The 276,001-nt window shown below is 41.7% G+C and overlaps 1 protein-coding gene and 1 pseudogene across 3 annotated transcripts; one reads left to right on the top strand and one right to left on the bottom strand.

Moving 5' to 3' along the window:
• Positions 1-35,392: 35,392 nt before the first annotated feature.
• Positions 35,393-37,429, bottom strand: LOC117436233 (PHD finger protein 7-like; annotated as a pseudogene).
• A 7,756-nt stretch (positions 37,430-45,185) lies between these two features.
• TBXAS1 (thromboxane A synthase 1) lies at positions 45,186-273,820 on the top strand. Of its 3 annotated transcripts, XM_031050023.2 has the most exons (13): positions 45,186-45,365; positions 100,712-100,805; positions 126,342-126,394; positions 147,598-147,694; positions 172,838-172,954; positions 180,264-180,352; positions 182,852-183,000; positions 184,714-184,844; positions 207,431-207,745; positions 266,812-266,900; positions 269,330-269,467; positions 272,614-272,776; positions 273,407-273,820. In XM_031050023.2, the coding sequence occupies exons 1-13, from the start codon at positions 45,268-45,270 to the stop codon at positions 273,479-273,481; spliced, it is 1,608 nt and encodes a 535-aa protein (XP_030905883.2). In that variant the 5' UTR covers positions 45,186-45,267; the 3' UTR covers positions 273,482-273,820. The 3 variants fall into 3 exon arrangements, with proteins under 3 accessions (XP_030905883.2, XP_030905884.2, XP_030905885.2); XM_031050024.2 differs by lacking the exons at positions 45,186-45,365; positions 126,342-126,394 and having other exon boundaries at positions 100,755-100,805; XM_031050025.2 differs by lacking the exons at positions 45,186-45,365; positions 100,712-100,805; positions 126,342-126,394; positions 147,598-147,694 and adding an exon at positions 171,720-171,762.
• Positions 273,821-276,001: the final 2,181 nt, after the last annotated feature.

Raw genomic sequence — 276,001 nt, 5'->3', positions numbered from 1 at the left:
ACACATTTCAATCAGGAGAAAAAAGGAACAGTCAACAGAAGTTGGTGAAACACTTCTGTGTTCTTCTCCCCCCCCCCCCCCCCCCCTTCTCTTTATAGAAAAGAGGGGAAGGGAAAAAAATCTAAAAAAAATAAAGAGGCAGCTGATTGAAGCTTTGCAATTCACTGGCTGTGGGGATCATATAATTTGAGCTCATGTTTTACAATAGCATGGAAAATTCCTACCTCTCCCCCTCTCCCCAAATAAATCTTCTATTCCCTCAAGGCATTGCACAATCTGGTTCACTGACAAAAGTTCCAATTTACCCTTTTTTTTTTCTTTTTTTTTGTTTCATTTAGCTCGCTTGCAGTGTAAATATTTAGCGGATGCATTTAAAATAAACATACGTTGTTGCTTTTGGGATTCGGGTTGTGTTTTTATTTTTTGTTTGTTGCGTTTTGCAGAAAAGGAACCACATCAAAGAAGTGTTTACTTACTGAGATTGACAGCCACTACTTCCCACCACCACCACTCCTTTTTATTTGAAAAGATCCATCTCTCTGGCTGAGCTCTTGCTGTAGGAACACCAACTCGACCGGAGCTGTTTTTGTCGGTGCAGACAGGAAAGCTGTAGGTGAAGCCACATTATCCAGAGCCCCCTTGGCCCATCAGGGGCTTTGCCAAAGAAAGGTCAGTTGCCAGGTACATATTACACAGGTGAGGAGGCTGAAGACTCATGCAAAGCCTCTGGCAAAGGTGGAAACGGAACCTCAGGCTGTGATCCTGCATTAATTTCCGTCTGCATCCACCCACCTGGAGCTCCTTACCGGTGAGGAGTGTAGGGCCAGGCTGGTGAAGATACATTCTCTTTGTGCCTGCTGTAACTGCTGACCAAAAAGCGTTGCCTCTTGAGGCTGCTGGTGCCCGCCCAGACCTCTCCCACCACAGGATCCGATCGCAGCAGGACTCAGCACCCAGCCACTTGAGTCGATGTCTCGAGGAGGAGGAGGCAAGAGGTGACTTTTACTTGGGATTTCAGTGAGAGCTGAGTGCTCCCAGCAGCCTGGCCCCTGGTGGCAGGGTACCCAGAGGATGCCTACGCTGGCAGATGAAAGCAGGCCAGGAGCAAGCCATGCTGACCAGCTGATTGAGCAGGATGGCCATGCCTGTGCTGCAGAGGACAAGCCCCCAGGCTCATGTGGGCCCCCTTGCTCTCAAGGTACTGTCAGTGTTTCGCGTACTTTTTTCCCCACTGAAAAATGCCCGAAGTGACAGAAGGGCTGTCTCACTGCCCATTAGCATTCTGTTTACTACATGAAGCTTAGGAGACCTGTTAAATTTGCTGGGGAGTGGCATGCAGGGCAGGTGGAAGTGATTGAGGGTGCAGTCAGCTGGGATGGCACTGGAGGACTGTGTACAGCAGAGGGAGCAAAACTTGCTGTCATCTCGTCTGTGCTTCATTTTGAGAGTGATCCCAAGACCAGTCACCACTGAATCTTGGAAAGAAATGGAGCTGCCTCCAGCTGGACCTCTAGAGAAGTCTAGGCCAGAACTGGAGGGCAAGTGGTATGCATGGCAGCAGGCACAGTATTTGAGCTTGCTTCTTGCCCCTGTTTTATTTAGCCATGGCAGCCCTCAGGGTTTGGCTCTTCATACCAAGTTGATAACCTCACATTTTTCTGAAACACGTTCTGGTCATTGCAATTCTGCGCTGCTCTCTTCTTTTATGATGGAAGACATTATCTGTTTTCCACGGCTACTGATGCTTCTGAGCCCAGTCTGTCTCCTTGCCCTTGGTCAGAGTGGCAGCCATGGAGCCCTGTCTCAGAGCCACGAAGCAGATGTGGAAAAATATTGGGGAAGCACAAAGGACAAAACCAGAGGAGAGGAACAGGCTGCTACAGGAACTGGCTTAGTTTCTTGTCATTGTATTTTGCTGCAGCATGGCTGCAGGGTAGCCACATCACCTGACAGCTCTGCCATGGGGTACCAGCTTCTGCTGCATGAAACTGCACTGGTGGTTTCTTCTGTGTTTCACCCTGAGCTACCCTGTAGCCCTTGGGTCTGTGTTAACTTTGTATCCATCAATGCTAGCATGATGCAGGAGCTTGACACATGAAGTAAACTCAGTCCTCATCTCTTTTTCTGGAAGAAAAGAGGAAGGGGTTGGTGGAAGGGTCTGCAGGATTCTGTGCAGTCTGGGCATGGAAGTGGTGCTTCCTGGCCTCGCAGTTGGTGGGTGGAGCACAGAGGGTGAGGTGGGAACAGCCAAACCTGTGCATGACTTACTTATGCAAATGGTGAAGCTGCCTGACTTCAAAGCACAGGTTATTCTGCCTCTTTTAGGGGCAAGGTGCTGAACTTGATGGACTACTTGGCTGGCCCAAGACAACAATTCCTGATTGCCTTTCAGGTTCAGTAACGCCAAGGACACCGCAGATTCTCATTTGCTGATGATGCGTCCAAAGAGAGGAAAATTAATGAGGATCATTCTGATCTTACATATTTTTAAATGTTGCTGCCAAAGAGGTCACAGCACATTTGTTAAACAAAACCCAACTCCAACAGGTCCTGACCTTGGCCCACAATGGCTGCTAAAACCTGGTGCAGGGAGGAAGCTGGTGGTGTGTGGGCCTGCAGAAGGAGCAGAGGTTTGCTCTGCCAGGCACAGCCTTCCTCCTCACACCTTGCTATCAGATTCTCCTTCAAAGTGGACTTGGGGCACATAATTGGAGCTGGGACGTATGACCCCTTGCTGCACTTTCAAACCACTGTCCACAGACAGAGATGCACTCCAGAGGTGGCCCAGCTTTGAGCCTACAGCCTTTCCATTATCCCCAAAACTGAGCATCCATGTAAGGATGCTGCATCCCTGGTTATCTAGTCCCCTGGGCCAGGGCCAAAGCTACAGTGTGAATGTGTCCATCACTGCCAACCATCGGCAGCATGGCCACAGCAGCCCCAGGGTGAGGCTGTTCTGTGGGAGAGATAGTGGTCCACTATTTGTATGCCTGAGACTGCAGGATGTGTCACTAAAATTGTGAATCCTGAGAGATTTTCCCACCCCAACAGACTATTTCTCTTTTACCCCTTCACTCAGGAGAGGATGGCAAGACAGCACTGAAGAAGGAGACATTAATGTCTCATCTTCTGATTTGACATTTCTCCATTTGCCTATTTGGGTCCACCATAAACATGCCCCTTGTCTGGGTGCAAGTACATGGCCTGCTCAGCCTAGTCATGGAGCATCATGTACCACTGAGGCAGCAGCATCCTCAGCTACATCCACCATGGCTTACGGGCAGTGGTGGCAGACATTAAGCCAGGGAAAGGAGGGGTGGCTTTTGTAGGGGTGTGGCTCTCAAGGGGCTTGTTCCCATTTCTGCCCCCCACATGCAAATCTTGGTGGTCTTGGGCGTGTTGCTTATTTCTCCAGAAAGGCACACAGTGTCTGACTGGCATGTCTCCAGGAGCCTGTAGTAGCAACTTAACCACAGTGGCAGTAGTAGGAGTTACTGTTTCTTGTTGGAAATGGTGAGAGATTGTGGTTATCTTTCTTTTCTCTTGGAAATTAATACAGATTTTGGCGGTCAAGGTCAGAAGGAGGGCGGGTGAGTTTTAAAACATAGTTGTTATTGGGGGTTGTGCAGTTTTAGAGTGTTTGCAAGAAGGGACATGAGGTGTCCTTTGGTCTCTCAGAGCCACAGCTGCCACCGTGGCATCACCTCCTCTGCTGTCTCCTTTGGGCCCTGGCTGTGCCAAGAGCACACCAGTGGCAATGCCAGAAGTACCTGCTCCTGAGGTGCAATTTCTTCCTCTTTATCCCAAAGTGTGCTTTGGTTTGTGGCTCTGGGCTTTCTCAGTTCATTGTCCATCCGCAGCTGGTTCTTCTTCAGAAGTAGCAAGCCTAAAAAAATGTGCTAATAAAATACTGTAAGGTACATTACGTTAAAAAAAAATCCAACCCCCAAAATCAAACAACAAAACAAAAGAGAGAAAAGCTTTAAGCATTCAAGGTGAGGACGTCCCCTTCGGTGACAACCTTTGATACCTGTTTGCCTTCACAGAGGAGCTGGAAGGCAGGATGTTGTTAACAAGAATCAGGCCCCAAATCTTTCACATTAAGCAAAGCTAGATAGTTTTGTAAACACCAGGGGAAGATTTCCCAGTGAAATACACACAGATGTTTTCTTTTTAAGTGTAAATCAGTGAAGGAATGGACAGTTTAATTAAAAGCAAAATTATTAGGTAAGTGCTGAGGGAATCTATTTGCTGGGTACACTCACATATTTTTACTGGTGAGTCAATTGCAGTTTTTAATTTCTTCCCTTCTAATATGATCAGTTCAGAGGCTAGCCGCTGTGCTGCAGAATACTTGGAGAGGATTTTTCCATGGGCAGCAGGAATGTCTGCTCTTGTGTGCAAGTTGTGGGTGCCCAAGCAGCCTGCTATGGTATGTCCATTCCCAGCTTTCCATCTCTGCTAATCATTAGCACTCACTATAGGCTGCCTCTGTGCCATCACCTGGAGAAAATCCTGCGCCCTGTGACTTTGATTTTGGGTTGCTGCTAGTGACTGAAAAACTTGGGCTTACTTCTGGCTGGGATGCTAAGGGAAAGGGGTGACTATTAACTGGCTTTACACCCTGTCACTGCTCTGTTGCTGAACTCAGCTTCCTTCAGTACCTCCCGTCCCTCCACACACAACCCTGTTTGCAGGCATGTGTTGTTTCAGAAGCACCCCTGCCTCTTCCATCCAGCCTGTGCCTCCCTCTTCAGCATGACAAATAATACAGACTGTCTCCTAAGCACGTCAGAAAACAGCCAGGATTGGAATCATTACTGCTTATTTTTTTAATGTTCTGAGTAAAGGCCCTTATCTTGGAATGCATATGGAAAATACATACTTGAGAGGGGTTGGGGACGGATGTCTCTGCCATAGCTGAAGTTCAAAATCAGACCACAGAAACATACAGCAAAATTACCCTGTGCACCAGTGAGTGGGACTCTATAAGAACACAAATAGTTTTACTCGATGTGGACATCAGTGGCTTCCTTAGCGCAGTAGTGCAGTGCAAATGCCTCTTTCAGGGGGTAACAGTTAGATTTATAGTGCAGACATACAGAGGGATGAGATTTAATTCCTCCTATGAAACCAGATGATACTGATAAATCTTCAGTGGCTTCAATAAATTTACCCTGACTTAGACAGGAGTGTGACAGTGAGAAACAGGACAGACTCTGGTAAAATGTTTTAGGTACCAAGGATGGAAGAAAGGTGTGGTGAAAGTGCACAGTCTGGTTAGTGCCCTGGGGAAGGCAGAGATCTGGGTCACCTCCTCCATGCCTAGCACCACATCTGATCACATTTCTGAGCCTTCCTTCCCCATCTGGAGTATCACTGCAATAAGTGCCCTAAAAATGACGTGGCCTCTTCATTTGGGGGGTTAAACACAATTTTCCATCATCAAACTTTTGTAGTTGGCTCAGGTATTGTTGCCAGGGTCTTGGATCCTTTTCTTTTTATTATTAAAAAGGAAACTTTGAAATATATATATATAAAAGAGTGCTTATCAGATAATGAAATTCTAGCTTGTGGTTGTCTTTCAAACAACCAGGGCCATGATTTAATTGGAAGTAATTATAGTCTTTTCTGAAGTATAATTTTTAGGGTATTTTTTCCCCTGACATTTGCAGCATGGAAATTAAAAATAAAACAATGTCAGAATCATGAGATTTCAGTCTGTCTTCAAACAATAATGTGAGCTAGAGTCAGAGGTTTGTCCTTGGCTGGAAGGAGGAAGAATACACTAAAGAAAATCCTCCTGGTGGAAATGGCCAACAGTCCCTAGTTGTGCATTTTCTGTGCTCATAAATTCCTCATAGACTCCTGCTTTCCAGCACTCACTAGAAGCCCTCTGCCTCCACTACAGTGGGAAAGGGCACATCAGTGCCTAGCTCCTGAGACCACGCATATGTGGTGCAGGCTTTGTTAATTATTCCACTGGTACAGCTGTATTAGGAGATACACTTAGAGTAAGGGGGAAAAAAAATATTCTGCACAACAAAGATGAAATGTAGTCCATATAGCCTGCTGAAAACAACTCAGGGTATAACAAAGTTATATCCACATTTCCCCCCCCCCCCAAAGTTTTTTCCCAGATTTTGAGAAAGAAATTTTTCAAATTATCCTCTTCTAAATTTTGCCCTGATTTCACTTTGTAATTCCTCAGCTTCCTTTGTTGAAACCACCAGTGTGTCTCCTAAACTCCAGTTCACACATTCTGTCTCACCCACAATGCCATTCCCAAGGGAGGAGCAATCTCTGCCAGCATAAACTCAACCTTTTTGGTGGCCAGTGCCATCAGCAGGGCCCCATGAGCAGAGCCTCAGCTGCCACCAGCCAGCGCAGCAATACTGATACCAGTGATTCTATGATGCCCACAGACAGATATGCATCTCTAAATACAGCCACTAAGAAGGACGGTTTGGCCCAGCCTTTTAAATCAGCTGCTCTAGAGTCAGAATCATTCTGTAGGGATGCTTATGCGCATGCAAGGAGTCATCTTGCACTCTGAACCCTGTGCTTCTGGATCTGAAATGTTAGATTTAATGCCAGCTTTGAATCTGTTCCTGAATACTAGTCAAAGAGAAAGGATTATTTCACATAAAAAGGGCAGCACGTATGAAGAAAAAAAGTCATGTGTATGAGCCAGGCTGTGATTATAGTGCTGTATAAAGTGCTGTAGAGGACTGTGTGGTCTGTTCTGCGAAGCATGTTGTCTTTTTAATGAGGCATTCTGTAAGGTCCCCTATCATTATAGACTCTATGGAGTTATTCACTGGCTAAGTTACAGGACAAATTCCTACTGGGCAGTCTCTGCCTGTCCCACCTCACATACCCCACCTTGCCACTCAGCTTTATGTATACCTGTTTTCTCCATCTTAAAAAGACCTATTGCATGGCCTCACTGGAGCAGGATAGCTACCTGGCTTCAGCAGCAACGGAAAGGACTTCCTTCTACCCTTCAGCCTTTGAAACAACCTTTTCAAAGGTATCAAGACAGTAACATTAATTATTTTATTATGCTAGAAGTTATGGTAAGGGAAAAGAAATATACAGACTGAGGTTAAATTTTGGCCTTATAAGACAAACTCAGTGATTTTAAAGTAATAAAACCTTCTGTGGCAGTTTGTTGGAGCTGATCTTTCATACTTCAGGGATAAGCATGGATGTGCTGACAGGAACCTTGTGGCTTCCAACCCATGAGCTATAGAGAGCCTCCTGGTATTTTCTGGAAAGCAACTGCTTTTCCTAAAGTTAAGCATTTTTATCACCCCTCCCCAAATGGCCAGAAAACTAGCAATGTTTCAAAGACAAGTTGTTGTGTTTACTACCATCACTTTCAAGCTGTCAACAGAAAACACTTAAAATTACAGGCAAAGCTTCCAAGAGAGCAGAGATGGAGATTTTCTTTGCTTAGATTATATTTCCCAGTACCTTCCAGCAGTCATTCTCCTGCCTTTGCATTACTCCCTCCCTCATCTGTGATCCTGGAGATCTGAGACCATGACTTGACCACCAATCTGCTCAGGGGCTTTGTGCGTTTGGGCCAAGGAATGCATTTGGTACACAACATAGCCCTGAGCTTGGCAGGACCCTCTTGGCCAGAGATGAAAACTCCTTGTAATATTTACACTTATTTGACCATTTAATGAAGATCATCTTTTCAAGGCCAGATCTCTGTAAGAACCAAACCAGGTTTGTCCATCACTCTCAGTGCTGTACCTTGCTGATTACCTGAAGCCTGTGACTATGGCTTTAAAAATTGTGCTGATGAGGTCTTGAGACCCTGCTGCCCACCCACTTGCATGCTGAGAGAGCTGAATAAATATATACTGCTTCTCAAAATAAAACCCAGCCACACTCCTCCCTACTGCTGCAGAGTAGTCCACCTAATTGAAATAAGGATATAAGTAAACTGTTTGTCAAGGCAGTTTATTAGGAAAAGCATTGCTGTGTCAGGAGCTCCCTCACTGTGAGAGATGCTGTGTTGTCGCTCTTAATATTTAATGCCATTTAAATAATATTTCCCAGTTAGGGGTGCAGGCTGATGGTACAGACTAAAGGCCAAGCCTGCCAAAGTGAGGAGGAAGGAAAGCTCAGGGACTGAGATTACCTCTGCTCCATTGACTTGCCCACATGGGGGCCAAGCAAAGAGAAATCACACTCTTCTTCTAGGGGACTCAGCCTCTCCCAGGTCCTTCTCTCAGATTTTTATCTCAGATTTGTGGATATTGCTTTTCCTCAGCCAGAAGGGCTCTTCAAAACTTTAAGGTCACATACTGAGGTGGTGGAGATGAGAAACCCACACTTTTTCTCTGACAAACCCAGTTCTCATTGCTATGCCACTCCAGTTGGGCTCATTAATCAGACAGTACCATAAACTACTGCATTTCTCTCAAGCTTGTCATTTGCAGCTGCAGTGCTCTCACCTGTCCTTGGCAACTCTTGTTTTGGAAACCCCTGGGTTGAAGTCAGGGGTGTTTTATTTCAAGGAGTGAGGAGCTGCAGCTGATGGTGGTGCCCCAGTCCCCATGCCATTCCCTAGCACTTTTCCTGGCAGTGATGTCCAGCTCAGGCGCTTCCTTGTTGTTAAAGATTCCTGGCAGAAGAACCGGGGAGTCAGAACCTTTTGAAGCTGCTGCATAATAAGCTGTATTTCTTTCCCAAACATCACTAGACAGTTCAATAATAATTACATGAACTTTGTAATCAGCCAAAGCAGCACAGGCATCCACCTGGCCTACACGTAGCATTTGTGAGTAATTTTACATAAAGGGCAGGCACTTAGGAACTAGGTGCACAGGACTTGTGCACAAACAGCTATAGGAGGAGGGCCCAATTAGAAACAAACCATCCTCAGTTGTCACTTTGCTGTCTCTGACTTCCCACGCATTCAAATGCTGAGACTGATTCATTTAATCTTACTCTAAAGCAGAAAGCCACAGAGGCAGTTTCCTGACAGTTGCTTAAAAAAGTGTAGCTGAGCTCTCTTAAATTGTCTTCCCTTTTATTATATTTAGACATTGTGATTAGAGTATCTGCCACGATATGCTTTTACTTTAAGGCAGTAGTTCAAGCTGCTCTCTGAAAGCAAACAACGATGCTTCCAGGAACTGAAGGGTCACCAGAGTCGGGGTTTGGCATTTAGGAGCAGGGATTTTCAGTGCTGCTTGTGCTGTGGCTCCCCCGGTGCAGCCAGCTTCATGAAACCTGAGTTTTCAAGTAAGTGCAACATTATTCACTATAATGAGACTACCGGGAAGGGTGGGGGCTAAAGAGACTTAGTGGCTCTTTCCACGCCTTATAGCAACATCAGCTGAGCAATTCTTAGTGTTTTGCCTTCTCCCTTTTCCCTCCTCAGACCTGGCTTTTCATGGCAAAGGCTTGGATTCAGAATCTGGACCCTCCTGTCATATGAACAAGGCTGATTGTACGTTTGTGTCACTGCAAAGCAGATTGTAATGAGTACACTACATGCATTTTATTCTAATTAAGTCAGTGGAGGTTTCAACACAGATGCAAACTCAGTGTGCAGCTTTGCCCTTGACAATTGCATACCAAAGAGAATACCTGAAAGCTCTTGTTTTGCTAAATATGCTATTTAATATTTTGTAACTTCGAGGTAAACACAGTCAGTGGCTGCAGAGTCTTCCGCATTTCTGTATCATTATGGAGGAGGTTATTAGAGTTACGCAGAAGGAGGTTCCCTCATTACGTGACTTGCTTTGCCAGAGTGCTTGTCAGATCCTGAGCTGCAGGTTCCAGTCCTGCAAACCACTGGCTGTGATGAGAAGACCCCTAAACTCCAGCAGACCCTCAGGCACTGCTTGGGCTGCAGGAGCACTACAGCAGACTAGCAAATGTGACGAAAACCTGGCAAGTAGGACAGGGTGAAAGACCCTCTGGGCTCTAAGGTACACGGGGAGATGGGGAGGGCTCTGTGTAGATGGTAGGGAACGGATGCTGTACCTCTGATGCCTTTTGTTAACCTGGAATAAATAGAAGATTTTTTTTTTCTTTACTGAGTTAAACACACTGAATTGAAAGGTGAGTTTCTTCCATGTGCCAAATGCTGTTTTTTTTAGATTGGTGTCGGATGCCTGTCTTCCTCCTCTAGCTGATCTACAGACATCTGTAAATCTGTTATTGCTTCCAGATATACTCATAGAAACTCGTGCTTTTATTTTAGTATGTGGAAAACTTGAGGTCCTACACCCAGATCTTAATGTTGGTCCAAATGGAATTGAATTGCCATTCTTTTAAGACCCGCTGTATTCCTTTTCTCTCAGATAAAAATGTCATGCTAGAAGCTTTCCTCCATCCCCGTATCTCTAGAGAGAGTCTTTGAGACTTGAAGGTGACTTTTCTGTGCAATGGTCTCAATATAATTCCAAAAATACTTCATAATTTGGAGCCTGCTCCTCAACCTCCAGCAGAGATCAAAGGGATCCCAGAAAAAAATTAAACACCACGCATTCCTACAAGCTGAGCCTTTGGCTGTAATGAATCAATCAACTACCTTTTTATCAGCCAGATATAAATTGACTTGAGGCACATTGGGGCCTAAGGGTAGTATAAGGCTGCTAGTTTAAGCTTTATTTCCATTAAAAAGTTTGGCTCCAGAGGAAGACCTTTGTTTTTGAATGGTGTTTTTTCGATCTTGTTATTTCCACCTTCCAGCTTGCTTGGCCAGTTGGGTATGAAAAGCTTGTTCTTGCTTCCTAGAGGCAAGATTATCTGTTGATGGTATTTATGGAGTGCTAATTGCTATCTGTCATTGGTATTTATAAGGTTCCAATTGCTACAGTACCTAGGCGCCAGGTACAATATTGAGATAAGCATAAATGTGATTGAACATAGATTCTGCTCTTCGCATCCTAGTGCCTGGCCCTTCACTACTTTCCTTTGTCCTCTCACTCTTTTTCACTTTAGGGAGACAGCTTAGAAAAGGTAAGTTTTGTGCTCTGCTATGCAACAACCCTGGTTTGTGAGCTCACCCCAGGGGTACCCAGCGCCTGTGGTTCCATCTTGGAGCATATCATGCCTCTGGCCCTGATGAGACCCAGGCACCAGTGCCAGGACCAGCAGCACCGGGAATGCCTGGGGCTGTTTTGTCTGAGCATAACCACTGGGGGCTACTGAGTTGTTTTCCATAGGATATTTCTCAAAACCAAGCAAACTGCAGCAACTGGGAGAGCAGAAATCGAACCAGGTGCTGCTTCACAGCCTGTGCATGGTCACAGAAGATGTCCCACACAGAGAGCATGGAAAGCTTTGAACTCTTGATCAGGACCTGCCTAGAAGCCAGCAGAGAGCCACTGGAGTTTGGCAGGCTTTAATGTGAAGGATTTCTTCAGGCTATTGGTACTAAGGAGATAGTTTGCTTCTCAAACTAGAGCATTTGACCAACTTGACCACCAGCTGTGCCCAGAGACTGAGTCCCAGCCTGATTCTGAGAAAAACACACACCTGGACCCCCTTTCTACCACTACAGAGAAATTTAAATGATCCTACAAGAAAGTGTAGATGAGATGAAAAAAGTGGAGGTCACAGTAGCAGCTGCTTCCTAAGTGGGACAGGCATAAACTTCTTTAATGTGGATATAGAAGGGGACATATGTTTCTGTTATTACCTGATTATGGGAGAATAGAGGGAAATTTCCTCACAATCTCAAGAAAGACGTGTTCAAAACAAATCTTTAAAATGTCTGAAAGTAAAAAATAAAGATTAGGAAAGAAATTAAAACAGTGTCTGTGAAGATATTTTTTTTTCCACCCTGCTTTTTTATCAGCTCTGATGGTTCTAATTAATGTCCAAGGAGACAGCTGGAAGTGACTTCGAAATGCAGAAGAAAGAGACTGCACACTTGGTAAGCCCTGCCTGTAGGACAGCATCACTGAGACACTGAAAACCCACAAATAAGGATGGTGCCACAAACTGAGATTTATATCTTGCTTACTCTTTTAGCTGTTTCCTTACCCTCAAATTTGCTGGCATGAAAAGCTGTCAGTAATTACACTAAGACTTTTCCTTTATGTATCACTGCTCATTCCAGACTTTCATCCCATTACACAAACAGCAGTGACATGTTTGGCAGGAGCCCTTTGAAGCAGGTAATGCCATTGCTGCCAGCTTGGTTTCCCCAGCACAAGAGCGGCGGCAGAGCAATGAGAAGGGACAGAGCCTGCGATGCTGGGATGCCCTCACGTTCCTCACCCTTATCAGTCACTCATGTGCTTCCTGCTTAGCTCCCATGTGGGTTCCTGCCCTCACAACCCATCTCAGGGCAGGCTCTGACAGGTGCTGTGATGCACCAGGACAGCAAGTGCGCACCCAGCTCCCCGTACTCGAGGCTAAGGGAGCCGGTGATCCCACCCCCTGACTGATGAAGGCTGCTTCATGACGCCAGCAGGTTTGCAGAGAACAAGCAGGGCTGGAGTCCTTGAGAGTTACAGCGACTCTCAAGGACCACCTTCACAGGGAAAATACGTGCCTGTGTAAATAGAGTGAAATAATTATAAGTGGGTAATTAATTGAGCAGAAGTAGAAAAGGAAAGCAGAAGCAGGACTGAAACACAGAAGGAAAAGTGCCTGAGCTTTTTTGTAGATGCAAAGGTTTGCATTTTGCATCTAAAGGAATAGGGGGAGAAATGTAAATACATATTTAGAAAAAAAAAAGGGAAATTAAAAAAGAACCACAGTCTTCTGTGAGGAAGCCACTGAAGAGACAGTGCTATAAATGCAGAAATCCAAACATCAGCTTTTGTTCCTTCAAGAGTAAAAAACCAAATAATTCATTTGGTACAGAGTGAAAGTAAACTTTGGGGAAAGCATCTGAGGTCAGTACTGGGAATTGCTTACCCTGGTATTTTTGTTGCAGTCGTTGGGCACTGTAAGTGAAGTAGTTACTAGAAGTTTAATTTATTCCAAGAAACATTGCATTCCTCTCTTGTCACCATTACCTTGCTTATAGTTAAGTGTATTTATTGAAATGTGCTCAGATTCCTGGACTGCACCATCACCAGTCTCCCAGCACTGTCCACTTAGCTGGCTAGCAGAAGAATAAATACTCCTATCCAGTGAGACACTCTTCTTCTCTATAGAGTCATAGAATTGTTTAGGTTGGAAGGGGCCTTTAAAGTTCATCTAGGTCCAACTGCCCTGCAATGAGCAGGGACATCTTCAACTAGATCAGGTTCCTCAAAGCCTCATCCAACCTGGCCTTGAATGTTTCCAGGGTTGGGGCATCTACTGCCTCTCTGGGAAACCTGTGCCAGTGCCTCACCACCCCCATTGTAAAAAATTTCTTCCATATATCTAGTCTGAATATACCCTATTTTAGTTTAAAACAGTTATCTCTTGTCCTGTCTCAACAGGCCCTGCTGAAAGATCTGTCCCTACCTTTCTCATAAACCTTTAGACACTGGAGCTGCCCTAAGGTCTCCCTGGGGCCTTCTCTGCTCCAGGCTGAACAAGCCCAACGTTCTCAGCCTGTCTCTATAGCAGAGGTACTCCAGCCCCCTGAGCATCTTCATGGCCTCCTCTGAACTCACTCCAACAGATCCACATCCCTCTTGTGCTTGGGGCCTCAGAGCTGGGTGCAAGACTGCTGGTGGGGTCTCATAAGAGCATCCTTTGGATGAAGCCCAACACACTTTTGGCTTCCTGGGCTGTGAGTGCACACTGCTGTCTCTTCATTCATCTTATTAAGGAAAAACTAGAAAAAGGATAGGCGTTATGGCACATCCTGAAAGCCAGCAGCTGTCAGTGACAAATTTCCCTTGGACTGAGACACAGAAGATGGCTCCTTGTCACTTCCTAGAGGGACATCCTACCCTTTTAAACAGCAATAGTGATGGTGGATGAAACTGGGGCAAGGAGGTAAGTAGAAAATGGCATGTCAGGGAAGCAGGATCTCACAGAACTCCAGAACTGAAAACGCAGCCTTTCACACACAGCCTTTCACTTACTTCCAAAAGGCTATGTGGAAAACAAGTCTAAATGTGCTTTCGATGCTCAGCACACAAGGTACCTCCTGTACTCTGCTCTCTTGTATTTCTGGATGAAAGAAAATTCAGCAGGCAATTTATCATCAAATTAAAGTCACTGCTATCAAACTCATTCTGTATCCAAAAGAGCGGAATAAATTTGATCTTACTTGTAGAAATGTATTTTGGGTAATGATAAAAAGCCTGGACCAGCTGCTTCTTGCTCAGCTCTTACGTAGGCTACACCTGCATAAGATTTCAGTCATGGACTGGCTGAGTGAGGGCTGGCAAAGGGAATTGCACTGCCATGAGCTGAGGTGGAGATGGAGGGGCTGGTACTTAGAAGCCACACGCTGTTCCTTATCCCAGGATGCTGCAGAGTTCCCAGACATACGGCAGCCAGCCTTGTGCTGCCTGTTTTTCCAGCCTGGTTAGGGGATAATGGGAGTGACACTGCAGGGAGATTTAGGCAATGTGATTTAAAAAAAAAAAAAGGAATAAAGCAAAAATTCCTCTATCATTTTGTAGCACTTTGAACTTTTTGGGTGGTGGGGCTGGAAGTATGGGCTCACAGACTTCATTAGTTTAATAAACTAGAATAACTACCATATTTTGGTGCTCCATCACTGTAACTAGCCTTGTGTGAGACAGGGTCTTTGTCCAGTGCTATTTCTAAGGAGAATTTCTTTGTCCTTATGCTTGTCCTGCCTACCAAGCATGTGGGGACTGTGGTATTTAACTCTCCCTTGCCTCATTTATAGTCCCCATTCCCACACAACCCATAGGCAGTGTTATATGGCATTGGTCCCTTCCCCCAAACTTTCTCTTTTTCAATTGGTGTCGCCACAAAGGAATAAATTATTACTGACACTGATCCCAATTTAATCCTTTCAATAATCTGATTTTTCCAAGCCTATTTATATCCTTGAAGCAACAATGGGTTTTAAAGGGATACAAATACCTGAGCCTAAGCATTGGTACTATCCATACCAGCCTACTCCAATTTTGACCCTTCAGAATAAAGCATAACCCCTGTGATAAATCCCTTCCCAAGTGTCGGTAGTGCCAGACTAATGTTGATGAACAACAGTTTACTTTTCATGTTACAGGTTTACTCTGTGTTGCAGTGGTAACAAGCTGAAGTCCCAAAATAAGTTTTAAAGCTCATATAAATGTAGAATTTCTTTCCCCTATGTGGATTTTTAATAACCTTCTGGTGTCTGGAAATGATCAAGGAGTAAAGCAATGTAGGAAGTTTGAGCCCATTCTAGTTTGTTATTTCATCCAGCAACTTAAGATATTTTTTTTTATTTTCCTGGGCTCTAAGGTGATCAGCCAATGTTTTCTCTCAACCCCAATCTCCTTAAAAAGCTTATTAATGTTTTATGTTCAAAAATAAAGACAAACCAATCTGAAAACAAAGCCCTCCTTAGGGCTACGTATTCTAAATGTGCTTGCTGGACCATTTCCACTATTTGTAACCCATTCATTTAAATATTGCTCTTTATTGCTAGATCTGCAGAACTTCAGTTCACACGTAGCCAAGAAGTAGTTCAACCAGCAGCCAGCAGGTTTTTGTTCTGTTTTCCTCCCCACTTTTATAATTCAACACAGTGACTTGTTTAAATAACTGAATCCTTTTGTTTCTCCAAAAAGGACGTGGTTATTCCACTGAGTGACAACACCCAGGGTAGGTGATGGTCTGGTTTTTCCAAAGCAAAGACCTCAGTTTTCAGCAGAATTTACATTCCAGTAATAAATATTTAAAGGAATTATAATGGAACTGAGGCAAAGAATGTCCCTCTGAAACACATGTTCACACACACGTGCGTGCACGCACACACGCACTCGCAGTCAGTTTGTCTGTTCTGATGTGGATGGTGCTTCTGTTCAAACCCTGAAATATTTTGCTTTTTCCATGGGAAAACTTGGCCACTTTGGATTTTTAATACCCCATAAAAAGTTTATAAAACACTGTTCTTTACCATCACTCAAACATCAATGTCAAAGGCATTTTCTGCAGCAGGATCTTTTTCTGCCCCTAAGGAAGTGTAAGACAGAATGCAAATCATGCTGATTTCTTGCTGTCCTTTCTGAGGTATAAGCTTTAAGATTTTTCATTATCTCCATTTTTTATACAGCAGGCTAAAATAAATATCACCAGTATGGCAGGGCTACAAAACTACCTTCTGGCTTCAAATGTGTGGACTGTTATTAAGCAAATGAGATACTGATGTACTTTTCCATTTACATTTGCCCCTGTAGGCATAACACCAGGTGATGTCTTAATTAATAATGGTGAAGATCATATATATGACACAAATAAGAGCTGCTTTTTAAAAATAAAAAGACAATAATGTTGCCACTCCTTTGAGGAAGCAGAATGGATTGATTCCAAAAAGCAGAATAATGAAAACCAAAAGGCAAAAAAGCAAGAATGCAGCATAAATATTGGAATTACCTGCAAATATCTCCCTCTGTAAACAGCATAGCACTTCACATTGCTCCTAGGATAACCTGTCTGTCTTTACATTTGCAGTGAACCATGCCCATGACAGCAGCACTGCATCTGTACGATCAACTGGCTGAGTGTAATGCCCATTGAGTGCTGCCCACCAAGGAAGTATCAGAGCCTGCCTGATAGGAGCAAGACACGATAGGTGCTTATCAAGGTGGAACTAATATCTGTGACTTTCAAAGCTTGAAACATATAGGATGGGTGGGAGCAACAAAAGGATCTTTGTCTCACAATCTGAACAAAAAAATAGCAAGTATAGGAATGAAGAAATGGGTGTTGGATCGGAGGGTTTTGTGAATTGGTGTTGGAGAAGGCCCTAAGCCAAGAGGGTGGGAGAAGAATGGCTACATGTTCTTTTTTCACACACTCTTTGTGTCCAGGGCTAAGCAGGAAAATAGCACTTCATCTCCATTTCCCCCCCATCTCCGACTTTTCACCTCGGGAATCTGGTCATTCTTAGCTGAGTAGGTTTAATTTGCTAACCTGACATGAACATATCCACCTTTCATGTTGACCCTGGCTTAAGCTCAGCAGAAACAGAAATAAGAGTGGAAAATAACCTAGCTGGCCAATACAGACAATGACACTGAACTAGTTTAGGAGAAATGGAAGGTAAGCACAGGTATGTGGAAGGTCTCTGTCTACTCAAAGTAGTCAACAGTAAAACAGCAAAAGGATGGGTGTCTGTGGACATGCACACACCAGTGGAGAAGCAGGGATAATTGCTTTTACATTCATCATCCCTCATCACCGTGTTCAGCTTTCTGCAGGCACCATTGTGAGGAGACAGCCCTGAGAGAAGCTTACCTTCATCAAAAGAGAGCTTTGGGATGGATCCTCCAGCCTGGAGAGAAAAGAAGAAGGACCAGTCATAAGAAAGGTGAGAGCCCTGCAGGGCAGGGCCAGGGCAGGAGATACTGGCTCTTGGAGATGGGCAGGTATGGGTGGAAGCAGGATGGCCTCCTGCTCCTACAGCTCACTCTCCCCATGCCAGCCCCACTCCATCTGCTGGCAAGAACAATGTGGAGCCTCCAACATTTGCTTGCAGGGACCCAGTTCCTCCTGAGTCTTCCCCAGCCCAGATTCTCTCCATGGCTTCATTTCATCTCCCCAAGGGCCAAGAGTGAAAAGAGCAGAGCCTTCCCCAGGCATAGGAGGTGGAGCAACCCTTTACTTTTGGACAAAGAACTGTTCTTCTATGAGATTCCCTCTACTTTGGCTGCTAACATACTATTGAAGTTATAAATCAAGTATTGTGCACATCATGTACCCACTGTCTGAGGTACTGGTTGGGAACCTGATTTTGGCACACCTGTCAAGTCAAGCCCCAATGGAAATATCCTGCAAATCCCCCAAGGGTTCATGTCAGAGTGGGGTACTGCAGGGGAAAGGGTGAGGTGGCAGCATCAGCTCTTGTCTCTGCAACTGCCCAGGAAACCAGGGTGCAGCTGGGAAAGGTATTCAGGGGAAACAGGAGCACTTTGGCTCTCTGGTTTTCTTCTCAGCACTTTGCAGGTTATTGTCTCAGCTTTAGCTCAATTTTTCCCTTGCCTGCTAGGTGTTTGAGAGAAAGTGCTGAGGAAAGACATGATCTTTTCAAAATATGGAAGCAACATGGAAAGCTTTTGCCAGGTATGAGGCTGAATGGCATTGCAAACTTGAGTCGCTCTTCTCTGTGCGAGGAAACACAGGCTGGTGTAAGAAAGCTCCCTATGAAAGGCAGTGGGATTTTTTAGCTCTGGCATTATGGACATTAACTATTTCTGGTTGTTTTGGTTTTTTTTCTTTCTCTCTCTGTCCTGCCTTCTGCTGTTGGGAAATCATCTGCATCTGGATTTTGTTTCTCCTTTCCATATGGGAAAAGAATTGTGTTCATCCTTACAGATGGCATCTCTTCCAGCTCCGTGTTAGAGGCAATCAGGTGAATGGGGTGGGCTGAGGTTCCCCACATCAGCCAGCCCCTCAGGGAGGGAAGAAGGGCAGTCAGTGTCAGACCGATGTTTACAGAAACTTTAGTCTCCAGTGGATTTCCCTGTCCCAATGAAACAATAAAAGTCTAGTGCTATATTATCCGTGCTTCCTCTTTATTCTGATTTTATCTGTGAGATCTCACAAATAATAGGTGACTAAGACCATTATTGTTCTGGGAAATAGGAAGATGAAAATATTAGACAGACCTTAGCCATTTCAGTGGACTTATTCATGATGTATTTAGTTATGCAAGTCTCTGCAGAGTCAGGAACTCACAAAATATCTGTTGGAATAAGTAATAATCCTGTGTGTTCACAAAACCAGCTCATTTTTAATAAGAGATACTGCCTCAGTCAACCAACTGCTACAGAGTTCAGAACAAAAAAGAGAAAACAAACATAACTCCACTCTTAATGCCACAAGATCTTAGGAAGCAATCCATTCCAGCTTTTCTATGTCTCTAATACAGGCATTCTCAATGTGAATTGTGTCGTGATTAATAGATCTTCTACCAATTGAACTTGAACTGAAGTCAAAGAACATACTCCTTCTTTTTTCTTTTCTTCCTTTTTTTTTTCCCTTTTCTAAACCTGCATTAAAAAAAAGATTATTCTGAAATCTTGGATGAAAAGTGCTAGGTCAAAACTCGCCTTTTTTATTTATTTTTTTTTTCCTAACAAGTCTATGAAAACTTACTTTTTAAAGTCACCTACTGTTGAATCTCAATTATCCTGGAAGGCTTATCCAGGTTATGACTTCAGTATGCTATTCATGTGCTGCCAGCTTGTGCTAGAAGTACAAGATGAGCCATAGTGCCTTGCAAAGCAGCTAAACCCTTCCCTGGGCCAGATGGAGTCCAGAAGCAGTTCAATTGTGTGACCTGACCAAAGAAGTCCTTATAGCCACTCTCTGGTTCTGTGCAGAGCTGGGTGATGTCTTGGGGTTACAAGCCATGAAGTAGTGTGGGTCCTCTACAGTTCTGGCAGGCCACTGTGTCTGCCTCTGCATCACATCCCAAACTCTGGGAAGTTATCTTCATCGAGGAACAGTGCCACAGAACTGCACAGATCTGGCTGTGGCATGATGCTGTGTGGAAGCTAAGAAGTCTTCATAGGTACCATCTGTCTGTCCACTAAAGCCTCCTGCATCACCCAGGTATTACTATTTTCCATTATCTAGGATCTTTCCTTCTCCTCCTCTTCCCTTCAGGTAAAGAGGAGCTGTTTGTATCCCATATACATGGGCTTATCTACTGGTCTTGGAAGAATTTCCCTGGCTTATTGTACATTTGGGCAAAACTTCAAAGCCTTGACTATGAGCAGATTATAAATTTTATGTTCTCCATGAAGTATTGCTAAAACTTGCTACCTACCAGGACTAATTACTAACAGGAGATTTTACTCTGAAAGAAGAGCTTGCTTTTCCCTGCACAGCCTTCCTCACAGTGTTAGAAAAACAAACATTCCCAGTTAGGCAAACAGGGCCATGCTCCCAAAAGGTTTTTTGATGGATCTCGTGGCACTAAGTGTTCCTATCGCTTTCCCAAATTCAGGATAACAGTGACTGTATGAGAAGCTTCACCTCTAGCTCAGTCCAAAGTTCAAAGTCCAAAGCTTTTGGGAAGAGATGCCTAAATAAAGGCTCAAACACAATGTGAAAGCAGAATATGCAGTTTAGGCTGACATTGCACAAGTCCATCGATTCAGGGAAAGGTAGCTTGTGAACTGAAAGCCTGGATGGTGCAAACTAATTCAGAATAAAGCACTGTTAGTGTGAAATACATGGCCAGCACAGGGAAGGGGAGTTATGCAAGTGAAGCTACTCTGCAGCAGCTCCCAATGTGGATAAGCCCTTAATTACTTCTAAAATCTCACCATTACTAAGCCATGCTCATAATTTCTAGAGGCCTTGAGTTTCTGCAACAACTGGAGTATGAGATTCAATTGCATTCACTTCAGTGGAGGATACAGTTAAGTACAGGCACGTTCATAGGCTCAAGGCTAGTCATTAACTAATTAGTGTATGGGAACATTTAAGTTTTTTCCATCTGATTCTGCAAAATTATTAGGCAATACTTGCTTATGGCCTTTTTTCACTTTCCTCCCAAATTACCCCCCAGCAACCCAAACTCCCAGCAGAATAAAGAGCACAGCAAGTACTCTAACTTCCCTTTTTTCCCCTTACTATAAGCAAAAATATTTGCTGAGTTTCGTTTTTTTATACAGGCAAATGTATAGAGGGTTTTTTTGTTTTGTTTTGTTTTGTTTTTTTGTTATCTAATAGGTTTCAGAATGATTGTTTCCTTTGCATCCATGCAAATCCTCCTTTTCCAGCCAGGGCATGTCAGCGGGAGCAGCGGGGAGGGGGGAGGTGAGCATTGGTGCAGTCCTGGAAGGACTACAGCCCCCAGCATGCCTAGCGCGGAGCAGCCGGGGAAGGGAGGGCAGGGAGGCTATGGGGATTCTGGGGGTTGTAGTCCACCTGGCCGTGCCTCGCTACTGGGCCGAGGGCAGCTGTCCAGGCACCTGTCTGTTCCGTGGGAGCAGCTATGGTTCCGCTCTGCACCGCCCCCCTTGGGCTGTTGCAGCGTAGCTGCCTTCTGGCAGCCCAACCAGGAACCGGTGAAGGAGGCATAGGGGGAATATAAAGGTAGGCATCTCCTCAGATTTGCACTGGAGTTGGCAAAAGAGAGGGGCTCTAAATCCTCTTCATCCCCCGGTCCTCCTCGCCCAATGCTTTTGGCTGGGAGGTGTTGCCGTGTTCAGCGTTCCCGTGACACATTGCTGGGCAAGTCACTGGGATTCGATCTGTGGCATTAGCACGTGGACCAGCTGTGTAGGGATGTCGTTCTCCCTTGCAGCTGTGGGTAGAAGTGTGGCTGTTGGCTCTTACGTAAAGGTTAGTGGGAATAAATGATCATTCAATCTTAGAAGAAGGTGGGGGGAGGGAATTCCATTGCTTGTAGGGTCTGGAAATCTCTCTCTATTGCAAAAGAGTCTTATAAGATCCAGCTTCTTGCTGAATTTAAGCTATTTATTTATTTATTTATTTGTTTGTTTGTTTATTTCCTTTTAAGTTGACTTCTAAGGTCTTAGAAAAGAGAAACAGCCAAATACAAGTTTTGCATAAATGGCTGCAGAAGCCTTTGCCTACATATGCTTCCTTATTGCAGTGTTCTGCTGTTTGCTGAACTGCAGGCAACTGAAAGTCTCAGGCTGTGCAGATCACTACAGTGAAAATCCCTGGAAATACTTCAGTTTCATCCTGCTGCTTAATAAAACAGAGCAGTGGTCAGGATAGTGCAGGGAGGAGAAACAGCTTTGTGTGCTTCACAGGTCAAACACTCCTGAACATTTGGCTGTGATTCTCTGGCAAGCAGGTGCCTGGGAAGTGATTCCAGCCTTGCCATTGCACCTGAGTATGAATTTGCCAGAGAGTTTTGGGAAGTACTTTGCACAAGCATGCTCTACAGGCCTTCCAGGGCTGAATGTACATCTGATGGTGATCCCCAATGAATAGGGAGTGGGTTCAGTGACACAGTTATAGCCTGATGGTCCTTTGCTACAAATAGTTTGCTAATTATGCTGAAGACGGCAGATTTGCTGTGTGCAGTACTCATGGCCAGGAACACTGTTTCTCAGCTACTGCTTCTGGGAAGGAACAGCAAGCAGTGGGCACACTGAAGGCTGGAAGAGCAGAGTGTGAGATGTTAGCTAAGGCTAACAATGCAAGACCCTACTTAAATGAAAAAGGTGGAAGCAAAGACCTACTAGGAATCAGTCCTAGTAAAAACCTCACCCAAAAGAAGATGCGTAAGCAGTTCTCAGTTCCACTGGGGATTGTGTTGTCCTTTTAGTGGTAATAAAATAGCTTTGTTGTTAATGTTTGCAGTTGCTGCCAAATACTGAACAGGTCTCGACAATGAGGGAATTCCCTTCCTCCCCAGAGTCTCGGTGCCTGTGGGTCAACATGGAGGTATGGCTTTTGGGTGTGTTGGGTTTGCACACTGTGGGCACCAGGGCTGCAATTGTATGGAAAGGCAGAAGCAGAAAACTAGTGAGTGGGTGTTCTTCATGAAGCATGCAGAAAAGTTAAACACAGTGCCCTCAAAGAGTTACCCGAGGAGGGGATTCACATCTACCATGAGACTGCTATAGTAAATGTTAGAGATGGTGGTGAGAAGTGCTAAACTTTTTGACAACTAATCCATTACCTTAAAAAATCCAGCAGCTGTAATGGGGAGGGCTCATAGGCTGCTTTTCACATGAAGTTTTTCATATACCTCATAGACTTCTGGTGTATCTGATGCTTTTGCTGTTTACGTTACAAGTGGCGCTGCTAGTATGTATGTAATAGAAAGGGATTTGTGAGGGCATATGAACCTGAAAGCATTCCCTGCACGTTCAAGAAACTTTCCAACATGTGAGCATCACTAATATAAAAATGAGGAACTGTACCTGCATGCAGGCTTGCTGTGTTTTGGATATTATCTTGCAAGCTGACACCACATGTGCCATCTTAACCCAGGTGATGTGGGCCACTGCAGGACTGGCATCTCAAGAGCAGCAGCATGCCTGGGGGTGCTACCAAAACCCTGGAGCAGAGCAGGTGCCTGAGGAGGAGGATGGTGGTGGTGGGACCTCCTGTTGCACTGAGCCCCATACATGCAGCAGCAGTGGGTGCCTCTCTCCCTCCTGGCGGTGCCAGCAAAAGGCATGGACCTCCCTACTCCACTTTTCCCCATCTGCCAGTCAGGCTGCAGTGTCTGAAACAGACATGGGTTTTCGTGTTTACCCAGTATCAGTGTACCTCCCAGAAAGCAATTGTGTTGGTTTTGTTTTCCTTTCCTCATAGATAACAGAAGTCAAACAGTGTGATGTGGCTAATGGAATTATATTGACCCATCTCTGCCCTTGCTATTAATATCTGAAGAAATTCCCAAATGCCATAGGCCTAATGATACTGTAGTTGCCTGCCCATCTTTCTCTTGCCAAACACACTGGGGTCTTTTTATGTTAGTAACTCTAATAATTGCTAGTCCAAATTTTGCTCCTTGGCGGTGTTAAGGAGCTAGGGACTACATTATATATGGAAGGGAATATACAGAGGATATGTAGAAACTATGCATTTTTACAGTGGATAGCGTATTGATTTGCAGTGTCATTTGAACCATATCCAAACAGCCAGTTGTTTTCCTTTATTTTGAAGAAGGAGGCTGAAGGGATATGGGGGCAGGTGTTGTCCTTTTCCTGCTGACTGTAGAAACATAATCCATCCTTTCTGAAGAAGTGCATTCAGAATCCAACCTCAATGAGAAGGCTACTAAACTTCAATTGCTGTTTTTATGTCATTATTGCAACTGCAGTAACTCTGTAAACGACAAGACAAAAGGTTGCTCTTTCCTCTTTCAGCTCTTTCCATCCTCTGCTTTTACAGCAAAGGTTGCCCAGAACAATGTATACATCTGTCTGTTCTAAGTGTAGAAATACATATTGTTCATACCTTGTCAATGTATATGCTGGAAAACAGAAGCTGGATTTATAGCTATATTTCCTCTCTGCCGGGGCTTTTAGAGTCGAGTGTTTCAGCATTTCCATTATAAACCCCTGTTTTCTGAGGTTTGTAACAGTCTTGAAGAGCGTAGTGGTCTTGAACTGTAATAGAAAGTGTGTAATGTTGCATTTACAGTACAGCTGTAACTGCACATTAAGGACTGTAATCTTCTCAGTGTACCCACAATGCTCCAATAAGGTTAATTGGAGTTACATATGCTAAGAGAAAAACAATATTTTACCCTTGGAGTTGGTGCTCTTCATCCAGAGACCTGAGAGCATCACACAGGGAGAGAATGCATCTACCTGCACCACACTTATAAAAATGCCATTCTCTTCTACACCATTAAAATACTTGTGTTCATCTGCAGAGGCCACTCTCAGCCCCCACTTCCCTCATTCAGTGCATCACTGCTCTACAGACATGGCACAGGGAAAACAAGGTAAAGAGGACTGCAAGAAACTGTATTTTAGTGAATGCATAGCAAGGCTTTTGTCCTGTGCAGTGGTGTCTCTGCTGTTTCTGCCCTTGGATTCAGGTCTTGTATAAATTTAGGTCCTATGTGAAACCCATCTTTTCCATTTCCAGTCAGTTTACTCCATCTGGCATCTTGCATCTATGTGTCAATTTGCTTATGAATATAATGTAAATGAATTACAGTTCACCCTAACATCCCACTGTCCCTGAGCTGTCTGAAGTAGTCCTAGCTCCATACATCTGGGTAGTTGCTGGCTTCTCTAGTTAGCCTGAACTGCCACAGACAGAGCAGGGGCTCTGAAGGAGAAAGCACCCTAAACATAAGGGTACCTGTCCAACAGATCTGGCTCTCTAGGCTGCATCTCTTCCATGCACCTAGTTTAAATTTTTGTTGATGGCTGTAGGACTCTGTGCTGGGTCAGAGATCCCATCATGCTGGTTCAGTTGCTGTGTGATTGTAGCCATCAGAGCTGGGTGAGGAGGGAGTGTCTGCAGGTAGTGGTGTTCTGAGATTAAATGAATAGCTTAAAATGGATGGTGAGGAAGAAGAGCTGAAGCTAAAAGTGGCCAGTTGCCAGAGCTGCTGGCCATGCACATACTAGAGCTGATTTATCATCGCAATTGCTCACTTGAGCTTGTTGCACTTAATTGGCTGAAAGTAAAGAAAGCAGGAGCATGTTACAAGTAGAAAGCAACTTCTAAGAATTGTTTAAAATCCCTACCCCCCAACCCCCCCAAGATTCTTGGAGCTTGAAGCCTTTATTTGGCTCTGTGGCGAGTACAAAGCCATCCTTTCAGATTGTCATGAGGTCATGGTTTTCCACAAACTGTAGCTTTGATCAGCAGCAAGTAAAATGATAAAGTATGATCGCTGAAAGTTTTGTTCTGTGGTATCTGACACCAGGACACATGGATTACTTACTGATTTTTATATTTCAGTGAAACTGAGAAGAATACATACTTCATTTTGCACTATCCCAGCCACAGTCTAAAGTTATGCTTATCTGCTACTTGGTAGAAGGCAGCACAATGTAGGAAGGAGGTAGGAGGTGGACTCGGTGTGAACCTTAGGCTTAGATCCCACCTATGCTTCAGGCCAAGAAAGCAAGTTCAAACAAGTGTCAGCAGGGTTGAAATCTTCTAAGTTCATGCTGTTTCAATTCATGTGTCACATTATTTAGTGTTCTGCTTAACCTCTCTTCCCATGGCTAACAGGTCAGCTTATTGGGTTCATGCCCTTTTGAAAGTATTGCTAACCCCAAGCATGCAGAAATCACAGATTTACTCTCAGATTCATGAGGCTGCAAGAAAAACATGCATTTTTTAATTGAGCAGTTAAAACAGTTTAATTAGTATTTTAGCCCTAATCCTTTGAGTTTCATGGATTTGAAAGATTATTTTTTGTCTTGCTTTGAGTGTTTGACTGTCTTAACCCACAGTAAAACCTGTATTTGTCACAATTGCACAAATGAAGAGCTAGCAGTTTAGCAAAAACACCTGAACTAAGCCAAGACTTGCAGTAAGAACTTGAGATTTGGAAATGCTGTTTTTGTGATTGTGTAAATTTGTTTTTTCCACTCTTTCTGCCCCCTCACTGGTTATGTATGTCTGTGGTATGACATATCTGCTGAGAATGAGAGAGCTGAAGGGATTTCTGATTTGCTGAATTAGTGTACAAGTGGTCAGCAGAAAGAACTGCAGCAAAAAAGCCATGAATGGGAGAGCAGAAAAGGCTGAACCAGATAAAGTCATCCATATGTTACATGTTACATGTTACTCTTCAGCATATAAGGAACTGTAATTTGTGTGTTAGTTACCTCTGCTCCCTTTCATATAGGTAAGGAATACCTTTGGCAATATTTGGCATAATCTACCAAGAATCATTCATCATGTTTTGCATAAATTTAAGCAATTAATAACTCCTGGATAGGGGCATGAGTGAAGATAAATCTTTTCAATGTACTTATATTGTCCCTACATTGCCCCCATAGAGTGAAGGTGTTATATGTCCTCTTGACACAGCTCCATGTGTTCCAGTGTCCAACAAGTTTTGTGTTCTTACTGCTATCTGAAAGTATCCAGCATGACTGTTCAAACTGCAGTTACTGGCATTTTGAAGTATTTATTGTGGGGAACATTTTCAAAGGCAAGAGAGGCAAGAGTTCACCAGCCTCCTTGTGATGCCTCTCTACAGGTAGCAGAGCAGTGTTACCAAACCCCACACTTCGTGTTTTCCAGGAGAACTTGCTGGTTCTATGAAGAGATATTTCTGCAGTTTAAAAGAGAAGTTCTGTAGACCCCACTAAAGAATTGCTGAAGAACTGGGATTGGTCCTCCTCAGTGATTGCTTTGAACTGCCAGTTTGAGTCCCTTTGCAGTCTTATTGCTGTTCTACATGTGGATATAAACGAGTAGCTTCTAGGCTTCTTGAAGTATGTAACCCATTATTGTGGCAACAGTATTTGTCTGACTTAATTTTGACCTTTCTTTTCCCTTTGTGCCAGTTAACCACCTCTTCTGTGCTGAGACTAGGTGGTGTTACAGCCTGAGTTATAATGCCTGCCCTGGGTTTGGTGTGTTTGTATTGTCTAATAGATTGAACATTCTTTTTCTCTTTCTTTTTTCTATCTCATTAATCTCAGAGGGGTAGTTGCATCAAATCCCTCCAATTTTCAGCAATTAAGAGATGGAGAATAAATGCAGAGCTGATACTGCCCATAATTCCCAAATGGAACCTGATTCTGCCATTCTTGTCAGCCTGAAGGCCATAACCCATGGGAACATTCTCCATTCACATCTATGGGGCTTGTTCTGGAAGCATGGGCTATTTGAAAAAGCAGTGGTGGGCCTCAGGTGAGGAGTGCTTCTTTACCTCATTTGGGTTTAAGATTTTTGAGACTTTTGGTGCCTTCCCCATTTCATCATGTTGAGTTTTGACAGGGTATTGATAAATGTATTGTATCAGTGAATTTATTCTTTCAAATATCATACTCCCCTGTGTCTGTCATTATCTTTTTACCTGTTCCAGGCTATTGAGTCTGTCATATCCTTGAGGCCACCAATAGATCTTAATTGTCCTGACAGGCTTCACCTGGGACCCCTCACATACACTCTACCCATGGGCCAAGGAGCTACATTAAGGTCGTGTCTGGGGCTCAGTTGCTGACTTAACATATTGGGTGGCTCTTGGTCCTGTCTCACCCTTTTCAGTGCTGCTGGACTATGTTACCTTGCCTCCTACATTCATCCCAGTGGGCCTGCATCCCTTGGAGAGGGCTGGTCTACATAGGGGTTGCCCTCAGCTCCTATCGTCTCCACCCTCCTGGCCCTGGCAACCCACCTCCAGGGCATGTATGCAGGCTGCTGATGGTCTGTATTAGCAGTCTGGTGCTTTTGAAAGAAGTACAGAGCACCATGTTCATCTAGCTGTTGTTTTGCCCTTTCAAATCAGAATGCAGGGTGGATGACTGCTGCTATGCTCTTGTGGCCTCCTAGTCAGATCTGCCTCTCTTGGCTGCCTTTGTCCTTTCTATTTGTTCTTCAACTCTCTTTCTCCCATTAGGGCAACTCGAAGGATGCACTGGCTGGGGTTTCTCCATCTGGCGATCCAGGAGCCATAACACTGCTCTGTGCAATGACTATTGCTGTGGCTAATTGCCTCTGGGGCGGCTGCCCCATTTTTAAGGAGGCTGTGTGTAATGTTTCTCTAAAGAAATCTCTTTATATTGTATTGAAAGGATTCCTCAATAAAATTATTGAACTGCAAACTGGAGAGGTAAGGTGGGGAATGTAGTAGCTAGAGATAGCACATGGAGCTCTTGAAATATTCCCCTTAATTGGGGAAAACCAGCATTCTACATCTTCCTATTGGCATAGTGAAGAAAAGGACCAGACTTTATATGTTTTGGTGTCAATCCCATGAGCTAATGGATGAAAGAGAAGTTTATAAGCACAGTTTAGTTAATTAAGATACAGAACAAGGTGCTTCTGTTAAGTTTTTCACAGTTCTTTTGGCCTGTGGTCCAGCATTGAAACATAGTTTGGAGAATTCAAGCCTTAATTTTGCTATCTAAAATAGGTTTTCGATCAAAGACAGACAGGTATTTTTCATGGTGTTAAAAAGATGAACTTCGCAGAAGAATTTATAATTTGCTCTTACCATGATATTGTTACAAAGGCAAACATTTATATGGCTCTCTGCAACTGCAAGACTAGTCTAGGCAGGATTCTTTGGCTTTTGCTATCAATGTGGAGCTATTGATCCATGAACATAAATCCTTACTTATCTCCAGTCAAGTTTATAGGACAATGAAATTATAGGATTGCTTGAATCAACCAATATTTCTAAAGCAAGCTATAGAAATATAAACAAGTTACCGATTATTTAATAAAGTCAATTTGCTTAGAAATGCCTGGCCATGGGCAGCAGATGTTACATTAATTTCTGCTTTCTCTGGAATTTCACTGGGGCTCCAAGATCTTAATGACACTATTAGCAAAGGTAACTTTATTTTAGAAGCTCATTCCGAGCTCTCACAGCAAGAAGAAAAAATTGTCATTCCTTTTGACCACAAAATCTGTGCTATTTCTAAGTGGAGTTCTTTGAAATAACTAGGATATCTCACAGCTTGTTGCTTTAGAGGGGACTTGGTACAGCAGCACTACATTTAGTTAGCATAATGAGTTTTTTAGACCCTGTGATATTGACTGAGTTTGTAATACCATAACTTTCAGACAGCTAAGATTGAATTTGTTAATGAAGTACAAATTTGCTTAATATTTCAGCTTTCCTAGAATTTTAACCTGGGTGCCTGTTTCCTGAGAAGCATTTTGGTTAATATAACCAGGTTCTGACTTGGCAAAACAGTTTAACTATAAAAGTGTGTCTTTCTGTTTCTCAGCAGGAATCATCGTGAAAGCAGCTTCCTCAGCATCATTTCGCAGTTACTGTTTGCCATTTGAGATCCAGTTAATTGGAGTGATTTTATTCCAGGTGGTTCAAGAAACTTCCATGAGCCCACAGTCCTCATGTCCATTTTGAATGCAGAGCAGGATCTTTATAAGTGGACTCCAATATTTTGGTGGTCTGCCGGTTGAGTAGTTTGTCATAGTTTATCCTGGAGAAGTACAAAATGATCTGTTTAACCTGCTTGGTCAATACTTGGATAGGGATAGTAATAAGGAAGTTATAGGCAGCCACTGTAAATCTCTTTATTCCAATACATTAATATTCCTGGTACTTTGGCTGTTAAGGTTGTTTTAAATATAAAAAATCTGCCTGCTAATTGTGCCTTTGAGCTTTTTGGTTAGTCTACCTTAAAAATGTTAGGAATGTATTTTGGTTTTGGGAAGGTTTTTGTCTTTAAGATAAGACAATATCATATATACTTACAGTTTTGTTTATGAGCTTTGTTAAAGCTTTATAGATAAAGTAGTTTCTGATTAAACTATTTTTTTAAGAACTGTATTTCGTTTGCAGTATTTTGTGGCTAAGCTGTCTCTATAGCAGAATGTCATTGATCTGAAGACTGTGCTAGAGATTTCTATAGAGATGAACTGCTATGAAATGAAAACTTAACATCTTTCTAGACTTGCTTCATCTATCATAAAGTTAGTGTGGCTCAACCATAATTAGATTATTACAGACCTAAAACATACAAGATAGAATAGCATGAGAGGATTTTAATTTGGTCGTTAGCAGGAGCGCATGGTTAGTGTAGTAGGTGTAGTCATTAGCCTCTAAAATATATGAGACTACATTTTCCATTTGATATGCTTTGAAGACAGGTCAAAATCCTTAACATGATTTAGGCCTACTGAGAAGGTCTATAATCCTGTTTTTTAATAAGCTCTGTATTTCATGTTGGAATGATACTTGTGTATATCAAGCATTGCTGAGTGTCATTGCTCCACTTGTATTACTTTTGAAGTTGAAGTGCATTGTTCTGGAAGAGCATTTACAGAAAATATTCTTGGAGTCACAGCAGTCAGAACTTTAAATCATGAAGGCTTCCTGGGACATCTGGGCTCTCTGGGTTCTGGTTTTTTTTTTCTTTCTTTCTTTCTCTTTCAATTGAGGAACAATTCAGCTTCTCTGGCACGGAATGCTATAATGTACTCGCCCTTCTAATATTTACTGCTGCGAATGCCCATGTAGGCTGAAGCTCTGGCTGTTTGGGATTGAACTGCTTCTGTCTTGTAGGTCTGCCATTTGCTAGGGAGCTCCAAGGCAGTGCTGGGAAATAAAGGATGAGATGGGTGTCTTGAATGTAAGTTTTGTGTTGAATATTTATTGCTGTTATTGTTGAAGTTTGTGTTGAAAAAGGTGGTTATTGGTGGATTTTACTTACTACAGAAGAGATGAGCTTTGATGGCACCACATGAAGGAGCTGTGAACCTTGGTAGATGCAATCTGAAGTGAAGCCTTGTGGAAGTAAATACAGAGAGCACTGCTGACTCTCAGCATTCTAACAGGAAAAGGCTCTTTTCCACTTCTGCTTGTCTCTGGCTTCCTCCAGCATGAGGTTAGTGAGAACTTTATATCTGTCTTCATAGTTCTTTGATATCATTATAGAATCATGTAATCGTTTAGGTTGGAAAAGATCTTTAAGATCATCAAGTCCAACCATTAACCTATTATGAAAGAACTGATGAGCATGGCTCCACAAAAAGAGCTGAAAGGTTGATGAAAAATGTCTGTGCTAATAACTAGTTGATTAGGATGGTATTTCTCATGTAAAGGAACTGATAAATAGCCTGTTTTCATTGCTGTCTTCATTCCTGAGCCCTTTTCTTCTGCAATGCATTGTGGATTTTTTGTGACTCTTGATGGAGCTGAGATCCTTAACTCTGGGATGATAATTGTGAGCACATGGATCTGTGTTGAGAAGTGCTCCAGATGAGTTTTAGAATCAATGCTGTGTGCTACCCTTCTTAATGTTTGGGGGTGCTGAGTTAAAGCACTTCAACAAGAAACAGATATCAAGGCTCAAAAATAAAGAGAAGAAAAAAACCCAAACCAGTATCAACAACAGAAAAGGATGGTTGTTGTTGTTGGGAGCTTATATGTTCTCTTCCAAACTGGATGCCGATAAGAGAGCCTTTTTTCCTTCATAAGGTGTGTATTTAAGAATTATTCATCCCACCTGCCTCCCATTGTGACTGGGAAAAAGCTCCAGTGCTTGTTAAAATATAAGTGAGGTCTGTACTTGACTGTATTTGCTGCTTGGAGTTTTGCTGTTGACTTTAATAGGAGGGACATAGCCCTCTGTGTGCTTTAAAATACGTCCTTTAATTAAAAAAGCCAAGTAAATCAAAGCACAATAAAATTGGAATATTATTTCTTACATTCTACACTTGTGGTGATTGGTTTAGTTTTTCTGAAGAGACTTTAATGCATATGGATATTTGTTTTTTATAGTATTTCTTATAGCCCCACAGGATCTGTTGCTGATTGGGATTGGCTTGTGCCTGCTGATTAATTCCTTGCATCACTGCTCTCGAATCTTGTTGCAGTTGTTCTTGAAGAACTTGGCAGCAGTAGCAAACCGGCAGAGCTGTTACTGACCCAGAATAGCAATGGCATTGTTAATACAATAAGCAAGGTTTTCTGTGGACTACTGTGGTAATCTGTGGAGCTGATGAGCTGGTTAACCCCTTTTACTTATTTTGCAAGGATCTGAGGCTGGAAGGGAATTAATGCAGTTGTGAAGCACAGAGAACCAAAATAGCAGTGATTCAGATAGAGCAGAGCCAAATCTTCTTAAAATTAAACTCCATTGTGTTAGAGACTTCACTTTTTTTATACCTATATTATTAACTTCTCTGATAAGAGCAGGAAATGTAATACAGTGATATTGGAGAAGCCTTTCACATTAAATCTAAGCTAGTATCATGGGGTTATATGAGAAGAAACCACTCTTCATCTGGTGTCTTACAGGAATCAGATGTTGTAGAGTTTCTCTTTTTCAGGGTTACCATATAATTCACAAACCTATTTTTTTTGGTAGCTTTGATTTTCTTAACTTTCAAACAGGTTGTTTGGAATGGGTGGGAAGGCTGTAGTACATATATGGATATTTCTAGTTTCATGAGTAACAAACAATACCAGACAATTTGGGGAATTTTGTCATGGGCAAGAGCGTTTACTTGCAAGCTGCTGCTAATGAAATCCTGAAGATCTTTTTGATAATGTCATTTGGTAACTTTGTTTGTAACAAATTGGTGGTGTTCTCTCATATAAGTGCTCCAAGGTTTGCTTTCTGGTTGACCTTTCTAATTGAACTGAATCAGGCAGTTGGAACGGGATTGTGGTTGGCACGCAGGAAAATACAGAATCATAGAGTTATAGATTGATGTCAGTTGGAAAGGACCTTAAGATCATCTGGATCCCCTGCCACGGTCAGGGATGCCTTACACTAGACCATGTCCCCCAAGGCTCTCTCCAACTTGCTCTTGAACACTGCCAAGGATGGGGAATTTACCACTTCTTTGGGCAACCTGTTCCAGTGCCTCACAACCCTCCCAGCAAAGAAGTTCCTTATATTAACCTGAACTTCCCCTGTGTAAGTTTAAACCCATATGGAAGAAAGCTGAGGAATTCATGTACTAAGGACAGACAATTTCCTGAACTGCAGTCAAAGCTTGGCTGTTCATGAACAGGTTGTTCATGGGAGGTAGACAGCTTGACTGTGCCACAATGCAGAGATAGTAGTTGTTGCCATACTGATGTTAACCCTGACAGTTGAAATACAATGCAAGGGTAGCCAGAGTATCTCTGGGAAGGCTGGTTGATGGTACATCCAAGGGGGACACTGCACTGAGAGAGAAAAATTTGCTGTAGCACTTGTGAACCTGAGATGGTGCTGCCAAATAATGCTGCCTGTGTGGGCTGTTTCTCCTCTTTTGCTCTATCCAGCCTCTTCAGCGGGACTGGACAGAATTCATGGAGAAAAAAGTATGCTGTATTTGTATATAGTATTACCTGAGTAAGCTGTACTGCAAGAGATACCTGTACCATTTCCCAATGGAGCCAAGAAACCACCAGAGCTCTGATTTTTCTCCATTGCTAACTGCTGGGGAATGGTGTGACTGTTCCCTGCCTTGCTATGTAATGAGTCAATAAAACTATGTGTTTTCATTGCTCATAGAATTTTTGAGACAAAAATTGCAGAATAAGAGAACTCTTCCTTGAATGGCTATGATGGCATCAATAATATGGTAAAAATCAATTTTAATAGCTAATTTGAGAAATGTGCCTTTCTGAAGTGCTGAGTTGGATTCTCTGTGGGAACTAGTGTTATGAGGATGAAAGTGAGGTGTGGTAGCACCTAGATGTGGTGGGATCTGAGCACCTGTGACTGTCAACAGTACACAGAATCACAGAATGAAGTAGAATCAGTAGTCAGCTAGACCTTTAAGATCATCAAGTCCAACCTTTACCAGAGGACTGCCAAGTCCACCACTGATGCTGTCCCTTGAGAAAGGCAGAGGAGGAGGAAGGCAACCAAGGAGCCTGGAATCTCCCAGTCCAGAAAAGAAGGGTCACCTTTATTGTGCCGGTAGAGGGGGATCGCAGTGGTCGCTCAGAGATGAGAAACGGTTGGTCCCACTGAGGTGTCCAGGCCGTGTTTTGGGAGTTTGGGCCCGATGTTGCAAGTGGGAGTTGTCTCCCGCCCATGCAGGCCTAGCAAGGATGGAGCTGCTGCCACTTTCCAGTGCTGTGGAGTCAGAGGATGCTGCCGATGGCAGATATCTGCTGGTTCTGGGGCTCCTGGTCTCAGGTATTGTACGAACACTGGGACAGCCTCTCACTGCCTGGCTGTGGGTGCTCCTTTCACCATGTGGTGGTGGTGGTTGGCTTCTCTCCTGCTGTCTTCCGGGCCGCGTGTAGGCAGTTTGGGTGTGACAGTTCAACTGGGAGCACGCTGGGGAGCCATGGCATGGCCTGATTGTTGCAGTGCCAGTGTCTATTGCCAGGGAACTGTGGCATGGCTATAAAGCCTCCTGACTGTCAGTCCTGGAGCTGCTGCTCCCTGATGACTCCTGGTTGTCACTGCTGCAGCAGTTGCTAGCACGTGCTGGGAAGCGCTGGGATAGCCGTGACACAGCCTGTCTGCGTGTGCTCCTCTTTGTACGTGGTGCTGGCATGTGGCTGCTCTAACGGCATCTTTTGTGCCGCTTGGTGGGAGTTTGGGCCTGGCGTTGCGAGCGGGAGCGGTCTCGCACCCGCACGGACCCGGTTGATCTTGAGGCGCTGTGTCTTTGTTGTGCTCTGGCGCCACGGGACGATGCTGGTGGCCGCTGTCTGGTGGTGCTGCGGCTGTGGCTCACTCGTGCTGGTGAGCCCTGGGGCACCTGGGTGAAGCATGTCTGCGGGGGCTTCTGCTAGCTCGAGATGCTGTTGTGCGGCTGCCCTGGGAGCGTCTTCTGGGCCGTGCATAGGGAGCTTGGTCTCGATGCTGCACGCAGGAGCAGTCTCGCACCCGCACGGGCCCACCGGGTCTGTTGCTCCTGCTCCTTTGCAGTGGTGCAGAACCACGGGATGCCGCCGATGGCTGCTGCCTGCTGGTGCTGCGCCTGCGGGCATCATGTGATGGGGAGCACTGTGACAGCTTTGGCACCACCCGGCTGCGGGTATTGCTCGTAGCGCGTGTTGCTGGCCGTCGGCTTCATTCCTGCAGTCTTCTAGGGCACCTGTAGGGTGTCTGGGTCTGACGGGTGCACCAGGTTTGGTGTTGCCGTCGGTCAGGCCCAGGGAGTGGCTGCTGTCCTCACACACTGGGCAACCGTGGCATGGTGCTGATGGCATCTGTGTGCTGCTGCTGGGGCTGCTGGAATCCTATGCTGGAGGTTCCGGAGTCTGCCCCGATGCTGCTGGGCTGGCAGTGCTGGAGCTGCTGGGCTGTGCTGCATGTTCAAGTGTCTGCCCTGATGGTGCCTGGCTGCTGAAGCTGGGGATGCTGAACTCCCGTTCCAGAGATCCAAGAGACTGCCCCGATGCTGCTGGGTCGGCAGTGCTGGGAGCAGGAAGCTCTGAGATGGCACTGGAGGCTACAAGGGAAAGCAGAAACATTAAGGGCTTGGCTCCCAGGCCTGGGGCAGGGTAGGCCAGAGCAGTGCCCCAGCCCTCCTGGAGCATTCAGGTTCTGCCAAGCCCACACCAGGTACCCACTGCCAGGCCTTTCCTGGCCCCTGGCCCCACACTTACAGCTGCCCAGGCCAGCACAGCTGTCACACTCCCATCTGGCCCTACGGCTGTTCCCCAGGTTGGAGCAGTGTCTGTGAGTGCCCACAGCAGCACAGGAGCGGCACAGGAACAGCTGCCAGGGCCTGGGGAAAGAAATGGATTCATGTCTCTAAGGCTAAAGTGCCCACAGCATGGGATTGTCCAGCAGAGCTCTTGTTCTCAGCCCTTCTGCTTCGAGCCCTTGCTGAGATGGAGATCCTGTGCTGAGCCCCAGGGTGCATCTTTGGCAACTTACCTGTCTGGCTCTTCCTCCTCCCTGCCTTCTGGACAAAGGCACTCCCTGGCATCGCAGCTCCCATGCCTCTGGTACAGTTCTGCATATTCATTGTTGTCTTCCCACGACGCTTGTCTGATGGAGAGAGGAAAATCGATGAGCCCCTGCTGCCACAGCATAAGGCATACGCAGGGCCTCCCCGCTCTTCCCCCGACACCCTGTTTCCAACTCCTGCATGGAGCTAAAGCCTAGACTTGGGGCTGAGCAGAGGGCCACAAGTGCAGGGGCAGGTCCAGCAGTGGCACAGTGCTGGCCGGGAGGACACCGACCTTACGGGGATTCGGATCCCCATGAGGAACATTTCTTTTAGAAAGAGTCTCCTATTTTTACACAGAGGGCACTGGAAGCAAAACGCGCCAGCACGCATAGCCTGTCCCTGCAGGAGAAACAGAAAGAGCGTGAGTGAGGCTCTGGTGCTGTTGAGAGCTTGCTGCGCCCGGAGCAAGGGAACGGCTCCTACCTGGATGCCGGCCCTGTGGAACCAGGCACGTTTGCATGCTGGGCACACCATGGTCCCGTAGGTGGTTCTGCCTTCAAGTGAGTCCATGCAGATGAGGCAGTTGGTGTCCTCTGGAGCCTCCAGTTCTTGCTGCTGTGGGCAATGCTCCCAGCAGAAGGAACTATGGGAAGAGGGAAGTGATGGGTGAGATGAGAAGTGCTGGGTCCTTCCCTGGTGATGGGGAGAAGGGTAGAGGGGGTACCTGTTCGGCATGAAGTAATGGTTGACACATCCACCCTCCATGGCACAGGGGAGATGGAACCTGCAGTCACAGCCCATCTCCTGGCAGGCGATGGTGGCCCCCTTTCACCACACACAAAGCAGACCTGGAAAGAGCAGAGCAACCGCCATCAGCGGCAGCCTCACGGTCTCCACAGCCAGACCCACACCTCGGGGCAGGGTGCAGGATGTGGCCCCAGCTGGATCACAGGCCACAGATCCACCTGGCAGAGCAGGCTCCTGTGCTGAGCCTCTGTGGAGTTGCTGGGAGCAAGACTTCTGTCCCAGAGCTGGGTGGAAAGGCTGGGATTCTGTTCTTGGCATCTGCACTAAGCTCCCGCAAACCTCTCCTGGCACGAATCACCCTGATCATCTCAGATCCTCACCCTCTGGGCTGCCTGCTCGACTGTATGTTGAAAATCCGCAGAAGAAAATACTATTTGTTCCTCCTCTTCCGTCCCTTGTGGCTGAAGGTCACTGGCAAAAAACTGCAGAAGAGCAGAGACAAGGAGCAGATGAGGGGCATGTGGCAGGGCAGGTGTGTTGCAAAGATGAAAGCAGCCCCAGAGGAACTCACCACGCAAAAGTAATGGGCACAGATCCCTTCATAATTCAGTTTTGACCTGCAGAGGTCCATGTCTGCCTCTGCACGGTGACACAGTATGCATGCTGGAGGGGAGGGAGCAAATGCCACTGAGAATGAGCACCTCTGTGGGGCCAGGGATTTCCCCCAAGGGCTGCTCTGTCCCTGCCTAGCTTGCTGCTGAGCAAGGCTGGAAGCCTTGGAGAGGAAAGGGCACTGTAGGCATGGGTGTCCAGGAGAGTGCGCACTCCCCAGCCCTGGTCCCGCTTGCCAAGCAGAGGAGCGGCCCTCCCCAACCGTGTCTTTGGTTCTCCTGCCTCTCCCTGCCAACGTTCCTAGTCCATGCCAACAGCCTCAGGAGTCCCTCTGCCAGACTGTAGGAGGGGTCCATTGCTCTCACCCTGCTACATCGCGCTGGGGGTCCTACACCTCCTTGAGGACATGTCAGATATCGAAGGTGGGCGTTTAGAGAGTCCCTGTCCCAGCAGTGCTGGGACTTCTCCAAATGCTCCTCTGCTACCTCTGAGGCAGAAGAGAGACACGGGTGAGTTTGCAGCACAGGCCAGAGCTCTGCGGTACAGAGCCCCCTTCTCCCTCAGCAGGCCCCCAAGAGCCCTGTCCCTGCCCTCTGCTCCCCGCACCTCACCAGGTCGCAGCGAGGAATTAGAGATGTGGGCACATCTACGGGGCTATGATATAATAGGCATCACCGAAACATGGTAGGATGGCTCCTTTGACTGGAGTGTTGGAATGGAGGGTTATAGGCTTTTTAGAAAAGACAGGCCCAGTAGGAGGGGAGGGGGAGTTGCCCTTTATGTTAGGGATAGGCTGGAGAGTATGGAACTCTGTCTGGGGACAGGTGATCAGTTAACAGGAAGTTTGTGGGTCAGGGTTAAGGGGAAATCGGTGATGGGACACATGACTGTGGGGATATGTTACAGACCGCCTGATCAAGAGGAACCTGTGGATGAAGAACTCTACAGACAAATAGGAAAAGCCTCATGCTCACAGGCCCTTGTTCTCATGGGGGACTTCAACCACCCTGACATCTGTTGGGGTGACAGTACTGCTCGGCACAACCAATCCAGGAGGTTTCTCGATTGTGTGGAAGACAACTTCCTTCTGCAAGCAATAAAGGAGCCGACGAGGAGAGGTGCCCTGCTTGACCTCATGCTCACCAACAGGGAAGGGCTCGTTGGAAATGTGACTCTCCAGGGAAGTCTTGGATGCAGTGATCATGAGATGGTCGAATTCGAGGTCCTCAAGACAGTGAGAAGAGCGCGCAGTAAGCTCACTGCCCTGGACTTCAAGAGAGCAGACTTTGGGCTCTTCAGGAACCTGCTTAGCAAAGTTCCATGGGATATAGCCCTAGAGGGCAAGGGGGCCCATGACTCTTGGTTAATATTCAAGGATCACCTGCTCAGGAGTGTTGCATCCCGACCAGAAGGAAGTGCAGCAGGAAGGCCAGGAGACCTCCTTGGATGGATAAGGAGCTGCTGAGAAAAATTCACAAGAAAAAACAGGCTTATAAAAGGTGGAAACAAGGACAGGTGGCCTGGGATGAATACAGGGATGTTGTCAGGGTAGTTAGAGACCAAGTTAGGAAAGCTAAGGCCCAATTAGAGCTAAACTTGGCAAGGGATGTTAAAGATAACAGGAAGGGATTTTATAGGTATGTAGTGGCTAAAAAACAGACTAAGGACAATGTAGGCCCCCTCCGGAAACTTTCAGGAGAACTGGCTACACAGGACTTGGAGAAGGCTGAGGTTCTGAATCGCTTCTTTGCCTTGGTCTTCACTGGCAAAGGCTCTGACTGCAGCACCCGAGTCTTGGAAGGCGGACGCAGGGACTGTGAAAACCTAGACCTTGGGCCCACTGTACGAGAGGATCTGGTTCGAGACCATCTTAAGAACCTGAATGTACACAAGTCCATGAGCCCTGATGAAATCCATCTGCGGGTCCTGAAGGAGCTGGTGAATGAAGTTGCAAAGCCACTGGCCATCATATTTGAAAAACCATGGCAGTCAGGTGAAGTTCCTGATGACTGGAAAAAGGGAAATATAACCCCCATTTTCAAGAAGGGGAAAATGGATGACCTGGGGAATTACAGACCAGTCAGTCTCACCTCTGTGCCTGGCAAAATCTGGGAGCAGATTCTCCTGGAAGGCATGCTAGGGCACATGAAAAACAGCAAGGTGCTTGGTGACAGCCAGCATGGCTTCACTAGGGGGAAATCCTGCCTGACCAATTTGGTGGCCTTCTATGATGGGGCTACAAAAGTGATGGACAGGGGTGGAGCAGTTGACATCATCTACCTGGACTTGTGCAAAGCATTCGACACTGTCCCACATGACATCCTTGTCTAAATTGGAGAGACATCAATTTGATAGGTGGACCACTCGGTGGATAAAGAACTGGCTGGATGGTCACACTCAAAGAGTTGTGGTCAACGGTTCAATGTCCAGCTGGAGACCAGTAACGAGTGGTGTCCCTCAGGGATCGGTGCTGGGACCGGTCTTGTTTAATATTTTTGTCGCTGACATGGACAATGGAATTGAGTGTGCCCTCAGCAAGTTTGCCGATGACACCAAGCTGTGTGGTTCTGTTGATACGTTAGAGGGAAGGAATGCCATTCAGAGGGACCTTGACACACTTGTGAGGTGGGCTGATGCCAACCTCATGAAGTTTAACCATGACAAGTGCAAGGTCCTACACCTGGGTGGGAGCAATCCCAGGCACAGCTACAGGTTGGGCAAAAAGGAAATTCATGGTAGTCCTGTGGAGAAGGACTTGGGGGTGTTGGTCAATGAGAAAATGAACATGAGCCACCTTCAGTGTGTGCTTACAGCCCAGAAAGCCAACGGTATTCTGGGCTGCATCAAGAGGAGCGTGACCAGCAGGTTGAAGGAGGTGATCCTGCCCCTCTACTCTGCTCTCGTGAGACCTCACTTGGAGTATTGTGTGCAGTTCTGGTGTCCTCAACATAAAAAGGACATGGAACTGTTAGAACAAGTCCAGAGGAGGCCACGAGGATGATCATGGGACTGGAGCACCTCCTGTATGAAGACCGGCTGAGAAAGTTGGGGCTGTTAAGCCTGGAGAAGAGAAGGCTGCGTGGAGACCTCATAGCAGCCTTCCAGTATCTGAAGGGGGCCTACAAGGATGCTGGGGAGGGACTATTCATTAGAGACTGTAGTGATAGGACAAGGGGTAATGGGTTGAAACTTAAACAGTAGAGGTTTAGACTGGATATAAGGAAGAAATTCTTTACTGTTAGGGTGGTGAGGTACTGGAATGGGTTGCCCAGGGAGGTTGTGAATGCTCCGTCCCTGGGTGTGTTCAAGACCAGGTTGGATGAAGCCTTGGGTGATATGGTTTAGTGTGAGGTGTCCCTACCCATGGCAGGGGGGTTGGAACTGGATGATCTTAAGGTCCTTTCCAATCCTAACTATTCTATGATTCTATGATGCACTGTGCCCTGCGTTCCCCTTTTATAGGCTGCCCCCGCCACCAGTCACTGTGGCCTCTGTGACATCATCACCGCTGGCCTGCGTGCGCCCCAGATACAGGCAGGGGCACCCTCGGCCACACACCACCCACTGTGACCCAGCCACTGCATCATGGGGCTGGCTGTGAAGCGCATAGGCAGGGACCTGAGCCCTTGTCACCCAGGTCAGTGGGGTGGCTGCTCCACCTGCAAGTGCGGAGTCAAGGGCCAGCTTAGGGACATGGTTTCCTGGTGAACTTGGCAGTGTTAGCTTAACAGTTGGACTCAATGACCTTTACGGCCTTCTCCAACCTAAATGATTCCTGTGACTCTCATTACCATTCCACTACTACTTTAGCACCATTTGCTTACGCTATGATTTTCCTTCAGTCATCGATTCCTTACCATTTGATCGTTGCTTCATCATGAAGAAAGCCCTTTTAATTAACCCACCAAGGATGACTTCCCTGAATAATTCACCTGCGACACCAGGACAAACACCAGACCGTGTCTGGAGCACAGCCAGAATAGAAGAAAAGGAATGATGGAATAGTTTGGGTTGGATGGACCTTCAAAGGTCCACTTAGTGACAGGTATATTGTTTATCCATAAAAATAGAGAAGCTGCTGTTGGTTGTGGCAGTCATTGGGACTCCATTAAACTCATGCGGTGAGCGCAGCTGAAAGAGGCAGCTAACAGATGAGTAGTTTCTCTGCTTTCCTTTGAGATCTCCTGGGAATTTCTGGGGTTGCTGGAGAATTGGGAATTCTTCAAGGGTTTTCAGGGTGCTGGCTGCAGCTGGGAAGGGATAACTACAGGAGGCCTGTGTTCCGGCAGGCTGTAGCAACTTCTAATGAGCTCTGCCAGCTGTGCCTGATCAGAAGGTGCTTTGAACTTCTCCAGCTGACTCCTAGTTTGGGAAGATCATGCACCCTTTCAGCAGGTGCTGTGGAGAAGCCTATGTAGCTGCTGGCCTTAAAACGTAGCTCCCAGAGGTAGCAGTTGATGCAGTAGTTCAGGAAGAGATTAGTTCTCCAGGATCCTGAAGATACAAAAGCCTGAGCCCCAGGCTGTACTGAAGAATGTGATGGAAGTCTGTGCTTATCAGGCTGAGAAGTGAAGATTTCCATGGTGGCAGAGGCAGAAGCCTGTGAGTTCTGGCCTCAGGAGGAAGGCTTCTGCTCCCCCTGCAGATATGCAACTACAGAATAACTTCAGTTCCGTGGGTGCGGATGCAGGGCTGGAGCTCTGTCCAATAAAGCATCTGAGCCTGAGAAAGAAGGCTGGTGACAATGGATGACTGTGAGGGATGGAGTCCTCATCTGTCAACCCAACCTGTGTTCCAGGGGATATTTTCTGCTTACCAAGGTCTCAGATCTCGGATGTTGTAGACACACTGGTTGGGCTTGTCCAGCCCCTGGGCTATCACTCACTTCAGGTGAGCGTCAGTGATACAGTCAATGGCACCCGGAGTGTATGCTTTATGGCTGTAAGTTTTCACAGGTCATGGTTGAGGACATGTGGCATAGATGGTTTTCTCATCTATGGGATAGGGCTGGAGAAAGAGTGGACAGACCTTGTAGATCTGCAACTGTTTGCATATTTGGTGTCAACAGCAAGGGCTGGGCTCTTATAACTGTGGGATCTTCTTTGGGGATCTAAGACGCCTACAAAGCAAGGTGATCTTCCTGATCAAGTGGGGCAAAACCATCACAGGAATGACGGGGGAGGGCAGTGAGGAGCCACAGCAGGTTTTGCACATTATGTGAGGGAACTTTGCCATGGGACCAAACAATGAGCTGGCTGGGAGCTGCTAGGTCATACTCAGAGAGCAGACCAATGGAGGTGATGCTGTGGTGGGTTTTCACAACAGACCACCAGATCAGAAAGGAGGAGATGACTCCCTCTTCAGACAATGGGAAGAAGCCATCCCAGAGGAGACAAGGCTCGGGGGATTTTATCCATGTGTATAAATATCTGATGGGAGGATACAGAGACAGAGCCAAACTTCTTTGTGGTATCCAGTGAAAGGGCAAGAGGATATGGGCACAAGTTGAAATTTAGGAAATGCCATTAATAAAATCCCAAAAATGCATAGCTTTTCACAATGAGGGTGTGTGAAAACTGGCACTGACTGCCCAGAGAGGTTGTGGCCTCTCCATCCTTGCAGCTATTCAAACCTTGCTGGACATGGCCCTGGGCAGCATGCTCTAGCTGACCCTGCTTTGAGCTGAGGTTGAACTAGGTGGTCCTCAGATGTACCTACCAGCACCAATGATTCTGCAGCAATGTGGGAAGCCACAGGCCTTCTTTTCCTTTACATCAGTGAGGAACGAGGTACCTGATCTGGTGATGTGCATGGAGTTTATATGGAGACAAAAAGCGGGAATGATTTGCAGCACAGCGTTCCCAAAGCATATTTGCTTTTTGTGAGTGAAATAATCTACCTTGAATTGCTTAATTATTGGCAATAAAAGAAACCATAAGGCTGATCTGCAAATCACAGGGAAATGCTGGACAGGGGTGGTGCAGCTGATGTCATCTATCTGGACTTGTGCAAAGCCTTTGACACTGTCCCACATGACATCCTTGTCTCTAAATTGGAGAGACATCAATTTGATAGGTGGACCACTCAGTGGATAAAAGAACTGTCTGGATGGCCGCATGTAAAGAGATGTGGTCAACGGTTCAATGTCCAGCTGGAGACCAGTAACGAGTGGTGTCCCTCAGGGATCAGTGTTGGGACCGGTCTTGTTCAACATCTTTTTCAGTGACATGGACAGTGGGATTGAGTGTGCCCTCAGCAAGTTTGCCGATGACACCAAGCTGTGTGGTTTGGTTCATACGCTGGAGGGAACAAATGCCATCCAGAGGGACCTTGACATGCTTATGAGGTGGGCTGATGCCAACCTCATGAAGTTTAACTATGCCAAGTGCAAGGTCCTACACCTGGGTGGGAGCAATCCCAGGCATAGCTACAGGTTGGGCAAAAAGGAAATTCATGGTAGTCCTGTGGAGAAGGACTTGGGGGTGTTGGTCAATGAGAAAATGAACATGAGCCGGCTTCAGTGTGCGCTTACAGCCCAGAAAGCCAACGGTATTCTGGGCTGCATCAAAAGGAGTGTGACCAGCAGGTTGAAGGAGGTGATCCTGCCCCTCTACTCTGCTCTCGTGAGACCTCACTTGGAGTATTGTGTGCAGTTCTGGTGTCCTCAACATAAAAAGGACATGGAATTGTTAGAACAAGTCCAGAGGAGGCCACGAGGATGATCAGGGGACTGGAGCACCTCCCGTATAAAGACAGGCTGAGAAAGTTGGGGCTGTTAAGCCTGGAGAAGAGAAGGCTGCGTGGAGACCTCATAGCAGCCTTCCAGTATCTGAAGGGGGCCTACAGGGATGCTGGGGAGGGACTCTTCGTTAAGGACTATAGTGACAGGACAAGGGGTAATGGGTTCAAACTTAAACAGGGGAGGTTTAGATTGGATATAAGGAAGAAATTCTTTACTGTGAGGGTGGTGAGGCACTGGCACTGGAATGAGCTGCCCGGGGAGGTTGTGAATGCTCCATCCCTGGGTGTGTTCAAGGCCAGGTTGGATGAAGCCTTGGGTGATATGGTTTAGTGTGAGGTGTCCCTGCCCATGGCAGGGGGGTTGGAACTAGATAATCTTAAGGTCCTTTCCAACCCTAACTATTCTATGATTCTATGACTAACCAGCATGATAGATGCTGTCTTATGGACCTAGTAACTATTGGTACTACAGTTGGGCTTTTCTGGTAATTCATTTTTCTTTCTATATATGTGTTCTAGAAGTTACATTTGAAGAGTTTTCCCCCAAATCCACCTTTTAGTTGTGATTATTTAAAGTTTATTTTGTTCTACTGTTTGAAGGTATAGCCAGTTTGGAGATTAAATATGAATGAAGGTTTATGTTGCAGAAATGCCTGGTTTTGTTGCTTCAGAGAATGACACCGCTTATATGTTAGGGCACCCTTGAAAGGTCCTTATAGTCTTCTTACATGATCTGTACCATGGTCAGGCTCTCTCCTCTTTTTTCCCCCCTACGCTTTCCCCAGTTTCCCATATTTGATGTCTAAAAACCTGTTCAACAGCACTGATGTCTCAAGCAATGGGTATGTAAATATTTACTGGCAGGATAGTCAACAACAGTGGGAGGGGGGAGATTGCTACATCCTATCATTCAGGGAACCTTCAAGTTCTCTCTCACAGTGTGCAGTAGATGAGAACTGGAAAGGTCTGCAGTTTGTGCTTGACTTGATGTATTTTTGCTCTCTTGGTTCCTGTTTTGTTGCAGATGTCATTTATATAGCTGTGGAAGGCTTTATCAGCTCTTGCAGAAACTTTCCTCAGCCACACTGCTCAAGGCTGGAGCTGTAGTGGAGGAAAATGGAGTCTGTAGATCTCCTGGCATTTGTCTCTATAGAAATAAATGGTACAACTCTCACCCTGGCTTTGCTGGCAGTCTTCGTGGTCCTGCTATATTGGTAAGTGATAATAGTGAATATGGACTATGTATCAGACACAAAGCCTGCTGAAGCTCCCCCAGCATCTGTAGAGTCTTTTATTTGTAAGGGGAAAATGAAAATTGTCTAGAAGGGGCATGGACGGTGAGTTGATTTGGATGCAGATGTTGAAATAAGTACAAAACTCATGATGCTTTTTAGAGAGTTCTCTCCTTGCACTATTTTCTCTTGCTTGACCAATAAAACACTGACAAAATTTGTCTTTGAAATGAAGAACTTATCAGTGTTGGTTTCTTAGTAATTTCTATAGATGGTAGGAACATTGGTGTTGGTCAGAAAGAAATTGAGTACTTGTTGGACCTTTTCTCTGTGCTATGCTGCACACTTGTTTCTCTCTTGCTCTTTCTACATGGAGTAGTGGATACAAATCAGAATAATAGCAGCCCTAACGGTTAGTACAGTAGGCATTGCAGTGAGCTGTGCTGAAATGAAAAACCAGCACCCTGTCAATTTATTCCAGAAACTATATTAGCCAATCTGGAGTGCTTTTTGGACTGTTTTTATTTGAATACCTCTTCAAATCCTGCCTTTCATTCAACCAGTGTGGGTTGGTGTTTTTTTCTCATTTGTATGTGTGTTCAAGGAAAAGTTTCAGGGATGGTGGTAGGAAAAGAACTTTTGCCAAAACCCCAAAACTCATCTAGAAGAGAATAGTGATGACACCATGAGTTTAGCACAATTGTTGTAGCAGTGTAAATGACAGATCAGTTCTGCCTATATTTCTTCATTCTTTGACCCTGTTGAGCTTTGTTGAACTTCCTTCTGTGTCAAGGGAGGGTGTAAAGAGACTAAAGGAGAGTCAAGTTCATATTGGACGTGCGTTTCCATATCAGATAGGTGGGTAAACCTGCTTTCTTAAGATCTGTCCAAATCACCACAAACATCCAAATCCTACTTCCTTTTAATTTTACCAGGAAAAAGAATGGCAGCACTAGATTTTTTAGTAAAGCCATTCTGTTTAGTTGTTCATTTGTGCATATCTTGGAGTTTAAGGGAATGAGGGTGAGGGCAGAGGCACATCTGCAGTTCAGAATTGCAGCAGAATCTGGCTATCCGTGAGTCAGCAGAAAGAGCCTGGTGCTTCTACATAGTACATGCCAAGATGTGCTGAGGTCTCTGAAGACAAAGAACTACACTGTGTAAATGTAGGGTACATTCTGGTGCATGATTCTCCAGAGCCTCACTTTCTGGTTCAATTTGAAGAAGGCTGCTCCTCCCCTTGAAGTAAAGACATGGCAGTTTAGTGTGGAATTTGGTCTGCCATAAACAAACCTAGCTCTGATTGCAGACTCTAGTCAGGCTTCTGATTAGGACAGTCAGCTGCTGAATTGAGTGCCTACCATGTGTTTCAAAAAGTCCAATTTAGGAGTGAGGTGGGAAATTCCCTTACAGTAGAGATACCCCATTCAGTGTTTCCCCTTTCCTGGCTGAAGATGAGTTTTGTGAAATCATCAAGAAAACGAAGACTGAGTTTTAGATGGGAAAATGTTTTTTACTCTTAACTGCTAATGGTTATTACTAACCAGTCTTGATCTACAGATACAGGTTGATTTTAAGCAGCTTATTAGATACAGGTGCCTACAGGTCGTTCTTCCACTAAGAAGCTGGTATGTCTTAAACCTGCAATGAAATATGCTGGGCAACACCTATGGCTATTGTTAGGCTTGCCTGGTGGCTAAGCTATTCAGACCCACTTATTTCAGTAAAACGCATGGAAAGGTAAGGTTAATTGCTTCAAGCATATCTGCAAGTGTGGTGGTTGTTGTTCAAACCTGTCAACCTATTTGAGAGTTTATTACTTGTCTGTTTAAACAAATGAGTGAAACCCAGTGCATGCTCACAGCTTCCTTCATGGCTGAAACCTTGGGTTCTAGGAATTATGTAAGAAGTATGTAAAGGGTTGCTAATAGAAATAAGTGTCCCTAACTCTAGAGAATGTTTTTATTACTATTGTGTTGCATACCCAACTGTTTGACTCTTCTAGGAGTCAGAAAACACAAGGTTTATGTATGGCAGGAGTAATAATAAAATAGTAACTCTTCAACTTCTTTGACTTTTTCATTCTAAGCCTTAATCTCATTTTTTAATAACTTCAAAATTCTTTTTCCAGCTTTTTTTTTTCTCTGCCAGCGTTGTATCTTTTCAGAAGGGGGGGAGGGAGGAATGAGTATTTGCTGTTGTAAATTTTGTTATGGTAGTAGCTTGTGATTGATTGGGGTCATATTGTGTCAGCTGTTGTGTGAGTACAAAGAATAGGCAGCTTGCCCACCTTGATGGCTGTAAATGGCTTACAGGCTAAACAGAAGGTAGTTATGGGTAGAGAAGAGAGTCAATAGATCTAATGCAACATTAGAATAACAACATGGTGATGGCAATTGTCATGTTATTGGGCTATTTCCTTTGCATGGGTTTTGTGGATGGGGATACTCGGTGGTTTAAATGACAGCCTTGAACTGCTGCCTATCAGCTCCACCATCCATCAGCACTGGTAAAAATGTATTGCAAGGCCAGCTGTGATTTATCACAGTTCATCTGGCAGATGCTATCTTGCTAAGTTGTGATAAGACCAATCACTTCACATTTTTGGGTGTGGTGAGGTCATATGAAATGGGGGGAGAAGCAAGGGTTGATTTAGGAAAGGGAGGAGAGGCTGTAGGTGCATAAAAATAAATTTCTAGAGAAGATACGGGTGTTAGTAGGAAACTTGGATGATTTGATAATGTTTTTTAGACTGTTACTCATGGTACAATGAAGATCAATAACCCTTTGTAACAAGACCTCTAATAGTAGATCTCTGATTTCTCATGTGTTCTCATCAGTATAACACAAAAGTAGTGTACTGTGCCATTTTTAAATCAGTGGAAAATTCAGCAACTAGAATCTCTCAGTGTTTGTCTCCTGCATGACCTTAAGTCAGCTCTAAGGAGAGGATTTTTAAGGTAGTTGATTTAATGTTGGAAGTAGAAAGAACAGTGAAGCTTTTTTGTACATTGTCTCTTCAGATTTGAAATGGGAAGAATCAAACCTTCTGTTGCTTTTTCATTAATCTATTAGTTTAAGAGGTTGGTCAAGCCTGCATGCTGTCCCCCATTGCTGAAGAACTTGTCTGCTACCCTTCCCATCTTAATATTTCCTTTCAGTAGGTCAAAGTCTCTTCTTGCAGACTTTGTATCATGGATTCTTCTATGCCTGTTGCTACCCCATTACTACGGTGATACATAATGATATTACTCCTTTAGCAACCACAAAAAGGCATAATATGGCTAAATACATAAAGTTCAGCAATATCAGTAGCATAATACTGAGGCTCTTAAACGGATCTCTTGTCCATGTCTCTCCCATCCCCTGTGATTTCTGCTAGCCAAACTGATTTCAGAGCACTTTCTTTCTTTGCAAGGACTGCTGTCTCTATTCACTTCATCTCTGTGAATCTCTTTTTTGTTTTTCAGGCATGAAATAAAAACAAACACTTAAGGGAGGAATGAGGTTAACATTTACAAATCCCAGTGATATTCTCTATTGAAAAATACAGTACTATATCTATGCAACATATTGTTCATTTTCATTTCAAACATACACTGAGTTGGGTATCCCATGGTTGGTTGTAGCTGCAAACATTGCTTTATGTCTTTCTTTTTGCTGTCTGGGAAGATGTTTGATAAAATGAAAGCAGGAGTTTATCTTGCTTTAAAGTTTAATGTACCATAAGCTTAAGCATTATGAAGAAGCTGTCACAGCATTCAGATACCTGTGTTCAAACTGGATTATTAACCCCTTGTCTAAACAAACCTGGAGTTTTTGTAGAAACATGGAGGCTGGATGGGAGGTGTTTGTTTATGTTTGTAAGATACACATCTAATTGCATGCTTTCAAACAGCAAAACATATGCTACGGGTGTTCTTGTCTCTTTCTGAAAAGCTAAATCATTCAGAAAGATGCCATTATTACATTGAAATAATGTTAATGATCACTTGTGTTACAGAAATTTATAGAGAGATTGAGAGATTTGGGTTCCCCTATATCTAGATGCTGTCCACGTGTTGCATTACAAGTGAAGCCTGACCCAAAGCATTTGCAGTCTCTGATCACAGAGAATGAAAGCATTTTTTTTTCCTCTGGCCTTAGGCCTAAACGTTTACATACACTTAGATGCAGGAGATACTTAGACATAGGGGGCAGCATATATTAAAAGTTCACTAGCTAGTGCCATACCTGTACTAGACCACATCAAAAGTTAATCTCAGGACAGGTAATATTTTGATGCTGGTGACTTCAATACTATTTCTGGATTGGTATTACTTTACATCTGTGGTTTTGGAAAGGGCTCAGAAAGAGAAAGTTTTGAGGTAATCCGTCTCCAAATAAAATTTAATTTTGCAGAACCTTGCTATTTGAACTTAAGTTAAACAAAATGGAAATAGAATAGATCTCAGGTATTACTATTTTAGCAGTTTATCAACTAGATGTCACCTACAATTTGCACCATTTTTTTCTCCTCAAAATATCGATATTTACAAAAGATGTTTGATTGCTAGAGCTCCAGGCATTTGGTTTTAACTTTTTCAGCTGTCACTGCTGTCATCAAATTCAGAAGGCTGCAAGGACCACTATGGTTGGGAACAAGCTTGGGTATGGAGCATCAACATACACTCATAAAGATGTACAGCTCTGCTCTCATGTCAGGATCATTGAGAGGTCCAGAGAGGCATCCTAATTGTTGGGTGTTAAAACATACTTGTTTCCTGGTATAGTGGAAGGTGTCCCTGTCCATGTTAGGGGGTTGGAACTAGATGATCTTAAGGTCCTTTCCAACCCAAACCATTCTATGATTCCCTTGCTGGCAGAAAGCACGATTCCACAACCAGCAAGTGCTTTGAAGCTGTCTTGTACATCTCTCCTACCGTGGTGGCTGACCTCAGAGCTGGGTTCTGAGGTTATGGTCCCTTGTAAGCTTCTCAGTTTGCAGTGAACCCTGCATCAGGTTTATAGGGTCAGAAGGCAAGGAAGTTTTGTTTTTTTCATGTTCTGTTAACCCCAGCTGTTGTTTCTTTTTTGACTTAAATGGCTGTTGTGTCAGTGGAAGTTATTCTGCTTCCCTCCCCTTCATCTGAATGGCCCATTATGAAAGCTAGAACGATCTGACTCAACAGGAAACATCAGCAAACTGCTGTTGACAGAAAAAACTAACAGATTCTGAATTGTCTTTGTCATGCAGCTTTACATCAGGCAAATCTGGAATTCTCACTAATGTGTCAAACATAATTTAATCCCACAGCTGTGCAATATATGGCCTCATCTTTGAGCTAAATCAAGCATCCCTAGGTAAGCCTGAGAAGGAGCAGAGTAAGCTACTGAATTATAATTTGGAAAAGTGACATGCCACAAATGACTAAATACTTTCTCTGAAAACAAGGTAGATCTGATCATCCAGAGTGAAGTTCACTTAGTGCCCTGATTATGCTATTTTTAGGTAAACAAAGTTCTCTTATTTTTTGGGTACAGGTAGAACAGTTTTCCATCATTACTTTTGCAGCTTCAGAGTTAAATTATCTGGGATGTCCTCAGAGGCTGTTATAACACCTTGGGTACACTGATATATAGCTCAGCCTCTAATGCTGTGCAGCTTTAGTTTTCCTTGTTTGCACTTCCCCACAAAACTCAGAAGCCTCTTATGTTCAAATTGTTTGTTTGTTTTAATTTAGAGATTACATGGCCATGGTGTTTATTTGAAGGCTCTCAAGTGCTTGCTGGGTTTTCTACTTTTGTGAAGGTGCATTTTACCCCAACATTCTTGTGTAAAGTAGTCAATTTCCAGACTACTGAATCCTCGTGGTCTTCATTTTCCCCTAAATCTTTTCACACCTCTCATAAAGTCTTGCAAGTGCAATTTGTTTTTAATGCATGGAGATTGTAGTGTTAACAGTGTGTTAAGGTAGATGTACAGGGATAGAATAGTTTCCTTTCATGAAGCAAGTATATTTACCTATCTTGCAGCATCATCTCCAGACCAAGTGTTCAACAGAGCATGCTGCAAAGCTGGCTAATGCACGCAAATGCCACCAGGTAAACAGGAGCTGGACACAACCCTTGAGCAATCCCATTTCTGCTTTCCCATCCTGCAGAGCTTGAACTGGGTTTGGTCCAGACTGAGTGGCTCAGGCAGGAGAGACTGGCAAGGCAGGGGAATTGCCCTGGTTTCTCCATCAGGCAGCTTCTGCCTGGGGTGTCTTCTCTAGAGGTTTACTTCGTTCTTCTGGACTAGCACTCTGGTTTTAACTTCCGATCTGCTGTTTGCTTGGGGCAGTTGCTTTGTTTAAATTTGGGATATTCGGGTACCTCACAAACTGATTTTGGGTGCTCTAAATTAACTTCTAGGAGCTCCTGCCTCCATCTACTGACAGTACTAGGAACCTGAGGAACTTAATACACTGCTGTGGGTACATGAAATGAAACTGATACTAAATGGTGAATAGAAGCAATGTAAATAAGCTCCTTAAAGAGAAGGCTCTGCCTGTGTGATGAGTAGGCACTCCATCCTATTGCACTGGAGCTGTCTCTTGCTATGTATGTGCATTTAATTGCCAGGCTCAGAGAGGCCTCTCAGGACTGCTGGGATTTCTCCAAACAGTGCCACGAACTCTGCTCTCCCCTGAACCCTGGGAACATTCTGGCAGTTCCTGTGGCTGCCCTGCACTGGAGTGGGTAGTTTTGCATCCTCATGTGCTCCAAGGGGCATGGACTTGTCACTCCACATCTTTCAGCCAGCAGAGTGAGGGTCCTGCCAGCCTGACTGTGCTCCCTCTTAAATGGTGAGTTAAATCAGTGGGTACTTTGACAGGTTAGACTTCCTCAGAGTGCTGAAACATAAATCTGTGTTCTCCCTTCTTTGTCTCCTTCAGCCCTGCTCCCATCATTAAAAGAAAGTTGCCTATATTCTTCCTCACTCCTTTTTGTCTTTGCAGCAGCCTTCATCAGTAACAATGTTCAGTATGTTTTGTCCTCATTGATAGCTCAGCAGTAATTAATGCCTTTGATTGCCATACATTGCTCTTCCATATGGAAGTTTTATACAGTATTTAATGAAGCTGTCTGAAACAATTTTAAAACAAAATATTGACATGCTATTGGGAGATTGTAATTTATCTGTTTCCCTTGACATACCCAAAACCTTTACATGGATTTTTCTATCTGTTCTCTCCCTAAGTTTGATTTTGGCTTTTTTTCCCCAGTGAAACGAAGTTTACTCTTCCATGAGCTGAGTATGTGCTAACTGCTGTGAAACAGCCAGCAGAAAAAACTCAGCATGTATTCTGGTTTGGGACTGGAAATACATTTATTTCAGTTTTGTAGGAATAGGGGAGGAGCTTGCAAAAATAATGTTCAGCATCTGTTTCTTCTTTCCCTTGCTTTATGTGCCATTTCTAACACTGGTGACCATTTCTTTTAAGCTCTGCTTGTTGTTTTAAATATATTTTCTATGACTAGAATGATGTGCAGGTCAGTAGGGATATGATAGATCCCTAATAGCATGATAGATACCCCTGCATTAAAACTATGGGGAATTCTTCATATCCATTCTGTTAGTTTTTTCCCTAGGTAGTTGCTTCTTGCGTGGTTCTGCAGAACCTATGGGCTTGTCAGCAGAACAGCAAAGCAACAAGCAAGGGAAAGGACAAACTCTGTTAGAATAATTTGTTTCTTGGACAGGAAAAGATATTGGGTGTCTAGCAATGGCTGGAGAAGATTAGGAAGAATGGACTGGAACAGAAGGATATGGCTTCATATGAAGTGGGTTGTTACAGACTGAGGCCAAGTACATTTGGGAAAGTTGAGGCTGGGGGAAAGAAGCTGAGCTGAGATGCATGTTTGGAATAGGGCAGGAGACAGTGGCTGTAAGCTTGTGCTGATGAAGTCTTACTTCCTTATTAAAAATAGTTCCTTTCAGCTATCAGAAACCTTCTGATACTTGTTAGGAGTTGGGGGGTATGGGAAGGATGAAAAGATGGAGGAGATAGGTAATAGGTAACTGTATGATCACAAGCTCCTGCTGTAGGAATGTTCAGGGATGAGAACCACTGCCAGTTTTGAACCTGTAACCCCAGTATTCTTTTAACTTATTCAGTAGCAATAAATCTGATGTAATCTGTGCATGCATGTTTGTGGTTTCTCATCCAAAAAGCTCCAAAGAGCTTTTTTACATAAACACCCTCTCAGTAGAGCTATAACAAGATGAAGAGGTCGTTGAGGCACGTGGTTTGAAGTGTGGGAAAGATATGAAATATAGCCACCCTGGGAGAGCAAGGAGCAGCTAAAGGATCTTCAATGTGTTGCATGCGAGCATGAGGAACAGAGAGTAATGGTGGTCAAGACTACAGGGCCTTCTTTCCAACTCTTAAAATATCACTATGATCTGTTTGCTCTCCAGAGATGTTAGTAAACCTCAGGTTTAAGATTTTCTGAAATATTCATCATGGGCTGAGATGAAGCAATATCTCTAAGAGAGACCTCAGTGTAAGCTTCATGGTAGGAAAACTGAGAAACTGTACATTTAGTTAGGGTGGATTTCAGTGAGTATAACACTAATGTTCCAGACTGTTTCATGTCTCTGAAAGTTATGATGTGTTGTACCCAGCATGGTACTCCACATCGTAACTTTAATCTGGGACCACCCAGGTATTTCCTCAGTAGCCATCGGGTCAGAGCTCTGGCCGAGCGAGAAGCAACACAGCTTTAAGAAGAGAAAACACCTCTCAGTGGTTCCAGAAAGACTTCAGGTCCACTCTGTAACTGTTGAAGGAGGACTGGTCTGGAGTGACATTCAGAAGCCTTAACTTCTAGATATGCATCTGGTTTGGTGTCTCTCATCTCCTTGTAAGAGCTAAGAATAGGTGGTACAAAGATAAAGGGTCCTCAGTTTTGTGATAACTATCCCTAGCTACGGTAACAAACTTTGAGCCTTTCTGATCTCAGAAGTATTTTAAACTTTGTGTATCAGAGTTTTAGATATCAGGTCATTTCTCACGGCTTAGATATAATTCTCAGTAGTTAGGTTTTTAAACTTTAACTCACTAGCAGTAGCTGAGTATTTAGTGGTTTCTCAATTTATTTTCTTCCCTGAGGCACGACTTTTTCTTAATGCAAATGGAAGTGCTGTCAACTGAAGTGGAAAACCAGCTGTCTGGTGTTCTCCTAGGAGCCCTGCTGTTGAATGAAGAGACCATCAGATCTTGGGTGTCAGGCACAGAGGAGTGAGGGACCTCCCCAGAGCAAGGTTGCAGAAAAAGCTTGGAATTCAACTATGGGCACAAGGTGGTGAAAGGACCATAAGAATTTGTGCCTTCACAGGACAAGTCTTGTCAGGACTAGTATATTTACAGTATAAGAATGTTCATCCTGCCAGGACTCAGGCTGGGATTTGAGACTTGGGATTTTAGTAACCTGCCTCCTCAGCTTTAGTAGAAGCAAGCTATTAACAAGCATGGTAAAGGAGGCCCTCGTTACCATGATAGCTAGTGGCTCAGTTCCTCTTTCAAGCTTTGACTAAATCACTGATGGACATTTTGCTATTTGTTTTTTGACATTGCTAGGGATTCTGTGCAGTAAAGCCTTTTATCCCTCCTTCCCCTCCTTTTTATTTACGTTCCTGAGTGAGAGCATAGCCAAGCAGTGAGCTCAGTGCCATGGAAGCATTTTATATTTTGAGTAGAGATAAAAATCTCATTCCTTCTATAAACAAAGCAAATCAACAGATGATGCCCAGGAGAACCATTTCTCTATAGCCATTTTTCTCCAGCTGCTTTCTATTCTGTGCAGCTTGCAATGTGCTTTATGAAATACATGTGTGGCTTTCTGTGTGTGCAAAAAACAGGTTCCCTCCAGATAGTGACAGCTCCATCATAACAAAACCCCCACATTTCTTTTCTTTTACAATGCTGTAATAATAAGATTACTAATGGAGTTGAGATGTTTGGTGGTTTAATAGTGTATAGCTTAGGAGTGATAGAGGACACTCTGGAGGAGCTCTGCAGTCATAGCCGCTGCATCTTCACTCTGAACAGGTGTGGACTGTAGTCCAGAGGAGGATGAGGAGCAGAAATAATCTGAACATCATATACATGGTGGGGGGATGAGGATGCAGCAAAAAGACTTGTTCAGAGTTTACTGTTCTGTGTGTCCTTCTATGTGTCCTTGTGTCAGTGAGGAGTTCCTCTCTGGAGCTGCAGTGGCTTTGCAGGTGGGCACAAGTCTGTTGAAGGAATAAGCCTGGTGGAAGGCAGTGAGAAGTGGCCCCTTCAGCCTGTTGAAAGCCCTTGGTTGATGGCTCCTCTTGCTTTCCTGCTTTTGAACAGTTCAGACACTCGGGTGAATGGGCAAAAGCTGCAGGGTGCTGGGGGGTGACTCAGCAGCACCATGGGAGGAGATCATGCATGGGCAAGAGTAGAGGGTGCTGGATGAGGAGCTGGTAGATAAAGTATATGGTGAGGTCTCACATATCTGGGCACAGCTGCAGGTTAGCCCTTGGCAGAGGTGCAGCTGCAAGTGTCTCTTATCTGAGCAGCATCTGTCTGCTCATCTGCCACCCTTGAGATACACTTCTGTACAGGAGAAGGGTGGCTAAGCAAGATGTTCTTAAAATGAGGTCTGGGGGAGTATTATATATCTTTGCGGGGGAGGGAAACGTGATAAAATTTGAGCATTGCAAGGTTAATGGGCTGTCTTTCTCCCACAAATAATCAGGAGCCTCTGAGATGTGGAGGAACTTGGAGCTAGTAGGGAGGCAGTAAAATTTGGCAACACTTCTTCTGGTCATCTTGATAAAGCATGGTTTAGAACTGAAGGAAAATACTGTGGCTTTTCATTCAAAAAGATCCCAAGAGCTTTTATGTAAACACCCTGTAAGTATACATGTATGTACACACATATGAATGCATTTACATTTACATATAAATAAGCTGACTAAGAACAAACACCTTCTAAATAAGCAACAGAACATAACTGATGTGATCCTTGGATAGGTCATGCTTAGTGCCCAGAGCAACCCCCTTATACCATGACTTTTGGCAGATAAGGAAATAACCTTGGGTAAAGCCAATAGAACTTTTATAACAGGGACTTTAGCTATTGACCTGGAATATATTTATGACACCAGTTTGGTTTGCCTTGTATATCTTCATTCTGTTATGTTGTTGTGTGTTTTTGAAAACCTTGCAGTCTCTCCTTACTGCACCAGTATCTGGCACTTGGGATGCAGGTTTACCCTCATCAGCACTGGATTGTTCCCTAAGGCAGATCTGATCTGGTCCAGGATGGGCACATAACACAATTTTGGTTTAGTTAATTGGAATGCAAGACAAATGTTTTATGCTATTTTTGCTATGTTACTGGGAGAAGTTAGGCTGTACCTAATCTGGTTCAAAGTTCACTTTTCCATATTAACAACCAGAGCTTGTTTCTACCAGATCAGTGCTTGGAGTGGTGTGGCTGGGATGGGTTTGATTAGAGGCTTCTTGCCCTAAACCTGAATTTACTGTATCATTAAAACATGGTCACAAACTTGCTTGAAAACTCCCTTCTAAATACTTTGAGCAATTGCCCTAGTAAAATTAGGGAGCAGCAACAAAAGTTAAGTAGAAATTTCACTGACTGCCAAATGCACGTGAATCAGTTTTTAAAGCTTGTATTTGTGAATGTGTTTTCTAAGGTGATTTGCTAATGTCTGAGCATTTGAGCTTGTAGCATCTGTGGAGCTTGAACTCGGGGCTTTAAGGAAATGAAAGGTAAGTGTTGTAACGTTGCTGACTTTTTCAAAGAAGCAAAATATATTAGGTGCTCAGTTGTTTTGGAAATCTGGATTTAAATGGAGTTGCTGACAGTGAGAAATCTTGTCGCAGATGTTGGTGGCAATTGCTGGCTGTTTTTCTGGGTGACACTATTTTTCTTAAGTTATAGAACTTAGGTGGACATCTTGTCTCCTTCATTATCCAAGAAATTCTGAACTCTTAAATAACCACTCTGTTTTACCAGTGCAAGCCCTTTAAACTCATAGTCCAAATTTGATTTGCATTGCTTCAACCACTTAGATCAGTGATAAAACATTTGTGTTTTGCTTTTCTCACCTGAGAATAGTTAGAAATAATTCTCTTACCTTTCAACTTTCACATGGGCCTTTTTCTGACTGAAAAATGTTGTTAAACATAATATTGATACAGTAAAAGAACAACCCACACAGAAACCTAAGCTGCATCATAAATCCTTCTCTGAAGTTGCTCACACTGGTTATGTAAATAAAAGAAAATTGATGCTGTTTGCAGATTTGTGATGGGAAATTGTGTAGGGGAAATTGCTCTTGCGTGATAGAAACTGTGTACGTGTACGTGTGCCCGTCTGTCTGTCCACACAGCCATCCACCCAGCTCTTTGCTGTTTTGGTTTGCTCTGTAGCTGGCATACATACCACAGAACCTGAGGCAGAAAATGTCCTTTCTCAAGGTTTCACACTGGATCATTACAGGGGCTGTTTTGTCTTTTCCTTGCTGGGCAAAGACCTTTTGACTGAAAAAATATACTGCTCAGTTCAGGAGGAATTGCTGTATGTAGTCAGACATTAATGGCTTTTGGTTGAATGTGTTCCCATTGCAAACAGTTTGTAGAGATACAGTGCACTAGGGGATGTTTCAGCTCAATGGCTGTTGATCCCCAAGGATGCAGCCAGTCCATCTATGGGTTGGGTTTTTTTTTGTATTTGTAAATTGCATCGCATTTGTAAATAGCTGGTGGCCAAAATCATTATCAATGTGTTAATTTAAAGATCAGTCAGCATTTTCAAAGGGTGGACAGTTTCAATGGCTTTTTCTGAGCAAGCTGGAGGCTTTGTCTTGTGGGCTATGAGCAAATTGTTACAAAACACAAGAGAGTTGGCAGGAGTTTGTGGAAGCATAATTAATTGACAATGTTTTTTTAAAAAAAACACATTTTCCAATTTAAAATAAGCTGTTAAAATAATTTAGAGTAGCATTATGATGGTCCCTTGACATGCTTGGGTAGCTTTGGGTTAAACATATAAATAAAGCTGAAAGGACTATATTTAGTTCCAGACTGATCCAAGGACAACTGAAAAACTGAAGGTCAAATAACAAACCGAAGAAAAGAAAAATATAGCCCTCCTTGTTCTGTTCTGCAGCATGCTGCTTGGCAGCTGTGAAAGTTCAATACTGGGGAATTTGTCACATACAACTCTTTATGATTTGTACTCAAAGGAAAGTAAGTAAGCATGAAGTGTGCTTACTTATTGGCAGAAGTACATCACAGAGTCCTGTCATACTGAATCTAGACAGCAGGCCCTGAGTATTGTGGAATTTCTGTGGCCTGGATATTAAGAGATATGTGAAAGACCAATTAATCAATGACAGCTTTCCCCATGCTCTGCCTTGAGCCTTGGGCTCTAGCAATTTCTTCCTGGAAGTGAGCTAAAATGTAACTAGGTGCTAAATGGTGGGTTAAGACCATTGCTGGATATATATATCTTTTCTTTTTTTTTTTTTTGTACATTCTATTAGAATTGTTTTATTTTTTCTTTTTTAAACTGATTGAGAGGAACTTTGGGTCACTATAGGCTTGGGAGAACTAGGAGTTTGTGCTTGAGCAGGAGTTTGTTTAAACAGCCTAGGTGCAGAGCTCAATGCTTCCATTTCAGAGGTAAGGCAATGAGTTTCAACCCACCTGTGTCAACCCTCCAGTGATGATGGGTTTGTTCCTCCCTGACAGAGAGACCTTGTGCCTGTGCTGCCAATCCAGACATGATCCAACGTAGAATCATAGAGTAGTTTGGGTTGGAAGGGAACCTTCAAAGGTCACCCAGTCCAAACCCTGTACAATGAGCAGGGACATCTTAAACTGGTGTCAGCATCAGAATGTTGAGGGGGTTGACCATGGGTCAGTTTACATGGCACCAGGAGGAGCCAGAAACCGTTAAGCAGCAGGGAAATTGTGACAAAATTGCCATCACAGAAATGTGATGGCAGAATGATTTTCATGATAGGAGTGCTGTACTGGATGCCTACAGGCTCTTCAGAAGGGATAGGCAGGGGGTCCAAGAAGGCTGGACACTCTTCAAGAATTAAATCCTCAAGGCACAGGAGAAGGTGGTTGAATTGCCAGGAAGAAGATGAGCCTGGCTGAATAGGGAGATATGGCTGGAACTGGGGAAGAAATAAAGAAATTACCACCTGTGGAAAAAGGGACTGTAGCTCCATGAGGAGTACAACTATATTGTTAGGTTATGTAGAGAGAAAGTTAGCAAGGCAAAGGCACAGATGGAACTGAATCTGGCCATTGCCGTAAAACATAACAAAAAGTACTTTTACAAATATATTAGCAATGAAAGTAAGGCCAAGGAGAACCTCCATCCTCTACTGGATACTAGTGGAAACCTAGTGACTGAGGATGAGAAAAAGACTGAAGTACTTAGTGCTACCTTTGCCTCAGTCTTTAATAGTCAAACCAGCCATCCTCAGGGTTAGTGACCTCCTGCTCAATATAGGCATATATAAGTCTATGGGGCTGGATGGGTTTCACCCAAGAATGCTGAAGGAGCTGGCAGAGGAACTTGCTAAACTGCTTTTCATCATTTATCAGCTGTCCTGGTCTAGTGGGCAGGTCCCAGAGGTTTGGAGGTTGGCCAGTGTGATGCCTCTCTATAAAAAGGGCAGGAAGGAAGACCCTAGAAACTACAGGCAGATTCCTTCCCTGGGATATCCTGTGGCCACTTTGATCCAGCCAGTGACACATTCTGATTGCCATGTTTTTATTAGGGGATTTTGGTAGTACATGGCGTAATTAATTATTTTCAGAAGCTTTATTCCCTTTTAACTAGTTTCACACTACCCTTCCTCTCCCTGAACTACTTATGAAACCTTATTCAGTTGAAACTGCAGGGTAGGATCTCACAGGATAGCGGGTTTTTCAAATTGGGTAATATATCAAATGTGTATATTTTATGGACAATGTCTATTGAGACAAAACATTGGCTACCAGCTGTGAAGATCAAATGCATCTTTAGTGGTCCTCAGAAATGAACCTATGTACATGTGGTCCAACTTGGCTAGCAATCTGTCCCAAGATGAATGAATTCAATTCTGAAACTGCAATATTCAGAAAAAATGGCATCTTTTCTTTTATGGAAACCATGTCTCGCATAATAGTTTTTGCAATTTTACTTTAAATCTAGGATTTGCATGTCAGATAATGGGAAACAGTGATTTCATTCCAATTATTAGCTGGCTGTTTGCATTTTTTAAATGTAAATCTCTCTCTCTATTAAAAATATATTTGTGCATGCTGTGCCTAAAAATAAATTAAATTAGAGGCCCAGTAATTAGGACCATCCCTTCAGCAATAAGTTAGTCTCTTTGGAGAAATGAAAAACAAATTGGGATTGTCCTTAGCCAAAGTTCCAGCTGATGCACCATTTTTGTTCTGGTTGTTTCTTCAGCTTCTGAATTTATTTGATGTTCAATCTTGACCGTGTTTCAGAATAAAGCGTAAGCTCAGTTATGGTTTAGAAGACTGGTTCAAATCTTCTCCCAGTGGAAGCCTGTGTAAACTGAAACTTGAAGTTTGGCCTTAGAAGGTTCTGTAAAACACTAACTCTTGCAAATTTGTCTCTTAACAGACACGTTTCTAACAAATGGTTGTTTGCCTGCTTCTCTTTTCTTTCAATATTACATGGAACACTTACACAAACAGCGTATCTTTTCATTAGTTTAGTTGTGCTGCTCATTCATGGTTTGATTTCCTTTACCTCAGACTTTTACATGTTATCTACAGGTAATTCTGAGCTCAAAAACTTAGATATGCAAACATATGATTTATTTATTTTTTTTTTTTAAAACCACCACATATCTGTGATTTGGGTGAGGAATCCCTGGGCAGAGCAGGGAGTTCAGAAATGCCATAGATGAATGTGTATGTTTTGGTGTATGAACTATGACACTTGGATGGGCATGCACAAGAGGAGGAAGAGGAGAAAAATTCCTGTAATCTCTATTTCCCTTACTGTTGACTGCCAAAAAGGAATTAAAAAGGAACTTCCAGTCCTCACTATTTATGGTATGTCAGTACAGTATATTTTGGAGTTGTTTTTGAAGGGTCATTAACCTCACTATCTAAAAGCAAGCAAGAAAGCAGCATTATTCTAACTGCCAAATGCAAGTTAAATGGATGCTTTTAAATTATTTTTCTTCTGTGAATAACATTTTGTTGTTCATGTTGAATCTGTAAGGGTGTTCAAATGCCCCAGTTAAACTCAGAGCCAGCTGCATCAGGAGAAATAATCTTTACACAATGTGATATCTAACTGTGCATGCCTTTGTGATGAGGGGAATATACCTTTCCTAACAAAATCAAGTAAGAAATATTTTAGCAGCATAGAAGGCTTGATTATGATCTTTATTACTTTGCTGTAAAGCAAGAGCAGCACTGCTGAACTCTGTGGAGTTGCTCTGAATTGAAGTGTGAACTCTGAAATACAGAGCAGAATAAATTCACTTTATATGCTTTAGCTTGGAGAAGACAAGTCTCTGTGGCAGTCCCAGCAGGATTACCAGCATTCAATCAGTTCTGGGGCTTGTATATCCCAGCATTGTAGATAGGCTTGGGAAGCTCATTTTGCAGTAGAAATGTCACTGCTCTTCCAGAGAATGCTCTGGTAACAGCCAAACCTCCTAAATAACCATCATCCCTACTGTTCGGTGTGTGTGAACGCTGGGAACAGAAGTGTTGGGGGAATCTTTCGCAGCTCTGGCAGAAAATGTGTCTCTTGGAGGATAGGAGCCTTTCCACTGGCGCAAGTCCTTACTTTGAAAGACCTGTCTCTTTGCTGAGACAGCCATCTGGCCATATCTGAGGGATGGCAGTTTGTGGTGCAGTGCTGCTGGGGGTAGGTGTTATCTTTCGAGGTGGCTAGGAAAGCTTGCATGCCATTGCCATGGGCAGAATGCACAATTGCAGGATTTTACGTGCTTCAGTTCATTATTCAGACTCCAAAATATTGTGCAATTATTTTTTGGGGGGTAGTACCCTATCCCTGATGACTCTCACTTTTGCTATTTAAGCCATACACAAGTCTTTGCAAGCTCCTAGGTTTCAGGACTTTGAGATTGCTTTTGATTCTACTTAGAAACCACAGGCTAGGTATAAGCTTTTGTAGGAGCCCTTTATCCATGCCCAAACTCCACTTCCTTATGCAATCATGCAGCTTTAATACTGATGCTTTCAGAAAAATCCACATAATGAGGGATTCATGAAAAAGCTGTGAGTTTTTTTTGCCAAGTTTGTTCTTGTGGAGGAGAACTAATAAAACTTTAAGGAAGAAGCCTTAGCCAAGTTTTTAAAAGTGGACTGTTTTATTTTGAAAAACAGAACTAAAAAGAGCAAAAATAGAAGCTTGGAGATTGAAACTCAGGTTAATTTAATTCATGTGGCCATTAAAGACTTTTTGGTGAGCTCGAACAGGAACAGCTAACAGGTGTCAGGTGCATAGAAAAAAAACCAGTATTGGTGTGTTGGCTATGGGCTGAGCCCTGCTTCCTCCTCTTTGCGTGCATGGTACTATGGTGCAAGTTGACAAAAGAAAATACAATTGCATGTGTTTAAAAGCTGAGGAGCTTGGTTTTCTGTTTACAGAGTTAAAAATGACAAAAAATTTGAGGAGTAAAGCTTCCTATCTGTCCTTCCACAATCTTGGAAAATATGTGCTGGAAAAATATAAGAAAATCAATGTGACAAAAAAAAAATAATCAAATGTTTCAGATCTCCAAAATGTTCTAATGAAATAAATACTCTCATGCAAATTGCAAAGGAAGAAATCACTGCTCCCCCTGGGGTGTGTGCTGTATTCCAGAGTAATTGAGAAATCCATGCTAACAGTAAAAGGGGAACAAGTTTTCCCCTTTCCTGGACTTTTTATGTAATTATTTAGCCAACAGTGGGAGAATCTCTGCATACTCTGAAACTTCAGTAATTTCTGAAATATTGATCTGGAAAGGTCACTAAATTCCAGAGCTGGTGAGGTCAGGGTAATGAGATCAAGTGACAGGCCCAGTGGCACCCACTGATTTAGTTGTTTAGACACTGTAACCAAATCATGACCTTCTTGTTCTGCAGCCTCTTTGATCTAGCTATGTGAAAACACAGCTGCTTACTGGATATCTCATGTTAGTACACATGTAGGCGTGAGGGTAATTTTATGTGACATTTACTTCAATTATGCTGGTGTTGGATTATAAAAATGAGTATCGCCCACCTGCCCAGCCTTATCTGTTATTCAGAGCCCTGTTTTGCTCTCCATTGGTATAACTAGTGAGAAGACGACCATGCAGGGGTGGTAAGATGCTCCCCCATCTGACTTAGAGGACTATCTTGCTCCCTGCTTCATTTAGGAGGGCTTTTTTCCACCTTCTCCCATAACTCCCAAGGCAGATGGGGGAGTATCTTGCAGCCCCTTCCAGAAAGATGTTGGCAGGGGGTGGGTGGAGAAATTACTGTTCTTGGCAGCTTTGCCTAAGGACTAGCCTTGCATCTAAGTCTCTTCACACAGGCAGGTAACTTCAGGCGCCTGTGACTTGTGCAGCATGCAGTGGCAGAGGACCCTCTGGCAAACAGGCTTTGCATGAAGAGACTCGTGGATTCCCCATTCCCATATTCAGTGATGATTCCTTGGTATCTGCTTTCCCCCGTACTTCTCTGTGGGATACAGGCAGTGGTACTAGTGTTCAGCAGGAAGGGTGAAGCATCCAGCACAGGACTCAGGTCTGCCCTATGCTCCACCTCTGTGTAAAACTGCCTGTGGTATGAGTCTGTTCAGGAATGAACCTGTGTTTTACTATTCTTTGTCAGTCTATGTATTTCTCTCACTTTTGGATAGCTGTTTGGTTTTCAACATCTCTGCAACACCATGGTTCCCTCTGGAGATACTCGCCATCAACTCTCTACTGCCTGTGCCAGAGTCCACATGGCATTTCCTTCCCCAGGCAGAAAAACACAAGCATAGAGCAGAAATTAAGCCTGCTAAAAGCTGTACCATGCTCCCATAGAAATATCTACCCAGATCCATATGAGATCATAACACTGGAGCCCAGCTGCTTCCTGCCCCAAGTTTAAACACCGTAAGCACAACACTAAAGTTTCGTGATGTATGGATGTGACCTGGAATCACTTAGAGCAGAGGAGCAGGATGGAGAATTTATGTCTAGCCCAAGGCAGAGCACGTGGGCTCCTGGCTATTGTGTACTGTTGCCTTTCCACTTGCACATAAGCTTATCAAAATGTTTTTGCAGGCTTGCTCCAACTTCTCTGCACAGCTTTTAACCCTTCATATAAGGACCTCTGTGAACTGAACAGTAGCAGGCAGTGCTCACAGAAGGTGAATAGTGAGAGCTCAGCCGGAGCCAGGCTAAAGAGCCAGGCTGCTGGAGAGCTCAGCAGGAGCTGGGAGCCCTCAGCACTATCTCTGCAGGCACACTGGTCTCCTTTCCCCACAGGCATAAGGGTAGATGCATTTGTAAATAAATAGGAAGGCATCCTGGAGTGCCACTGCATGTGTTCCTGTGAACATGATTTGAAAGTATGCACTCGGGAAGCCTGGAGATGATTGGACTGGCATTAGAAATACAGAGTGCATCCAGAGAAGCACCACATCTCCTGTGAAGTCAAGCAAAAATAATGACATGATGATTTCTCTCCCCACACACACACTTCCATGAAGACTGGTTGTGGGGTATGGAAACCTGGCTGCACAGTGCTCAGTGCTGAACAACAGATGACAAGATAGCTGTTGGCCTAATGGTCTTGAATACATTGGAGTACAGTTTTGTTCATAGTCACTTTCATGTGTGCACTAAGCAGTAAGGTTCAGATCCTGAAAGTATGTTTTCTGTTTAGTGAGGAGACAGTTGTCTTTTGAGGCAGACAGGCAATACTTCAAACTGTCATCCACACTGAAGCAAAGAACTGAAGCACCTTCCCTATATGATTTTTCTGTTTGTTTTAAAGAAACCTCTGTCTCTCCTGCTTTGTATGCAACATTTGCCCTGTGCATGCATTAAAGTTGAGCAGAACAGCTACTCTAGGCACTGGCAGATTTTTGCAGGGTGAACAAAGGTCTGGAAGAAGCAGTTCTGGGAATGTCTTCCCTCCTGCACAAAATATCCCCTAGCTGCAGAAAAATAAATGACTTTAAGTTGGGGGCTTTTTGCGTGAGAGTGTAGATTGCTTTATGGTGAAATTAAGTAATTGCAATGCTCTGATCTTTTTCTTCTTATGTTTATGTTTGCTCCTTGCTGGGGTTACCCATCAAGCACCAAACCAAATTGCTAAATATAGTACAACACCAAAGCAAAGCTGCCAAACGTGGTCTAAATTCACAGCAAGGCAATAAGTATAATTTTTAATTAGTTCTTTTAAATTGTGGCTATCTGAGGAATCAGCCGGGCATTTGTGAAGTGCCTGGTTGAGCTTTCATCAGGTTGAGTTCTAATGTGGATTTATATCAGAATTTGCATAATGAATGAGTGTAGAAGAAATTATTTCTGCTTAGCATTATCTGTGTGAAATACCCACCTAGAACAGAACACATAGTTGAATGTTTCAAGCGACAATAGCTTTCAAAGCATGCACTTTCTCTCTGTTCTAGGTTAAAAGTATTATGCAGAGGCTTAGCTAGCTAGCTGTATTCTGCCCTTTCATATAACGTGATAGGGAATGATAATTTACTTTTGTGTTTAATATTGTGCAGCTGTGATTTGGCTGTGAAGACTGGAAACACACTTATATCCATATGAGAGGCATGCTCTAATTCCACTGTCTGTTGAAAAGATGGAAGAAATATTGCTAGAAAACTCCGCAGAGTGCTATAAAACTGTGTCAGGAGCGTGCTGCTGCAGGGATCAAATAATCAAACCTGCAAGAAGCTGTTGTCTCTTCTGATACGATGCATGAAGATTATAGAGTATTTCCTCAGAGAAATTTCTGAAATGGCCAAATTTGAAAGAGACCAGAAAGTCACCTTGCAAAGTGATGAGCAGTTCATGTTTACTTGCATTGTTACTTGTATGCAAATTGAAAACATACACACATGTATGGAAACATACACACATACAGGGAGAATATGGCCAGAGCATTTTCATATGTGGTTCTTGAGGTGTTAAATCAGCCAGCATCTTGAATTGATACAATGGAGGAAATTGGGGCTGGGTCCTGATGCAGTTTGGGGTGAGGCTGGTTGGACCAGGGAACCTCTCACTGAAGTCAATGGGAGCTTTCTTGGAGCAAGGTTCCTGACTGATGCATGCTATCGTGGCCCAGTACAAGTCAAGGCAATGGATTTCAAAGATGATGTAGTCAAGGGAAAATTAGGAGAATGAAGAAAGTCAATACTGAGATGCATGAGCAAGTCACAGAAAATGCTGTTTCACTGGACGGTGTTGGCAGCTGTGGGGCATGATGGTACCATTTTCTGCTTTACTGAAGATGGAAATACTTTGTTAAATTTAAACCCTTTTCTAACTTTCAGCTTTCTGGTTCTTATAGCAACTCTGTGAAACATGTATGGGGTATTGAAATGGATTAGATGAATTGTGATGGAGGCTGTGGGATTAGAGTTCACTTTCTCACAGTCATCCTCTCATTCTGGGCTGCATTTTTGCCCTCTGTACAGCTGTACCTGTCTATGGCATGCTCCTGCTCAAGCTGTTTCTGGAGTTCTAAACGCCACAGTCTTCCTGGCATTACACTGTTGACCTTGGAGCGTGTGTCACCCCAGCAGGCTGTCAGTACAGTGTCTCCTCTCTTGGGATTCTGGTGTTAAGACAAAGTGAAAAATGCACAACAGGAGCTGGGCAACAGACAGGGGGATGCTCAGAAGGGAGGGGGTGCTGCCATGAGAGGTTCACATTTCTGTAAGCTTTTCTGTAAACTTTGCTCTTCCCCAGTTTACAAGCTGTGCTGGAGAGAAGGGCTGATGTACAGAGCTGTCAGACTGTGCTAGAGGAGAGCTGTGTTCTTACATAGCTCAATATTATGCCGTATCTGGGAAGAAAGCTTGAGTTATTCAGTCACTTGCATAACTCTGTGTAAGACTGTTTATAATCAAGGACTTGGGTTCTGTCCATATTTATGAATGACCAGGGCTGAGTCTGGGCATAATTCCAGCGCTGTTACTGTGTGTGGGTTGCACAACTATTGTGGCTACAGGACATTGCTGCTCCATGCTAGGCCATGGGATGGACAGGACATCTGGCAGAGTTTGTGCTCCCTGCTTTGAACAGCTCATGCACAGTGGGGAATGCTACTGTACAGGCACGCAAGCCGCCACACTTAGAAGTCCTTCTACTGATTTAGCCACTGTCTCTGGCTAAATCAGAGATCCCTCTCCTTCAGATCATTTAATTAATTACAAGCCACCCCTTGAATTTACCAGGACCCTATGTCCAGCAAAAATAACACGCACACACACACACACACACACACAATTAACTTTCTTGAGTACTAATTGTTTGCTATTTTTGCCTTTTATTAAGGGCATAAGATATAGGGTATTTACTGTACTTGATGAAATGTTGGGCAAAGGGTTGTAATTAGTTCCACAGCTGCTTTGGTCATTGATGTTAAACACTCATACTTCTCTAGAAGCCACTTTAAATGGGAACCTGATCCAAGCCATTATTACCAACCCCTTTTGCCTTCACCTTCAGTTGAAGGAGGAGAAGCCTTGATGTTACCTGAGGGAGGAATGTAGCAAAACTGTCATGTCTCTGTTTCACTCACACCTCCAGGCTTTTCCCACACTTACACCACTGATGGGCTCCACCACATAGGGGATCAGTGTATTGCTTTTGTCTCCTAGTAACCACCTTGCAATGATCTAGTCACAGGCGGTCTCTTTGTTGTATTTTCCCCCTCTTCAAGGTCCCCTGTGTCAGGTAGCTGGGTAAGACCTCCTGCTGACAGGATGAGCTTCCAGAGCTGGTCTTCAGCCCCTCCTGGAAGTAATAAGGACTCTTTCAGCCCCCTGTGTCTGACTGTGCAAGGCATGAAGCAGAGAGACCTTCCCGCTCTGCAGATCCTACGATCTAAAGCAGATGACTGCTGGTAGTACTGTATTCATTACCAGCTAATAGCTTTTGGCCAGTGTCCTGGATGAAGGCTTTGCCTGCTGTACTGACATCCATCCAATTTGGGTAAATACTGGATTAAGCAAGAGAGAGGCAGAGAGAAAATGTCATGCTGATCTTCAGAAACAGCCTGTGATGTATGAGTTCTTTGCCTTGTCCTAAATGAATTAACACTGCTGTAGAAAATGGAAAGAATAATTTTCTCTGTGCTTTTCACTTGTACATATTAAGAGGAATTTTTCCTTCCTGATCACACGTTGGCAGGTCAGTAGATCCCTTCTGAAATGACAGAGAATTAAAGATGTAGAATAAAGTTCATGTGGTAACACAAGATACTCCAATTTCAGTTCCCTGCCCAAATTAATCTCTTTTTCAAGAAACGCAACTCCAAGTTAGCTGGAAGTTACCCTATTTATTTCTAGCAACTGTGAGTAACTACTGGCAACATGAGAGGAGTTTGTTTTGGGGAGGAAACATCATTTCCATTTGTGGCATGTCCTGGATCATTTGGTCATAGAAATATTGCGTTGTTTCTCTTCTAGGGTTACATGGAGTTCCCTCTGTTGCTTCTAGAAATGTGTATATACAAAGCACACAGCAACGGAGCTCTGAAAGATCTCATCTTTAAAATTAGGAGCTTATTCAACTCCTTTTCAAGTATGTTTTATCCAGAGCCAGGATGCAGCATTTTGGTTGTACACTCTGAGGAGCTTTAATTCTTCATAGTTCTTAGAGAGCTGGACCACAGCATCATGTAATTGTCCTAGTGTGGCAGCAGGAACACAGTCCAGGCCTAAATGGTTAACTTTCTCGTAGTCGTCTGTCACCAATTATCAGGAATGGCACTTCACTTTGAAGGCTAACTCTCTTTGGGAAGAATATGGTGGCTGCTGTTTTTAGAAAGCAAAAAATGCAATTACCTTTACCAAAGGAAGGGAGCAGCAATAATAGGATTTTTTTGTTTTATCAGACTATTTTTTTAGACTATTTGGGTAATTCAGTGATTATTGCACAGCTCTTTTTCCTTTGGGGATGCTAGACTGTTCCGAAAGCATTTGTTAGTTTCTTTAGACATTAAAGGGGTCCTTACAAATTTAGATTATGCTAAAGTACTTCAAAGTGTCCCTAGAGGTCCAAGCTGCTTTGAACTTAACCTTTTCTGCCCAGTCTTGTCATATGTGTGAGCCCAAAGATTGTAAGCAAGAGGTCGGTGATTCTCAATCTTTTTAATACTTTGACCTATCTTATAACAGGAAAAAATAAACAAAGCCGATTCCCTCTGATCTAGCCAGGAAAGAAGAAAGAGGACTGTTTCAGTGGGCCTCTTCACAACCCTCTTCTTAACCTGCTAGCTCTTCTGACCCATTAAATAGGACAAGCAGGAAAAAAAAAAAAAAAACAGACAAACCCCAACTTTACATACTCATTGCTTTACTTCTAAGTGCTTTCATTTAAAATGTGTTTGGTCCTCAGGGCACCTTGAGATCTTAATGGGGTTTTTATATAAAATTTGAAATAATTAAGCATGTGAGACACTTGTGATTGGAAAAATATGAACTTTGATAAAGCTGGTCACACTGCTTGTGAGCTGTGTATATCACACAAAAATGTGTGGCCAGATCCTCTGCTGGGGCTGTTCAAAATAACTGCAGTGACTCCAGTGGTGCTGGGCTGATTTACGTGAGGTGAGGATCTGGCTTGCATCCCGTATTATCTTGCAATGTGACTGTGCAGCTGTAAAACAATCTTATTCAGCTCGTTGGGTTTGGGGGCAAAATAAGTGCCCGTGGTTGTTTTTAGAACAGGATGTCATTGGAGGGGTTCATATGATTCTCTCTTTCTCTCATGTATTTATTCTTTACTGCTATTGACCTACTGTCATGGTTTAACTCCAGCTGGCAAGTGAGCCCCACACAGTCACTCACTCACTCTCCCCACAGTGGGATGGGGAAGAGAGTTGGAAGGGTAAAAGTGCGAAAACTCATGGGTTCAGTTACAGACAGTTTAACAGGTAAAGCAAAAGCCATGCACACAAGGAAAGCAAAACAAAGAATTCATTCATCACTTCCTATCGGCAGGAAGGTGTTCAGCAATCCCCAGGACAGCAGGGCTACATCATGTGTAATGGTTACTTGGGAAGACAAATGCCATAACCCCGAACATCCCCCTCCTCCCCTCTTTCCTTCTTCTTCCCCCTAGCTTATATGCTGAGCATGACACTGTATGGTCTGGGATGTCCCAGTGGTCAGCTGGGGTCCCCTCCCAAATCCTTGTGCACCCCCAGCCTGCTTGCTCATAAGGTGAGGAGCAGAAGACATATTAATGTTGTGTAAGCATTGCTCACCAGTAACTAAAGCATCCCTGTGTTATCAACACTGTTTTAAAAACAAATCCAAAACATAGCCCCATACCAGCTTCTGTGAAGAAAATGAACTCTATCTCAGCCAAACCCACCACACGTACATGAGTCCTTTTGGTATTTGGAGACTTTAAAAAGAATAATTCAATATTTTTTTCTACTGGGGTAGCTGGATGTTTTGTTTTCCCTCTTTTCTATTGCTTCATGGTGTTGGAGGCTTTACAGGCAAGGCATTATTTTGCACAAGATGCAACACAGCTCTTGTTTTTCTTGAAAGGTGGGTCTGACTGCACCTTTTTTTCAGTTTTCAGGTGCCTTTACACAGCCTGCATTCTCCTTCACTCTTTAAAACAGAAATTGGACTGCTTGAGGGTTTTTTGGGTCATGTACTTCTCGTTTTCACATCTGAAATCTGAGCCCTCAGACCTTACAGTCATCTTGCCTGTAGATAATCGTGACATTTGTTTTTCCCATTTTGACCCTTTGCTTCAGTCCCTGGTCTACAAAGGGAGCACAGGGCTACTGGTGTCCTAAGGATCAGGGTCTGTTACTGATCAAAAAGCCTCTTGGACGTGTGCATCCTGTTTATATACTAATACCTCCCCTAATAGCACTAGGGAGGAAGATATTCAGCTTGTCAGTTATTTCTGTAAGCAAAAGTGCTGCCTCTTTCCCCCTGAGGAATGAGCAGCTCTTTAGGAACATTTTGAAGCATGAAGCAACAAGGTACTACTGGGCGTTATCACCAGCATTCTTCTTCAAACTATTTTTATTTGCACATACTTTATCTCCAGCATTTCTTCAGTCTGAGAAGATCAAGCAGACGCCACATGTACAGTGTAGCCCAGACAGCCAGATGACACAGTACTGTTTTGACTTGAAAGTCAGACTTCTGCTAAGCATCAAGGGGCAAACCTTTATCTCTGCACATAGTGCTTAGGGGTGTAGGTAAGAATTTTTTCCCTCACTCAGTAGAGCTTGTCTAGACTTCCCATTGCAGACTTTAACAGCAAGCCTACTTGCTACAAGACTCTTTTCCCCAAAGTAGTACAGGGACACCTCTGCAAACCTTAGAACCATCAGCCCTCTCCCTCATCTATTTCTTGTCTGAAATTCAGTTGACACAAAGAAAGTGCAGAAGCCTCTTGTTTGTGCTTACATTAAGATAATTGAAAAGTCTTTGCATTCTCTTTCTATTCTACCTCTTAATGAAGTGTAATTGCCACCTTGGTCCTTCTGGAATGAAGATTGCCAGTGCCCTAGAGGAAGTGACTGACTGTCAGTGCCCCAAGAAACATGTAAACCATAAAGGTAGTTCTTGAAATGAAGAGCTTTGAAATAACAATCTGTCAGTAGATTGAAATGTATTGAGTCACTGTGACTGACATGGATTCTTCATTGCAGCTTGCTGTTAAGGGCAAAGTCTTGTCCCTTACAAAAATCCTTAAAAAAGGTCTTTTAAAAGCATTAGGTCATCTTGCTCTGTGGAAGGTGTAATGCATTTGTCTTCCCTGTTGCAAGGTAAGCATAAATCAGACTCTGTTATGATAGCGGTGCTCAATGAAACAAATTCTTAATAAAAGAATAAACATGGAAGCAATCCATCTGTACCCTCTGCATTCTTCAGTGAAGCCTTCCTAAAAGCACAACTTGGAAGGCAACTAGTGGGGTGGACCGGGGATGCTCCTTGCTAGTAAGCACTGACAAATGAGGAGAGGTGTGTTAAAGTTAATTCTGTCTCCCCAAAAGTAAATCAGATTTCCACTGTACTTTTATTTTGCCAGCCAAGCTAATCCAACCCTCACAAGTTTTGCTTTCAGAATCTGGGTCATTAATGTAATGGGAGAAGCTCCTTCCATTAACTCAGATGTGTGTCATGTGGACTTGCTGGGTGCAGTATTATCGTGAATTTAGCCATTGAAGCTGGAAACCATGTATATTTATAAATACACTTATTAACCTCCTTCCCTGCCTACCCTTTCCTGCCTTCCAAGAAACTGCACAGTCAGAAACAAACCATCTTGCAACAGGTTCAAATTCAAGTAGCTTTTCTATCTAGGTTAAATTTTGCATAGTGTTTGCCTGGGTTTGACTGTGGCTTGCAGTCTGTCTTGTCCAACCAGAAGGCTGCATTTAAATAATGCTTGATAAGTGTATACTTAGGACAAATGTCAAGAGCATACTGGGAATATCCATGGAGGAATCATAGAACAGTCTTGACCAGTTTCATCCACATTTCCAAGTTACTGATCCTAAAAACTACATCAGCTCCTGAGCTGTGTGTAGATTTGAAAGTGTGGACATTGAGAAAGAACAGAGAAATTTTGGTCCTTTATGGAAAACGAGTTATTCTAACACACCTTTAGTACAGAACTGTACTTATTTAAGTGGTTTCTGCAGTACCTTTTGCTTTAAGAGTTCAGCTGTTCAGTAAGTAAACCTGGAATTCTTTCAAGAACACTGTTTTTCCCATCTAAAGGTAGGAGAGCTTGAACACAGAGAAATAATTTGCCAGTGGTGCACAAGTCTGTGTCAGAGCCAGGAGTGGACTTAAAATTTCAGGCTTTCTTGGCATTGTACTAGCTCTTAATGCATTAGATTGTGCTTGTGTGAAGAATGAGTACTGTGAAACTCTCTCTCCTCCTCAGTGTAGCTGCAGTTTTTTCTGCTTATTGACAACAAAGTGAAGCATCTATAATAAACTCCAGGAACCGGTTGTTCTACAGATGGTGATTACAGGACAAGGGGAAAGTTGTGGTAGCAATGAATGCCTTGACACTGTCTGAAAGGGGACTTGGCTTGCCTGTGTCTTTCCTACCCTGCACAATATGGACTGAGCCGAGTTCATAGTGAATTTGATGCCAGTGTTGGCTCCTACAGATTTGGGTGATTTGGACTGCAAGGAAGGGTACGCAGTGCTCATATGAGTTCATGCCCATCCTGAGCTGTTTTTGAAAAGATGGTCATCAGAGTTACACAGCTGCTGTTACTCTGCACTGTTAGAGAAAGCATAGGTTCTTCTCATATTTTATTGCCTGCCTGCTTGCTGCTGCTCTCTATAGCCTGTTTTACCAGGAGGGCCCCATGCTGAGTGATTAAAACAGCTATTTGCCCTTGCAGACTGGGACAGGTACCCGAAGAAGTGGGCTGGAATGGTGATAGAGGAGGCTGTGGCCTGGGGTTTGCTGATACACTTTGTGTTTCCTCAGCAGTGTGAGTGCCCATGGCTCCCTTGTGTTCTTTGTGCTGTGCCCATGTACTCACTGGCTCTCATAGCTCTGACACAGCAGTGCCAGTCCCTCAATATGAATCCTGCTTCACTTTTCCCTTAATAGGATGTGGTGGTACCCTTCCAACCATACCTCACAGTGCTGAGAGACCTTTCAGAACACAGCATATGTCTGGGGGGAGGGGGGGGGGATGAGAAGGGAGGGTTGTTTAAGCTATCTCCACATAAAGATTTGCTCCTTTTCTCTGTGGTTAGTATTGATCTAACATATTTTTGCTACAACTCAATTTAGTCTTTATTCTCATCCAGCTGTGGGAGCTCTGGTTTGCAATTGCCTTTGCGATTAATCCGTTTGTGCATTTTTTGCATTGTATGCATAGTGTCAACTCTCACCTAGCACATCACATGCTGAAAAAATCCGGAAACCTACCTTGTTTGCATTTGCTCTGTTGTATGTACACATCCCTGTGGGGGTATTTTAAACAAAAAATATCCATGAAAACAGTGCTGTAGTGTTAAACATATATCCCTCCCTCCTTCCCCTTCTCCCACACCCTTCCATCCTTCCTAAACCCTTAAAACCATGTACAGTCATTTGGCTTTCCTGGCTTACTGACATATTTATTACACAAACAGCAATGCACAACCGCACCTGTGAACTTTGTAAAGGTCTTATTCATCTGATGGGCTTGTGCGGCACTTGATGCAGAGATGAGGAGTATGTACAAACGAAGTGGGAGGTGATACTGAACACATGCTATGAGAGAAACTACAAGGAGCGCGGGAGGTAGGGTAAGGGAGACTTTTGTGTTGAGGCCTCTTTTGTGTACTTTCTACTGACTGATGAAGGCAAGCGTTCACCCCAGTCTCCACCCACAGCTCACTCCCACTTACATGCACATTCTTGCCTGTAGATCATGCTCCCTTCTGGATGTACACGTAAAGGGCAAACACAGCCATCATAGAATCATAGAATAGTTAGGATTGGAAAGGACCTCAAGATCATCTAGTTCCAACCCCCCTGCCATGGACAGGGACACCTCACACTAAACCATATCACCCAAGGCTTCATCCAACCTGGTCTTGAACACTGCCAGGGATGGAGCATTCACTGCCTCCGATCTTACCACTGTCCTATGCCCTCTGGGAAGAGACTGTCCTCCTTGAGAGAGGTGGCAGTGGGATGAGATTTCTGGCTTTCTTTGCACGCAGTCACGCTCGTGCAGCGGCAGTCGAACAGGACAGTAATATTTGTTGTGTTTTGCTTTTTCATTTTGGCACATAAGTAGGGGATCATATCAGCAGAGAAAATAGTTTCATGGAAAGTTTCTGTTCCGGCAGGTGTGCACACACACCCGCAGAGATTAATCTGGAAGTCTGATGTTCTTTGTAATAAATTAATAAAATAGTTGTGAAGTTTTGTTGGTTATTTTGAGAATATTTCTTGCAATTTTTTTTCAGTCCCTTTAAAGAGAGCCAAAGTGGTATAAATTATTTTTGAACTAGTCTAAAGGTCCCTGAACTATGTTGTTCACAGTTAATTTAATCAGTGCAAGTTTTGTGTGAAGGACAAGATCTACTGAAACTGAAGGCTCAACATCCCCCTGCCATCTTCTGCTCTGTTCTCAGAGTTTACATGTAGGTAGCCCTTATTTTAAGATCAGAGAGATTCTCTTATTCTCAGACAACATGATTAATTAACTGAGGGGCAGTGATTCTGTAATAAATAACCAGCGCACTGTTAGCAGCCCAGAAGAAACAGCCTGCTTATGTATCCTATGGAGCACCACCAGGGGCATGTTTCCTTGCTGGGCATCGGAGCCGCTTTCTGGAAGGGGTGGTGTGGGATCATGGTACTGAAATTCCTGAGACCTAAAGCAGAGGCAGATATTGCCTTCACCAACTGGAAGCTGGGCATGAATCTGAAACTCTGCAGTTATGTGCCACCCCTCTAGTGTGAGTTCAGGCTTTGATGGAGGAGTACTTTAATTTGACATGAAGTGATTAAAAGACCTGTGAAGTTTTCTATCCCTCTGCCAGAAGAGAAGTACCATCTGGCCAGGATAGGATGTATCCCACCTTTCCATAGCAGTGCTCCTTCCTTTCTCTCTGAGAAATAATCTGGGCTTAATGTAAGATTCTGTATTACAAGATGCTGATGTGCAGGGAGTATGAAGAAGCATGGTCCATAATGGATACAACTCTGCTGGCAGAATCCCCTGATAGAGCTCCACTTGGTCCCCAGCACAGTGGCTTTGCTACGCTGCAGTAGAGCACAGCTTTGCTAGTGCAGGGTGTGTGGTCATTGCGGTCTATCTGTAGTCCTGTAGGAGTATGGATATAGACTCATAGAATAGTTAGGGTTGGAAAGGACCTTAAGATCATCTAGTTCCAAACCCCTGCCATGGGCAGGGACACCTTACACTAAACCATGTCACCCAAGGCCTTGTCCAACCTGGCTTTGAACACCGTCAGGGATGGAGCATTCACAGCTTCAATGGGCAGCCCATTCCAGTGACTCACTACCCTAACAGTAAAGAACTTCCTCCTTATATCCAACTTATATGCAAACTTCCCCTGTTTAAGTTTTAACCTGTAACCCTTGTCCTGTCACTACAGTCCCTAATGAATAGTCCCTCACCAGCATCCCTATAGGCTCCCTTCAGATACGGGAAGGCTGCTATGAGGTCTCCACACAGCCTTCTCTTCTCCAGGCTGAACAGCCCCAACTTTCTCAGCCTGACTTCATACAGGAGGTGCTCCAGTCCCCTGATCATCCTCGTGGCCCTCCTCTTCCAACAGTTCCATGTCTTTTTATGTTGAGAACACCAAGTGAGGTCTCACAAGAGCAGAGTAGAGGGGCAGGATCACCTCCTTCGACCTGCTGGTCACACTCCTTTTGATGCAGCCCAGGATACAGTTGGCTTTCTGAGCTGTGAGCGCACACTGAAGCCAGCTCATGTTCATTTTCTCATTGACCAACGCCCCCAAGTCCTTCTCCGCAGGGCTGCTCTGAATCTCTTCTTTGCCCAACTTGTAGCTGTGCTTGGGATTGCTCCGACCCAGGTGTAGGACCTTGCACTTGTCATGGTTAAACTTCATGAGGCTGGCATCAGCCCACCTCACACGCGTGTCAAGGTCCCTCTGGATGGCATTTGTTCCCTCTAGCATATCAACAGAACCACACAGCTTGGTGTCATTGGCAAACCTGCTGAGGGCACACTCAATCCCACTGTCCGTGTCACTGAAAAAGATGTTAAACGAGACCGGTCCCAACACTGATCCCTGAGGGACACCACTTGTTACTGGTCTCCAGCTGGACATTGAACCGTTGACCACAACTCTTTGAGTGCGACCATCCAGCCAGTTCTTTATCCACCGAGTGGTCCACCTATCAAATTGATGACACTCCAATTTAGAGACAAGGATGTCATGTGGGACAGTGTCGAATGCTTTGCACAAGTCCAGGTAGATGACGTCAACTGCTCCACCCCGTCCATCACTTTTGTAGCCCCATCATAGAAAGCCACCACATTGGTCATGCAGGATTTTCCCCTAGTAAAGCCATGCTGGCTGTCACCAAGCACATTTCTCTTTTTCATGTGCCCTAGCATGCCTTCCAAGAGAATCTGCTCCCAGATTTTGCCAGGCATAGAGGTGAGACTGTCTGGTCTGTAATTCCCTGGGTCATCCATTTTCCCCTTCTTGAAAATGGGGGTTATATTTCCCTTTTTCCAGTCATCAGGAACTTCACCTGACTGCCATGATTTTTCAAATATGATGGACAGTGGCTTAGCAGCTTCATTCGCCAGCTCCTTCAGGACCCATGGATAGATTTCATCAGGGCCCATGGACTTGTGTACGTTCAGGTTCTTAAGATGGTCTCGAACCAGATCTTCTCGTACAGTGGGCCCAAGGTTTAGATTTTCACAGTCCCTGCATCTGCCTTCCACTTGGATGATGTGGTCAGAGCCTTTGCCAGTGAAGACCAAGGCAAAGAAGCGATTCAGAACCTCAGCCTTCTCCAAGTCCTGTGTAGCCAGTTCTCTCGATAGCTTCTGGAGGGGGCCTACGTTGTCCCTAGTCTGTTTTTTAGCTGCTACATACTTGTATTTAGCTACACTCATAGTTTTGCCATGGCTGTGTGAAGGAGAACAGGAAAATAGTGTAGGTTCAGTCTTTCGGATGTGTCAGTTTTAAAAGCCCCATGGTGCTTCCCTTTCTATCACAGGCTCAGGCCCACTGCAGTTCTGGGTTCAACCCTCAGCAGAAGCGGAGAGACTGGTCAGCAGAGGAAGTTAGGTGATACGAGGGTTGTAGAGTTTCTTAAGAAGCAGTTATGGTTTTGTTTTCCTTTAAATACAAATTAGGTTATTTTTGTTTTTTTTTTGTTGGGTTTTTTTTTTCCATAGAAGTCAATGGAAATATGTTGCTATAAAACCTCACGAAGAAAGATTGTACTGGAACACCAGCTTCTGGTTTTAGTTGGGTTTTCTGTGTCTTTCCTGAGATGGTTTTCTTGTTGCTATGTCAGTAGCAAAGACATGCATTTGGAATCTCACATAATTTGAGAAGCTTCAAAGGTATTTTCCATTTGATAAGGTCTGCTTTTGAGAACATAATGTGTTTATTAGAGGTTATCAGGTCACATCACTTATAATTTTCTCAGAAAAGTGATCAATTTCTTATACTAAAATGGCATTGATAAAAAAAACATTCAAGTGTTTCCTAATATAGTGCCCCTTAGCCTGTCTGTTGAAAAAATTTTTTTCCATGTAATATCTATTTGCACAGTGCCTAAGTGCTAAAGTGCATTTTCCTAGTGTTATGGCTTGCATGAAATGTAACTCAGAAAAAGTGCACTACATGCTCTATGAAGGCTTAATATAAGACCTAAGCACTACTTAGGGTTTAATGTAAGCCCTGTTTTGATGGGCTGAAGTAGGATACCTGCTGACTCTTTGCACAATGATTAATTTCACCTCTACAGTTTGATTTGCAATTGATGTTAATAAGGGGATGGCTTACAAAGAAAGCAGTCAGTGTGAAGACAAGTGTAGATGCCCTGCCTTTGAGTGGATACGATAATAGGTGTGGTGCTCTAAATTTGACAAGGCTTTTTTATAGCTTGTGAAATACAGCAATGTGTAGGCCTGTCAAAAAATAAATGGAGGTGTGTTTTCTACATTCCATTGCTTATAGTACAGCCCAGCAATAAACAGCAATAAGCAAGCCAAAGGTAAGAATGAGAAAGGAGGTAAATCTGTAAAGGGGGTTCCTGAGATGCTGAACCCAATCCCCAGTGATTGCAGGCACCTGTGTTATACCCTAAGCCTTTTCATAAACTGCTAAAGCTTTAAAGCTCAATCTTATTAGGTAATATTGGCTCCTCTGCGTGAATAAGCTCAGTAACATGTCCTTGTCTTCATGCTTCAGAACTCATTAATTTGAGGAAATTTGTTTAGGAGACTGGTCAGAGATGTTGTTAGGAAAGTAGTAAAGGGGACAAAAAAGTTCAGCTCTGTGGCTAGATTTTGGGAAGACTTTTGCAGAGGGGTGGGTGGCCTCATGTCTATGAAAACAGGGAAAAGGAAGAATGGGAAGACTGATGTCTTTGGTAGGATGCAAAGGAAGTAATTCACAAAAAAAAAAGAGTAAATGAAAGATAGAGGGAAATACTGTGTGATGTTTCAGCCCATAAAAACAAAGATGAGAAGAGGAGAATTTAATTCTGTTTGCAGTATATAAATATCTTGTTAAAGGGGAAGGTTTCTTTAACTCACTGGTTGTAACTGGAAATGCAGGGACAGCTTTATAAAAGCTAAGCACTGAGCAGAAGCCAGCAGTGGTGAGCAGTTATGTGATACAGTGACATTATCTGAGTCCTCTGTGGCACTTCCATAGAGTGGTCCTTTATGGCACCAAAGTGGAGTGCATTCACCTAAGGGTGTGCAAGGATACCCATTAGAGTGCAGGAAGAGAATATTTTCTCTACCATTAATTAAAAAAAACCCAAAAAGAAAACCCATTAGAGTGCAGGAAGAGAATATTTTCTCTACAATTAATTAAAAAAAAACCAACAAAGCTTACTATATCTTTATCTCATCCTTTCTTAATGTCTATTTTTGTGTATACTTTATGATGTACATAATTTACTACAGTAAATAATACAGTAGTGCATGTATATAATTTACAAATAAGGATATATCCATGCATTGGGAGTGTGTACTCAAAAATGTTCTACTGTTAGGGATATATAATCAAAAATATTTGGAGATCACTGCTCTATGGGTCCCTTAGAAACAGCAAATGTAACAGATTAATTGCTAAGTTACAGTAGGACAACTTGGACAGTGCATTTTTTTCAATGCAGATCTACGATGTGCTGAGGACATTACTGCTCTGAAAGTTTTACAGAGAGATGTTCATCCATCAGAGAAGCCCGGAGCTAAAAGGGCTTCTTGATGTTTCTTTGGGATGTGGTTGAACATGCAGTAAAGCTGGAGTGTTGGCATTATCCATTCCTACATCTGCCTGAATTGTTTACAAAGGAGAGGGCAGTGGGAATGGGACCGGTGTTGTCAACTGTAAATCTAAGATGTGGGTTAAATCACTTATTTAGTAATGGAGAATTAATTTTCATATTGCCCAAAATATTTACATCCTTCACCCTCAATCACCCCAGTGACCCTACAGCAAGGGCAAAATCCTTACATTGTTTTTGTCATGCTCAAGCCTTGCTGCTGCTTTCTTCATAAGTCAGATTTTGTCAGCCTTTCTAATGCTCTGCAATACTTTTTATTCTAGCAGTACAGCCTATTAACAGAACCATATCAAATGAGATTACTTGCAGAGTGGGTCTGATCCAAACCCCACTGAGGTTAGCTGAGGAACTACCATGGTCTTCACATCTATGATTTGGGATAAGGCCCAGGATAAAGAGCTTGTTGAAATATGGTGGTTGGATGAATCCCTAGCTCTTTTCAATAGATTTGATTGAGCTATGCTAACAATTCCAACTGGAAAAAAACCCAGATAACAGCATGTTTGTATGCAGGCTTGTGCTCTCCTCCGTTCTCTCCCCCTCCTCCCTTCATGCACATGTATTTAGCACAGAGGCAGACGCGTGGTTGTGTCAACTAACTGACATGAAGCAGCATCTCTCTGCTAAAAGTGGGACTGTTTGATGTAGTTGCAGTCAAATGTGCTTGATTTGAATAAGAGATTTTCTTTTGAAATCTATTTTTATGCAGATTTTAAAAGTCTATAAGGTAATGAGTCAATAAGGCAGCTATTAACACTTCAATCTTTCTGATACCCAGAATAAGAGAAAGAGATGGATGAGGTCTGGCTACTGTAGATTTAGCCAGCCTTTTCCTGTGTGAGATAAGTTAACCCTGTTTTGTATGCTAAGCTTAATTTTTTGAGTAGTTCCAGATTTTTGCATATGTGATGTTCAACTTCATGAAAGACTGTTTAGGTGTGCTGAAATGTGCACAGTGATATTTCTTGATTGCATCCTTGCTCTATTTCCACTTTTATATTTCTGATAATGTCTGTTTTTCAAGGTAATCACACAACTTTCAATAACCTTAAAAACTGTGTGCTGGGATTGCCTGTTCATGTCTGTCCTCTTGTTCTCTCTGTATTGATGACAGCCCGCTTGAATAATGAGCTTTAATTTCTGTCTATAGTGCAGGCCATGGAAGCACTGTGTCCAATTATTTAAAAATGAAAACACAGAAGACACTTGATTACATATCTTAGAAAGCAATTTTCTGTTTTCATGTAAGCTCCTGGGATAAATGACATATACACTAAGTCTTTTGTCTGTTTTGCTTGCCCCTTTCAGAGTATGATCTTAGTTATACTTACTGAGAGATTCCTGTGTACAAACACAGGATGCTATTGAATGTATGAACTGTGCCTAACATTCCCATATTGACGAATACTACATGTTCAGACTGACTAATTATACATGACAGTGCAGATAATTAGGGGTTCGTGTAGGCACGCACTTGGTAAAATCGCACCGTTGTGTGTCTCAGCTGCGTGAAAACTGTCTCTACTCCTCAGATTAGAGCTTATGAGGGCTAAAGAAATTTTATACACAGGACAGGTAGGGCAAACCCAGCAGTTTAGTTGTTGCCTTGAAAGACATAGACTCAGACCTGTGGGTCTGTTGGTGAGATGGGGCACCCTGTTCCCTGTGCTCTCTCAAAGCCCTGGCACCCTTTTTAAGACACACACTTAACAAATCCCTCATTGTTCATCTCATCCTTCCCCTCTTCTGTTTTCCACTCTGTACACTGTTATTTTTCTTTGCATTACTAGTGCACCAGCAAACAGTTTCAGCTAGGTGTTTCAGTCATCTTAACTATTCTGGCCAACATGGTCAAAACTTCCTTAGACACATGTACATAATATAATGATTTCTTTTTTTTTTTCTTCAGAAAAAGTTGGGTGTCTGCAAATTCCCTTTGTTTCTGGAGAGTTTCTGTGCAATGTCTAGTTAAGATAGAGCCCCTTTATTTGAATTACTAAGTGTAGAGTTAAGAGCTTTGTCTTTTGACACCCAGGTTTGAAAAACATGGCTGCAGGCAGTGATGCAAACTATGTAGTCTTTCTCCTTTATAATGAGAGAAACACTGAAATACGTCCCTAATAAATGACAATAATGTGAAGTGGAATATGCAGCCTCTGGGTTTCTTCTTGTTTTTTAATTAAATCCAGGAAAGTTTGTTTTGTTTTAGCTCTTTGTAAGCTGAGGACTGTGGCATACCAGTTGTGTGCAGAATTGCTGTTTTTCAGTTTGATCAGAAACAAGACCACAGCCAATTCACTGGCCAGGGGTATAAGCCAGAGCAGCTAATGTGGGTGCTGTAATTACCACGTACTTGGGGTGCTTCGGCTTCCTGAGCTGACATACTGTCTTTCAGGAGCACTAAATCATCTTTAAAAGCAAACAAAAACTACTACATGCTTGCACCATTTTAGATACATGCAACCAGCCACATTTTATCACCAGCCACAACTTGTTAGTGGAACAATAGGAACCACAGTAGCCTGGGATGACTGGTCAGAGGCTGTTTCATAAGGGCCTCTGAGTCATCTCCCTTCCATTCCTTGCAGTGTTTCACCAACCAGGTGCAGGCAATTATCCTTTTGCCAATATGCCAGAAGCTATAATTGTAAAAACCTCTGTATAAACCCAGTCTAAAGCACTTCAAATAACCCAGTCCCCAGATTTTGTCCCATCACCATGAACTGCCATCAGACTCTTCCTTTTTCCTTCTCAAATGCTGGCTTCTAACATCATGGGTCAGTCTTTTACTGCTTTGCTACTTAGGAAGAAAACCTGTGTCAGGGTGCGTATGAAAGCCTGTGCCAGTAGTCAAACAACAGGAGGCAAATTGTGCACACCCAAAAAAGGGCTATGCTCTGCCATGAAATACAACTTTGTTTAAATAGACTTGTTTCAGAATCAAAGATCAATGGTTGTTGTGACTCCGATCTGTCAGGAGAGAAGAATAATAACACCACTTTAATTTTCAGTAGGTATAAGCCTACAAGTGCCCCAGACATAGCAGTAAGTCTCAGGTGCATGGTACATTGCTAATGGAATAATTAATTCTGCCCACCTGCCTCTTCTGGAATGGTAAACTAGTGCAGGTGTGGCTGCTGAAGGTCTCTGGATACTTTAATTTTGGAGTTAAGAGTATGCCTTATGAGGTGTAGTAGTTAGGAGTAGGTTAGAAGAATTAGTTCTCTTAGTTTATTTTGAAAAGGAGGCTTGGTTAGGGGTTTACTATATATCAATATGTCTTTTAGGAAGTACTCTATTTACTGGAAAGCATGTTTGGGTATGCTTTGAAATTGTAAGTTTTTTACAACATTTTTCCTCCTTTCTTAAAAGATGTTTTTAGGTTACTGGCAGTTATTCTCATTCTTTACAGCTGTTCATACATCCACACATGCTTATTCCTCTGTACATCCAGAGGGTTGAACAAAATCCTCTAATGATGTTGTGCTTCTGTTGTAATGTTCAAAATAGTGACTCTGTTGTGGTCTTGCATCTCTGTGATTGTGCCTTTTAAGAACAGACATTCCCCTGTGCACACATTGAAGAGTTTCTGTTGGGGTTTTACCCCTTTCTTCAAGGAATTACTGTTCCAAATAGTTGCCTGAGGTTTTATTTATGATGGTGATGATTTATTTATTTTTTAATTTATTTTAAGTGGAAGAGTTGTGGGGTGATTGGTTTCCCAAATTGACTTTATTTGGTATGAGGAAGGAAGACCTGTTTTTCCTCAGACAGGTCTTTGTGTTGTCTTTAAATAGATGGCTGCATGCTCTAAAACATATTTAATCAAACTGTATGTAAGATAAGTAAAATAAAGGCCAGATGCTAGATTCTAATAAACCTTTCAGTACAGAAAAGCCTTAATCCCATGTCTGGGATTGCCTGGCTAATTGTTAGCTGGCTTGGTATCTTTGTTTATGCTCTCATTTAAAGAGGTAAAGTATTTGTAGATAAGCTGTGGGCAATTTCTAGTCAAAGCCTTTTTGTTGCTGTCTTTGGCTGTGTGATTGTACTGGTGTGGAAGGGGCCAGTTCTCTGACTTTGTCACTGATTTGTATTGGTAGCACAAATCCCTCCCTGATGTAAGGGGAGGCAAATAGTCTTTTTCCCATCGATAGCAAACAACAATTAGAGCAATAGTTAATCACTTGTTTATTTATAGACCAGAATGAGCTATGCTTCCATCTAGTTTGACTTCCTGTGTATTCAGGCTCTGTGTTTTCCTTAGACTTTACAGGGGAAGTGCTGTGTGATGTGGGCTTTTGTTTGCTTGTCTTCTTTTTTCAAGAAAAAAGAAAAAAGAAGGATCCCTCTTCTAAAAGCTGAAAGCTGCAGTAAGGCCATTTGCTTACCTGGTAAACTGTTTTAAACCTTATGTGCCCTCCCTGCCAAGAAATGGCATCTGAATGCAGGTTTACATTTCTGTAATGGCTACACCCAGCTCCATGAGTGTTTTGGCTTTGCCAGGGAGGATGGAAAGCTGCTGGCTGTCAGATCTCATTCCTGCATAACTATTTGTAGGCAGCAGTCAAAGCACTTCTCAACTTTCTTTTCAATATGCTGCTTGGAGCTCTTTAAGCTTCTCATTTAAGAGTTCATTTTATTTTTCCTTTCCCATCATTAGATCTCTTTCTACAAGCTTCCTTCAAGCTCCTCCCAGCACTCTCACCCCTTTCCTGAACAGAACTGTGTGTAATAGTTGCATGGTTGTTTTACCTGTGCTCTGCACATTGTTTCCTCCCCTCTGCCTAGTAGCCCCTTTTTATAACCCTAGGGATTATGTGCGTGCTTCTAAGTCCACCAGCAATACCTCCAGCTGTAATCAAAGCAGTGACTGAGGACATGTCTGTGACCTTTACAAGCAGAGCATTCCATTCAGGAGGTATGATCTGTGTTCCTAGATGTGTTGTCAGGCTGCCAGATGACTTCACTTCCCTGTTCTTTAGCTGCAACCCGTCTGTTTTGCGCTGTGCTATCCTACCCATCTTTGTGTCAGTGGTAAACTTTGCCAGGAAAGAGCTTTAGAGCCACCGTGTCTAAGGGGAACATTTCACATAGTGACTGAGCTGACCTAATAGCTCACAGCTGACAAAAGGGATATTCCCCTTCCCATCACCCACTTGTTGGTGCTGACTCTGGCACTGATTTGGCCCCTTGGCAGACCTGTGTGGGCACCCTTCCCTCTCCTGGGTGCAAACCACTCTCAAAACAAGTTCACTTCTACTGGGCTTGTTTGCTGGTTTAGTGGCTGCATCAGCTCTGGCAGGAACATAGGGAAAGCAGCAAGAAGGAATGTGTGGAGGTGGGTGGCAGAGGGAAGGAAACAAAAGTTTTCAGAAACAGTGAGGGCCTCCTACAGCCCTACTCTAATAGGTGACTTGCTGGCAGCGTCGTACCCATATAAATGTTATGGCTAAGATGGGTTTGCCATACTTCAGGTGGGTGGGACCATTCCTAGTGGTGTGTGATGCTCAACAACAGTCACCAGCTGCCAGGACAGATTTCCAGCTATCAAGTTCCATGGCCATTCCAGTGGTCTTCTGGCAGCAGGATGCTAGAGAGACCTGCAGAACAGCACAGAAAATCTGGTGTCAGATTTAAGTGGCTGTAATTCATGATGCCTTTCATTAGTGAATAAGAAACTATCCCTGTAAATCCTACTAGTAAGAGTCCTGCTGGCTAGTACCTCATGGTTATCAGCCATGTTTTGTGGCGCACCATTGAGCCAACTTTTAGCTTGTCTAGTTTGATGTCATGTTAGTTTTCTGTGGAGTGTGAGGTCTTTTAGGCAAAATGTTATGTTATCTAGTGATTCTAGTGCATTGGACTACCCCAAGTAGATGCTATTGGAAAGATTGTATTTATCAACCATACATATACCCTTGCCAAAAAAGCCCCACCCCAGCCTAAAATGAAAGGCTTGTTTGACAATACTGAAAGTTATTAATTAAATTTCAGGCCTTTCCTCAAATTCCATGCTGATGGCATTCCAAATTGATAGTTCTGTTATATTATGTAAGGATGATGATGATGTCAGGCTAATTGACTTACTGTCTCTGCTTTCTTCCTGTCCGTTTAGATTTTGGGGTGATGCTGGAAGTCCTTCAAATGCTGAGTTGTGCTAGTGTTCCAGGATTTGTTAAAAATCAGTACAGAGCAACTTAACCATTTTGTTAGGTGCATGTTATGTGATGCTACTTGATTTTGAAAAGGTCCACTTTTAGCAGGATGCTAAAAGTGAGGATGCTGTTACAAATTGTATCTTTTCTATTGCAGAAGTTTGAGAATTTTTTTTTGAAAGTATTGTTTTCCTAAATACTGATAGCTGTAGATGCAAAAAATCTTCAAGTAGTCAGGCACCTAATTCCTTCCTCACATAATTTCCATTTTCCTTTCTTCGTCCAAGAGTCCTTAAGATTTGTAATCTTTTTTTCTGTTTTACCTTGAGGACAGGGAAATTGCTGCAGCAGAGAGCCTTTATGCCAACTCGCAGATCCCAAGGGTAATGCGGTAGTCATGGGTGGGTTCTGGCACTTTGCATGGATTTGAAGTTAAAGGACCTGAGAAGGGCTAGGTTCCCCAGCAGGCAGTTGACAGAATAGAAGAGAACAAAACTAATGGTAGCTGTTTGGACTTAGCATAGAAAATCTTCAGCCTTGCATGTTAGGCTTTGCTTGAGTGTCGCTCAGTAGGGGAGTTTCCCCTTTCTGAACGGGGCTGGTGTGAATGGTCTATAGTAAAGTGTCATCTTAATGCACCCCTGCTGTAGATGTGTCTTTAAAGGATAGATGGATGTTCAGTGTGAATGGAAACATGAATTATGTGCAGAATCCCTTGTGAAAAATGAACAGTATCCAAAACATACTATATTGTTAGGTATTTATTTTGTTCTATGGGGAAAACAATGGATTTAATGTACGTATGTGCATGCACATGAATCTACATAGATGGATATATACATAAATATAGATGTATGGTTTCCTTAAGGGTTCAAAAGTACCATAGCTGGAGTTAGCTGTTCATAGAGTGAGTAAAGAGCCATTCTGTGATGTGGTATGCCAGTGTGGGAATGTGCCAACTTACCTGGGCCTTTACATTATAACCACTGTTTAATTTGGGGGAAACATTAAAATTAAAGCTTACCTTTTGAGCTATGGTAAAGGCCTGTGAGGGTCACCTTTTTGCAGGCTGCCATATTTGACACATGGTATGTTAGACTTGTGCACTACTGCACTTTACTTGGTTTGAGCGGACTGTGCTGATGCTTTTCTTGGTGTCTCTTTCGCATTCCTCCAATTCCAAGATTTCTATCCATTGCTGTTTTAGCCATGATTGGATCTTCCGTTCTAATTTCTCTTAGGACAGGCACTAAAACGCCACAATGATCAGTAAAAGTATTTGTCTTAAGACAGCCAGCTTCGTGTCTTGTGGTTAGCTCCTTCGAGATGAATTAAAGCTGTAAATAATGATGCAGGTCTATAACAAGCCTTAAAAAATATTGTTGTTTTACTTAGCACAAGAAATATATAAATCTAACCATAATAATAAATGAACCTATATCATTCCTTATATGTGACCCAAGGTAGTTTTAAGATCCTGCATGTCCTCTTCAGTCCATAACTTCTCAAAGACTTTGGCTGAGCATCCCTTTGCTTTCTCTCAGTAAGCCTCTTTCTTCCTGCCAGGATTTCTGTAATTTGTATCATGCCTTGCTCTTATTCTCTTCTACTCTTGATCCCAATTCTGTTGTCGGTCCTTTCATTTTTATCAACTTTTAAATCTCTTTTAAAGCCTGTGTATCAGCATCTAGTTTATTTGTTCTGTCTCTGGAAAATATCACTGATCTGCACACAGGTGCTTACGGAGAGGGTGAAGAAAATTGGCTTCTCTGGGCTTCTTCTCTTGCCTTTCTTGAAAGTGAATTGTTCATGGTAATGACTTGCTATCGTTACCTCCCTGTGGAATTTAAGTTCATTGCAGTAGTTAAAAAGTAATCGAGTGACAGTGTGCAGACTTCCATCCACTTTAGGGGACCCCATGATGATGATTTATTTATCATTCTTATTTCAGCAATAACTATGAACCTTTGTCAAAGATCAGGGCTCCACTGTGCATGTGAAGGCTGTGCAATGTAAGGGAAAGATGGTTGCTGTCTCAATGCATTTACAGTTGAGGCATTGAAGTGTTTTGCTTTCATGTGCCAGAAGTGTTTGAGACTGTTTAACTGAAGGAGAAAGGGTGAGCTGGGCCAGGGGTGCAATAGCAGGTCATTTAGGAGATGCTGTGAAGGCAGTATTTACGTACGCTACATTACTTGTGCAACAGTATGTCAGTTGTTAAAAACCCAAGAGTCAAAGGAACAGGTAACAGCAATGGACTTTCTTTTGTTAGCAGAGAACCATGATTACAAATTTCATCTAGGAGCCTGCCAGATAAACAGTTTAAGAAAGAACATGACCAATACGATGCTCCATTAAAATTAACTCTTCCTGTCATGTGCACACCTCCTTCGTGGAGAGGAGGACTTCTGCTGTGGGGATTATGGGCTACCCAGACAAGCAGACTGCAGAGTAAGCTGTCATGTGCTATGACACTGACTAACGCAAATCAGCTCTGTTCCAGGAAAGCCATTTCCATGTCAGCCTCTACATGAAAATTATCTGACTTGAACAAAAGGGTTTCTTTATGAAGTTAAGAGAATTATTCCTAAGGATTGGAATCTGTCTGTGTCATGGACAAATGGCCAGAATGGACTTCAAAGTGCAGTCAGAAGATGAGATAATGTGCCACAAGCACTTTTTTTTTTTTAAATAACCAGCAGCCCAGAAAGGAGCATGTCAGCAAAAAAAAAGTATATTTCTGTCTGAACAGTCCAACCTGCTGTTTTACAAGTAATGCACGGTGTTACAGCATTTTTCAGTGATTAAAGGAGGAAAATACCTCACAGTCCATTCTGCTCTGGGTTTGACACTTTGTGCGTACCCAGTGTTGCTATTCCTGTGTGTAGCTGGTTTCTCAGTCTGCTTACAGCTTGAATGGGTGATTCTGAGCTCCAGGAAAGCCCAATTGCTTTTGTTTTGCTTTTAATCTGGATGGCACTTCGGAGCAACACTTGAGCCCAGTTTTTTAGACTTTTTTTGAGTTCAGAGAATCTCCTTGAAGTTGGCTTCCTGCGATCCTTTCATCCAGTCTGTTTGAAACTGTGCTTTTCCTTTGGCTTTGTTTGGCATCTATTCAAGTACCTTCTGTTATGTGGTAGGTATCAGCCTTTGTTACTGGCCCATGATAGCTTACTCAGGCTGGTGATGGTGATTGACTGCTCAAGCACACTGAAAGTTGATTGAAATAATTTCAGTGCTCTTCCTGTCTCATGCATAGGGTTGCTAAAGGGTATTCTGGTAGTGCTAGGATAGGGAATAAAAGTTATGCATATTCCTTGCTATGTCTACTTTCACAAAATCACAGTGATTCTGTGATTCAATCACTTTATCTCTTACAAGATGAACTCATATTATGAAAAGGACTGAATTACTCTTTTTTCCTGTGGGCTCAACTCTTGTCAGCCCGTAGATACTCAAAAAGTCATGAATAAGGTGCAAAGGGAAAGAGGAGGCTGAGTTTACTTTCTGTATTTCCACAAGCCTTTGAATACCACTTCTGTACTTCTACTCACTATTTATGTGCACAGGAACCTTGAGGTTGGAAAGGTTGTCTCTTCTTGCCTTCAGAAATTAATGATGCTGTTCTTCAGTAACCACAGTGCTGTGGTCCCACGAAGGGAGCTCTGGGCATCCTTCACGTTAGTGATACTAAATCATGCATCAAAACACAGATCTCTGTACTCACACTATTTAGATGCATATATGGTCACTTCTCGTGTTTAATTCTGAGGCTTTGCAGCCAGAACTGGTGCTCGCTCTTGATGTAACAGATTGTCATTTGTTCCCTGAAGCATTCTCACTTCCAGTAGTTCTTCTATGCTGCTTCATGTTGCTAAGTCTGCCACCTTCCAGGACATGGGATTCCTCCTCCAGAGGTTTTTGTGCCTCCTTTGTACCTGAATGGTGTGGAAATGAGACGTGAGTGTGTGTGTGAAGTGTAATTCAATGGGATTTTATTTGGTATTGGGAAAGATGGAAAGTTAGAGAAATAGAGTAATGAAGAGCTGAGCAAAGAAAAAAAAAATAAAGAAGCATCGTCTCTCCTTGTGGCATCAGAGTACTCCTAGTTTTCAAGTCATGGGGAGCAGACAGTCCCCAGTATTAATTTCAACTCTATCATAGGCTGTCTGGTATGTACAGTATTATAGCATCTTTCCTGTAATTAAGGGTCAGACAATGATGTCATTGTCACCCCCCTACTATAGTGGATTAGAAATTACATAAAATAACTAGCTATGAGCTGAGATTTTATGTGTGCTCTCAGATTGAGAGCCAGCACTTCCTTTATTTTTAATCTGGTCTGTTTTATTATGGGTGGGTCTGAGAGCACCTCAAATGAAGGTTGTGTGATGCTGCCATTATACAATGTTATTTTCAATTGCCTATTGCTTTATCAGACTCTAAACAGCTATGATTAAAGTTTTCCAGGGCTATTGTCTGCCTTAGGTGGAATTATTGAAAAATTTTAGTTAAAATGAGCTCTGTAGTTTTTGAGACAAAGGCTAAAGAAAAACGCTGGTTTGCTTATTTTGTTTTGGGGATCTTTCTGGGGATCTTTCTCTTTTTTGTTGTTTTAAAATTATTTATTTTTAGAAGTGGTGTTTGATTATTTTATTTTAATTAGATTTGATTCAGGAATTCAGTACTTGGTGAGAGAAGGTGTGTTTTGTCAGTGGATGTACTTTTTGCCTTTCTCATGCAAATTTGGGTAAATTGTAAATGTCTGAGAAGTTGCAGTTAGCACACATTCATTGGAATCTCTTATGTTCGTATATAATTTCCAACTAATATTTCTGATTCTGTATTTGCTAAGCATATTCCTACCATTTGTCTGTCCTGAGGGCTGACCAGGCAGCAAGTCCCTGAGAGCAGTTCAGCTTGCTCCAATTACAGGGAATGAGAAAAGCATTTCTGTAATGGATCCCCCATGTGATAGCATCAGTGAAACTTGGGCACATGAACTACAAGCAGGCAGCCTGTTTCATCTTTCCACCAGCCCTTTTCCCCTTGACTCACCCATCACTTGTGTGCAGAGTTGCTGGGGAGGAAGAAGAGGATGTGTACTGTGGGTACTGAAGTGATAAGAAAGGAGGGGATTTCAGGTTAGAGGAGGAGAAACTGGGATAAACGACTGCATAAATGGCTGATACAAACCATTGTGAGGCTGTGTGGGGAGCAATCAGTTGGAGAGCTCATGATGGAAGGTAAGGCAGAGACTGAGTGAGGGGAGCAGTGCAGGTCTGCTCAAGTGAGAAGCAGAGATGGGAGCTGGGGGTGTCAGGAGGTCCACAGATGAGGAAGAGTGGGGATGTGGTGGTGCTGCCAGGGGAGCAGATGAGGGCTCACTGGTGAGGTGTCAGCACCTAGCCAGAAGCCTAGCATTTTGGTTTAGGAACTCTCAAATTTTTCTGTTTTTCCTCTCTGAGGAAGTATTAGAGACACTCTGGCAGGCTGGACCTCACAGCTCCCTTGCATGAAAGACAACCTGCTTCTGTCAGCTCTGTCATTAGCTCACTTGGCAAAGGTCCCTGCCATAGTTCTAGGGTCTTTTGGTGACCCCTTGGGATATAAAATGATGCAATGTGATGGATTTTTAGTGAGCTTTAAAAAACCTGAGAGCTTGCACTGAAAATTGCATTAAAGGCACATTATCGAGGTTGTAAAGTCAAGCACACACAAGTTAGGAAATGCCAGAACAAAGTTGGGCTTTGGACCATTAATTCACATTCTCTGTACACTATGAAATGATCTCGGGTGCTCTGATCACACCCGTTTCTGTCAGCAGAACCTCTGCCACATTCAGTGCACTGAATGGATGGTGGCCCCTTAATGTTAACGTAAATAAAAAATTATTTAATGTGCGATGTAATCATGAGGTCTGTCTGCATTTCTCCAGAACTGTCCAAAGGGAGGTGAATTATCCCTGCAGTCTGTCAGAGATGCTCATTTGAAACTACAAGTGGGGAAGATGCCTGGAGGTTTGTTCCAGTAACTCTTTATGTGTAGGCTTTGATGCCTGTCATCCTGCTATATGTATGCCGACAGGCTAGTCTCAAAAAGGAAGGAAGGACTGTGTTCCCACCTTACCTTCAGTCAAGGGAAACATCTTAGGATGCACTTGGGAAAGCACTAGGAGGTACTGAGCTCTTGAAGAAGCTTTTTTTCTTTCCCAGGGCTTTCCTTGGCTTGGTGCTACTCCATAAAGCCTTTGTGCCAGCTGAGTGGCTCTGTATGCACTGTTACTTTTGAGGAATGTGGTACAAGACCTGAACTCTAAAACCAGTTCCCTTACAGCAGCAGACATCAAGCAAGTTGCCTCATAGACCAGAACTGCATGGCTTAAAAAATTAAAGGCAGCTGAGATATATGTATGTGCCAGTAGGAATACAGCTTGGCTTTGCCTGCACAGCACATCACTACTTGATGTATATGCTAGATAACATTTCAGGAATTCAGCCACCACAGCATTGCAATCCCTTTTTGACCGTATATGAAATAGTAGGCCAGTGGCCTAGTGAGTACCTCCTTTATGGCAATGAAAAGCCAGATTGACTGGGCTTCCAAGCAGACTTTCCTATCTTGATTTAAATATGAAATTGCATCTTTCATCTATATCAATATTCCTAACATGTAGGAATAGTTGATATGTAGAAATAGTACAGAAATGGGTGCCATGTTTCCTGCAAATGGAGTTGCCTCACTAGAGTATGAACTTGCATGACAATTAGATGAATTAACCTGAAACTTTATGTCCTTTTAATTATTCAGTTGAGATGTCCAATTACAAAAGTGAGATGTTTAATTACTTGAGGAGGGCAGAAATACAACTTTATGAAATTTTAGTATGGTTTCTGATATCTGTGTTTCTAGCAATACACCCATTTATGCAAGCTTTAGCCTTCCTGGCTGAAGCAAGAACATTTATGGTCTTGAGTTGGTACCATTTTCCTCTGTGTGCCTCACAATATCTGTGTCAACAAAAAAGGGGAGGAGGACACTGGTCCTTAAGAAAGATATGATACCAGTGGTCCTAGGAAGTGAAAGGAAGGCTCGGCCTGTGGTTAAGGCAGTGGGGTTGGGATGTGAGAGCTGAGCGTAGCTATCAGCTCTGACCCAGGCTTTCTGTGGGTATCGTGTATGGCCTTGCATATGCACCAGACTTCAGGTGAGACCACCCTTTGTGCTTGCATGGGGTGGAAGTCCCACCTCCTTTCTCAAGGGTATATGTTGCTATAATGAGGCAACAGCCTCTGCTGCTGTTGACCTCCATCATTTTGTTTAAAGGTGTTGAGCCAACAATGAAGGGCTGAAGCTGTGGATTTATGACTCTTGTTTGTTTGCTCTTTATTTGGAAGAGTCACCGCCCAGTGTGAAAGGGCTGCACTCTGAGAGAAGTGATGAAATACTGTCATTGGCCTGCTGTACAGACCATCTGTCTCTCCCAGGACTACTCTGGTGCATGGTGAAGTGTGTTGTTTTCCTGTATGGGCTTTTTCATTTAATTGGCCATGATTCACTGCTAAATTCTGGTTTTTTTTTTTGTTTTTTTTTTTTTTTTAAATCAAAGCAACCCCCAAAACTTTAAACACACAGTGACAACCTGCAGCCTTAATACAACCAGTCCTTTGTGCCTATCGGTTGTCTTAAGATAAGAGACACTAAAATAATTGTTCAACAGACCAGAACAGTATGGATTAAAAAATGATTGTTAGCAGATAGATGAGGTATAAATTTAATATTGAGCATAAAATTTGGCCTTTCCTGCACATTATTTCTGGTGCATTAGCAAATGTTTCAATGAAATAATGATAATCCTATGGTCATTTGGGTTTTGCAGCTGGAAAACATCTGCCCCTGTGGAAGCGGGTGGTGCATATGTGTGTAATATCTGTCTTTTTCTTGTGCAATTATGTCAAAATTAAAACACTGTGAGTGCATGCAAGTATTTAGGAAGAACAAGTGGTACATGGAAATTTTCATTATCTCTGAAACTGGTATTACAGCCCTACAAATTCATAGTTAAAATGCATGGATTTGTTAAGCTTGAAAATTAAATTGCAGTGTTTAAATAGCCTTATCCCATCCTGGCTAATGTCTCTTTCGAAGCTTACCTCTGGAATGTACTGAAATTATACTTATGGATATTCTGTATCTTTTCCTGAAAAAAATAGAGTAATTCCTTACTCTGAGCCTGTATTCTACACAACCAAGTGTATTTCCATCCAGCAAAACTCTCCATTTCCACCAGGAGTACTACTAGGCAACAGTAAAGGGCAATTTAGTAACCTTTGTTGACTAATATTAGAACATCTTATAAGAGGGATTTACTTTCCCTAATTTTCTCTCTTCTGCTTTGTGAGAGGGTGCTTCAGGACCTGCCTGTCTTTTGGGGATGGACAGCTGATTTGATTTGCTGTTTTTATTTCTCTATTAGTGAGTACACTTTCTGAAGGTAATAGCCAGAGGTGGTTTTATCCATTTGGGGTGCTATCCACTTTGGTTGCAATACTGCCCCTCTTGTAAGACTTAGTTTCTTCATGTTCCTTTGTCAGAATGGGACCAGATAATGATTTTCTATCATAAATAGCCCGAGCATCAGACTAGAAGGAAGATGTATGTGATGGCAGCTCTCCAGTGACGCTGCTGTAGTATTAATAATGCAAAATTTCCCAGTGAGGGCTAAGAGCAAAAAGTCTTAAGTTTGTAGCCAGCCTGGGGATGATATCAATGTTTTGGTGAGACTGTGCTATCTAGGCAGTGCTCCCAGGAATGCTTGTATATTTTCATATGAGCTAGCATTGTAATGTTAGGGAGGCTACTGTTATTTTGTATATTGTTACTGCTTTGTGGGCAAAATACATGACAAAGTTAACTGGATGGGTATATGTAAATAGAGGCAAATGGGTGAAAATACATGATGATTATCTCTTGTTTAGTAGGAATGATTTCCATTATCTCAGCAAAATACCTTGTTTTCCCACTCAGTCTTCCAAAATAATGCACCTCCCAGCTCTCAACAAGGGAATTAAATAAGATCACTTTTTATCTCTGAGTGTCCTAGTTTATAGCTTTCAGACATTATTAGGTTGCTCATTACTTAGATGTGGAAGGAATGACGTACTTTCTCTATTGAGAGAAATTTGGGGTAGTTTCAATAGTATGTTGAACTCTGTGATGCAGAATTGGAAACTGTAATGTTATCTGCTACACAAATTGATTGCACTTAATGGTAGGCTGTGTAGTACTTTTTCCTGTGGTGCTGATCTGTACTGACCTGGCTGGGCAGATGGTCAGTTCTGTTGATTACATATCCGTCGCAACTTATTTTTTATGTGGTGTTTTGTGGAAATAAGTTTGTATTTCAGAAAGCTTAAATCTGCCATCCTGGCCTACAGGAATGTATTTGGAATGTTAAGTTTCTTTTAACAGTCATGTTTAATATATACAGAGGGCATCTAGCTCTGACAGGCCATCTGAATGTCTTCAAAGAGTTACTGAATTGTTTATTGATCTACTTCATTATTGCTGTTCCTCTGGTTCCTTTTGATGTCTTGTCACTTTGTTCAAAATATGATCCCAGGGTTTTAAATTAATAGTTGTGCAGGAAGCCCTACGTGTGTAAATATTAGGGTATGTTTCTCCTTTGAGTAAGAATGTGCTAGATTGTGCAGTAAATATTGCTGCCATCAGTTTTATCCTTTTCATGCCCCTCCCGGTGCACAGATACTACTTCCTCCCTTCCTCTTAAGAAAACTGAAGTGTCTGAGGTTTTATCTCTTAGGTTTTATAACAGTCTAATCTCTTATTCTGCCTTTGGAAGCTTACAGACTAGTTTCCTGCTTAGGAAAATAAATTTGATTAATTTTCCCTCCTTCCCTTTAATCTTTTCCATGTGTGTTTCTTACATTTGTTACATCACAAATTAAAAGTGCTGCTGATTTATTTTTTTATCCCCCCCCCCTTAATTTATTTAATCACTTTTGGAAGCTTTTTAAGCTTCTAGAATAGACAGCATCCTATGACAAGGAGTTTCATAGTTAGTATGTTGATTTCTTGGACAAGGGCTTCATTTTTAATCCTGCCACCTGAATGTTCATTTGTGGATTTTATTTTTTTTTTATTTGGGCTATAAATAGTGGGTAATAATTCTTTATTTTTTAAGCTCTCAGGATCTTAAAGATTTTTATTATATCCTCCATCAGGTGCTTCTTTTTCCAGGATTAAGATTATAGCCTGTTTGCTTATTCATTGTACAGAAGTTGTTCCGTATCCTTGGTCATCTTGGTCACCTCTCATTATCTCTTCTATTTCTAGATTTTGCATTTGACTCAGCCCATTGGCTCATCTTCTACCCTTAGTGTGCACCCACAGCAACAGCAGGAGGTTGCCTGATATCAAATTAATTTTTGTGGTAAATTAACACAGAAATGTTAAGCATCAGAGTGAGAAATAACACTTCCTGCTGGTGATAAGGCAGGTGTGGAACTATTTCATTTAGATGTACAGCTTCTTCAGACAAATGTCTTGTGACTGCCTACAAGGCAGCCTTGCCAGTCTTCCAGCTTATAGCTTGCCTCCCCTTACCAGCAACAAAACCTGGCCACTGTTTTCACAGTGCACTTCACTCAGTTCTGAGAGTTACAGGCCAAGTGTATGTCCTAGGTGTGACCAGTAGCTGAACTACAGAAACTCTCCCATTTGGTTGCTTCTGGCTGACTAGGCAAAGGTTTGTGCTGTGAAGCTGTCAGATTCATCTATTACTGGTGTTCATTGTTTGTCATGCCGGGACAATTTTATTTATTTTTAAGAGTTCCTTAACCCACTCCTTTCTCACTCTTCCCCCATCCAAACTGGTAGGAATGAGCTAAGTATTCTAGAGGTAGGGATAAAAAAATCCAACCTCTTAATATTTAAGTCTGTAGAAAGTAAACTGTTACATTAGAAGTGGTCAAAGTCAAGGCTACCTGTGTGCAGTCTTAAATCCTTCCTCTTTTGTGCATACAGCCCAGTCAGTCTTTAAGAGCTTGCTGTTTCCTTTCCTGCAAAACTGCAGATATTTCAACAATAATGGAAATACTGTAAAATCATAGGATAGCACTAATGTGTTTATTGATGAGGTTTCTTTTTTTTTCCTGCTGGCCCTGCCTTTTCATTGTTATATTTCGTTGTGAAACTTGACTGCAGTACTTGTGTTTCCTTATATTTGAAGTAGGTTTTCAAAAGGTAAGTGAGCCAAATACATCAGAGAAAACCACATTAAGAGGGGAAAAAGGAAAGCAAATCCTCAGCTGTGAGGAGCTGCCAGTAATGTTCAGAAGCTGACAAAGACAAGCTGCTCACCTAAGCACAAATAGTCTTCAGAGTCCGTGTGTTTGTTCCCTTGTGAAACTGGGTGCACTGTACTCATTAGGTTTGTTCCATTTTAAATATTTGACCACATTGTTTACTTTTGTGTAGTTTAAGGCTCTGTTGCAGTCAATTTTCACTTTGCAGTACATGAAGACTGGGAGTCTACAGGGTGTCCAGTCTGTAGTGAAATAAGCAGTTAACTGTAGCCCAGCCTGGTGTTTTGTGATGTGCCATGTTATTTTATAGTGAAAACATCCAGGATAAAATGCTACAAAATTGATGGGTTTGCATTGAGAGAGATTTTAATTTTTTTCCACTGTTTACATGCTGAAGATGAGGACTCTGCTGTGACACAAAGACACTTCAGGAAGATTTCAAACAGCAGCAAAAAATTCTCTCTTTGGGAAAGAAAATGTACCGTGTAGACTTTTCTGTCATTTTGAAGTTAAAACATTTTTCCCCAAGATTATTTGCTTCTTCAATGCAAAAAAAACCTCACATTCCTTTTTTTTTTTTTTTAAAGCATTAAATTAACCGGAAAGTCAATAATATGTATAAAATATGCAATAAATATCAACCCCTGTAACTGTACTCCATGATACTCTGGCATACTGAAATAGTGCCTTTGCATAGACTGATGACACATTATTTCTATTGAAAGGGTTTGTGCTTGTGAAGGTTTGTACTGCCCCTTAAAAAAAAAAGTTGCTTTTAAAAAATTCAAATTGCTGTCTTCTGATTAGGATTTTTCTAAACTATCTTCACAGATTCCCATTAAAAGGGTAGATAATATGCTGCAGGAAATCTGGTGGGAATAGAATTACAAAAAGCTAGTGACTTAATGCTTAAGTCCCATTCTGCTTTTCTGGTCATGTGAGATTTAATTCTCTTAATTTTATATATTTGATTTCACAATACCATTCCCTCCTGTGGGAGGAAAGGCCCATTTTCTGACATAAATGTTTCTTTTCTCTCCCCTCTCCACCCTGACCCCCAAGAACTCTGTGCTGTTTGCCCATTAAGTTGTACCAGAATAATTCTTACTGTGTCACATAGGGCATTTCAAATGAGGAATGTGTCAGTTATTGGACCTCAAGGAGGAGAGGTCCAAGTCATAGTGATGGGTTAGCATAGTCTTTAGGGTCAACAAGGCTGGGATTAAGAGGGAATGAGCCCATCAGGGTCTGAGGGCACTGCTTCTGCTGTCTCTCATCATTCAGATGACTTGCAGACCCAATAGACTATAAAGCAGTTGATATTGTGACCACTACATTATATGCAGTTCAGTTTTTATTTTGGGCTAGATTTAATTTGCTCCCCAGGACTAAACAGTCTTGCTTCACCTGGGGTTCAAAGCTGACTGCTTATTAGTTCAGACCTGCCGTGGTAAGAGATGAAGGATTGGAACAAAGCTTCAAGTTCAGTTTCCTGTCAAAAAAGTGTAGTTGCATGTGCCAAAACTGCTCTGGACATAGACCCCCGTGCAGAGGGAGAGCTTTAAAACTGTATTACTGCTATGAGCTAAGGTCTTAATATAGACACAGCCTTTTATTAATCTTAAAGATCTTTTGTCCTGATCTTCCTGGTGATAGTATTCAGTATTACTCTGTCTAGCTAATTAAAGCTGCTGCTGTTAGCTCCTGTTCTGTCAAGTTTCACTAATTGAAGTCCACTGACATAAATCCATTGTTTGTATTAAGAAAGGGGGAGGGCAGGGAAAAGAAAAAAAAAAAGACTTTGGAGTTTTGTTTTTTTGTTTTGTTTTGTTTCGTTTTTTTTTTCTTTTTCCCCAGTTGTCCCTGTCAACACGCCACAGTTTCATCTGAAACAAGGGATGCATGAAGCTTTTCAGCCTGGGTTTTGTTTCTCTGTAGTTTTTATACTTGTTTAATTTGCTGACTGGCAGCTGCAAAATCACTTAATCAGCATATCTGGCCCAAATACTAGGCTGGACTTGAACATACTGACAGTGTCCTGGCTCATGCACAACTGAGACTAGTTAGAATTCTTGTTCTGTGATCTGTATAGGTAGCAGTGGTGGAAAAATGAGAAAACAATAGTCTGAACATCCTTCTTGTTCCTTTCCCAGATGTGCCACACTAGTCAAACCCTGAATGCCTGTTTTGGTCTTGTTTGTAGACTCATGGGGATTTGGAAAGTCACTTCTGACTTACAAGACCCTCTGTGGGAACAGAAACAGTTCTCTATTACCACTGCTCAATTAGCAGGCCTTCTTTTTGAGTCCATTCATTTGTCCTCTCTGAGGCATCATTGTTATGTGTTCATCTCTGTGATCTGTGGAGCATGGAGCTGCTGAGCAGTGTCACCACATTGACAGGTCTGTTTGGTCAACACAGAAAACATTTTCTCTGAATCCAAGCAAGTCATATGAACTAATTGCTGTGGTGAGTCCTATCATGGCAAGATCCAGAATTAACTTACTACCTTATTTTTTCCAGGTACTCCACATCTACATTCTCCAAACTAAGCAAAGTAGGGATTCGACATCCTCCAACTCTTCCTTTCATTGGTAACCTGCTCTTTTTCCATGAGGTAAGATATAGTTTTCTTTGTATCTACCCAAAGTGATGGGATGAGTGGACAGGAAGTAGGAAGAATTTAAATGGTACACTTCAGTTGTACCATCTCTTCAAGCATCTGCCTCTAGAAAGAACAAGCAAAACTCAGCTTTTTGTTTCAATTGATAGAAGCAGTTGAGTGCAAGCAGCAATAATTTCAGGGTAAAATAAACTTGAGTGAAAAAAAAAGAAGCATAAGCTCCTGCAGTTAATTACTTGAGCTTTTCCAAGAAAGTTCATGCCCTCAGTGAAGCAAATTTAGTTATGTGAATAGAGCAGATTATATTAACTAGCCCAAACTGGTTTGTTCTGAGTGGTTTTGGCTCCTATGACCTTTCTGTTTGTTTGTGCTGTTGCTGATTGTACACATTTATTCCAAAGCTTGTAAAGTTACTTGCTCCTGAGCAATAACTGGCATTAGGCACCACTGAACTCTGTCACTCTGTGCCCCACATACTGGGACTGGGAAGAGGAAAGAAGGGAAAGTACTGGAATTCTGCCTTCAGATTTCATTCCCTTATTTTTCTCACCTATGCCCTTTCATTAGTCTGCTAATGCTGCAGTTCTGTTCCTTACTCAATTTCAGTAATGCTTCTGAGGGTCCAAAACCTCTTAATAATGAGGAGCTACCATTTCTTTGGTTGAATCTTACAGCAAAATCTCTGTAGTGTGTCCCTGTTCCAGTACAACAACTTTTCAGGAAATCTGGGCTAACTCCAGCTGCTGCCCAATTTCCTCTTTTAAGTGCATGGTCATCGATATCCATGCTGAGATTTGAATTATTAATGACAATATAGTGCCTCTTACCTTAGTCTTCATAGGGATTGCACTGTCAATATCTGACTCATTGTTAGGTAAAACCCATTTAAATACCAGTTTTATGTGTACATCTGATTTCATTTAGAAAATAGCATGAAAGGTAGACTTGATCTGCTCTTGATTAATGTGAACTGGAGTTGACAGAGTGACTTTAATGCACTGGGGATGCTGGTGGTGTGGAATACAGACCAGTTCATCCTCCCTCTTCTGGTTTCAGTTCAGTCAGGTGGCAAGAAGCTACTTGTCCTGTAGTTCTTTGGTGAAAAAATCCAGTTATCATTAGTCACCTGCTAATGCTGTAAGAGAAAGTGATTAGAGACTAAGCTATTTTGATATGCTGTAGATAAGCTTGCCCTGTACCAGCAGACAAGTGGAAAGTTTTTGCAAACTGTTACCTGTGATGTTAAGCAAGTTTCATTACCAAAATTGCATTAATTAAACCCACTTAATGCAAGCTAATAAAGAAAAGTTAAACTTGATCCTACCTACTTGTAGCAAAAAAATTGGTTAAAGGTAGCTGATAAATTATATCTTGGATTACCAAGAAGTATTACTTCCATGCAGGGTTTTGAAATACCCTTTTTTGGACAATTTGGGTGATGCAAAACCACAAGCCTCACAAGGCTGTATGTTCTTGGATTTCACTATCCATCTTCCCTACAGTCCTATGATTACCAGTAACAATGGGCAGGGATGAGTCCAGGCTCTTTGTAATTTTTCTTTCCTCATATATTTTTCCATGTTTTCTGGATCTGCTCCTGTGGCTGCTTTCCTAGAAATAGTGCCCATAGCAACGTGTTGGTAATAGGAGAGCTTCTTTTATACTGCAGGCTGTTCTCTGAGAGTGTTTTCAGGGACATGAGTGCTCTCACTGCAGTCAGAGGACAGCTTCCACCTTTCCTTCCCCTGCAGGGTAGATCCGGAGGTTGCCCATCCTAGGAGTGAGGATGGTTTTAAGGGCTTAGCTGTGAGGGGCACAGCTGTGCATGAGCAGTGATTTGTTGGGGGCTGAGGTTACTTCTTTTTATGCTAATAGGAAGTAGCAAAATGTTGATTTGTTCTGTCGCTACATCTACAATGTTAAAAAGTTCTTGCACTTGCATGTTTATGCAACCGTGTCTTCTCACTGAACTGGCTTTTTAGAGAGTTTCTCTTTTAAGTAGGCCAGATCCTTCTTGGTATTGCCAATGTTGTGAAAGGAAAACACAGGAGCCACACTCCCACTACATCATCAGACTAGCAGTTTTCAAACCATGAACATTTATTTTGGAGGAATTCATGAATGGTGACTTAGGAATGAATTGATATGTGCCGTATGGGAATCTGCCTATGTGTCATTCATACTCTTCCAGTGTCAAACTTGAACTGCAAATCAACTCAGGTTGAAAAGCCCTGGACAGCAGAGGGATCTAGAAGAAAAAGGGAAATTAAGACATCTTAACATACACAGTCTTCTGGTCCAAAAAGTGTCCTCATAGTTTCTAGTTCTCCTCCTAGAATATGATTGCTAGAAACTTAAGGAAAAAAGGGGGGAAGATGGAGGAGGGGAGAACAACACGGACTCACAACTCCCTCTGACATAATGAAAAAATCTAGGACCTGGGATTTAAGAAAAAAATATTAAATACTAAAAGCTCCTAAAAGTTGTGGGAATAAACAGTGTTTTTCAATTTAAATGGCATAAATTCAAGGATTTGCTTGTCTTTTCCCTTACTTGGGTGTAGGTCAGTTCTACTGAAGTGAACAGAGGTTCCTGTTTTGCTCAACTGTGTGAATAGAGCATCATTCTTTTTTGGCTATTATTCTTCTTCTGTAAGTGTGCCTGAAAACAAATGAACAATGTCAGCAGGATTTGACCAATACTGCCAGGTTGTGGGGTTTTTCATAAACCTTCAAATTTATTTTAAACAAGAAAATGTTTTCTCCGTGGGATTACTTTGAAAGAGTTATTTAGGGGATTTCTCAAGCAGTGCATTTTATTTGAGTAAAATAAGAGTTGCTGTTAATACATTGTTTGTGAGAGAGGAAAAGGAAGCACTGAAATTTAAGGGATTAAGGGAAATGCAACAGGAAAGACCTATCTCTATCACAGAGAAGCAGACTTTAAAAGCTGATTTGGGGAAAACAAAGTTATTTTACTCTAAGTTGCCCCTTCTCTCTCAAGCACAATAAAGGGAGATAATCACACCCTGAAACTAAAAAATATCCAAGTTAATCAACTTATCTCAAAAAAAAGAGAAGTCAGGAAATTATTACAGTTCTGCAGCTGGGAAATTATCAGAGTCCAAGATATTAGATTAAAAATTCTTTCCTTGCATGAGAACCATTTGTGGTGGGTAAGTCTGATGTAATAGTAAATATGATTAGATTGTTTAAAAAAAGCAGCATGTTCAATTTTCTGAATAACTGAGCAGACTTGCAGCAGGCAGACCACTGCTTTGCTAGGAACTCCCAACTGTTCCCCCACCTCTCCATGTTCTGCATTTTTCCTACCAGCCTGTGGAAAAACAAGAGGTTTGTCTGTAATAGCTGTGTAAGGGGGCACGCAATGGTATACACAGCATTGACTTTCACATATAGGTCTGCATGGGCTTTGGAGCAGCAGGTTGCAGAAAAACTAAACAAAACTCTCCTATTAATTCCCAGGCTAATGGTTTTATTATGTGACAGATGCTCTGAAAACCGAGAAGGCACACGCGCTGTACTATCTTTCTGTCTGAAGAACCACAGCAAACACTTGACCTGTTGCTATGGCTGTACTGTGCTTTTTCTCCCCCTTTCCCATCCCCTTTCTAAAAAGGCAGCCAAGTTGCATTTAAATGTCATTGGCTCTGACATTTGCATGGCTCTGGTCGCCTGGTACTGTACCTGTGTGCACTGCTACCTACTCAGCCTCTCAGGGAGCAGCGCTGTGCTGCTGCAGTCTTGGGGCTGACGTCTCTTCATGATGTTTAGGGTGGTGGTAGGTCTGTGGCTGGCTGCTTGTTTTGGTTCGTGGTAGGCAGGATATGCAGTTTTGCCCTGTGTACTTCTGGGAGATGTGCTTTGGGTTCTTATAATGGCATGATCGTGTGTTGCTTTCCTCCTATTACTCATAGCAAGCTCCAGTGAAGGTTTTGACTAGCTGTGCGCTTGTATCCCTGCCTTGCATTTTAATGAAAGACATCACTCTCTTTAGCCCCTCTCTGCTTGGACAGGATACTCTTTGTTTACTCTGTTTATTTCTGTCTGGCCTACTTGTAGATCCTGGGCTGCCCCAGAGTGGCCCATTTCTGCTGAATGGAAGTGGGGGCTGTGTGGGTGCTTTGTCTTGCTTTCAGTTTGGGATCTGGCTGGGCTGTGTTGTTTTATGGCTGATGGGTGGGTGCAGAGAAAGGGGGAGCGTAGGGAGGAAGCAGAGGGCAAACATGATCTTTTTCCTAAGCATCTGCCAAAAGCATCCTTTGGGTTGTACCTAAAGAAAAACAAAAAGCAGGGTCTTCGCAGGAATGAAATTAACCCCCTGTCTAATTTTCAGCCTGGAAAGCAGCTTGTCAGTGCTTAGAGAGGGTGGCTGCAACATTTACTGTTCTGGAATTTAATGACACAGCATGTAAATCCAAACAAGGTTGGAGAGAGGCAAATGGTGAGGGGAAAATAGAAAGGGGAAAAGGGAAGGGGAAAAGAGGAGCTGTGAGATAGTCTGTGGACCTGGATTTAATTACAAGAATAATATGGCTTACACTAACAGTGAAAGCCTGCATATGCTTTGGTGTTGCTTCACACGGATAACCAGGAGAGGAATAGGATAGGGAGCATGTGTTTTGCAAATTGATAGCTATCTGTGGGGAACCAGAAGTGGCATCACCAAATAATCTGGCTTTATCTCACCCTGTCAACTGTGTGCATCTGCCATAGGCTGCTCACTGCCCAAATAGACCTCACGTGGTACTCCACATCTTCTCTTGTGTCCTGGAAACACCCCTCACACGCACCTTGACTGGGAGGCCTGTAGATGCATGCATTTCATGTGACATGGATACATGTGGTGCAGATCTAAACCTAGTAATGTCATAGTCTGCAGTGTGACAGAAAACCTGGGGTTAGATGTGATTTTATGTGTATATTCGTATGTCTATAAAGCCAGTCTGTCTCCCCTTCAAATATGTGTGTATTCCTAGTTTCAACTGGTAGTCTCTGCTACCTGCTTTGATCAGATGTTAGCGTTGTCAGGTACCCTGACAAAGTCAGTGCAGTGTCTGTTTGTGGGAGCCTAATGCAGGAAAATGAAGACATTGCAGTTACCTGTCTGCCACTTGAATAAATGCTGTTTGCACCCTTAGGTAAGAGCCTTCTGGTTTCTCAGAAGAGTATCTGGTGGAGCTGTGCTGTGGCTCACCCCAGCTTCTCCCTGAGTTTATGAGTTCTCAGCAGGGTGAGCCTGCCTCTGGGGGAGCAGTGCAAATGCCTCAGAAATTCTTTCTGTAGAGGCGTGATGTCCTCAGCTTTTTTGCGCTCGATGTTTCCGATAGCTGTTTGCTAGGTGTCCCTAAATGTCATGTCAACTTTAATGTTTCTGGAAGCTGGAGAGACAGGATACACAAAGAAACTGGCCGTATTTATGTGATGGAAAAAATAGGGGTGAGTCATTGCTGCTTTGCTGGTGAATAATGGTGACCCAAATGGTGAAGGTGGTAGTGGTCATGACAGGTGCTTTTGCTCTTTTGAGCTATGCTGTTTTAATTTAGAGGGAAGAAACAGGTCACTTTCTCATTCCAAGGAATGGCTGTAGACTGTGTAGCCTCTCCTTAGAGCAGCTCCCACATCTATTTGCTGTGCAGAGCTGGGGAGTGTTTCCTGTAGACCTCAGCAGTTGCCCCAGAAAGAGATGCAGACCTCATTGCTGAGCAACATCATGGTTTTGGTATTTTTTTTTTTTTAAGCCGTGTTTTGGTAGCTCCTTTTGTCATACTTTATGCTTGCTTCATTAAACACACATGAGGTAAAGAGGCAATTGGTAGATGTATGTGTAGGGCTCACCCATTAGGTGGAAAAGGGATGATGGTTCCCCATGGCAGCACAGTGAGTGAGAAGAGAGATTCTCTGATGATGCTCCTGGCATTCCTCAGACACCCAATGTGATTTTGGGCAAGTCTGACTGGGACAAAGCTTTCTTATTGTCTGGGTAAGCAAATCTCTTGCTTCAGTTGCTTTTTACCCACCTGCAAAATGACATAGGTTATGGTGAAATACTTTCAGGTGTTGGTGAAACACTTTCAGCAGCTTCTCTGCAGACTTTCTGTGGTAGATATGGGTAGGCTGATATCACTGCTGTCTTTAACAGACGGGGCTGCTTGAAGGCTGGAGGGAGACTAAATGATTTGGCAACGTTCACAGAGAAAGTGGGGCTGTGAATCAGCACCAGGTCTGAACTCTGGTTTATAAATGAAGGTGTCTGAGTAAAGTGGATTCTCAATGTAGTAGCACTGCAAGACACTTCTCTGCTGTTCCATTTCATCAGAAACCATTGCCTTGTGAGGGGTTTTTGATGACAACTGACAAACAACTACCCAAGATCCATCAGAGAAGAGGTCTGCATAATTTAAATGATACCTGGCTCATAAGAATGGTGTAGGGGAAGTTTGCCATGTGTTGTGTCTTTTGCTGAGTACGTTTGCATGTTCATCACATAACTCTGGAGTTTGCTATGCAGTTGGATCTTTAAGCAGTGTGTACTGCTAAATTAAAGCTAGCTCTGGCATGACATGCAGCAACAGTTAAAAGCCACGCTACACAGTAGCTGAGTCAAGAGAATGAAGGTAATGTATAGTTGCAATGGTAGTAGCATACAATATACCCAGTGTAATCACTTAAATTGGAATTTACCTTGGACTCCAGGATCTCCATGACCAGGCACAAGGAGTAGGATTTCCACAAGAGGTAGGGACTTTCACCTCGAAGAACAAGGCCATAGTGATATGATTGAACAGGAGGACTCCTGTAACTGTTATAGCAAACTTAATGGCCTTCTACATGTGGACTTAAAAATGTAGGAATATTTCTTAGATGTGGTTGTCTTCAGTTTTGGCTGTAGTCACATCAGTGTGGCACTGGCCGGGAGAGAATGGTATTGGACTAAATAAGGTCTTCTAGTCCTTGAAATTAAAAAAATAAAGTAATACACGCAGGGTTGCAGTGAATAAGAGCAATCTCTGTTGTTTTAAGTAAGTTGTAACTTGCTTACATGACCTGCAGAATTGGAGTTCTGGAGTTTAGTGATGGTATATGCTGCTCACCTTCTTAGTGCAATGCAGAGAAATCCCTGTTCAGAAAACAGTTTTTCTATGTCAGCAGGATCGGTACATATAATAATAGCCAGGTATCAGTTATAATGTTAAAACTGTAGTGGGCTCAGATTGGTTGTTGAGAACAGTTGTTATCCATGAGCCAACAAATTTAGCTGAGTCTTAACTTCATTAGCAGTGTCTAAATGCATTAGCCATATGCTCCTCAGCATATGGGTAAATACATAACAATTTATTTTCATTAGGGTTTTCTTACAAGTGCTGATAACCCAAGCTCCACCAGAAATGTTTACAGCATGACATGTCTCTTCAAATAAGAAGCTGGCCTTCTGTACAGCAAGCAAGATAGTTTCCCCCACCCTTTCTGGGAGTAGGAAGGTACAGCTGCTGTAGGTCTGATTCACTGCAGCTAGCTGGGCTCATTTACTGCAAGGCTTTATATTAAAACTAGTAACAGAAAGCTTTGGAGAACTGTCTGTTGAAACATGTGCCATTAAATCCATGGTATTCCTTATGTGCTGTCTTCTGGGTGCTTAAGGTACACCTTGAGTGGTATCATCTCCTGGTAGCTTTATCTAGATCTAAGATTCATGGCCCTCTGGGTTCTCCCTCCTTCCTCCCCTCCCAGATAGGCACACAACAAGGCCAAATGCAAGGTCCTTCACCTAGGTTGGGGCAACCCGTGGTATCAATACAGGCTGAGAGATTGAGAGTATCCCTGAGAAGAAGGACTTGGGGTACTGCTGGATGAAAGGTTGGACACAAGCTAGCAGTGTGCGCTTGCAGCCTAGAAGGCCAATTGTATCTTGGGCTGCATCCAAAAGAGCACAGCCAGTAGGTGAAGAGAGGTGATTTTCCCTGTCTACTCTGCTCTGGTGAGACCCCACCTGCAATAATGTGTCAAGCTCTGGAGTCAGAACAGCAAAGACATGGACCTGTTGGAGCAAGTCCAGAGAAGGTATATGAAAATGATCAGAGGGTTGGAGCACCTCTCCTATGAGAAAAGACTGAGAGAGTTGGGCTTGCTCACCCTGTAGAAGAGAGGATTCTGGGGAGACCTTATTGCAACCTTTCAAATGTTAAAAAGGGATTATAAGAAAGATGGGGAGAGACTTTTTAGCAGGGCCTGTTGCAATAGGACATGGGATATTGGTTTCAAACTAAGAGGGGAGATTCAGGCTGGACTTGAGGAAGAAAGTTTTTTACAATGAGGTTGGCAAAATACTGGCACAGGTTGCCCAGAGAGGTGGTAGGTGCTTCATTGCTGGAGACATTCAAGGCCAGGCTGGATGTGGTTCTGAACAATCTGATCTACTTGATGATGTCCCTTCTAACCCAAACTATTCTGTGACTCTATGAAATGTAATAAGGTAGGATTAGTGAAAGGCTGAAGGAGTTGTAAGAAATCATATATGATGAAAAGCTTCAATATTCTCTGGGAAGTTGAGTGAGACTTTAAACACAGTGATTGTGTTCCATTCAAGTAAAGTGAAAAAGCTGCATGGCATGAACAGGGATTGGAGGGAAGTACCACTTTGGACAGGCACAAAAAGGGGATGGATAACCTTTAAGTTTTCAGTGGTTTGCCTCTGTTTGCTTTTATTCCTATATATTAGGAGGAAACTGCAGGTGACAAACCCTGTATAGGTTAAAGCATCTTGTGGCTCCAGAGAGTAGTCTAGAAAAGAAGTAGAAAAAGATATTAACAAGAAATTGGTGATCAATACATGATTTTTGCAAATGTTATAGCTTGTAAAGGGATGAACACATCTACTTTGCTCTGTTAATATGCTGCAACATGTAATGTGAAAAGTGTGTGTCAAGGCAGGCGGAGGAAGGGTGGTGTTTGAGTTATCCTTATTTGTGCTCCACATCTGAGGACAGTCTTGGACAGGAGCACCTTGCAGCCAAGGTGGGGTGGAAAAAGCACTTGATCACACACAAGGGAGAAATGGAAGAGCTTGGGGAATAAAGCTACAGTTGGTAACCTTACTAGAGTTCTCTACTTTAATACTGAGTCTCATTATAGTTCATGACAGATAGAATTAGGGACCATGCAAGTATCTCATAGTTATATTCGTGTTTATATTTTTCACTACCTTTTTTCCCCCACCCAGTGCCCCAGGGAGCCATCTCGAAGACCTCATAAATGTGAGATTTCATTTTCTAATGCTATTTCATTTCCTGGATGGAGAACCTGCCACGAGAAGACCAGACCTCAAATTATAATAGCCCTATAAAAAACTCCCTAAGGCAAAAGGAAAAAAAAAAGAAAGCCTTTGAAAGACAACCACAAATGCAAAAATGGAAGTGTTTGGGTTCTTGCAGAACCAGACTAAGCAGCTCTAGTTATGATATCATTAATTTCTGGGTTTCCCTGTTTATCTCTGTGCGCTGTTTACTTACAAACCTGCATCTCAAAAGCCTTCCAGGGGCTTTTGATTGTGCTTAATTTTCTCCAGTGTTTTGGCATGTTTTAGCCCATCCTTAGAGCCTTCTAGAAAATGGAGTTTCCAGGTAAAATTGAAAACAATCCAACAAACTGACCAAAACAATCACAGATCAAATAAAAACAGTCTGAAGACGCAACTCTTTCTTCTTCTTGGGTGAAGCTGTTTTATTTCAGCAGACCCAGACTGTCTGTCTGCTTTCCACTAGAAATCTGTGCAGAATTGGCACATTGACTAGAATAAAAACATTCCCAAGGAATCGGCATGTTCTGTCAAAACATTTGAACAGCTCCCGTCTCCTGGAGCACAGCGCTGCCGCGCAGCCGACAAAGGAAGCTCTGCAATGCGTGGTGGTGGCTTCAACTTCCTATCTCGAAGCCACCTTTTCACATAATTATGGGCAGAGCAGTTCAGGTTAAATTATATTTAGCTGTGGTGGGATGAGAGAAGGAGGTTTGTGAGAGCCTTTTGCACCGTGGTATAACCTAGACAAGGACTGTTCTTTCTCTGTTCTCACTAAGGCTGTTGTGAGGAAAAATCAGGAAGGTGGGGCTGTAGGACTCCCATACCTTCGTGTAGCGGTCTGGCTCAGTGTAATAGCTAGGGACAGGCTGGGAAAGATGAGCTCCAGGAATAGTTCTGTTGTGCAGGGACAGGATTCCCCTTTGACTTATGCCTCTGTGCCATGCCTCTCGCTGCTGCATGACTGCTATATGTGAGCTCAACCTCCAGCAGCAAAGTTCTATCTCTGCGTTGTGGAGTCATGATAATTATTTGGTTTTGGTTTAATGATTTGATTAACAAAAAAAAAAAATAATCTTTGGCTAGAAAAATATACACAACAATTGCAGAATGTAACCGAGCAAAGTGGGGGAGGACACGTTATTTGTGTTAAGTAGGATCTTAGTCCTCTAATATTGAACTGAAGGTGGTCTCAGTGATGGGCTCTACTTGTTATGAGTGAGTGGTAAAATCGAGTCTTGTTTTACCAGTCTAAAAGAGGGGCTGCTTTCTGTTGTTCAGACCAGTTGCTTAGGAGTATAATTACATCATTCTTGTTACCAAAGTTAATATAACCTGACTGACCATAGCTAAAGGAGATTTGTTTTTTTTTCAGGATTTCAGGTCTATTGCCTGGTAAGACATTGTGGTGGGCAGCATGCACTCAGTGGTTTGAAATAGAATGAAGTTTATCTTTGTAATAGTGATGTGTATTAATCAATGCTTTACTGACTGATGAACTAGCAGATGGTGTCTTTTAAGGCTGCACCTGTGACAGTAGCCTGTTTGAATACCCTACCTGGTTGTCAGCCCTATCCAGCAGAAAGATCCTTTATAAAATAATATAAAGGTAAACAAGGTGCAAAGGCAAGCAATCCTATGTGTATGCTTATCTAATACACTGTGGCACATGCCCACATAGCAATTCAGACCCATCCTGATAAAACTGGCATCATTAAGAAATGTGACTGAACAGAATGATCTGTGACATGCAGAGCAGACAGAAGTGGCTTATAAGCCAGGCCTAGCTCTGCTCAGGTTAGTGTCAGCAAGCAGTGTTACAGGGGGTGGGTTGTGAATGTGCATTCCTAACTCTATTACTTATCTGCTGGGCCAGAACGGCCAGATGTGCTGCATAGGCAACATATTTAATCTGTGAATGATCATTCCTGGTGGATCCCTTCCAGCCAGCCCAAAAGTTACATTACTAGGCCCCCAGCCCACTTCATGTAGAAAGACAAGACCACCCAATCGGGTGCCTTCAGGGAAGAGAAAAAGTGGAATTACAGTGATTACTGTGATTAATAATTTTATGTTTTATGCAAGCAGTTGTACACCCTTTGGCCAAAATGCTTATATTCTTGTGTTTAATCTAAGGCAGCTAAAGCCACACAGTGGCATCTGAAAGCGTAACCATATAATTCTCACAGAAGTTAACAGACATTTTTACTTTCAAATGTGGCTGTAACTCCTTTTCTTTTTTCCTTTATTTAGTTATGCAGTTTATAAGGCTGCACTTGTAAATTTTGGCCTGAGTGTAAACCATGCTGGCAAAAACATAGTCACCTCCGGGACCGAGATGAAAGCAATTTACCACAGTATAGCCATATGGGAGGAGAAAACCTGTTAAAATCCTTCTATGGACAATCATAGCAAATATATGTTACAAGGCTCTGAGATCTTGAACAATGATGAGCCCAAACTCTTTCTGGAGAGAGGTAACAGGCTGAAATAACAGTATCAAAACTGAAGCCTCTTAATATATTATATTACTGTCTTGCAAAAATCTGAGAGTCAGGTTTGTGCAGACTTATCACTGTTCTAACACAGGAGCAATTGCTTGATTTGCTAAAAGCTTATCATCTGCAGAGGCAGACCTGAAAGAAAGGAAATGTTCTTGCAGTTTTATGGGCAAGGAAACTAAGGGATGTAGCTCTGTTTTGCTTCACCACCTGCTGGGAGCAGTAGCTGAGTGCCTGCTATTTTTGCTGGGCACAGAAGCAGGTAGTGATTCCCTCATCCAAGTTTGCACAGGAAGGGGTGGTGGCAAGGCTGGGAGCTGCATTTACATCCAATGGGCTCTGGTGCAGTGCTGCAATTGCTGCCATTTTCTTGGATCCTCCTGTTGCTTCAGGAAGAGTTTATATTACATGGAGGAGAATAATGCATCAGAACATTCCCACTGGAATAAAAAGGCATTTTAAGTCAGGAGTTCAAACGCAACTTGCTTTTTTACTGCTTCTATAGTCAGTCTGGTAATTTTTGTTTGGCTTAGGGAAAATAGGAATAAGTGTTAAATTCACGCTTAAAAGATTGCCTCTCTTCAGAGAAATTTGTTGTCCTTTTTCTCATTTTCAACAAGGAAAACTTGCTTTTGCAGCAGAGATTTTGACATTAAGTGTCTTGATAGAATAATAGGCATGAGATGGATTGCAATCTATTGCCTCAAGACTTTGCCAATCATGAACTAAAATCAGTTAATGCATTGAGTTAAATCTTGCTGTATTGTGCAGTGTGCTAGTAGTATTAAAAAAATCAATCCAGAAAATATATTGATTATATTATCTCCATAGCAACAAACAATAACAGGATAATGTTAGCTTAATAATTGTGCTTTGTGAAAACCTTTCAGAATAATTACTGCATTGTGGTCTTTTCACAACCTGGAATGCAATAGCGCTTCTTCCTTGACTGCAGTCACCATCAGCACTGCGTCAAGAGATGTTGTTTTTGTGTGCATGCATATGTATTCATGGATAATTTTGCCCAGGGTGAAGCAGTTTAGCAGACTATTTTGGGTTCCATTTTTAAATGGTCAAGACCACAATTTGGCAATTCTTTTCTATGTGGTTTGTTTTCTCCCACCTCCTCCATCAATTGGCTACCGTAAAAAGAGGTCATTAACATTTCTTTTTCTGAATCTTTCCTTGCAAGGCACAAAGACATGTAACAGAGCTAAATGTCCAGCTACTATATTAAGGATTTTCAGGAGAGAGGAACTCTGCTCTAAAGGCAGTGTTTCAAAGCTGTTCCTTTAATTGAATTTCATCTATCATTCTCTAGAAATGACCTGTTCCGCAGGAGCTATTTCCCTGTATTTTGGAGGACTTAATTCTCTTATGCATCCTGCATTTGTAATATAAATAACGTGAGGTTGTTATGAATAAATATATATATTCTTACATATAAGTAGGGGGGTGTGTGTATAACATTTTTAGCTTGAAATTTTAGCAGGCGAGTCAGAGGAATAGATATATATGCTCTTCATCTGGGTCTTGCTTTTATTTTTACTTCTAGATCAACCCTGTAGTTTTGATTTTTGAATTAAAGAGAGGTATCGACCCAAATGCATGGTGGAGAGGCCAAGTTTTTAGAGTGGTCAAAAAAACTCCACCCAGTTTAATCCCTGAAGTTCAAGTAGCTCCTGAAATGTCACAGTCTCTGTGAAGGCCCTCAGGGATCTGGCAGTGGGTCGGGAATCCATTCACTTTGGTCATGCCACTATTTCTTGATGTAGCTGTTGTGCAAGGGCTGGGTTTAGAGATCAGCTGGCAGGGAGTAGGCCACTGTCAGATCTTGCACTGGCAGGAGATTCCCCATGGCTTTCCTAGGGTACCCTCTACTAACCCCAGTGGTATGGTGAGATGTCCCTTTACTTCCCAGGGCGTGAGTGGCTGCCATACTCTCTAATGGTCATTCCTTAATGGTTCATCATATTATTTTGATTCATACCTCTGGACAGGATTTGTTATTTGTATGCCCCATAATTTGAGTTCTTGCCATTTACTAGACAGAGGTCCTCTTCTCTTTGAGGACCCTCAGGAGAATACAATATGTGATCGTCTTGGAGCCAGGAATGTGCAAACCTAAACTCTGTAGGGGGTGGCACTTTGGTACCATATGCACTATACTCACTGCAAGTGCTAACGGTTTTCTGTTTGAGATGTCTTTGTAAGGAGCTTGGTTGTGCTGCTGTCCCCTGCCATTGTTTTTCTTGACAGTCCCTCCACGTTGTTATTTTATGGGGAGGGTGTGATGGAAGAGTTGTTTTCTGTCTCAGGCAATCGTTACTTTTTGCCAGTGTTCCAGTCTCCTAGGGATATGGCTAATTCAGCAGTGAGATGGAGGAGCAGTGGTTGCTCTTGACTTTGTGTCTTGTGCCAAAGCATTTAGTTCTGTATAGCTGTTGTATTGAATGAATGTGCCAAGCCCCTCTCTCCTTTTCTGGGTGCAGATGAATGCAGTTATAAAAAGGCAGCCAAATGCATCTGTTCCTCTGAAAAGTATCTGGTATTTCCAGGTGTGTAGCATCATTCATTTAAAAACAACAAAGAAAGCCTAGATGGATTGACAAGGTGCTGCTTCTGATGCTGCTGCACAATCTAGTCCCAGGTGATGATCTAGAAACAGAAAAGAATGCCTGGCATGAGCCAATTCAATCCCCACCTCCAAACCCAAACTCTTCTGTCTGTGGAATTGTCACAGTTGAAGCTGTGGCTGTGCTTCTGCTTGGCATCGCCTGTTCTTGCCCAAGGTACTGACCACTGGCCTTGCTGATCCCTAGAGCTGTCCCAAATGCTCATTCCACTGCAGGTGCCTGTTTAGTTTCCTTGTGTTATCTCAGCTCCTACTATTCTCTGCAGTCCACTCTCCAGCCCATGCAGGGGTTGGCACTGTGTGTTTCTGTCTGTCTCTTCCTAATCCCTTGTTCCAGGGAGGTCTGATACACCTTTCTAGTGTGTCTGATTTTCATGCTTGTATCCTACCACATGCCACATGGGTGGCTTGACTCTTAAACAGTATTTCGCTTCAGGGCAGAACTCGGAGAGTAAGTAACCTTATGAAAACAAAAATATTTTGTTGGAATAACTGCTGTAAAATAGGCGAAGAGTCAACTTCCCAGTGTGACGTGGTTGTTGAGGCTGCAGCTTGTCTTATTCCCAAAGGCATAAGACTGTTCTGTTTTGCACAGGATCTTACAGCACATTTATGTCCATAGTGGTAGGTCTGTTCTACCTGTTGGACTGCCGTCTGGGAGAAGGATGAACACTGTGTGTTTGTTCACATGCCTAGGGTGAAGATGCTTGTAGCTCAAAAGCCACGTGCCCCCTTGTGCCCTGGTGAATGTATGAGCACACTTCAAGGCTTGTGTGTGTCAAGCTGACTTGTCTGCCCTTAACCTTGTAGCTTTTACAGAGGCGCCATGTGATAGATTGTAGTAAAAAGGGACCTGTCATGCCTATGCCTGGCCTGTCCATGCTACAGATAGCAATATGCTCTGTTCTGCATCAGAGGCCAGCACAATCTATAGGGGCATTTTTCTCCTTTCATGCTTGAGAGCCTGCATCCATACAAGGTGGGAATTAGACAAGAGGAAGCTGGGCTTGTCTAGCTATGTTAAAATACAGAAATAGTCCTAGTATCTTTCACTAATGCTCTGAGTGGCATGACTAATGTCTGTCACATGTAATGCTCTTTCCAGGTCTGTTCTTTTGATGGAGTACTCTGTGTGCAGCGTACACGTTGATTTGGGCACCAATTTGTGTCTCAGTGTCATCACAATAAAAGATCAAAATTTGGGAGCTGAACACAGATGGAATTTTGTGATATTTAGTTCTTTCAGGTGGATGCTTCATAGTTTGAGACTCAGTGGTCATAGGTAATTAAGTAGCATTGATTTCATAATCAGTTTCTAAACAATGGTAAAAACCCACTAGCACTATAGAAGCAAAATGTCTCTGAGGAGGCCAAGGTATTATAACCCACTGAATGAGTAATGTTGCTTCCTAAAGCTCAGGTTGTCTTGAAACCCACCTGTCTAAATTTTATCCATTTAGGCATTAGTGAGCTAAAGCAATATGAGATGGCTCAGAGTTTGCATCAGAAAAGAACCTTTAAAGGCTGTCATCCTAATTAAGTAGGTGAAGGTACAAGATTTGCATGTTGTCATGTTATTTTTCCAGTACTTATTTCAATGTCTGCTTGCACTCTATGGCATTTAAGAGAGACTGTGGAACAATAGGCTTGGTTAATATATTTTATTCTCAAAAATTACTTTTTCATAACCTGAAGGAATCTGCTGTTCATGTGTTTAAGAAGACACTCTTCAGACGTGGAGAAGGTCCTTGGAGAAAAACTGTCCTTGTCTCCCTTTCTTAGGAAAGGAGTCAACTTTTATTTCTCCAAATACCAATTTGTTGCCCCTTAAAAGTGATGTGTTGTCAGATTACTTCCAAAATATTTGTTTCCTTAGATCGAGCTAGCGTGTCTGTCTGTCCTACAAGAAGTTGTTTCCATTAAAGTTACACAATTACTGCTTTGCTTCCCTTAAGAGAGGCCAGCAAGGAAAACTAATAAAATTCATTCACCATTAGTAAGATGTGCTGAATGCTTACGCTAATCCATCTGAGAGACATTGAGCACGCAGCGAAAATACACACTGCAATGGTCTTGTATTGCACAATGAATTCCCTCCTATAGAGAGCACTGTAATTCTCTGTTTTCCTGTTGTAATTTGAGGATATAGTAATATTAAGAAAGGCAACAGAGATGGTTAGCAATCGAGTGGAATTATATATGAGACTGTGTAGGAGAGAATTACAGTCAGTTTGGAAAGAAGATGACTTAGAAGATATTTAGTAGAAATTACATACTCGAGTAAAAAATAAAATAAAATCTATCATTCTTTTCTCTTTTTTTCTAGTTTCTTGACTTATCATAAATATATGTTTATCACAGGATCAGAAATTGCAGTGAGCCTGTAAGACCTCATATAGAGCCTTTCATGAGCACACACTGCACAATTTGTATTTCTCTTTGTACATGTCTTCATAATGACATGTTTTCTGTTTTTGATAAAGGATCCTGGAAGCCTGAATAGGTATCTTTTGTGACATTTACTGTTAAATAAAATAAGGGCCTAGCAGGTTTAAGTGTTATCTAGACAATAGTCCTAATAAAAATAGTAAGGTTGCAATTATAGCTCTACAGCAGATATAAACAAGGTCTAAGCTAACGGCAGGCAACTTCCAAATAGATAAAAAGAAGCATTATTTTAGCAAGCGTAATCAGTCTGGAGAATTCATCATTGCAAAAATCAGGGAGTCAAATACAGCAGCTGGAATAATTTGAGGGTCTGGATAATTTTATGACTAATTACATTTGTAGCTATGCATATTACGATAAAAGTAATTGAATCTTAAGCTAACAGTTGGGTGACAAAGAAACCTCCCTCTGTTTAAAGTGTTTTAGTTTTAACCATGTGTGTAGGGTTGTTTTCCTCATGCCTTTCTCCAAAGCCTCTGGTATGTGATATGTCTGAGAGCTCAGAAATAGATCAAATTTGTTGATATTCCTCTCTCACATACTGTATGCGTTTCTGTGGCAGAGAAGGAATGGTTCTGTAACCACTGGATTACAGAACCATCAGGAATGGTTCTGTAAGATATCAAGAAGGAGGACTGAGAAACCTGTAACTTCTCTCTGGCTTTACCACTGACTTCTTGTGTGGCATTTGGCAAATTGCTTAATCTTGTGTACTTCCAACTCGCTACCTGTGACAAATGGGTATTTACCATCCCAAAGATATTGTGGAAATGAAGTTTGTAAAGTCAAATGAGATTGAAAAGAGAATGACAAAAAGAAAGAGAGAATCATATTGCAGTGTGCCAAATTAATGTGTGAGGCTGTATCTATATGGGAATGCTTTGGAAAGTTAAGGTGAATCAACTAGAAGTGTGAGTACAGTGTGCACATATGAAAATGCAGTAAATCTTTTCCATAAGAGTCTTTCTTATTCTGGAAGTGGCTGTGTATCGCCTTGAGGGGCTGGTGTAGATAAACTGGGTTATTCATCCTACACTCCATCTTTCCTAAGTATCCACATCTTATCCACTGCGCCTCAAAACCTGCCTTGAGGTTCTTACCCCCACTATTGTGACTGTGAATCTGTCCTAAAATCTTACTATTTTGATAGTCAATGACTTTCATCTGATTGCTAGCAACATTTATCCATGGCCAGTTTATATTCATTTGATCTTTTTGTAATGTAAGTCTTTATATTAAGTAGGCATTTTTTCCCCTCCCTGATGATTACTTCCAGTACATTTATAGACAGCAGACATGCCTCCTCCCTTTGATCTGCTAAAATGAACTTTTGGTTTGCTAAAATGAACTCTCCTACTTACAACTTGTAAGACAGGCCTTCTGTTCCCTGAGAAGCCTTCTAACCCTTTTCTCTGCTCATTCCATTTTTAATTCATTCCTTTGGAATGTGGTTTATCAGATTTGCATGCAGCATTCCAGAGAAAGTGTAACCCAGATATTATACATTTGTAGTTTCCATCATACTTGTTGTTCATCATTGTCCTGTGGTTGATGTGACCATCCATTTTTTTTCCTTCATTGTTAGATATGATAATCTACTACTGGAGAAATCCTTGCAGTTAACATAATCCCTCTAAGGGCATGAAGCTTTGCTTTTAACAAGAGACTGTCTTCTGTTGTTCAGGTTCTTTAGGTCATTCAGTTCTGATATGACAATCTCAATTTCTCTGCCAGCTGAGGATAGAATCTGTCTTTCAACCAAGAACCATGGATGTGCTTCATGAAAGTCTGCTTTTATGCCAAAATCAGTCCTCAAAACACTGAACAAGGTCTATCCCAAAATTGACCCTTGAGAAGTCTATGGGTTTCCTCCTTTCGTGCCTGTACATTTCCTTTCAACTCAGTCCATACTCATTTCCCTTAAGCTTGCACCTTTGCTGTTCTCTCGATTTTTACCCTGATCTTCATCCTTCTGGGTGTGATGACTGTCCACCTGCCACCAGACCAAATCTGTTACTGAAGTCTGTGTATCTCTTTCACTGTTCCCTCACCTAGAGAATGCGTTACACTGTTTGTTATCTTTCCTTGGTAAGGTATCCCATTTCACACTCCTCTGACCCTCTTTCCTTTAGGTACTTGTTGTGAAGCAGGGTGCTGGGTTGATAGCAGTGGGCCAGAAGAGGTGCCTGAAGGACTGTTAACAGGCTGCAGATGCTCTGTCCGGCCATGCCACTTATGCAGGGCTGGTGCTCGTGACTCAAATGTTGAAAACATATGGTGGGGTTTGTGAGAAAGTCTGAGGACTGTGTATTTCATGCACTGGGAAGTCTTGCATGCTATTGAGGTCAGGCTCGCAATTGTGTATTTACTTGCTTGGCTTCTCCACCCTCCCGCTGACTCTTCAGTTACCAGTCTATTAGAGTCAGCCATTAACCTGGTTAATGGGGAGAGACAGCAAATACCAGAAAGGATGATGTGCTTTTCTTAATTCCTTCTTGGAAACCTGACTGTTTTAAACTGTAAATGTCTCACAAAAAGGCTGAAAAGGGTCCAAAACATGTCTTGCTTTTGTAATGTGGGAACACCCAGGCAGAGGAGTGAGACTCTGTGCTCCTTAGGACATAACTGGCAAGTGATATTTGACAAAATGGTCTAGGTGGCTTCAAGCTGACTGCATGCAGACTTTGGAGTGGTGAATTGACATGACTGAATTGTATGGTGCCATTAGATCTTTTTGAGTGATATGAGCCACTGAGGTGATCTCTCAATGCCATCAGATCCTTTGGGTGACATGTCTTGATCCTGAGAGCCTCTGCCTCCTCTGATTAGGGCAGGTGATGGACAGCAGAAGGAAAAGAGGGTGTTGAAAGGCATGGGGTAAGGGTAGAGAGAAAGGAGACCTCACGTAAGAGGGGGAACAACCATCTTTCAGAGGAGGAATTGAGCAGTTTCTCTGAACACTGATGCAACATTTTCTTGTTCCAGACAGCAAGGACTAATGTAGTGCACAGAAATAAAACTGCCCACCTAGTTTTTATTAAAGACCTGAAAAGGTAAAAGGGAAAAAAAAAGATATAATTTGTTTGGTATTTGGTTTAGGCAATTTTTTTTTAATTGTGTAATGAGAACACATTGTCCAAATTTTCATATGCAGATTCAATTAGCGTTCAGTTAATTAGCCTTTACAGATGAGGATTAACTTAATTACATAACACTAACCTCTCTTAATAACTATTAAGGGTAGAAAGGCTGCTTTTAATAATTTGGAAGGGCTATATGTGTGTTTTAAAATCTGAAATGGCATACACATAAATTAAACCAAATTACACACAGAGGATGCCTAAAGGGTAACAATCAAAGGAAGCAAACTATGTACATGGCTTGGAATCAGGCTGGTTAGATGTTCACAGTGTTTTCCTTCTCTTGTCTGTTGGCATCCTAGTGTTTTCACTAGGATTACTACTGGAGATGATGTACAGTCTGGGGTCATTCCTTCAAAGTGGGCTGCAGTCTGATATGAGGATGCTTTAATTAAATGCTAGCTTGTATTAAAAAAAAAAATCAATCTGGATACTAGGGTATTAGCAGTTGTTTTTTTCCTGCTGGTCTAAGGGAAAAAAGACATGTGAAGCCCATTGAATACTAAAAATCTCTTCCATAAATGTCATTCATTGTTATTATGTACCATAAATAGCTATAGATTTTTGTCTCTTGATTTGAGGTGTGCACTCACACAATGATGTTGTGGTTATTAATATTGCAGTAAAACAGAACATAATGTCTGACTACAGGGTGATGAGGGTAGAGCATGTACGGTCCTGGTGATAAGATGTGGCATCTCTGGCTTCTGAGTCACAGGTCTGAATCCAGGCTGTCTTGGTAAGTGACTGACATCAGGTAATATGTGATGCTTTTCAGAAAGGGGCAGCAAAAGAACCCTTTTTCACTTGTCTGTTCTTGCATGGCTAACGTTTCTCACTTGCACTGGATTTTGATGAGCACACCACATACATCCCTGCACAGCTCAGTAGCTTTTGTGGCATTCAACACACGGCAAAATTCAAAGGCTACCCTGGTTGCATTCCAGAAGTCAATTTTTTGGAGTCCAAATTATGAGCTATTCTGAGGTGCATGCATCTGCTAGGTCCCAGCTTTGTGGCCCTCTTCATTTTATTTAGTGACCCTTGAGGTCTCCAGGTAAGTTCCTAAACCACATGACTTGTTTTCCAGCTGCAACAAGCTGAAAAGTTACAAAGCATAGCCCATGCAGTCTGGGTCACTTAAGTTAGAGCTTAACCTTAAAGTCACTTAAATCCCTGTTTAGAGCCACAAGATCTGGAGGTACTGAGTAACTAATAATACTAGATTGGATATGCCTCATGTTAGATGCCCCAGAAATTGATATGCACAGTACTGCTGCCTCTTTCTGAAACCTTTGGCTTAGTGCCTACAACCATTTTCAGCAAGGAGGGAAGATGACAGTGCTGCAGATTTCTTCTTTGCTGTGAGGAACTAGCAAGGTGAATATGCAACATGGAGGAAATTGCCGAAGGATCTGTCTTGGAGTTGCAAAATCTATTGAAAAAAGGAAAGGGGATACTTGAGCTGAGGGAGTCCTTTCTGAAGCCCCTTTATTTATGTGCTGCTCATGCTGGAGCCTTCGTGTTCAGTATCTCAAGAGAGATGGTTGGCCATGACCAGGCTTTGCTCTGGCTGATGCAGACCCATATCTTTTTCCCTTCCATAGGGGTTGCACCTGTATTCCTGAGAGCAGGGTTTGGTTTTATGAGTGGTTCTGCCCACAGATGCAGCTGATGATATACGCTCAAAGGGGAGAATGCAAATTCCCTGTAGGGAGGCAACTGCCAGCCATATAAACAAAGAAGCCTTCTGGGTGTGCAGCAGTCAGCCCACTTGAGCTGCTGTTTCCATGGTATACCAGATGCTGTAAAATATGCTTTCTTCACGGAAAGAAGCTTTTCATACTCCTGTATTATCTTGTTTGATAATGGGCTGTCATCAGGCCACTACCTCACTGTAGAGGCCACACACAACAAATCCCCCCTGCCCCAACCCTTTCCTGAGTAGTTGTTGATGACAATTCATATTCTGCAGCTTCCAAACAAAGGAAAAGCTAAGTGATTTTTCTGACTTGGAATAGCATTACAATGCTTTTACACTTCATTGTTACTAGTGACTACTTAATGTGCTACAGTTCTTCCTGATGCACACAGTGTCATCTTGGAATACCAAGTGTCATTTTGCTCTTCATTTTCCTTCTGGTTTCCAAAAAAATCAGAATATGTGTTTCCTTTTTTGCCTGATTATCCCCTTCTGAACCTTCCCATTGCTTCATTATAGCTCCTATCTTATGGCTGTTCAAGCCACTGGATGCGTGTCAGCAGATACCATTTCAGAGTTTGCTATCCATCTTGGTGTTACCCACTGGGCTATCTTGAGTAAAAGAGAGGTCTTGACCTGTGTTTTCTAGTAAAACAGTTGCTGTTGATGGGCAAATGCTTAGTTTTCCTGTAGGTGCTAAGTACAATTGCAGTTATAAACCTGAAGAAACCTGCAATAATAAACCTTGGAGCAGACTGTCCTCGGCTAGTGTAAATAAGTTACCAAAAGCACTTACAAGTCTTGCTATGCTTCAAACATGACTCATAGCAGGAGAAGGATGTTTTCACGGTACCTGTCTACTGGAAGCAGTGTTCAGGATGCAAAACTGGCAGAGCAACATGGATGTGGCATATACCTTCCCTGTGTACTGAGACCATCACATTGGTTCATTTGCCTTTGTCATGGCTATTGAGAAGAAATACACATGCTTTTATATGACCCCAGCTTCCTACAGCCAGAAGGCACACTTTGGCTTGTAAGGGATGCATACATATGTTACCTCTGCCTTGCCTGTGTTCCAGCCACTGTAGCCTCCCAGGATTGTTCATGTGCTGTTTGGTTGTCTTTCCCAGGCAGCCTGATGAGACCTGCTCCAGGGTGCCTGTGAAGGAGACTAGGATAGCAGTGGGTGCTGGGGGTGGATGGTGGAGGCAGACAGTGGTGTGTATGTGTGTATGTGGTGGTGCAGGATGTGCGAAAGTGTCCCGGAGTGAGAGAACAAGAGCTTTTTTTACTCCTGATGATGCTTTCTCACAACCTCTCCCAGATATTTTTCAACTCCTCCTCTCCCCCCATATCCTGCAGCCTTGCATGTCTCACTTTGGGGAAGAAAAATGAAGTGTGGTTAATTTTAAGCCAGTGCAATCATTTATGAGACTTGGAGGTGGAAAACCAGTTATTGGTTAACAGGCTTGATTTTAAATGTGCTCTCCCTGACCCCTTTATGTGAGTGAGCCAGGAGCAGCACTTCCAAGAAGCCGGTTTTCTGGAAGGCTTTTTCACTGAATCATTTCAAGCCTAGGATTCTTGTAAATGTTAATATCCTGCTGGCTCACTGGAATGCAGCTGGTGGATACAGCAAGTGCAATACCTATGTACGTGCTCACAATTCAAAGTAAAACTTAGCAGGCAAGTTTCAGGCTGCACTTTGGGATGTCCTTAATGAAGGCTCAGGCTAGGGGGAAAGTGCATGGGAGGGCAGACCTGGTTTGGCATCATCTCACAAGACTAGAATTCTCTATGCCCTGTGCAGCAGCCACTGTTGTGATACAGCAGTGCTTTGCACCCCATGTTCAAATGCCTGATAACCTCGATCTGTGCCCTGTGTCATGCTGGTGCCTCAGTGTGGATGTAAATCTCAGCTGTGCGTATGCAGGTTGGAGCCACTCTGCCAGGCAAAGTGGTCAGAATGCACTGATGACCTGAGCCTGCTTTGGGCAGTCTTAGATGGCTGCCTGGAGAACAGTGCTGGGAGAATTTGCCCCCTGGATTTACCCTTGCATCAGCAGGGGAAGGCAGTAGGCAACCTTTGTAATACTGAAATTGTAGCAATTGTAGGCTGAAATCCTGCTACTGCTGAAGCATCTCTACAGCAAAATGCAGGTCAGTGTGAATGTGTATGTATCTTTTACTCTCCCTTGGTGTTTACAGATAAAAGCCTTTTTGAGTGAGCTGTTTGTATTTGTGGTATTACAAAGGCTTTGTCCACCTTAGATTCCGGGTGCTAATAGATGAGGCTTTTTTTGCTTACCTTAGTAGTAAAATATTTTCCAGATGATAATATGTATTTTTTTCAGGTAATCATCTAAACCAGCACTTTCATAATTTTATCTGTAGTGTGTTTTCTTACACACCATCCAGGGCTTTCACTTTGTGACCTTAGGGAAAACCTGAAGTGCTTGCATTAACCTGGAGACATACTGTCCTTTAGAAAAAAGCATATTGCAAGTCCAGGATATAAAAATAAATAAAGCACAACTGTATATAGGAATAAAAAACAAATCAAGGGTTTTATAAGAGGAGGACTGTAGGTGATGCAAATTCTTTGTTAATTTGGGTTCTAAATAGGATAACTATTTTTGATTACCAGGTTTTCTTTTGCTTAGTGTGGTAAAAGGGTCCCAAAGCATGCACACATTATATGGTCTTGTTTATTTATGTCCGTAGTTAATGTATTTAAAATAGTTCATATTGTTCTAGCTAATATTCTTCAATATGTCATAAAAAATAGGAAAGAATCAATATGAGGCATAAGTATTCTGCTTTGTTAGTGAATTTTCTCTGAAGAATGAAGATAGATCACAATACTCTTTCTTGAATTAATATAAATGCAGATTAATGCAGTCAAATGTGTTATATTTCTGTAGACAAGTTACAAACACAGCGCAGTATGATTCTCAAATATTGCAGTTTTGTTAGAACAGATTTTTTCCTATTCACTTTGGGGATACATTTGCACACCTTCTTTCAGATTAATCAATTTGAATTCATTTAGGACACTAACAATTTAGTCTAGTGGCAGGTTTATTTAGATAAATGGATACCAATTTTCATCAATTATGAAAATGAAACACAGTAAAAATTCTAAAAGTTTGTTAAAATAAATCTGCTTGCTATTCTGCAGCGTGTCAGGTGACAGCCTCGTGTTAAACTCCAGCTTTGCAGGTTTGGTTTGTTTGGCTTTTTTTAATAATATAACTAAAAGCAAACCAAGAAAGCCTTTTCCGCATTCCCTGTGTTTGTCTTGAGTGTAGTAAGTCATATGCTTATTCTGCTACTAATTTCTCTGTCAGTTTTTCCATCCACACACACGTAAGAGAATATTATGCATCAAGAACGTAATCGTAAAATTTCTTTAAAAAAGATAATAGTGATTAAGTGGTAACTTATTTTGGAGCTTAAAAACCCTGATGAAAAATGTTTCAAGGGTTTCCAGGTCTTCTGGGGTGTTGGGTCTTTTGCTTTTCTTTTTTTTTTTTTTCCAGTCATAATTTCCAGACTATTGTCACAGATAGACAATGATAGAAAGGTGAGGTCATGAGCTAATCGTAGAATCATAGAACAGTTAGGGTTGGAAAGGACCTTAAGATCATCTAGTTCCAACCCTCTGCCATACCATAGTTGTCCTAGTTGAGGTTCAAAGCTTTAGTGCGAGTCTTAGCAACACTGTAGAATAGGTTTTCTGTTAAGTACTATTCTAAAATACTTTGTCATTTTTCTTTTATCTAGGGTTTTTGGGAAAACCACACAAAACTCATAATGGAGTATGGACCTGTCTGTGGGTAAGCTTAGCAGTGCCATCAGCTTGTTATTTTTCCTGGCTCTTCTGTTTGGGTTTGTTGGGTGGGAGAGGAGAAAATACCAAGACAAGATATTCATTAAAATGCAGTATGTGGTGTTTCAGTCTGGTAGACAGAGGTGGAGGTTGTTTGATTACATGCAGAAAGTAACTTTGGTTTATTTTAGTTCAGCATTTTGTGTTGGCCTTCATTTATTTCTTTCTAATTTTAATTATGCACATAAAGTTTAGTCTTTTTCACAACTGTACAAAGCTAGCAGCCTTCAATATTCTCTTTTCATCTGCATATACTTTATACTTATGGTGAACCGTAATTAAACTTACAGTATAATTTATCATCTTAAAAAAACCCTCAGTTTATGAAATAGTATGAATTTAGTTCAGCTGTTGCTATCTATATTCATGCAAAATTCCTAAACTTTAAATACAATGAAGTACAGATTAGAAATGAGGCATTCCTCTCTCTGTAGCTCAGCTGTGCTACCTTAGCTCTTAGGAGTTTATTAGGAGTAAAGAGAGTTTAAGCAGTATATTCCTTCGTAGGAGCCCTTCCTCATTTGTGTGAATATTCCAAGAACTACTTTCCAGTTGTCATAATTTTAAGTGAAAATTCAGTTGTTTCATGGTAAGTTCTATTGCTGTGGTCCGTTGGTGTTTCTAGCATAACTATTATTTCAATATATAAGTATCAAACAATATCTACAAAGTACAGTCAATGAAAATGATTTTTTGTGTGCTCTGCAAGGGGCTTAAGAAACTTCCAAGAAAACAGCATATATGAATGTGTATGCATAGATGATCATAAATAATATAAATATGCTTTGTATGCACTTCCAGCAAAAACGCTCTATCAGAAAGAAGTCAGGTTCAGGCATACGAAGCATTTGATGCTCCAGTCACAGCCGCCTTGTGGCATTTATGCTCAGCCCTAAGGACAAAGTGCTGCAAGAAGTGATGGAAATAATGAATTCCGGTGGTTAGGTGCTTGTCTAAGAAGAAATAATACAGTGTATTGGCTGGCCAGGAATGGGGAAAAATATTCATTAACACTGTGGCAATTTGTATGTTGTGTAACAAATGGAAAATGACTGAGGCTTATTATCTCCATGACCTTTGGTGTGATGCCCTTAAATGACAATAATGTAAGAACACTGGCATTTGTTCCTCAGTGTATTTCTCTCCTTATTAATATCACGCCTATTTTTTTTTCTAATCTGAATTCCAGATAAGTTGCTAGTCAGTCATCTGCTTGCTTACTCGGCCAGGCAGAGGCTATGTCATCAGAGAAAGAGATGTATAATTACAGTGTGAGAATGGATAGATAGAAAGTTTCATTTTTTCAATCTACCCACAGCTGTCAGGAAATTAAACCTCAGTGAGACTTACATGGGCTGCAAAGCCAGATGATGGTGGTAGTGGTCAGCAGGGCAGTCCTGTCTCTTTGGGATCATCTCTGTAGGAAGAGTGAGCAGATTGGGCATACCTGAATCCCATTTATTGCACGAATGAACAATTCCATTTTGGAGGGATCTAGGAGACTGGCAGAGGAAAAAAAAAAAAAGCTGCTTTTTGCTCTCTCCCAGGAAAACAAAGCTGGACTCATACACTGCTGTTCTCGAGGTAAGCTTTATTTGTAGCTGAGGAGGATGTTTTAAAGCCTGGCTTGCAAGCTGCTGCTCAATAGGTGTGGCATGTGTCTGGGGGTATTTATCATGGTCCTGTCAACTAACGAAATTCCTTCTCCTTTGTTATATATCTTCTGTGTGATTCTTCATGAGCTTCTTTGAAATAGGCAATAAATGGTAGGTGTGTTTATGTGTACAGTCCCAGCAAAGTATTGGATCTGGCAGTTGGAAGATGTGGCATTTTGTTTCTTCCAGATTGAAAACTGCTTTCCAGTACGCATAAAGAGCAATGATCTTTATTTCTACAGTGGTGAAGTGAGTTGAATACAAATCTTTGGAACTGAAGCCTTTTTTTCTTTCTAAGGTCACTTGAATAGTCTGAATGATACCATCACAACTGTTTTCTTTTGTGTGTGAATTGGTTTCCTTGACAACAGGATGTCAAATCAACTTTTCAGCTTTAATCAAGTCAAAACAATATATCCCTTCTATTCCAAAAGGCCTCAAGTCGTAGAGAATTATTTCAAGTAAGGCTTTTGTAGGTCACAAAAGCCTTTATTTTTCCCTTCACTCTCATGTGCAAATCCAAAGGAGAGGTGATGGGATTACTCTTTTATAGACAGAGACAATGCAAATAGTCTTCAGTTGTGAGTGTGTGTTGTGAAAACTGTCTGTTTTCATACAGAGATGGCCCAAGATGGAAGCCAAGGCAGAAACAAACAGCTCGGGTTTGGTGCAAGAGCAGAGTTCGGCCATTTCTATTCAACAGGGAAATCCAAGTGATTGACATGACTTTTGGAGAGATCCTGTAGCAGAATGGTAGTCTTTGGTTCAGCTATAGTTTGGAGTACCATTTATAAAAATACCTCCTCTAAAATATGTGTTCTGGCTCTCCATAACAAAAATAAAAAGTGAAAACTATCTAATTTGGAAAGCAATGTGCTGATACATGCCAAGGTTTGTTTTGAATGTTTTCCTTTTTATGGTAGGAGTTTTGCAGGAAAGTAGTCATGGTTTCTGTGGAAATTAGTGGCTTATGTCACTTATTTTTTGGATCAACTTTGATGTTTTGATAGCTTATTTTCATCCCCACTGTATCCAATTGTTCCATTTCAGTTGTAGATTATGGCTACTGGTCAGAAACAGTGGTAAGAGCAGACAGAGAAACAAAGCGCTTCAGGGTTGAAGAGGTGAAATAAAGAGGGAGAGTATACTTCATGGAATCAGAAAAGCAACTCGTACAATATGAGCAGAGCTGCAGAGGCAGCAAGTTAATTTTACTTTATATGCACACTTCATATGCGTTTGACCACTCTTCTGTGATTGCATCATTATGACTTTACAGCACTGTAAGTCTATATGGCTAATTTGGACATGGAGAATAGTGCCAAAATATGTAATATATTCTTGGCCCAACAACACACTACCAGTGAATGAACAGAAAATATGACAGAGCCCCAAGCAGGCAGGTGATTGCCTATGTTGCTTTTGACTGCGGCAATGTGTTTGGATATGGGGAAGAATGTAAGAGTTCATAGCATAGACCTTACTGTGTATAATCAAAAACTAAATATGGAAGATTACAATTTGGTGAAATTTGTAGGGTGACACTCTTTCTTCATGTCCTGTTGCATACAAAAGAGCTTGCAGCAGGTCAAACCCTATGCTTACTCTTCACTTAACCTCTCAACTTCAACCTGCTGTGAGAAGTCTGAACAATTATGTAGCAGAGTAGGTGTTGAGGAGGACAAGAAAAAAGCATGGCAAAGATGAAGAGATGGGTCTAGGGGTAGCAAGATGATGGAGTTTGGATTAAGCCACCTCTACAAAGTTGAAGACAATTGGGGTGTTTGAGCTCAGGATTGTCAGGCTGTGAACTGGCAAAAGGAGGCAGCAAACTCAAAATATGCATTTTCTAATAGGGGGAAGGAGTCAATGAGAATATTTCTGACAAGATCTGAAATCATTGAGAATGGTTATAAACCATTCTCAGTCCCTAATAAAACAAACTGCACCTACCTGTGCTGGCCTCCAGCATAAAAATACTCAAATCAGCACAGTACCACAGGAAGCATGTCAAGGTGCTGACATTCCTGAAGCATCTTGAGACAACACAGGTGTGAATGAAACTCCATTTCCATACAGAGAGTATCTTGTTTTGCTGTAGGTTACTTCAGCACATATTTAAGTAATACAAAGAAAGAAACTTTAAATAGGAGAGGTGACTTTTCTCCAGGTGTCTGTGGGATTACTCAATGTTTCATCTGTGGGTAGTGGTTTTTGGTTGGGTTTTTTTTCCTGAAAGACTTCCTAATATTCCTTAAATGGTTTCTAAATAAGTCATTATTGGAACCAAGATCAAGTCTGGGCACTTACATGATTGGGTGATTTAAAGGATTAGGATAGATCATGGAGCCAGTCACTAATTTGAAATGTGTCCAGGGGTGAGTTGTAATTGTAAGCTATGCTGGCAGCTGACAACTTTTCAAAAGTCTATGTAGCCAGAGTTGGTTCTATATTAACGCTTGACTTCTCCTCTCCCCAAAAAATGTCTTCACAGATGGCTCAAGTTAGCATTTCTACAGATGAGTCCATAACTAAAGAGCTTTTCTGGCTACTGCTCCTGGCCTCTGCGTCAGGGCTGAAGTACACTGCTTAGTCACTGTGGAGCTTTGGGGTTTTCCCCATTTGTGGGCAAAAGAGGGACTTGTTTTTTGAGAATTTGGGCATCTGGAACATTTCTCAAAGCCTTATCCTTCCTTCTGCCTTCCCAAACACCTAGGGGCAAACCTAAGGTGGTTAGGGGCAGGATCTCATCCTGCCCAGAACAGCTGATATCTTCATCATGCAGTTAATTTACCTAAAGAAATATTGTCTTTATTGCCATTTTAATTTCACAAGCTTTTTTAATGTCTCTGCTTTATGTGGCAAGAGTAATCCCAGGACAGGTATTCTTATCTTTGTCCCTGAAGGTCCATGTAAAGAAAAGATTTAGTTTTATGAAACAGTCTTATCCTGTTTGAATTTCTCTTTTGCACTGGGGGTCTAATGGACTTACATGGTCCTTCCTTTTATTTGCTATTTTAAACAATTTACTTTTCATATTTCAAAAAGAAAAAAACCCATACCTGGGCAAGCATAGGGAGGAGGGAAGAAAAACAGGCTTTCTATTTCTGTTCTATACCTCTTCATGATTTCTGTCCCAGAATTAACCTGATAAAGAGTTTTGGTAGCCTCGCTGGCCTGGATTTTTGTTTTGTTAAAGGGTGATACACATTTTTGGCCAGAGTCAAGTCTTTCATATTGCAGCAAGATTTTTTTTCCTCACCGTTTCCTCATTTTGTGTGTTCTCATAAGGTCCTCTGACTCTGTAGGATTGTCGATCAGCTGTAGAATTGCTATTGTGAATTAGAGTTATCTCTTTCTTTTCTTTAAATTCTGCAAACTATGGATACAGTACAGCAGAATCCTTTAAGATGTGCCTAACTCTGAGCACATGAGTAATCCCATTAAAGTCAATGGCATTACTCAACATGCTTCAAGTTAGGCAGAAGTTTATCTACCTTGCTGAATCAGGGACATAAAAGAAACAATTGCATTTGTGCTTGAAAAATATTTTTACTGCTGTTGGTACACATAAACACCTAGGTTTATTGTAGCTCAAGGAAGTTAATGGAGAGAAAAATATTTCTTTTCCCTCCCCACCCTCTCTTTTGACAGTACTTTGCATGTATGCAATTTTATTGCTCCACTGTGTAATGTACTAGCCATTCACTCTAAAATGGAAAGATTGTCTCAAAAATTGACTGAAAACCAGGAGAATCTTAAACATACTAAAACTTTCAGACCTCTTTTTTTTTAATCAGTGCTTTCAGAATTTTTTAATAGTAACCTATTTTTTAAAATTTGTCTTAAAAAAAATCATTAAAAAAAGAAGCTCAACAATATTCCTGGAAGAAATATAGTGTTGTGGTAGAGCGCTACATCTCCATCTGAATCCCCACATTTAACCATAATTAAGTTATTGGTTATAGCGAGTTCCAATGGTTAAATCAAGCTGCGGGAACAAGTTTTGCGAGTTACGGGTATATCATCACCTTTTATGAGGCTGATGCCAAAAGGTGGCATATCACGCTGTTTTGAGGATTGGAGTCTAGTGCTATTGTTACAGTTGTAATCACATTGTGGGCTGCCTGATCATTATGGAGTATTTTAAGTTCTGCATATGAAGACCTGGGGGATGCAGTTTATAGGTAGAATTTGTGGTAAATTAGTTGAGTAATTTAATTCTGGCATGTTTGAAACATACTTAGGTTTCTGGAACATTGCAAGTTGATGCTTAGTACTAGTAATGTTGAAGGTATTTATTAATGAGCTCTTCTTAGCCATGGACAAATCTTATGCATGGACTATGACCTCCCATGAGAACCATGCAACCTCAGCTTGTCTACTCTGCAATGGCTATTGGTTTGTTACTGTAGCCTCTTGCTGACCTGGTCAGGTCCCAGGGACCCTTCTGTTTTAGCAGTTCACAGGGAAAGACTCAAAAGCTCACTGAAATATAACTGTTCAAGCCCTCAAAGCAGGCAAAACAATTTGGATGGAAAAGTTTGATGCAAGTGGTAAACTCTTCCGCATGCAAAGCTCTCTGTCTCTTCTTTGAGACTCCAGACATTGCTCTGGGGCAGCTGAGGTGCAGGCATGTGCTCACTACTGTGCTTTTCCCAAGTTCCTTTCCTCCATCCCTGACTGCTCCATGACTCCACTGCAGCTGTTCAAGCCAATGTAAGTCAAAGACCTGATGTAATCTTTTACACCTCTGGAAAGAGAGTGTGAAATCCAACCAAATGAAACAGACAATGTTTTGTATGCTCTTGGCAAGGCAGCTAAGGACACTGCATGTCACCCACACCATGTTCCTGATGCTTATTCCTTGTACTCAGCATGTGCAAACTGCTGTGGTTGTAGCTTCAGCGAGTGTTTGCATAGAGGGAAATCCCATGGTTGGTACAGCTCCACTGAGATAGCATTAGCTGGATGCAGAAAGGCTACGTGAGATCGGCCAGAACTGTGTCAGCTCCTGAGACTGACAAGGAAAGCAGAGGGCTGGCTTTTGTACCATACATTTCTTAGCATTTGAGGAATCTGGTTAAATCTTGGTCTGCTTCTGCATGTGCAGGTATCAGCTTTGGCTAGAAGGAGGTCTTGCTTCCATTTGTTCCCAGGGAGGCGTTTCACTACCCTGTTTCCTGGCATGCTGGTAGTACAGAATTTAGCTGTTAAAGCATAGTCCTTGTGAGCTCCAGATTAAGATTATTTGAAAACTGAAGGAGTTTTTAAAAAATGTGCTGCCTGAGGAGCATTTTAAACCTCATATACAGCATGGGTAATCTTTGATCTGTACTGCCTCCTTCTTAGCTAATTAATGCTTAAAATCATCAGTTTTCTAGAACTGAGATGAGTCTGCTAAATAGATCACCTCTTTCTGTCACATAACACTCATGATCAGCACCTGCATATCGGACTGTGTCATCCTGATTCAAGGCAGGGCGAGGAAATATTCTGAGTGAACCCCACAGTTATAAAACCTACTATCTTAGACTTAATTTCACCTTGATCTACCCTCTTCAATGTCTATCAAAGCCTGCATTTGTTAATCCTAACAGGCTCCTAAGTCTGCCTTGTAATTCTCCCCTTCTTCCCATTGTTTGGGAAGAAGCAGGCCAAGGGCTTTTGAAAGGCTGAAAAATCTGAGGCATTATTTCAGTATAGCAATCCTGCGAGAAAGTACGGGAAAACAGGAGTATTGTAGGATTTGTTGTGCATATTAAATGCTTTCATTAGAATTTCCTGCAGCACCTAGAAATATCGATGCAAACCTGAAGTGGAAACGTACAATATGTAACGTTCAGTAGCTATTAATGGTTTCTGGCTTCACTCGCTATGTATCTGATTATGAACTGGTGTTTCTATTGTCATGCATGGTGATTTTTAAATGAAGTTCCTGAATCATTTCCCCCCACTCTACATGGAGGGAGGAAAATGCATCATCCCTCCCAGTGTGTGTGTATGTCCCCTTCCCTTTCTTGGCAGCCTTGGAAGCAGATCAACTTTAAACTAATCTTGCAACTCAGGAGCTCCTCCTGCCCTCCTTGGTCACCCAACCAGGTGCCAGTTAGACCCTCTCTCCCGATGCTGGAGAGTCTTGAGACAAGACCTTGTGGGGCCTCTGTCCCTTAGGACACTAAAACATTTCACATTAAATAACCTGGGGATGTCTCTTAGTTTCTTAAAAATAGTCCCGTTTTCCTCTTTGAGGATCACCATGCTTTGCCAGGTATCTATGGAGATGCTTCCAATCAATTGCTGCCTGTTGTCCTTTAATGGTGTCACAAATTTGGTTCTGAGATTTGTTAGTTTTTTTCTAATTACATTGACAACCTTGTCTTGTGGGTTTTGCATTCATACTTCTTGCCGTAATTTCTTCACACCCCCCTCCCCCCCCAAATATTTGCTCTGCCTTTCTTTTCTTTCTCTTCTTTCCATCATCTTCAGCCCTATGGTATTTTTTCTCCATCATCTTCAGCCCTATGGTATTTTCCTCCATGCTCTAATTTTTATTCCTTCCTGTTTTTCTAACCCATGTTGAGCTGAAAACAGTAACATGACCTGACAATTTTTACGTCATTCCAAGGTTTTTATGTACTTCCATAAATCTCTTCATTACTTTTTTATTGTTTAGTTGTATATAGGTTTTAGTTTTTCCTCTACCTTATTAGTCTGGGGATCAATTTTAGTCCACTATGTTTTATTAGAAGGGGAACAAAATATCTCCTTTTTCTTTGTAGGTTTAGCACCATCTTCAAATTACCTGTTTTCTCTGTTTGGCTACCTCTCTTCTTTCCCTGGAGAGTCTGCTTTATGTCAGACCTTCTGCTGGTAGTGAACTGGGTATGATTTTATCAGGCACTAGACAAAAGTATAGCCCACTGCAGAGAAAGAAGGTTTTTTTCAGCTGTTGTTCTTTTGGTTTTTTCCTCCTAGCTTTGGGAGCGTGGAATGAGCTAAGCCACCATTACCCTGGGGACTGTGAGTCTTTCTTTCCTTCCGTTAAATTTGGTGGCTAAACCTGAAGGCTTGTCTTGAAGGAGGATTTATTTTAGTCGTACTGATAAAATGGTATTGGTATAATTAAACAGTTATAGTAATGTCAAAAAAACTCCCATGCACAGACACAGCCGTTCTGGAATGACACAAACTACATCAGGGAAAAATCCTAACCATCTCCCCCAGCAATTACTGTATCTATAGGGGTGTGCTCCCATAGGAGCTTTTTCTAGTGTATTAACATTAGTGTATTTTTCTAGTGTATTAAGATTCAATTCATGTCTTGTCCCCGAATCTCCTCTCTCCTCCACATAAACAAGCCTGAAAATAGTGGTCTGAACGTTCAAGCTGGTGTTTACTTCAGTCTAGTTCCATTAAAGGCATAAAGCCATGACTATTTGAAGATCTTGACCCAATGTTTTTAGGTCTCTGTCATGTTATATAACTTCAACTTTTGGACGATAGTGCCTATTGAATAAAACTAGGCTTTGCACAGCGAATTCTAAGACTTATCCAGGTGTTTTAAAGTAGTATGCAGGAAAAAAAGTGTGAGTTGGGATCAATGTTCTGACTTTGCAAGGGGTAGCAGTAGATATTTTATATCTTAGCAATAATCCAAGCTTTTCTGTCAATGTTGGATCTATTTTATTGAAAAAGAATCTTGGCAAGGACACTGGGAATTGCTGCAGTCTTTCGATGTGACATGAGAGGATCTTGGTTCTTTGGGACCTTTTATCACATGGGTCATCTTATGAAATAAAACTGTGTGAAGGGCAAAGTAAAATCTTATCAAAGCAGCCTAACTATTTTATATGTCCACTGGCTGTCCATTTGGCCCAGTAGGAAACAAGCCATGCATGGGGCAGGAGGAGGAGGAGAAAGTAGGTCTACAAGTGCAACATAGAGGCAAATGTTAAAATAGGTCATATGGTAACATAATGTCACATGGGAAGGTATTTGCCATTAAATATAAAACTAATTTCTGATAAAATAATTTAAATTCTGATTTTTTAGACAGAGAAGTGTATTGCAACATGGGAAAAGGGAAAATTAAGACCTGGAGTACCTAAACTTATTCTTACTACAGACCCACTTTTCCTCCCATACCAGCTGCATTTTATATACTTTTGCCCAATGATAATGCAATTGGATTTTCATCAGTAGAATAGAATAAAATTTATGAAACTACTGTAATTTTTCTCATGTTTGTTTCCTTAGCAAAATATTTAAACAAATAAACAGTTTCTAAACCTTCAAGTAGATTCTGATACCCCTTTGATACGCCACTGTGTTTATCCATACTCACAGGACTACTCTGGGCGTTGTGTATTTCCCCACCCCAGGCCTCTTCTGGGATTGCCATTTTGAGTATTGGGTTTTTCCAGGCAGCTGTTGGTATGATTGGCACTGGCTGACAACCCCAAAATCCGTAGCCTATCCCATCCTGCCATCTCCTGCCTGAGGAATCTAAGCAGTGGATTGTGCTGAGGTCAGAGGACAAGCGGGTGTTGCTAGCAGCACTAAAACTGCCATGCAGGCAGCATTACATATTTAACTGAAAGGTCTTTGCTGCACTAAAAAGGCTCCAGGTGAGGAGAGTGTGATCAATAATTACAAATATTAAAAGTGGTGCCTTCTCCTGCTTTCCTGCCTTTATCCCCTACCTTCTTTGCCTACAGGACATGAAGCATCTGAATTCCCCTGACAATTGCTCATGCATTTACATTTTTATTTGCTTGGTTTATAGCAAGATTGTTCTAGGTTTTGGGAGGGGCAGCTATCAAAAACATACAGGCACTGCCATCATGTTTTATTGTTTCAGTCCATTTTTCCCTGTGAATGCAGGTGGGAGTTTTTCAGTGGGTTGGTTTTGTGGTTTTGCCTTCTCTTTCTTCTAAGCATTTATAACCCTTTTATTGTCAGTCTTCAATCATTTTTGATAGATCAATATATTTACTTCAGTGACGGTACATCCTACAGTTGTGCTAGGAGGGTAGGGGTTTTTTTTTTTGCTTTGTTTATAGGCATTATGAATAGATTGGGTGGGTTGTATCTCTGCTGTTGCTTGAGGATCAAATCACTTGATCTTGCTCCAGTACCTGTATATTTAGAAGGAATATGAAGCATTTATGTGTGTCTGCTTTCAAATCTTTTCATTTTATCTTTTTCTATGTAGATTTTGAGCAATTAAAACTGCAATTTTTAGATCAGAAATGTTCTCAGAAATCCCAAGTATGAATGCTGATGTTTTGTGTATGCACAACTATTTGGAGGGAAGGGCTCTAGGAAACTGCTCCAGCAGGCTCCAGAGATCCAGGCTGTTTGAGGAGTAACAAAGGAAAGTGTTGTTGGACAATAACATTTACTCGGACAACTCAGAAATGAAGCAGTCCACTGGAGTCCTGAGGTCTTCAGCCAAGCAGCTGTCAGCAAACCAAAGAAAAAAAATTCCTGAGTCTACATCTCACTCATGTCCCCAGGCAGCTAGACAAGGGGCCTGGGACAGCTGTTTAATGCAGCTGTGAAGGGAGTTCAAACGCGTGCAGTGCACGTGTGGGAATTGGCTGCCAGTGTTGGTGTGATATGCTGCACCTTGGCCGGCCATGAGAAAGAAGGAGGTGGGTGAACAGTGCCTGCTGCTTCATGATGGAAGGGTCCATTCATGGAATAGGAGAGGGCTCAAAGTACTCTTCCCTTCTCTGGGGTTTGGGTTGTTTCAGGATATGGTGATGTATATAACATTTGTTATACAACATACATGCACACAAAAAAGGAGCAGTGAGAAAAGTGTGCTTGTTACAACTGATAACATGTACAGTGTGGTTAAGTGGAAAATAGGTCAACTAGGCAGTGCTCTTGCTAATATTACTGTTTGAAACATGATCTGTGGCTTATGACTGCACATTAAATACTAGGAAAAAACCCTGAATGTGCATGGATTTCAGTGAGTTTTAATAATTTAAACCAGGTGAGCATATTAGGTGCTTATAGGATGTTGTCCCCGTAGTTGCCTTAACAGAGCTATATACATCCTGTTTTTCAGTATGTTCTTTTTCAGGCTGAAATAATTTGCCATGTTATGAAAGTCATGACTCAACTACTTCTCAGCAGCCTGCTGTCCATTTGTAACAGCAGATTTTCCTGGAAGTCATTACTTTGGATTGCCATTGTCAGCTGTACACATCACTCCTGCTCCTCTTGTCCTTTGTGGCGCAGATTTGCTGGTTGTTGTTAGCGAGGATGTTACTGCTGATATACAAGCTATCAGGTTTTTCCATTCTTTTCTTCCTTTTCTATCTCTGTTGAATTGCAGTTTCCTTTGTCTTCTGTGTGGTGCACTGAAAGAGGTTAGGAAATTTATCATGGTTATTTTTAATGGGTTTTTAAAGTCCGGCACAACACGGATTGAATTGATTCAGGAAAATTTCCTGGAGCTGCAGCATTTTTTACTATTAAAAATATTCTTATTTCTATTTTTCTGTATGAATATACATCAATTTCTTCCTTCTAGCCCTATAACAAAGCGCTGCGTTCTAATGTTTCCACATGGTCAGATATTAGCCATTTCCCTAGATAATTTAGTTTGGTCATGTGTACGGCTAGCATTTTTATTGTAAAGAATTCTGCAAGTGGTTTCATGATAAATGCATAAAGCATTGGGAAATTATTTTTATTGGAGGCTCAGTGTGCATTTAATAATGCATTAACTAAATTAAATGATTCTGTGCGTGTGTGTAAATCTTGAGAACGCATAGGAAAAGCACACACTGCCATAGGTATGCAAGCTTTGTAAAAAAATGAATCTTTCCTGTGTGCATTTTGTATGCTGTAGCATAAAAAAAGTACATTCCCAGGAGCTCAGTAGGTGGTTGCTATCCTTTCTTTCTTTGTTTCAACATATTTTTTTAAGGCAGATCAGGAAGAAAAAGCATGTCCCAATGACTGCCCCCCTCGTGGCCAGTCTGGCAAACCTTTACTTGCCTCAGTAAGGCTTTACAGAGTTGGCTGGGATCTGTGTCCTCATTGTGCACAAACAAGATGAATGGGTTGCCCATTGCTTTCCACTTATGAAACCCTGCTTTCATTTGCTTAAATTTCAGATATCCTCAGGCTGTTAGCCAAGACCAAGTCTAAGTGTCTTGTTTCTTATTCAACAAAACAATGTATCCATGTGTAGCTCTGCAAAACTCAATTTGACTTACTCATTTGGTCATGTTATGTTTAGGTTGCAAAAAATCAGTACATTGTGTCCTATTTATTATTGAAGAATTAAAATATTCTAATATTAAACCAATATTATTTCAAATGTGCACGCATCTGCAGTAACATAAATAAAGCAAAAGAATAAAAAGGGATAGTGTGCGATTTATTGTAAATCTTTCATTGATTTAGGATCAAAGTGTCAGTAAGGAGTAGACTGCAAGAAAATTATGTAAAAATGAAGTAGTGTATTGTATAAACAGGAAGAACCTACTGATTTTGAATGCCTCTGTTCTGAATGCATCTTTTGAAGATATGCATGAGGACATGACTTTTTAGCAGATAGAGATACCCGGTGTTTTCTGAAAGCCTTTTCTTTCCTTCAGGCCTGAAATGGCTAACCAAAACTAGAGATGTGAAAAAATCCAGTCACACTTAAGTCCTGGCCATAAGAAGTAAAGTGTATATGAGACGAAGGTTGTAGAAATGCAGACTTATGTGTGGCTTTTCTTTGTACCCTGATGTCAGGTCTTGGGAAGGAAAAATTATACAAAACTCAGTTTTATCATGGTCAGAAATGCTTTATGAGAGGCAGAAGTCAGATCACACAGGTTTTGTTTTAGTCACCTTGAAATGTGTTTGCTTATATGAAGTTTAGTGATGGGCATGTAACTAGCAACTTTATTATACTTGTGGTTTTATTACAGTCAAACTGTTCTATAGCTTGCTGTATCTTATGATGTCATAGTACCACAAATTATATTTAAATCCTTGACCTGCTTCCTGTTTCATTTTTTTCCTTATGGTTCCACATATGCTCTCCCCTTTTTGTCCCTTGTCCCAAAATTTTCCTTGGAGCCTGCACCATGGCACATGCATGCTCTCCTGATTTCTGGGACACTGAGGAGCCTTCCTGACCTCACAGCCACCCTTTGTATGGGTACCTCTTGCTCTGCCAGAAAGCAGCCCTGTGCTGCATGCCCCTCTTCTATGTGTTATCTTAGACAGATTATTTGATATAGCATCACATCATATCTCTCATCTTCAAATGCACTGCTCTGCCTCCATTTATCTTGTACAAAATGGCTGTAGCTCTGCCAGAGTAATACTGTCTGTTGTTTCCCAGAAATTGCTTACCTGTCTGTCAAGGGAAGCTGCTTAGAGCTCCTGACTAGAAATCAGGATAAGCACTCAGCAGATCCCTCTCCCTCCCTCACATGGAAAAAAAAGATGGAGAAAAGGCTGCACTTGTTTAGCCTGAGTAACATTGACTGTTTATCCTCCTCAGCCATCTTGTAGCCTTTATTTTTTTCACTGTGCCGATAAAGATAGGTATCATTTTTTAATATAAATAATAGACTCATACAAATGAACACTGTGTAGATGGTAGCAAGTAAAGTTTGGAGATGCAGAAAGTTTGCCATCTCCCAGAGGTAGCCTTACCTAGAAAAAGTAATCCAGTGTACTGGAAATAGTGATCTGATAGCTTTCCTTTCTGGGTATGGCACGGGAGTATTTTGGTAGTGAATTAGGTGTGAAGAGCCCAAGATGAGACTGCTCTCAGTCTGTATCTGTTTTGCAAACCCACAGAAAGTCTGGGCAGAGAAATATGCTGAAACCCACAGGAAATGTCTGCTGCACCATCACACAAGGTCAGCGAGGCATACTGTGCTTTAATGAGTGCAGACAAAACAAGCTTTGGTGAAAATGTCACAATGTAAACATGGGTAACAAAACACAGACTAATACAGTCCAAGCTTGATGGGAAAGACCGTGGGAAAGATTTAGAAACCACCTTCTTGCACTCTTGCTGAGGTCAAGAGCTATGAGCACTTTCAGTGTCACCCAGTAGCCATAGCACTGTACACCCAGGTGTGGGAGGAGCAACTGGTTTCTTATTAATTTACCAGTACTTATAATTTCCAGTAGCATCCTATAAAAGCAGTAACCTATTTACAGCTTTCATTGAGCATTAATGAAGTGGAATACTGATGCAGCTAATCAGCACTAGCAGTATGATGCAAGCACGCAGCACGGTGGTGGTGGTGGCAATCATCTTAGCCCAGTTGCCAGGATAAAAATAACCCCCACCAGCCCTAGGAAGCAGTAGCTCCCCAGCTGTGGAGGAGCATAGCCCAGGGCATGGCTTCCCCCGCAGCCCACCCTGGAGCAAGAGCAGAATCCATTCTGTTATCCATGTCCAACACCCTTGCTGCTTCTCTTTCCAACCCCTGAATGTGGGCATAAGTTTTTATACTTGCATTTGAATCTGGACTCAGATTTCCTCAGAAATGGACACAGATTGCCAAATATGCTTGTATAATTGAGAGGTGTTTTTTTCTTTTTTTTTCTTTTTTTTTTTTCTTCATGGCACTTTGTGAGCTTAATTTAATCCCTGTCATTCCTTATATGTGGGTAAATGTCATCTACTTCATTTCATGAATGAATTAACACAGCCATGCAGAGTCTGCGTTTCCTGCACTGCTCACTTGGAAGGGGGGGAAGGGATTAGTAAATGTGTGACACCCTCAAGTTGTTAAGCCCCGGCTGGGATTAGAGATGCCCAGAAATAGATCTTGTTTGCTCCCTGGTGTAAGGTACTTGAAAGAGTCTACCAGCTCTACACCTTGTAATGGCCCAAATCAGCCCTGCTTCTCCTTATTGTAAACCCTAAATATACTATTTTCATACCATGGGTCTCTTACTGCACCTGACAAGGGAGGAGCTCCTTTAAAAATAGCTGTGCTTTTAGTGCTGCAGAGAATATAAATAATCCTGGAATTTTCTTCCTTTTTTGATACTTCCTTAAGCATGTCAGGCAAGGTGCAAGTTTGAGATAGCGCAGAGGTTCTTGGTATGTAGAAGATAGCATTTTTAATCTCGGGTATGTGGACAAAGAGGTGGAAGCATAGCAATACAGAGCAGTGCAGAAAGTGTGCGCTAGTGTCTGAGCATCTTGTTACATGATATTTTTAATACAGGCAGGAATTAAATTAATAGTTCTGTGTACTTATTTTAAAGCTTTCATGACACGAAAAGAAGTGTAGTTCATTGAAAAAAGGAAATGAGGGACAATTTATTCTTAAATAGAAAGCACTGTGGCCATGTCTTCTTTCTCATGAATTTACACAATGGTTTGGATTAGTCTCCGACTGAGGCGTGTGTCTGTGTGTTGGCAGAGCTGTGCTTGGAAACTTCTCTGTGCCTGATAATGCTCAGTGCTACTGGGGCTTCATTTTTATGTCCAGTAATCTCACCTGTTTCTAGGGTATTGGGGGACTTTGGGGGGGTTGTTTTTTTTTTCTGAAGTGCTGATGTGCATTTCTCAGTTCTCAGTCAATCAATCCAGAGATACTCAGCTTGTCAGTGCTTTATAAAAATAGTCCATGAAAGGCACCCTGCCAGGTAGAGTCACAGCTTGGAATGCAGAAGTGGCATGGCAGTGAGCTCCTGACTTTCCAGAAGATTTCCTGAAGAAAGCTGGTATGGAATTGCCAGGTGTACATGGCAGCTGAGGAACAATGTTCTCATATGGTGTCAATTCATGGCTCCTCCATACCTCCTGTCCCCTCATCCAGCCGATAGAAAACTGAAAATTGAGAATACTGTTTGTTTTCCCCACTGTTTGTCACTCCAGCTTATTTAAATTGTAGGCTCCACAGACTTGGAATGAGCCTTCTAGTTATGTAAAGCTACTGCCAAGTTAGAGCCCAGGGACCTTGGAGGTCTTTAGCTGCTAATATAACACAAATAATAATGGGACTTGCAGTACCTGACAATTTTTTTTTGTGCCCTTGCCCTTTTTCTTCCTCTCAAAGTAACCCTTTCCATAAAGATTGTGGTTGGGCTTTACAGGTGTTCATTCCTTATTGCTTAGACATACAGGGTCTGAATTGCCTGCAAGAGCAGGAAGGGGACAGTGCTCATGACAAATCAGTTTGAAATAACTAAGCAAGTAACACCAGGCTTCAGTCCTATTTTAAACCAGCAGTGTGCTGTTTGTTTTTGCATTTTTCTGCCTGCAGTAGATGGGTGTCTCTAAACAAAAGAGGCAGTGTGATTGAGGAACTTCTTTTTAAGGAAATTTCTCTTAAGAATATTAGCCTATTCCCCTGTTTCCACATTTGCATACCTTTCCTTCACATACCCCCACCTTTTTTGGTTGCTTTTCTTTGCTGTTCCCTGAGGAAGATAGAGATAATAAAGTTTTCTATTGTCATTTAGCTTTCCAGATGATCTTTGTGTACTTTGCCAGACTGCAGCATAGAAAACAAAGCCTCATTTATTGCCTACCAGCATATATGTGTTTTATGAATAATGTCATGTGTTTGTAATACATGGGACTGATAATAGGTAGGAAGATCAAAGTCTTCTGTGAATTGACAGCAGCACTATAAACAAGGTGAAAGGGTTGCAGGTGTTTCCCACACGGGTGTTATACAAAAGCATATGGCCCTTTGCCATGATTTACTGCATGCGCACTCCATCTTTTCCTATGTGGCAAGGCAGCGTTGCTGTGAGCTTTTCTCAGAGAGCACAGCCATGGGTCAGGACATGTTGACAGCTGATGACTGCAGTGTAGCCAGTATGGTCTTGGGGACACAGAAATGATAATGCTAAATTGGTCCTTCAAATTAAAAGTAGCTGATTGATCATCTACATTGCCTAAGGAACAGAAATCTGTATTTCTGAGGGGTCCCTCACAAACATTGGAAAGAGAGATGATGTGCTTGAGTGTTGCAGGAGGGACTGTATAGTCCAATGTGCCACTTGTGACACTACTCCTACCTCAGCTCTTAGTTGGACTTGCAGGCATCACTTATCTCCATGTTAAGTTACGTTCATGGTAACTTCTTTGGCCGTGACCATGGCAGATGCTAGGAGTTGGAATGGGACACCTGTGCCATATCTCAATGGTGGTGCAAGCCCAAACCAGCAGAAATCATTACTAGATTGCTGTTTATTTTTGCAAATTGAAGAAAAGGCATGTTTATGAAATGGCTAAAGAGAACTGCAATATCTTGGGTGAAACCTGAATGCAAGTCTCTGTCCTTTTCATCCATTGCCATTAAGTCTAGTGCTTGTCTACTTTTACAAATGAAACTGCTGCAGTTGAGTGCTTCAGGTGTTTGTATCCTCTTTAGTTATTAAAACACTCTGGATGCAGATTAACATCCTTTACTCAATATGCTATAACTTAACCGTGCCTTGACCTGCGAGTCCTTTGTTAAACACACTGGAGGGCACCCTGCGTATTCTGCAACTTCTGAAATGTATTTTTACCAGTACAACGGTGTTACAACGGATTCCCATGTGGACAGAGTTGTATCTCTCTGAGGATGCCATACTACTGTTCATGCATTCTTGTTTCTCTGCAGGAATGAGCTAGATAGTCCCAAGCATTTGCATTACACCTGGAACGCTCTACGTGAAAATGTTACAAAGGTTTGGGGCAGGTAGTGTAATGGTACTGTATCACTCTAGGTAAAGGCAGGATTTCTGCATGTGGACAAGCCCTGTGAAAAGATTAACCTAGAGAAAGTTAATATAAAGTACTGTCCCAACTTATTCATGAATCCATTTGCAATGTACTTGCTGGGAGGCTTTTGTTTTTCTCAAACTTTTATTTATTAAAATCTGACAAGAATATCGGGGTTTGTTCAATAATAAATCTAAGCCCACGTGAGACTGGTGATATCTTCATGTAGTAATACAGAATCAAAATGAAGTTACATAGCAAGGGTGAATATGTTATTTACTTGGAAAGAAGAGATTATTGTTCAGGAGGATTTTATCTTTTACTTGCCATTCCAGAACAAATGCAGAAAAAAAAATCACAAACCACAAAAACTAGTTGGGAATAGTTTCTTGGTTTGTGACTGAGGCCTTATTCTTGCAAAGGATTTAAAATATATTAAAGCTCAGTTGAACATCTTCCTGCTGGCTTTGCAGGTTCTAGACCTGTTTGCTAAATAAAATAGCTCAGATGGTTTTGTTTCATGCTTAGCTCTATTTGTCCTGTTTTGTTAACTTCAGGAGAAGATCATGGAAGCCATGCTTCTAGCCTGTGGATTTTGACTTGCAAAGCATGTCCATACACGCGGTCTTCTTTTTGTGTCCTAGAAAAGGTTAGAAAGATTATATACAGAAAGTAGAACAGTCGGTAAAAAGCCAGGAAGAGTGCTTTTGCTGTTTGGGATACAATAAAAGATGGTAGTCTGTGTTCACTTTAGAGCAGGCATTCTTTAAAAGCAGACAGAACTTTGTTTAAAAAACAAATATTTTTTTTTCAGTATTTCCAGTTTATTAATTTTAGGGGATTTTTTCCCCCCTTTTCTTCTTCTCTGCCCTTATTTATAAATGGATAAAAAAAGGAAAAAGAGGTGCCTTTAGATAGAAACTTAGAAAAGAGTCAATAAAAAAGAAGGAGCTTAGCTGTGGAAGCAGAACTGTGAGTTTGGGTGACTGGTCTGAGTTGGAGAATGATGAATAGATTTGTTTACATAAGCTTGGCTTGTGAGTCATTTTTCCATAAAATCAGCTTGAGTGAAAGATGCTCCTGTCACAAATTTTAGTCCTGAGTGCTTTCACACACAGAGTGCACTGTGACATAAGGACTCCAACTGTGAGTACTGCACTCTTATTCCAGTCGGCTGGAGCTGGAGCACTGCAACCTCCCAAGGCTGAAATAAACTAGAAGTGTCTGTCTCACACATACATGTGCTTTGCATGATGCACCATGTGGAGCCTCTTGGTGGTCAGAGTTAAGCTATCTGGGTATCTTCCCATTCAGATTTGGAATGTGGTAAAAGGGATTTGGGTCCTTTGAAAAGCTGTGTGTTGAGAGACCATCAGTAATTAATTACTAAATGAGACCAGGAACTCAGTGGGCTTGAAGAGGCGAAGAGAAAAGCAATGTGTGAGTGTGAGAGGTCAGTATTCGTGGCTGGGTAGGTTTGGAGTGGCACAAGTCTTCACCTCTAATGCCAGAGAAGTCGTACAAAGTACACGTGAAGGGTCACATAGGGCATTATCTGCTTTTACCAAAGACTCTGATCAAAGCACTCTTTCTTATGTACCTATAGGAGTCTAAAGAGAAGTTTGACCATTAACAGCTACTTTGCGGTGGCTTAGCAAACTGGGAGAGGTGAAGGTTTATTTTAATAGACCACCTGTATCTAAGGTACAAGTGAAACCTATGGATTGGATTTAGCAAATAAAAGTTCCCTTTGCAAACCCACCATAAAAGAAAAGAACATCTCTTCCTTCATGAAGAAAACTATTGTCTTGTTCTTTTCTGTCATTTGTTGTGAGTTTTGGTGGTACAGGGGTCAAGGTGGACTGTTTTGGAATCGAGATGCCTGTCTGACTTGTTTGCCCTCAGTGAAATCAGTGCTGCTGCAGCTTCATTGCCATGGGAACCTCCAGTTGCTAAATTTAATTCAGCCCAGGGTTTGCTTGTCTGTTCTGTTGCTGCAATGTAGACAGGTGATAAGCAATATATTGATATTAAGCTAGATCATACTAAAATGGTTAGGCAACAATATTACCACAGTATTGCACCATCTGTGGTATTACTTTTGTGTTCTGCTCTGAGCTGCCTGTGCCTGCCTCCAGCCTACTTTGTCCTGGCAGAGCAAGGGCAGCACAACCTGTACAGTCTTTCTTGTCCAGCAATCAGCAAAGGTGGAGACCACAGCAACCTCTGCTTGCTGGTGGTACCTCTTCCTGTAGAGAAGCTGAGCCTGGAGTGCCCATGGGAGTTGGGGAGAATGCTGCTGGAGAGGGGCCCTCTGCACCCTTAGGATTTGTGGGGTGGGGGTGATTCCCAGGGCTTTGCCATTGAAAGACATTTCATGTGGCTAACTGCAAAAGAATCAGTTCTGTATGTCTCTTGTGATTGTTTGGGTTGTTGGTTTCTAATGTTTTGCTTCTCTGTAGTTTGACTTAGTGATACTACATCACTTTATATGGAATTCACAGTGAACATAGAGTGTGTAAACCTTTACTCTAAAATGTTGGCTGAGTACTGATTAATCAGTAAAAGGTTTTAAGTTGTTTCATTTAAATTCCAGGACTATGCATCTTAATAGTCGAGAAGAGATGAGAAAACTTACTAGTTTACCCAAGAGAATGTATTTAATGTGATACCTGTTCATGGCAAGCATTTTCAAACCAGAATAGGTATCTTAGGGAAGGAGATGGTTCTCTGGCAGTTATTATCTGCTAAAATGACCCTCTGCTTTCTTTGTAGGTATTACATTGGTCGCCAGATGTTTGTGGTGGTGTCCACACCAGAGATGATCAAGCAAATCCTAGTGACAGACTTCAGTAACTTCACCAACAGAACTGTAAGTAGATAAAAAGGTTGGCTTTGTGGACGGAGTTGGTAGGACTGCTAATTTTGAGCTCAGACCAAAAGTGACTGCAAGGGAGCTGGAAATAGAGATGGAAAAGTACAGCATGGTTCAATAAAACTTCAAGCTATATAAACTCAACATATTCATTCAGTCAAAGACTCCTGCTACTAGGATATTCTGAGGATGAAAGAGAATGTCCTTAAAAGGGATGCACTGCCCTTGTGACTAAAGCACTAGATGGATGCTGAACAGAGGGTTTAAATATCCAGTTTTGCAACTGACCTCCTATGAAATCTTGGGAAAATCACCAGCGCTCTTCCTCAGCTCTCAGTCTGTAACATAGGGGCAGTATCACTTGCTTTCACCCACCCGTGGTCTCTTCTGTGCTTTGAGACTTTCTAGGGCAGGAGCAGGCTGCTTTGGACAGGGATTTGCCTCCCACAGCTAACGTATGTTGCTTTGTCATACTTATCACTCAGAAAATAATAAATAGCAAAGAATGAAGCTGGAGTTAGCAAGAACCCATACATATGCCATTTATGTATTAAAAAGCTCTTTTTCGAGTACTGGTTAGAACAAATAATGAGGGGTAATGGCCAGAGGGGTCGTGAAGATTTCCAGCAGTTCCTCAGCATTTTACAATGAAATGCTGTCATTGTGACCACACACTGCCTCAATGCCATCCATTCCCTGCTTCCTCCTGCTCCCTTTGTATGCTCAAACCCACTCAAATAAACTCACGTATATTCAGGAGTGTTGTTTGTGCCCTCAGGGAAAATTTCATCTCTGATTAGCTGTCTGTCTCCCCTTCCTCTCTGATCCTCTCTGCAACAAGTCAGTCTGTTTGCAGACTGCTTGTCTCCTGTGCTTGCTTCTTTTGGTACATGAGGTTCATCTTGTGACTACCTGTATCTTACTTAATAACCACTTGTACCAGTCACCCTCTGTTCTGTCTGTAACTCATATCTGAATGAAACGATCCCAGTGTGCAAGTTTCTTAGGCTGAAGTTGTGTGTGGCAAGGGTCTTTTCCCCATTTTCTTCATTTTTGAAGGTGTTTCCCACCCCTTGCCTTCTTTCACCCTCAAGGAGGCCAATTTCTTTCTGCCTAGAACTTTTCCCATGCTTTTCTCTTGTATATTTGATAGGAGTAATGTATCTAGTGTTCATAGCAGTAGCTGATGCCCAAGTAACACCTCCCTAAAATTACAGAGTATTCCTTTGAGGGTACATTTAGATATTTGTTCTTTTAATTTTAGTCACCTCTGTCATTTGAATGTATCTGTCTGTGCATTGCCACCCTTCCTAGTTTGCAAAATTTTTCTTGGTCAGAGTTTGTCTCGCTTTCTTGTGGTTGTACCCCCATCTGTCATGGTCTGCAATATTTGTGTTCCTCTCTAAAATCAGGTGGCTCAGGTCACTATAGCCAGTCTCCCTCTCTCTCTCTCTTTCTCCTTTTCGTTCTTCATCAGGGACCTGTTTAAGTAGAGCTGTTATGTGTAAGTTCTTATCTTTCCCTTATTACTTGCCTGTTCCCTGAACCATTTATGGCTCTTCTGCACATCCTGCTCTATTGATGAGGCATAGGCTGAAAGACATCACTGCCACTAACCAGAAAGCCCATGGCAGATGAGAACATTTTACTCATAGCCCTCTCTTTAACAAAATGAATTTTCCCCCTGTGCACTGTTGTTATTTCTGGCTTGCTGAATGCCCATGAGTCTAATTCAAATGAGTTTGCTTCATCTTACGTGCTGCTTGTTCTATGGTCTTCTCACACAGCTGCAATCTTTGAGCATTATTATTTCTCACTTTCCACTTTGTTCCCCCTCCTCCAGTCATTGCTTTCACTTACTGAAGGTAAACAGCCTTCTGGTTTTGGCTCCTTCCACATCTAACCCAGGGATCTTTTTCCCCTCTTGAATATTGACATTGGAAGCTGCCTCTCCTCTTTAATTCTCAATCACCTGCTTATTGTTTCAGCCTAAAGCCTGTTTTTTGTTGTTGGTTTTTGTTTGTTTTTTTTTTAAATTTAGTTTACAAGTGTCAGTCTTTAAGGGCCTGAAGGAGGGGAGAAGGGGGTGAGATTACTGAATTTGAACAGGCCTTGGGAAAATTCACTGTGCTTTTATTTATATCTCCACTTCCCCAAATGCATTTCCAAAATCAAGATTTGTACTTCATCCACCATAGGTGAAATGTGATTTATTTAAGCCAGAATGCCACAAAGAGTGATTATTCACCACATTCTGTAGCAGTTGTAGAATCATACATGAGCAAAGTGTCACTGAGTTGTAGGATGTGCAGGACTAATTCTCAAAGCTAAGTGCTAGAAAAAGTTTCTATTCCATGTTTATTTAGCTGCTTTTTCAATTAATCTTGAAATATGTCTATATTAGAGTAAGAGATGATGGGAAACTGAACTTGTGAAGGGTTGCAAACAGTGGATGTACTTGACAGGCTGAAGTGGGTAAGACGATGATTCAGTGAACTTTGGGCTTTTATTAAAGCTGTAATGTGATAGTCTTGCCTTTGAGTGTTCATAAGAATAACCTTAATCTGAGATTGTGCACTTGCAGGCTGTTTGCTGGGAAGTCATCAGAAGACCTTTATGGAATCAGGGTAGTTTTAATCTGCTGAGAGGATTCTCTTGGAGCCTTATATACTATCTCTGCACCCAGAGAGACCTGGACCACTTGCACACTTCTCGTGTTGAACCTACCTGCTCGTTATATACACAAAGTAGATTTTGCCTGTGAACAGAAGCCAAATTCCATGCAATTATGCTTCCCTTTAGTATTATACATCTTGCATCTTGAGTATTTATATCTTTAGAGTACTGCTGTGAAAAGCCTTTTAGGTGCCTTTGCCATTTTCTGTTGTTTCTGTGTTACTGATTAGTAATTCTTGTGACAGAAGTGTGGTGACTGCAGATCAAATCTGCATTAAGGTTCACTTCCTTTTAGAACAAGTAACAAAGTCCAGCATGCGGGGTGCTATTCTCCTGTAGGCATGGGGTATATTTATTGTTAACTGCATAATGACAGGAAAGCAATAATGATATTCTACTTTGCCACTTAATTTTGACTTGATTAATGTGAGCATTGTAGCCATTAGAAAACAAAAATTTCTACTGTAATGTACCTTCATACTTGAGGCATACAAAGCCTTTTCCTTATGTTTTTAATTATAGTAGAAGAAGAAAAATGAAAATTAGCTTTAGACCTTCTGCCAAAAAAAAAGAAATGGAATTAATTTTAATTTAGATTAACCATGGAAACCTCAGCCAGCATTCTAGGCAGGGCTGTGCTGCAGTAAATTGTACCTTTTTCTCACAACTACGTAAGTCATCTCTTGAATGGAACTTTTCTTTTAAGAGCACTAAGACCATTTTTAGCTGCATTACTGTGTTATGAGTGAGATAGGCTTATGATGCTTGTTGTATTCTGCCAGGCAGAATAATGATACATAATCTGTTTCAAATTGTTTTTAATTTCTGCATTGAAAATTTGTTTTGAATTAATAGTTGAGAATCATTAAAGTGTACTTTTAAAAATGTAGGAGCAGAATTTTAAGACGAAGCAATGTGAAAAGAGACATTACCTGGCATGTAATTTAAATGATTCAGAAGTTATAGGCCACAGTACTTGCTAAAAATGTGAATCACTGATCCCTATGGCAAAGGTGAGTACTGGCTAGTAAGGGTTTGCCAGGCTGCTGGAGACAATGCTCTGCCAGGCTTTTCATGTGGCTATCACAAGTGGAAACTAGTAGTCGATCCAGACCAAATCCTCAAATCTGCATGCCAACCAGCTGGAGGAGGGTGACAGTTTTAAAATGAAAAATCTTCTCCAGTTCCAGCAGCTGTAAGGAAACATCACTGATTTCTCATCAGGAGCTTTGCTGCTACAGTGGAAAAAATAACAATGTATTAACAACAAATAATGATGAAGTGGTAAAAGTAAGAACTAAAAGGTAGCATGGAAATTGATATAATGTCAGTACAAACTCCTTGTTATCCCTTCTGAAGGAAAAGTGAGTTGACAAAGCCTGTTTTCTTTTTGCTTGTCTATCCTTCCTCTTCCTCCTCTCCTGGTTCATCCATGTGGGATATTACTCTTTTAACATGTAGAATTTGCCTCTTATACTAAGCTGTTTGCTTTCTTTTGATAAATTGGTAAAGCTTCAGGCCAACATGTGGCATAAATAAATAAAATACAACTACCAAATAGGAAGGAGCCTATTTTCTGTATCTTGTTCAGCTCTAGTCCAGGATGGCTGACACATCCCCACATCAGCTGTTCTTTCTCTTGCTAGGGAACACAGGACCAGCAAGAAAAGTGTCTGTATATTGCTCTATCAAAAGGCCTTTCAAAATTCAATACAAGATGCATTCCAGACGTCCCTTCCAACCATCCTGCAACTCTGAATTTTGGATCAGGCCCTCAGCCAGCATTAATCAACATACTTCCATTAACTTCAGATGACCCTATACCAACTGATAGCAATTACGTGTCTCCAGAGTGGGACTGCAATGCAAACGGGCTTCAAGCAGCCTCGTCAACTGATATACATGTGTATGTGCTCGAGGCCTTTGCAAGTAAATGGTTGCTGTGTGTCTTGAGCAAGGTCTTACTTGATGCCTTCCACCTTGAGTATTAGAGTACAGGCATTGCCTGTAAGCAGCAGCCCTACTGATGTGCTTCATTAAACAGTTGTAATTCAGTTGTGTATACATAGTCTGATCCAGTTTATGGGCTGGGCTATTTCTTCAGTCCCCCTTTCAAAAATAGTTTTTTTTTGTTTTGAAGAATAAACCCACTAACATATTTGTTTGAAGACATGTAATGTAACAAAAAGTTAAGGAATGAAAAGCTGTGTACTATTGCCAAAAGACTCATATACATGGTATCTTGACCCTGTACCCCTGGTTGTTTGCTGTAGAAATGTTTCTTTTCTTCAAATTAAACATCCTAGGATTATTTCCGGTTGTGTCAATGCCACCATCATCATCCTTACATGTAAATTTCTTAGTTTATTTCCCAATTGTTGTAGTAAAGTGTGATGAACTCAGTTTGTAAATGGATGATGAGTGTACTTTGTTGGAGGCTTACCTTTGCATGGGCATCTGATTGGGAGCACCAATGACATGAAGTATGACAGTGGGTAAGTCAGTATTTGGAAAATTATTCAAACAAATAAGAAAACATGGTGAAGTATATAACATGAGATCTTCATTTTTCACCCTTCAAAATGACTGTTCAGTGGGATGGTTTAGTATAAAAGTGATGTTCCAATGTGTGCTAATAATTGGATTGTGATATATATTTAGAAAAACCAAGCTGTTTTTTTTTTTTTTTTTGAGGCAGCAGAGGGAGGGAATGTGCTTTACATTTGTTCTTCACCTGTCTTCTTGGATATGTTTTTTCATTTGTCCATTCCTTCATCTGCTTTTATCTTGTTTTTTGCTGGGTTCACACAGGACACAGAAGGTGACCAACATAATGCTTTGGAGCCAACATGTCCCAGGATTAGTTGTTACTCCTGCATGTGTGCATCCATGCATATTTGTGTATATTTATGGATGCATGCAGGTGCACCCATACTGATTTGGGGTCTCTGTGGTTTGAGGAGGTGCTGAATCTCTAATCCTCATTAGAGCCTTGCAGATGTCAATTGTGCCGTATCTTATGGAAACATAATAAAAGGCACAAAATGTGCCTCTTTGTATGTGCTGTGGTGACATTTCAGTTCCTGATGCAGTAAAACCATCACTCCTGATGGCAGGCTGTGCCTTGAACATCCAGTTCTTTTTGATACAGAGCTGCGATATTCTCTCCTCCCTTCCTCCCTGACTTTGTAGGACAAATTCAAACAAGTGTCGATCCTGCCACATGTACAATAAGGCTTAGTCTCATTGAGCTGAGAATATTCAGTGCTTCCAAAGATCATTCTGTGCCTTACAAGCATAAGTGAAAAGGTGTCCAAGCAGTGAATTTGTTAAGGTTTACTTTTTTGCCTACCAGTTTTCTACAGCTGCTAGATCATAGTGGGTTTGAAATCTTGGCTGGTACAGCAACACTACAGAAAGGGAATTATGCTAGCAGGGAATGCATTTGGCTGTACAGCACTTAACTGTTTGATATTAAATTCTTTAACTGCATATTTGTAGGTGCTATTGTATAAGCAGTGAGTCCATATGTCCGAGTGATTTTACAATGCTGGTCCTGCCAGGGAGCAGCAGACCAAGGGTTCTTATCCTCGCTCTGACCTGAAGATTCTCACTGGGCTATGCTGGAGCAGGAGCTCCTATGCTCAAAATCCATAATGATCTTTCTGCTTTCTTTCCTCAGCTTTTATTCCATTGCTGTCTTCTAGACATGCTAAGATACCTTGCTAGCTTGGTCACTATATATATAATTGTTTTGCAGTTTTCTTTACCTGGTAAAATGGCTTTTAATTCTGGACTACTTTTTTTTCTTTCCTCTTTTTGCTTTCAGAGCTTGCTGGTTAATTTTTCTGAGCAATTAAATCCAGTTTTGTTTAAATGTTTTAAAGTAGCTGTGCATATGCTTGCAATAGGCACTTTAAAAATAAAATAATAAATATTGAGAGGATCATTTCTTTCAGACTGTGTATGTCTTTTTATGTATGCACAAGAAATTGCCCCTTATTCCCCATATGCTGCAGCTAATAGCACAAAACTAATGTTGTCAGATGATCACTGCTATTGACTGTAAAATTAATCAGACTTTGGCTTCAGTTAGCCTTAAAGAAAGACTTGACATATTAGTACACTGTGTTCTGGGAACCACCTGATCCTCTGAATCCCAGTGAGATGAAGTCTGGTTTTGTGATTAGGGCTCTAGGTTGGGCTTTAGGAGCTCTGATTTCAGTTTTTGGCTTTGCTACAGAAATCCTGTGTTCACAGGGGCAAATCATTTAGGAAGTGCTTTGTCACCTTAACAAATGTAAAGAGTGTGTTGGGAATTTCCAGCTGAACATTATCGTTAGTGAATGTAAGTGCTTCAGAACTGATGGGAAGGGGTTTGGGGTTTGGTTTATTTGTTAATTCAGATTGTTGTCGTGGGAGTGCTTTTTTGTTTGCTCTTAAAAGAAGCTTCAGAAAAGTTGAGAAATATATTTTACTGAAGAGCTTTTTTTGTTTGGTTTTGATGTTTCTTCGGGTTTTTTTTTCCCCCTTTTAAGTAACTTTCTATTTTGAATTACTTTAAATAAGTAAAGTTAATATTAAAAAATTTAGTTGACTGTATTTTGAGGATTATCTTCTCTCAAGTTTGTAATTTTTATTTTTAACTCTAATTCTGAACAGGAGACAAAGTGATATCTCTGTCCAGCAAAGTGGGAAGTTCATTTGTGTTTACCTTGAACATTTGGCATGTGCTTCTGCTGACTTCTAATAATAATAGAAAGATGTTAGCATTTACTTATTTCTATGCACATTCTTATGCCTCATTTAATTCAGTGGGCCATTAGTGTGTATTTAGTTATGTATCCCTATTAATAGTCTGTGCAGAATGAGGATGTTCCCTTAAACAGGAGTCTTTGTTTTTCTATGCCTCCCATGGTAAAGACAGTGAACATGGTTTCTTCTCACACATACTATTCTTTAAGTATCTTATAAAGACTTCTAAAAGTCTAGGAAGGTATCAATCACAACAGTTTGGAGTGCCACAGAATGGCTGGCAGCAATCAATCTGAAAATGCTGCCTGTAGTTAAGTCCAATTAGTTTGAGGATGATCTGGTTGACTGGCTTGGAAAGACCTTCTGTTAAAGAGAACTGCTAGCTGACACTCTGTTTCCTTTGCACAGTTCTTTAGATGGTTTGTTATTTGAAGAAGGTTTCTGTGGTGGTTTGGCTGTAGGGAGCTCTCCTTCAGGAGTTCATAATTTTCCCAGCAATGGTGGTCAGACTGTAGTTGGGCTTGGAGAAAGCCACATTTCACGAGAGGCTGCTATTTCACAGGTAATATGTTGTTGTCCAGGTAAGGTCATGTGCATTTATTTGCTGAAGATTTATGGATCTGTAATTGAGTAACTAAACACTAATACTTGTGATGTTTCCAGGTAAGATAGCAAATAAAACTATCTGATCCCTCTCGTATGAAGGACTAACAGTGATGGTGCAAACGGATGGGTTACACACAGGTGGAATACAAAATACAGACTTTCCACTTTCTGCAGACATGGATTATCTGTTTTCAGGTGCTATGAGCCATAAACCTTGGCAATATAAAAGCAATGCAACTGACAGTGAGGAGGCTAAAAGACTTAAAAACAAGTTTTCTCTTTCTTTGCCCTCCATCAAGATGTGATGAATCAGTAGGCTGAGACCACAGCTGATGCAGAGGTGCACAGACATCTTTCAGTTTATTGCAAAGTAGGTTATTTTTCATCATGGGTCTAAGCATTTAAATCTGTCCCTAAGTCTTTCTTTGGTTTATTAATGGGCTGCAGTGCTGCCATCACCATGGTATCCTGCTACCTCTTCCCCTGTGAAGACTGCAAAACTGCATATTGATGAAATTTACATTTTTAATTCGCCACTCTTCACGCCTATACATATAAAAATGGTTTGCATAACCGTGGGGGAACACAAACACAAGGGCAATCTGGTATTGAGAAAGGACTAGGGTTTCTGTGTTGTTTTGTTCTTTTTTAATGCTCTTTATTTATGCTATTATGCTGCAGCCATCATTGGTTCAATACCTGCTCCTAGGTAGACACCAGAACACCAGATGGATTACGTACTTTACAACACTAATGACAGTGGCTGATAATGTGTGCAAATCTCCCTTTCACTGCTTGTTCAAGGCAGTTAAGAAATACTGAATACAGCTGTACATAATTATGCTTCTTTTGAAACTAAACCAGCCTGTGAAATTTCTGTTTCTGGAAAATGGTCAAAATTAGTCAATAAAAAACCCCAAACAAAACAAACAAACAACAAAACCCTAAACCCTTTGCATGTACTTAGTTAATGGTGTATTGTGACATTCTGCTTCTTAGATGCAAGGCTTCCCTGCTGACTCTATTGAGACTTAAAGGGGGGGGGAGTGGGGGGAAACTGCTTCATAATGAAACTACAAAAAGGTGGTTTTGCTGCAGGTGTAGGAAGATCCTGATTTGACAATACTCTGTGTGTATGCACTTGTTTATGTCAGGAGGAGTTTTTATAGGACTAAGAATATATGTGTCTTAGTGTGTTGTGTATATGTGAAGGGACATTCCCTCTATATACCCATTCTGTTTCTTTCACATGTGTCTTTGAGTTACTGTAAGATCAACTTTGAAATTATCTTTTTTTGGCTTGTTTATCCTCACCTTTTCTTTTTTCTTTTTTCATTTTTTTTTTCTTCTAGCATTCTGCAAAATTTCCTTTTGTAAACAACTGAAGAAAACAAGATCAGAGTTTTATTAGGTTTTGCCTTCCCCCAGTTCTTCTGTTGAAACTTGCCAATCACTTTTAAAGCCTACATTGGGCTTTTCTGCAGCACAGGAGATATCATTAAGGCTTTAAACCCACTAATGAGGGAAATGTGCACTGCTTGAAGGCTCCTGCAATATTAACTACATCCAATTATGTTAGGTAAATGTATGAGTATAGTCAAAACAGGATGAAAGCATATCTTTCTATTCAGGCCAAAAGCAGGCTTCTGAGCCAATCTTCCATCAAACTTACATTGGCTACTTATTTACTGGTTTTGCAGCAGGTTGGTTGTTTGGGTTTTTTTAATACTGTATGACTGAAGACAAACGCTTACAGTCTTTTCCTGTCTATCTACTCCTAGGGCTGTGTTCCTTATTTAAAGAACACATTTTATTGCTGGATAAAACATGTGAAATCTGAAGGCTGATAAATATTTTTTCCTGTTTAAATATAGCATTGCTTCCTTATCTAATCCTGCCCGTAGCTGACTGTGTTATAAATAGGTGATACATGTGGAGTGGAGATTCAGGTCGCGCTGGTTTTGCTGGTCTTGATCTCTGATTTCCATTGATTTGTTGTTTTCTAAAGGAAAGATGAACTTATGCTACTTCTTTGGGCATATGCAGTGGAGATATTTTTTTTCTGAAGCTTTTACTCTAATGGCATGGGTTTTTGACAGTGCCTCATTTCTGACTTCTGAAACTGTTGTCAGTAGCAGATTTGTTCTTTTGTTTACAGTTTTCTCCCTTTTCCCTGTTCTTGACATATAGTAGAGTGTCATGTCTTTTGATTCTTGCCTCTCCTAGTTTGCTTTTGTTAGGAGAAGAGGAATTAGTTTGCCATTTGTTCCAGAATTGAGTCTCAGATCGCAACATTGAAGTTGGCCTTTTTACATATTTGAGCCCAGTACTTGGCTTTGTTTGCATGCCTGTATCCACATTCAGAGATAACTTACCTGCACATGAACAAAAAGTCTTTTTGAAACATCTGATGATAGAGGAGCCCATTCAGGTGTGTATAAATGATGTTTCACAGCACAGAGAAGCGATTTACATGTGCCTACCCAGAAGCCTTGAAGTTTAGCACTGAGCATTGGAGCAGGTGTGACATGTATTTTGAATGGTTCTCATATATCATGCCTAAGATCTATGTAACCCAGCGGAATGTCCTCTTTCAAAGGTGGCCAGCAGCAGAAGTTAAAAGGCTAGCATAATAGCAAGACAGACAGTGACAGTAATCTTCCTTCTGGCTTATCTGCCCCACTGCTAGCACCCAGTGCTGTGCTGACTTCCAGTGCCAGAGGTTGCATCTGGGCATCAGTTATCCTCATGGCTCTACTGGTTACAAATCAGTTTCTCACTACCACTTTTGAATTCTTTCTATTAATGATTATGCAAGCAAGTGACTTTTTATCATTGATGAGCTTTTTGTTTTGCATGTGATAGGAGTTATATTTGGGGACTTGTATGTGTGCAAGAGAAGTCCATTTCGCTTCAGTAAAAGTTTGTGACACATATGGCCATTATTATACCCTTACAAGCTTCTGCTCTTCATTTTAAGTCTTTTAAAAGCAGTAAAGTAGTATTGAAGTAGTATTGTCATCTCAAAACTAGTGGTAATAATTCTCTCTTTAGTCATTCATTCAGGTAGCTAAATCCATTTACCTGCTGTTATGTTTATATTTGAACTTAAACATATGAAAGAGTTGTGGGGGTATTTATGGTTGATATAAAGACAGTATTCTTATCTAGCACAATGCTGACAACCTTTCGTTAAGATGTCTTAGCTGGACTTGCCATTCCCACAGCAACGCGTACAGAATGGATTGTTTGAGCATTCCTCATCTGGTTCAGCTCAGAAGCTAATCCATCTTAGTTTATATATCCATGCAGACTTTTTCAAAACTGTGCAGGCTGACTTGGCACTGAAGCAGATGATGAGTGCTCACAAGTGCTCTCCACCAGCTCCATTTCAATGGTGGTTATCTCCAATAGATGTGGGGTGGTGAACAGCTGATGGGATCATAAATTGATGCAGCTGGTTTTGTAGTTGTTCTCTGACTAGAGCCTGGAAAGTTTTCTTCTGATCTTTACAAAATTACCTAGCAATTAACTCCAGTAAAATTTATACTGCCCTGGTTTTTCACTTTTGATGGTACACTATGTAATGTTCATTCTTCAAGAGTAAAACTTCCATGGCAAATGATGTTTAGAGACAGTGTGCTCCTTACCCTGACAGTGTGTTCCAGCCATAAATCTTATGGATTGCAAGTGAAAAATGAATCGGTAGGTCTCATTTTAGTCTCTAGTGAAAAGTCTTCTTTGTTTATACAGCAACCGCATATCTTGGCACCATTTGTTGTAAATAGTTGATAGCAGATAGTTGGCTGGTCTGAGCCTTAGGAAGGGAACATGCTGCAGTGTATTATGCACTGTGCATAGTGCTTCTGACCATGACCAAGGAAAGCTGCAGAGCACTTGCCAGTGCTTCTTGACTTTTCTTCAGTGTTAACTCCACCACACTTAAGGGGAAGAGGAGTAAAATTCAAGTCTTCATTCCCAAGTCTCCAGTGTAACGAGTGCTTCCTACTCTGAACACACTTGGCCACTGCTTGTTTTTATGTTGATTCATCTGTTTCTGGGGGCTTGGTGATGGCTAGAGGAAGCTCCATTCAGGCCCACAGACACATAAGCAACAACAGATATATATAGGAATCAGGAAACCTCTGTCCTGCAGCAAAAGAAGAGGACTGTTGATCGCTGTTAATTATTTACTCCTGCCACCCTCTTCTGACTTGTCTTAAGCAATAGAAACTAAAATAATTACATTCTTTACTGAAATAGTGTCCAATTCTTTTTCTTTTCCTTTCACACTTGCTCTTGTAGAAAAGGGTTTGGGGAAATAAGCAGTGAAAACAAGAACTGCCTTGCACTGTCCTCCTCTGCCTGATTAATTGTAAACTGAAGATACGCAAGATACTCCCTTTTTCTTCCTCCCCCTCCCTTTTCAAGGCAATTGCAAAGGACAGCTTCCCCATTTCCTTTTCCGTTTTCAGTATGTGCATTTAGATGAAGCTAAAACTGCTTTCTTGCACTTTTTGTGCAGCTTTCCTAAAATAATTTGGAATAATTTAACAATGGCTCAGAAACATTCCAGTTTAACCAGTGGTTGACCTTCAGTCACGTTTTAATGTCAGCAGGGCTATGTTGGTATTTCATCAGTTCCAAGGAAGCTGTATTGTAGCAGAGGCAATGGTGATACCTGTAATTAAAGTTGCCCACTGTCTCTCACAACAATGTTTGCCTTTCAGTAGATTATCAGACTTTAACTGCTTCAGTTAATATTTTCCATTCAGATTTTTCTGTCAAAATAGTCTCACTGTTTTGGAGAAGAAGCTTGAGGAAAAGATAGGGTTATTTGTCCATTGCAGGGAAAAATAAACCCAGTCTTTTTATTTGATTTTGGCTTTCTTCCCTCTAGTGTAAGGACTGGATATAAAAACCACTTTGAAAATCTAACCAAACTGCTTAAGTTTATAAGCCCCTGAAGAATTTCACTAAACACAGACTCAACAAAAATTATTAAAGAATAAGGAAACTCACTTGCTAGTATCACTCTCTGGTGACGGGCCTCTACCCTAACTTCCACAAGTTCTCATGTGAGCTTTATGTCTGAAGGTTGAGGATCCTGAGTTTGTGAGTGATTAATTCACATGAAAGATAATTTTTTTTACTATATATATATATAATGTTAAAAACTTTCAGGGCATTAATAAAGAAAATAATGTTACATTTGCAAAATCAAATAGAGATCCGGGGGGGGGGGGGGGGGTGAGAATAATACAAGATAATATAACTAAGGAATTGCATTGCATTTTTACATATGCCATAGGATACAATAGCTGCACTCAATCTAAGATTTTCAAACCTTTTAATTTGATTTTGTTTGATTTTTCTCTCTTAATTTTCTCCTGAAATAATCATAATTGACTGGAATATATGCCATGCTATGTTGCCAGCATCAAGAATTTAAAAATAATATAATTTATATGGCCCTTCATCTTTTCTGAGATTTGATTAGGAATGTGTGGGAGATAGAAGTTTCATGCTGTGGCTGATTTTGAAAAGTTAAAAACTGAAATAATAATTAAAAGTTTATTAGAATATTTTGTCTTGAGTTGCAGCTTCTAATGTAAAGTCAAAGTTGTTTCAACTTGTAAAGCAAAGTTATTTTGTTCCAAAAACATATATAACACAATATTTTATTGGAGCTTTTCTCTATTTTTTCTTTCAGAAAGCCTTGGGGAAAAAAACTCAATTTTGCAGTATTTCCAATTCCTCTCAACTATGTGGCTTTATTTAACTTTCTCTAACCAGCTCTGGTTTTAGTTTGTTTAATGTTTCATTTGAGTTTTTAGAGGAAGCTTCCCCTCCCTAATTGATGTTTCACCATGTCAGATTAGGTGTTCTCAGGATGCCCCAGCAGCTGGTTGGTGCAGACTTGGTTTTTCTCTCCTCAGTGGTCAAGGGGAACAGCTCTTATTTCCTCACTTTTTTTAGCTGTTCCCTCAGCACTCATGATAGCTTTTATATACTGGCCATGCACAGTCAGTTTTCCCTGTAAGAATTTAGGATGGTCCCTGGGTTAGGATTTATTCTAAGTAAAAATTTCAGCAGGGTTTTAGACATGTTACAGGGGGCTATTTTCTTCAGGTTCAAGATCCCTTTTATTTTTCAGGCTGTTGAATTCTGGGGGGGGGTTCAGTATGGATCTCAGATGTGGGAGAAGCAGCTGTGGAGATCCAAAATGAGTTCTGTGATGTGGGAGCATGTGCTACACTGGCCAGCACTGGTGGTTGGAAATAGAAACTCCTTCTTTTCCCCCTCTCCCACCCACCAGTAACACTGGGCTTTGAAGTGCAGATACTGATCTCTTGCAGAAAGGCTAGGTGTGTGCAATTCAAGGTGATGGCAATTTTACTGATGCATGGTCTTCTAGAGAGTGAGGCCTCTTTCCTCCTTCATGTGGGAAGTCCCAGGAGGCAGGACTATGGCAGCCTCCACTGGAGTCCCCCATTGCCTTTCTGTGTGTGTTCCTGGTTGTTGTGGAAATAATACTCAGTGAATAATAATACTAATGTGTTTGATTCTCATGGGTGGCACATTCTCCTTCACTGGGCACTCAATAAAAACCATCTAAATCCCAAATACCATTCTGTCCTAGTGTGCATTTGCTGAGCTTGTCTACACTTGAAATACTAGTGCTGATTTTTTGGGCAGCAGAAAGGGTATCTGACCCGTTCCTCTGGTTTCATGTCATAGTGCCAGAGCAGTAAAACTGAAGCAATGGGGTGGTGAAACAGGCCCCCCAAATGCTGTGTTGCCTGAAGGAGGTATGTTTTGCAAGAAAGGGATTGGTGAGCCCTGGGCTGTGGGCTTAAATCTGTGGGGTTTTTGCTTGTTTTTAAATTTAATCTTATCTTAGAACGCTTAAAATGACAGGATATGGTGATGTGCTTCACGCTTCATAATCCACACTGCTTGCTATTACAAGCCTAATATGTTTGAGAAGGCAAAAGTAGCTGACACTGTTAATTTATTTTGAATGAGGTACTTGCTGATACTCAGAGGAGCATTTTAGCCGCTCTCCTTGAAGAAATCAAGTGAGAGCGATGCGAGGAACAGACTGGTTACAGGTTGTTTGGGAAGTAAGGCTATTTAACTGAAATTGCAAGCTCCAGGGAACTCATGATAAGTCCTGTAATAATATCTGTACGCAACAGGACTTTATTGTTGTTGAAATTATGACAAACATTTAATTCTTGATGTGCTCAAATTAATTTGTGAGAGTCCAATGAACAAATGTGATTTCATAGAAACATGTTTTGACATTCTTTGATAAATTAGAATGTATTTTGTTACTTGATTGAAAACAGACAAATAACCACAAATATGAAACCTTGGAAGACAAAATCCTGAAAGTGTGCCATGGAACTACTTACAAAGTTTTGCAGCCTAACTCTTCTTGAGGGACAAATAAATGAAGAACGAAAGCAGCTACCACTATCAGGAAAATGCATTAGAGTTTTGACAGATAAATGTGGAGATCTTCGTACATAAAGTTTGTTTTTTTCCCTGATGTGTAAATATGCACTTAATGTAATTAGAAACAATTGTAAAGTAGCAAGCAGGGAATTCAAATTCTTCAGTTAAGCAAATATTGCAGATGTGATTTGTTGACAGCTTGTTGTGCTGCCATTAGAGCTGACCTGGAATTTTCTTTCTGAACTACTTTTCAAAGGAAAACTAACATAAAAAGAGACATATTTGGCCAGGGAGTGCTCTGTCTCTGACTGGCAGCAGATGCTTAGAGCAGAAGAGCAGTGCAACTGCAGAGTCTTATTTCCTATAGAATAGCTCCCTAACATCTGACTGTCCATGGCTGATTTCCTGAGCTGGAAACTGCATCCATGTTTTAAAGTTTTAATAGTCATTTCCTTCCAGCAGTTTGATTTAAATAGCATCTTGAACACATTTGTCATTTTGAAAACCATGAGGAGTCCTCACAAGCAAACTTTTACTTGATGTTATTTTCAAATTTTCATTTCAGCATTGACGGGAGAAAAGGTGAAATACTTTCTCCTTGAGTTGTTTTGCATGTATTTGAGATCATTGGTGTGGAGCACTGATTCCATATGTTCTGTTTCGAATTAGATAAATGACAGTTTGAAATATATTTTGTGTATCAGGATGTTGTCACACAGGAAATGAGATACTAGGCTACAACTTTTAGGTGTTACATGGTAAGCTGAAAGACTGGTAAGAATCCCTTTGACAAGACCCTTAGCTTTTGGTCATAGTCACATTCATTACTTGTTTACTTTTAGTGTTCCTCAGTGCTTTGAGATTTTAAGTTAGACTGGCCTGTTTATGATTTTATTTCTGTATTACAATATCTAGGTGAAGCAGGTCAAACCTGTCAATAAAATCTGAAATACATGAAAAAATGTTATTTTTTCATATATATCTGCTCCAAAGAAAAGTTTTGCAAATGAGCAATATTTTTAAACAAAACCCTTGTTATGCCTCCCCTTCACCTGGCTAGCTTGCCTCTGCTAGTGATCAGAAAGTCTTAAGCATCTAACTCCTACTTGAGGAGCTTAATTTGAAAATATGGATTGCTCAGCCATGTGTTGTGCTTGGGAGTGCCTTAGAGCTGGTGATTTCAACGCTGACATCTATCAGGTATAATTCTTTTTCTAAGTATGGTCAGAAGCACTTTGATGCCAAAGCACTTAGCAGTTTTGAGACCTACACTATGAAGTGTCAAGAGAAGCTGGATCTCCCTGGTACCTTTGAAATCGTCTGGTGGTTCAGGCTCTGAAGAGAACGGAGCAGCAGCAAATATGTTCCTTTGAGTCACAGGAGAAAGTGGTGGAATTGGGCATCTTCAATACAGTCTCCAGTGACAAGGGGAGATGCACAGAGTCACAGAGTCCAAGAGAAAGGCTTTAATGCATTTTTTTTCTGCTGGAAATCATTCCAAGGCACTCATATCTCTGAGAAGGATCCTACCTAGAAACCTAAGGTAATTCTTGGGGAAGATGCCATTGCAGCCTTATGTGTTGAAGCTACTCCATATTCCATGCAGTCCTTGGACAGGACAGGAGGATTTAGCACTATCCCTCCCTCTACCTTCCACTGGACTGTACTCCTGCTGTGACATTCTTTGCTTCTTCATTATTCTGTTTCCTTACTTTTCTTGCTATCTTTATCCACAGGAAGGCTTTTTAACTTTTTTTCCCCCCATGTGTGAGTTTGGTTTCCTCAGTGACAGTATGAAAGTGACTTCTTTCATTTTTCAGTTGAAAGAAAGGGAGTAATCCCTGGTCACTACTATAGTTGCCTTTCTTTTGGAGTATATTGTATACTGATTCCCATGAGAAGGGAGGTACCAATGACTTAGGGAGTTATGGGACACTTCCTACATTGCTGTCACAGCAGCTTGGACAACTCTGTGCTCAGGTGTGGTGAATTCTCTTCTGAGGTATCTAAAGGCATATTCAAGACTTTTGGGTCAGGATTATAAAAGGGGTCAGCAGCTGAGAGAACAGGCAGTGGGAGGCTGATGTTCCTTTGCAATGGAAAGATCTAGTCCAAGTTCTTATGGGCATTGCCTGCCATTTCTATGTACACTAGTAATTGAAAGCTTAGGATCTGTAAAAACAAAACAAACCAACAGACATCTGTAGCAAAAGTTATTTGGGACTGTTTTTCTCCAAATTATCTCTATGATATGTAAAAGGAACCTGCTGGTCCTAAACCTTTCCTTTAGGAAAAGTGTACATAAAGAGAGAAGCACTTATAGTCTTACGACTTTATCTGATATTAAAAAGTCCAGTTACAGCAGCTGAAAAGTAGATTTAAGCATTGTGTTTAAAAACTGCTGCTCAGCACAGCAGAAATTGTGTATAGAGCGCAGGTTCTCTAGTATAACCTGAATTTAGTACCAAAATACTTTTTATTTTGTGTTGATTGTTTGGTCCCAAATATGCAAACTGACTGCCATATGCAAACTGGTGTACACTTAATTTTGATCTAGCTTACACCAACAAATGGAATGATGTGTGACTTGCATCAGTCTGGGTCAGACTGCAGGAGGGCATATGTGTTTATTTTAGCATTTATTAATGGTTATATTTACCTCATTGCAATGACTTGCTTTGGTTTCTATTGACAAAACCATGACTTAAGAGAATGTTTGTGAAAACAAGAACAGATGTTTCCAGGCTGCTCACCACAGGGAGGAAAAAAAGCCAGTATTTACTTGTAAGCTGGTGTTGGCTGTGCCATTTTTCCAATGAGTAATGATGAACAGTAGCAGTTAGTCGGTTGCTGAAGATCTTCACTTGTCAACGAAAGAATGGGCTTGAAGACGCCTTTTTGTATAGTCTGATCTGCACAGTACAGTGGAAGACAATTACTGTAATCACTGAAACCAATTCTACCTTGTAAAATTCTTTTGAAGGATCTTAATGACCAAGGAGAAACCAAAACCTTAATGAAATAGATAATGAAGAGAAAAATTTTGAAGTGGTGGGGCTACAACATCTGTGTCAGCAAGGTGGAGATAATAATAAACTACAGGTTACATGATATAAATGAACTGTGTTTTGCTTTTAACGACATGCAGCACAGTGCTCTCATGGTTCAAAGAGAAGCCACTACACATGTGTCTTTGAATGTCACGAATGTAGGAAGAGCTGAGCATGACTTCTCCTCTTACAAAACACCAGGCAAGTTTGAAGGAATGTACTTTATCAGTATACCAACAGGGAATTTTAAAAACTAATATATGGGTGTATTTTCTGACTTCCCACTTTCATCATCAACTTACTGCAGGTTTTTAATGGTTTAATAAATGATCATGATCAACATACTGCAGGTTTAGTAAGATGTATTCCTTCACATAGCTTAAGGGCTTTTTTTCTCTAACTTTTTTTTAATAGGAGACATTACAGTGATCTATAAGTGTCATGCCACTGCCACTGGGGAGATGAAATGCCATGAGAGCATTTCATGGGCTTACTGGTTCCACCTGCTGGCTGAACTGTTGGTGATGACTGTCAGTCAAGTAGGGTTGAGCCAAGTAATCATGTAAAAAGTCAACAAATAATTCCTGTCTGAGGTGTAGGGATAGAGTCTTGTCGTCATGATACAAACTTTCTCTCTGTTTTTTCATTAACTTTCATTTCATTAAATTCAGTTTAAAACTGCTATTTGTTAAGCATAGTGGCAGTATGTAATCACAGGTGTGTTTTTGGCAAGAGAAGGACAGGAACTCTCTTTGAAAATAAGGTTATGTATGGAATAACCCACTGATATGCCAGTGCTGCTGCCTGTTTATCAGTTCTGGAGCTCACCCAGGGAGAGAAAGCCTAGGCTTGTTCCCCCTAGAACTATCACAGATACTGCATGGCATTCACAAGGGCTTGGAAAAGGGTGACCACTTGCATTGGGAACGTACACCAGAAATATACCAAAGAGGGTAAGGGGTGGAGGTGGAGGGAATCCAGAGATAGACTTTAACCCTGGATACTGCAGTGTCCATGGGTACAGAAGAAAGGCAGGAGGTGAGAGGAGGGAATGGTGCACATTAGCATGGATTGTAGGGTGAACACTAGGGCAAGAGTTCAGGGGAGCATGGGTATGGGTTTGCAGTTAAAGCTGGATCGTGCAAAGCCTGCAGGGCTAGAAGAAAGCTATGGATTTCCATGAAAGCAAATGGTGTTTGCTGGGTATTACTAATGCCAGAATGTTTTGGAGTTACTATTAGGATTTGGAATTTGGGTGCTCTAGAGCCTAGTTCCTTGTTTGGATCTCACCATGCTTTCAGTGCTGAGGGTTGGCTCCAGCAGAAGTAAATCTCTTTTGATCGGTTTTGTTAGCACTAGGTCATGATTAAGTCTAAGTTTAAGATAACAAAATTTATGAAATCCTGTTTTATAGAGTTTCATTTCTTGCTTTGTTGTCAAAGCATGTGGAGCAGATTAGCAGCTAGTTCTATGGAGGTGAATGGTTTATACTGTAGGCTTCAGAGCTAGTAGGTTTCTAAAGATCTTTAGAGGTGCCCTTTGGGTTCTTTGAAGATTCGCCTGTGCAGGATATTTTAAGAGTTAATGGCTGCATTAAATTTATTCTGGTGGTTGCAAACCTTCATCTCATTTTTTACCAAAGGAAGAAGATAAGTTTTCTGAGGTAGCATCGTGTTGCTGCTACCCTTCCTCCTGTTCCAGGCAGTGACTGCTGACTACCAGAGGTTCAGCCTAGCCTGCTAGTGGCAAAGTCATAAAAGGAACAAATGACTTATGAATCCCACAACGCTACAGTTACCACAGAATGGTTTTAGTTGGAAGGGACCTTAAAGGTTATCTTGTTCCAACTCAGAGACAGGATATTAGTGCATGAGTAGGTCCTACAGATGTCCATATTGATATGTTTCTTAGCATGGTTTTGCCCTTTATTGATCCCTCAGGCATGGTTTGGGCACAGTTCAGGATGTGCATATGTACCACAAAGAGTTTGGATATGCCCATTCTCTTTGGGAAAGTGATGTAACATCAGGAGGTGTTCTGTACCACTTGGCCTCAGATCCACAGGAGTCAGTTCCCTGAATTATTCAGTAATACCCAGCAAGCAATATTGACTCAGGGACAAACAAGCTGATAACTGTGTCTGAAGGATCAGCATAAGGAACAGCTTGAAAAGGGGGTAATTCTTGTGTCAAGTTCAAAGATGCTGCTCATTTGCAAATGTTATTTTATTTTCTGTTTTAAAAGCACTGGTGCTCTAAAGGATTTGTTTGGAAGCAAATCCCTCCAATTGTTGTTTCTGATGGCTTGTCTGTGATTGTGGGAACTCAGTAGCACTTGCAGGTATGCTGCAGCAGATTGCCATGCTGCCAGTAGTTTTCATGCAGCATTACTGTACCGCAGTAAGAAATGGTTGATTACACAGGAGAAGGAAGAGCAGAGCAATTGTTGAGTATTTAGATAATGCTAGATGGAATATGGGTCTGATTGCCTTTGATTTAAAAGCAACCTCCTTTCTCGCCTAAAAAACAAAATCCCACCCCTAAAGATATTAAAGCCATCTCCCCTGGTAATTTTTTTAGTGATTTTTATAGGCTAAATAATTCTCAGACACAGCTAGTACGTTGTCCATTCAGAGAGAGGTGACACTTCATCTTTCACTAAGACACTTCAGGCTCATTCTTGTACCAAATCCATTTTCATTCCTGCTATATGAACCTGTAACATCGGTTATGCAATTAGGAGAAAAGTGTTTGCAGAAATGATAAGGAAAACGTGATAAATGAAATCTGCTATACACTGTCAGTCAAGCTGACACTATTCCAATAAACACAAACATGTTCTTTTCTATCCAGCTTAAAGAGACAGAGTAAAATAACTTATGACCAAAATTGTCTTTCCTTCCTCACAGCATTTATATATATATAATACTAGACAACCCAAAACATGTTAAGGGATTGTTATTGATATAGGGTAGAGTGCTAAAAAGGCAATGCTGTGGTTAGCATTGTAGTTATATCATTAGAGTTACTGGACTTTTTGTTCAGTAACTGGATCCCTCTCTGTGAATGAGCTATATACCTTTATGCTATATGTCTTTATGCAACTAGGAGCATTTTTTAGAGTGAATGTTTGGTTTTAGGAAGGAATTTTTCTTTCAAGGCAAATGCAGTCAGATTTATATCACATCTGTTATTATCTAAGTGCAGTCTTGTCTTCCAGAGGAGATTTATCTTATAGAGTGCACAGATTGGCAGCCTTCAATTTAGGAATGGATACAAAATACTTTTTGAAGTGTTGCTCTATAATTTTTTCCTTTTTATCTTTTTTGCACACTATTAAAACTTTTCTTTGTGGGGAAATATGATTCTGCTCTTTCTTTGTATTTTCTGAGTGCCTCAGAAATGGTAATGTATTGTTAGCAGTTCTGAGGAGGTGATGTGATATTTTCATGTTATAAATCAGGAGTGAAGGCTGGTGGTTGAAGCACAGCTCTGAGAACATTTGCTAATTTGGGGACCCCATTCAATGACCCAATTTCTTGGAATAATTCATTTTGTGTGATCAAGGCACCTTCCCTCTTGTTGATTTCAGTGGCATTAGTCCTCAAGACCTCTGCAATCTGGGCCTCAGTGCTTGAAACTGAAGACCAAAGATATAAGGAATATACTTACTTGGTGACCAGCTCAAGATTTAGTGTAAAGGGCTTTCCTACCAGCACATAAGAACAGTGGAGCAGAGGCTAGCAAACAGTACTTTTTTCAAAGATGATCCTAATTTCCAATTGTCCAGAGCCTCTTTCTTCTGGTTCTACTATGTGTTCAAATATCTAACAAATGAAGCCGTGCTTTAGTGACTGATGATATCTCTATAGCTGCACTTCTGATTCTCAGAACAGATACATGCTGAGAAGTTAGAAAACTGATCATTTATTTAGAAAGAATACTCTGAGAAAACAGTCCAAAGCACTTTAGCTTTGACAGCACATCCCAAGTTTTCCCTGTTATTGCATGAAATAGGACAGTCTAAGTCTAACTTTAAAATGTGTCCATATTCTATCTTACCGTAGTCATCTGATCAGAGTACCTGAGTCAGTCTCTTCCTCCAGCATAATATGCTGATATGTACTCTTTTACTTGAAAACAGCTCATCTTGCTCAAAACTGGTCTGTAGTGTCAGCTGAGTGACATTCGTTTACTGTGCTGGGTGGTGTTGCTGAGAAGTAAAACTATCCCATTAGCCTGTTTGCAGTATAAAATAGGCTTCTGCATTTTACAAGCTTATGCAGTGTGGTGAGATTCTGGCAAGTGTAAAGGAAAAAGGTGTTAAGGAGAGCTGGCAGCTCCTTAAAGAAAAGATATTAAGTGCAAACTTCCAATAAGGAGGAAAGTTAGGGAAGTGCAATAGGAGACCAGTGTAGCTAAACTGTCAGCTCTTCATGGCCCCTGAAGAGACTGTTTGTTACAGAGTGGGAAGTAGGTCAGATTTCCAAGAACAAGGGTAAAAAAAAAAAAAGCATGTAGAGACAATAAAAGCACCCATCTCGTGGCACAAAATGAGATTAAAGTATCCAGGTGTGTAACAGGTGGTAAGGACTCATTTTTCTTGTACATTAGTAATGAAAGAAAGATGGAAAGAAAACATTAGAGGGTGAAGGAGATCAACAGATGGCATTGGGGAGGCCGTAGTGTCTTTGGTTTGTTTGGGTTTTTCCCAGTAAAGTGGACACTGCTTCTACTGATAACATGGGAGACTATGCTGCTGCTGCTACCCTGGGCAAGTAGGCAGGGCTCTGGGTGCTGGAAGATATCACATGTGCAAATGAGTGCCTCTGTACAGCTTGATATCTACAGAAGTGTACACCTTCCACCCTAACCCACCAATTTGAGGGTGGTTTGTCTGGAGGACATTGCTGTAGAATACCTGAAATACTAACTGAAGATGACTTGGAAAGTGCTTGGAAGCAGTCCACTGTGGAAGGCAAGCATGAGCTGGGAGGATCCCAGAGGTGGCTTCTTTGCAAGTGCTGTTATGTACTTTTGTTATTGGGTTAGACGACAGCACTGAGTGTGATAACAATTCATGCAGAAGGCACTAAGTTGTTAAGGATGAATGAGGCTATGAAAGAAAGGGTCACAACTGAAAGTGATCTTAATTAGTTGGAGAAGTAATCATAAAAAGAATGGTCACAGTTCAACAATGACATGTTCTATATATGATTCTTAGGAGTAACCAACTTTAATGATAGAGGCTGGGGAATAACTTCCATGGGAGTAATTATTCAGAAAAGACGTCTGCGACTTGCAGGGAACCACAAACCAGTACGAGTTGACGTCGTCATGCTGTGGTTGTATATTCCAGGGTGAATAGAAACAAATATAGTCTGTGGAACCCATGAAAAAAAGATTCATCTGTGCTTAGAGTACCATGTCAAGTCACAGGGACTGTACCTTGAGAAAGATGTAAATCAACAACATTATGCAGAGGGACGGCAGCAAAGCTGAACAAGCAGTCCAGGTAACGTGATTGATAAGTATATATTGAGTGAATTGGTGTTATTTGGGGCAGATGGCAGCAATATAATTAGTAGTTATATCCTTCTGTACATATGGGCTGCTGGAAAGAGGGAGAGAATGACCTGTTTTCTGATAGCACAAAGACTATGCAAAGACTAGTCCAGAACTGGAAGAGTTTACCTGGGGAGGTTATTGAATTTCCATTGTTGGAGGTCTTGAAGAGCAATTGGGAAACATCCTCTGGCAATAATATATATTGTGGTAGATTCTGCTGTGGGGCTGGACAACTTCTGATGCCTATTCTGGGCATAATTGCATCGTTTTCTGACATGCTTTCCCTTCCATTTTTTTATCCTTTTACTTCTTGGTGAGTATCACTGTTCTCTGGATAGGGATTTCTTAGGTGCGGGAGGGAGGGGATGGATTAAAATTTAGCAAATCCATAGGAGTCATCTTGGTACAGAACTCCATGGGGCAGTGCTTTAAATTACTATGTTTGACCAACTACTGAAGTTATAAGGTTCCCAGGCCACAACTTCTTAGTGAGAGTGTTCTTTATAGACAGATTAAGGCCTGGGACTTGCTTTCTAATCAACATATTTTCTGAAGACTTTTAAAATGCATGTAACAGTTTGACATACCAGCTGTCACCAGAAATCGTGTCCCCCCACCAACACCCGTGTGTGGTGCGTTGGCACTCATGTCGTACAGGGAGGGAGTGTTGACAGGTCCTCTTGCTAGTCACCTTAGAAAGGGGGGAAAGAAGCCAGGGTTCAGCAAAGGAGAACTGGCAGTCACAGGAGAACACTAGGGATGGCAGAACCAGAACAGTCTGAGCAAGGAGTTACTGGACTGGCCCAGGGCTTTTACAAGCCCAAGAGGAAATGCGTGCAGCAAAAGGGAAATTTTCTTCAGCCTCATCCATGTTTAGTTTGGTGCTCGATATTTACTTGAACGTCTCTTGTCATGGGACAGCAGTGCAACGCCATTCCTGGCCAATCTTTCCAGCCTCCAAGGTCTTGAGTAGCACTAGTTGCATTTGTGTTAAAACTGAATCATGTTTTCTTTTGACTTAGAAGCCAAATTTGATTTCCAAGCCAATGCTTGACAGCATCCTTTGTCTTCGTGATGACAGATGGAAGTATGTGCGGAGCCTCTTGACCCCAGCCTTCAGCGATACCAAACTGAAAGAGGTAAGGTGAAGACCATGCTGCTTTCATAAATTGTAAAACATAATCATTTTCTTTTGTGTAGGCATATACTTTATATAGGTCCATATTAAGGGTAGGTAAAACCTGCTTATTTTGTACCAGTTTATTTAGACATGAAGAGCACATGCAATGGAGTATATGTACAGTGTGATCTATGTCATAGACTGGTGAAAATCAGAATAGATAATCTGATTTGTTCCTGTGTCTTTATATAAACTAGTTTGCCCATAAAAGCATAGCAAACTCAAAAAGGACCCTTATACCTTCCTCCTCCCTGTCCTGCTAGGAGTAAGTTAAAGTATGGGAAAGGTTATTGCTCCCAGTTGGAACATAGCTTTTTGTGATCTGCAGAGTCAGCAGCTCTCACGTTAACACAGGAACTGCTGTCAGTCTGTTTTCATTTCTCCATCTTCTCCCTCCTCCCCCCTCCCCCTCCTTAATTCTTTAATCCTTTCATATAATAAAATAAGTCACTGGAACAAAATGTCATTGCCAGATAAATACCTCTGACTGAAAATAAATGTCTCCATGCTGACCTGCTGCTAATTTCCTATAAATGTCTCAGCATTTACTTAGCCATGGGAGCCTATTCCCCAGTAACAAGGTCCTATTCCAGTGACACGATATCTCTTAATTAAATGCAGATAAATGATCGACTGGTTAAAGTCTTCTTTCAAGGGGAAAAATTAAGAAAAAACCAAAACCACAACAACCCCCACCTATTTATATATTTTATTCTGAAAGGGAACCATGCATCACTCCGGTGCCCAGTCCTGGGCTGTAAAATTTTCCACTGGGCAGACTCTTGTGTTGTTTTGACATGCCGCTGTCGAAATCCACAGTAACATCTAAATGTGTCTGGCTCTCCCAGCTCTATAGACAGCGGTCGCTTAGCAACGCCGGCTGTCACCTCCTTATTATGGTAAATTCTAATTGGGCACCAGCCTGATAGAGATGCTGATTAATCACAACTGACAATGCCATTGGTTATGCGCCCCGACATTTGCTCTGTCCCCGGCTCCATCATGAAATTTTAGCAAGGCAAGGATGTTTAAATATGCAAGCAATTAGTTCCTTGTGGCATGGTGGGGAGAAGAGAGTTTTTCCTAGAGGAAGTTAATCTGCCTTACTGCAGGTCATCGGCTCTTTGCAGGTGAACTAACAAAAGATAAAGCAATGCTCCCCTCAATTTGTAGAGAGCAGCCTCTGCCGGCACCAGGAAGGGAACCTGACTGAAGAGAGCACTGAGGGCAAGGCAGATGGATGCTCTCAGCACCGTGTTTTGGGGGTGGGAATGCAGTGGTCTGCAGGGTTTGACCAGTTAAACTGGGATGGGAGAAGAAGTCACGGTGCTCACTTTGCACTGCTTGGTGGTGGAGCTGCACACAGGAATAGTGGTAGGAGGTAACATGGAGGGCTAGGTAGTGTGCAGTAGCTGTCTCACATGGAAAAATTGAGATCTTTGTTTTTAGCCTGATACTCAGCTTTCCCTGTGCTGCCTCTTTCAAACTCTGTGGAAGAGGTGTGATTGTGCCAGAGTGACCTGGAAATGGTCACTTTCTTCTCCCAGCTTACAGGAAGCTGGAAAACGAGTGGGGAATGTCTCTCTGAAAGGCCCAACTTTGTTCTTCTGATCAGTGTCTTCACCAGAAGACTGTCCACCCCTACACAGAGGGACACTTGCAAAAAGTCCATGTGAGCTTAAGAACCTCTTTTTAATGGATGCACTCCCTAGACTTACATTTCATTATCTACCCAAATATATCAGCAGTCCTGGGATTTGAACTTAATGCAACTTAAGTCCTTCTTATGTGCTTCTCTTGCTGTTGCTTAGTGTAAGAGCCATACCAACACTTCTCAAAGGAAATTAATGCTCATTAATTATGATTTCACTTTTTAACTCTCCCATATTAGTACTCTCTTGGACCCTCTACAGCAGCATATACTATGTTCTAGTATTGGCAGTACTGGAGAGTATCCTGAATTATGTAGGAGACATCCTGTTTGTAATAAACTCTTCCTCTCTACCTCAGAGGAGTTACAAATAAACTAGTTTTGGTATGAATCATTTCATAAGGACCCGGATATGTTGTTTTATGTATATTTGTAAATACTGCTAAATACATTCCTCCTTCCTTTCCCAAGACATTGATTCTTTTGCTATGAAGATCGGAGCTCTGACAAAACCTCCCACCAAAGTCTTCCTCTTTGTTCAGTCTGGATGTCTGCCTTCCCTATGCAAACTCCCCAGTGATGCTGGAAAGACTGCAGACCTTCCGTATGGCTTCAGAGAGTGGTTCCCCTTGGCACTGCAGTCCTTATTGCCGCTCCAGACATAGACTTTTCTGCCTGGATGCTCTGAGAAAACTGGGAGCTATTACCCTGTGACAGAGCAATAACCATTAACAACTCCTTGTGTTCCCTATACAGATAAAAGATGCACAGAGGGAATGTAGGTTCCTGATACCTCCATTTCAGAAACACAATCTGCGAGTAGACCAAAGGACAGCTTCAGCATTAGGAAGAAGCCAGTCATCCACGCTTTGTCCTGGCTGCTGGAATACAAAACCCAAGACAGAGCTAATGTATGTTGTTAAGGTTTGACTTGCAGTACCCCATAGCCTCATCTAGCTGCTGAGGCTGGGGAGAGAGGTATACTTTGCCCTTGCCACTCTATGGAAGTGGTGTAGTGTCACTGAGAAGTTCACTAAGCTTGAGGAATTTCCTCTTGGTTTGGCAAAAATCTCCAACAGCCAGCCACCAAATGAAAAGTTGATCCCAGAAATTTTGAAGTTTGTGAAGTTATGAGCAGTTAACTGAAGCTGGGGGTTATAGAGCTGTTGGGTAGCCAGTGTAGTGATTGCTGTGTGTATGCAGAGAGATGCTTTCCTAACATTTTTCAAGATTTTCTGGCATCTCCAGTTCTCTTTGTCTCTTCAGCTTCTCTTTAAAAGCTGCATACTGTTTCACTGTTACTTTCATAGATTTCTGTACATTTTGTGTTCTCCCTTTTTCATTTCCTTTTTCTAATGAGTATGTAAAGATTAGTAAAGCAGTCCAGTCCAACTGAAGGAAGGTTTGGCTTCAGGTAACATTAAAATCAAATGTTATAGTGGTGAGTAGAGAGTAAATCATTAGACTTCTAAGCTTGATCCTGCAGTAAGATTTGGTAGCATCCCATGTGAGATGCCATTGGAATAGGTAGCAAATCTGATTATAAACTCTTTTCAGTAAGCCTTGAGTGGACCTCATTGTGCCATTGCTATGGGAGCTCTAAGAAGAAGAAGTGGGAGATCAGAGGCAGGAGACCCAAGAAGTTCCACTTCCAGCTCTGCCATTGACTAGAGGAATTTGGACTAGGGGAATTTGAACTAGAGGAACGTCATACAGGATATGGCAGAAACTATTTAAAATCTCAGTAAATGAAACAGTTTTTATCTCTTAAATGGGAATAATATCAACACCGAAAGTTGATCCAAGATGTAATTCATAAGGAATCAGTGAAGTAAAATACCTGGAGGACCTTAAGTAAAAGTTGTATCTCCTGGTGTTCTTGTCATGCTCTCCTCAGCTATTACCTATTGGAACAAATTTGTATGTTAGTGATCTTGCTGTACCAAACTCGATTCCCTATTCAGTATTTCTTATATTTTTTCCTCTTCTTTTTGCTGTGGTGCCTGCGATGATCCTGCAGTTCTGGATCCTTTGTCAGACTTGATAAATAGCTTTGCTCTGTTTTACAGCCAACACCAGCAGAAAACCTATTGATTTTCATTTATTCTGATGGTGCTGCAGTAGTCTTGTCATCTCCTATCAGTATGCTTGGAGACCTCTCCTCCATTAACCAAACATTAAAACAAAACAGAACACAAAAATTAAAGAAGAGAGCACAGCGTAATGTAGCATTGTTCTGAATAACCTGTGAAGTGGAGTTTATGTGAGGCATTTTCTTTCAAACAAAGAGAAACAAAGCAGAACTTGGGATAACATGGTAGAACAGTGTGGGAGAATCCTCCAGTGTCACTCTTAGGGATGTAGATCTTCCAGGTCCCACCAGGACATAAAATCTGACAGTCCAACTGCTGAGGATTCCTTGATTTGCTCTTGCTCTGCTTGTGCACACTGGTCAGAGGCATTTTGGAAGGGTCTCTGAAAATCGCTGTTGTTACTCAGCAAAGCAAGTGTGCTCAGCTGATACAAAGCAAAACAATAATGTAAAAGCTGATACATGAAATGTGCATGTCCTTGAGCCACAAGTTAGTGTCTGTCTGAGCTGCTCGCTTTGGTAAATCGTGCCATGAATAGCAGGACCCCACTGTGAGGCGATGGAAATAAATTGTTTCACAAACATCATCCTGGCACTCTGCTCTTTTCGTGGTTTTAGTCAGGGACTTGAAGCAATTTTTGTGTTAGGGATGAATCCTTTTTTTTCTCTTTCCTTCATATTTCATCCCATGTGTGGGATAAGAGACCCAACACGATTTCTGGGTACTGCACATGAACAGTAAAATCTCCAGTGTGTCTGTCTGCAGATAATACAACCTTGACTTCTGCTTCCTAGTTTGGGTGCTAATAATAAGGGGAATAACAATAGTGAATACTGAGGACCACATCTAACTAGAGGAACGTGACTTTGATGCCTTTGAAGAGTGCAAATATCCCCATGCCCTTTGTGTGTGCCGAATCAGAAACTAATTGTTGTTATGTGCCAAATAGCATATTGGCAGGATTTATACAGCAAAGCCCCTGGCATCATGAAAACCCTAACCCCAAATGCTCTTCTTTGGCAGAAAGAAAGAAATTTGGACTCTGGGCTACTCTTGCTATTAGATAACTGGCAGATCAAATATTTACAGGGACCATATTGTTTAGATTTTTCTTTATCCTTTTACACTCAGCCAATCTGAGCACAGAGCAGCTGGGGTTTGTTTACCCACCAAGAACTGAATTTCAGGCAGGTTGTGCAGCTTTTATGTTCTGACTGGCAAATAAGAATGTATAGGAAGTTAGTGATACCCAAGGCGGTGCAGATCAGCATGCCTGTTTCTGTGCTGGTTTTCGAAGTTTGGTATAGTTCATCACCCCCCAATCTACTTTATATTTCTTGACAATTGAACAAAGAGTTTAAAGTGTTAAGGGACTTGAGAATGTTTCAGTCTGTGGTCTTTGTAGTTAGCAGTCTTGGACTAATTTATGTCCCTCGGGGGAATAAAAATCCAAACCCAAATCCTGGATTCCTGAGTGGATATCCCCTGTAGCTTTCACATGCAAATAAGTGTCTCATTGATATGACTCTGTCCTATCATGCTAACAATAAACCAAATCCATGTGCCCCTTCCCCATTTTCCTTTTTAGATTACTAATTAAAATATCTTATTACTAGAAATGTGTTGCAACAGTATTTGAAAGACTGGTGGAATGTGTAAAGTGCAGAGGTGCTGCGAGATGCCCTGGCCAGGCATATGTGCCCCTGCCATCTTTGCCAGCTGTTGGAAAGCAATAGCAACCAGCTGGGTGGTTGCAGGTCTGGTGATGTTATGAATAAAAGAGAAAATAAAGCAGTAAAAGGAAAATCTGAAATGATCACCATCTGTTTAGGAAACATCATACCTGTTAAAATATGGATTTTCATTTTGTTCTCCTTGACTGGTTCAGTTCATTGGAGGGGCTGTACCCAGAGATTATAAAACATTTCACCCTGGCTCAATCTGTTGAACAGAAATGTGTTAATTTTGTTGAACAATTTGAGGAGAAGCTCACTGCAGGGGATCTTCTTTAGCAAGCCAAATGGGGAAGAAAACTGCCACTTAATGTGGTGTGCACCTCCTAAACACATAACAGCTACTTTTACTGAATATTAATCTACTTTCAGAATTGTCTTGTGAGACAAAGCCCAAATCAATCCAGCTTTGAACTGAAATAGCAACAACCTGCTCCATCCCATATAGGGATGGGACATCGAGAGCAGCTAGACACATTCTTGACTCAGACTTCTGCCTTCGGAAAACATGCTGGATGCTCCCACATCGGCCTTTTGACTGCGTATAGTCTTGCCCATGTGTTAGGATGGCTGTGTGCCTGTGCACAAAGTGTTATGCCAGTTTCACAGAGGTACAAGTGCCAAGCAAAATGGACTTGGCTGGGCAGGCTGCATAGCTCTCAGAGTGTGCTGGGAGGCTGCAGTAAGCCTTTTTTGGTAACAAGAATGTCAGAAGAGTAGCACAAGTATGTTCTATGTTTGTTGACACCCTGAAGGACGTTGTTCAGGAAAGAAAGGTAGGTTTCTGTGCCTACGTCTGCTGATGCTAGTCATTTCTGTTGAGTGGTAATAAATTGTAGGCGGTAAGGATCTCTTGGCAGTATGGAGAAAGATCCATAGCAGATGACACCGTCAGGGTCAGGGCTGGATTGCTGTTACACCCTCCCTCTGCCCCTAGTAGGTGTATTCAAGGCAAGTGCCTGATGTCTTTCAGGTATAAAAAGTTCGAGAAAAAGAGAGCGACAGACCTTAATGACGTCTTGATAGTCGTGACAGCCTACGTCATGGTTTCCATGAAGTACTAAAGAGGAGAACATTGCACTGTTAGCTACATCCCAGCTGTGGTTAAGTGTACCTGGCCATCATGTGTCAGTGACTGGAATGAGCCATTAGCTGAATAAATGAATATTAATGTCCATTTAATGTCATCACAACTCCAGAAAACCCTTTCCTCAGATAGCAATAGCAGTTTGCCCTCAGCAACTTGTAGTGGTATACATGGTGTTTTTCTAATGTACAGTTCAATTTTTCAAAAGGGTGGAACAGCAGGAAGTAAATGCTAGGCCTCTGATGCTAATATCTTTACAGGACTTTGGAACTAGGGAAAATGCTATTCCTTCTGTCCTAGAGCATATATGACCTAAAGTTGATATACTGTAAATATGGATTGTGATAAATCATCAGGTGGCAGAGGAAATGCTTAAAAAGAGAGGGGGATGATTTTACTTGATAACTCTTTATGTGTATATCCAGAGGTGGGCAAGAACCAAAGGCCAGGTAAGTGACAGGGCTTCTCTTAAGCCCAGAGCTGGAGAGGGGCATCCATGTAGTGTATTATTTTTAGCAGTCAGTCCAAATGTTTCATCTTACCTGTGTGAAAGTGTCTAAGCAGACCTGTAGAGGATCCATCCTCTGGATCCTGAGACCTGAGATCTCCATCCCATCTACTCAATAAAACTAATTTAGAATAATTGATTTTTATTTTTTTTTACCATTTTAATGTTTTTTGCAATCAAATGTGTTCCTTTCTAGATGACACCACTAATAAACAAGGCCTGTGACGTCCTGCTTTGTAACTTGAAAGCCTGTGCAGATTCTGGCAAAGCTTTTGATATCCAGAGGTATGTTCAACATGCCAGAAATTAGTAGCAGATTTAAAAAAATTAAAAAAAGAGGGAAAAAAGTCACTAGCTGCAGTTATTCTAACTATGCACTTTACTGTACAAAAGATATTTTTCCCCCCTTCCTAGCTTTTATGAGTGAAGATCATACTTTAATAGGAGATGTGTCTGATAGATGCCTTTTCTTCCTGGGGGCAGCCATTGCATACTTGAGAAGTAATTTTGGAAAAGCATCTAATGTATTTCTAGCTGTTGTTTAATGAAGTTTTAACAGCTGGAAGCAGAAAGGAAAGCTGCATCAGTCCCTGTCCAGCCTGCTTTCTACAGTCTGCCAATAATGTGCAAATACAGGGATTGATCTAGTATCAAATGCCTCCAGTCCATCACCCTCTTGTTTTTTTTTTTTTTTATGTGAGGGTTTTGGGCACTTAATCATTCTTAGCGTATTCTTCCTAACCTCCTCTAATGGCACGCTAGCCTTTTGTGAACAACGGGATCCGTACTCCAGATGAGAATGCACCATTGATTTATAAAATGGCACTTTAATATTTTCCATACTGTGCTTTCTCCCATTTGTTATGCATTTAATATCCTACTATCCTTTTTTGTTGCTCTTTCATCAGAGGTCTTCACTGAGCCATTCACAACACTGTCTAGCTCCTTCTCTGAGAAGATTAATTTCTTCTTGGACCCTGTATGGTATATGAGTAGTTCAGATGTGTTTTTTCTAACAGGTGCTATTTTATATAGGCTTCATTTGCTGGTTTTGGTCAACGCCCTCTGAAGTTCTTTCTGATTTCCATCAGACTGGAGCAGTACAAATTATTTTTTCATCTAAAGAAATGCATATTTAGCCACAGTTCACCCATTTCTTTCCAAGTACCTATGTACGTGTGCACACAAGTGTATGTGTGTCAAAGAGATCTCTTTATTAAACATCTGTAGAGATCCTGTGAAACCGTGAGACATTTCACTTAGCCTGGTGGTCTGATGAAAACTGACCTTCTGAGTCCTTCCAGGCTTCTCCCTATTTTTCCATTTGTGTTTTGTCTTTGCCTGGTCTTTTAGCTATTGGTCCATGATAGGGTTTCACCTCTCAAGAGGCACTTTGGAAAAGACCTTTTGAAAGCATAAATGAATGATGTTGACCATCTCAGAATATGATCTATCAATTGTTTTATCATACTATCAGCAGGCTTGACATATATAAATGTGATTCTCATTGGAATGCTGTTTCCCAGAATTGCCTGGGGAACCATTTTTTTTTTTTTTTAGGTAAATACCCTATCTGCAACCTTCTGTCAACTTTCACGTTAGCTGTCTTTAGACAACTAACAGTTTTGTTTTGCCAGAAACACAAAATTTAGGTTTTAAGCTTTTTCAGTACCTTGGAGAGGTAGATGATCAAGTGCTTCCAAAATTGTTTCATTGTGGTTCCACCTCTTCTAACATTTCAGCTTCTGATATTTCAGCTTCTAACAATGCTTTTCATGAGTTGAAAACTCATTTGAAAAGGAGTTACTTAGCTTTGCGATTCTGTTGTTACCTTCCAGATTTGCACTGGTTTCATTAGAATGACAGTGCCCAAAGATCATACTTTAGAAATGCTGCTTCACAATATATAAAGGATATACTTGGATCGAGTCCTGTCCTTCTCATAGTGCATGCTCACTCAGGTTAAAACACCAGAGAATTTGACATTACCCTTTTGTAAGGAAACACAGAAGACCTGGTATTGAAGACTTGACCACAGATCAGAAGAATCAAATTTCAAAAATATTTTACATTTGCAGTCCATTTATCTCAAAACTAAATGTAGCTGATAATGTCCAGTAGAATTAAAGATGGTGAGACAGCTGGATAAATGGTCAGATATCCAGGGAGAGATTCAGTAAGTTCTGCAAGTTCCTAGACAATGGTCCACAGATAATTTGTAGTTCTCAAAGCATTTGCTGCTCCTCTGTAGAGATACAGACTTCACGTGGTATCAGTTCCTCTCGTTTTTCACCATGATTTTACATTACAAACAAGCTAGCAAGAAGATGAAGGATATTCTTAGTAGGAAATTTTACTTAAAGCACCTCTTGTCACTGAGAGCTTTGACTTGGACTGGTCACAGGTGTAGTTGCTGCCTTTTAAAATGAGAAATTGTCTCTTTTGTGAGGATGCATACTAAGAAAATGCTTATGAATTTCTGATAATGATTTTGCATTTGATTTCTAGGTAATAACAAATGAAACCATTTATTTTTAATAATTTTAGTTGAATTATTATGCTATATGAAAGTATATGCGCTTTGTAGAAAGAGAGAAGGTGATCATTATTGAGCACCAGAATTTGTAAGAAAGATGGAAACATCTCTTGTTGGCAAAGCTCAAATCTAAATGCAAAAAGAAAAATCAGAGGCAAAAATTAGTGTTATACGATGTTTGTAAAAGCAAGATATTAATGGATGTGTAATTTGTAACTAACAACTTACCATTCTTCAACTCCATGCAGGTGTTACAACTGCTTTACCTTGGATGTTGTTGGCAGTGTAGCTTTTGGTACTGAGGTGGATTCTCAGAAGAATCCTGATGACCCCTTTGTTAAGAATTGCAGAACATTCTTTGAAACGTCTTTGTTTAAGCCTCTCCTTATTCTAACCCGTGAGTATAGACTACCTTTGTCTACTTCTTTATGGTAATTTTCTAAAAGTCATTCTCAAACTGCAACACATGCTGGAACAGGATCAGGAAAATATATAGCAGACTTTATTTCAAAGGTGTTCAGAATGCAACCTACAGGCCAAGTATACCCTAGAGAATTCCACCATATGGTCTACTACTCTTGTCTCCATTAATGCAACTTCCTCCAGAAACTGAGAGTCTGGGAAGACAATTCTTCCAGTTGACAGAAGTGGAAGGTTTCTGGGACCTGTAGTTTCGACAGTATCTCTTTTAATACACTTCTGCATTAAAACAAAGTAACTGCCCTTTGAATCCTGGGAGTAAAGTTTTTGTGCTCCGAGTTCATTTTGTAGAGATTGAAATTCCAGTCATAAAAAACAGTGGGCTAATAATCCAGATAAAGAAAAGAGATGAAAGAGCATAAGCAGGTAGTGTAAGTTCTCTGAATTTTCTTATGGATAGCAGCAGCTGCCTAGTTGATGCCTATAAATGATAAAGATGATAAGTGCCAGCACAAGCTGTAGTTAAGAGAATGTATTTATTTTCAGGTGAATAGATAGGGAATGCAAGAATTAGGGTATAAAGCCATTTAGTTCTAGGGCATGAAAGCTCAGGCTTCATGGTGACAGTGGCCTTGTTAATGCAAGGGCAGTAAGAATCACAGCTGAGAAAGTTGCAACATAATCAAGGTTGTTGAGATTTTACTGTCTTCCTATCTAGACCCGCACACGGTAGTGTCAGGTGGCACAGTGGCAAAGTTTCCTGTGCCCATCTGATCCTGCTGGCATTACAGATTGCACCTGTACTAGCAGTACATGAACTGTTTTCTTCTGGAGTTGTGTATCCAAGATGTCCTGGGGTTAATGTTTAACCTGATTGAAAAGTGTAATTTATGACTGATCTCTGAAGGGACAAAAATGTACCTCTGTGTCTCTAAGATCGTGTCCTTTATTAAAGCATGTTCCTCTGGGGTTGGATTGCTTGGCTGATCTCTTTCTCCTCGTACATTCTGCTAGCAGCACAGGGGTTTTCTGGGTTTGTTAGTCTTAACCTATCATAAGTTAACATAACTTATAACTTATGTTAGTCTTAACCTAATATAAGTTAACATAACATAACTTTACTAAGATGCAAGGCTTCACTCAGGTTTCTAGCTCCTGACTATAAAGGCAGTGGACTGGAAACCATCCTTGTGATAACATCCTGCTTCCAGAGTCTTTGGCCTGTTTAGAGAAGCAAAATAAAATGGCAAACCAATATCCTATTATTGGTGAACTGTAAACAAGACTGACCACTTCACTATTTCATGGATCTGTGCCATAAGCTGATAGGCTAGTTCAGGATCCTTCACCTTTTTTATGTGATTGAGTAGCAGGGAAAATATTTTCCCTTTTGTTGTGGTGGCTCAGTGGCATCAAGAAGCTGAACTGAAATTCTGAAGCATTGTGGAAGCAAGCTTGAGGCATCTATCTGGCAGGTATTTCTGGCCAACATGGAATTTCTAAAAGGAAATCCTTTACCACCGTAAGGGGGTGGAAAAACAGAAAAAGAAAGAGAGGGCCAAAGAGGAAGAAACTGGTTTCACAAAAGTAACACATCCCACTTGAAGTTTTGTAATGTTAATGAAAAGAGGGGGGTATTACATGCCTTTACAGTCTGATTCAGTGTTTTCTTCTTTAAAATCTCTTACAGTTTCTTTCCCATTTATAATGATCCCATTGCTCCGGATTTTGCCAAATAGGAAACAAAAGGAACTGAATGGATTTTTTATTCAAACCATTAAAAATGCAATTGTCTTCAGACACCAGCAAGATGCAGCTGAGGTAAGGCTATTTCTGTGATAAATATAGAGATAAGCAAATGTATTGAGGAAGAACTGGGACCAGCATAAGCCTCCATTGAAAAAGCAGACTCGGACTGTTTGAACATTCAAAGCAATTTAGTGAAAATGTCATTTGTTTATTCATTTTTAGCTTTGTGTACTATTGACCAGGCTTGGTGTTGATGCAGAGTTGTTAACACATTGCAAGAAAGATTGCTTCTCTTAGTATCATTTGGGTTGACTTTTCAACACAGGCCCAGAAGGAAGGATTTATCCTGTAGAATTTTTTCTCATCCTAAAGTAAAGTGTTTTTTCTCAGGTTTTGTCTTCCTTAACAACCAGAGAAAAGGGAGCCCCCACTGAGATTATCAACCCAGTCATTACCTAGGAGCTGAGACAGGTTTCGTATTGTCCTGTGACAGTTCCTTCTGCTTTTGAAAATGGAAAGAACCTGAAGGTCTGATTAGGAGCAGACATTTGATATTGAGATGACTAAAGAGAAAGGTAGTAAATTTTAGCTGAAATGTGCAAACTAATGGGTGTTCATTATTAGCAAATCATTTGTTACCCATGTATTTCTCTTTTGTCTAGATGTAAGTACTTCCATTTTGTTAGTCTTTGCTTTAATCACTGTTTTGTGAAGTACCTGAAAGCATATGCGTTATTATGAAAGTCTTTTTTTGATATACGAAGGATTTGGAGGACAGGCATATGCTTCAGTTCTGTGATACAGAAGTTCATCAGGTCTACTTGTCCTTTTAGACCATTTTTTTTACTGGAGACTGCACATTTTATCCCTAAAAATAAGTTAACACTTAATTATGGATGATGTGTAGTGAGAAACAAAGAATATCAATGATAATTCCATTTTAAAGGTAACTAAGACAAGCTTTGCATATCAGTTGACATGAAACATGCCACAACATACACATTAAGAAGCTGTTAATATTGAAATATATGAGATGTTTCTTACCACTTTGAGGTGAAGAGCAGTTTTGATAGCACAAGAACACAGGTGAGAACAAATCCTCCCAACTTTTTCTCACAGCTTAGCCTCAGCTCTCACCTTTTAGGAAAAAATGTATTTTAATTCACCCTGTATTACATCCAGGACATATCTAAAAATCAAATTAATTTTCAAAGATTTTGGTGCTCTTTTCTTTGACTTTTTCTGCAGTGAAGTCTCACTTCTGTATTTGTTGCATCTTATTGCCACATGCTTCTTATCTTTCTTCCAGCCCACCTCTATGGGTCTTTGCCCAGTCAGCCTTTAGGTCTTTGTCTCCATCCTTCTTTACATCCAAAAGACTTGCAAGCATCACTGACCAGCCACCAATGATTCGTGATTCATAAACATGGTTCTTGGGCACTGAGTGCTGGTGGAATATTTTCTAACATGGATGGTGTATCTAAACTGCTTGTATACACGTCATTTCTAGTGCACAGATCCAGTGTGAACTTACAATGGCATACTGGCATGGCTGTATATATGAAGAGTTTTGAATCAAAAATTCATGCCAAAGGGTTTTCATGAAAAGTCTGTTCTGTGTATCAATTATAAAAGGATAAAAGGGATAATGGAACAATCTAGTGTGGATTTAAAGTAGTTAATATATTAACTACTATGAATGAAATACAATGTATGCAATTTCTGTGGCAGTAGCACTGCTGCTAATTTAGCATGGGCTAAATCCTTCACTATACTGTAGGTGGTCATTCCCTCAAGCTACAGACTGAGATGAAGGGCAGCATGTGGGTATGGGTAGGAGAAAACACAAAGAAAAGCATGATTGTAGTATAAGAGGCAGTATTCTCTCCATATGAAGCCTGTTTGCAGGTTTCAGTGTTGACGGAGCAGAGGTTTAAGGTTATATTGGAAGGGAAGTTGGGAGGTGCTATGAGAGATAACACATGGCCATAGCTACCTATTATCAGGGCAATGTGGAGGAAAGTACAAGGTCCATGTTTGCTTAACAGTGTGTGTGCAAGTCCATGACTGGCTGTGGTCCCTCCTGCTCCTGGGCTTCTGCCCAGTTGGCAAAATTGGCATATGGGAGCTATTTCAAACACTGGGAGTAAGACACTTAGGACCAGATTTCTGGGAGTGCATTAAGTCCCCTTTGCAGTTCAGGATCATTAACATGGCTTTTAAAATCAACTGGAAAGTTTGGAACTTCCTTTTCTTCCCCCCTTTTCACCCCCTCTCTTGTACAGCTTAGAATTTTGACTATTTGAGGTTGGTTGGTGGCACATGAGTTCTGTCACAAGTATAGGCAGCTTAACAGTTTGCTAGGAAAATAAAAATGGTGTGTGAAACAGATCAAAATGCAGCTGTGTCCAATTTAATGCAGAAACATAATTTGTAGAGATTAGGTGCCCCAGATAGCTCTGCATTTATGGGCTGTGTCTTAGGTCTCAAATGATGAAATGCACCCACTGAAGTCAGTCAGAATTTTGGCATGGAATATTAATGAGGCCAAGATAGAACTGGTAGCTAATGATTGTTTCTGCTAGTAACTGGAGCTAAGAGTAATGTCTTTTGGTCTCCCTGTGCTGCATTAGGCCAGTGGGTACTCATAGAATCATAGAATAGTTAGGATTGGAAAGGACCTCGAGATCATCTAGTTCCAACCCCCCTGCCATGGGCAGGGACACCTCACACTAAATCATATCACCCAAGGCTTCATCCAACCTGGTCTTGAACACACCCAGGGATGGAGCATTCATGACCTCCCTAGGCAACCCATTCCAGTACCTCACCACCCTTACAGTAAAGAATTTCATCCTTATATCCAGTCTAAACCTCTGCTGTTTAAGTTTTAACCCTTTACCCCTTGTCCTATCACTACAGTCCCTAATGAATAGCCCCTCACCAGCATCCTTACAGCCCCCCTTCAGATACTGGAAGGCTGCTATGAGGTCATGAGTTTGCCACATTCCTAGATGTTACATTGTGTGCATCATTTACTCCTCACTGATTTTATCACCATTAAAAATGCTTTTGGGGAGAAAAAAAAAAAAAAAGCCTTTGGAGCAAGCTGTAGAACAATGGAAAGCTCCAGGAAAAGTGAATCAGCTGAAGCTTGTCTTCCTCTCATCTGCAGCTAGCATGAACAAAGAATAAAGAAAGGCCAAAACCAATGTGACAGGCAAAGTCAGCCTGTTATCATCCCTGTTCTATCAGTAAGTGAAACAATGCTTCTGAATGCCTAAAGATAATCCCATGGGCAGATAGTAATTTTACACCCAGGTTTAGATCTAATAATATGCTTGCAGCTTGTATTAGATCTGTGATGTCACTTTCTCTTATCCCATCGGCTAGTGCTGCAGATGTCATTTTAATTATATACTATCTTTCTGTGGTCATTCAAATAATTCTAGTCCTGGATATTCCATTCATTTGGCTTATGTACAAAAACATTTAGTGGCTGTACTTTAGAAATTTTAATATATTATATTTATTCATGGATTCCAATTATTGTAAAATGCTTTTCCTACTGTTTACAGAAGAGCAAATTCACCCTGCTCAGAAGAAGCAGCACAAATTTAATGCATCACTTAACACCTACTTTGAAGACTCCAGCAGGATTTCAGTGTTCAAATACCTTATCCTGATTATCTGCCCAGGTTTAAATTTTTCCCTGAGGCAAAATGTTTCCAGAAACAGGGCAGATAGACTGTTTGTTTACTTCAATAAATGATAGTTTGATAGATTTTCATTTAATAATCTCATATGCAAATCATTATGCATGTAAGAGTTGTTTTTCTGTCATGTTATAGCTCAGTTCTTAACCTACCAGTCTGTTTTAAATGATGATATTTAGATGAAGAGTCATTCATGGTGTTCAAAATTGAGACTCCTTTCTAAAACTGTGGGTTGAAAGCCCCCTCAGCAGATGAAAACCCAGAATTTAATTTGTAATATATAGTAATAACAACAGTTGGAATGTAGCAATTTAAGGACAGTGCAAAACATTATTTTTGGAATATTACAATAGGTGGAAAAACCTAGTTTTCAAAATATGCAACCTTTAACAAGGACAATTTGAGAGTTCATAGAAGCTAAACCACATTCTTTTGGCATTCCCTGATTTTTCCAGTCATTCTGTCTGGTGTGAATGCATAATTCAAGGTCACTAATCCATGCCAGGCAAGTAGTGATCTGATAATGTTTCTGATGATGCTCAGCTGTTTCTTGGTGGTCTCAAGCCCATTTGAAATGAGAGAGTGACAAATCACAGAGAAGTATCACCAGCACTTTATTCACTGGCATCTCAGTTGGCAGTTTAGTCAAACTGTCTGGAGAACTACAGACTACCTGAATGCTTTTGGTTTGTTTGTGGAACAGACAGAAAGAACAAATGGAGTAGAGTGTGAAAGCTGGGCTGCTGTGAACCACGCTCTCTGTGAGCTACATGGTGTAAAGCCACAAAGAAACTGTGTGCTGCTGTCAGTCCTGGTGATGAACTGGCCTCCTGTGAATTGGTATGGCCCTGCGATGCCCTGAACTCTACTGCAGTAGGTCTAGACTAAAAGGGGTTTTCCTCTCGTCAGCAATTGCTAGTGGAGAATTGAGACCCCCTCCAATTTTCCCCACTTCCCATCCTTGCTCCCAGCCAATTCTTTCCACAGTCCCAGGAAGGGCAGTCTGCTCTGCTGTTCCCAGGCTGCCCATACCCCTGGGCAGGCACAAGTGATTCATGGTGAGTGGAGATCCTTTGGTTTTCCAGCATCAGCCATGAAAGCCTAAAAAAGGCCAGGAAACTGAATTTTGAGGAAGTCTGAAACTAAGGTGTTTAAATGCTTGCAAAGGTGAGAGAGCTGCCCTTTCACTACAGGCTATCAGTAGAAATGTGCTATGAGAAGGTGGTATCTTTTAATATCTGTCTGGGAAATGGTGGCCTGGTTATGACTTTAATCTCTTGAACACCAATTCCCAGGGAAAAATGTGTAATGAGCTCCCCTAAATGCTTTACCTAAGGGGAAGAGGGACATGTGTATGTGTACCTGCATTCTAGAGGATAAGGGACAATCTGAAAACCTAATTACTGTGGCGCTCTGTTCTTTTCTCTTCCTTCCCCACCAGTTCCCTAGAGTTTTTCCTTTTCATGAACTAATAAACTATTTTATTCAAGAGCTGCTTGAAATGAGTTGAGCAGAGGTAATCCTTCTGAAAAAGTCTGATCTTCTCCTTGTCAAGGGAAAACTGTACAATTACTAAGAAAACTTAGTTAAAAATTTGCTAACTACTATGTACATTCCAGGAGCTGTGTGTGTGTTTGAATTGTGGAAATGCAGTACAGATGTTAAAAAGTAAATATTTTTCTAAGGAAACAGCAGATGGGAGGATTAGACACCTAATAGTGTGCAATTTTCTTGCCTTGTAGAAAACCAAGAGAAACTTGTTTATATTTGAAAGGTGGTGTCCTTTTAAGGATACACACTCTATGGCAGTGTTTAAATAATCCATTTTTATTTATTAATAAAGCAATAGTAAAACAAAGGATCAGACTGGTCCTGTTATTTTCCTAAGTCTGTAGAAAGAATGCTGCCATTCTGTTTCACTGAACTGTTCTCACGGTTTGATCATGTCATTATCCACTGCCTTTTTCAGAGGGAAATGTGAAGTGGGCTTTCCAGAAATGTACATGTGTGTCTTAAAAATAGGGAGGGATTTTGTGGGATTTTGCTAACTACAGGGTTTGAACTCAAATCTCAAACCTGTATCTCTGCTGTTTTAAGCAAAAAGAATATGTTAAAAATCTTTTGAACATTAAATCTGATATCTGTGCTTGGACAGCACAGAGTTATTTTAAGAGGGGAAAAAGTGGCATTATGTTAAAAGGCATTTTAGTTATTCACCTGCTTTTTAAAATCAAGCCATTACTGCTTGCTTTTAAAATGGTGTTCCATCCTTCCCACTTTGAACAAAAGTCCTTCTTTTTAAAATATTTTTCTTAAAGATGTAATGAATTTTACAACTTCCTCAGGATTTCTTAAGTGGGCGTTTAAACATAGCAAGTCCTCAAAACCTTGAATGGAGATGAGCTTGAAATCCCTATTACTTTAGGTCACCGTTTAAATTTCTTCATCAGACTGCTGTTATCTTTCCAGCAATGAATTGCAGCCTTACAGAATGAAATCTTTTGGTTTCAGGCCTGGGCTGATGTGTCTAGCTGAGGTGCTTTCATCCTGAAATGCAGTTCTGCAGTCCCTCTGCTCGCAAGAGATCAAGGACAGAATAAGTAACAAGAACGGCAACTTTCTTGCCTCCCTGAGGCGTGTTGATGGGGAAGCAGGCAGTTTTGCATTACTGCTACATCTGTCCCAGTTCTGCAGCCCAGCACACCTGTGAGCCCAGTGCTTTACGAGCACTGCAGTCACAAGAAGATAGCAAATGTCTACTTGATTACCAGCTGCCAGCAAACACGTACCAGGTCTAACGCTCGGACTTTTGCTCTTATCACACCAACTCTATTGCCTCCTTGCTTATGGATCAGAGGACTTTATAGGTCCTAGGCAAGGAACAGGCAGATGGTATCATGTATTTATGATCTGCCCCACTCCACCAGACCCTACAGCAACCGTAATGTAATTATGGCACCTGGGACGCTCTTCAATACCTCCATCTCTTCCCACTCTCTTTTAGTCTTTTTAATTGCTACTGTATACCTTCATTTCTTCTTTATGGGGTGACAGAAGCAGTGTCCCTATCTCATGTTTCACAATTTTGCACTTCAGCTAGAGTGTGGGGTTCATATGCCATCATACATATGAGCTATCTCATTGACTTCTTGGAGCACATGACACAGTTTGCAAGAATACAGACTTGTACCAAAGGACAGAAATGAAATCAAAGCACCAGAGTGTTCATACTGATGAGGCTGGTGAAGTTTTTGTGTGCCCAGAGTTGCCAAGAATGGTCTTGCAGACAGTACTGAGAAAAATGTGTCTGCAGGAAAACCTAAGCTCACTGAGAGATATGTGGTGGAGCTCCTTCAGAGGGCCTTCCAAAAAATGTTACTCTGCCCCTTTCCGGGGAACTCACTTTAGCAGCATTAATCCACAGGAAGTCATTAAGCCAACAGAATGCCTTCAGAGTTATAGGGAGGAAGGCCTTATGCTTCTGTCAATAATGTTTGGATGCATTTTTCTCCTGTTTTCACCAGCCAGTGAAGGAAGTGAAGATGGACATTTGGCTTTGCTGATCTACAGCATATGAGAAACATCTTTTAATTGAGAAGGGTGGGATTTTTAGTGTTGAAAAAAGGCTTTTTCATCAGAGCAAAAATAAATAAACCCACATGCTCAGTTGTTGGTAATGTCAAGGGTTTTAGTGACTTTTAAAAATTGTGTTTGTCTGGTAAAAGCAGTCACTTAAAATGCTGTTTATAAAAAAATCCAGGCCAAAAGATAGCTTAAGGACTCTTACAAATAATGTTTGTAGTAAAATTTCTTTGAAAAACTGGAGGAGGAAAGAACTGAAAGGCAAACCTCTCTTTAAAAAAAAAAAAAACACTCCATCATTAAAGGGGAAATCAAAAGTCCTTGGGTTTGTTTTTTTTTTGTCCAGCCCTACTTACACCCCCTTCTAGGTGCTGGTTGTTGTGGCTGTACCCTGCTTTCCCTGTTCTTGATATTGAAGGGGAAGGAGCAGTTACAGCTCTGTTTTATGTGTCCATAAAAATAAGAAGGGCAAGAGGTAATTGTGCTTTGAAAGTGGGATGCAGCAAATACCTGTCTGAGTCACTAAGCTTTGTGGTGACCTGATCATCAGAGGCAAAAAACAGATGAGGAAGCCAAAAAAAAAAGGCGGATGTTCCCTAAAGGGTCTGGGTCTCTTGCTTCTCCTCTGCAACCTGGACCTGGCCTACCCCATCATGAATTTTTTCCTTTACCCTACCTTCTGAGGGCATGGGGACCCTGTGCTTGTTATCCAGAGAAAAGTTAAAACATTGAAAAACCTGTTTATGCCTGTGGTAATTCCCTGTGGGCAATAACGTCAGTGCTGGCCACTTGTCCCAGCCTGATCCTGTGCTAGTAATGAGTATTCGCAGCATGCATTTCAATGTCTGATTAAATCTTTCTGAAAGGCCATCTGTTTGAGGAGGAGGATGTGGCATAAGCTTTAATACTTTTTATACCTAGTACTCAATACTGCTGTTTCATGACCTTAGACATAAAGTTTGTCCCCTTGTTAGTTAGCATCTCTCTTGGTGCTCTAATCAGAGGAAGTAATTGAGTAAAGGTGGATGCAACCTGTTGGGTCACTGTGTGTCTTTGGGGAAATGTTTCTGAGTGTTGGGTCACAGAAGTTGCACATACTCAGTGGGACTTTGTTGTGTCCAGGGCTGAGAAAAAGGTATGTGTTTCTTGAGAAGGGAGTAAAGCATCTGCAGCTGTCTTTCTTTCATAGCTCTGGGAGCAGAATCTGGTGTAGTCTTATATCTGTTGATACATGTCAAATCAGTAAGTAATGTGGCCTTTCTGCTGCGTGTTCTCATCTGTGCAAAATACTCAGCCTAACTGGTGTTATATCTGTCTTTCAGGGCTTTTCCTATAGACTTGGAAGCAGAGTTTCCCTTTGCGATACCCTCAGCATGAAGTAAATCTTCTTCAACGTGTCTTTTACCACTTCCTGTCATTTGATTTCTTTCATAATATGGTCTCAGTATTCATTGCATTGGCTGAAGGGACAAAAAGTCACCCTGAAGTTGTGTATGTTCACTTTTTTTTTTGTAACTTCTCTCTCTTACATTTCCTCATCTCTTCTGTATGTTACTCTTGCTGTGGGTCCCTCCCAAGTTTCTCAGAATATCCTACTGAAAGCCCTTCCTTTTTCCTGCTTCATCTGTGATCTGCTCTTCACCCAGGGTGTAGGGTTTTCAAATCAGCAAACAAAGGGAATCTTGCTATGAGATTAAATCATCTGAAGATTAATTTTCTGCATAAGAGGGTGGTGGCCTTTAATGCCAAGGTGGAATATGAGATCTAATCTTCATTACATAGCCGTCATTTCTTTTCTCTTTTTACTTTTGATCTAAATCTATAAGAGTTCTAGGGACTGGAACTGGGAGCTTTGTGTATTTATGTTATCAATGCAATAGCATGTTTGGGTACTTTCCTTCTACAAACAGACTTTATTCTGATGTGTAACGAGAGCATGGCGTCTAAATTCTTATTAAAAAATCACAGTTTTACTGATCTAATTGCAATAACAGAGCTCTCCCTTTCTCTATCGTTTTAAACATTTTTATTTTTTATCTTTTCATATTTAATCTTTTTTTACTTTTTTTTCTTTTATCTATTATTGGTTCACCTTCCTTCCTCCCTGAATTGTTGCCAGAGCTAGGAGGGGAAGTTGTAGCACTTATGGTATTAGCGGATGATCTTCAAATTTGTCTCAGTAAGTCTCTCTGTGTCTCTGTTTGCCTACAGTGACCCCTCTCAGCCCCACGCACTGCTGCCTTCTTGCAATACAATATGACCTTTTCTGCAGCAGTTCTGAAAAAGCTGTTCCATGATATTTCATTCTGACTCAACCGTTTTGTCCATCTGTTGACATGTTTTGATCTCTGGAGATTTTTCCCTTGATTATCTCAACTGTTGGTATCTACTTTGCACTCCTTTGATCTTTCTCCCTTTTCTCTTGTGTCTACTTATCTTAGTAGATCCATATGCCTACTTAAAAGAGACACTGACAGCCTGACTTGCCAAAGGCAGAACCACTTTTGTGACCAGCTTTTGAACCTGGTGCAAGTTGGTCTGACCATCTCAATGCACTTTGTTTGCTGGGGCAATTTTCTTGCTGCCACCATGCCCAGGCTGGCCCAGGGGCTGCCTTTTCCCCTTTCTGCCTGCTGGAGCCAGCAGAGCCTGAGGCCTTTGCTAGCCCCTATCCACTCATGTCCATATCTGGATTTTTGAGTATAATTTAACATTAGATTTACTTATTATGGAAAACAACAGATTGTCTGTCACTGGAAACCTTGAGGAGAGGCTTCCTAAAATGTGCCCTTGATGTCAGCTGGCTGCGAGGCAGGAATCCCCTCGTGGCATTCCGCTATCTGAGGAGCCTGAACTTTTGCGGTGATTCTTCTCCCTCCCCTAAAGTCTGCCTAGGAAATCCTGTATCTACAGTAGTCAAAGGCAGCCCTGCCCTCACTTCACAGGGCCTGCGGTGACTGTGCAGGGCTTTTTCTCCACTTTCTTCACAGCAGCTCTTTCCTTTTTCCCTCCCACTGGGATAAGCAAGCTATATCTAAGAGAGACAGAGACTAGAAGGGAACCGAGTACCTCCTTTCTCAAACACAAATGTACACTTTTTAGTAATGTAATCCCAATTAAAAACATACCAATTAAAATGGGCTTTTTAGTAGGTCTCTAGGGAGAGGGAGCCATAATTCACATTAAAATGTAAAGCCTCAGAAGCAGGAAGAGCTAGGTGCATTGCAAGTGCCCAAATATTCAGTGATTTTAATTACAGTGGAAACTTGATAAATTGCTTTGTGCCACAATCTATTATTAACAGCTTAATGAATATCACTGCTGCCTGTTTTAAAGTGCTCCATGGTGAACATTACTGTCAGTATTTCAGTTGCAAACTCTGATTTTTAGCATGTTTGTAACTTGGCCGCTTAAAAAGAGGAGGAGGGTGAAAGTCTGCAGGCTTGGCTTTGGGTCTGCGTAAGTCTTGGGCTGCAGCATCCCAAAAGAGAGACAGGTGGAAAGATGGACCTTTTGTGTGTTACCAGTATTAGGACTGGCCAGGGATTAAATGTGTTTCTTGCACAGTTTAAGAGCAATGTTGCAGCTCTTTTTTCAGCATGCAAAGGGCCCTTATAGAATCATAGAATGGTTTGGGTAGGATGGGACCTTAAAGCTCATCCAGTTCCAACTCCCTGCCATGGGTAGGGACACCTCCCACTAGACCAGGTTGCTCAAAGCCCTGTCCAGCCTGGCCTTGAACACTACCAGGGGTGGAGCAGCCACAGCTTCTCTGGGCAACTTCTGCCAGGGCCTCACCACCCTCACAGGGAAGAGTTTCTTCTTAATATCGAATCTAAATCTCCCCCCTGGCAGCTTAAAGCCATTCCCAATTGTCCTATGGCAAGCTGAGGGCTCACCAGGGCACTGGGCTACTTTGACAAGTACTGTTTCATTGCGCAATACCCAGTAGGCTAGAGCACTGTTTGGGGTGTCTGTTCAGGAGTAAAAGGAAATGGTGGTGTGACAGCCCATGATCAAGTATGCTGATGAGCTTAATTTGGAGTGAGAAAAGCGTAATTTGATTCAAATTTTCCAATTTTTATCTAGCAAAAAGCTGATTTGAGGTCTGGAATTAGGCACGTCCTTTTGGGAGCACTGAAATATAAATTAGGATTGTGCTCAGATTTCAGGGATGAAACTTTTTTTCCTTGACAGTTATTATGGCTGTAATGACATTAATGTTAAGATGCTGTATATTGTATATTTATAGTAAACTGCTACCTTTCCCCCCTCCTTTTAAAAAAAGCTTTATATTTCAAGGATAAATGTTATTATTAGGAATATTATTATTTTAGATGCTAACAGCATGTATAGTGGGCTTATAGTTGCACCCCATTGAAGTATAAAGCTGTAAGGATTTAGATAACCATGGTCTGGCTTCTATGAGATTTCTTATTTATTGTGGGTGTTCTGTTTTCACTTTGCACTTGGTTGTGTGGTCGAAGCAGAGGGTCACAGTCCCAAAAATGGGGTTACTGCCAGGTGTTTGACAAAATCTTGACAAGATCTAAGTGAGATGCAAGGTAGATTTCAGGACAGAAATGACCAGAAACTGCTCTTCTGACTCAGTGCTCTTCAGAGAAGTCACAAGTGCCTGTACAGGATAAACATGATTCATATGAATGTGACTGATGTCTTGGTTTTGCTGTTATTATTCTGATTATGTTTTCCTGGAAAACAACAAAAGCATGTTCGCTTTCACCATCTCAGACATGGCAGCATTATTCATAATGATGTTAACATGCATCCTGCCAATTACATAGAGCTTTCCCAGTTTGTTATATCAATAATTACACATAGGATTATTATATTTTTTTTCCTTGTGAAAAATCTTTCATTGGCAGAGGAGTAATGATGCCTGTAAGTTGTTTAAGTATTGCTCAGTCAGGGATATATAAGATGTGGGACATGTCCTCATATTTTGGGGGAGAAAGACAGCTACTATTCTGGCATGCTGTCAGTATTCATGTGTTTCTGAACTTGTAATTGTTTTTTTTTTTTTAGCCTGACTTTAGGAAGCATTCCAGACCACAGAACTGCCTGACTGTCATTTTTCATGGATCCCTGTACCAGCAGAGGACAAAGTGGCATGAAATACATAAAATGCCATCTAATTTTGCTTTTGGTCCCTAATTCACGCACACATGCTTCTTTTGTGTGTTTATCAGTATGCACAAAATGTGTATATGTGTGAGATAATAGCTGTGTAAATATTAGAAAGTCATACTGAAACTCTGAGGGGAGAGCAGGGGGAGAATCCTTCCTGCTACCAAGGAGCCATCTATTGGATAAAACCCATAACTGAACAGAGCATCCATGCAACTGCAAAGGATAACACAATTTGTTATTGGTCACCAGGTGTCTCAAAAGAATCCTTTTCTTCTCAATGTTGCTTTTATACCCACTGCGTTAGAAACCTGTGCCCCTTCATGCACGCAAGTGGAGATCAGATATAGGGGCGATTTATGTAATATTGGTAAAAGCCAATTTAATATAGCCTAATGTACACTGCAGGCCTGCTTATGGATGGATAAGCCAGCTGCAGGATTGCCTGGGAGTAATGGAGAAGCATTGGTCAGAGAAGTAATAGAAAAATGTTTTTTCCATATTATTAATGAAGAACATAAATAACATTAACTGTCCTTTCTTTACACCAGTACATGTCATTTCCATCAGTCTCACAGACATAATTAAAGTAGTTAAAAAATATATAATTTTTTTTTAGTTACCCAGAATTACTGAAGGCCATCACAAAACCAAATAATGAGGTGTTCCTTCCCTCAAAACGTATGCAATCTATATGTAATGTGATGCAGAAAGAGAGCATCTTGAACATACCATGGGGAGGGCTGAGAGGGGACAGGATGTGAACAGTGAATTCCAAGGATGGCCCTGAAATGTCCTGATGACTCTTCAAAATGAGTAGTAGGACTTTGCAAGCATGCTAAAGAGAGCATATGGGACAGGAAAGACAAAGGATAAAGAAGCAATAACGAGATTCCTGTGCATTTTCTTGGATGTCAGGAAACAGCTAAAACCAGAACTCATTATTATTGGGAATTAAATTTAAGCAAATACAGTTATAACCTGTGGCAAAAAGAAAAGGAAGAGAGGGTTGCCTGCAACAGCAGCTTTTAGTCAACAATTTGAGTCAACAGAGGGTCAAGCTTCTGAGTGTCAGACCCTTAGTCTAAAGCACTCCCTTCCTGCATCCTCCCTTCCTCCTGCAAATAGCAGAGGGGAGGAGGGTCGAATGGTTTAGTGGGAACCCAGATAAGCTTTGGGAGAGGATGTGTGCATACAGTGTGCAGCAGTGTGGTCAGCTTATTGCTGAGGCGGGAGTTGGTGTCTATTCCACACACTGGCATGTATGGGGGATCTGTCCTGTTCTTCTTCCCCAGCACCCAGTTATTTCATCTCATGCTATATTTGACCAGTGTTTGTTTGCAGAACCTCACTCTTCCACCTCCAAGCAGCAAAACACATGTGGGGCAGGAGAAACTCTGCTACTGCATGCACAAATCTAATGTTTATTGTTTGTACTCTGATAATACCAGGAGTCATTATCAGAGTGTTGTTATCCTACATGTTTTGCAAATACTGAATGAAAAGGTTGCAGTCCACTGTTATTTGTTACCAGTATCTCTCTCACCATGATGCAGGGATTAGGAAAGCTGGATAAAACTCTCTACATCCATTGCATTTTGAGCTGTTTTCTGAACCTTCCCCACATGTGCATGCGATGGAGGGAACTGTGGTGGTTCTACTGTCATGCTGTGTTTTGGCCTGAGGTGCCAACCAGCTGCCACAAAGGGCATGGAGCTAGTTTGCCGTTAGACTGAATTTTGTGGAGAAACTTAGTGCTTCTTTCATATATCCAGTTCATTCTGCTCAGCCTGGTATTGGAATGGAAAATCACCAGAGTAGGAGAAAACAGTTCATTAGTGGTGTAAATGGACCAGACTGTGGGCAATCCCTTGGTTTTGCACTGAACTACTAGAAGGGGTTCCAGCTCTCTTGCCAAGCCGTAGGTTTCCATGTGGGCACACATAATTAATGAAACAGTCAAATAGATGTATGCATTATTTTCTGTCTCACATAATTGTAGTATATCTTCATCCTAAGTACCACTTCAGCCAAGTTAGGCCTCCAGTTCGGATCTTTGCAGCTTAGAGTCAACAGGTCCACATGCTGAAGTTTAGAAGTAGCTTCCCTCTGCAAGAGCCAGGAAGAGTTACATTAGGCTTGTCTCAACTAGAAACAGTTTTTGCTCTCTCTTCATTCAATAACAATGAGATCTGAAACTCACATTTGTTTTCATCCATGAACTGTGTGGGAACATCTCGAGCAGGCAACTAACTGTTGCCTTTCAAGACCTAACCTCCCTCATGCCTCTTGCAACAGTTTAAGCTAAAGGGAGATGGGTCCCCAACAAAATCCTGGTTTTAAGAACTCCTCCCCTGCTCGATTTTCAGGTTGAAATAGGCTTGCCCATGGCTCTATAGATTACTAATGCTTTAACTTTAACTTTGCCTTTTGCAGGTTAGAGAAGGGCACAATTTTTTGAGGGAGAAACCAGCAATACCTGGGCACTCTTCTCTCACCTCATGAATAGAGACACTGCCACATGAAAATAATTTTGTATTTTTTAGCCGTATGACTTTTCTGTTATCAGCATGTTTTGTTAAAGATCAGCTGATGTAATATATCTATAGAGAGAGACACATAAACAAGTGCAGGTTGTGGAGCCTTGGACATTACAGGTGTAGCTGGGTGAAAAATTATCCGCAATATCTGCAATGAGTCACTGGAGGAAGGGAAACATCTCCAGTGATGAAAACGGTTCATTGCTGGGGTGGACTGCCTGGGGAGGCTATGGAAATCTAGAGTTTGGCTGGGTTTTTAAGAACAGGTTAGACAAACAGCTGTCAGTGTTTGTTTGGCTGATGCTGCCTCATGGCAAGGGGATGCAGTAGATAACTTGCTGAGTTCCTTCCAGGCCCCTTTCCCCCATGTGACAGTGCTTTTGCCTTAAACTCTTTGAGTCTGTGAAAATCTGTTTTCATCCTAGGTCTTAAAGGGTTTTCTGAGATCATCATTAGCTTTTCCTCACAGGGTTTTATGAGATTTGATGTGTGTTACACTGATTTTACAGATGGAGAAGCTGCATCAGTAATAACTATGTTTTAAAGGAAAAAAAAATGGAGTGCAGCTTTAAGCATCCCAGTTCTGTGGAGGTTAGTGCTTTAACTAGTAATTCGTATCAGCCACTGCTGATTTAGTGGCAAACTCAGCCAATAAAATCCATGTCACACTTCAATTTAAACTTATCCTTGGTTTTGGTTTTTATTTATTTATGTTAAAGAGCATTGGTCAGCTATAGAAGATATATTTTGTTACCATGTTTAATACTTCACATGCTCAGGTGCTTTCATCAGTTTGATGATGTTCCTGCCTCTTCTGGGTGTGCTCAGCATTTCATGTAGCATTTTTGCAGCATTATTGTAATGAGACTTCTTTTTTTCTTTCAAGTAGAAAGAAAAGGCATTTCTGTGGGCTCTGACATCAAACGTGGTGTCACTGAATACTCGCAGTGCTCCCTCATTGCTATGAACTACTGCCAGAAACTCGCGTAGGAGTTTAGTGATGATAATATACGAAAATACCAGAACAAGTCCGAAGTTATACAAAATCTTCTCAGTCTGGGGTTTCACTACAAATGTTAAGATCAGGCCAGGCTGGCAGAAGCCTGCTTGGCTTTCTGCACTGTACTCAAGAATATATTTTTCTTCTTGCTTTAAATTTACTCAGATATTTAATGCAAGTTATATTGCTTTGTAAGATATTCAGCCAATATACAATAAAAACGGTACAGTGGTTTCACCAGCTGATGTTAACAAATGCAAACAAAAGAGTTTTTTTTTTTCTACCAGCCTGGAAGTATCCCAGCCACTCTTGAACAACAGCTGTACTCTGCAGTTCAACAGACTCCAGGTCTTTTCAGAGCTGGGTATCACTCATGAGAGTATCATGAGCTCATGAGAGCTAAGTTGGGAAAGACCTTTAAGATCGTCAAGTTCAACTTCTATGCCAGGACAACCAAGACCACCACTAAACCTGTCACTGAGGGCCTCATCTGCACAGTTTTGAACACTTCCAGGGATGGTGACTCCACCACTTTCTTGGGCAGCGTGTTCCAATGCCTGACCACCCTCTCAGTGAAGAAATTGTTCCTAATATCCAACCTACATCTCCTCTGGCACAGCTTGAGGCCATTTCCTCTTGTAATCGAATCATAGAATAGTTAGGGTTGGAAAGGACCTTAAGATCATCTAGTTCCAATCCCCCTGCCATGGGGGATTGTCACAGTAAAGCATGCCACACAAGGCTTCATCCAACCTGGCCTTGAACACTGCCAGGGATGGAGCATTCACTACCTCCCTGGGCAACCCATTCCAGTGCCTCACCACCCTAACAGTATTTTTTCCTTATATCCAATCTAAACCTCCCCTGTTTAAGTTTTAACCCATTACCCCTTGTCCTGTCACTTGTACCTTGGGAGAAGAGCCCAGCCACTTTCTCTCTCCATCCTCCTTTCAGGCAGTTGTAGAGAACAATAAGGTTCCCCCTGAGCCTTCTTTTCTCCAGACTAAACAACCCCAGTTCCCTCAGCTGTTCCCCTGTACGGATCAAGGCCTCAACCTTCAGATGCACAAATTTAAGGGCTGTCAGCTCTGGCCTCCCAGTTAATCTCAGCTTCTGGGTTCAAGCACAAGGCCAAAGGAGCACCACTCTGAAATGTTATGGGACTGTATGTATCAGCAGACACTGGCTTTTCTGAGATTTCACTTTAGAAACTGAATGAAACCTGCAAGTGGTAGGGAGAGGCTGAATTTGATTCTTTCAAAGAAGTTTGGCAAAACAATAGTTTTAGTGGGACTGTATTTTGTACTTCTTTTTCAGAAGGATCTAGGTAGCTGCCTTGGTGCTTTACTTGTAACTTCAGGGTGACACAGGTTTGTCTCACGTAAGAATGGCTGTTAAATAAAACATATGAAACTGATGTGGACATTAACTAACGTAGAAGTGTTTGTACCAGTTTGTAGAAACTGAAATAATGAGAGATGATAGCTTTCTGCCTGTTAGATAAAGATTCCTGAAGCTTAGCTTCTGCTTTTCGTGAGCTACTATCAGAGCATTTGAGAAAGGCGAGGAGGGTCTGCACAGTTTATTGAGAGTGGTATTACATGTATTAGCAGCATCACATTTGTGTGACTTTTGCAGCACAGAAAGTGTTTTACAGAATACTAACCAATCATTTAATCTAGTTTGTTTCCTTGATTCATCTTTAGGTTACCTTTCATAGTTGTGATTTCTTTTGAACACAAAAAGGGGGAGCTGAACTATCAATAGTGTTGCAAAATTTGAGTGTAGTTTGCAGAAAACGCAACAGAAATCACAGCATTAACAAAAATTTCAACACATTTGGTAGATTTCCTGAAGTAATTTTTGACTTCACCTTCCAGAGAATGGCTCAATCTCTCTATCAAAAGCATAACCCAAGGGTACCCCTGGATCCCCAAAGCAGCAGGAATTTGCCTAAAGGTCAGCTGGTATGTCAATCTTACATATGAAAGCACAGTTCCCTGTTTAGGATGGAAGAAGCTGGAGACATCCCCCACCCCCCAGGACCCGTGCCTCCTGTGAGAAAAGTCATGATAGATCACACATATGAGAGATATAGCTCTCTTTTTCTGACAGCTGCAAAACTTAAAAGCAGTGATTTGAGGAGGGGTGATAGATACTGCTGGATTGGCCTTCCCCAGTATAGCATGCATCTACTCTTCCAGTGCGTAGCACGTAGCCAGCTCGTTACGGTTCTGTGCAGAATGATTTCTCTGCATGGCCAGGTGATGTTTAAGGAGTCTAATGAGAAGAATGATACAGCCCAGAACACTGGTGTCAGGAAATATATTGCAAGATGTCTATCTTGGGGAAGCTGTACTCGGGGCTTGTCTTATTATATATTTCAAAGGGGATGTCTGTGTCATCACCAGGTTAGACATGCACCCTGTCCCATGCTGCATTCAAATTAGATTTTTAGGTTTTTTCAAATAGCTTTCCATTCAGTTTTCATTAGCTTAATGATAGGCTCTGTGTTGTACGGGGGCAAAACAAGAGTCAGTCGCATTGGTACACCGTTCTTTTGAAGGAGGAACTTGTTTCTGTGGCCATTGTAATATAACTATGCAAGTGTCAGAGGACAGGATAGAGGCTGTCTTCTTTTTGTTGCTTCTGCTTTTTGTGAGGAAAATCAAATAAATGTTCCCAGTGGAAAAAGGAAGCCAGCAGCTGTATGTGATGACCAGAGAATGTTTTTGTGCAGTGACATTGTCAGTACCTGGTCTGTTGTCAAACTGGAAAAAAAAAAAGCCTTTTCTTTTCCTCCCGCTGTCAACCAAAGTGGAGAAAACCCCTGTGAATTTTCATGAGATACCTTTTACTCATTTCCAGCACTTAACAATCCAATTATATTTGGTTTTATGCTAGTGTTTGCCTCTATTGCCATTGTTAGGTTTTTGAGTCAGAGTGATTTTTCCATCCTGATGGTACAGATGAAAAATATGTTTCATTATGACTGGTTATAACCCTGGAAATCTTTTCTCTCGCTTGGGTTGATGATGATTTTTTATGTTTCATTCTGTACTGATGCCTAAAGTGAAGTAGAATGAACCATAAGGAAGCTTTGTGAAAATATAACCCCTTCTACTCTGCAGAATTATATTGAAAAAAGCTTGTATCTTTCTAATTTTATATGTTGGGGTTTTTTCCCCTACTATTATTCAAGTCATTTTTACAAATGAATGTTGTTTTCGTAAGATTGTTTATGAAGCCATTGCACTTAGCAACCCCTGTTCACCTGTGAACAAATTGCATGCTGCAGATAAGGAATCTAGTAGTTTCTCGATAGGGTGACCTTATAAACAGATTCTGCAGCAAGGCAAGCTTTTAAATTCCTAACCAAATATATTATGTGAGTAACAAAAAGAGCTCCTCAAAATGGCCACAGAGGCATTTCAGAGCACATTCTTGGGAATATGCACTTGTGCTACCATTCATTAAGTTTGCTTTCAGCAAACATCCCCATGAATGAAATTTTATTCACTAGTCATTTTGATTAGTACTTTAATATCATAACAATAACCAGATGTTTTGTATAGGGCCAGGACCTGATTTTGTCTGAGGCTGGAGAAATATCTTATCAGGTCTCCAGAGCATGTATTGTCTAAATATAAGACCAGACCCAGCTAACAGCCCATGACTGGGAATTGCAAACCCTCAGAGGCTAGGATGGATGCAGAATCATACCAAATGTTATACCATTTGAACTACAGTATGTTGCAGTGTTACAAGTCCACTGAATATGAATGTAATTATGTATTTCTATGATACAAAGGTAGTTTTGGTGATGATAATTAGTTTTATGAATAAAAGTGAGTATCTACAGATGCAGTTCATTACTATGCCAGACTAGTTTGATTGATTGTTTAATTGATTGATTTCTTGGCTTCGCATGCGAAGATTTGGGAAGGGCTTTAACCACGCTTACTGCAAGCACGATGACCAAGGGCATGTGGGATATGCAAATCTGGTTGGAAAAGGTTGTTTAGGTAATCAGGGAGTGTCTGACCAGGACTGTCATCTCCTGAGTAATCTCGAGCTATCCATGTACTGGTCCGCCCGCATGCAAGGTTGGATCTGCAGCTTCCCATGCACCTTGTCACCTACTGATTTGACCCTCACCTGTCCATACATACAAGTGAGAGTAAACCCTTCCAGCCTGCACAGGAGATTTTTTAGGTGAGGCGCAGCTTGGCCTCACCCTTTACACCTGAGGTTTAACTCCCAGGCCTCGCGAGCTAGGACGGTGACAGCAAAGTCCTCAAGTCATAGGTTTTGTAAGAGTGCCCTTCGCTTAGATGGAAGACCATATAAGGCTGGATGAGCTCCATCAGCCCAGGTTTGCAGATAGAAGTTTTCCTTCTCCTGTGAGGAAGGCCTGTCTTTGCTGACGAAGATTCAGGAAGGGCATTAACCCACACATTCTGAGCAAGACTAATTTCCTGGGTCAATCTCGAGCAACCAACAAACTGAGCAGGATTACTATTGCAACAACACATCATCAGTAGGGTAAAACTAACATGTCCCACAACGGTCCAGACTAGTTTATACACACACCAACAAACACACTGGAACTGGACTGTCTTAGGGTTTTTGTTTTTATTTAAAAATGGCATAACCCAAATATATGTGCAAGGAAAATCCCTGGATTTTATGTTGTACCAGACTTAGACTCTGAGTTATGCAAATACATGGACTTCCAGAATGTGAGTAAAGCACTTCCTGGAAAACTTACATGAAATTTTTAGTTATGAAGAGCTGAAGTACACATGAAATGTTGTTTCCTCCAATCTAGAAGAACATAAAAGGGCAGAGGTATACTATCACACTGGAGAAGGATGACTGTGGCAGGGCAGTTCCGACTGTGTATTTGCTATATCAGAAATGAGAGACCAAAAACGCATGGTCAATTTGAATATGGAAATGGTAGCTAAGCCTAGGCACAAGGAAGCATTTTCAGAGCTGGAGCTCATTTGCTGAGCATAATGTGTATGATGTTGCTTTGTGTGCCTTCAAAAAAGCATGTATTCCATGCCTTGGAAGTATGCAGTCTGACTGGCCAATTTGTAGTCCTTCAGCATGCAGTGACTGACACTGGCTACTATCTGAAGCATTGATTCTTGGGTGTGCCAGGGTGCAAGATGTTCTATGGTCATGGGTACAAGATGCATAATGTACATGTGCAAAATTAAAAAGTTCTGTGGGGTGGAGGGAAGGAGCTGTTAAAAAGTCAGTGTGCCTGTTGAAAAGTCAGTGTGCCAATCCCTTCCTTCTATTACTCATAATTACCATTCCTGTCTGCCTGTAGATCAGACAGAACAGTTTGTTGGCAGCAGAGCTAAGCACAGGACATTAAGTATTTCTCCTCTTTTATTGTCTTACTGCTCTCCTATGTTGTGTGAAAGAAAGCAAATAATCTCGTGAAGTTTTTTGACATTTATAATTAATTAGTCCTTCATTACTCTTATCGTGTTTGCCTGTCTTTTTCTCCGGCTTTTCAATTTTCTTCTTTATCTCTCAATGATCAGATCCAAGAAGTCATTCAAATGATTTCTTTTTAACCAGTAAATGCAGCTTTACAGCATTTTTTTTTTCCTTTTGAAGAAAGACTAGGTCCCTTCTTTTGTCCATCCCACTGCACAAGTTGTCATGTTCTGGCACTGCAGTCACTTCTAAGACCCTGAGCTATCATGTATTCTGTTGGTATTTGAGGAATTGAAAATCAATCACATAGCTTTATGGCTTAGGTTCAGCACAATTCTATTATGCTCACTCCTAAAAGTCAATTCAAACCTTTTGGGTTATATTTCAAAGCCTAATCAAACTTGCTGTCCAGACTGGTTTGGACTCAAGTCACACTTGTCCATAGGTCTGTTTATTAGAAGGGGTTTTTTTGTCAGAAACTTGCGTGAAAAAAAGTGATTTTTATAACAGTAGATTCGTTTGGTGGGCTTTTACGGTAGAAAATGCTTACTTATTGTAATGCACTTCTGCAAGTATGTTTGAAGATATCTTTTCAAAGAAATGCTATGTTGGTACAAGTGTTCATACATGTACTTTGTCATAAAAGGTGCACCAGTTTACTGGTTTACCATTTTCCAGTTCTGTCTTGTTAAGCTGGTGCACAAATTATTTTTTGAATATTGTAGATACAACCCTAAACCTAGATGGTGACTTTCATGCTTTGGACCATGTGAACAAATGAAGGTGGTTCCTCCAAGCAGATGGGCCAACCTCCTCCAAGCATGAGTTGTGCCACCGCCATTTGGCAGGCACACATGGGACTGTACCATGACTATGTCAATCACGTTATTTCCAGCAAGTGCCAAGAACTCACCTGGAGAATGAAAGAAGCTCTATATGTAGCTGTCCATTACCACTCCTCAGTGAAAATATGTACCTGTTATGTGCTGGGGGCGGATCGGTCTCATCTCATTGGGGAGAAAGCAGTGACAGGCTCTTAGTTGGGGCATTTCCTGATTATTTATAGAAGTCTCCTCATTAAGTGAAAGCCTGGGGGCCATTCTATGAGAGTCAAGTGCAGTATAAATAGTAAACAGCTCTCTCCTTCAATCTGCCATGGGTAAAAGCATTGCTCTTCATTCTTCATGCTTCTTCTCCTTCTGTATTCTGCAGAGGCGCAGAGATTTTCTCCAGTGGATGCTCGACTCCTGTGACTCAGATGACTCCCCAGCAGCTGGGTGTTTTGATGTGATCAGTCCATCTGCTGCTTCCAGACAGAATGAGGTGTCTCTTGCGGGCAGGGCCCCATCTGAAAAGGTTCAGAAGACACTTACAGAGGATGAGATAGCAGGCCAGTCTTTCCTGTTCCTGATTGCTGGGTATGAGACCACCACTAGCACACTGTCCTTTGCTACGTACTTACTAGCCACCAACCCAGAGTGCCAGGACAAGGTTCTTCGGGAAGTTGATGAATTCTCAGCAAAACATGTGAGTATGATGTGGTGGTGTGGAGATTGATGCAGGGAGCAAGGCAATGTGAATGTTGTCATGCCACTGTAGCACATGCATGGCCCTATTTGTCTCAGTTAAATATGCATATATTAACATTTTATTAATATTCTAAGTCAAAAATATTTTGAATGAATATATATTATCTAGGGGTTTTTGGAAGCTTAAATAATGTCACTTTACAGCAACTGAAGAAGTGGCCCAGAAATGTTGTTTTGTAGTGAAAACTTAATATTTACAAAATATTTTACACTATTGAAATTAATCAGCTGTTATCAGACTCCAAAAGTACACATTTCTGATTTTTTTTCCTCTTGTCCAGATACTTTTATTGGTTTTGTGGTCAATTTTATTTACCAGTCTTTGTAAGGACACAAAAGTCTTTCTTACAAAGCATAAACTGCAGAGTTTTGTTTTATACGTTCATACTATTTTTTTTCTTCAGCAGCATGTGTATGCTACAAAAGAAAAAAAAAACAAATCACAGTATCTTAGTCTCTTATGCTATGTTCACATTACTTCCCCTTCACTATCTGTATTTACTAAGGGTATTTATGTTTCCTAGATAACTGTTGAAAATATCTGGTATATCTGGCAGACCATGCAGCAGGCATTCTTCCACCCTACACTTTGCACAAGTTGCTAGCTATGCGAATTCAGATGAAGGGTCTTTTTCTATTCATGAATGCTTTTATAATGGGTCACGAAGCTGACAGGAATAAAATGACACCAGCCATGGCTGTCTTGCAGGATTTTAGCTGCTGGATTTGCATGCTGAAAGCCTTTACTATACATTTTTGGAAGTTTCATACTTTTTATGCATTCCATCCTCTGTGTTGTACTTACAGAACAAGAAAAGAGTTGTATAATTTGCTGCTTTGCTGGTAATAGAAAATTCTCGACTATGCAACATGTGCCCATGCAAAAGCTAGCGCTTCCGTCCTCCTGCTTGTGCAAACATAAACTCCAGGATCTGTGTACACAGAAAATGTCTTATTTTGTCTTGCATGATGAGGTTCTGAGCATGGTGGTTCTCTGGATAAGATTAATTTTGCTCTGAAGGTGCAGATGAATGACAGCAGTCGAGGTTAGGACTGTTCAGTCTGATCCATAGAGCTTTTATTGGTGCATAGTTCGTACCTCTGGTGTGAATTAACTCAATACAATGAACCGTTCATGAGTTATGTTCTAACCTATAGGGTTTGGGTTATCTGCTTAGGTTATTAGCTCTACAACACTCCAGCTGGAGCACATTTACTTATTTCATTCAAGTACATCAGGCCTAATTATGCCCTTGTATCTGGGTAGTTCAACTGACTTCCTTAAGGCCTGAAAAGATGTTAAGGTGCAACTTGGCCTGGAGTATGTGGAGTTTACTGGTCAACACTGATGGCAGAGTTGCACATGGAAACTCCTGCTATGCAGCCCCAATGAAAATACAGTTCATCTACTCACCCTTCCTGGAAACTGCCAGCCTAAGAAACCAAAGTGAAATTGCTGGGAGAGGTATCCAATATGATAGGTACTTGACACATTCGTATGTGTCTGTAGATGGGGATATGAATTAATAAACTTTTCCATGTAAGTGTATAGAAAGCTGACTGCAAGCAGTTGTTAACTGGACAACTGTTTGCAGACATTTAACATAGGAAGACCATGTATACAGCTCCATCTATGTTAACAAGCAGCGTGCTTTTGTAGACACATATTTGCTATCTAGTTACTGGGTACAGACTATACACACCTTAGGGGTTAGGGTTTATTTTGGATTAGTTTAGCTGTGTGTACCAAATTGCCCCTAGCAATTGGGCCAATATCCTGGTTTACTTCCTGTTAAAGAAGCCCTTACAGTGCACTTGACAACTGAAGTGTGAACCAGTGCAAGACTCTTACACGTGAGTGCACTCGTGATCTAAACTAGAGAACTAAATGGAGCCTGTGTTGTATTTGGTCTGTCTGAGCTATCACTCACTATTAGTAGCATTTCCATAATAATCTGATTCAAGCTTGTGATGCTTGACTCTCTTGGTTTTCTAACAGGAATATTTTGCTTATAATTTCATCTTTTGCAGTACCTGGGAGAGGTTGTAGAGCTGGAGACATTTGTGGCAGAGAAACTAAAACTTGGTGTAGGGAGACTGCACTCAAATGAGATAAATTATTTTTTCAAGTCAGCACTGTACACAATCTGTGCAGTGCCTCAACCGAAACTGGTGGCATCATCCCAAACCATGCTGTCCCATGTCATATATTCATTGGAAGTACTATTTAAATCACTTTCCCATACTTTACTAGTTTTCAGGTTTAGCTTTAGATGATGCATATATGGCTGTATGGCCATAGAGAAGAGGGAGAGAAATATAATTATTCACCTTCTGTCCTTGATACTAGGAAATTCATAGTTCTAATCTGTGCAGGCCCATCCTTCATAATATTTCCTATTATAAACAGCTCATAACCTGAGTGGAGATAATGCACTACTCAAGGAGCCCATCCTAGAATCAGGAAAAAGGTGCAGCAGTTCAGTCCCCTTAGTGACTATAATTAACCACTTTTAGCCTAGAAAATAAGATCTATGGGAACAGTTTGCAAGTTATGGGAGCAAAAGCTATTTTAAAACCGGGTATATATAGATGCTCTGTTCAGTTGTCATGCAAGGGAGAGGAAGGGAGGGGGCATAGCAGCTACAGACTCACTGTTAGTTATAAAGTCAGTTAAGAAATCTGATTAGGTTATTGCTTGTACTCAACACATCAGCTTTGCTCTTATCAAGGTGCTTTGCAGTTTTCAGAAAGGAAGGGCTTTAGAAGGCCAAAACATGGAGAATAATATAGTTAGGTTGTTATGACAGGGGGTGGAAGACTGCTTTGATTTGAAGATATACAACTGTTAAACACAGTACCCTCTTCAGCCAAATTTATACTCAGGTAATTATAACTACAAAATGCTCCCCACCATGTCCCCCTTCCTTCCTCCAACCATTTTAGTTGTCTCATGCAACATTATTTATTGTCCCTGATCTGTGGTGTAGAGCTGTGGTCTGGTTTTACAGCAGCTGCTATGTATCATCCCAGAGATGGCTGTACTTTGGTGGTGGACAGAGTGATATATACACTTATTTACTAAAGTTTATAAAGACATGTGAGAGCCATCTGAGAAAAGATGCTATAAAGGACAGGCGCAGGTGCAGGTTTTTTGGCACACCAGTTAAAATTCCAAAGCACAGTGACCTTGTGATAGCCAATAAAGGCAGCAAGGTTGGTCCATCTGGGTGTACAGAAAGATTTTGGTGGCTCTGGGTGTTGTACTTAAGGATACCCCAGAATTTGCTCTGATCTTCATCTGTCTTGCTTGCACAGTAGATTGCGTTAGCAGAATGGGACAACAAAAATGGGAAGGAAACAGCCAAGGCACTGGTGTGATAGAGATCTCTGTGCTAGTTTGGCACAAGCTGCTGCAGTGCGGTGCAGAAATGCAAGGTTAGTGCTGGACATGGTCTAGCCCCTGTGCTGTGCCAAGAGTTGGAAGCCCAGAGGAGAGGCACGTCTGACTGACCATGTTGTACTGCTGTGTTGTGTCCAGCCACGTTTGTCTCAAAGCTGTCTTGGGAGACCTCTCTACCTCTCTCCACCTCTCTGAATACACTGTAGAGCCGTCACTTGCAGGCAATTATCCTTAGAGAATAGTGCCTGGAGCTAGTAATGGATTTGTCATCTCTTTGCTTTGTTTTTTATTTTTCCTCAGGACCTTCCTCATCTATTCACTAAAGGACTTTTTAGGTCTTCTCGTTCCTGATGTGTAGAGGCTTGATGATGTCTCTTTCCCTGAAAGTGAGATGAGGCATCTGGTCCATTTCAAACTCTGACAAACAGGGAAAACCTCTATCCTTGGTTATTGTAGAGGGCAGAACACACAGGTTGTTGCACTCCTCTCCTCTGTCTGGGTTTTTGAAATGTAAAGTAAGGGAGTGCACAGCTTTTCGTCATCCCTGGGGAAACAGAGAGACAAGGTACTAAGTGTGACTACTGTCTTACTGTCACCACACACTGCATCTTCCCATTCTACCTGTGAATTCCTGTGTCTGCTCCAACTGCACTGGGAAAGACAAGTTTGAACATAATTCCTCTAACAAACAAATTGAAATTAAAAATGTAGAGACTCTACCTCTTTGTGAATCCCTTGGGGGTGTAGTATGTGCCCTGTGAAGGGCCATCCGCTGAAAACAAGATGTACCTATTTGCTGGATGTGCAGCCTGCTTTGATACCATGAAGACAAAATAAACGAGATGAAAAGACAGTTAAATGTGAGCTAGTGGAGGCAGGATGCCTACATCTGTGTGTACATAAGAGAGTATTACGTTTTGCAGAGACCACAGATCTGTTTCCAGGACAGCAGAGAGAGGTCAGATCTTCAGAAGGTTGTAAACTGGCATGTGTTTGGTATTAGTACATGTTTGATGATAGGTATTAGTGGAGAAGCTAGCCTGATATATACAAGTAAAAGAGGGTGGGGAGGGGTAGAAGGTTGCCATTTCAAGACCAAATTATTTTCATGGCATTTGTGGCTAACCTCCCTTAAACTGCTAGAGGTTATACAGTTGTGAAAGAGATGTTTTATCTGCATTAACCAAGTGACAAGCAATACACCCATGGTCTTTGCCCTTTCCATTTCAATAAAAAACGATCCCTGTATGAAGTTTTTAAAGAGCCTTTCAGAAGACATGCATTTATGAACAGTTTTTGCACTTATGACTGATCATTTTGTTGTAAAAGCAAGTTGATTTTTATTTGTATGCATGTGTGCTTAGCAAAAGCATAGCAAACATGCAGCATACATTTGTTCTGAGCAGACGGACACTTGCTTCTGAGTGCCAGTGCACTCTGAGCTGCTCTATGTGTTTTCTCCTAAGCCCAAGTGCTTAAGGCATGCAAAATTGCTGCATCTTCCACACTGGGGATTCCCATAATATAAAACCTCTCTTTCCTACCTCTCCCCATTTGAGTATTTAGATGTCTTCCTCCTCTCATAATTACATAAACCTCTCATTACTTAGAGCACCATAAGGAAAAGTTGCATTAAAGGCCTAGTGCTAGTTACAGAACCTGAGATGCGTTGCTGCACTGACATGTAAGGCTGCAAGGGCTTCACGCTAGCCAGAAGAGATCTGGTGAAGGACAGAGTAGCAGTTCTCTCCTCCTTGTTGCTCGTGCCTTGAAATACTTTCAGAACTCGTGACAAAGGTGCACGAAAACACAGGAGTCGGGACTAGGAAATAAATAGAAGAAAGGGCAGCTATTACTGTAAAACATCCAGTAGAGACTGCAAGACCAAGTGGGGTTTCCATTCTGCTTTTAGAATGCCATGTACAGCCCTTATTTATCGCTGCGTGATATGATACTCAGTAACATTAGTGTGGAGGGGAATGAAGAGCAATATAAACCCCAACATGTGTCTACTACATCTAATTTTCCTACCCACAAAATACACACAACTATTCAGTGCTGGTGTGATTTACCAACATTTTCACCACTGGCCAGAGACTTTAATAGAAATCTTCTGTTCTCATAAATACTTTTCTGTTACTCTAAGGCCCAGGAATATTTTTAATATGTCTAACTGAAAATGTTGACCAGCCTATGTTTCAACTGTATTCTTTCATGTCAATAATATTGAATAATGCCAGCCCAAAGTAACTTCAATCCATAGTTTCATTTATGAAAAGGTACAGTTTAATTCCATTTTAACTGCTGTGTGTGGTCATTTGTGAATGGGCCAGGTTGACCTGTACTGATACATAAGCTCCTCCTTTATGATTTATGACCTGGGCACTGTAATTTGTCAGGTGTGGCAGTTGCTCATCTGGGGTAGCTTGGCACTTGATCATTGACTTGAGTAGAGTCATACTATTTTGCTTATGATTCTGTTCTTTGCATTAAAGAGCTCCTTCACTAATATCTCTGCAGTCTAATCAAGATATCTTACTGTAAAAAGATTTTCCTTTCCACGAAATTCCCAGAGACCAGTGAGAGGTAAGACCATTTTTATGGCATCTCTGTACCTGATGGAGTACTTCAGACTTTTAAGCTGTTTATGCAGAGAATCTCCTTGGCAGCATAGACCGTGCAAATGAGAGGTGAAAGTCAGAGACATGGCATTGTCAGGGAATTACCACAACAATTTGCCTGAGTTTCATGCAGTATCTCAGGCACTGTGCTCTCACAAGCTTGCAACTTCAGAGACTAAGCTTCACTAAGCAAATACCGCTGATGGTGGAGGCTTGCATTTATCAAGGGAGACTGAATTGTAAATAGTTTGCTGAAAAAGTCCACAGGAGAGAGCTGCTGTTACACATGCATACACATAAATGTGCAAAACATGCAAAACCAGTAAGTACAACCACTATTGTATGGTGTTGCTGTTTATTCTGTTGAAGGAAATGAACTTCTTTGATTTATTTTCTTAAGAAGGTGTTGCAGAACCTCACATCATTCACAAGTTTCAGCTGTCAGCAGTCAGTTTTGTTAACAAATAACAAGATGCTTTTTAAACATGCAGAGGCTAAATGCTGTTTGGTATATTTCTGTAGTTCTTCATACAATTGCTCGGTGTCTGAAATCAGTTATTTATCCTTGTCTCATGGTGCTTCTCTATGTACAGGTTGAAGACTGCTGAGTTAGGATAAGACATTAAATCCTTCCCTGTGTTTCCTCCCTTCTATTAATATCTACTTAGAATCAACTAATTGGAATGCAGGTGATTGGAATGCAGGTTTTGGACTCATAAGACCCAAAGTCACTTTTCTTGGGAAGAAATTATTTTGGTTCCAAACTCTTTCTACTTTGAGCCACTGAAGGAACTCTGAGACTCAGGGCTTTGGTCTCTTTGCTGAATTGTGTCTCTGCTGTAGAAGAAGAGGTAGCCCAAGAAAGCTCCTGGGCTCAAGGCCTCCTTGTGTTCACCCACTTTGCCACAAGCCTGTTCCTAGATTCAAAGACTGAGGGGAAGCAACCAGGGGAAAAGCTTATTCTCAGTTTTCTCACTGTGCAAACTTTAGCAGATATCTCTTTGCATGGGTTGCCTTCTGTCCCAGGCACCCTCAGGCACCAGCCAGAGTTGTTCTGAAGGGCTTTCTGGGAGATTGCTGTTGCTTGCTCTTGTCTTACAGAAACTGTGGTTTGTCATCAGCTGCAGTCATCCTTTAGCAGAAGCATTGGCAAGCAGGAAGAGTGTGAACAGCCATGAGCCATATAAGGGCAATTCTTTTTGCTTACCATGTATCTGTAGCTCTTAAGCCATATCTACAAGTGTCTGCTTTCTACAGGTACCTCTAAAAAAGATAAGCACTTCCTGGAGAGTCAGTTTATTTATAATACAGAAAGAATTGAGTTGATCAGCTGGTAAGTCCAGGATATCTCTTAGGAATGTTTTATCTTTGCTTTTTTTAAAGTCTACTGTTAGCTTAGATGGACAAAATAAATGTTTTAAAACCCAGTGGTATCTTGGCATTGTCCCCTTCCTTGATTTTTTTCCAAGAACCCTACCAAAAAGACAACATGGGTATGAAAAAAACCTTATTTCTTTTCCAGAAGAAATGCTTTCAACAGCTGAAAACTGGTGATTCTATGTGGCCTGGAATGAGGTGCTCCTGAAATGATTAATGTGCCCATATTTCAAGAAACTTTCTGTTGTTGTTGACATTGCAGGGTTCATTTACCACTCTTCACTAAAATAGGGAAGAAAAAAGAAAAAGACTTTTATTTTTCCATTTGTTAGGTTCAAGCTTATCAGTCTCTTGCTCATGAAGACTAATTTATCTTTTGCTTGCAATGTCATATGTTGCTCAGTGACTCTGTCTTATTGCTATTCTTGAGCAAAACTGAGTCTTAGGTAATATATGCTAGACAGATACTCATTTTTGTCCCTGAATTTTCCTGGTATTTTGCCATCCTCATAATAATTGACCCACTACGGGGCTCATGTTAAAGAATAAATTTTTCTGGTGACATGGAACATTTAATGGTGAAGATGTTAATAATACAGTACTTTAAATGTGATTAGGCAGATTTAATTTTTTTTTTAAGAGAAAGTAAAGGGAAGAATGTGTTTTCCCTGTCTTTTTATTCCTTCCCCTCTTCCCTCTGAGGTTTTTATGGAGGAAAGAGCATTATTTGCTTTTAATGTAAGGAAAAATATCGCTGCTGAGGAAGAAACTGGTTGTAGTTTTCTTTAGGATTTGTATCTCAGCATCTCCTCTAGAAATTATATGGCAATCAACAAGCTTCCCCAAGGAACAGAAAAAAACCAAATGCATACAAATATCAATGATTAATCAGTGCTAACTACCAGCATCAGTGTCAACTTTTTATCTACAGAGAAGGAGCATTTTTGCAGGTTCTAGGTAGACTTGATAGAACAGTTTTTGCGCTGGGCAGTCCAGCCTTGCAGAAGTAAGTAGATAATCTCAAAATACAGTAAATAGCACCATCCCCCTCCACAGCTTTGCAAGAGGCATATCATCACCAGTCTAGCCAGAGATATTACATATGGCAGGAAGAGAGGTGCACATGGCACAATTTATCAGGAACAGAGATTCCCTTCACGGGTGTAAGTGCCTGATCTTTGGATGGCAGTCTGTCTAGTATCCAGAAACTTGGTGTCCCTGCCCATGGCAGGGGGGTTGGAACTAGATGATCTTGAGGTCCTTTCCAGTCCTAACTATTCTATGATTCTATGATTCTGTGTGAAGTAGAGGTCAAGTTCAGAAAGGTATTATATTAACATATATATTGGGGTTCTTTTTGGGAATTGGGCACCAGAAAGTTTTCCATAAGGTATGTGCTGCTGAATTGTAAATACCTAGCAATGAAGGGGAGGACAGCCAGCTATAAGTACAATCTCAGATGCAAGAAATCAGAGAAACCAAACCATGTGGCCCTGAAAGACCTTACAAATGAGAAAGGGTGGCCTTGGACATCTGTGTCAGGACCTTACACCATGGCTTAGTGTTAACACCAATAACATTCATCAGGCAGAAACTTGTCTCCTGGGGAATATTAAACACTAAACTAAACTAAGAAACATTTTCAAGATCTTTGTTAGCATCCATTTGGAATGAGATCCCTTCATGTCCCCAGACTGACAGGCAGATTCTTCAGGGAATGAAAATGCTGGTCCAGCCCTGACATCCTCATCCACTATGTAGACCTCCACTAATATATATGTCTACTTCTGAGATACCTTCAAGACTCAGGAGTAATATTTTGCTTTAATAGCACTTTTCCTGGTCAGGACAATAGCAGCTCTTAAGATGCGTGAAAACATCTCAAGTATCACCTTCTTGCTAAGGACTTTTCACAGGCAAAAGAAGAGAAGAAGTATTGGAGAACAGCTTATAAAACAAAAGCAAGTAACAAATTTGTGTGCATGTGCATACGTCTGCATATGAGAGAGAGGAGGAGGCAGAGAATAAATCATGGCTGAAGAAGGTCTTTCATCTGAAAGCTCAACACAGATTCCTGAATTGCACATATTATATGCATAAGGTGCAAAATCTGAGCTGAGGAGAATACATGCCTAATTTGTTAAGAGACAGCAAATCCCCACCAGCAACCAAGAAGAAATTAAACTTGTATTCATCATATTCATAGCTTAAAAATTATCTTAGCTTGTATGAATGTGAGGTCAAAATGGAATTTTTCCTCCAGCTATGTACATAAATTTGGTAGCATTAATAGGAAGTAACCAGTCCATTTATTTGTCAATAAGCATTCAAAGTGAAGGCTGAATGAGCCTGTGCCAGAAGGAATGGAAACTAGTTTGCATTTCATGATTATGTAAAACAGTTCTTGGTAGAATGAACTTCTGGTGACCTTTTCTCCCCCCTCTCCCCCTCTTTTTTCTTTTCCTTTCCCCTCTCTTACCACCCTGGCAGCACATATGTATTTAAATAATTTCCATTTCTAACAATGTGTTTGTGTGTTACTTTTAATCAGTGTGAGATGCTTTTGTGTTGTTTGGCCTGCTTCATCTTATGCTTCCCTTTTTATGTGGAAAGAAAGAAAAAGTGGGATTTCTGGGATTTCTGGAGCACTTGCTCTAGAAATGTAGTGGTCTTCCAGTGATGTGAATGAATATTTACTTACTTAACCGTATAGCATGACTGGTGCAGAGGGAGTAGTCAGGAAAACACAAAGAAAACTAGGAAATGCATGCTACTTGAGGACTGTTCCATTTCACACCAGTTCATAGATTTTACTGTCTTGGAGACCTGGTTGATACCAATTTGTCACTAGTATTGCCAACTCATTTGATGTCTGGTTTTCAAAAGACACTGTGGATCTTTTCCAAAATCAAATCCTTTAAAGCAACCTTAAAGCAAACTTGCACCTCAATGTAACTAGCCACACTTTGAATGTTTTGGTCATTGTCCCAAAATGGGAAGTGGGCTGGTCAGAAGGAGAATTTCACTGCTGTGGCAGCTGCTGAGATAAGCATTTGGGGCCTCAAACAGGGGAGTCTGAGAACTTTTATACACTAGAAAAGCCAGGAGCTTTCATGGATGTGACTGTTGGTTTCTAGCCAATACCGAGTGGATAAATAGGTGCCTGGACAGGTGAAGACTCATTTAATAATTGGTACCAAATTCTACAGTATCCTTAGTCAGGTCTCAGATGTAATGAGACTGAAAAGTCAGTTACTTTCTCGGACCTAGGGATTATCGTTCCTGGCTACTACTGAGGCATAGCGCATTAGGGCACATTGTGCAAACAGAAGCATTCATTCTTTAGTGGTGTTGGCTCAGTATTTTACACCTGTATGAAATCTGTGCTTTCGGAATTCAAAAAAATGTTGATATTAGTATTTTATGTGTAAAACATTTTAGTTTTGAATGTGTCTTAAAAAAAAGTTTCAGGAAAGTTTCTGTTAGGAAGTGGGAGAAAACAGACGCATACTGTTTTTTCTGGTTTGTATTTCTTAAAGGTTAACATGCCCTCAGGTCAAAAGAAGGAATGTGTTAAAATGTTTGACCTTCTGGTGCAATAGGTATTTTTAGTATCTTTCACAATATTCCTAGTTACACTTCAAATCTACAGGAAAAATGGAGAAGAAGTGAAAAAGTTCTGAGCATCAGGCAATTATCTGCAGCCTCTTGCTGCTGTTGTAGATTTAAATGAAGAAACAAGGAAGTAACAAGATGTCAGAGAGCCGTTGTATTGTGAGCTGGAACAAAACACTTTTAAGAGCTCTTGCTTTTTGGAATTTGTTTTCAAGATGCAGCAAGTTTATATGCAGTCAGGATACGATATGAAGATTTTGCACAGTCAGGATTGAAGGTTTAATAGCCTGATAAATAGAAAACCTTACAGATAATTTCAAGGTGTTAATCTAACCTTGATGTGCCTTTAATCTTTTGGCGTTCTGGAGATTGTAAAAAACAAAAGCCGACTGTTTTAATATCATAGAGTAGTCAGGGAGAAAAAATTTCCTCCAGCAGAGAGGCCTTTAAATAAATTATTACTATTTTTTTTCCATGAAGGCAAAAAATAACTGTAAGATGGATTTAAAGGGAAGTGAATTTACTAAATGTCCTGCATCTTTCTCTCTCGCTAATTAGTAACAGTCAAATGCTCTTGTTCTGTAGACAGTGACTACAAAGAAAAGGATAAAGAACTTGGGAAAGACTCTAGAGCTGAAATAATTAGGCAATTTATCATTTAGGGTAATTGGACTTGTGCAAAGCAGCTTATTTACCACAGGTTTCCATTTCTTCTAACTGGGTGTGAAAAATACAGCTGCATTGATTGGGAAATGCTCTCAGTGTTTTTTCCAATATGCATTGTGCCAGGGACGTTCAGTTCAAAGTGTGGTGTTCCTCCCAGTGATTTCTTTTCCCTCCGTGATCTTCAGAAGCAGCCTTCAGCTTCTAAAACCTCAAACCAAAATTAGATTAAAGTGCCCAATATGGGGTCAGAAATGGGAGGAAAAGAGAGAGGGGTTTCCACTGGGGAATTTTCACTTAACAAATGAAAGCCTTTGCTTTGTTTCAAAGGAAAAATTGCCAAGTGGAGGCACATCTTAATCACATCAGTAGCCAGCTGAGATGTTTATGCTAATTTCCAAAGGTATGTAAGTATAGGAATCAGGGGGTCCAAAACTCCTGCCTCTGTGATGTGAAAAGCAGAAGCATTTAAGCACCACCAGCAGACAGCTCTGATGTTGTTTCAGTGTAAGGCGAGAGAGGGGGAAGTAGTCACGAGGGGTTTACTTGAATTTCGCTTCACAGTTTGCTGGGAGTGTGAATACCCTTTTACCCAGAGGTGAGTTTTTGCACCATTTTTCCAAGCAGAGCCCAGCTACCCCCTTTGTGGTTGGTCAGATTATGGCACTCTCCCAGCTTTGTGCTGTTGCTCTCCACTCTTGAAGATTACATCTTCACAAGCATCTTTGCTTGTGATGGACACTCTGGAAAGTCTCAAACTCCCTGGATTTCACCACTAAAGCCCCTGGTACGTGGTGACCCCACAGCTGACTTCCTGCCAGACTCCAGGGGTGGCCTGGGGTGTCAAATCCCACTCCAGCATATGTGGCTTTGCAGTGTAGGTACTCTGTGGTGCTGGTCCCTCAGTGCTCAAATACATGTCTTCAGGCTTTGGGGTGAGGAAATCAAGTAGTGGGAGAAATTGTTACTTAAAAGCAATCTTGCTCTGCCTGCCCAGTAGGAACCAGCCAGAGGAGATCCCTGCTGGGAAGAGAAGTGAGGGGGGAATAAGGTGATGTTTAAAGGCATTTTACTCCCTGCCTGTGAGTAATTCACAAGTATGCACTGCTTGGGTTGTCATAAGTGGGTGCCGCAAAAGTGCTTTTAAGTTGCACAGCTTGACACCAGTTGCATGCTTGTCTTCAGCTAGTGTCACAGGTTGTGGGTTTTTCCCCAGTGGTTTGTTATTTTAAAACACTTGTATGTGTTTGATATCTTCTTTAATACGAAAGTCATAACTACCAGCAATTTCCCATGGAGATATAAGGAGCAAGAAGTAGTAGGTTGTTACCTAAAATACTGCCTGTAGTCTGAGCAGGCTCAATGTGAGATAAAATGCATAATTTGGATGCAGACTGGAAGTGCTTGGTCCCCCGCCAAAGGAATGTTCAAACTCCAGTACTGAAAGGCATACCTCTGCGGATGTGGCCACTGAGAGAGAGTCCAATATTTGTCAGTTTTTGTGCCATATCATAATTTGTTGGCTGTTTACACTGATTACCTGGGGCAGTCAGCTGAAATTTCAGGGCCTTGGGATTGTTTAGCTTAGAGCTAGGATCCAAATATCTTTGAAATGACCCTAGTTATTTACAAGGAACATGGAAACTCTTTGCTTATCCCAGCAGGAACCGATCAGCAAGCTCCTGTGCTTGTAGCTCTGCGGAGTGGCATGGATGGTGGCAGTTCCTTGCCAAGCTGGGTTTCCCATGCTTCTGAGGTGGTGCCTGGTGCTTCCTGATCTCCTTTTTTTGACTTTTCTGATCCTTTTCCTTCTTTCCTAAGCACGTGAATCTGTGCAGAGCACTACTCTGCCCACAGATGCCTTGCACATTAACCTTGCTTGTCATTTTGCATTGTGACAGTCACATATGTGACTTTGCACAGGGGCTGTAATCCTCCTTACTTGATTCTGTAATGGAGTTTATCTGTTCCTTATGTTTATCTAGAGAGACAAGCAGTTGCTTTACCTACAGGTTTCAACAATGTTTAACCAGATTAGTTATTGTCAGGCAAATGACTTTCTTTTATTTAGGTTTGGTACTCCAACACTTAAGCAGAGTAGACTTCTATCAGTGGGAGCAGCATACCATTCCTTTTCTAAATATTTTAGGTTATTTTAGCACTTTTCATGTGATAATACCTGAATGATACATAATTGCCAGCCTCTAAATATACCTACAAGGCTTGTAATATTAATGATCCTATTTTTTCAGGGTGAAATTGAAAGTTTTGGCATGGGAAATAGAGAAGTCATCAAGTAATATTTGCATGTTCTGAATAACTTATATCCCACAACATAGTCTTTGTAAAATCATCTATTTGGTGTTTTTCCCATGGGTTTAAGTGAAAATACAGTGATCTTCATCAGAGATCCACATCACTGAACTCAATAGGTCTACCAGTGTGCACAAATTAAAGGACGTGCACACATCACCCTTGGACAGACATGCAAATTGTGTTTTTACCAGTGTTTGAGTAGTCCCTACAAAACACACTCCATTCGGGAGTGCAGAGGAGGGAGGAATGGGGTATTGTCTATGCAGTTGTCTATGTAATTTTTTAAATCATAGATTTTAAGTTTAGAAGTTGGTTGCTGTGCAGTCTAATCTTGTGTACAACAAAAGGCGTAGGACTTCACTGAATTAATTCTGTTTACTTTAGTACATCTGTTTAAAAAACCCCACAAACCCTCCCAGTTATTTTAATTAGACAGCACAAAATGTCTTTCCTGATTTTGAAAATGAGGGATCCCAAGAAGAACAAGCAAAACAAAATGCTTTAGTGATCTTTTTCAGTTATCCTTGTTCCATTGTTGCAAGTTTTGCTGTTCTAGAAATGTTGGGTAAAACTGTCTTGTTGTCTTCATGGGATTGTGGAACCTTGCACCTTTTGTGTTAATTAGACACATAAATCCTACAAACTGTATCCAGTACAACTGCAAACCAAAAGCCTGATTCTCAGTTTATGCTTATGCCCTCTTTCACCATTCCTACAGCGGAGATGGACTGTCAAGGTGTGTGTACATCACCCTTATGGTTTATCTGCAGCAGTATTATCATCACCTCATTCCTGAGTGATACTATCTTGTTAACATATAAACAAGCACTTGCAACTATGGTAAGGCCTATTCATGCTGCCATAGTAGAACCTTATTGAGAATCAGGCTCCATAGACGCATCTCTTGTTCTTACAATCCAGTTATTTAAAGAAAAGGAGCACTACTCATCTCACTGACAAGAAGCACAAAGCAAACCCAGTAATTCAGAAAATGGTAAGAGAAAGAAAAGGCAAAGCATGACATACTCCATTAAGTTTCTTTCTTTATGAGTAGGAAGAACATGGATGTTTTTGTTGTGCTGTGTACTGACTTTGATATAAGACATGTAGCCTATGCAAAATTATAGATTTTATTATAGAAGACAGAGTGGAAGCAATTTAAAAAAAGAAAAAAATTCTGTTCACACCACCATTTTTTATATTCTCTGTTGGACTGAAGTTGGAAGCTTGATATAAGAATGCAGATAATTTCATTACATTGTGGATCTTACTGGAGGTTAAGTTCATCTTATAGTGACATAGAGATGCCTGTCATTTAGGAAATCTGCAGAGACTTGACTCAAAATCTTGGGAGGGTGTTGCTTTGATTCAGATCCTAAGTGAGATCGTTGCTGTGCTTTCATAAGCAAGATGCTGCTGTTGCTGGACTCAGGGTTAGAGTTGTACACTCAGCCCCAGAGGACCAGCTCCTCTGCTGTAAATTGGGGCTGGTACTGAGCGGGAGTGAGAGACACAGTAAACATGCAGAGTAGCCATAAATGACAAGAGGATATGATATGTAACATTAACCAGGCTCAGTGTTTGTTTAGGTTGTAGAATGGGCTTTTAAATCAATCTTTTATTATCAGTGGAGCCTTAGCAGTGCACTTATATGGAGAACAACGCAAGGACATGGAGACTTGGTGCAAAGTGAACATCCTGCTTACTTTCCTAGCTCCAATTTTACAAGAAAAAACATAGATCTAGGTCATACCATTCAGGTGTGAACTTCTTCCATGTTGGGCTCTGATTTCATCCCCACTTCTGCCATAAGGATTCATTTCTCCACCAGTCCTGACATCCTGCATAAATATAGCTGGGAATGTCATGCAAGGAGCCTTCCTGCTTCTTCCTTAACCTTTCTGGCAACACTGAATTTACCACAGTTTTATCTCTCCTGCAGTTAATTACCCTTCTCCTAAATAAAGATTAGGCTTGTTTCCAGTTTGAATTTATTGCCCTCAGGTTCCCCTGAACTTCCATCATTCTTGGAGGGCTGTATAAAAGACTCTGCACGGAAAAGTAATTTTTCCTCATTGTGAGACTATAGAGACTATAATTGTAAACTGCAGTGATATTAGCTGTTAGTGTTTTCTTGTGTTAAAACTAGAATTTCCTGAAAGTACTTTTTTTTTATTTCTTTTACTTTTTTTTTCTTTTTCAGAAGTTGAGCAGTGTGTGTGTTTGTTTTAGAGGTTAACCTATGGGGTTTTAACAACCTTTGGAAAACGTAGATATTAGAATGGGATAGTGTATTTTAAAAGCCATTTCTACCAGCGTGAAATCTTACCAAGCTTATCTCACAGACCTGGTTTTGCTCAGTGTGCCCTTCTTTCAAGTGATGTAGTTGCTGGAGGAGTTAAGTGTTTCTAAGTGTTGTTAGATCTTTGTGTCAGTGTATAATTCTCCTGTTTCTATAGTTCTATAAATACACAAAAAGAAATTAGATGAGAAATGTTATCACAAGTAAGGTTTTGTTTTGTAGGAAAACAGTGTTACCAGATTTCTTAACTCCCACCAAGTCAAAACCAATTGCTGGAATGGTTGTTTGAAACTGCATTGAGTCCTGAATACTGCCTTTCATATTTTTAGCATTTCAGATTAAAGATGTAATAATTTTGATCCCACTGACACTCAGACTTTGCCGAAAAGTGTTGTAGCCACTAGACAGTTGCTGTACATAGGCAGCTATGCAATTTCTAAGCAGTTGATTGGCAAATGCTACCAAGCCCTCATGTACATCTCTGTGCATCTAAATATATATATACTTACATGTCTGTCAGCATTGGTCTGTGCAATAGGATGCTAATTATAGGCCAGGTTGTTCTTGGTAGAAGTTTTTTTGAAAAAGCTCTTGGGAGAACTTTCATTTTCAAGCCAGTGATGGGGAGCAAGGGTTTAATTTCAGTGTGTTATCCAAAAGGTACAACTTTTTGGTGGTGCAGTACACCGCATTTCCCAGTCCAGTTCTGTATTTCTGTCAGCAATGCAGTAATTAAGCAAAGCTATAAGACTTTAACCTCTTAATTTCTGGACTGGAAGAGGCAAATAGAGAGTCAAATGAGCCCACACTATCAGCTGTAAATAAGAGGTTCCTCCACTGTGTTAAGAGACATTGGGATGAATGGTGGTCTGTCCAGTGAACGTGAGAGATGTTAACTGGGGCTCTTTGGGTCCACTGCAGGGGGGAAAGCTGTAGGAAATGCATTTACATTGTTCTTCATAGCAAGGTAGAAAACAGATCTCTAAGTGAAAAATCCAGCTGGGCTTGTGGACTTAATTCTGTCTGCATTTGGAGTGGGGAGAATGAGAGCCACCAAAGAAACACTTGGAGATGTAATGTGCAGTTAAACCCACAGCACCAGTAGGACTGGACAATCACTAGTTAAAGCTAGTTAATTATTTAAGAAAAAAATTACGAAGCATAAAATATTCAAACTGCCTGTGCCTGATGCGTGCCGTTGCCACAAAGGCACACACACCTGGGTTTTAGATTCTAGCCTGTTTACTACAGTTTTTAAAGAAAAGATATTTTAATACTAATGATGAAATAATATTATGTGTGAAATGTTAATAATAAACAAAATTTAGGGGAGAAACTTTGCTATTTGTTTCTTCCAGAGGGAAATATGCCTGCTTTTTTAAAAAATGAAAGTAATGTGCACCGTTTCTTAGCTCTCTTGGAAATGAATAACTTACTAAGTGTTGTGATAATTGTGCAGAGAACCCATTACGGTAACACAGTGTAGCTACAAACTGACTGGGAAATTGGTGCCTTGAGTCTGAAATTAGATGTTGCAGTTACCAGGCATCATTTCAGATTAGCTGTACCTGTCTCGTGGGCAGCTCATAGCGAGCCACACTGGTGAGTCAGAGAGACCTACCATTTTCCTCACTTGGAGGTTGGCCTGGCATAGACAGCATAACTTAGAAACAAAGACAAAACAAAAATCAGGCTATGCTGAGCTGTTGAGCTCAGAGACAGGGTCTGCTAGAGAAGCAGTTCATTGGAAACCTCAGCAAGAAATAAAACCTGCTTCCTGCAAAAGCTTTGAGATGGTGTTAGGCGCTTACATACCCAGTGACAACTCTCGAGTACCTGGCACTCGCCTGAACTCGCTGTCGACATCTGTACACCTGCTCTTAGCAGGCATAAGGCAGTATTTCTCTGACTGCACCTAAAAATGGCATTTCTCACACACACACACAAAAAGGCTGTTAGTCGTGGTATCTTTGCCAAACTCCATTTACATGTTGGCTGCTTAAAGACCCATCTGCAGCATTGATCGCCTGACACTGGTTCACTTCCTGTCCTAAATTGCTGAAAAATCCCAGCACATAAAATGCTTGTGCCATGGCTTTTCATCAAATCTATGAATTCCCCTTCCCCCCTTCTGCTCTGTGTGCTCTCTGCTCACCTTCCCAGGGCCTGTCCTTTTGGGTTGGGTGAAACCTCAGGACCTGGCACTGCAGTCATCAAAGCTGACATTTCCCAGCTTCTCTACTTGTGATGAGGTATATACTTGCATTTCTGCCATTGTGACAGGAAGACCTTACCCCTAATCTAGGAACCACTGCTGGGTGTATATGAGTAGTTCGAGTCACTTTGGCGAGCAGCACTATCTGAATGAGGAAGCACACATTTTAAAGGTACACTGAGATCCTTCAGGGTATAAGTTTTATAAATGACAGATATTATAAATCCTGACTACCTGATGGCAGGCACTGGAGTGGAACGTTTTGTCATCAATGCTTCTTATCTCCAGATTCTTAATTAGTTTCATCGATAATTTTGTCGCACTTGAATGTTTCAAATTATTAAATATTGCAGACTGGTTTGTTTGGTGGAAAATCTCTCCATTGTGTACAGCAGAACATAATGCTGACTCTAGATAGCTGGTGGAGAAATGGTGCTCACTGTCCCTTTTGTAGCCAGTCGTGGGAGCTGCTTTCTGAGCAGTAAGATTGGATTGCAGAACACCGAGGTAGCTGGTTTAGGAGTACCAGAAGGGGGAATGGTGAAAAAGCCTAGTTTTCACCTTCAGCTTTGAATGCAGTATTTTTCTCCCACTGTCTAGTCCACCATTCAGCTGTCCCAGCTGAACGCACAGGAGTTGTTTGCCCGATTCCTGCAGAGAAAGATATTTCAGCTAGATGAGTTTTCCAGATTTAAAGAATTATACCTGAAGCACAGTATAATAAAATAAAGGTACCTTAGGCTGCCTGCAGTTTTCTTTCAGTCTCCTTCACGCTTGTGCTGAGGGTAGCAGCTTCCCTTGTCACGTCTGCAGATCAGTGAGTCTCTCCTTTGCATTTACTATGCACATCTTCTACTCCTGCCCACCCTCCTGGCCAGGGTGAGATGTGCCTCCAGCATCTGCTGGGGCCTAGGTGGATGATTGTGTGGTGCCTGCACACACACACCCCAGCCAGTAGAGCACAGGGCCCATTTTAATCCCTTGAAACAATAACAGTAGTTCATGTCTAAGCTAAAACCTGTCCTGAATCACAAGGAGTTTTCACTGCAGCATAGGGCATGTCTAGTTTATATAAAAGAAAAAACACAAAACCCCACAAATCAAAGCACCAAAACCCTTTAAAATGCCACTTCTCATAACTATTTACTTAAGCCATAGGCCTGAATGCTGAATGTCTGTTTTAAATTGATGGTAAAATTTCCGTGTTTGCTTCAGCAGAGAATTTGGCTCTTTGCCTTGAGACTTGTAAGAAGAGAATGTTTTAAACTTATGGTTAGGAGACACAGCACATTCATATCATTGCTTTAATCAGATTTTCCCTCTTTTTAATTTTTTTTTTTTTTTAGAACAAGTTGTGGGTTTTTTTTCAGACCCCTGTTCCTTGAATGTTCCCCATAGGTGGAATGTAATTAAACTCCACTGGCATCTCCTCCTGCTGGGATTTAGACTAGGGACGGATCTTTAGGAAGCATAAAACAAATACTGTGAAAAAGGAACCCTTGTTAGAAGAGCTGCCAGAGAAATCGGCTCTGCTCCATTTACACGCTGATAGCTTTGAAAATCTGCCCTTTCTTATTTTGTGAATTGGTTTTTAGAAATGGTTAATGAATCATTTAAACACTGGGGACAAGGGGGGGACCCACAAATCTTCTTTGCAGCTCTCTGCTCACAGGCTGCAAGTTCACATGTCAAGAAACATTTTCTACCTCATACCCTGAGTTTTGCTTTAAATAATTTAGTGGGGAAGGCACCGCCCTAATGGTGCTGAGGAGGGAAGGCTTCAACAGCAATGGCAAGTGCAATGGGTGCCCAAGCCCTCATGCTGGCATGATGATGATCTCACCCCTGGGAAGCCCCAGTCACTGAGAAGTAGAATGGACAACTTTGTGCTACTCCTTTGGGCTGCTCCATCATGGCTTCTGTAAGGCTATTCCCATGCTGTACCTCAACTACCTGTATCTGCAAAGAATGTAAAATATGAGTTCTATCTCTCAGTTCTGGGGATACAAATATGGAATAATCTCGTCAGCTTGGGGTGTTATTGTGCCTTAACCAGGAAGAGAATCTGTCCCCAAGCATCGCTTGACTAATGGTTATTAAAGGCAAAAATGAATTGATAATAGTTTGGGATCAGCAACTAGTGAGCTAGTGTCTATAACGCAAAACCAACCATACTGTAACTGGGATTGCCTTTGATGGTCCTCCAGCCTCGGGTTTTAAGATGTTTTCTTTGGAATCAGGATAAAACCTAATGCTGGGAATGTTTTTCTGACTTGCCTCATACAAGACTGCTTCCACTTTTCTACTTATTCGTGCAATAATGAAGTGACAGGCCTTATCTCTTGGTCAGTGAAGTCTGTCACTGTGGATAGTGTAGCACAGCTCTCATCTTGGTAAAGGAGACAGACATTGTGCTTCTCTTCTCACACGGCAGTGACTGCAGTTACTGAGACCCAAAGCGGGTGCAACTCCATCCTAGCTGGAAAGTAAGTCGTCTTGTGATAGTCCTTTGTTAGGTGGGGAGAAGCAGTAATAGATTTTTTTTTTTCAAACCAGTTGGGGAAAAGTATGCAGGATGCAGTGTAATGGCTAGGAACTGATAGTCCATAGTCCAGTCAAAAGCATTTTTTAGTGGTTTATGTGTTAACTTTATTAATTTGCTTTTTCCCACTGTCATGGTTTAAAACCCCACCTCAGTCTCCCGCAGCACCACACACCCTCCACCCCCCCCCCGTGCTCCCGGAGGGATGGGGAGGAGAGCCAAAGGAATGCAACTACCATGGGTTGAGATAAGAGCAGTCCAGTAACTAAGGTATAACACAAATCACTACCGTTAGCACTATAGAGGAAATAAACAAGGAGAGAGAATATGATACCACCTGCCGAAATGAGCCTGACCCGGAAGAGAGCTAGCTTCCGCCCTTCCGGACAACTCCCATTTACCTCCCCGAGCATGACGTGCTGTGGTATGGAATACCTCCTTGGCCAGCTTGGATCAGGTGACCTATCTCTGCTTCCTTCCGGCCTCCCCTCCTTCCCTGGCAAAGCATGAGACTCACAAAGTCCTTGGACAAACCAAAACATTTGAGCAGTAACTCAAAACATACTTGCTATCAGCAACCGTTCCCAGCCCGAAAGTCAAAACGCAGCACTGCACCAGCTACCAAGAAGGAGAAAAATGACTGCTACTGCTGAACCCAGGACACCCACCATCTTTTTATCTATGCCAACTGCTATAGTGTCTGGGTGCTGGACGTACAGGTGATAACTACACTGCTATAGTGTAAATGGTGTACAGCTTACCACAAAGTCATTGCTCCCCTCCATTATCTGTTGTCTCTTCCACGCTCTATGATTCTTGCTCTCCTCTGTGATGTTGATCTCACCATGGCCCATAGCAAGTGAGAGTTCTGGGCTCTGAACTGCTCCCTGTTTAGTGAGGGAGCTTTCTTTGTGTCAGTCGCACGTGGTGCCAGAGTGACCATATAGAAATAAGATGTTCCTATAAATGTTGTGTTGTGAAATCACACTTGTGCCAGAGGCCACATATAATTTATGAAAAATAAGTACTCAAGTTCATAATGGAAAAAAAAAATCCTGTCTGTTCATCTGTTTGCTGCTATTAAGAGTATTTGTTTTCAAGAGCAATCCATTATACTGTGAAGTACCTTACTTTGTTAGACAAACAAGAAAACCCACACTTTTAATCTCCTGAAGCTTTAAATGGCATCACAGGATGCAGGTACTTGAGACACTGATACCTACAGCAGAGGGATGAAATGGCCTTAGCTTCTCCTTACTGCTGGCCTGAAACCAGCAGAAAACAGAGCTGTGCCATTTTAAGAGGATTTTGCCAGCAAGGACAGTTTTTGTAAGCACCTCAAATGCATGATTTGGGCAATGAAGCCTATAGATGAGAGAGAAAGGTCTGTACTTTGAGCGCTTCAAATTTTCTATAGCTGTATATTAAATTCAAAATAACAGTCTAAAAACATATCTTTGTCATCAGGGACTGCTGAAGGGGGGAATGATGGTGGGGTGGGAATTAGCTGAGGCTCTGTCACTTCCTACGTGCAGCATTTTGGGGGACAGAGAGGCTTCAACATCAGCTGCTGAAGTATGACAGGAGAAAGAGCAGCAGCAAGCTGGGGAGCTGGCTGCTCACCTCCCTGTGTAGCCAGAGATAAATTGCTGCAGCAAAATTGTGAGCAGTGTCTTGTAAAGAAAATGGAGGAGCTGCTCTAGGGGCTGAGGGAGACGAGCTGGTTTTTGGGGCTGTCTGGAGTAGAGTGAGTTCAGGGTGTTCTGACATGTTCCAGCTGCAGCAAAAATACAAAACGGGGTGAGGAGGCTTGCCCACAGCCAGGAGTATTATATTGTAATTGTATTCTTACTGGCTATACTTTATGAATTGTCTCTTCATGTTTGTGTACAAACTGTTTCTGTGGCATGTGCACTGTGTGGGGATGTTTCTGTGCGCACGAAGTGCTGGAGCTAGTGTTTGCTGCCATGCTTCTGCATCTTCTCTAATGATCATTGTAAATTTGCCTCTCTCCTTTTTGAACTATGCAGCTAGCACTGTAATAAAATGCTCTTTGTGAAGAGAATATTGAAGAGAAGATGGTGAAAAAAGAGGGCATGGGTATGCTTAATAAAAACAGATTCTGTGCACTATTGCAGGTGCAGTTGATGCTGTTTAGAGCACTCACTCATCTCGCTCCAAATAAATAGTAATGACTGTTTCCTGTGACTGTGCTGTGAATCATATTCAGTCCATGCAGGGGAGTAGAAAATAAAGCTGCATGCAATCCACATGAGATGATGGCTCTTGTAATATTCAGCAGTTGGGCCTGGTTAGAAGCGTTTCATTATCTCAGAATTAAGAGAGAGCTTCCTGCTGTCGCAAAAGCTTGTTTATTCTTCAACCTTTCCTCCCCCTCAGTCCGTTCTTTCTTTCTTTAACATATATCCCCGCTTCCTTTCTCCTGTCTCCGAACTGTTGAATTGATGGTTTTGAGCAAAACTGCAAGGTCAAATTAGGGACAGTGGCCCTGGAAGTACATTAGTAGTTTATTGCGTGGTTTTTGGCTTAATAGGAGGGTGCCTGAATTTTCTTTTATCTTTTGCCCTCTGCTTCTTTTCTTAGCTTAACCTCAAAATTTATTAGGAAAAAGCAGAAGAAGTCAAGCTTCTTTCCCATTTCTCAGTGAACATCAGAGTTTTCCTCCTTACCCTTGGCTTGGTCCAAATTTAATCAGTGGGAGTCTTTTGGTGAACTCCAGTTGCTTGTTGTTACTCTTAAGTCAGAACACTGCCTGCCTTTAAGTTGGCTCTAGCAAATAGCCGCTTTGTGGGTGCAGATCCATTTGTGCATAAGCTGGATGTTAAAGGTCAGCTAACAAACAGATAGTAAAACCAGTCTGATTCCCTCCTTGACTGGAGGGCTAAACCAGATCTTTCTGCCTAGGTTCTTAAGGAGGAAGACAAGAGCCAGAGCCTGCTTTTCAGGCTCCACCATCTTTGCAGAGTAGAGGCATGCAGTGAGTAAACTGGTGTGAGGCTCACGTGAAGCCACATCATGGGTTCCCTTTGTAGTTGGTGGGTAAGAACACAGGTAGAGGGAAATGTGTCCTGTTCTGAGGTTTGAATGATTCCCTGCACAGTTTTCTTTCCCTGTGGGATAGGGAGAAAGCAGGCCTAAGGTAGATGCATTTTTAATCATATCCCAAAATAAAATGTGGTGAAGCTGCATGCGCCTTACTGCTTCAGAGACTGTGGAGGACGACATGCACACAAGTTCCCAAACTCATTGTATGTCCTATTTAGAATAAGCGTGGATAACTTGTCCCTGTGTGCTGTGCCTTGCTATGGTCAGGATTGCTGGGGTGTCCCACTTGTGTATAAGTCACGGTCAGCAGAAGCACACAGCTGAAAAGCTGAAGGACCATCTCAAGCCAAGTATGATTCCAGAAGCATCTCATCTGAAGAAGAGCTCTGATTCAGGTTTCCATGACTAAATGAATGCTTTGACTCCTTATGGGTGAAGGGGGACAAGCTGGGCTGTGCATCCCTTGAATATGGCCCTGCTATGTTTAGTGGCCCACACATTTGACACTAAATGGGTGCAGACAGAGCCTTTGCAGGGTATCCGATTTTAGCTTATAGCTGGAGTGATGGAGGGACATGTGTGATCCTTCCTGGCTCCTCTACAGCAAGTTCTGAAACCATGGAAGAAGTGTACTGCCTTAAGGACACTGGCTTACATGGATGGTGCCCTCCTGGAGAGTGAATCCTTGAATAGTAATGAATTCATTAGACCTCCTAAAGCATTTCTGTTTCAGTAGTGTTTGCCTCAGCAGCAGTCAAGATGGTTAAAAGGCAATTGCAGCCACTGAAATACATAACAAAACTATTATCAGAAGATGTCATTTTTCGTAAATGTCAGTACGTAGATTTTTTATGGAGATATGGTGACAGGTAGTGAATAATTTAACATAAATTTACATAATATAGTGCAGCTGTTAATTTATGGCCATATTAGACTACAAGGTTATGTATCTAATGGCTTTTGGTCTCTTCCTCTTTCTTCTTTTATTTAAAGTTAAAAGTTTCCCTGAATTGTCCCACTTTACTCATAATTCATGAGACACCTGCCTTCCTTCCCTTGTGACGTACAGAAGGCTGTGCATGTCATACCCTTTTTCTAGCCATATGATTCACAGTGAACTCATTCCCTTCTCCAACCTCAGTTATTTCAATTCAGTGTATTCCTGGTTTTATTCAAAGCAGGCCTGTGCACAAAGTGCTGTTACTACTGGTTGACTTGTATTCCTCAAGGCTGAGCTCTTAGACATAGCTAGAGACATGCATTGCTTCTTCCTTGTTTGAAAAGCTGGAGATGTGCAGCTTAAGCTAACTGTTCAGTAATTCAAGGTCTCCACCTGCCTACCCTCTTGAGAATAGTCGGTGGAAGTGGCTTCAACTTAATGCATCTGCAACCGAGGATGGATTTTTTCCAAACATTTGTTTGCTGACTTCCTAGGGTACAAATGCTTGCCTAAATATTAGAGAGGTGTCCCTGAATCTATCCTTGCAGGACACTAGTATAGAAGTGAGGCTTTATGTTGGGTTCACAAGGTTTTGGTAGTGGGGTGGGCTACAGGGGTGGCTTCTGTGAGAAGCTGCTAGAAGTTTCCCCTACATCCAACAGAGCAAATACCAGCTGGCTCCAAGTTGGACCTGCCGCTGGCCAAGACCAAGGGCGACAGTGGTAGCTCCTCTGAGATAACATATTCAAGAAGGAGGGCTAAAAATGCCTGACAGCAGCCAGAGAGAGGAGTGTGGATAACCTGAGAGGAACAATTCTGCAGACACTGTACGCAGTTTTACACATAAGCTTTTCTAAAAAGTAGCTGGAGCAAAGGGTGAATATTTGCCCTTTTGTCCAGGGTGATGGAGCGAAATTTTCTTGTTCTCTGCAGTGCAAATGATCATTAGCAGTTTTTGTCAGATAATGTACAATGTGTACAACTTCACACCTGCTCTAGGAAAGTGGCATTTGCCCTTTCTTATTTGCAGGCTTGTATAATCCTGAGGGTTGGGAAAACAGTAGCTGTTCTGTTTCACCCTTGTCCCTGCCTTGATCACTGTGTCCCTCTTGAAGCTTTTGGGAATAAGAAAATCGTGTGCCATTGTCGTCAGGGACTATGCCCATTCGGTGTGGAGTCAAAAAAGAAGCTGTCTCCTCTGCCAAGGCAGGTAAAGCTTCAAGAGCAGTGGGATCACTGTTTGTTTTCCTGTACAGCACTGTGGAAAAGTATGAGTGATTTAAAGAGAGTGTAATTGTGCTTTACTGTCTCACACCAGAGGAGAGAGCAAAGGAAGTCTTTGGTTACATGCAACGGTGTATCTCATTTTCCCGAAAAATGAAATATTGTTCCCTTAGTCTCAAAGTTTCCAGCAGACACTGACTTCTCTTCCAACCGAGAAGCAAGTTGCCTTGTTTTTCCGAGATGCTTCTCTGTACACTTTGTTTCCTTATGAAACATGAAGCATCTTGAGCTCTGTTACCCTTGTGAGGCTGAAATGTTACACCCATGGCTGTCTCCCAGGCTCAGTGCAGAGTTAAATCACCGCAATAGGGCCCTGAAGACCTCCTCTTGGAGCTTGCTGCAACGTAACGATGGCAAGCAAATGACTGTTTGCCTCTCTAGGGAAGGGTCGCTATTAAATACTTAGTATGTTCCTAATTTTTCCATCTTTCTGTTCTACCTTCAATTAAAGCTCCTCATCATAGCCAGATAGCAAGGAAAGCTGTGGTTAAACAAGGTCTCCCTGTCCTCCTACCCCCATGCCTGTTGTGTTTCCAAAACTCCCGATTCAATAATATATTACCTTGATTCACAGGCGACCAAATGCCTGCCTCTCTTCTCATGTTTCTACAGGGCTTCCAGGAATGAAAAGAATTAGCACACAGACAGCCGATTTGTCTAGTATACCACAGAGCTGTATTTAGTGTGGCCTCAAACCTAGACTGGATTCCCACTGGACATCATACAAACGTTTAATAATTAATGTCTCTTTTTAAAAAATCAAAGGGGTTGGAAAGAGGTTGATCTATCCCAGCAGTTCTTAACTGAGAGATGGCAATGAATTGAAGAAGCTTAAATTCTTCTTGCCCTCTAATATTTATTTTCAAGAACAGTAAACAAGCCCCACATTTTGTGGACAGTGGTGTGCAGCGTTCCTGGAGCACTAATGGGAATATTAAATATAAGACAGCTATGAGTCACCATGGTTCTTATTCAAGTCAAAAGCATAAATAGCACTTCTCATATATCCATGCTGTGTCAGTCAAAGATACTGCATTTCCTTTCCCCTCTGCCTCTAATAAACATCCGCCGACCTTAAGCTGCTATATACAGGAAACAGCCTGTTGGTTATTGTGTAAAACTGATAAGGTCCCCTGGGATGCTTTATCTGTCTCTGTTGTGCGTATAAATTTAGCTTCAGTCATTGTAGGTTTTGTTCTTATACCCCCTTTCCTCTCCTCCTTTTTTAATGCCTGCTAAGTAAACATGGCACTGTGGAAAAGAGGATAAAGTAATTATTTAGCATAATAAGATCAACATCCAGAGACTTAAGATTCTATCAGTATATTTTGCCTTTCAGTTCTTCGGCCTGCATCTTTTTTACAAATAATGCGTTTCTCTGTTTTGAAATCTATACCTGTTATTTGCTACTGTACCCTACTCACACCCCTGTTTCATGCAATTGTAAACTGCAGCAGACCAGAGTGCCTGTCACTATGATTTTGCTCTGAGACATGATGGTATTTACAGCAATACTGTATTCCTGTCTGTGTTTATGGCAGGTTATGGAGCTTTCCTGCTTAGCACAGTGCTGTGAGATGGCAGCCAGAATTATCTTTTAATGCAGAACTCTCAGGAGGTTGAGTTCTTGAAGCTGTAGAGCAATTAAGACTCTTAATACTTCCAGTATTGCTTAAGGGTTTGGTGTTGGGAGCGTGGAGCTAGGGTTTGGGTTTGTTGTTTTGTATTAAGAGAGTCCTATCTCTCATTCTTAATAATTGGTACATGAGCCAAAAATATGGGCAGCTGTGTCTCAAAGGTGGATCCAGTTTCTGGGTGGGATGTGTGTGGTGTAATACCATTGTTCCTCACTTTTGCCTGCAGTATGCTCCGTACTGAAAGCATGTTGGAAAGCTGAAGGATATGAATGGATGTAGCAATCCTTCCTTACTCTTAAGCCTGTCAGGGGCCATTTGAATTGGATTGTTCTGAGGTGACTCAAACTCTTTTAAAAATTCACTTACTGCCTTCTGTTATCACTCATATTCCATTGAGGTGTTGGTGAGCTTGATGCCCTGTGGTCTGTCTTTTGTGTAATTCCTTCTTAGGCAGCTCCAAGGTGAAGAACCTCAGGATGCATTTTATGCTCAGATTATAAAAGAATGAGTAACTTGGCAGGGTGCTGGACAGAGAAGATTCAGGTCAGACATTTCACCAGTTGCTTCTCAAAGGCTGAAGTGGTAGCTGAGCAAGCTATCTGCCATTTATGCCTTGGAAAATCCCCTGCAACATTCTAGGCTAAATCTCACCATCCCTTGGTGGAAACTGGGAACCTGCATACTGGGTTTGGCTTTCAAAATATCCTCTTTGGTTTTCCTCTGTCTGAACAAGCCAGCAGGATCCTGCTGCTTCTCCTGTAAGTGCTATTATGGATGTTTATGGGTTGTGCTGAGGCCCAGAAATTTACGTTACTCTTGATTTCATGCCAGAATATCTATCTCTGCTATGAGAAGCCAACAGTCTACAGAACCAACAAAACAAGTGAGAAGCATTCTAAGGGGCATTTGAATGTCAGTGAGAAGCAGCTCACTGAGTCTTTACCAACCCCAGAAACAAAAAAGGTGCTGGATTGGGCCTGATCTGTATACACTCCATGTTTAATAGTATGGCTGCTGTGTAACTAAGATAATAGGTTTGCTTAGCTTTTAGTTAGCTAAATAACCTTAGCTCAGATGGACAAGTAAATATAGAGGTTGTTGCCCAGAGAAGTTGTGGCTGCTCCATCCCTGATGGTGTTCAGGGCCAGTCTGGATGGGGCTTGGAGCAACCTGGTTTAGTGAAAGGTGTCCCTGCCCATGGCAGGTGCTTGGAACTAGACGATCTTTAAGGCCCCTTCCAACCCAAACCGTTCTATAACACTATGATTATCTGAGCATTCACCTAGCTACTAAGGTGAATTTCAGCTCTCCTGACCTTTCTATTTCTGGTGTGGTTTTCATTGCTCTTAGCTGGCTCAAAGGTAAATTAGCAGGTGCATCCATACTTGTGGCCTTAACTGCAGTATAGACTTACTCTAAGCAGCTTGGTATGGTTTTCAGGACAAAGGAGAAGGGATCAAAAAGTGTTCAAAAGTTATAAGGTAAAAAAGCCAGAGAACGTCCTTTTGGCACCTTGTCTCCTTGTGTCAGCTTCCCTATGGCAAGGGCTACACCTCCTTTAATATTTAAAGCCTTGAGAAATCTAAGTGAAAGCAGGATCTTCATGAAAAGGCCAGATAAAGACTCCACAGTACTGATGCTTCACAGATTCCCCCAGCCCATCGTATTCCTTGCATTTAGCCTTTCAAGGCAGTTGTTGGAGATCTTCCATGGTGTTTGGACAGGGAACTTCTTCAAGCCAGCCAGGGGTGAGGATCTTGCCCTACTTTCTTCATAGATGATTTTGTCATGAGCGGTGCATAAAAATGCATTAACACTTCTTGTCAGTAATTAACTTGTTTGGTCATTAGGTTAACATTGGCTGCTGTCACTAGTAAGTACGTTTTAATGAGGAAGAGAGATTCTGAAATTGTGGAAACCTGGCACTCCCAGATGTAGTTCACAGCTCATTGAAGTTGGTGAACAGATAGACTCCCACTGAATTCAGGTCCCATTGAGAGCTAAGGCAATTTACCCTGGTTGGGGACCTGCCCCTGGTTTCCCCATGTGGGTACTCAAGTGTAAAGTGCAGCTGCCGCTGGCAAGGTTTTTTTCTTCCATTTAGAGTTCTAAATCCATCAGGCATTATTTCCAAGGCAGCAACACAGCAATTGAAGTTTTGTTCTGATTCCCCAAATTAAACATAATTCTCTTACATCATTTACTTCCACTTGCTGGTTTGCTTTCATTTGACCTGTTAACTATGTCACACAGCATTAGCTTTGTAAATGCTGTCACAAGCTTGGTTTGAAGGTTTGTGCCAGGTCAGTTGTAATTCCCTGTTTTTCTCTTCTGTGCCAGAACAAGCAGAGAAATGTATATTATGGGTGTGAGTCCAACTTTGCAGAGCCTTAGTTGTAAGTAAAATGAACTTCAAGATTTAAAGAGTTTTCTGCTAGTGAAAGAATTGAACAGGTTCTCAGTTACTGGCATATTTTAAAGCCACTAATTTCACTTCTAAATTCCTCAGACTTGCTTTGTATCCCTATTTCTTGTGTTTCTGATTGAAAAAATGTATTTTTGAAAAGCAAACAAACCAGTGTTTCTCAGTAAATAGTTCTGTGTACAAATTCCACTTGTTGCTTTGTGGGAAAATTACGGATGTGTTTTAAAAAGCTCTTTCTTCATTATTTCCTTCTCTTCTTAAATAACAATTGTACTTATTTTCATACAAGCCCTCTTTTCCTGCACAGTACATTTGAATAATTTACACATCCCTGCTGCATGGGAACCAGAAAGCAAAGCAGACTTCCTGAGGGAATGTAGCTCAATCCTTATTCCTGTGATTATTGCTACAGTACCGCTGAGAATTTCCACCCTAGATCTGGGTTTTATTGGAGCATACAATGTTCAAAAAACCTCATAGGACATGGATTCCTAAAAGCTTGCAGTGTGTACTTAAACTGACAAAACAATGTGGATTTAAGGTTGTATATTGCTGTTAGAGATGTTGACTCCTTCCCTAATACAGAAACTACAGATGGCTAGACCATTGCTCTTCAGTGAAACACCACTGAACTAATTAGGACCCTAGATAAGTACTCAGGTTACCGGTGTCCCCTTCAGGATACTAGAGCTTGGATTTCCCTAAGGTCACCATCAAAACTTCTGGCTATGATTGCAGAGTCCTCAAGATGCTCTTGAGCTGGATTCAGGAGAGCAACAGTTGGCCAACCAACCTTTTGCCTGCACCACAGCTTACATTCCCTTCAAATCTGCAAGCCTGGGTAGCTGCCCCCCCACACTTGCCTCAGTCAAAATGAAGAAATTTTAATTTAGTGTAGGACTTCATCATAAAGTAATGTGAATTTTGAACTGGGTGAGTGGAGCGCACATGGGTCACCGCGGCATATGCCCTCACATGGAAGCAGGTTCTCAGGGTCTCATTTGAAAAGGCCAACAAAACTCCTTCTCCACACACCACCTACACATTGTGGATCATGGAACGTGTCCCAGGCCTTCACAGCCAACTTTAATTGTCTATTAAAACATCACTAGCTGTAATTATAATGTATCACAGGAATAAAGAAAGAGAGATCGAGAACCTAAGTCCTGGCAGTAGCAGGGCATTTGTTAAATAAAACTCATCTTTAATGATCAAAGCTGTTATTAGTGAATTGGTGAGCACAGATATCTTTTTAATGGTTTTCATTTCCATATTAACCTTTTAATAGTGGGTAAAATCTTGCTAAACTGTAGAAAGAAATTATATTTTCACAGCTTACCATGTCAGAGGAAGTCATAAAGGAGGCCTTTTCCAGGTAATAATTTTTCTGAATTTTGAATTTCTCAAGACACTCCCATAAGGCACTGGTTGAATCTGCCATCACACAATCCAGGGTCACTTCCCCAAAGCCATCAGTTTACGCAGCGTTTCCCTCCGATTCTCATAGACAGCTGCTGCAAATGATTCTTGGTTAACTTCTCCAGGCTCATGTTATTTGGTTGCTCTTTTAGTAGAGCCTTGACCTCCAAGGTCTTCAGATAGAAACAGGGCACATCACAGTTGGGATACGTTTTCCTTAAGGGTATTGTATTGTGGCCCTTTCATATGAGTGGATTGAACTTGATTTAGGGGAAGCAGGAGTAGAATGAAAAGGATGTTTCAGTTTCCTAAGGGAAAATGAAGTGAGCTGTATAATCTTAACCGTTTGTTTTAACTCTCACTGTAGTCTCTGGCCTTCTCCTTTGTCTGCTGGCAGTGACTGCAGAGTGGTTTATAGCTTCCCATGCTTCAGCTTTGCATCATAAGAGAAGTGGTACATATAGACAGTGCTGTAGGCAAAGCCTTTTATGTTTCAGTGGGGAGTGTTTTCTCCTTTAAAAATGTCAGGCTTAATACTGTGATGCAAAGGAGCAGGGCCTCCATTAACCCTCTCCAACAAGGAATGATCCCAAGATCCTGCTAGTTCTTTATTAGAGCAGTGGGGTTTCCCCATAAGGCATCATTTGTTATATTATTTCCACCTTGTAAATTACATTTTCATTTTAATTCCTTTTTTTTTTTAATTGTGCTTTGGGGAGGATAGGGGAGGGAAAAGGCAAGGTACACGTCTGAATTAGGGTATAGGGGGTGGGGGAAGAAAGGAGCATAGTGAAATCCTTTCCATCCAAAAGTAGGGACTAGAGGAGGCTCCATAAGGAGAAAGTTATTCCGCAAAGACATGCATAACAAAAGAACTTAAGGAGAAGTCTTGGATCAACTGTATCAGGATTATTTTGTCACCTGGCTTAAGTGCTTTTGGAAACCTATAGTGCTTGCACCTTTATTTTCCATCTAGTTGATAACTTTTTATGTTCTTTGGAGGGATCCCATCACTCGTTGCATTCTTGAATACAGCCAGAAAACCAGTGATGCTTTGTGCTGAAATGATTTGATCCCCCTTGGAACCTCTTTGCTGTCAGTGGTGAAATCTGTGTGGTGATGAATCTATTGTTCTTCCCCTCTCATGAAAACATGCTGAGTTCTCTGAGCTGGTCAAGGACTACTGAGATTGGGGACACTGATTATCAAGCCAAAATGAAGGAATGAGTGCCTTCAGAAAGAAAGTGCATGCAGTAATGAGTGCCTTAAGAAAGGCATGCAGCATCTCTAATCCTGAAAACATTTCTTAGCAGCTTCTTTAGCCAGTATCAGAGTCCCTTCATACTCCCTTTTGCAAGCAGAAATGAAAGCAGCAGGGCTAAAACCTACTCAGTGTTTTAGCAGTATCTGTCTTTGTAAGATATTTACTTTCATAAACATGTCTGCTTCCTTCTGCCCTTCCTGGGTATGATTAACATAGCTGTGATACTTTGATGTGATGTCAGATAAATCAGTCCTTATGTTTCCATCATTGATTGATTACACAGCAACTATTATGTGCTATATTAACTATTTATGTGGTATTTTTCAATTGATCCCACAATTTCAGCATCCAGGTTCCTCCCAAAGTGTAATGATCTCTGTGACCTATACAAATACCCAATGAAATTGAATTTTTTACTGTGTATGTTACTGGCTTCAAAGGAGCTATGCTGATTTGCACCAGCTGAAACTCTGGCCCAAAGCCTCAGGCTCAAATGCAGAAGGTTCACAATGGAGAGGAACATGTAGCCCAGAAGCAGAGGGCAACATCTCTACTGAGCCAGGTTTTGATTTTAATGTATTAGGAAGACTTTTCAGATCTTTTAACTCCTTTTAATAATCATAGTGTTGAAATCATGACATTAAACAGTTGCAACTTCTCCTTATTTATTTCTTCATTGTCATTGAAAATAATGAATACTGGATCTTTAAAATCCTGCTAAGGCAGGTAAATTGTAATTAATCATGAGCCCTTCATCAATAACTAATTATTCAATTACATTAAAGATAATCTTGTTTTCAGGTGAATATCAATCATTAAATGAACTATTGTTTATTTCTAATTCCTAGCATCAACACTATTAATTCTGTAATTGCAAGTGTCATGAAATGGCCAGAGCATAATAAAACATACATGCCCTATAACCTCCATATTAAATCAGAATGTCATACCGACAGATACTGGAAAGTTGCAGATAAGTCACCCTCTTTGCAGCCACATTTTCCCAATTGAAATAGCTGGGACTAAATGCGAAAGTGTCTGTGGCATAGTTAAGCCCGTTTGGAAAAGTCTAAAGAAGCAAACTAATAGATAGCAGACTGATAATTACAGATGTTTGAAATTAGATACATAGCTATTTATGCTGTCTGGAGTATTAATAACTTTATTTACAACTGAAATAAAGCCCAGCTGGGAAAGCCAACCCCTATATAACATTTCTGTGTTCCATGTGGGAGCAGAGGTGGCTCTAATATTTTTAACTAGCGGAGATTTCACCAGAAAATTTTGTAGCAGATGTTGTGTCTGTATGCATGTACAAATAAATCGATGGGGGTTTGAGAAAGCGTTATTGTGCAAAACAAAAATGGTGCAGCTTATTTATTATCCAAACAGTGCAAACAAGATGAGAATATTTTGTTGTAATACACTGGAAAATGGAAAAAAAAAAAAAAAACAACAAAAAAAAAGAAAGCCCACTGCCTTGTAAAGGACCTTGTAACATTTTGCAGTATGCCTTGTTCACACTCAGCCCGTGTTGCCATATGCTTCTTTATGAGCTTGGAAATGGCCAGGGGAATCCCTGCTGTGCAGGTCCTGCATCCTTCCTGCTCTGGCATGTTGTTCCAGCCTGTTTGCTACCAGGGGCACCATCCCCACTCAGTGCGGGTGGGAAAATGGGGCTTACAAAGATTTTGCTGAGGTTGTAAAGTTCTGGTGGGGCTGGACCTCACCGTCTACATGGTAAGAGCCACTCCCAGGTGGCAGTAAGAAAAAGTATGCATTCATGCAGGAATATTGGCATTTAATAATCTGGGGGCTGTGGAGGTGATTCAGGTGAGGTGAGCTTGCATGTCAAGCAGTGATTGCCTGGGTCTTGAGCTAAAGAGCTCAGTGCCAGCTGCATGGTGTCCACAGTACCAGCTGCAGCAGTGCAGACAAGGAGGTAGTCATCTGTTCAAAGGCTGGTGCCAGTGATCTTTTAATTTCTTTGTGAACTGGAAGTAGACATACCTATCAACACCTGGCTTTGCTGCTTCAGCAAGGCAAGCTGTTTGTATTATTAAAAGATGAGAATTTGAATTTGCAAAAGCATTTTTTTCCCTGTCTCATTCAATCTTTCTGCTACAGCAGTTTCAGTCACTGAGCAGGGTCTGTTTGTGTTGTTAATAGGCAGTCGTGGAGAAGGCTGGGGGAGCAGAAAAGCAGAGAGAGGAAAAGGAAGGGCTACTCCTCTTCCATCTGCAGTCCTCATTGCTCCAAACTGCCCTGATTTCAGCACAGGCAGCCAGATGCCATGGGGAGCAGCCCTGTGCTCGTCTAGAGCCATCTGGGGCTGGTGCACAGCCCGCTCATCAGGCTGCTTGAGGGCACCTGCAGGGGTGGTGGAGTTCAAACCCTCCATTTCTACCAGAGGCTGTGGGCCTGCTCAGCAGCAGTATAACTACTGGCAAACACGGGGGTGTGAGGAAGTAGCTTCTTGTGTTTGTCATGATGTAGGTCTCCCAGATGAGATAGTATTCATCACTCTCTTAATGAGGGCTTAACACTTTCTCTAGCCTAGGCTGCTGTAGTCACCAGTATTTATCCTAGCCCCTGGGTGTAGAGGCTGTGTTGCCCCTGCATCCAGCATCAGGTATGTATCTACTCACATCATTTGCCAGTGAATGGGCTGATTTAAACTCAGAGGTCTGCTTTCTCACTCCCTGAACTAGCCCAGCCTAAATCTCCTGCAGTAAGAGCCTGGGTGATCTGCCATGGAGAAAGGCTGCTTGATGGGCTGCTGCTACTCCCTCGTTGACCTAGGGACAGTACAGCCACCTCAGGCAGGAGGGCTTTTCTTCTGCCAGGAGGAAGGTGCCAGCAATGACCTTGAGCAAAAGCCTGAATGCATCTTTGGCTGCTGGCTCCCGGCAATCAGACTTTGAGGGCTGTACTTCGAAGGTCTCTTCCAACCCAAATTATTCTATAATTCTATAATTCTGTGACTCTGGTTGTACAGCACCAATGGGAAGAGGGTAAGATTTGAAGGGGTGTAAACCCCTGCATCTTGGGTTTCTAGAATATGTATGAAGTCACATAGCTGTAAAGTTAATGATTACTGACACATCCCTTAGTTCTGTTTTCTATCTGGTACATACCGCTTTGGTTCTGTTGGTGTATGAACAAACAACAAGGGCTTTGCTTATTAGCGTGATATAGCAGCATGTGGTTTAACTGCTTCATCAACAGTATTGCTTGTTAAGCAGTAACAAACGTGTCCAAATAGTTTCACCCCACTAGCAGCTAAACAGTTAATCCTGTGGAAGAGAGATGGCTGTACAGCAGAGTGGCAAAGCAGACCCACCACACCACGGCTTAGTTGTAGGACATAAGGGCTGGAGTGGGTGACAAGAGATAACGGCATCTTCAGTCAGAAGATGTGGACCAACCTTTTTGTGCATGAGTGCCCCTCTTACCCTGTGCCAGCTGGCACTCAGCTCATCTGCAGAAGCATATGTTTGACCAGCATTCCTGCCAGGGGGAGGGGGTAGCTTGGGCTGATTTAAGGAGAACAAACCAGTAAAGATCCCAGTGAGCAATGCGGTTGTTTCCTTTGTCAGTGTGGGGAGGGGAGAGGGGGGTGTCTTAGTAAACTCTAAGCTGAAAATATTGTTCCCTTTTGATTCAACTTTGTTGCACGTTCAGACCTGACCTATAGCATCCATGATCATAAAATTACAGAATCATGTAGGTTGGAAAGGACCTTTAAGATCACAGAGTCTGATTGTAAACCTAAAACTGCAAAGTCCACTACTAAACTATGTCCCTACGTGCCACATTTGCATATCTTTTAAATACCTCCAGGGATGCTGACTCTACCACTTCCCTGGGCAGTCTGTACCAACACTTGATGTTGAGCTTCTCAGAAGAACCATGAGAAGCTTGCTAAGAGGCGTGCTGTTTGTCCTCCTCTGAACAGAGAGGGAAAGGCTCGTTTCTGGTCTGGGGAGTGGATGCTGGCTTAACGTTACTCAAACTCCTTGATTCTGACTTTTCTTAACTTCTGATTTGCTCTGAGACCACAGCCCCTTCATGTGGTAAATGGAGCATGCTTTTGTTTCTCATAATGGATGTCTGAGATTCTCAGCTGAAGGGCATTAAGGAGGAGAACATATTATTATAATTTTATTATATCTCCTACTTTTTCATGACATTATGGAAAGTTCATAGTAGTATTTCAGCATCAGCCTGCACAAATAGTATTTAGCAGTGGTATTTTCAGTCATGGGTGCCTAATGTTAGACCCCTAACTCTATATTAAGCACCTAAATAGGTGCCCAAGTTCATTAGAGGGACTAAACACCAGTGATCTCCACCAGCATTAAGAGCTTTAAATGTTCAGTGTGTTCAGTGCCCTTTAACATCAAAGCATTTATTTACGAGGGCTGTCCTAATCTGGAATCTCATTTTAAGAATCAAAGTTTGAATATGGTATGTCTGATTTTGTCATCCTGATTTTGCAATCAGCATCTAACTGCAAAGAAGCAGTAACTGTCAATGCAGTTTATGCAGTTATCAAGCACAGTTGGTGTCTCTTTGGGGCTTCTGCTTAAATCATCCACTCCAGGAAACACGATTCACATGTTTAGCAGTGTTAATGTACAAAATACTGTGTATCTTTGAATTAAACTGGGCCCTGAAGGGTTTTCTGGATCTAGCATCACTTATCTTCCCCATCAAGGTACACAGCAGTGAGCATGGCCAGGCTGTTATTGTTTTTACTGTATTCTAAACATGCACAGGCATACATACACGTCTGTATCATCGAAATCTGGCAAAAGTATTTGTTGTTGCCTCTAAGAAGGAGTAATACTCTCCTACAGTGTACAATTTATCGGCACTAGTTTTTGCTACCTCTTATTATAAAAACAATCTCATTGCAGAATGTGTGCGTAATTATAATTTGCTAATACACTTGAGTTTTTTAAAGTCTAATTTATTGCTCAAGTGTACTGTAGCCAATATTATCTGGTGATAAAGCAGGGGAATTAGCTGAAGGAACTGATTTTTCTGGCACTGAATTTGTGATCTGTGACCTTATGCAAAGCATTTTACCTTGTTCATGAGTCAGGTTCCCCATCTGGTTTTTAAAAAATGTCTGGAGGTTATGAGGCGAAAGGTGCTGTATTTTTATTTTGTTAAGTGTCAGAGCACTGGATCTATTCAGCACATTATTTATAATGTACAGCTCTGCATTTGAAACACCTCATCATATTTATACTTTTAATTTAGCTTTACTTTTGCTATCGTTGCTAAATGTAAACTACCCGAGAATTAAGGACGTTGATATTCATAGTAGTCTAAGTCATATCAGTGATTCAACATGAATTTAGTGCTAAAATCACTCAGTACTGCCAGGGGTCTTAGGGCTCCATCACAACAAAGCAGCATGAAGACTGAAACCATTTTTGCCTTGGTAGCTGGTTCAGACCAAACCAGCATTATCCTACTTGTGCAGTGGCCGAGGCACATGGGTTGCATGCATCTTGTCTGCACTCTGAATCAGCTCCAAAGACCCCTTATCAGCTATGCCAAAGGCTAAGAAAAGAAGGGGATGCTGTGTGCAGTGGTAAAGAGAGAGAGGTCTGCTTTTTTTCTCCAACATGAGTTTCCTCTGGTTTGTGGCAACTTCAAGTAGCCTGCTAACAAATCTGCACTGCTGCTTCCACTGCAGAAGGCTGTGGATGTCATGTCAGTGACTGCTTTCACAGCAACCCCAGGGGCATTTGAGTGAATGTTTTCTCCAACTGTTGACATCTTGGTGGCCTCAGAAAGCTGGCCCCCCTGTGGCTCATAATGGGATGTTGGCTGGATGAGATGAAAAAGGGCATTTAAACAAACCACTGTTGTTTTTCAGTTCTTGCTTGCATTCCTGATTAGCTGTGTGTATGTCATATCACACAATGCATCTACATCCTGTGACGCATATGTAGTTGATAGAAAAATATCTTTGATGAGAGTATGCAAAGAAATTTCACTATTTTTTAAGCAAAATGGCCCTGGAAACTTTGCTTTGCTGCTGACAGTGCTGTTTTCTTTTACAGCTACAATGCAAGTACTATTGGGGGGAAACTGTGTGCCCCAGGGGTACATGTAAACTCTTGACCCTACTTAAACTGTGTGGCTCACAACACCGGGCACATGTCAGCAACATTTGTGTGTTCAGTACCATCATACCAAACCATGTGTTATGACACATCATTCATATCCAGCTGACCATGGGTCTGGCAGTAACGTTGCAATCACTGGTCCTGATCTCTTTCTGCTAAATAACAAACACAGCCTGTGCTCCCTAAAAACAGAGATTTTTCTTACTGCACATAATCCCATAGCTAGCACCAAAACCATACCTCTCCACAGTCTGCTTCAGGTCTTCAAATATATTTCTCCTTCTTTCTTTGTGGCGTAAAACACAGTTTGGGAAATCTATTAGAGCTATTAATGTTGTTTCAGGGAGTGCAGGGGTGCTAGTGTTATATTAATACAGTAGCTCTGCTCAATGGCAACATCTGTTTTTTGGTGAGGTTTCAGGGATGTTTTTTTTTTTCACTCAGTTTTCCAGCTGTGTTGACTCAAGTCAGAAGGCAGTCAGCCACTTGTGAGAGTAAAGTCTCCAAACATTTAAAGAGCTGCAATATTCTTTGAAACTCCTGGATCTTGGAAAATTAGGGCAGAATCTGACAATACCAATTTTTCCTCCAGAGGCTTCCAGCACTCACAGTTCTGGTTCCAGCCAGGGCCAGGAAATTAAAAATTACATGGAAACTTTTGCAGTGCTTTCACGACGGCTGTAGGTTAGATCTGCGTGGAGGCAGAAAGTGCAGGAGGGAGACTTTGTTTTTCCAGGTCATTTGTGTTGTTCATGTATCCTGAAAGATGATTTACCCTGCTTGAGGAAATGTGTAAGTCAAAAGAATAAAATCTAGGTTGTCTGGAGCGAAGAACGAAAATGCAGCTTTGGTGTCAAGGCATTAACAATTCATTAGCCTTACCTGTGTCCCAGCAGTGGGGCCAGCCAAGAGACAGATACTCTTATAGCTAACACCAGCTGTGTGTCTGATGTGTGTTATAAATCCCATCCCTTTGGGACTTCCGCTAGCCAGGTGTGGGTATGCGCCTATGGTTTGATCTCCAGCAGAGCAGGGAATAAGAGGCCAGAAGGACACATAAAATGTGCTCCTCCACGCTGTTCCCCAGCTCTCCCACTCTCTGCTCACCAGTGTAGCATGGACCCCAGCCTTTCCCCAGCTCCAGACCTGCGTCACCTTTCTAAACCTCAGGGAAAGGCTGGGATACCTGAAAAGCTGTGACTGCTGATGGGGTGGCTCCTCACCACCTCATCCACTGCTGCCTCCGTCCTTGCATCTTTCTTTCCATACCACAACACCCACTTTTTATTCAGCTCTTTTGATTTCTCTTCTCTTGCTGCTTCTGCATTATTAAGCTTTCATCTCTAGAAGTGTTTTTCCTCTTCTTTTTCACCTCTCAGATCACCATGCTTCTCATACAGAAGGAAAACGGCAAGCCATGCAATACAGCCTTGTAAGCCACAACTAATGGCACAATGAAAGGAAGAGGAGGGAAAGCAGTTTTAATACTCAGCATCTGAAATTAAAATGTTTGCTTTTTCTGTGCTCAGTTTTGTTAGAAGAGCTCTGGGGTTTGTTGTTCCTGTTCCTGTTACCTGACTGAAGCAGGGGGCTCTGCCAGTTTGGGAGGTGGACTTTGAGTCCAGACTCTACTTCTGTGACACTGCCAAAGCCCAGAGGAACTGGTGCAGCAGAAATTTGCCTAGAGTTAAGCTGGCATAGATGACATCCACTGGCTGTGATGCCTCATGTTCTCAATTTTAAGTATATTACCCCAACGCTTGCTCTATTCCCAACCATAATTTATTTTCAAGGGGGGGAGGAGAGTTTAGCCAAACCTAGGAAAATCAGTCTGCGGAACAGGAACTGTTGAGTTGGTTTAGGGTTAAATTACAACTGTGTTGGATTTTTCCATGCATGGGTTTTTTTTTCCCTTTCCCAGACTGCTTGAGTCCTAAATTCCCCCTGTAAATCTGCTTTCTGTACCATCAGTTCTCAGAACAATGAACCACTTGATATATCTGATAAGAGTTAACATGAAAAATGAATAAATCATTTGCTACTCCCTTTTCTTTTTTGCTGTAACTGGGTGTTGATCTATAAGATGAAGGAAGTTCCATTGAGCAGGAAGTTTAAAAATGCTTAGACAGATGTCATTTAAAAAAAATCTAAATTGGCTTCCTGCCAAGTGACTGTAATTAAAATTATTCTTCTTAGTGAGAAAAAAGCAGATGCAAAAGGAGTTTTCCTGTCTCTCAAAGTAGGAAATATAAATAACTGTTAGTCTCTCCTTTGTGTCTGCATGTGTGCACGCGTGTGTGTTTGTGCGAGTGTGTATCTTAATGTAGGACTCAGTTGCTTATTTCTGAAGTGGTTTGTGATTGAAAACTTTAGTCAATACAGTGTGGATGGGTGCTCTATTAATTTATCCTCTTTTTGCTCTTGTTTTTAAATTGGATCTTTGTGGAAAAATAAAGTATATAAATTGCAGCATATGAATTGCTCTGTCTGCATTACAAATTACTGAAATGGCTGCTCTTACAGAAAAGAACAGTAAATTACTGTGTACAGTGTGGAAGGGAGAACAGGATGTAGGTGGGTGTACACACGTGTATGGAGCTATACACATCTATACACATCATATAGCTATAGCTGATAGCTATATTAATTTAGAAACCAATGAAGTTAATGCCATGCTACTTTCTAGCATACATGGAAGTATACAAGTATAAACCTGTTTCTATCAGCATACCTACTTTTTTCCTGTACAAGTATCCTTAGTTTGATATAATGCCTTTACATCATACTTTAATTTTGTTTTAATTACAATAATTTCTCATCTGATATAATTATACAAAATCCAAAACAGTCTATTAGCCAAATTAGGCAAGTCTACCATTAGGGGATGTGCTCTATTGCTCTTTTCTGTCACCACAGTTTAAAAGGAGGCTAATTCCTTTACTCTCCTATACATAGATAGATAATGGCTTTAGCAGACTGAAAAAAAAATGTATCAATTCATGTACGGTATTTTTTTCAGATCATAGAATCATAGAATAGTTAGGGTTGGAAAGGACCTTAAGATCATCTAGTTCCAACCCCCCTGCCATGGGCAGGGACGCCTCACACTAAACTCTGCCACCCAAGGCTCTGTCCAACCTGGCCTTGAACATTGCCAGGGATGGAGCATCTGCAGGTTTTTTGGGAAATCTGTTTCAGTGTCTCACTTGCACAATAAAGAATTTCTTCCTTCTATCTAACCTGAATCTCCCCTGTTTCACTTTGAACCTATTACTCCTTGCCCTATTGCTACAGTCCTTAATGAAGAGGCCCTCTCCAGCATCCCTGTAGACCCCCATCAGATACTAGAAGTCTGCTATGAGGTCTCCATGCAGCCAGACAGGTCTCTCTTCTCCAGGCTGAACCTTCATACAGGAGGTGCTCCAGCTCCGTTATTATACTCATATCCCCTCCTCTGGATTTGCTCCAACAGCTCCATGTTCTTCTTCTGTTGAGGACACCAGAACTGCACACAATACTCCAAGTGAGGTCTTACAAGAGCAGAATAGAGGGGCAGGATCACCTCCTTTGACCTGCTGGTCATGCTTCTTTTGTTGCAGACCAGGATACGGTTGGCTTTCCAAGCTGTGAGCGCACACTGAAGCTGGCTCATGTTCATTTTCTCACTAACCAACGCCCCCAAGTCCTTCTCCGCAGGGCTGCTCTGAATCTCTTCTCGGCCCAACCTGTAGCTGTGCCTGGGATTGCCCTGACTCAGGTGTAGGACCTTGTACTTGTCATAGTTAAACTTCATGAGGTTGGCATCAGCCCACCTCACAAGCATGTCAAGGTCCCTCTGGATGGCATTCCTTCCCTCCAGCATATCAACTGAGCCACACAGCTTGGTGTCATTGGCAAACTTGCTGGGGTCGCACTCAATCCCACTGTCCATGTAGCCAACAAAATTGCTGCACCAAAGTTTTGTTTCTTTTTAAAAAGTACTTTGTTTTGAGGAATTGCAACAAGACGTGCATTTGTTTCAGTGTTGATCCATAAGACCTGGTAGATCCTGGTGGAACAGTTCTGTTTGGCAGTTGCTAAGGGTCCTTCCTAGTACATTAACTTGTGTAGACTGTATTCCTTATACATACTGGATGGGACATTGTTTGCTGTTTTTAGCAGCCTCACATTTACACAGGTTGGATGTACCAGGTGGTTTTTCCACTGATGCTCATTTATGAGCTTTAGTTATTGCATACCTGCATTTAGGTGTCTTATAACAGATACCTCTGTTTTTCCACCAGTATGCTACAATACAGAGGAATAGCTTAATTTTGCAGGTGCTTTCTTCAGAACTCCACAAGTGCTCAGCTTCTGTTGCAGGCCAACCAGTCTCAATGCAAGAAGATACCTGCTACAAGAACCACCATTTACACTGAGAAACCCTGAATGACCTGAATATCAGAAGCTGGGTGGCATGCAGGTATAGTGTGTACTGACCTTTGTAAACATTTTTCCCATGATTTTGGCATCTTTCAGTAGTCCTGGAAAAGGTTTGCTTGTAAAAGATAGCAGGACTCACTGTATTTTGAGTCATCGGAGCTGATGAAAAGAGGTTACAAGGGCAGCTGAGAAAAAGCAAGTACATGGCTGCTGCAATCAATAGAGCAGCCAGTGCCCACTGAGCAGGAGTAGGGGTGACCTGCAAACATGCAAGTGGAATACGGACATGTACATCTAGTGGGTTATGCAGTGCTGTGAAGGTGAAAGAGAGTTCTTAATTTCCTAGAAAAATGGAAGTTCTAGTCTGAATGGACAAGTAATGTAGGCTTTGGAGATGAGATCAGGTTACAGAAGCTATTCCCAAGAACACTGTTGGAAGCATTAGCAACAGGTAAGCTTATAGCTCTTTCATAAAATGAAACAGAAACATTTTAAACTCACAGTCCACTTTACAGCACAGCCAAAGGCCATAGGTAATCCACCTCTGCCAATCCTAGGACGTCCCCAGTAAGAACATGTTTAAGAACTGCATTGCAACAAACTTCCTTGTGCCCTGAAAAGAGATTCCTGTCTCGAAATCCCGAGTCCCTAGGAAAATGTAGGGAAGGTCAAATGTACAGCACAAACCATGAGAAATCCACTGTTGTTCCTCCAGTCCTGACTCTATGCTCTTCTGGAGAACAGTTTGTCTAAACTTAATCCAGTTGTGTTTGAAGTTATGTCTGCTACTGCTAGAAGTCTACCACATGTGCCTTTCAGACAGGTCCCAGGCAATCTGCTGCAGAGGTTTTATTGCTGCTTCCCCTGTGGGAAGGGGAGACATGGCAGGATTAAATGACCACTTTTGCAGCAGCACACACAGCTCCCAAATTCTTGTCTGATGCCCTAGGCTCTGAATCAGCAAATACTTAAACTTTAGCCTTGTTTTAAGCTGTCGAGACATAACATGGAAAAGATAAGACAGTCTCTGCTATTGGCAGTGATGCTTTCCTCACATGATTCCCTGGTAGTGGTGCGGTATGTCCACATGTGGGGAGACGTGCTGTGAGGGGAAAGGAATGGGGCAGTTTTATTTGGGGCAGGTAGAAGGAAGAGCGATCCTTCTGCTGAGAGTGTCAGAAAATAGACTGATGTTTTTTACTCTTGTGCTCTCTGTTGCAGACATTCAGCAAGCAGAAAAGGAAAGCAATGGGGTTTTTTGTTGACATTTTCACAAAGCATTTTCATGAGCACCGGTGCCCATTGAAGACATCTGTTTGAGTTCCCAACCCAGGATAACAAGCAGATTTGGGCAAATATTTGGGGCTGCAATTTTCCAACAGGTTCACTTACATTTAAGACACGTGAATCCAGGGAAGAGTATCAGATGCCCTGAGCAGGCCTGGCCAGTGCTTTCAGCTGAAACGTGTCCAGCACATGGGAAGGAGATTGCATTCCTGAGGAGCTCTTTCTGAGGAGTGCTGAGTAAACAATAAATCTCTGCACAAAGGAATTTATTCTGAGTGAATTATCAGGGTTAAAAAAATACCCCATTGCTTTCAGTTCTTATCTTTGTTTACTGTATTGCCAAGGACAGTGACCTGCTTTTGTGCCCTAATACTAAACTGTCATCAAAAGGGACAGGAAATGCTGCCTTCTCTATAGGCTCAGCATATAGGCTTAATGAGAAGAATAACATCTTAGCAGTGGTTGTTGATTTTGCTCAGTTAGGTTTATTCTCTTCTGTTGTCTTACTTCATCAAACTGAGATAATCTTACAGAAAGGCCATTGTGCCAAATTTCTGCACTGTGTAATTTAGTGACCTTCAGATATTTAAACATTATTAAGACCAAGTCAAGCTGACAAAAGAGCCTGTATCCTTTTCATTTCCCACTGAGCCAAGCATGCTGCATCCTGTCTGGAGCCTGGTTGTGCACAGCGCTCTCTGAACACAAGCCATCTTTCAGCTCCAGCAAGGAGGGAGTGCACTGACACCAAGCAGAGCACTAGCTCTGTCCCTCACTGCGGTAATGCTGGGTTCACAGCATTCTACCACTCCTGAGTCACGTTACTAATAACTCCCCTTAATGAAATAAGAAATGCATGATGGAAAAAATAATCAATAGGGAAGCATTGTCAGGCTGGATGCACTGATAGTGCCACATGTGATGTGGCATTGCCTTGTCCCAGCAGCCTCCACGGTGGATCTGGGGGACTGTGGGACATGAGAGTGGCAGAGCCCAGTTTCTGCACCCTGACACTGACTGCGGGAGCCTGGCCTGGTGTCTGCTTGATGAGCACTTTCGGTGTGGTTGTTCTTCCAGAGGTCCCAGAGCAGCAGCAGTTTCCCTGTGTGGTTCTCACTTCACAATTTGGGAGGGCAGAAGTGGAGGGAGCAGGGTGAATCCCCTTGGTTCTCAACCTCTGTTTGGGACCTAAGGGCATCACAAATAAACCTTGAAAGCAGATCCCTTAAAGTTCATATGACAGGTATTTTTTCCATGCAAAGGTAGGCAAATGGTGAGCTTTGCCTATTTGTTGCTGGTGTGTGGGTAAACGTGTAACACCCATTACAACTTTTTTCCCCCAGTCATTGCACATCATAAAGCAAAGCTTTAATAGTGGGTTAAGTTAACTTCTTTATTTGCACAGAAGGAATGTGTAAAATTTCTGTTCTGGCAGTTTGTCCACAATTTTGTTGTCCATTCAACATAATAATAATATTGATATTATGTATTTCACATAATATCAATATTAACTGCCAAGACTTGCCTTACCCAGGACTTAAAAACACAAAACAACAAAAAATCCCCCAAAATCCCAAACACCTGCTAACGTTACTATTAGTACCATGTAATGATCAGGTTTGAACAGAAGTATCATATGCTGCCTGCCTCTGAGCATGCCAGCAGTACTCACACAGTCTCACAATTCAGGTTTACTGGTCTTATTAAAGGTGCTGGAGAAGAGGAAGAGCCTTTCCCAAATTTGCTTGGAAAGCTGCGTCAGGACTTGACCTTCTGACTGCGAGCTCCATGGCTTTGCCACACAACAGCTACTCCCTGCGCTCCTCCTGCCCTCACAATAGTGTGCCTGGAATTTGACCCTGCATTTCCTGCTGTCACGTTGGTATCAGCTGGAGATAAATGAAGCCTTTTGTTAATTTGTTCCTTGCTTTGCAGGCTGATTTTCTCTTCTGCTTTAAAGGAGAGCCAGTGGTGATGTGGCACCGAGGCAGAGCTACGTACATGTACTGTCAGCATGGTATTTGTAATATACTGGTTGAAGCATCTCTTGTTGTAGAGATGAGACAAGACTCCATTATATGGAATACAAAAAAGATATTTCTATCAGGTCCACTAGAAGCAAGGAGCAAGCTATCATCTTCCCTGTCCCTTCAGCTTCCATCCTGTGTAGTACCAAAGAGCAGAAGTGGTGACATACATATGCAGAACACAAAAAGAAAAGTCTTCCCACACCCTGACCTAGATAAATAGGACTTGGAATGAATTTTCTGACTTTGCAGCACTGACACTTTGAATATTCTGAGATAATATAAAGATCTTGTGGGGGTTTTTAGTCATTTTTATGCCATTTCAAATTGATGGATGTGTTACAGAAAATACACATGCATACATGTGTGCGCACATGAAGATAGGCCAAAAGTACTAATACCAGTCTCTCTCACTGTGCCATAATGTGAAATGGGAAGCGAATGTGTTAGGAAAAGCAGTGGGTATGGACAGAAGTGCAAGATGCTCTGACTCTTCTGAGCTGCATCGCAAGTGCCTTGGGAGCTAAGGCAGGGAAAACCGTGAGGTTGCTCTAACTTAGGCTGGCAGAAGGCAGGTCTGAGTATGCAAGAGGTGCAAAAAGGAATCACATCCACCTCGTTTTTTTCCAGTGTGTTTCTTACAAGAGATGTAATTCGGGCAGAATATGGTCCCAAGTAACCTGGTTTCCAAAATCTTTTCCTTCATAATTGATCCAAACCCCCTTCTTTTTTTAGAGCATGATGGGTATTATATGGCTGTGACTACCAAGATGATGTACAATGTCATTTAAACATGTTCACCAGAAGGAATTGTAGGTTTCTTTACACACATGGAAGTCAAAGAAATAATAAGCACCCTTCATCAGTCAGATAGTCTCTATTTGTATATCTGGGTAGGTGTGGGAAGCGTGAATTCCTATTTTCTGTTTTTTTCTTGCTGATTTTAATTTTTTACTTTTTAATTAAATTTCATCATTTAGAGTCACACAGCTGTCTGGGCTTCAGCCATAGATAAGCAGATCTGTGTATGACAGCAGCAACCAAAATTTATCTTCCTTTTCCCTCTCTCCCCCTCACTTCCTCCCTTCCCCCCCGCTAGTGCCCAGCAGAAACAAAATGCTATATATAGACTCAGCACAGTTCTCTCCCCCACCCCAATTACTTTGTCTGAATGTTTCGATTTCTTTCTGTGTCACGCTTTGCCAAGGCACCAAGTTTGGCATTTTCAAGAGGGGTTGGATGCCTAATCCCTAAAGCCCCTCTTAGAATAACATTCCCTGCAAAAAAAACCCTATGTGCTACAAAACTGTGGGTACTCTGAGGGGCAGCTTCCGCTTCAGTGGTGTTTAATCACATGGAGTTCTCAGTCTTGCAGAGTTTTTGCTTTTTTTAAAAGGTCTGTGTGATTGTAGCCGAGTGCTAGCAGCAGATGGCCAAGGGGCAGGCAGGGATGGCCCATGGTGCTTTGTAAATGGAATATTACCAGCATCCTGCCATTGCACTGCAAGTTTCTGGTATTTGTTTTCTGTTCTCTCAAATCACTCAGCACTGAAGTCAGGTGTATAACCCAAATCTCATCTTTCATTATTAAAACAAAACCCGACCAATTAAAAAAAGGGGGGAGGGAAAAGGTTTCTAGATAAAAAGGTAAGACTGAAAACATGAATTCTAGTTCAGAAGCCAGAAGGCAAACGAAGTTCAAAATGTTATTATTTGTCATAAATCTCATGCGGTTTCCAGACAGTTTCTAAGTATGTTGGGGCCTCTCTCATAATGTTTGAGTGATCCGGGTTGGTAATATTCTGAGTATGCCTAGCTGCTCTTGTGTGTGTGACAAGGCCTTTACAGTAAAAGCCTACAGCTGTGCTCCATCTTTGTACTCTCAGAAAATCCCTCCCTACAAATTAGCCCATCTATAGGTATCTATAGATCTTTGTGCCACAACTCATGCTACAAAGGGCAAAGGATACCATCTTTTATATAGGCAAAATTGCTAGGGAACCCCCTGCAGAACACTATGGTTTATGTGCTTTTCTGTCTTGAAAGTGCTCTTTTGTGCTGAATGATTCAGCAAATGTGTCACTTTGTGGGTGCAACCTTTGCAGACTAGATGGAATGATCCCCATGTCGGGGCTGACTCAAATCCAAGTAGGTACCACCATGTTGGCCAGGTTCCCCTGCACCCCAGGGCTTTTGTGACCTGATGCGGGATAGAGCCTTGAAAAAGGAGAAAAGATAAAATGCTAGGTATTAAAGTAGTGTGGCTGTGAGTGAAATCATAGTGCAGAGGTGAGGTGTGGGGAATTGTAAAAATAAGGTTATCCTTGGAAATATGGTGAGGCAGCCAGGTACTGAGACAGGAAAGGGTCAGGTTCATGAAGCAAAATATCCTTGAGAAGTGAGAGAAAAAGAACAGCAAATTGGTCCTCACACCAGGTTGTTGTTGAACTGTGAGGTAATAAATAAATAAAGGCCAAAGCAGCTTACTCATAAAGCAGAAGAAATTGTGAGCAATACTTTCCATTTGCCTTCTCCATAAAGTCTTATATCATCCTAAAACATACCAGAAATGACCTTGGTCAGATTACAAATGAATTCTGTATTTTCTCACTACTGACCCTGTGACTTCATTCTGCAGCTTTTTGGGTTGTGCTTTTTTTTCCCCTTCGCTCTCATGTGCTCACAAGGGCCAGTGATTCAGTATGTGCCAAGGGGCCTCCTACCCAAGGCAATGCTCCCTGTGATGGCTGTGCTTCCCAGGCTGCATCCTCAGGTGGTGCAAATCAGTACAGTTCTTCTGACTCTGCAATTCAGGGCTGTGCTAAAGGAGACCATGAATGGCCTCCTTGTGGCCTCCTGAACTGAATGCTGTTCTTTATAAACGGTTCTCCAGTATGCATCTTAAATCATCAGAAAGGCCCAGGTCTTGGTTTCTCTTCAGTTTGTGTGGATCACTTGGACACTAATAATTGCAGAAGAATTCCATAAAAAGAATTAATATTTTTGTTTTACTTCCTGGGATTAAGGACAGGAAAGCTGTCTTGGAGGATGTCTTGGTGGAGTTTTTCCACTGGCCTTTTTTTGATTGGAAACATTCCCACAATTTGGGTATAGTTTGAGTGTCATTACAGAGGTCCAGTTGGCCCTCAAATAACCTACTGTGCTTATCAGTGTAATCAGGACCAAGTCATTGTATGAAGTAAATCATAAACAGATGGACAGCCATGCCATGCTGCTCTACAAAGGGTAGAAGAAAGCAAAGATACGAAACGGTGCCAGAACATGACACCATGATGGCTTCACTAAATCTAAGCATGAACAGGCTTAGGGAAATTTCTGCATTCCCAGATGGGGAAGAGATAAAGTAAGGGAAGAAAAGGAAAGAAATTGTTGAATAGGCATCTGCCAGGATTCATCGCAGTCAGCTTTATCTAAATATCTAGAGAGGTTTGTCATAGGATAGTGTCATGGTAGCAGACACCCTTGCTCACAGCCAGCTCCCCACTGAGCTTGGGGTAGTGGGTTTTGGACTGGCATGTAGTTGTTGGGTTTTTTTTTTGTAAAGATTCCCTTCATGTATTGGAGGGAGAAAATACAAAAGCTGTTTCAAGTGCCATCAAGTTTTTCCACAAACCGATTGTAAATTGCTTGGTTGTACCCAAGGCACTTTCCAAAGGGAGCAGAAGAGGAAAAGGCATTGAATAGCTTTAGTTAGAAGACAATTTTCCCCCCTTTTGCATATTTTCAGCTAAATGTGAGAAGTTTCAACAGGAACAGACTTTCCCCTTATGCCTTGTAGAAAGGGTATATGCTAAAGTTTGGAGCTACAATTAGATGAGGCTTTGACTTGTAGATTTACCTGTACTAGGTAGGAGGTGTAGAAGTCTACAGCAAGGAACTGGAACTTTGACACCAGAAAGCTGCTTTATTTTCTGTAATTTTAGTACCATCAGTTTCTCAAGGACAGGCTGAACCCTGAGTTGTGATCTTGGCAGCTGAAAACAAACAAAGCTCCTTTTTGTTTAAGAGATATTTAAATGCCATGGAACGGATTTCTTTCTTCTTTTGGTCACTTTAAGTCTATGCATTTGGAGCAGTATTTGCCTGTTTACTTACAGGAGTCATGCTGAGACTGAAAAAATACCAGGCTGCTTACAAAGGCTCCAGTTGCTGGGTGCTGAGCTCTTGAGGGTTGTAAAGTTTTGGCCTCAGTCTTCAGCACCTCTGCTGGCCCGTTGTGTACAGGGAGGGAGTATTTACCAGGAGTACCTCACACATGCATTTGGAAGATGACCAACTAATTAATGTTTGCTAAACTCTGCGTGTACCTCAGGGGGAAAACAACTATGGAAAGGCAAAGTTTTATTATTGTTGTACTGCACCTCATGTACATAAAACGTTTTTTCAAGGCATCAGGCACTACATAAATGTTGTATGGTATTAAAACTGACCTGCCCTTGTCAGAGCAAATAATAATTGTGCTGAGTGATGGGAAAATCTTGCAGTTTCTTTGCTGTGAATGTTTGCCTCTTTACTAATTCAGAAAAGGTCTCATCCAGAAACTGCTGAAGCCAATGACTTAGGCAGCCACTGGCTCCAGCCAGATTTAAGTATCTGCAGAAGGGTGAATTACTGAAGTAATTTATTTTGTGTAAAGCTCTGCTCTCCTCATAGGTTGGATTGTGCTCTCTAGGGCATATTTCCCTAAACTTCAGGCCTGGGACTGAGTCACCTCTCAGTCCATAAGGCTGCCAAGCATACGAGGCCATAGAGATGAAGGACTACTGAAGAGGACCTCACTATATAGCCCATATGATAGCCTCTATTTGCAGCACAGAAATTCATGCTGATGACTTTTAATATAAACGTAACATGAGGAAATGAACATTTGATTAAACTAAGCACACGGGCCTTTTATATGCAAGTCCCTAATTTAAAGCACTGTCACCTCCACACAGAAAATACCAGCTGGAGCAGGAATGATTAAATTAAATCATCTGGCTCTTATGTGATACCATGAATGTCTGCTGAGAAGGGAAAAAAAAATCCCTTCTCTTTATTCCTCTGGATCTGCTGCAACCATCAAGGGACACTTCTATAGCAGGAAGGATTAAGTCTCGCACAAACTTTAGTGCTTAATGTGCTTTGGACTGGTGACATGCCCTTCGGACAGACCTACCCCAGTTTTATAATTCTCTTTCTCAGCCTTTTGGGCCTCTGGCAGTCCTTTCTCCTGTCTAATTTCCTCCTTGCCTCCCTCCCAGTGGGATCCTTCACCATTCAGCGCTTCTGCCACCCAAGTAGAAATTTTGATTGTGTCAGACAAGTGCAGAAAGAGAGACTTTGGAGTCTCGGTGGGCTGAGGAGAGAACTGGGGGGATTTCCTGGGGGCTGAGTGGTTTTTAAGGAGGCAAGAAACAGGCAGTCTCCGTGTCTCTGATGGGCTTAGCTTGCTGCAACACATGGCCAGGGATTATATCACATCCACAAATAGCTGGAGCAAGGCACACATTGCATACAGGTAGGGAGCCACTCTGGGAGAAGAGCGGCTCTCCTCCCCCAAACAAGGGGAAAAGGATAGTATATCAAGAGTAACTCTATATGAAAAGCTGCCTGGCTACGCACTATCAGCACACTGGGTACCTGCCCTTTCCTCCATGACTTAGTTGCCCATTCTCACTCCCAGTTATTCACTTTTTGTTTTAAGGGCACCCACTTCTTGTGGCATGGGAATCTGGGACTAGGTGGAGTTGACAAATACACAAAATTGAGATTGAAACAGATTATTTTTTTATCCTTTCTTTTCCTTTGTAGCTCGCCTCATAGAAGGATTTCACTAGTGATTTTCTTCTCTTTTCCTTCCTTTATATTTCCAGAACTTCTACCTGATGGCACTCATTCTGTTCTTGCTGATCACCATGTGTCAGTTGTAATGTAGGTGGAAGAGAATTTCTGACTGTTTTTGTGGCAGCTTTTGTGTTTATCTGTTTGGTTTTGGGACACTGTTCAGTTTCAGGAAGTATTTTTATCTCACAGAAGTTTCCTTGTGAATAGTGACGCTACAAAGACCTTGTTTTAGCACCACCAAGCTACTGGAGGTAGTGCAGGTCTGTCTTCTGTGAGGAGCTGAAGTCTTTGATTTGAAAACCAAAGTAACATTAAAGAGAGTCAACACTGGTGTAACTTTATACTTTCTGGCTCTTTCCCCAGCACTCTTTGGTACATACTTAGAACCGCATTTTCCTTTCCCTTAACACTGATACAACCCCAGGGAGCTGTGTGGATTTGCACCAAAGTAACAGAGGGAATTTGGCTGCAAGGTCTGCATGTAATGTGGTTATCAGTGCATAACTGGTGCACTGGCCTTTCCCACCACCTCTGAACTTGACCTGTGAATCGGCACCTGCCTCTGCCTGTGCTTGTGCAACTTGCATGGTGATGGACACGGCAAGAGAGTGGATTTAGAGGAGGTATGAGTGTGACTAGCAGGTGATTTGAACAAAGATTTAATACTAAGTTTATCTGGCACACGCAGTCTTTAGGAGTGGGAAAGAGTTTGTTTGAGATATCTGAAGAACTGAGTGTTGTTGCAGCTTGGGAAGTGCCTCTGTGAGCAAAGTAATGCTCCCAAACCCAGTGAGCACCCACCAGGGGTGGCCTTGAGAGCCTTCCTGCTCCATTTCCATTTTAATGACAACCCAAGCAGATGAGAGGTAGCAGGTAACCAGTGTGGAATAAAGAAATAAAAGCAAAGCTTGGGAGTACATGTTTTGGATAGCCTTTTCTTACTTCTGAGGAAAGAGTCATGTGGGCTTGCTTTAATGTTCATTTCTGAGGCCATGTGAGGAGTCACAATGCTGCTGGTGAGGCTTTAGTGCTACCAAGGTGTGCTGTAAGGACTCATGAGGAGAAGTGCTGGGCAGCTCAGGAAGCCTGTTTTTGCTGCATCTGTATCTGGAAATCAGGCTTGTTCTCCTACTTTTTCCTTCCTGAATCTTGTTCTTAATTCTATAGTCAAGGATTTTGTATTTTGCTAGAAGATACCTTTCTGTAGACATCTGTCACTGAAATGGCCTAGCAGTGTGTCTTAAAGCAGCACTTTCTTCCATTCCCTGCCTCCTAGGACAAGTGGCACTTGGGATATTCAGGGTCCTGTTTTGCCATCAGTAAGGGCTAGTTCTGCCTGGTGCCACACCTCAAAGAGACGTCTCACTTGGTCACCATTCACAGGGTGGACAGGAGAGGTTTTGCACTAAGTATCACATCAGGACTGCCTTCAGCAGTGTTTTTTAGTATTTGGTCCAAGTTCTGAGGATAAAGCCAAGATTTTTATTTTTCAACTTCGTCCCTATTTTGCTCCCTGACATTGTAGGGAGGTTTTAGTTTGGTGCTTTACAGGTATTCCAACATGTTGCTGTGGAAGAGGCAACAGGAAGCAGGTTTTCTTTAAGCGAGTTGAAGATAGGTGCCTGTTAAACTATCCCACCCCACAGTTCATTGATCTGAATTTTTAGTGCTATCCTGTCTCTAACCTCTCCTTTCTTGATATGGCTGTTAGCAAGGTTGTCGTGGGGCAACCCTAACTTAACACAGTATTCTTGCATTCCTTCCCTCTCTCCCCAGCTGAGCATGACATACAGCCTCTAGTTCTGCTAGGGGATAAGCAGCTCTAGAGGTGACCAAAGAAAGGTCAAAACCTCAGGCAGAATCCTTGTTCTATCAGCAGCTTTTGATTCGTTTGATCAGGAAACATTACTCACCTGTTTGTGAATCCTGGCTATGGCTATGGTCTGAATAGCTCTTTGGGCAATTTGAAAGGGAGTGTATAAGATTCACTGGGGTGATGCTGGCTTGGTTTTGACTCACTGCCTCCTACTCCATTGCTATCAAAGTCTGCATTTTGGGCAAGGCTATGCATACACAGATAAGTCATGTATCTGCATCTGCATTTGGGCAGATCTGCATGTCATCCCTCTGACATGGACTTTGTCACAGTCGCACCTGCCCATGAGGCATTTGATTGGGATTGCAGTTGCTCAGAAATTGCAGCCAGTTCAGTATAAGGCCATGACTCAGCACTCAGCAGTGCTAGTTATGAGGAATGTGGTCTCTGCAGCCTTTGCTGCTTCCAAATTGATTTCAGGTGCATGTCACACTGTCAGACTCACAAAATTTCCCCTGATTTTTTTTTCATTTCTGGCTGCTGAGCACCACCAGACCATGACCAATAGGATAAGTGGAAATCTCTTATTCACTGATGTGTACTTGGATTACCATTCCCAAAACAAAGGTAGTAGAGGAGGATCTGTGCCTCATTCGTCAGCTACTTTTTGGAAAAGTTAGTATCTCGTTTTAAACTGTCTCTGAAGATGGGTTCATGCTGGACGTTTGTATAGAAGCAACTGAGGTGCAGGCATATGTTCCCTTCTGCTGACTTGGCTGTGGTGACGCTAAACGTAGCCAGCAAAGAAGAGCAAGCAACTGGGAACAGTAACATCTCAAACTGCAGCAGAAAGATTGGCCAGACCTCTCCTGTCAGCACTTGGATTCCCTTGATGTTCATTGAGGAATTAGAAGTTAACGGAGGGTGGTGGCAAAAAATAGATTTGCCTGCCTAGAAAACGTTAAAGCTGGAAAAATGTTAATACTGAAAAGCAGAGGTGGATCTGAAGGCACTTATCTCTTTTGGAATTTATATGGGGATTAAAACACACATCATCCTTGTAGCACATATACAATTTTATAATCACTTCTTTTGTTTCACCTCAGGGTACTCTGTGGGGTGAAGAATTAATTTCCCACCCTTTCTAAAGAATAGAGTCCTGGGATTTGCTGTCAGTCATAAAGGAGAGTTTGTGGCCAAACTAGATGTTTTCTGGACCTCAGAAGTTATTGAACAGGCTGGGACGGGTGAAGGTCTGCCACCGCACTTCTGGAAATCAAACTGGGGAAACATGCATACAGAGAAATGCCACAAGATGCTATATGGCCATTTCACTTCCACACCAACAGGAAAAGATGCATTAGACAAACTGCTGTGCAAAGCAGTGGCTGAAAAATTAAAATACAGGATGTTTAATTACATGCAACGTGATGCCTCCTTTCTCCCCCCACATCTCTACTTGTTACAGAAAGGAATCTCCCTCTTAATGAAAAAGCACCTAATCTTAAGTAACAGGCAGGGGGTTAAAGTGGCATCTTTGCACAACACCACCCCCCAGCCCAGCAAAACTGCCAGCAGTTGAAAGATATAAATAGGGACATTTTGGGAGAAAAGCATATTCAAGTTCCTTTGAAATGTGCTTGGATAAAGGAATATTTTGAAGAGCGGGAGTGGAAAAACAAATGGAAAATATTTTCTTTGAAAGGGAAAAAAAAGCAACAAACTGTCCTTCCTAAATAGAGATACTTGGCTGGTGTGTACTTTACGCAGCTGTAGGTCAGACCTTGCAAACAAGTACTAAATTAGGTCCAACTACTTTGATGCTAAAAGTGTGGAAATGCCAATAATTAAGCTGCATCAAATGTAGGAAATAACTGATGTGTCTGCCATGCTGAAGATAGCAGAGTTCACTGTGCTGCCATTTGACTGACCCCTTTTTGTTTATGTAAGCAAAGGAATTTTCTTCTAAGGAAAATCAGCTGGTTTTACACCTTTCTTTTGTTTCTTGAACAGCTAATCCCCTAAAGGTATAGAAGCTATTTGAAAGAGCAAATCAAAGCCGCCATAATTTAGTGTTTTATTATTTGTTGATGTATGGTTTGATTTAGTGGCTACTTATTATATCAGGTTACCATATAATTATCTTAATTATTGACTCTGAAGTAAGTAGAGGGATTATGAGAGAGACAGGAAGGCCCAGTGGAAAGAGCATGGCTCAGAGAATCGAACACATCACAGTGTGCTCTTGGCTCCACCATTCATTTACTCTGAGCCTGAACTCTTCCCTCAGCCATGAAATCAGGAGGGATTTCAGGGACAGGACTCAGATGCTGACACGGGATTCAAAGAGATGCAGGAGAGCAGTATAAAAAAAGACAGAGGAAAGTTCTGAAAGAGAGACGTAAAACTGCCTAAAAACAAAAAATACACACCACAGCATGCATTGTCATTGAAGCATGGAGCAAACTATATAGTCATGGAGAAAGGTGGTTTTGCCACAAAGACCGGAAATTTGAGTCTGATCACGGTTCATTTCCAGCCTCTGCTACCAATTTCCCATGCGAAATCAGGTAGCCCTCAGATCTCTTTCTGCAAAACAAAGCTGATAAAAATCATCCTTCTGTCTTTGTTTTTAGCTACTCACATTATCTGAGCACAGCTCCTCTCACAGCCTTCAGCCCTGGTTCTCATGACATTGTGACCATTTGGGGCTTTTAATCTCCTAGTCCTTTTCTGATAGCCATCGACCTAAGCCAAAGGGTTGAGTTAGTAGACACTACTGCAATAAAAAAGCAACATTGAAAGGCTGTCAGTGCAGTCTGTGCTTCCTGTATTGATAATATTTGACATATACTGACAAAATAATTCATCTATTGACAAACTGAGTTGCATCTTTTTCTCTACGATAGACGCAGACACACTGGTTTTGCTCAGCCTGTGCATATTACTTTTCCTGGTTTTCCTTTTCTTTCCTGAGCCCAAAACCGGGGATAATAGAATGTATCTATTTCCTGCCTAGAAAAGATCAGTTAATGTGAAATGGTGCATGGTGGTTTAGTGCTGAATAAGTGGGATACTCTAATCCAGCAAGGTATCCTTGTTCTATTGTACGCCTTTTCTGCATACCATCTGGAGTTGTTCTCTGCTTAGTATTTTCAGTATGTACCATATGTTTTTGCATGAAAATTCAATAAAATATGCATTATACATGAAAAGTGCTGTAGTAAATAAAGGAAGGATGGAATCCAGTCCCCTTCATGAACGGCAGGGGCCCCAGATCTTCATAAAAGGTTTAGTCTAGTCTGACGTCTGTGCTTTTCTCCAATTTACTCTGTGTCAGTCTTTAGGAGATGCTCTAATTTAAAACAAAACTCTGCTCTCCTGACGAGGTTATTAGATGTACTTCGGCTGCCCTCTGCTGAGAGCACTGAATAAGACAGGGGAATTGTCCTTTTACCAAGGAAGGAAAAAGTGGGAGAAATTCTCTGTCCATGCACTGTAGTCGTGTCACTTCTGCTGGTGGTCAGCTGTGGTTTGGTGTCTGTCACCGCTGCCTAGCAGAGGACAAAGTCTTCCAAGCTACAGTCCTGTCTGGGTTTTAGTGCCCCCCAGTTGTTGTCAAGGAGCAGGTGCTTTTGTAGACTAGCGGACCATGTGTGTGGGCTCAGGCATTTGACTGCAGCGTTACACAAGGGGCAGCCATGGAAGGAAAGAGGCTTCCCTCCCCAGGCACTATTGCAGTCCTTCCAAGTGGGATTTGAGCTGTACTTCAGCCCCCTCCACTCCTGTTTATTCAGCAGTGCAGTTCACCACTGTGTGCTGTTCCTCATCAGGGTGCCCGTTCCTCTCAGTGCCATCTCCCACCCCTCTGCAGGCATCACAGCATGAGCACTTTGGTTCCTTTCTATAACTGGGAAAGGGTTTGCTCCAACCTCAACAAGAATAACTGAAGGACCTGCTATTTCTTGTGAACAAAGCACTCCTGGTCTGCCATGCTCTTGTCTCTGGGAAGACACAAGGGTCCTGTGAAGATTTTAGTGCATGTATGAAACAATAGCTCTGTTGTAGCTATTAATGCTCTCTGTAATACCCTGTTTTTAATAATTCCTAGCAAGCTGATTTATTATTATATCTTTAGCTGGGCTGCACACCAAAGCATTTTGATGATGAAATGAATGTTATACACAAATTTAATTACTGCCCACATTTTTGTATAATTTTATCATTTACTGTTTTAGATGAGACATCAAGTTCTTCTACAGGAAAAATGCCAGAAAAAAAAAAGGATGATTTGAAAGCTAATCTGACATGAGTTTGGCACTTAAATATGAGAAAATGTAATTGTTTCTTTCTCCCTGCCTTTTCAGATGCTTCCTGATTACAGCAATGTACAAGAACTCCCTTATCTGGACATGGTGATTGCAGAGACACTGCGCATGTACCCACCTGCATTCAGGTATTCTCTTTTTTTTCACTTCTGATTCCACAGGATAGATTCCTAGCTCTGTAAAATGAAAATCTGCTGTTGGAAGACCAATGTGCCCTTGGTCTCTGTGCCAATATCAATACTGCTTGTGCATTTGAAAGATATAAAATAGCCTATTGAAGGAAAACTGGCCAATACTGGTATTTCTAAAGCACTTTTTTACAACATGCAGGCCAAGATTGTTTCCTCACCGTTCTTCACATCCCCCAAGGCTAGAGGATGGAGCCATTTTGCAGCAGGACTGGCTGCAAAGAGGGATGGTGCTGCTTCCATATGCCTCAGGCTTCAGGGATATGGAGAGAAGACCTACCCTAGCCTGTAGGTCATTAAGGCCCTGATTTGTGGAAGTGCTGCACACTCAGAAAGCTGTATTTTACATGTGTTTAACTTGGGCCCCTACCTATTTGCACTTTGTGCTGTATTATACTAATATAACTAAATGTAGCTAATGGCTACATCCATTATATTTTGAAAGTTTTGCCCCAATTCACACAAGACTAATCTTACTAAGTTATATTGATGAACTGAAGACCAGGGGAAATAAACTAGAAAACTGATTGTCAAATTTCCAAGTTACCACAGGATAAATTCAAATGTTAAGAATGGAGCTTTTCAAAGTGACCAGCCAGTTGCACTGCTCCTTATAAAGCTGGGGACAATGTCAGATGACTGGAAAAGAGACAAAACTGAACTTGCTGTGAGAGCCTTTGAAAAATTTATGCCATGATAGCAAGCACCTGAAGAGAAAAAAGCTTAAAATCATACTCCCTTTTATATATTCACAAAGATCAGAAGTCAGGACTTTTCCATGTATGTCTGCAGAATTGTTCAGAGACAAACAAAAAGTATTGTCATAGATTTTTGCTCTTGGATGAGATGACTGGGCCTTACTATGTTATACATGGCATAATGTATGTGGAAATTGTTTTGCCAGTTAAAGCATCAGGGATCTTTGAGCTTCAGCTGAAACACTGGGAAACAATCAGTGTTTGTCAGATAGGAAATAGAATGCGAATGGAGCAAAGTTGTTCCAAAGTTTCAGTTGGCATTGTCAGTGCTGTTTATTGATTTGGCTTTTATTCTGATGGGTGTGGAATGGATAGGACAGCCCAGTACCTCAGAAAGATCTTAACTGCTTGTGACAAAGGTAATGCTGAGTTAGGGGAAAATTCAGTAGCAGCTAAGCTTATTAAAAAATTAGTTGTTTTATTAAAAAATGAACTTAATAGCTAGAGAACTTTCTTCCCCACAACTCATGTTTCCACTATCATCAAATTCATGTAAGGATGAGAAGGATGGCTTGTCGATGTGTTTTTTAGCATGCCAGTGTTTTGTTCCAGATTTGGAGCCTCTTATTACTTATTTGTCTATAAGAAAGACAGAGATGTGTGACAGCAAGGAAAGAATGTGTTCCTGTAATGATACCAAACTGACAGCCCTGAAACTGAAATCTTTGTTCTGCTTTTTAGGCACAATGCAGGGAGCAGCAAAGGGAGCTCCTGCATTTGTTCTCACCCCTGTGCTCCCATCTGGTACCGGGGAATGGCACCTAGGCTGAGGTAGCAGGGCACTCACCTGGGTCTGGGCTGGTTTGGGGTCTGCAGTGACCACGCAAGCACAAAAAGATCTGGATCAGGATCTGCCACCATACAAGCGCACCCACACACCATTTCTTACGAGGTTTACACACCCAAGCTGAGCTTTGGCAGGTGGCTTTTCTTAGTCTTCTTGTCATGATAAGGTGCCTAAGGACAGTCCTACTCTGTCACCTATCATGACAAGATGTGAGGAAATTGCAGAGTTTTGTTGTGAGCATCATGCCTGTCTTTAATGAGTGCATGTGAAATAACTTTAAAAGCTTGTGAATTGTTTGTGTTTTTGTAGCAGCAGCAGCAGAATACTTAGCCCTAATATAAAAAACATCCCTTGCTAAGTTTCACTTGCTGTCCCAACGTGGGGAAGCTTCTCAAATAAACAAGCTCAAAACTATATTTGATCCAATTTTCTCCTGAAAGCAAACCAGCATAATCTTTCTATCTGTTAGAGATGACTGACACATTTCATCTGCAGTTTTCATAAAGAACCAGTCTAAAACCAACATTAGCAACAAAACTGTAGTTTGACAGTAAATGTTTGGGGAAAACTAAGCAACCAGAAATGCTTTACTATGAAAAGGACAGAAGTTAGCCAGCTGAGTTGGAGCTGTGTGCTTGTAGGTGGAGATGATTGTAACCAGAGAAGACACTAGCATCAGCAATGGCTGCTGTATTTACCAACTGGGAATGTGTTACTTCTGAAATCTCAGGGTCAGTCCAGCTAAGAGATTGATTTTATGGTTCCCTCCTATTGACCTTATACCTTTATTAATCATCTAGGATACATGACACTTACTGTTTCAGGTTCACTCGGGAAGCAGCTAAAGACTGCGTAGTGCTGGGGCAGCGTATTCCAGCTGGGGCTGTCATTGAAACTGCAGTTGGACATCTCCACCACAACCCTGAGTTCTGGCCAGAGCCTGAGAAGTTCATCCCTGAGAGGTACATGGAGTTATGCTTTCCATTCTTAGGTTGAAGTCCTTATTTTATCATAGAATCATAGAATGGTTAGGGTTGGAAAGTACCTTAAGGTCATCTAGTTCCAACTGGACCTCTTTAGATCAAAGGCCTGCCTTACATGATGTTTTACACAAAAGGGTGGGCAGAGGACTCCAGCTTATCCAGTGGAGACACCAGATCCTGATGTTCCTTCGCAGCCACAGTCACCCACTATTCACCAAAAGCAGTATTTCCACCAAGAGGAGTAGACTTTAATTTAGATCATGAAAATGTTATTTCCATCAAATACCTGCAGAGGGTGTGAAGTTTGGTCAAGGTTGAAATGTGGTGTAGTTCCCAAATCAGGTGCTGCAAATAATGTCTCCTCCAGATCCAGAAATTCTGAAGTGAGATAGTATATTCACTTGCATGGAGGTACTCAGGAAACTTGTCCAGGTCTTGGCTGGCTTAGATCAGTCGTTTCACCTGAGATCTTGTAATGGTCTAAGTACACTGTACCAGAAAACCCTATCCCATCTATTCCTACTGGGAATTTGCTTTCTGTCCATAGGTTAGGATCCTGGGTTCTTAGATCTGCTTGGCAAGACATTCACATGGAGCATTTATTTATTCTCTTCAGCTGGGGTCAGGGAGGCACTGTCAAGTTATGTTTCAGTACCCTGCACTGTCTTACAGATGCTGAGTTGAGCATACAGGGGGAGTTTCAGCTGATGTGGTGCTGTGTGGAAGCACAATTCAGTTTAATGGGCATCTCTGTTTTAAGCTGTTCTGTGGGCAGTTGCATTGCTATTACTATGCGGAAAAATCTGTTAAGAAAAAAAGTGCATGCTCCACAAACTGGGTGTGAGGCAGACAGCCTAGAACTGGTTTTGCCAGTAAGACAACATATGTGTGGTGTAAGTGCATTTGCCCAATGCTCCTTCTGGAGCAAATCTTGGGATATGCTCTATCAGGTACCTTGGGCCATAAAAAAGAGCAATGACATGGTTAGAGAAGCTTTTGTTGTGGGAGAATCTTAGCACTAACTAGAAGCCTAGGTTTTTTTTTAATTTATTTAGAAATGCTGTTTATTCACCACTTTAACAATACTATGAAAATACATTACAGGGTAAAACAGATAGTGAGGGCTGTAGTCCCCTTGACTTGTATGGTGCCATTTGTTTGTTATGAATCTGAGATGAAATTTCCTTTTGAAATATCCCTGAGGAATGAAGCATAATTACTAGCTCTCTCCTCAGATTGTATTAGTTGGTAATGTTAGTAAGAATTATAAAATAAGATCTTAACAAAAATAAATTAATTTAGCTACAGCCTTTTTTCCACCTAATATTTCATTTTGAAATCTGCCTCAAGAATAATACAAGGGAGACTTTAAATTTAACAGAATGATATATGGGGGTGAGCAAGGCAAGAACTGCATTAACTTGTTTGCATGAGATATGCAACAGTGCTCAGTACCTGAGTTAATAGTCCTTTGATCTCAAATTATGGGCTTCTATAGTACTTTTTGCACTAGTATCTCAAGTTTATGTCTAAAGTTTATGTTTTTATCTAAGTGTGGGGATGGGATTAGCAGAATGCACAGTATTATTTTTTTTCCTAACTTCAAAATAGCCTATATTATCCTGTATCTTAAGCGAACCCACTAGGATGTCAAAGAGGGACTCTTAATCAGGGACTGTAGTGATAGGACAAGGGGTAATGGGTTTAAACTTAAGCAGGGTAAGTTTAGATTGGATGTAATGAAGAAGTTCTTTACTGTGAGGGTGGTGAGGCACTGGCATAGGTTGCCCAAAGAAATGGTAAATGCTCTGTCTCTAGCAGTGTTCAAGGCCAGGTTGGGTGGAGCCTTGGGTGACATAGTCTAGTGTGAGGCGTGCTTGCCCACGGCAGAGGTTTGGAAGTACATGATCTTAAGGTGCTTTCCAACCGTAATAATTCTATGATTCTTACCCCTTATCTCTCTCTGCCCTGCATGAGATCTCCTGGCCATAGCAGTGTAAATTTCTTGCAGACTGTATCCAAACAGATGGGAGATTTTCAGGGATGACCCCATACATAAAGAACAGAGCTTTCATCCACATGCAGAGCTGGAAAAGGAGTTTTGTACTACCGGGACAGCTCCAAATACCTTAAGAGGTGGGGGGACTATGTACATTTCCAGGGTGATGCCACTGGTATAAAGGTTTGCTTGTTTTAAGGTACTCTGAACAGTGACTCACCACAGGACAGGGTGGGGCTCACCTTGTTTATTACGCATTGGCCTTATTAACTTATGCCGGTGCAGCCTCTGTATTCTCGTCTGTACATATTCTGTCCAATGTACATCCATCTTTGCAGATGCTGGCAAACAGATTTCATTTTCTTTTCTTTGTACTGCTGTTCAAATAGGAATTTTTATTTCCTTCCTTGAGAAAAAAAAGACACATTCCTCTATGGTTTATCAAGTATTTTAAAGGTAGCTAGATGTAGAACTGCATCTGCATACAGACTGACACATTAATCAGCCATTACAATTGGCTGATGTGCTTCAGCTCTAAGAACAGAATTGTGTGCAATTTCAGTGTTACCCAACTGGGAAACTGGTCCCTTTGGACCAGGAGCAGAGAGAGGGCCTCTACTGAATTGTAACTGTCTTCCATGACCTAGCCAATCCCATGAGATTTCATCTCCCCTTGCAAGCTACAAAGAAAAATTCCCATTGATCTGTTTCTGTGTTCTACAGCAAGGAAGTGATGTTGCTAATGCTGCTTAGTTCAGATTGCAGCCCCTTAGTTTCTTCTTAGCTGTAATCTCACCCTCATTCATGCAAAGGTCAACAGAAATAGCATGTCTGCACCTAAAGTTATCATTCTACTGAGCAACGAAAGCAATTCATGAAAGACAGATTGGAAGCAATGTCTGACTGTCCTCTCCTAGAATCACCACTTGACAAAGGCTGATGGTCACAAGTCAATTAGCTATTTACTTAAGGGTGTCATCCCCATCAGGGCACAACTTGTCAATAGTGCTTTTGACCTGTCCATTAAGACCAATTGAAATAACCACATTTTGAAATGTGAATTAAAAACATGGAATCAGGAGCAAAAAGCATCTCTTGAACCAGTTTCCATCTCTGTACCTTCTAGGTTTACAGAGGAGGCTAAGAAGGAACGTCATCCCTTTGCATACCTACCCTTTGGAGGAGGACCTCGTGGCTGCATTGGCATGAAAATGGGATTGCTGCAGATAAAAATCACCCTGCTGAGGATTTTGCAGAAGTTTCAATTTAAGACCTGCCCAGAGACTGAGGTTTGTACAAGCAGAGGCTTAAAGGCCACTCTTGTCAACTTCAGGGAGTTGACAGTGTTTCCTAAAAAGGATGTCTGACTTGCATTTATGACTTCCTTGTAGTTTGAGAAAACTGGTAGAGCCACATCCATAATGAGGAGGGACAAGAGGCCTGGACTTCTAGTTTTGATCAAAACTTGATTTAACCTTTATGATTTTTCCAACAAAACGAACAGTTACACAGCCCTGCCTTAATGGAGAGCAGTGTAGCAACACCACAGTCAAAACACCTTGATTTACATAGCGTGAGAATGGGCATACGTCCTTCATGGGATCTTAGCTCTTCAGGTTATTCCTATTGCTATATACATTGCACCTGGCACTTACTCAGGAGCAGTAGAGTTTATAGAGTTAATTTCTTTCTGTTCAGATCTGCAGTGTACCTGGGCAACTACTGTCTCAGCCTCCGGGTGTAAATTCTATTTAATATTATACTACCACAGCTCGATAGAGAAACAGCTTTACAACTTCCACAGTAATCCTGGTATGAATTGGTCCCCCAGCAAAAATGTCTGTCTGTATATGGGGGTGTTGTACACACATAAACAAATACATACACCTGTACATAAAATGATCTCTTTTTTCTTTCAGATTCCTTTGCAGCTGAAATCAAAAGCCACACTTGGACCAAAAAATGGAGTCTACATCATGTTAGAATCTCGCTAAGAGAAAATGTATATCCCAAAGCCTTCTGAGATAGGACCCCTTGTTCAGTGATTGTCTGGATATAGTTATTTCTTTGAACCCCAAAGACAGGTAGGAGCCTAAGTCCCACTGACGGTCAGTAGGTGGGACCTCACTGCCCTCCTGTGGGAGAGCCACCCATCTCTTTTTTAGGTGAGACAAGGGCTCCACAGTCTTTCTGGTGGTTTTCAAATCACTGTGAATAGTACTTGTAAAGAAGCATCCCACTTTCAATTGCTTTTCTACATCACACTTCCTTTTGCTCATTTTTAAGAATGCTTTCTTCATGCTCAACTTCAATAAATGGAACAGGTGTTAAATGTATGCACAATTTACAATAGATTTTAATTACGATTGATTATTTAATATATCCTTCCATACACTTACAAGTCCCTACTCTAGAAAAGAGGCACCACAGTTCAGTTACAGCAGAAGACCTGGGAGCCAGTGAGTTGGATTTTATCATGAACTCTGCTAAAAATCAAAGCTGAGTCTCCTACATAATGCTTAATCTCTCCCTGTGTCTGTAAAGCAGAAGGACTTGTGCCTTCTTCGTGCTTCTGAAGTAATTTGGAATACATTTAGATTAACAATTTGCACTTGGTCCATCACATCAGCACAACTGAAGAGAAATGAAATGTTCCCCTGCTTACCAGTTAAATTCTAGTAGATAAGCCCAAAGACATGAGGTGACAGCCATCGTACTGGCTACTGAACTGTTGGATAGGTGGAAGAGAGGTATGTATTTAAAGAAAGCAGAATGCCTGGAGAAAATTTAAAGATAATTTGAAGAAATTGGTACAACATCTGCTTCTTGTTGAGGCCTTTTTTTCCCAAGCATTGCAGTTGGCACTATCCTTTTCTAGCTCATTGTCTCAAGGAAATTCAGAGCACTGCATGCATTAGAGCCAATGGCAAGAGAGCTGGATCCAGGACCATCTTGATTCCTTATGTGACTCTGGAGCAGGTCATGTCCCAAGTTCCTCACTCCACTCAGGAAGGAACTTGTCTGATTGCCAGCTGCAACAGTGTCATGGATCCATTCAAGCTGTATGGCTGCATACATGTATCTTCACAGCCAAAGTAGCAGTATGATTTTGTTACCATAAAAATTGGTTGGAGAAACTCTAAGACTCAATTTGGAGTTTTAGAAAGCAGGCATTCTTTATTGCAGCACTGGGCACACAGCTAATTGTTTAGCAAAGGTGACGGCATCCATTGCTTGCCCACAGCAGCTATAGATTCAGCACACTCATGCGTATTTACAGTGTTTCCAGGAAATTATTTACATATTAATGTGATTTCCGGGAACTAATTATAATAATTGTAATTACTCATGCACTTTCTTGCTTCGTGGGGCTCTCTGCTGGTCACTGATAGTCTTCCTTACTGAGTTTACTGAATGACTTCAGTGCCTGTGTGCACTCGCAAGGTCCTAGTGCCAAGTTAGCAGTTGATATGTCCTTGCTTCTGTTCTGATACAGTCTTGCTCCGCGATAGGCACCACTCTGCTATCTTGAAGGCCAGCACCCTTTGTCTTATTTAGTGTCTCCTTAGTTGTTATCAGTTCTGTGATGTTCATTCACCCGCTAGCCGAACATTCCTTTCTCTCTATGTGTTAGCAAATTAGAACAGTTTGGTCTGTTCTACTATGTTAGTTTAAAGACACACACGCTATTGTTAGTTTAAACCTACACTTTAAGCCTACAGTTTCGCTCTTCACATTCTCCCCCCACTCTTTCCTACTCCTCTACAAAGCCCTTCAATCACCACACAGCTAGTGAAGCATCACACAGCAGTGAGCAACTGACCAGGAAGGAAAGAAACATTTCCTACAGTGTACACCACAAACTGGTTGTCTGTACAATTGTGCTGTCTTTTGGCCAGGTTACAGTTAATTTTCTTCATAGTAGCTAGTACAGGGCTATGTTTAGATTTATTTTTGTTACTGCTGGGCAGTGCTTACACAGAGTGCTGCTTCTGTTCCTCACATCTCACTTCAGTAAACAGGCTGGGGGTGCACAAGGAGTTCGGAGCAGACACAACAGGGACAGCTGACCCTAACTGACCACAGGGATATTTCATGCCATATGACACAATGTTTGACATATACAGGTGAAGGAAGAAGGAGGAAAGGGAGGATGTTCAGAGTGACAAGTGGCATTTGTCTTCCTGCTACACATGTTGTAGCCCTGCTTTCCTAGGGATGGCTGAACACCTGCTTACCCACGGGAAATGGTGAATGAAATCCTTGTTTTGCTTTCCTTGTGCGCATGGCTTTTGCTTTACCTGTTAAACTGTCTTTATCTGAACCCACAAGTTTTCTCACCGATAGCCTTCTGATTCTCTCCTCCGTCCTGTTGGGAGGAGTGAGCGAGTGGCTGCATGGGGCTTAGCTGCTGGCTGGGGTTAAACCACAACAACAAAACTGTGAGAGGAGATGGTCTCAGTCCCTGGGTCCTTTTTAAAATTTATTTATTTTTATTTTTATTTTTTAACAGT

The sequence above is a fragment of the Melopsittacus undulatus genome, chromosome 5 (assembly GCF_012275295.1).
Source record: "Melopsittacus undulatus isolate bMelUnd1 chromosome 5, bMelUnd1.mat.Z, whole genome shotgun sequence".
NCBI lineage: Eukaryota > Metazoa > Chordata > Aves > Psittaciformes > Psittaculidae > Melopsittacus > Melopsittacus undulatus.
The sequence above is the reverse complement of the archived record's forward strand: the minus strand, read 5'-3'. Positions and strand labels throughout refer to the sequence as shown.

What these genes read in the sequence shown, in the direction of transcription:
- TBXAS1 (XM_031050023.2), top strand. Translation starts at nt 45,268, where the DNA reads ATGGAGTCTGTAGATCTCCTGGCATTTGTCTCTATAGAAATAAATGGT. An exon ending in GAGTATGGACCTGTCTGTGG is followed by an intron (nt 126,395 to 147,597) that starts GTAAGCTTAGCA and finishes CTTTCTTTGTAG; the next exon opens with GTATTACATTGGTCGCCAGA. An exon ending in ATGAATTCTCAGCAAAACAT is followed by an intron (nt 207,746 to 266,811) that starts GTGAGTATGATG and finishes CTGCCTTTTCAG; the next exon opens with ATGCTTCCTGATTACAGCAA.